This window comes from Gopherus flavomarginatus, chromosome 17 (genome assembly GCF_025201925.1).
Source record: "Gopherus flavomarginatus isolate rGopFla2 chromosome 17, rGopFla2.mat.asm, whole genome shotgun sequence".
Taxonomy (NCBI): domain Eukaryota; kingdom Metazoa; phylum Chordata; order Testudines; family Testudinidae; genus Gopherus; species Gopherus flavomarginatus.
Window position 1 is genome coordinate 4,308,847 of NC_066633.1, and position 255,254 is coordinate 4,564,100.

General features: G+C 44.9%; 2 protein-coding genes, 1 long non-coding RNA gene and 1 pseudogene across 8 annotated transcripts; 2 read left to right on the plus strand and 2 right to left on the minus strand.

Moving 5' to 3' along the window:
- The first annotated feature begins 16,760 nt into the window (after window positions 1–16,760).
- Window positions 16,761–226,717, plus strand: TTLL11 (tubulin tyrosine ligase like 11). 6 transcript variants are annotated; one of them, XM_050926831.1, is made up of 10 exons: window positions 16,761–16,831; window positions 131,370–131,466; window positions 133,610–133,743; window positions 142,957–143,532; window positions 145,567–145,662; window positions 146,188–146,306; window positions 190,574–190,672; window positions 206,371–206,625; window positions 212,080–212,186; window positions 223,670–226,717. In XM_050926831.1, the coding sequence occupies exons 3-10, from the start codon at window positions 133,612–133,614 to the stop codon at window positions 223,957–223,959; spliced, it is 1,674 nt and encodes a 557-aa protein (XP_050782788.1). In that variant the 5' UTR covers window positions 16,761–16,831; window positions 131,370–131,466; window positions 133,610–133,611; the 3' UTR covers window positions 223,960–226,717. The 6 variants fall into 6 exon arrangements, with proteins under 6 accessions (XP_050782788.1, XP_050782785.1, XP_050782786.1 ...); XM_050926828.1 differs by lacking the exon at window positions 16,761–16,831 and adding an exon at window positions 111,541–112,008; XM_050926829.1 differs by lacking the exons at window positions 16,761–16,831; window positions 190,574–190,672 and adding an exon at window positions 111,541–112,008.
- LOC127036169 (carboxyl-terminal PDZ ligand of neuronal nitric oxide synthase protein-like) lies at window positions 35,891–97,751 on the minus strand. Its single transcript, XM_050926834.1, has 11 exons — window positions 97,594–97,751; window positions 88,785–88,856; window positions 53,659–53,751; window positions 52,284–52,342; window positions 49,111–49,219; window positions 48,069–48,210; window positions 47,428–47,588; window positions 43,727–43,894; window positions 41,567–41,732; window positions 39,587–39,947; window positions 35,891–38,997 (listed from the first exon to the last, which is right to left on the minus strand). Exons 1-11 carry the CDS (start codon window positions 97,696–97,698, stop codon window positions 38,484–38,486), a joined length of 1,950 nt encoding a protein of 649 aa, XP_050782791.1. The 5' UTR covers window positions 97,699–97,751; the 3' UTR covers window positions 35,891–38,483.
- On the minus strand, window positions 103,088–111,395 carry LOC127036178 (uncharacterized). Its single transcript, XR_007770037.1, has 3 exons — window positions 110,747–111,395; window positions 109,332–109,388; window positions 103,088–104,662 (listed from the first exon to the last, which is right to left on the minus strand). It is a non-coding gene; the product is annotated as an uncharacterized LOC127036178 (long non-coding RNA).
- LOC127036323 (uncharacterized) lies at window positions 198,144–198,189 on the plus strand (annotated as a pseudogene).
- Window positions 226,718–255,254: the final 28,537 nt, after the last annotated feature.

The following is a 255,254-nucleotide window of genomic DNA, read 5'->3' on the forward strand; positions in this document are numbered from 1 at the left end:
ACAATGTGGATTCCTTGACACAAGGAGCTGGACTGAGACCATTTACCCATTTCAGATAAGTTGACGAGTGGTAGCTACCTTTGGTCACTATGCACACAGGCTGGATGTGCAGCAGGAGCTAGAAATGAAAGGCTCTGTTTCTTTTCCTTGGAACCCCCTGCCCCCTTCCACCACCTTGCAGGATTAATGTTCTGTTTGTAGCAGTATCTGGTCAATAATTGCATTGCTCTAGTCAAGCACAGGACCATCTTGTAGCTGTAATGTTTTTTTGGAAAATGTAGAACAGGTGAATAACAAGATTGAGTTAAGACCATAAAACCATCTTCCAGGGACGTATCCTGACATTTCTTTGGCAGATAGCAGACTTGTGCAGATTCAGCAGAGTTCTGCTGCTGACAATGTGAGAAGCCTTATTTGTTATATAATGTGGGCTGTAAGCTTTGCCAGGGATCATCATCACGTGCATGAAATTAACAATTAGTGTCAGAAAATTGCAAGCCAGTGTCATGGTTGCTTGCCACACAAGATGCTGGATTAAGCAGAAGCTGCTGCACTCTTTCAGACCTTGGCATAGGAGAAGTAAAATTGTAGGACAATTTCTAGGAGAAGAGCACAGCAGTTAGAAATAGTATCCTCCTCCAGGCCTTCTGCTTTTATACCTTCAAAATGTCTGCAACTTGATTTTCATCAGTCTGAAGCAATACTGTTAATATGTCTCCTGAGACACTGGGAAAGGGGCTAGAAGGCGTTCATTACAGACCAAGAGGGTGAGCATCTGGACATCATTCATTCCACTTATAAAGGCCATGGTTAGGAAGGAGGCACGCTGCCTGTCTGAGCAAGTGCTGGAAATAACATAGTCTCCCTTAGCTGTGTCGATGTCGTTAGCCAAGGCAGGAATTATCTGGAGTGGGAAGAAATTCATTCTCCAATGAGAGAGAGGGAGATAAGGGGGATAGGTAGAGCAAGTCTGAAATTTTGGAAAACTATGATTTGTCAAGACCATCTCCTTTCATACATCTTCCTCTTCAGCCAACTGCAGTGTGGATTGAGACATGGGCACTGGTTGAGCTGCAGGGGCGTTGGTACGAGAGAGCAACTGTGCCCTAACCTGAATCACAATATTACTATTGCCCCATCTCCATGAGTGGAATATAAGTTACTTATTGTGGTGGTTGCTGTTACCACTCCCCTCCTCCCCCACCTCACCCCCATTATAATACGTTCTATAGGAGCTGGCAGATTAAGGTGAGGTGCATTTTTACTATTGTCTACAGGTGAAAGGCACTGGCTCTGCATCTTGGTTTAAAGGAATATTTAATAATTATCAGCATTTGCAGAGCTTTTAACCTTCAGAGTTCTTGTGCAACATTAACTACATCCTCCCAGCACCCCTGGGAGGCGGGGGAAAGGGGAAAGGAAGCACAGCACAGGAGGTAACTGATTTGCACAAGGCCACAGAGGGAATTGGGAATCCAAAATAGTTAGTCACAGCTTTTTTTTATCCTTTTTAAAACACTGTAAGCTCCTACAGTCTAGAAGCTGTTAAGGTTTTGGAAATCAGAATGCAGTAGCAGATGAAGACTCCCTCTTGTGGCTGCTTTAAGCACCGCTAGGACACCTGAGTGAAGTTTTTCCAGGGTGGCAATCCCAAAGCTAAACAATGTTACTGGTAAAGGGAAATCAGACTCAGCACTTGTCTTCATGACAATTATAACTCAGGTGTTGCCCCTACCTTGACTCCTGTCCACACACAAGAACCCTTTCATCTCAAGTTGATTAGCTTGTCAGGGATGTAGGCTAGAGCTTGAGTTAGCACAGTTTGGTGGCTGCTTACATGACTACTCTGCAGTGTGGACACAGGGCGGTGCCCCTCCATGCCTTTCCACACTACCCCTGTTTGCTGAGAAAATGCAGACAAGTTCTCCCAGTTCCCTGGGAAAGAATTCATAGACCAGCTTAGTGCAGTGCAAAGAACCATAGGCTGTTTTCCCTAGAAGTCAGTCCCACACATGAGTGAATTTGGCTCCAGTGGGCGGCTTTCTCAAACTAGGCCAACTGGAGTGTAGATAGTGCCCTTGAGCTCTCCCCACATGGTTTATGGCTGCTCTGGCCTGCATTAGGGCTGGAGCAGAGAATCAGGGAGATGCACCCAGCTGAACCCAGTGGAGGGTCTGGCCCTAAGAGGAAACCAGAGAGCATTTAATGAAATAAAAGTGAGCAAGAGCCTCTGTCCCTTCTCCTTTTCCACTCCCCTAAGTATCTCCTAAGTTTTGCTTGGAGCCCTACGTCTGAAAGAGCCTTTCACATCTGTAGTTGTCTGCGGAACATCCCCCAGTGAAGGGATTCCAAAGCTGCATGTTTGTGTGCTCTTGCCTCGGTTGGCCAACTTAAATGATTGAAGTTAATTTTTCATTCATCCAGCCGCAGCAATCTTCAACTGCCACTCGCTGCTGCGGGGCTCAAGTTAGTTGCCTCCACAGACACCTTGAGAGGCGGGAAATGAGTACAGTGAGCAGTAAGGTCTTGCCTGGTGCTCTGCTAAGACCATTTGGGGCCCATTTCTTGCACTGTGAATGACAATACAGGAGAAAGGGAGATTTATGAAAGAGCTAAGGCTCCAACTCTCATTGGTCCACACTGGAGCAAAATCTCAGAAACAATCAGGGATTTTAAAGCATTGCCACCCTTAATTTTTGAAAGCAGAATTTATGGCTACTCTGATGACCATGAGGCTGATTCATCTATTTATCAGTAGTGTAGCTTTTTTTCCTCCGTGCAAACAGGAGCCACCATTTAACGGCCTCGTTGAGTGCTCCTTACTCACTCAGACAGAGCTCTATCTGACCTCTGTCCTGCTGTCAGTAACTTCAGATTTATGGCTGTGCAGGGGACAGCAGGGTTTAGCCCAGGTTTTGCGTGTTTGAGGATTGAATAGAGCCCTACGTTGGTATCAAATCAGTTCTAAACACACACGCTTTAGCCTCCTAAAGTGCGAGCACTCCCGCCAGAGCTCCTGGGGGACACAGCCAGGTGTGGCCCTACTTGGCTTTTGTTTTCAGGAAGCCACTGACAGGCAGGCCTGACCCTGGCAATGTGCACGCAGCAGGGGACGGTGTCTGCCCCAAGGTGCAATCTCAGGGCTCGTGGCAAGCCTGCGCTCCAGGCTAAACAGAGGAAGGTGAGGGTCAGCGGCGGTGAGCTCTGCCCAAGTCTCAGGAAGCACATTTTGGCGAAGGAAAGGAATACAATGCAAGCAGGGAGGGAGGCTCAGCTCCGATCCAGGTCTCTCTAAGTAGTACTTGGCTCCTGACAGCCAAGGAGCCGATATGATCGTTTTCTGGGTTATTCATTGTCTCAGGCATCCCTGGGTTTGCTTTCTATCTTCAGCTCAGCATGTTGCAGAGCAGCAAACAGAGACGAGCAGGGGCAGTGTAGCTCAATGGATAGAGTTAAGAGACCTGACTTCCCTTTCCAGCCTCTGCCAGTGACTTGCTTTGTGGCACTGGGAAAGTCATTGCCCTTCTGTGCCTCAGTTTCCCCCTTGTTAAATATTGTCAGTGCTACATCCCCCACCCCATACAGCCCTCCCAGAATCCTATTACAGACAGAGGTGAGCCTTTGTAATGTTTATCTGTTTTGATCTTAGAAACAACTGCACCCTGGAGGGGTCGAAGCCTGAGTCCTGGCCATGCACTTACCCACAATCCTAAAACAGTTTCAGCCTAACCTGTCCCAAGCAGAAGCGATTCTTGTTCTCCATGCCCTGCCACCCTGAATGGTAGGAGCTGTGTCCAGAGACGGTGTGAGTAGAGCGGGCCAATGAGAAATGACACATGATGATCCCCTCCATCTATGACAGGGTCCCTCCAGCCATGGGCACTCCTTGAGCAAATTTCCCAGGTGCCTCCACACAGCTCTGGCGAGCCCCAGGCTGACAGAGAGCCCAGAAAGGAAGGCAGCTAGAGACCTTAATGTCTGAGAGTATGCTCATGGGAATAGAGGATGGTGCTCTGGCCAGGAAGTGAGTATGCGCATGGGAATAGAGGATGGTGCTCTGGCCAGGAGGTGGTGTGGTTTGGGTCTCTAGAGAGTGCTACACTGAAGCCATAAACCTAAAATCACTGCTGTCTGTGTCTAGCCAGCAAAGACAAAATCCTGCTTTTGGAGCTGCTCGATGAGTCTCAGCTCATGCTGGAGACACTGTTTAGTATGAGGTGCAGAGCACCAAAGGGCTATGGAGTCAGTTAACAGAAGTGACAGTCCCCAAAGGCCAATGTACAGCCCGTGCGAAGTGCTTGGCTTGCAAACTGCTCTGCTCTCCTATTATCACTTGGACGGAGTCTTTGGTGCTGCTAGGAATGAGTGAAACCAGTTGTGGGATTTTTGTGATCAATCTATGACATAATCTGAGTTTGGAACAAGGCAGCGTTGGCTTCTAAATTCCATCTGAGAAGCTTTGGAAGATTTAATACTCCAGCTAATTAATCTAAATAAAATGATGAGATGGTGATACAGTCTACATGATTAATAGTTATTAAGTGGAGACTGATGATTCCCACATACTTTCTGCTATGAAAGAAACCAGACCAATTCTAGCAAAGCCAGTAGTTTTCATTTAGGAAGAGGGTTTGGTAAAGGGATACTGGCAGTTTAAAAATAATATTTTTAACAAAACAGTTATTCCTCCCGGTGTTGTTAATACATTAAACAGTTAAAATGACAGGATTTTAAAAATACTCCCTTTTAATCTTTTATGCTGCATGGTTACTTTTATGCACTTCTGATAGCTTGGGCAATAAAAGTAGAATTTCACTTTTGTTTATAGTCAATTTCACTTAGTGGTGCAGGTGTTATTTAGCACAATGCTGTAATGTTTGGGTTGCACCTGTTGCCGAAGGATAATTTAAGTATAAAAAAATCATGGAAGTGATTTTGTGGACACTATTTCTACAAATACTGCATTTGAGTCTAAACTTCGTTGCTGCCTCTTTACCTACTGTTTGCTTTATTTGTGTCATGGCTTTATTTGCTGCCCACTTTAGCATTCTTTTAATATTTTCTACTTTTATTGGTGGTGGTATTATTGGTTTATTTGTTTGTTGAAAGATTGATGTTGCATGGAACAATGAATCCATATTTGCTCACTCAGTGTCTGTATCCATGCCTACCATGTCAGTGTGTACCTGGCTACCTATCCCTCACTCTGTTGTTAGCTCAGTTCCTCAGATTGATTTGCAAAAGTTGTAAAATGACCAACAACAGAACGAGTGCACATATCCTTTCTCATGCAAGGTAATCACTAATGCTGTACTGAACTGATACTGTAGTTGCAGGACTGGGCGAGTGGTTGTGAGATTACGGTGAGTGGGAGCCAGGAGACCTGGAGCTATCTACAGTCATTGTCTGACTTTGAGTGGGTCACTTAGGACATGCCTGACTTACTTCAAGCACTCTCCATTTTAGAGAGTGCAATTTTGCATCTACAGTAAAATTAAATCCCTGTGTGCAGGTGCAGTCAGGTAATTTACTATCTGCTTGGTAGCTTTGGAATCCACAATTTGCAGGTTCAAAATTGTACCTACCGAAATGGAGACTGCGTCTCAAAATCAGCCCCTTACTCTCTCCAGGCCTCAATTTCTTAATCTGTAAAATGGGGATGATGATGCCAAGGGGTGCAATGAGGTTAAATGATTTGTTTCCAAAGCACATTGATTTCCTTGGGTAGAAGGCTTTGTGGATCTATTCAGTGCTCCTGGAGTCAATGTGCATTGGGTCACGTACTATAAAAGTGCCAAGTGTTGTTGTTACAGAAGTGTCAAATACGGTCAGTTATATATAATGTATGAGACTGTAAGAGGTGGAGAGGGAAATTAATAGGCATAGGAAAGGAAGAAAAGAGGATTGGGAGCCACATTTCAAACAAGCTGGCAAGCTAATGAAGGCTCTGAGTCTCTCTCTCATGAGAGTCAGAAGCAGCAGCGTGCTGTCTGCTCCAGAGCTCAGCCTTGGAGCATCACCCAGCCCTGGCAGGGTAGCTTTCCACCAGGATACGTGGAAAGGAAATACCAAGACCCCTTGTGTGCTGGTGAAGCCCTGGTGAACTACTGGCTAATGGGCTTTTTGGGCTCACCCCATTTGCAAGTAGACTTTGATGGAGGGAGATGTGTGTGGCTGAGTCATTATGTGGCAGGCAAACTATTCTAGGAACAAAAATGAATCAAAGTGATTCTCCTCCCCCCCCCTCACTTCGCCTGCAAGGAAACCTTTTTCCATTTACTATAAAACGTGTTCCTTAATAGTGCTGAAGTGTTCTATGTATTTTAAATAAACAAGAGTGGATTTGAGTCCAGGAGGACATGAAAGAATGCAGCGTTTGCTGGGGTACTGGCCCAGCACACATGTCAGCAATTTGTCTGCCTTGTATATTTTGGCTTTTAAAAAAGCATTTAAAAGTAAACGAATGAAGGAAAATCTGGCAGCTGGATTTCAAAGTAAATTGCTTTCAGCTGATATACCCCATTTTCAGCCTGCTTGGGTAGTATCAAGCCATATCCATCCAAGAAGGAGAGCAAAAAACTGAAGACCAGAGAAGGGGCAAGAGGGGGAACAAAGGCTGGGAAGTTCTGTGGGTGTAATTCTTCCATTTCCTTCCTTTTGTACCAGACACTCCCTGCCTGTCACAAAGCTGCTTGTGCTTGCGGGGGCAAGTTGTTGATTGCTCTGCCTTTCTTTAGCCTCTTTTGTACATGATGCTCTCTTCCTCCTTTAGGATTAGCTCCCTTCTCAGCCATCAGGAATGGAGAGGCAGGATCTGTGGGTAATTGTGGCTCTGGACCCAGTGTCACAAAGCTCCAGCCATTCCTCTGATTTATCTTTACAGGGGCACATGTCCCTACAAACTGTCCCCCTGCCTCTCAGGGTGCCACTGTGGTGACTGGCTCCACAGTTTAGCACCTTCTGTTTCCCAAGACAGCAGGGAGACTGTGGCGTTTTGACTCTGAATCGGTAAGCAGCAGAGAGGGCTTGACGTAGGACACTGTATAAGGACATTGGTAGAGGATACTGCCTAAACTACCTTTGTTGCTACTCTTCTGCTACCTACAAAGGGCCTGATCCTGTGTTTGAAGTCAGTGGCAGTTTGGCCTGAGTAAGAACTAGAGGAGTTGGCCCAAAGAGAAGGTCTCCAGGAGATTAGCTAACTGGGTAGTGGTAGTTATGTTCACATGGCTGGGTTTGCTGGGGTAAAATTCTAGCTCAACCCGTTTAATCTCTGGGACTCAACTGGTTGCAGAGCTGCCAAAAATTAATTCAAACTAAAAATTATCTAAGCAAACAAGCCCTTCGCTCTGCTCGTTTCCCCATCACGTGTCTCCTTCATTCCAAGCCTGGCATTCAGTGTGTGAGAGATGAGGCAGGGGGGGTTCCCTCTCAACGGCCATTCACGAGGCTGCACCTTTGGGTGGGTGGGACTCAGCAATCTGTAACAGCGCTGGCTGGAGGGATTCTGGGAAGTGCCCTGCACAGTGACAAGCAGTGTTCTGCCCTGCTCAGGAAAGGGGGCAGAAGCCTGTAGGCGACTGGGGAAGGAATAACAGAATCGACAGCCTTGCCACACAGTCACGCAGGGGCAGCACCGAGGGCATTACACCAGGGCAGGATTAGACCCTCACAGCCCATGTTTATGGGGTTGCAAACAGATGCAGGCCCTGTTCTTGGCCAATGGCAGAACGAGGAGTGAGTGCAGAAGCCTCTCATCAGCCCATGATGCCAGCCCTTGTCAATCCTTCGTTAAATTTCCCTACAAGCCCCTTGGTGTTTCCTCCCACCACGACTGCTGCATGGGGCAAGCTCCCCGTAAACCTCAATAAAGCATCTCATTGTCCTTCAGATCCCTTCTCAAACCTCTCCTCGGCTATGATGCCACCACAACACCCGTCCATGGTTAGCGGATGTGCTGTGACCTCTGCCTGTCGTACTTATCAGTACGTGCCCCTGCCTGGCTGTACCCATCTGATGCCCTTGCCTTAGGCTTGGCTTGTAAGCTCTTTGTAAAACCCCACCCCCTTCTCTTTACACCATTCCGTTCCGGGAAAGCCACAACCAGCCACCAGGGCCCAGCAGTCAGGGCCTGAGCCAAAGGCCAATGAAGTCAATAGCAGGAATCCATTCTGTGAAGTGGGTTCTGAGGTAGGAGTGGGCTGGGGTCTCAGCTCCCCTTGAGATTGCAGGTTACAATAGGGCACTAACCCTGCTGGCCGAAGGGAAGTAGAGATGGAAATGACAGAGATAACACATTCATTAAATCAGCTTCAAGCTGCGGCAAGGCCCTGCTCCCCAGGAAGGGCCTGGCTGTCTCTCCTGAAGGAGGAGCCTCAGCAAATGATGACAGATAATAATGAAGTCCCAGCCGAGACAAAGAGAAGAGGTTGCTGAGGTCACAATTTGGCTCAGCTTTGGGCTCCGTTTGCGTTGACCCGTGTTTCCTTGAGTTTATAAAACTTTCTGATGCTTGGTTCAGTGGAGAGGGCAGAGGAAGGTGGTGGATCTTAAATCTTTAAGGCGGGGGGAGCAGCAGGAGTTGGGTGGTTGCTTAAAGCCTGTTTGCAGATTTTGTGCAGAAAGTGCTCAGAGAAACCTCAGGCTCACCACCCTCCTGTGCCCGGGAAAGGACCCTGTGCCTGCTTACTTCCCCAACTGGCCTGCTGCCTAATCACCTAGCACAGATTTTCAGCGATGGGGCCAAATTCCATTCCTGTGTTTAATGCCTGAATATAGGTATAGGCTGCACTGCAAAGGTGGGATTAACATGCAGCGCTATTCTGGCTAACAGCAGCCCTGTGTACAGTCCTCCTCTCCCTGCACACTATACCTGCTGGAGCACAGACAAGCTGTGGGGTTAACAGTAATTAGGGTGCACATACAAATACATGCCTTACGATGCCTAGACTCCCACCCCACTTCACCTCCCATCATGGGGAGCCTACAGAATGTGCTGAAATTTGGGTGGAAAACCCATGCTTTGCATACTCCTTGATTATGCAGAGATATTTGGTGAGAGCCAATGCACATCTGGTAACCAGGATTTGATCTATGGTACACTGGAGAATTGAGCATTGGCCTGCAGTAGAAATCCAGGCAAGTCACATGTTGATTTGGCACCCTGGATGGGCAGTGTGCCTCCTAACACTCCCCTAGCATGGCTCTGCTTAAAGTGGGATAGTGCTGCTTATGATCCTTTCTGAGCCCTGTGGGGCTTTTGTCTAAGTGTCCTTTGTCTCTGCCATCCGTGAGCAATGATGGCACTGCAATAAACAACAATACAATTGATCATTTCATTTCATTAAAAAAAACAACGCAGGAACATGAAAAAGCAAACCACCCACATGCCCACCCAGCCCCCACTCTTCCCTGACAGGTTAAAAAACAAGGCTGGAGAGGAGAGGGTAGCTCCCAGCCCATTGGGCTGCAGCAAAATTTTTGTAAACTCTGGATCTCATCAGTTTTTAATTGCTTTCCCCAGGTTATTTTTTAAAGCAAAGCAGTTGGAACAGTGTCACCCCAGAATCATTTCACACACATCACAGCATACAACTCTTGCTCCTTCCAGGCTGGGAACTGGAAACCTGCATGGTCAGCAGAGCTTTGGGAAACTCAGCATTTTCACTTGCGACCGTCTCTGGGGAGCCCTTTGCTTTGCTTCAGTTCATCTGGGGTTTGTACTCTCCTGCCCCAAGTTTCACTAGGAGTTTCAGGTTCGAATGAAGCACAAGCACTAAGTAAAACTCGTTTAAAACCACCAGCTTTTAGGCACTCAGGCACAAGACTGATGGGGGGGGGGCACTTAAGTACCTAGAGAGAGAGTGAGTGATACATAATATCCACCCAGACTATAAATGAGCCTCCAGCCTCACACATACATGTTCCCAGGTTCTCCAGGAACCCCAGATCAAGAAACCTGGCCCAAGTCAAGATTTTATAACAAAAACCAGAACCAGGTTTTTTGCCACCTGGTTTTGTTATCCAAGTCCTGCACACCTCCCCAAGGAGAGGGGAATGGGTAACCTCGTGATTAGAGCAGGGGAGGCTGGCAATCAGGACTCCCGAGTCTCCTCCCAGCTCTGGAAAAGACTGTGGTTTAATAGCTAGATCAGGGGACTAGCGGTCAGGACTCCTGGGTTCTAATGCTGGCTATGCCACTGACTGTTGTAAACTTCCAACTGTACAATAGCTTTCATGTCTATTGCTTCTTTGTCAGTGTAAGCACCTGACGGCTCCTATAGAGAGGTACATGTGCCGTCCCAGTGTTTCAGCCTGAAGTGCCAAAATCTAGCTGAAAAGATGGCAAAGCCCTATTAGATCAGTGCGCTTCTGCTGCACGCATACAGCCCTGCATGAGGTGGATGTAAAAAATTAATTACAGCTAATATTAAAAAATTATATAATACGCAGGTTAAGAAAAGAGTGTCTGTACATCTGGGTATAGTGCTTAGATTATCCAGGAATATAAAATTTGTTTTTTATGAACTATATGTATCTTATGGCTTTACCAACAATAACTCAAATTTAGGGGAATAAATTTAAGACTTCAGTTTAGATATTAGCATGCAAGTATTCAGGTACATCACTCATGAAAAGTTATACAGAGAGTTGGTTGTGGAAAGCAAATATAGCAACAAGTGAAGATTGTCCCTCACTAATTGAGAATTTAGAGTAGGTTGTCCATTTGGAATATACAGTCCATGAGGAAAGTATTTCGGTTACTTTCCCCACTGCACTTCTCTTGGCACTCCAGCTCATCCCACCGGCTATTGCCTATGTCCAGTGATGTGTTCTATGTAAATGTCCCTAGACAACCTGAGTTGCCACATCAGCTGAACGTAGTGCTGAGCGATTCCGCATTCTCTCAGCACTCGCTCGTTAATGGGGTCCTGTGTGCCCATAGCTCTGACAATCAGCATGTGTGTCTGATACAATACTGATCAGTCTGCAGGCTTAGCTTCGGGGGTGGGGCCTGGAAAGTTTTGCCCATGTTAGGCTCCTTACATGGCTCCCTTGGTTAGAGATGACTCTAAGGTATTTTGATAGAGAAGAATTTGATTTAAGCTTGTGAGTGACTCTAGATGAGTAACCTGTAGATAATGTAACTGGGAAGGGTCCTGGATTATGGTGCTTGTTTAGCAAAATGAAAACAATAAATTATGTTTAACCCCCCCTGCCCCCCAGGAAAGATAGTTGCCTTGGATGTCCCTGTGATTAACTGGAAGAATATGTAAATGTATATGTCAGTTGTCACAGTTACTTCCTGGATTACAGCTAGTGTTCCAGCATATTGGAAAAGGCAAAAAATTCCAGCAGGGTCAGGATTTGCATTTGTGACAATTGCTAAGCTGCCAGGCAGAGTTACAATCAGTAATCACAGAACCCTCCTCCCCCTTTTTTTTTTTGGTCAAGTGCCACTAAACTGCTTACATGAAACTGGAGACAGCAGCTCTGTCTTTGATGTCCCCAATTTTGCAATCACGTCCCTAGGACTTTGTAGCAGGGAGACCCCCCCCCACACACACACACACCTTCATTCATCTGACGCACCTATGAGCTGACAGCACTAATCTTTATTGTCAGATTAATGAAGGGTCACTAGGCCCAGTAGCGGCACAGGGTGACACAGAATAACAACACATAAGACCTTGCACTAGACAGCTCCTTATGGCTGATGTGTCAGGGAAGAGCATTCGAATAGGTCAGTGTCATGCCAAGCTGTCAGAACAACAGTTCCCAGCATAAAAGCATTAACCCTTGTACTCAGCAGTACCAAGGCACAAAGTGGGAATGTTACTCGTCCAAAGTCACAGAGGGAACAAGGGGCAGAACTGGGCTCAGGACCCAGAAATCCTGGCTTGCTACAAGAGCACGTTCTGCTCCTGGGACAAGTGAGCTGAGGCTCTGTCTTCCCTGCACAAAGCGGTGCCTTTACATCACACTGTAAAATCTTAGTGGAGACAAGGCACTGTAGCCTTTACCTCATTGTAGCTAGTTGAGGTCAATCCCTGGTGGGGGGCATAGGGCTCATCTTAGCTTCCCTGAGGTTAAAAACTACACGTCCCTTAAGGGGAACAGTGTTCCTTGAACTCTGAAAATGCGAGTGTTCCTGTCATCTGCATCTGTTTGAACACCCCCTTCATCCCACCCCCAGCCTCACTTCTGCGAACGCTTACACACCATCTGAACTCCACTGAAGTCAAGGAGACGACTTGCATGCTTAAAGCTAAGCGCACGTGGAAGTGTTTGCAGGGCTAAGACAACAGCCACAATGCAGCCATTAGTACTGCTAGGAAGGGTCTGAGTCAGAGCCGATGAGGCAGGAGCTGTAGCTGAAGGGGGTGAATTCCTTGGCTGGAGCTGTGGAGATGGACAAGCCCCACTAAGATCATAAGTCTGTCTCCCTGCCAGCGCAGGATACAGTTTCTGCAATACAGGAAGGGTTCGTGTCCTGGAGAGAGGAGGGATTAGCGTCGATCAATCAGCAGCGAAGGCCTCGGTGTAACGGAACAAACGTCATTCTCAGCAGCGCTCTTGTTCAGACTGCGATGCTCTGGAACCTTCCCAACAGGCCCTGAGAACAATCAAACACTTTGACTGGACGTTATTTTGAAACGCATTCTGGTGGGATGAAGTCAGTGTGAGACCTGGGGGCCTGCAGGCCAAGCTCTGGCAAGGATCAGAGCAGAATAAACAGCCATGAATAAACAGCGACGTCGAACTCGCTAGCAAAGCCAAGTGAATTGAGGGCTTGCGCTAGCTGCTGCCGATGGGAGTTTGCAGAATGACTGCGGAGCTATTGGCAGGAGCTGCTGGCGTTCAATATTCATTAGTTCCTGGGGTGCCTGGAGAACAGCCCCTGAGTAATGTGCTCTGAGTAACAGATCTGGCTCATCAACACTATCTAGTCAGTGTCTCCACCACTGAACCAAACAAATAATGTGCCCTAGAGAGAGTTATTGGTAGAGCGTTAATGACCCAACCGTTCGACCTACCAAAGGAGGAGACGTTCAAACCCAACAAGCAGCTTCTAACACCCTCAAATAAGAAAACCCAGAGACAGGGCTAGGGGTGGCTGGGTTCTGACTGTGGGCTTGAGGCATTGTGTAACCACTTTTCAGATTGGTTCTAGTCATGGCAAAGACCCAGTTTTTAGAGGGCTTAAGGCACGTGATCCATTTGTCTGACTGGGTCTGGCTGCCTTTGTCTGGGTCTACATTCTGGCTCTGACTGACTTACCCGCAACAGTTCTAAAGCCAGCCAGCTTGTTGGCACCGTGTAGACAGAGGGACCGTGTGAGTCTGGGCTGTGGATCAGCAGGCTCCTTACATAGCTACAGCTGTGGAATGAGTGTCAGCTTTGACAGAGTAGAGTGGGTAGAAATCTGTCCGCCCACCAGGGCAGAGACCAATGACATGGTTTAACAGTGTCCTGCAGAGGGCAAAACAAATGGGTCTGTGTCCCTTTCTGGATTCTTTTATAAAAGCTTGAATTCCAGCTCTTGCCTGCCCTGCATGCCCCAGTAGACAACCAGAGAATGAACAGGCATAGGTGCTGGAACTAGGGGTGCAGGGGGGGCTGCAGCCCCCTCCCCCCCGCCTTCAAGTGGTTTCCATTATATACAGGATTTGCAGTTTGGTTCAATGGCTTTCAGCACCCCCACTATACAAATTGTTCAGCACCCCTGCAGATAGGGTTGACCCCCAGGAGGAGAGGGATTAGTATTCAGACTGATTTGCATGCTTGGTTGCTCAGTTATTTTTGTTAACACTTATTTAACTCTCATACAGAGGAGAAAAGCTGTTTCCTCCCAGTGAAAATGCCCAGCCCACTTCTTCCACGAACGGCTGTGAAAGCTCCCAGTTCACCTATTTGCAGTATTGCCAAGTGGTAAAAAATCCTGAGTCAGGCCCTAAATCAAGAGCTTTTAAAAACAATAAGGGGTTGGGGGGGGGCGTGGATGTTATTTGCCTTTTGAGCCTTTCAAGGTCACATTATCAAGATTTTCTCCATCAGTGCTGGAAACCTAAATTTTTGAAAAAATGAAAACAGATTCTCACATATCACATGACTCCAGGAGTTGAGGCTTTAAGAAAAACACTACTAATCACAAGAGATGGCTGCCTTGCTTCTAACGGCTCCAGGAGGAGGAGCACGCACTTGACACAACTGATCTTTGAAAGGTGAAAAATAGGCAGGAAAAAATCCTTATCCATCTTCTTTGTAAAGAGAATCCCTTCCTGGTATTCTAGATATGCCATACAGAAGCCCCCAAAGGGGCAAGAACACACCTCTTCCTTCATGCATTTTCTCTTTAAATACAAAAGGAAATACTAGTCCTTGTGATGCAGTGGTGAGGCCTTTCCAGCCAAGAAGCTGGAATGGAGGATGGAATGGAGGTTAAGGATAACCTAGGCATGGCCCAACATCTAAACAAGTACTTTGCCTCGGTTTTTAATAAGACTAGTGAGGAACCTTGCGATGATGGAGGGATGATAAACGGGAATGTGGATATGGAAGTGGATATTACTGCAACTGAGGTAGAGGCCGTACTTGAACAGCTCGATGGGTCGAAGTCGGAGGGCCCAGACAATCTCCACCCGAGGATATTAAAGGAACTGGCGCGTGAAATTGCGAGCCCGTTAGCGAGAATTTTTAAGCAATCGATAATCTCGGGTGTTGTGCCGTATGACTGGAGGATTGCTAATGTAGTTCCTATTTTTAAGAAAGGGAAAAAGAGTGATCCGGGTAATTATAGGCCTGTTAGCTTGACGTCTGTAGTATGTAAGGTCTTGGAAAAAATTTTAAGGGAGAAAGTAGTTAAGGACATAGAGGTCAATGGTAATTGTGACGAATTGCAACACGGATTTACTAAAGGTAGATCGTGTCAAACCAATCTGATCTCCTTCTTTGAGAAGGTGACGGATTACTTAGATAAAGGAAATGCGGTAGATATAATTTACCTAGATTTCAGTAAGGCGTTCGACACGGTTCCGCACGGGGAGCTGTTAGTTAAATTGGAAAAGCTGGGAGTGAATATGAAAGTTGTAAGGTGGATAAGGAACTGGTTAAAGGGGAGACTCCAGAGGGTCGTATTGAAAGGTGAACTGTCGGACTGGAAGGAGGTCACCAGTGGAGTCCCTCAAGGATCGGTTTTGGGACCGATCTTATTTAACCTTTTTATTACTGACCTTGGCACAAAGAGCGGGAATGTGCTAATAAAGTTCGCGGATGACACGAAGCTGGGGGGTATTGCTAACACGGAGAAGGACAGGGATACTATTCAAGAAGATCTGAACCACCTTGTAAACTGGAGTAATAGAAATAGGATGAAATACAATAGTGAAAAGTGCAAGGTCATGCATTTAGGAATTAATAATAAGAATTTTGGATATACGTTGGGGGCGCATCAGTTGGAAGCGACGGAGGAAGAGAAGGACCTTGGGGTACTGGTTGATAGCAGGATGACTATGAGTCGCCAATGTGATACGGCTGTTAAAAAAGCAAATGCGATTTTGGGATGCATCAGGCGGGGTATTTCCTGCAAGGATAAGGAGGTGTTAGTACCGTTGTATACGGCGTTGGTGAGACCCCATCTGGAATACTGTGTGCAGTTCTGGTGTCCCATGTTCAAGAAGGATGAATTCAAACTGGAACAGGTTCAGAGACGTGCTACGAGGATGATCCGAGGAATGGAAAAACTGCCTTATGAAAGGAGACTCAAAGAGCTTGGCTTGTTTAGCCTGGCCAAAAGAAGGCTGAGGGGGGATATGCTCGCCCTATATAAATATATCAAGGGGGTTAACGTTAGGGAGGGAGAGGAATTATTTAAGTTTAGTACTAATGTAGCCACGAGGACGAATGGGTATAAACTGGATATTAGGAAGTTTAGACTTGAAATTAGACGAAGGTTTCTGACCATTAGGGGAGTGAAGTTCTGGAATAGCCTTCCGAGGGAAGTAGTAGGGGCAAAAGACTTTCCTGGCTTTAAGACAAAGCTTGATAAGTATATGGAGGGGATGTTATGATAGGATCGTTAATTTGGGCAATTGATCTTGAATTACCACCAGACAGGTCTGCTCAATGGTCTGCGGGGTGATGTTGCATGCGATGGGTACTGAGTTGCTGCGGAGAACTCCTTCTTGGGTGCTGGCTGGTGACTCTTGCCCACATGCTCAGGGTTTAGCTGATCGCCATATTTGGGGTCGGGAAGGAATTTTCCTCCAGGGCGGATTGGCAGGTGCCCTGGAGGTTTTTCGCCTTCCCCTGCAGCGTGGGGCACGGGTCGCTTGCTGGTGGTGTCTCTGCAGCTTGAGGTCTTCAAACCATTTTTGAGGATTTCAATAACTCGGTCCTGGGATAGGGGTTGTACAAAATTGGATGGGTGGGGTTCTGTGGCCTGCCTTGTGCAGGAGGTCAGACTAGATGATCAGATTGGTCCCTTCTGACCTATGAGTCTATGAGTCTATGAGTAAGCAGATCACAGCCTGGTGCTGCAGTATGGAAACATGCTATCCAAGGGAAATTAAAGGCCAGAACTATCTCCAGCCCTGAAACTTTTCCTCTCCCCATGCCTTTAATTCCACCCTTACCCTGGGAATGTTTCTCAGCAACAGTCCAGTTCTCACTTCACTCTGGGCCCAGCCTCTTTTAGAAGGAGCCTTTCCCAGCATGCTCATCTGCTAGCTGCCCCTGTAACTCAGGGAGAGACAAGGTCTTCTACTTGGAAGGTGGATGCTCAAAGTTGTTATCTGGCTGCAGCAGACTGTGTCTCCTTCCCTTCTAGTTGGTGAGTGCTTTTGGCTTGTATTGTGGATAGTTTGTTGCTGGGGGATGGGCCTTTGCGTGAGCTTTATAATTCACAGAGAATGATCAGAGGGATTGTTTTTTAAGATCTTAACTGCAAAGGTGCATGCTACATCTGAGTGCCCCTCCTCCTCCTTGAACTAAATGGCTTCTCTTAGCTGTGTTTGGGTTTTTGGGAGCCTATCTCAGGTTGGCAGGCAATTGTGCCCTTGCGGAGAGGGCCCCAGGGATGTGACACTTGCTGTCCCACACTTCACTCTCAACTCATCCTTCCCTGCTTCTGAAAATCCCTCCAGGCTCTTCAGTCCAAGGCTGTTACTGTCATGGAGAATGCCCACTGTTGCCTCTATATTTATTACCTCCCCCATGTGCATTTCTCTCTGTATTGAGCCTGCTGGCTTGCCTTCACTGCTCTGAATATTAAGAGGGTGGGTTTTTATTAAACTTTGATTGTATTTGAAGATGGGCCTGAGCCAGGAAGTTCTGATCTGGCTCCAGAGTCTCAGTGCGTGTTTACTTCTGGACTAGTTCTAGCTTCAGTCATGTGATTATGATGTGCCCAATCCTGAGCACTCTAGTGGAGTGCAAGGGCTTCATAAATAACACTTCAATTTGTTCATTAACAAAGCCCCCCACCTCTTAAAAAGTTATTAAGGGGGATTGACCCTACAGCCTTCAACACTAAAAGCCTGGGCCTCCAAGCACCTGAGATACAGGAGTAACTCTGTTAGTTGGTATCAGTAGTAAGCTCTTATCCTCTGTGGGTGTAGAACACTTAGCTAGTGTGTGGTGTTGGTAACACAGAAACCATGGTTAGCAGCACCGCTTCTTCCTCCTCCCAAAATGGAGACTTCTGCATATTGTAGGAAATAAAAGGCAAGAGAGCAACCAAAAAGCGAGGCAATGACAACTGCAGAGCAATTGAAACAGGCTGTTGCACTATAGACAGGTTAAAAAAAAATTCTCTAAGCTAACACCGTATTTTTGTAAGCATCCTGAAAAAAAAAATCACGATTTATACATAACGATGCTGCTTCAGTCTCAATATTATCTACACAATGCAGTTCTGAAGCAATGCAAAGGAAGATATTCATAAATAAACCTACAAATATCACAGGGCATTTAGAATGAGAACCCAGGCTAAATGCAATTATTATTGATTTTTTTTTTGATTGATTGTAGTGGTGTTGTAGCCTTGTTGGTCCCAGGATATTGGAGAGAGAGAAGGTAGGTGAGGTACTATCTTTCCTTGGCCAGACTTCTGTTGGTGAAAGAGATGATGAAAGATATTGCTTCATCCACCTTGTCTCATAATTTTTTTTACAGTATTCAGCAAAGAATAAGCCTGAAATAGTCTTTCTATTAAATGCTGTTGATAAACATATTGCTAAAGAACTTTTCATTCTATTCTTAACACTTATTTTCAATGCATCTTGTAAATGTATATAAAGCTAGAGCAAGGATATGATTGACCCACCCCTAAAATGCAGCTACCTCTGAGGTGGAATGTAGCAGCTCTTGAACAGTTGCCCAGTAACGCAGCATGATGATTTGGGACACTAAGTGATAACAAAATCTTGAGTGCGACATGTATGAAACTGTGAAATAATTTTCTAAAGAAACTGTTGGAAGCTCCATTACCTGGGACATGTAAAACCAGGCTGCACAAAGCACCAGTAAATGTCCCCCCGGGAGCTCTCCTGCATTGCTGTGGAGCTAGACTAGATGGCCATTTCCTACTCTGTTTCCTGTGCCATGTTGGAAAAAGATGGTAAATATGAAACTCAAACAGGTGGCTGGTGTCTCTCTCCTCAAGTGAGGTGAGAGCCCATGGAAAATGCGAGATTCATAACGCTGGAGTCTGAGCCATCACTCCTTCCTGGGCTGGGCATGAATATTCAGAAAATGGCCTGTACTCCTGAAGTGGGTCTTGCTTGCAGGAGGTGCGGCTGAGCACCCTCAACTCCCGTTGAATCCAGTAAGCGTAATGTCATGTTTTCTTATAGTAACATCATACAGCCACTAGATGTCACTGTGTGCTGTTGGTGATTCAGACGGGTGTGGTTCTGGTAAACAAAGGCAGATCCAGGTGGTACTGTGTGTAGAAGCCTGTTTGTGTGGTGCATAGCTTTGTATAATAGGTGCCTCCTGGTTAATAGGGGCTGAGGGGCAGGTCCACAGTACAAAGTTAGGGCGGCTCAATTACATCACTCAGAGCTATGAAAACTAAGCCCTATAACTAAGCCAATGTAAGCTCCAGTGTAGACACGACTAGATTGCCAGGAGAATTCTTCTGTCAGTCTACCCACCCCTCTCGGAGAGGTGGATTTACTGCAGTGAAGGAAGTACCCCTTATGTTCTATACCACAGCACTGCAGCATTTCTAGCATAACCATATCTGGAGAGTCCATGATTCCCTGTATCATGACATTGAGAGCATTCATCACCTTCCAGCCGGTGCTCAGCATCTCCTAGGATTAGGCCTAAAAATCTGAGAAGCTTTGTATGGTCACCTCACCAATGTGGGCGAGCTGCCCAGAACGTGCCATGTGGAGATGGGAATGACCCAACATCAGTCAGCTGGAGTCTGTAGCCTGTTTGTCCTTTGCTTGGCCAAGCGCTGCATTGCCATTACAAATGGCAGGCTCCTATGGCTGGGCTTGTGTGTTGCTATTTCCTTGTAACTTCAAGCGCCTCCTTCACATTAATCTTTTTATTTTCATTTTGACAAATGTATGTTTCCAGGAAGTTGCTAAGGTCAAAGCAGCATCTGTTGCTAGTTATTTTGGGTGATGCAGAGGGTCTTTGTGATGGTTTCCAAAGCAACAAGGAATGAAGTCGTTTGTAAACCAGAAATGAAGAACAGGGGGATGACTGGGGCTTCCTGAAAGGCAGCTGATGATGCTGATGAAAATCAGATCATTTTGCCTGTATTTATTTTAAAACTTGATCTATTTTTCTTGTACAACTATCAGCCTGACTCCTGCATTTTAAATACTTGGCCACAGCAAACTATGTCTCTATCAGCTCTGAGAGTACCAGAAAAGATGGATTTGCATGGTCTCTTCTTTGGATTCAGTGGGTGATGGTTCTGGTTTGCTTATCTCTGGTGATGACTGATCCTTACCTGTAATCAGATAATGTGAAGAATCTAGGTTAAATGCAGTTCTTTGTATTATAAGCCTAGTTTAATTCCAAAGGGCACAGGGCTGCATATTTGGGTTCATGTCAGAACAGTTTCTTTGTACGAGGGCTTCCCAGTGTCGACCGCTCCCAATGAGCCTCTGATGCAATCCCAGTATTAGACTGCTAGTTTACTGTAAGACCTGCATTGTAACATTAGAATATCCCCTAGGCTAAGCCAGGCAGATGTTCTCCTGTAATGTGTCGCGTGCCAGGAATAAGGATTTAACAAGAAGAATTGCAGAAAAACTGGGATATTGAATAATTTGGTCCATTCTAGCATACCAAAGGCTCAGTTCTGTACCCACTCTGCCTGTGGAACACCATAGGAATTGAAAGGAGATTGGACCACGGAGAGGCTGCAAAGTTGGGGCCTAATAGAGCATTTCCTGTGCATGCCTGGATAATAGGCTCCTAATTCCTGATTGTTGGAAAGGTTCAGTGTCTGAATTCTTACAATGTGAATTTCACACTGCTTCTCTCCCCAGGGAATGCGGAACGGTTCTGGTCTGATTGCTTTGGTCTCAGAGATGATCATCTCAATTACCAAAATATCAGCTGTCAAATTAAGTGATTATTTCCTCCACCACTGCCACCCTCCAGTAAGGGGGAGCCTGCTGCATTGAGAGATGCTCTCCGTGGCCTCGCAGGAGGTCACCTAACACCTGTATTTAGCCAGCTACGTCGGTACTGAGCTGCAGGCTCCTGCTTTTGAACCCACTGGACCATGTTCCTTTCAGCCCTGATGATGCAGAGCAGCTCAGTGGCCAGAATTTTCAAAGTTCCACCCACATGGGCCAGATTGTAGAGACCTCAGCTCCCTTTTAGGCCCCCAAATAAGTGATCATTCTGGGTGTTGGGCTCTTTGGAAACTCTGTGTCCACATGAAGAAAACAGGCCAGGGATAGTTTTCTTAAGACCCTAAGATGCTTCGGCTCCAGCATCCTATTGATTGACACGTGCCCGTCTAAGTCACTTGGGTGGTTTAGCAAGCCTTGCCCTGGAGCTTTATAAATATGACACCAGGTTAATGGAATTGCCAAGCTCAAGGCTTTCATCAGAGGCCAGACGGGACCATTCTGATCATCCAGACTGAGCTGTAGAACACAGGCCAGAGAGCCTCCCCTGATAGTTCCCAGGGAAGATCTTCTAGAAAAACAGCCATTGTTGATTTAAACATTGTCAGTGATAGAGAATTCACAGCACCCATGGTGAAATGTTCCAGTGGGTAATTACCCTGTGGTACAAATTCAGGCCTTATTTTCCTTGGGAATTTGTCTAGTTTCAACTTCCAGCCATTGGATTGTGTCAGTCCTTTCTTTGCTAGACTGAAGAGTCCACTCAAATATTTTTTCCCCACATCGGTACTTCTAGATGATCATCAAGTCACCCCTTAACTTTAAGCTAAATAGACTAGGCTCAAAGAGTTCAGTCTATCACTATAAGGCCGGTTTTCTTATAATTTTTGTGCTTCTTTTCGGAACCCTCTCTAATTTATCAACATCCTTCTTGGATCATGGCCACCACACCTGGGCACAGCATTCCAGCAGCGGTTGCACCAGTGCCAGATACAGAGCTAAAATAACCTCTCTGTTCCTTCTCGAGATTCCCGCTTCATGCACCCCAGGATCGCATTAGCTCTGGGCACTGGCCAAGAAGGGACGTTTTGTTCAAGGGACACAGCCAACCCGAAGAGACCTAAAGAACAGGCTTTACAAGCAGCTAAGAGGATAGATGTGTTTTATGGGTGGCTTTATAATGTCAGTGAGAAACTACTTTAACTTAACTCTGAAATTTTGGAAAACCAGCTCAGTAGCATAGAGCTAACAAGGATCCCAAAGCACTTACAAACATCAGTTCATGAAAGCAGGTAAGTATTATTAATCCCCATTTTACAAATGGGAGGAAACTGAGACAAAGCAACTTGTCCATCAAATACAACGAGTCTGTGGCACAGCCTGGGACAGAACCCAGAACACTTGATGACACTGCACTTGAATCATGCTGCCACCCTCCTGCATACGGCTGTTACGTCCCCCACTACTGAGTCAGCCTCCTGTGGGTTGAAACACAGTAGCTGTTCCGTCTGTGCGCAGCAGCACAACGCTGTGGTCTAGGCTGAGACATGAAGAATGCTGTCGCTAATTGGATTTGCCTGGTGAAGTTAAGAAAGCAGAACAGCATGGTCAGCAGCTCTGATCTTGCAAAAAGTGCCATGTGATCTCAGTGACCCCAAAATCGGATGTCTCCTTCGAACTGCTCTCATCTAGAAGTTATGAGCTCGATGCAGGAATCCCTGGGTGTAGTTCTCTGGCCTGTGCTACTCGGGGGCTCAGACTAGGTGGTAATAATGATCCCCTCTAGGCCCAACATCTACATGCTCTGCTTTTTGCTGTTGTGCAGGACCCAGCTCCAGCAGCGTGGTGGCTCCTAGCATCACAGTGAGGCGCTGGTTAAGGAGCTGACCCGCGCAATTGCCAACTCCACCTCCTGCTATTCTAGGTGCCCCTTTGAGGTCTTTGGCCTGGCCCCACTTGCCTTGTGAGTTCTGATGGACGCAATGTGGCATAGCTACAGGCCAACGCAAGTCCGGCCCCGAAGACCTAAGCACCCCGTCCCAAGAGCTCTCAAAAGTGCTTGGCATCCGTCCTGCAGAGGTGTAGCCCCAGCAAAGGATCAGGGGTGGAAGGTGAAAGTGTTAATCAAATAAAGTCTGTATCTCGCAAAGACAGCCTTGCGGCGAAGGCCGCTTTTCTTTCAAAACAACCCAAGAAGGAGCTTGTGCCAAGGCAAAGGCTGCAGAGGAGCCCAGGAGATTTATCGCTTAGGAAATACTTTCTCCAGTGATGGCTGACGATTTCAGCAGGAACAATAGAGGATTCGCAGCATGAACAAAGCTGATTTCATTCTCCTTTTTATCAATGCGTTTTCCTTGCGGTGCCTCCCTTCCTGGAAATGGGAGATACAACTTCCCCCGAGCGCACTGATGTGTAATCAGCAGGAATAGGAATATCCTGGCTGGGAATCGACTTGTGAAAAGGATGTCACTTTGGGTGATTTATGAGCTTGGACAGTGCAAGCCATGGCAGCAGCCAACCGAAGGGCTGGCCTGCTGTCAAATGCCAGGGCTCCTGCAATATCCACGTATTCTTTCTCATTCTTGCTGAGTCTCCAGGGGGCCTCAAAGGGAAGCCAATGGATCAGACACACACGTTCTGTTTTATTTTATTTCTTATTACTGTGTCCTTCCAAACGCCTTTAGCAGACGCACAATCACAATAGACCTGACCGTGAAGCCTCATTGCTTTGCAGGTATAGAGGTCAACTCTCTGCTTGCAAAGGGTCAATGCAAAGGAATGTGCTCATGCTTTGGGAGCAGCCGAGCAGCCCCACCCCTGCTTGCATGGCCAGTGTATGATCCAGCTGCAAACCAGTGGGATGAAGTGAACGGAAAAAAATCTCTCTTTGCTGCTTCAGTAACCCCACTGCCTTCAGTGGTATTACTCCAGATTTACACCAGTGTGACAGAGCAGGATTAGGCCCCAAAGCTCCCCTGTGATGCTAAGGGAGCATCTACTGCAAGGCTCAGGGTGGGGGGTACATGAGCGAGTGAGCTTACTGTTAGCACTGATGCTTGCACGGAAAGCTAGCAAGGGCGATGTGTGCATGAAAAAGAAATGCAAGAAAACATGGCCAAAGTGAATTCACTTATAAATGGGAACCAACATTTGTGAAACACTCTCGGGTAGTTATTTTTCCCCAGTGCTTTCCTGGAGCCAGTTCTAAACCTTTATTTCCAGTGGCTTCTAATCACTTCCCCACTGGATCTTGCAACAGCCCAGCACGCTAAGGAATCCTCTCCAATTTTGCATTCTCGGAGGGTTTTGTTTTTTTTTTTAAATCCTTTGACCTCTCCTCTGTTGCCCTTCTCATGCTCTGGTAACTCAGACATGGCTTGGAGTGAAAGCAGCCTGGTTTCCAATGACCTCCATAAACGAGTGATGTGGTTCTGCTGTGTTGTTACAAAAGAAGCCAAAATGGGTTGATCAGTAACGGCTTTTCTTCTCTGCTCTCCCGGGAGATTGGGGAATGCGCTGGCTTGCACACTGCTCTCTGCTTGGCCCTTTTCCTGGCCTGTCGGTGGCCAGTGTGAGAAGCTGCCAATGTGTAGAAGGGCCGAGCCTGTTGTGCTGCATACACAGAAAAAGGCAGAGTTAAGGTTGCTGCAGGTCCCTTGTACCGCATCAAATGTTGCTGGTTGGGCATTGCAGCATCTCTGCTGAAACCTGAGATGACATCAGACCGGTTGCTAAAACTAGGCTCATAAACCCTTCTGACTGCAAACAACCCTCCCTGTCCCCCATCATTTCACACTGCACCAAGTTTTAAACCTGCCTTTTTGGAAAGCCAGTGTGTGGTTGAATACCATTAGTACTGGAGCGTGTCACTGCTAGATTGCCGCCTTCTCTTACACCGCATTATGCAATCCTTACCCAATCCTTAGAATAGGAAATAATTCTTCCGAGTGATCAGATTTTAATTATGCAATGCAGAGGATGATTGTTGTATTCCAAATTGGTGCCAAGTACTTAGTTATGTATATGCTGAATTTAGTCTATACTATTATACCCAGTGGGTGGCCTGAGACAATCAGGAAGTAATTAGTTTTGCTGGAGGTGGTTTGCCTGCCTAGTTCCCTGTGCGGTCTCAGCAGTGTCTTGCTGTGTTCTGTGAATACTGTGGCTTAGGGTTCAGTAGCGGTTTTTGTGTGACAAGCGAACAAGCTGTCTGCGTGATAGTCTGTAATTAGACCTGTCGATATTCACTTGGAAATGGAGACGATGCTAAGCGTGTCCACTGCCGGCGCTGCCTTTTGTGGCTGTTCTCAGCAATGCTTGGGCCACGCGAGCCCTAGCTTGCTGTAAGTGAAGAGGAGGCTTCAGTGTCGGTCATGTCACTGCAGAGCTTGAATGGGGAGCATCACGGTGTGTTGCCAGGAGTTCGTATTTATCCGTCCAGCTGATGGCGAGGTTTGGCCTCGCTTGCGTGGGATTTGTCTGTTTCCCATGCGGTCGATAGCCGTGCATGCTTGGCGGGTGGATTGAAGTAGATAAAATGCCCACAGAGCCCGGCAACATTTAAACAAAACATTCACCACCTAGCTGGGTGGATTAAGAGCTCTGGAGCTGGAAATGTTTTACCTCCAGAACAGGGGCCTGGAGTGCAGGACTTGTCTAGGCTACACCCTTCAGTGTGTTCCAGCCTGGCCTGGGGATCTAGCTAGTCGTTCGTTCTATCAGTTATATGGCCCCATTGCCATAGAATCTGAGTACGTCACCATATTCGGTGTATTTATCGTCCCAATAGCCCCGCGAGGCAGGGCTGTTATCCCCATTGGCAGAGGGGAACTGAGACACAGAGATGCTGAGTGACTTGCCCATGCTCACACAGGAAGTCAGTGGTATTGTAAGGAATCAAACCCAGGTCTCCTGATTTCTGGGTTAAGCCCATAACCACTGGGCCATCCTGCCTTCTCACTAGTCCGTTCAACCCTTAGTCTCTGTGTTGTGCTGCTGATTGTGCTTCTGCTATTGGCAGCTGTCTGCTAGGAGCTGCCTGAGCGCCCCCAAGCCCACTTTGCATAGCCTAGCGAACGGCCATCTCATGGGGAGGATGCATGGGCAGCAGGTATCATAGGCTGGGCTTCCCCAAACAGCCAGGCGTGGCCCCGCTCATGCTCCACCCCCAGTCCCCCTCTTGCTCTGCAGCTCCCCTTGTGCCACGGCCCCAGCTTGGACTGGGGCCCCGTCACTTGCCCTCCCAGAGCTCCAGGGCTGGGGGCACTAACCTGGAGCAGGCGCCGGCGGCCACAGTGGGGGGCTCTGGGCTCCCACATTGGGGGGGGGGGCCTCAGGCAGAAGGGGCATGCTGAGGGCTAGCCTTCCCCAGCTGGCAGTTCATGCACCAGCCTTGGGAGGATGTTTGTCCAGCACTGCCCCAGAGCTGGATCTGAATTGGTGCCGTAGAGATGAAGGACCTAATGCCCAGGCCTATCCAGCCCAGAAGCTAATGCTTTCCTAAATTAAATGATTCCTCTTTCTAAAACGTCATGAACTCAGGCTTTATCTTACTGGGGAGCCCAAAGCAAAGGGGCGGAAACCTCTGGCATCGCTGATGTGACATTTAAAAGTACCCTCCAGCCCAGGGTGCTGGCCCAGTTCCCTTTGGGCACCCGGAGCCCCTCCAGGATGGGAAGCAAAGCAGTGCAGCCTGGGAGATGGCCCTGCTGACCAAGGGGGCAGAGAAATGCGTCACCAAGTTGCTTGCCCCATGCGTGGAGTGGGGGAAGGGGGTGGGCAGGCGAGTAGGTGAGGTTGGAGGGAAGTAGAGAGGGCAGTGGGCAAAGGACAGGAATGGGAAGTTGCAGGAGCCGGAGGAGAACATGGAAGGGGGGAGCGCTACTATTAACCGTGACCGAGAAAGCAGGCTGCGGAGACACACAGTTCTGGCCTCAGAGCCGGGGAGGGCATTTTGAGCCCCTCTCAGAGGGGACAAGAATCTTCTCTTCCAGACCTGAATGTCCCAGGGAGGTGCTGTGCATGTGGGTAGTGAGAGGGCTCCTATGGATGGGGGAGGGTCTGCTGAATGAAGGCTTCACAGGGATGCTTAGTCTGGGCAGCTCTGCATTGTATTGCTCTGTCTCTGCATTGGGGCCAAATGCTGTGACCGTCACGCTGCAGGGAGGATCTACCCAGATCCTGAGCGCCCCAGGAGTTTCCAGGATAAACTCAGTGTGGTCCTACTATGGTCACCATCTGACACTGGCATGGGAATCCCATCAGAGAGAGCCTGCAGGCTTAGCAAGCAGAAATCCAGACCTACTCTACACCTATACAGAAGGATCGCTTCCACCACTGACATGCAGCCACCTCTGGGGTGAAAGGTGACCGCTATTTTAATAAAGAGCAGCAATGCCACGTGATGATTTAGGACAAGAAGTGAAGGAGAAAATCCTCTGATCGAAATGCCAGGAGGAAGGAAGATCCGCAGGATGACATGATCCAAGGGGAAATTGTTCTTGGGGCTCAGGACCCCATTTTCAAAAGCTGTCAGAGGATCTTTAATGGTCACATGTGGTCAGGACCTTGGTGTTGTGTCTGGTCATGAAAGGGTTTGTTATTGGCCAGATTTGGGGGGCTCTCACCTAGGGGGAAAATGCCACTCAGTCCTTCAGAACCAGTTTGCCAGGCACAGGAAAACAACAAAAAAAGCCTCCAGAATCTCTCTTGTGTGAAGTGGACTAAAGTTACCCAGCAACTTTTACCTCTGTCTGTTACACAAAGGAAACTTTCCTCCTTTTTTGTCAGAGATGCTCACTCCCCTGAAATGATTGGCATACTGGAGAGCTGAGAAACTAAATTGTTTATAGACTAATGAATAGAAGCTTGATTGCAAGATCCTGTTTGGAAAATTATAGTGCTGAATTGAAGCTGTACAATTACATCCAAAATGCTGCATATTCATTTCATCTGCTTTGCATAGAGATTAACAAGCGAGCCCTAAAGCAGACTGAAATTAAAGCTAACACCAGATTTAGTCACAGGTTACAAACTAAATGGCATTGTTTGATGGGTATGAATCTTTACCACCTGTCTGCCTGATGATTGCTAGCAGCTTACCAGACAGCAAAGAAGGGGGAAAGTTTCTTCCTATGAAGGAAGCATAATAAAAATGTTAAATAGTAATAGTGTCTCTTCCTCCCCTCCTCCCTCCCAAATAGTTCATTTCCGCAATGTGTCCCCTACAGCCAGGTGTCTTTTGGAAGGTATAGAACTTATATTCTATAGGTATTCTACATAAGGACAATAGAAAACAATGCACTTTTTCCATAGGATGCTTGAATAATAGAGAACCGTGTCCCTACTATGGAGCTATAAAGCATGGTATGGAAATCCTATTGAAAGGTATCAAGATAGGGTAACCAGATGTCCTGATTTTATAGGGATACTCCCGATATTCAAGGCTTTGTCTTATATAGGCACCTATTACCCCTCACCCTGTCCCAATTTTTCACACTTGATAGAGGGTGACCAGATAGCAAGATAACCGATTAATGTAAATACACTTTCAGCGTGACCTCCATAGAACCTAGTCAGTTTAATCCCTATTAAATTCCATAGGATTTTCCTATAGGTGCAATGTGATTAAAGAATAACTCAAGTATTCCTAGAATATGAATGAGAGAGATGTTGACCAGACTAGACCAACTGCCCATCTAGTCCAGTCTCGCCTGCCTCTCTGTTGGATCAGACAAATAGTCCATCTCATCGGAGAGCTTCCATCCTGATGCGCTGTAATTATAATAATAGCTGGACGTTGTTAATCATTGAAAAGGCCCCCTGGAAGGCTCTGTGTGAGAACGATGTCATGTTGGCATGGCTTAGTCTACAAAGTATGGATCACGGAATAGATTTTTAAAGCATTTGCAAACGTTTCTCTGTGACTGTGTGGTGGGGGAAAAGCTGACCTGCTATTCCAGGGGTCTGGGGCCCTGGGGTCTGTGCATAGGGTGTAGGTGGTAGGAGGGGTGGCTTCAACACACTGCCCTGCCAGGATGCCCAGCTCAGCTCTAGAGCAGAAAGAGTTCAGTTCCCAGCCTCATGTAGCCGTTGGGTAGCTCTCTCCTGAGACTGCCAGCAAAATTGCCCATAAGTGCTAGTTGAGATGAGGACACCTGACAAAATGTGCAAGTGCTTATATGTGACTGCCAGGAGTCTAAATACTAGATGGATGAACTAGAGTGCCTGGCATTAGAGGAACAGATATCACAGAAACTTGGTGAAATGAGGATAATCTATGGGACACAGTAATACCAGGGTACAAAATATATAGGAATGACAGGGTAGGTCGTGGTGGTGGGGGAGTGGCACTATATGTGAAAGAAACTATCACGTCAAATACAGTAAAATCTTAAATGAATTAAACTGCCCCCTAGATAGATAGAAATGTCTCTCTGGGGAGAAATTCTATGCTTGAACAATGAGTGTAGCAGCAGGAATATACTCCTGACCACCTGACCAGGATGGTGATTGTGAAATGTGCAGGAAGAGTAGAGAGGCTGCAAAGGCAGAAAACACTATTAAAATGGGGGATTTCAGCTATCCTCATGTTGGTTGGGTGTATGTCACCTCAGGATGTGATGCAGAGAGAATTTCTAGACACCATAAATGACTGCTCCTTGGAGCAGCTTGTCCTGGAACCCACATAGGGAGAAGCAATTCTTGATTTAATCCTAAGTGGTGCACAGGATCTGGTCCAAGAGTTGAAATATAGCAGAACTTCTTGGTAATAGCAATCGTAATGTAATTAAATTTAATATCCTTTTAGGTGGAAAAAACACCAAGGGGAACTACACAAAAATAGAAATGAAAAGGAACAGCCACAGAGTTGAAATGCCTGCAAATTGCATGGAGAATATTTATTTAAAAACACCATAATGGAGGCTCATACTAAATGTAACCCCCCAAATAAAAGAACAAACAGTAAGAGAACCAACAAAATGCCACCATAGCAGAATAAGAGAGACAGAGGCGAAAAGGCATCCTTTAGAAATTGAAAGTCAAATCCTAGTGAGGAAAGTAGAAAGGAGCATAAACTCTGGTATGTCAAGTGTAAAAGTATAAGTTAGGCCAAGAAAAAATTTGAAGAGCACCTAGCTAAAGACACGTAATTTAATGTTAAATTCAATTTAATTTAATTTATTTATTGGCTGTTTAAGTCCATCAGAAAGAGTCAGTGGGGCCACTGGATGATCGAAGTGCTAAAGGAGCACTCAAGAATGACAAAGTTGTTGCAGAGAAGCTAAATTAATTCTTTGCATCAGTCTTCACTGCGGAGGATGTGTGGGAGATCCCCATACCTGAGCCATTCTTTTTAGCTGACACATCTGAGGAACTGCCCCAGATTGAGGTGCCAGTCGAGGAGATTTTGGGGGCAAATTGATAAATTAAACTGTAATAAGTCAGCAGGACCAGATGGTATTCCCCCAAGAGTTGTAAAGGAATTCAAATATGAAACTGCAGAACTAGTAACTGTGGTAAATGTAACCTATGGTTTACATCAGCCTCTGTACCAAATGACTGGAAGATAGCTGTTGTAATGCCTACTTTTAAAAAAGACTCCAGAGGCGATCTGGCAATTATAGGATGATAAGCCTAACTTCAGTACCAGGCAAATTGTCCTTTACTGTAGTTTCAGCCAAAATTATCAGACACATAGGTAATAAACATGATGTGTTGGGGAAGAGTCAACATTGCTTTTGTAAAGGGAAATCATGCCTCACAAATCTATTAGAATTCTTTGAGGAAGTCAACACAAGCCTGTGAACAAGGGTGATTCAATGGATTTAGTGTACTTGGACTTTCAGAAAGCCTTTGACAAGGTCCCGCACCAAAGGCTCTTAAGCAAAGTAAGCAGTCGTGGGATAAGAGGGAAGGTCCTCTCATGGATCAGTAACTGGTTAAGACAGGAAACAAAGGGTAGGAATAAATGGTCAGTTTTCACTGTGGGGAAAGATAAGTAGTGCGGGTCTCCCAGGGGTCTGTACTGGAACCGATGTTGTTCAACATACTCGTAAATAATCTGGAAAAAGGTGAACAGCAAGGTGACAAAATTTGCAGATTATACTAAATTATTCAGTGAAATGAACAGGCAGCAGGTTTAAAACAAACAAAAGGCAGTACTTCCCACAACACAGGCCACCTGTGGAACTCATTGCCAGGGATTGTTGTGAAGGCCAAACGTATAACAGGGTTCAAAAGAGAACTAGGTAAATTCCTGGAGGAAAGGTCCATCAATGGCTATTAGCCAAGATGGTCAGAGATGCAACCCCATGCTTCAAAGGTCTTTAAACCTCCAACTGCCAGAATCTAGGAGTGGATGACAGGGATGGATCACTTGAAATTGCCCTGTTCTGTTCATACCATCCGAAGCATCTGGCACTGGCCACTGTTCGAGACAGGATATTTGGTGAGATGGACCATTGGTCTGATCCTATGGCTGTTCTTATGAACTAGACAGGGACCATTTCCCATTAGCCACTGAGCAGCCGAAAGATGCAAAGTGCTTTAACTAATGCCTAACCTAGTCCGGTGTTGTACCTGGGAAAGCAGGGGTGACCGATTTAAAGACAGAGCGATTGCATGTTTTATGCTTTAGGGCAGCGATTCTCAAACTTTAGCAAACCGAGGACCCCCATTTTGATTAAAAATAATATGTGGACCGCAAGCACCCTGCTCACCCCCAAACTCTGCCCCCACTCCACCTCTTTCTGCCCCTGCTCCACCCCACCCCTTCTCTTCCCCACCTCTTTCTGCCCCCTCCCCTGAGCACCCTATCCCCCCCCTTTTCCCCTCCCTCCCAGCACCTCCTGCACAGAGCTGAACAGCTGTTCCCCGGCGTGCAGGAGGTGCTGGGAAGGAGGAGGAGGAGTTATTTGGCATGGCCCATGGATCCCCTGGAATACTCTCGTTGACCCCCATTTGAGAAACGCTGCTTTAGGGGCTTGATCCAAAGCCCATTGAAGTTAATGGAAAGACGCCCTCTGACTCCCCTGAGCTTTGGGTCAGGCCCTATGTACTGAACAGGAAGTTAAAAAATAAAAACCCCACTCCTCACCTGCCCATGGAGCCACTTGTTCCCTCTGACTGCTTCTCTCCTGAGTGTCACCGACCGACCTTGCTGGGCTAGGAAGACCCGAAAAGATCACCAAGTTTCCCTAATGCCAGTGCAGCACCCTGTAGAACTGAATAGGGGATGAAACAGGCTAGGTGCTGGAAAAAGCTGTAGAATTGAATAGCGAGGGAGGGGACCTGTCTGCTGCTGCCTTGTGGGACAGAGCTGGAGGTCTGACATGCCATTAGTTAGGATAAAACTTCCCTAGTTGCAGTTTCTCTACTGAAATCACTCGGGATTTTTTTTAACCTGTGGTGGCTGTTCCCTCATAACAATCCCACTCCCTTCACCCCGCCCCCTCCTCTTGTCTGACACCGGGGTTTGCTATCATTTTGCATCCCATCCCACTCCACGGTGGCCCTTCTGATACTGCTGTGCCAGCCTGGATGAGCAAACCCCCACTCCCAAAGGCACCATTTTCATTTCTGGGCCCATGGGTCCGGGTAAGCTTGTCTGATGTGGTGCCAGCTGTGGGCTAACTCTGCCCCACCCCCGGCTCCTCAGCACTCCGGCCCCTAACCTGCATCTCCCCCCATTCTGCCAAGGATCTCATGAGCCAGAGCAGGCCAAATTTTCCCAGCTGCAATTTGAATGAGTGAGCACCTGGGAGCGAAGCTGCTACCTAAAACTGACAGGCTGGTCCCAAGAGCTGTAACTGTACCAGTGGCCTGTGGGGGGTGACAGGTGGTGGCAGAGATGCCTTGAGGTTCTGGCATTGTCTGGACCCGTCGGACCCCAGGCCAGTGTGCGATTAGGGGCGTGTTGAATGCCTGCAATCTGGGACTAGCGCAGCAGCTGGGAGAGATGGCGGGGACAGAGATGCTGTCCAGACACCCATCAAACAAAGGGCACCCCCCCACACCCTGCGCTGAGTGGCCAGGGTTGGCCATGGAGGTGCAGGGCTTGTAAGGACCATGTGTGGTTAAGGAAACTCTTGGCAACAATCCATCGCTTAGCTAGTGCAACACGCTGGAAAGCAGTTGAGCTGTGTGCACCCAGCCCCCCGCCGGCTCCCTCGAGCGTCCTGCCGAGCGTGGCCGCTATGGGCAGCAGCGGGAGGCTGGAGGCTTCTTTGCTGTGCTGCTGGCAAGGTGGCCTCCAGCTGTCTCCCTGGCTTCCTCAGCTGCCCCCCAGGCCCAGGGGGCAATGGCCGTCCCTGCTGCTGGTTCTGTTGCCCCCATAACCTGTCATCTTCGTGGCTGCTTTCTAGCCTAGGATGGGGCTGTGGGGCATTTGACTCCCTTGGAAGCACCAGCTGGGGCAGGAGAGATTGAGGCACCCAGAGCCCAGTGATGGGCACAGTGTGAAGATCTAGGAGGCGGCCAGCACTTGCCAACCCCACAAGGCAAGGCCCCGCCCTGCAGAACTCGCGGTCCAGCTGGGACAGTGACTGCTGCTATTCAGGCTGAGCAAACTCCCAACCCACCTGTTGCTCCTGCCCTATCCCCTCTGAGCAGCAGGCAGTGTGCTGAGGGGCAGCCCTGCCAGGTAGCCATAGTCAAGGAGGGGTGAGGTGGTGAGTCTGTCCTGGGGGAGCCCCGCGCTGGGTGCAGTATGAGAACGCCATTTGCTTAACCCATGGTCATTGCTATTCTCTGTTCTCCAGCCTGCCCCCCTTGCTCGCCCAGGGCAGCGCCTTCAGGAGCGCAGGCCCAGCACAGTCAGCTCCCCCCATGCACCGCCGTGGGGTGCTTGGCCTCGTCCCTTCACTGAGCAGGCCATGGGCTCCAGCAGGCCTCCATGTGCTGTGTGCAGCCCGACTCTGTTCCCCGGCCAGGCTCATGCTCCAGGGCCCAGGCCTTGCGGGCAGCATCCCCAACAGGGAGACGTTCTGGGGAACCAGCTTGTGGCACGGGGAGGACTCCGTACTGCAGCAGCCTAGAGAGCAGTAACCTCTAGGGCTCCCTAAAGCAGCAGCCCTCGCGGGGTTGGGGTGGTGGGGCAGGAAGAGCCGCCGAACATTCGTTCCTAGGCCTGCTCTGCCCTGTGTTGGTTGGTGGCACCTGCTGTTGATTGCCAGGCTGGTGGCTTAGCTCTGGGGAGGCGGCCAGTGGGGCCATGCAGCACGTCTGCACAGGGAGCTGGCTCATGCCCAGCCCAGGCTGGGGACACGGCCGGTGCGAGGCCGAACCTTGGCCAGACAGAGCCTGCCCGCAGCTCTGGGCAGAGGGAGTGGAGGAAAATGAAGTTTGGCTGACCCCTAGTGGTGCTGTGTGAGAAAACCCACTCCTCTCCGACTGCCCGGGTGGGACTGCGGCCGCGCTGTGTCCAAACTGCCCCTCTCTGCTGCAGGGACCCGCTTTGAATCACGCTGGTGTTTGGAAGGGGACATAACGTCCCTCCCCCTTGAGGCTAATCGCAGGAGGAAATACCCCAGCAAGGGAGCCCGGGAACAGGCCCTGGCTGTGCGCCATGGCTAAGGAGAACAGAGACCTGTTGCCCAGGAGGGAACGTACCAGGGTGACGAGCTTTTTGGGCCCAGAGCTCACGGGTTGTTCCGTGTTTGGGAGCAGATCAACAGGCAGCCTTGGAGAACCGGTGCCGGCTCTGCCAGCTGTGGAAACATTTGTCAACAAACGTGGCTGAGACAGGAGCCAAAGTGAATCTGACAAAGTTCCACTTCATTTTTATTGCCAAAAAACCAAAACCAGCTCTTGGAAGGGTTGGAGCCGGGGGAGGGCGGGAGGCAGGTTGCCAACAGCATGTGAGAGTTCGGTGCACTTATGCCCCTTAGGACGTCTGAACCTCCTACCCTGGCTCACCACAGACTACTGACGTGTCAAAATGAGGCCTGCACCTGGGCCTGTGATTCCCTGACCTGGGACTAACAATGGGCCATAGCAGCTCTCCAGGTGTGGCCCATTGCATGGACTGCAGATGAATTCAGAGCCAAGGTGGAGCCTGCTGAAGCAGAGTGGGTATTTCACGCCAGCTCCTGCTGGCCTGGGAATTGCTTGGGCTCAGGCCATGCTGCAGGACGGAGCTGGGCTCACTCGGAGGGACTGGCAGGCTGCCCTAGACCCCTCTCTGCTGTGCGGAGAGCAAAGGTGTAGTGCAGAGGGGGGACGGTTGTGAACCCGGCTGGCTCTTCGTTTCTGGCCGTGCACCTCCCTAGGCAGAGGCAGGTCACCTCGCTGCACATCCTGCCCTGTACTGACCTCTTTGCTTGCGCCATGGACTATGTGCCAAGCTCAGGCTACCCAGCCGTCTCTGCAGCACTCCCCCAAGGCAGGTCGCCAAGGTAACAATAACAAAAATGCAGCAGCATCATTGGCGAGAGCCTGCATGGACCTAGCCCAGAGCAGCAGCTTTCTGGCACACTCACGCCAGGAGCAGGAACCAGCGTGGAGTCGGCAGAGACTGACAGGGTGGGGAATGGGCTGGCTTTAACCTGCAGGATTTGGTTCCAAAATCATCCACGTTCACCCCCAGGGCTTTGTGGGTCCCTTGGTGTCAGGGAGAGCAGCTGCTGCTCTTCAGCCCACTGCCTGCTGCCACCAGCCCTGTCTAAGCTACCCCACCCTGCTGAGCCATGCTCTGAGGGCCAATCTCCATCCCCCCTGAGCAGGGGAGGGCCCAGGGTCTTTGCTGTGTGTAATACCAATTGTCACCACGAGGTGACACGCCAGGACTGCCCTTCGCATGCACAGCCCCCTCCCCGCGGCTGTAACTCGCTCGAGGGGATGGACCATGCTCTCCACAGCTTCTACACTAGGCATGGCCCAAGGGGGACTCAGGCCTAAGCAATTCAAGGCCAGGTTTACGCTACCACCGCTCTGCTGGGTGAGGGAGAGAAAGGTGACCTTACCCCATGGCTGTGCTGGCTGCTTCCCTGCTGTCGCCCCCACACGCAGACACAGCTGAGTTTGTACCAGGCTGGCGGGTGTCACCAGGGGGAAGGGATTAGTACGCTGGTATAAAGTGCAGCTCTGCTGGGGCAGCCTCCTCATGTGGACACGGCCTCAGTGATGCTGCAGGTTTACATGGGGATGCAGGCTCTGTCATTGCTTCTAGCGGCCAGAGTCCCAGCAGGCAGATCCCATCCCCAGTGCAGAGCCCCTAGTGTGGAACGAGGGGGCTTTCAGGGCCGTGGTATTTGAAATAAACACACACCAGGCACACGCACCAGTGGAAAACAAATTGTAATTACAGCCCCGGCAGCAGGGCACTGCATGGAAATCCCACAGTGCCTGGCTGTGTCCTGCTCTCCTTTCTTTCCTTCAAAGTCCAGTAACAAACTGTACCTACACTTCTGTTTTCTCAGCACAAGGTCAGGGTGTTTCCTAACAGTGAAGTACATCCCAGCTGTAGCTGGTCTGGTCCTCAGTGACAGGCAGCAGGGTCCACGCATCACCAGAGCTGTGCGGGCCGACCCATCCCCTGGATCTAACAGCTGCCAGGCTTAGTCCTCCCCTCTGCTGCTCACCCCCCCGCACCCGCCAAACCTGCAGCACCTGCACACAGTCAGCCAGGGCACAGGCCGCACAAGGCTCCCGCCAGCCTAAAGGAGGGCCCCTGTGGTGCCTAGCCCTTGGGAGCATGAAGTGGTAGCTAAGCCTTGCTCTGACTCCTCTGCCCAGGGCTGCATTTTGCCCCACGGTGCACGGCCCATCCAGTTGCAACACACCAGCCTGCTCATTTCCATTACCCCAACCTGCAGAAGCTTTCACCACTCATTCGGGGGCAGGGTTACATCTGCTTAACCCCACCTCGTCTAAACGACGCTGGGCCTAGGTTACCCATTTGCAGCATTAACATTACGGGCAGCCCCCAACCCCCGCCCCCACATTTCATTATGCCTAAAAACTGATCCATAACCTAGTAAATCACCCAAACCTTGGACCAATCCCTCCCCCGCCCCCCAGTCAGAACGTGCAACGAAGCAGCTGCCTGCACGTAAGAGCACAGCTTCGGCAGAAGAGGAGCGGGCGGGGTAGGGAAAGCTAAGACTACCCAGCTGCTGTGGTGATCTCCTACACGCGTCTGGGGAAAGTAACAAGCCACCACTGATCTTCCTGGGTGAGCGCCCCCCTACTTCCGAGCTAGCCCGGCCTGGGCACTTCGAGAGAGCAGCGTCACACCACACTGAGTTCCTCCCATGTAGCAACCAGTGGGAACACGGCCAAGCTCCATGAGTGTGGGCCGGGGAAGCTGGAAGCCAAGGCTGCATGGCGAGGTGCTCGGAGCAGACTCCCCCAGTGCAGGAAGAAGCCTCTCTCCTGTCCCCAGTAGGAGCCAGAGCCCCCGTCACATGCATACAAGCTGGGCTGGGACTGGTGGCCATACTACAAATGAAGCCAGGTGCCTCCTGCCCCTCCATTACCAGGAGGGCCCGGGGGTGGGGGAAGGGCCCAGGGGCTAACAATGGATTTTTAGCATCAGCAACACTCCCAATCAAACCCTCAGATGGTTTAGGGCCTGAAGCCAGTGCAGTGACCTCCAGGAGGGATGGTCCCAGTCCCTGCTGGGGGGATACAGTGAACTCTCAAGCCTTGGTAATGGTGGCTGAAGTAGTCTGTACCCAGCTAGCTTTCCCCCTACCACACAGTAGCTGTTCTTCCTGTCCCATTAGCCAAGGGGCATCAGTGTGAGAAGGGAACAGACCCATGAGCCAGCGTAACAGGTCTGCATCCTGGCCCCGTCTGTTCCCATCAGATGCAGAGTGCTTTGCGGAGTGGGGAGACTGGGGGACTTGGATTGTTAATCAGGGTCATTGTGCTCTGCCTACCCCTGCCCGGACAGCTTCCCATGGTATTCTCCAGCTTAGCAGCTGGAGGGGGCATTTCAAAGAGCCTGCCAGCACCCCGCTCCCGCTCTGCCTGCGCCCCGCCCTACCGATGCAGTTTCCTGTTCAAGAAGCTGATAAACTGGTTCCATTCCCAAGTGGTCAGGAGTGGCGCATCTGAGGATTTGCACTTGTGCCTGTTGTTTGGGGCTCGCTAGGCAGGATCTAATCCCCCCAGCCAAGAGACTTGTATTGCACAGCAACGGGGGACACTTGTCACAAGTCAGACACCAGTGCTGGCGAAGGGGGGGAGCCTAGACCTGGGCCCCAGCTGGGCTGAGCAGCAAAGGAGCAAACACGGACTGGAACAGACTTGCCTCCTCTGGCCGGCGTAAACAAGCAACACCTGCACTGGCACCACAGCCGTTCAGGCATGTTCAGCGGCGCGGCAGCCTGGCCGGAGAGCAATGGAGATGGCAGGTTGGGGCGTGGGGGAAGATGGCGCTGTCTGGCAGACACAGCAGCCGACCATGACTGGGGCAGTGAGAATCATGGCAGTGAATGAGCACCACCTTCCCAGAGCAGCGTTTCAGAGAGGCATCCTGCTGCGTGTGCGGCACTGGACTGTGCACGGAGCAGGACGGCGGGACAAGGAGAGGCCCTCAGCCACCTGGGGGTTTGGAGGACGGTTGTAGCAGCACTCTACCATTTGCTCTCCAAGCCAATGGCTGCTGCACAGTGGGGTCTGCAGCCCACAGCCTGTGACCACCTGGGGGGCTCGGACTAACCTGGCCTCGTCCTGTAAGCCCCAGCAGCCCGTTGGGGAGGGCGTTACAAAACCAGCCTGGCTGCTACGTGTTGCAGAGAAGCCAGGGGAGGCAACCTGCTTCCTTGGCTAAGTACTAAGAACTCTAGTTACCCCAAGATCTGTGCCAACCTAAATTCTAACATTGGGTAATGATGGCACCTGCACAGCTTTCCAGTTAACTGGGGGCTAAGCAGGGACCCTGCTGAGCCCCCTGGCCTCATCCACCTCGTTCTCCAGCAGCTCATCCTCCGAGAAGCTGATGTGCAAGCAGGTTTCGGTGCCCGCAGAGGAGAATGGCAAGGTGCTGTCCATGGTGCACGCCGTGCCTGCTGCGTCTCTCGCTGGGTTCTTGCTAGCTATCTCTCCAGGGGCAGGAGCCCCTTCCAAAGGACGGGAGGTGCCAGACATGGGGGACGCATGGCCGTTCTCGCCAGTCCTGTCCTTGCCCCATGTCGGCCGGGCCCCCTGGTTGGGGACGGGCTCCGTGCCAGGGGCAGGAGTCCTGGCGTCCGACTCAAACTCCGAGCTGGCGAGCGAGCAGGTGGTGACGCTGGTGAGACTGGACGCGTTGGGGCTGGGCAGCGTTGTGGGAGCAGCACTCTCAGGCTTGGATTCCACCTCCAGGCTCGGGGACGTCTTGCTCGACCTCTTCCGCAGGATGGGCGGTGGGGGGTTGAGTTTGGGGATGGGCTGCTGAGACCTTGAGAGCACAGAGCAAAGAGACGTCCGTGTCTAAGCAAGTCTCTGCTGAGGCTCTGGGCTCAGCTCTGAGAGATCTCAGAGACCAGCTGCCTTCTCGCAACCCTGCGGCAGCTACGTGGGGAGAGTGAGGGGGACCTGCAGCACCTCCCGTCCAGCCCCCTGGTTGTTCCTGGGCCCTTGGGGACAGTGTGACACCCCTGCTGTCCCCAGCTTTGGGCAGAGACAGGGAAGCTCCAGCTGCGCCCACAGGGCCCGGTGTGAAGGAGCCAGGAATGTGCTCGCCCTGTCCTCTTACTGTTCCTTTTTGGTTTGTGTTCTGCAGGCCGCAGCGCTCGGGGGTGGCCACAGCTGCCTGGCCCAGGGGCAAGACTCGCCTGCCTTTCTCCACTGTGGGCTGCAGGCTACTGGGGAGCGTGGCCTGGCCCAGCGGCTGCGTGCACCCCCCGGGCCTGCCGAGGCCACTGGCCCAGCCTCCGTGCTGAACAGACCAGCCAGCAAGTAGGGGAGGGTCCCTGCTCCTTCTGCTGCCTCAGACTAAGTGCCGGTGGCTGTTAACCAGCAGTGGGGGGACAGGGAGACCGACCTACCTCTCGTCCTCTGCTCTGCTGCTCGGGTCGCCTGCCTTCTGCCTGCTGCCACCGTTGAGCAGAGCCTGGTCGCTGACCTCGGAGCCCTCCACCCGCCGGTACAGACCATCCTGCCCCTCCAGCACCACCAGGCGCTCGTCCCCGTCCGTGGCCATTGGGCCCCTGCTGCCTTTCTCCAGGCTCAGGAGGTCGAGGTAGGAGGCGCTGGTGCCCAGCAGAGCCAGCGAGCCAGGGGCCAGCGGGCTGCCCAGGACACTGGCTGGGGTGGAGGTGGAGGGCAGGTTGATTTCCAGGCTGTAATGGTTCTTCAAGTTCAGAGACAGGGACTGAGCCAGGGACAGGTTCTGCAAGGATCTGTCAACTGCCAAGGCAAAGAGAAGCAGCCTGAGTGAAGTGCTACTGGCCCTCAGCCGCAGCACTTTCCCCAGTCCCAGGTGCACCCCTCAGAGCCTGGTCAGGACCCTGCGATGTCTAGAGCAGGCCCAGCAAAGGCAGGGCAGGGAGAGGGGGACTTGGGGGCCTGGACATCTGCTGGCACAGCAGAGACAGTGGCTAGAACCAGCGTGAGCTGCAGCAGGGTGATGAGGGCAGCGATGGGCCAAAGCCAACCCAGGCTCCAGCCTCAGCTAGCCAGGCCCACTCTCTTCCTCCTGCGTGGGGAGAGGGAGGAAAAGGATGGCCGCCTGAGCCCAGAGTTGGCTTTGCATGTCCCCCTCACGCTCTCTGCCATTAGCTCCTCTGGGGCCGGTCAGAGGTTCTATGAGCTGAGTTGTGTTGGGTCTCAGTTTGCAGCAGCCATCTGTCTGCAGCATAAAAAACAAACCCACCATCAGCTACTGGCCACGGGGGCTGCATGGCCCCTGGCTGGAGGACGTGCAGGCTGCCCTGCCCTGCCCTTGGGGTTGGGATGGGGTGTGCGGGCAGGGCAGACAGGAGAGCTCACTCTGCTCTGTGGACAGAGGCCAGCAATCTCCAGAACTGCCAGCCCAGTGCCGCTCACAAGGCCCATGGTTGTATCAGGCCTCAGGAGCTGCTGCGTGAAGCAGTGGAATGGGCCTTGGAACGACCATGGGGCTAGGCCCAGGACGGTAAGGCTGAGGTCTCGCGTTTGGTTCCCATCCTGAGGTCTGACCTGACTCCCTCCGTTCCCCATCTACGAAACGAGGTCAGATCTTCCCCGCTCCAGCGGGCTTCTTGGGGATCAGCGTACCCATATTGCAGTGCAGGGGAGCACCTTTCATCTCCTGTATTAACACTCCCCTGCCTGTGCCCCAGCTGAGAGCACAAAGGCTGGCTGGAGCTCGGAGCGGCCTCCCTGCCTTGCTCAGCACCTCACGGGGGGTGGAGGTGGGGATTCTCCATAGCAGGCTGCCACACTGCCTGGGACAGGTGTATTCCATAAACCAGGCACAGGTAGGGAAGGAAGGAGGTTACCAAAGGCTGCCTGCAGCACCATCCAGTCCCCCCCCCGAGAGCTGCAGTCCCATCGCAGGGGCTGGAAATGGGAGCAGATGTTTCCCCACCGACAAGCAGGAAATACTCATCCAGGCCAAAGCGGCACCAGCGCCGTTGCTGCTCAGGCTCCTGGGCCCTGGCAGGGAGCCCCCTTCCCTGATTCGTGCTATGCCGCGCTGCAGCCGTGCTGGGGAAGGGCAGAGCCAGCAGGGCAGGGAGGGTGCTGGATTAGAGCAATGCTTGGCTGGAGCCAGCTCAGTCCCAGCAGCGTGCGCTTCCCGGGCTGACTCAGGGGAACGCTGGGGCTCTGGACTGGATGAGCATGTGGGCTGGGGAGGGCTCTATGGCTGGTGCCCCCAACAAGAGCACTGTCCTCTCCTTCGCTCTTAGCAGCTGCCTGTAGGAGTCGAGTTGGGTTGTTCTCAGCAGCTCCCCCTGGCTGGGGGCTGGAGAGAGGTCCTGGCCTCTCGGCACTACCCCTGTGGGGCGGCTCTATAAGCCCCAGGTCCCCCACGCCCTCCTCACCTGACTGCCTGTGCTTCACCTTGATCTCCAGCTCCTTCAGCTGCTTTACCAGCAGGGAGACGTGCTGCAGCAGGTCACGGTTGGTCAGCAGCAGCTGGCGTACCCGGGCCTGAGCCTCGATGCGGGCGGCTGTTTCGGCAGTCAGCTGGTCTTTCAGCAACTGCACCTGCAGGGTCAGGAGACGCTGATACATCACCTTCTGGGGAGTGGCCAGGCCACAGCTATGCTGCCCACAGCTCCAGGGGGGCCTGACAAAAACCCAGTCCTGCACCGTGGCTCCATTCTGTCCGAGTCTCTCTCCCAACCTGGCTGAGTCTGCAGAGTGGGAAAGTTACTGGAACTTGGCTAGGATCTTTTTTTTGCCAAACTTGCTTCTGTTCTTTCTCCTCAGGTCTCCCCGCCCCTGACAGCCCAGGGTCCGGTCCCAGCCAGGTGAGCTCTGCCTTTAGAGCAGATACTCCCACTGTGCACTTCATGCAGCATGGGTCGCTCAGCTGCCACCTTAAAAACCAGGGCCCTGTCTGCCCCCTAAATATCCCAGGGCAGATTCTTTGGAAGCAGGGGCGTGCTCTTATCCAAACCGTCCCCCTCACTCCGGCTGTGCCGTGAATTAAGGCCCACCCCACAGGCGGCAGCATGTCAGTGGGGCAGCATGCACAGAGGTTGTAAAGCCCCTTGTGCTATAGGGACAGAGCACATCGCAGGAGCTGCTTCCACAGGAACTGGCTGCTCCCCTGCAGGGAATCCCTCCTTTCATCTCCCTTCCCCCTACAAAAGGAAGAAAATCCACAATGAAACATGTCAGAGGCCTGGGAATTCCAGAGGCTCTGGGGCACTTCGGCTTCTGCAGGCTGTAGTCAGCCCCTTGTCCCCTCCAGGTACACGCCCACGCCCCCCCCCCCCCGGGCTAACGGGGAGATGCACATTTGCACACCAGTGCAGACGAGGCTGCTCCGGCCCTGTCTTTCTCTGTCAGCAGCCGAAACCAGGCAAACTCATTGACCCCTGCCTGGCGGCCGTGGTGTCAGGCCGAGTGGCCGAGACGGTTGCGATGTGACGGCTGCTGTGGAGCTGGCCATCTGCCAGCCATCTGGCGGAGAACGTGCTGTGGAACAGCCACGCAGCGTGGAATAGCAGTGCAAAGGCAGGAGCCGGGACTCTTCCCTCTGAGCTAAATCTAGCCCCTCCCCCGCTGGGCCATGTCAGAGCCGCCCCCGTGGAGCTTGGTCCCCACCATGTTGGTTTAGGTGAGTAGGTGCTGGAAGGTGGTCAGTGCCCAGCAAGCACTGGCTGGATTAATAACAATAGGTTTAAAAAAGAGCAGCCCCCCGGAACGGCAGCTAGCTGGGGATTATGACTAAGGCTAAGATTTTGTCATGGTTATTTTTGATAAAAGTCATGGACAAGTCACAGGCTCCGTGAATTTTTGTTTGTTGCCTGTGACCTTTACTAGAACTAACCATGCAAGCTGCAGCAGAGGTGCACAGCTCCAGCTGAAGCCCACACCGCAAGCTGCAGGACAGGGGCTCGTGGCCCCGGTGACAGCCCCCACCACGGGGCTATGTGGGGATCATAGCCCCAGCTCCAGCTGACGCTGATGAAGTCACAGATTTCCGGTTAAGTCATGCAATCCGTCACTGCCATGACCTCTGACTAAATCGTAGCCTTAATTATGACCTTTGGGTTCTAGACCCACCTCTGACATGGATGACGTTTTTTGCTGGAGGGGGAGGAGGAGAGACCGTGCCTTAGTTTCCCCATATGTAAAGTGTTCAGAGTCCTTCCCTTTCTAGCAACGGGTTTGGGAGCCAATGAAGCGAAGGTCTGTAAAGTGCTTGTGTTCCAATGCTGTCGAGGAGCAGAGCGCCGTTGTGGTGTCTAAGTCTTTATCATGCAATCCTGCTGCTTTGCCTCTAGCTGCATGTGACGCTAAGGGCCACACTCTACCCTGGATTGCTGTGCCAGACTTCCACGGGCCCCAGGACAGAGCAAGGAGCAGTGAAGGGCTTGAGTTAGCCACGGGCTAATTCAGCTGGGCTAGCAGGAAAAGGAACCTCATAAAGGCAGAGGAAGTGGTTGCCAATCAAAGGTCATTAGGTGGAGAGTGTGTGTGAGATTTCCTCCCCGCTGCCCCCAAAACAGGGCCGTGGAGCCCCTTACCTGTGCCACAGCCACCTGTGTCTGCTGCTGCTGCTGCAGTAGCTGATGCTGGAGGAGCTGCAGGAAGTGCTGGGAGGCCAGCGGGGTTGTCGAGGCAGAGGAGCAGGGGCTGCTTGCACTCAGCAGTTGCTGGGACACAGAGGGGTAGATGGAGCAGTTTTCAGCATCCTAGGCACAAAGAAACAGGCTTAGTGACACAAGTTTAGCAGTTCCCAGCTCAGCTGTTGGTGAGACTTCGGCCTTGTTTACTAGAGGGTTTGCTCTGGCTAGAAGCGTCGGTACCAATCCCTAGCGCAGGCAGGCAAAGCTGCTCTTTGCACTGGTGTGGCTTCCCCTGGCAGCACTGCACTGGTGCACTATGTGGCTTAAAGCGGTTTTGCATATCCACAGTAGGGGTTTGCATCAGTGCCTGGCTACTGACAGCTGAAAACTCTAGTGTAGACAAGGCCTTCAGTATGTTGACCAAAGTGCTGAAGCAAGAACAGGCTCCTGGGGTTAGGTGCTGTACAGGTGCCTGCACACGCTCTCCCAGCTCCAAAGGGAGTACGTTTTCCAGTGACGCCACTTGCGATGAGTAATATCCCTGTGTGCGTGCGTATCTGGTGCTCAGAACAGGAAGGCAGGTTTATTTCCCCTGGTACCTTCCCCTACTGGGAAGCAGTGGCAGGAAGTGGCTCAAATCTCCCAGCAACCACCCAGTGGGAGCTGGTCTCCAAAATGCTCCAGCTGCCCAGAATCACCAACAGATACTAGGAATTTTGCTGTCTGGTAGCCAGAAACGTTTGCCTCCATTAAAGTGAATGATAGCAGATGGACTTAAGCCAGATCCGTTAGCGTATTAAAGCACTGCAGGCAGACACCATTAATAATTAAGCAAAGCAGGTTTCCTCCCCCTCCACTAAACCTCAGAGACCCAAGCCCCACCCCATCACATCACCGGAAATTAAAATGACACTGGAGAGTAAATCTGACTGATTACAGAGCTGCCTTTCTGGCTCGTAGGTGAGTGGAGGTGAATCTCTCCCTCTCTCATGCTGGGCAGTGTCAGAGGCCACAGGAGTTTCACACACTCTCTCACTTAAATCCTAGCCCCCTGGGTTAATGCTCTCATGCTTAACCGTCCTAAATCAGCCCTTGTTAATACACTGTGGAGTGGCATCAGCAATCAGTTAAAGCTTGGTTCTCTGGACACAGCACTCTAGGGTCACTCTTTTTAACCCCAGTCCAACGGCCCACTAACAACAGACTGTCAGGTTTAGCCCGTTGGGCACCATCTGAAAGGAAACCCAGATTTAGAGGGGAGAAGTTCATTGGTGACTGAGAACCAAAGCTGTCAACTTGCAGCTGGGTAAGAGAGGGCATCCCCTCATTGCTTGGCAGCACCTTTCATCCCAATGGCTCCCAAGGCTCTTTGCAAAGAAGCCAGCCCTGCACAGGCTGTGAGGGTCCCGCCTGATGACACACAGTGACTACGCAATGGCCACGGGGTGTCAAGCACGCAGCAATGCTACACGCTAGCCTGAGGCAGGAGGTGACTTCACAGCCCAGGTAAGGTGGAGGAAGAACGTAAAGAGACAGAGTGTGGCTCTCAGAGGGAATACCTCATTTAGCAAGGGCTGAGGTTAACACTGTTACTCCTGTGAAAAACTCCCGGGTGTCTTCAGTGGGCAGCAGTACCCCCGGACAGCGATGCCTCAAACAGCACATGCTCTCCATGGAGGGGAACGAGCCACATGCCGCTAAACCACCAACATGCCACGTATGGCAGTGAACAGGTGCTCCTGGGAGGGACCCTGCTACAATCAATAGGGAAGTTGATGTGATGGCACTACAGACTGGCGAAGCTTCTCCACTTTTAGGAAGAGGAGGCCCACGCCAGTGCATGGCTCTGGTACAGGAGCTTCCAGGCGGGGTAGGAGTGACAGCGTTGGGCTACACGATGTGTTTGCGCATTCTCTAGTGGGAGACGGTTCGGATCAGGCTCTCTAATGGACCCTTCAGGTAGCCTGGGGGCAGGCGGTGCCATTCCTCTCTCGGCTATGAAGGATTTCCGCAGCGCCTCTCTAGTGGAACACCTGCAAGTCAAGGGTGTAAAACAAAATCGCATTCCACCTGGGAGAAATAAGTGACCTCCCTGCAGAGAAAAGCCAGTCCTGTCAGCCTGCAGCAGCTCCCACTAACCCACTCTGTCCTGGGGAAGTGCATGGAGCCATGGCCAACCAGTCCCACTCGCCCTGAGAATTTGCATTTAAAACTCATGTTCTTCCCTGGGCTGGTGTGATGAGAGCAGCTGCAGGTGCTCCAGTGCTCAGCTGGACTAGGGCCAGCCCCGGTTCTCAGTCAGTCATTCAGGCAGATCACCTTTGGAAACCAAATCCTCGGAAATACCCAGATTCCAAGCCCATGACACATATCCCATTTTCATCTGTTTCATAGTCACTTTCAGCCAGACTCAGCAAGTGATGTGAGCATTTCAATGAGCCAGGAAATGCTCCCTGAAACACATCTTCGGCTCAGTTTTTCATTAGTACATTATGTCGGTTTAATAGCAACGTAATCACTATGTGAGTTCAACACTGTGACACAGCTGCCTCCAGCACCTCTTTGGACACCCCTGTTTAGCAACTGGGCTAGGGAAGGGACACAGGAATTCCCACAGCACATCAAATGTCGTCCATCCAGCCTGGTATCCTTTTTCCAACAGTGATCCGTACTTGATGCTTCAGAGTAAGGTGCAAGAAAACCAGGCTGGACAACCGCAGAATAATCTGCTTACAGGGGAAGCTTCTTCCTAAATTATATCAGTTAGTGGACATCTTATTGCCTATAAACTGAGGGTTTATCGTCATTGGTTAACAGTGTGGGTGTTCTCTGTAGCCACACAAACATTGAACTCCTTTTAAAATCCTGCTGAACTCTTGGCCTTCGTGATATCTTGCAGCAGCACGTTCCACAGGTTAATGCTGCAAGCCCACCCAGGAAGGCCAGCTGTCTGCAGTTGCTGCAGTCCTGTTTGTTGCTCCTCTTCACATCCCAGTGCCCAGCTGCAGTGAGTCATAGGGGAATTGCATTCTGTACAGCAAGTCCTTCACGAACAGTCCTCTATCAGAGGAACTCAAGATGCTTTAGAGCAGGGGTCCCCAACGCGGTAGCCCGCGGAGGCATCTTAATGCGCCCACATCCTGGTCCCCGAGAGAGCACCTGCCGAAATGCCGCAGCGGCATTTTGGCGGGGACGCCTCTCGATGACGACACTTGTGAACGGCAAGCGACGTCGAGAGGCATCGCCGCCGACATTCGGCGGCATTTGGGCGGGTGCTCCACCGCCCAGTGGTCCTTCAGCTGGCACCCACCAGCCAACAAGATTGGGGACCACTGCTTTAGAGACATTAATAGAGCCTCAGATCTGCCAGACAGTGCATGTCCTGCAGGCAAGATATGTAGAGTGTAGGATGGAGCTGGGGAAGCCTGGACAGGTGGCTACCTGACCTGCCTGCCTACTGCAGCTTTCAAAGGAATGGGCTGTCCCACTGGCTCTCTCCCCAGGGACATGCCGAAACGAAGGCAGTTTAGCCCCCCGGGACTGGTGGTGCTGTGAACTGCCCTCTCGAGCGAGGCTGTGGAACGAACCCCCAGAGGAAAATGTGTCATATCAGCTAATGGGCTCACTCTCCAGTTCCCCCCAGCTGCACCCATTGTTACCTGACAGCTCTTGTCTGTTAAGATCTGTCCAGATTTCAGGATGCCCAGCTCCCCCATGGGGGAGGGCAGCTCTTCAGTGCCCCTCTCAGACAGGCCAAGGCCATCGGAGTCCACGTCAGCCTCATCAACATCCACTATCTTGGCTCCCCCCTGCTGGTGAACTTCAAGTGAGAGAGAGTAAAATAAATGAAGGAACCAAAATGCGAGCGGATCAGAGCAAGGAGACTGAGCGGCAGGGCCGGGCTGGCAGGGGAAGGGAGAGCAGCTAAAGAATAGTTCGGCTTCCTGTAACTGTCTCCATGTGTTGGAGCAAAGTTAACAGCCGGAAAACGTGCCCTGCAGGGTCAGCGCAGCGCTTGGCTGGGCCAATTCCTCAGCCCCTCAGTGTCCGCATGGGGGATACTTCCCTCCTCTGGATGTTTTCAGGTGGTCTGCTGTCGTTGCACTGAAGGGGCTGGAGCAGCAGAGTCCGTAAAACGCATGTTCTCTGGGCTGCGAGCCCTGCTACGGACATAATCCACAGTCCGGGCTAGCACCAAGCCGGCAATGCAGCGCTAGAGACTGTCCCACACCCAAGAGCACCCAGTGCGCCAGCTGCCTCGGGAGGGGGCTATGCAGCTGTTCCGAGGGAGCCGAGTCACCTTCTAGCGGCTGCTCTTCCGCAGACTTGTCACTGGCGCCGTCCGCCTGGCCGTCCGCGTTCTGCAGTGCGTGCTGCAGGCTCAGCTTGTGACACACCTCGAAGGCCTGGCCCACCGTCCGCACCACCCGCATGGCCTGGCTCTGGGGAGCAGAAGGTTAGAGCCCTTTGAGCAGGAGCTTTGCCACAGGTTATGTCACGGAGCAGAACCCAACCATTCCCAGGAGACTCCTGCTATTCCCTGCCTCCCACCACAGCTCTGCTGATGGGCAGCCATCCCTCCACATCCCAAAACAGAGCCTGGGCCTGCCTGGAGAGCCAACCCTCTCTCCCCCCCCCCCCCCCCCCGCCCTGCCCAAGAGGGAGCCTTCTAGACACACTTCTCAGCACGCAGGCCCCAGGAACCTCCACAAGGCTGCTCTGGGGCAGCAGCATTTAGGAGGCATCAGATAATGGAGACTAGAACAGCGCTAATCACTTCCCATTTTGAAATGCAGCTGCCTCCAGCTGGAGCTCCCACTTCTCTACACACATAATTCTACATCCCTTTGTGCCACTGTCTCCCCAGACAACGGGGTTTTACTCCTGGCTCCCGCAGACTTTATTCCTTGGTTTGCTAGGACTGGAGTGTACTCTGGGCAGTTATCTGTGTGACGGGGCTGGGGCAGTAGATCTGCACTGTACAAGGGCCTGCTAGAGAGAGTTGGGGGGATGCAGGCAAGCCTGAGTCGGATAAACTTTAACTTCTGCAGTTGCTGCACTGGGAAGCGTTAGTCGTGATGGAGCTACTTTTAAGCCAAAGTTAATGAGCCTACTGATGTCGTTCAACATCCCTAGGTGTCTGCCATAAATGGGATAATTAACTCTACAACGTGTCCTTAGTTCTCCGGGTAAAACCCAGGATGACTTCTCAGCAAGGCTCACTTGCCCCTTTGCTGTGCCAAGTACCCGTCAGGGCTGGAGGGGTTCTCCCGGGATAACCCAAACCCTTACAAAGGGTACATGCCTCTGAAAAGCTAGTCCCTGCGAATGACCCAGCGCACCTTCTTTTTGGATTTGAAAACGTTGCATCTGAACGAGTTGTTGGCGCCATCCCTTGCAATGTAACTGAAAATCTTGAGGTCCTGTGAGTCATGTGACACGTAGAAGATCCTAGTTAGAAAAGACACAGCGTGAATCGGAGGCACCAAGCATGGCAGAAACCTAGATTCCAGTACAGCAAACGAGCAATGTGAATCAAGCCATCCAAGGTCAGGGTCAGGCACAGAGCGGCCAGTCAGAAGGATCCTGGGGCAAAGGGAAAATAGGAACAGTCATATGGGTTCTAGCAGCTTCTGGAGGAGAGATTTCTCTTTCCTTCCACAATTATCAAGGCCAATGAGCAGCTAGTAAGGTGGCACTTCGCATGTCTGAGCGCCAATCACCCGTTTCTAAAGCAGGTATAAATTCTTATGAGATTCTGTGAAACAGCTAAAAAGCTACAGCATTAGAGACCAAGCATATCCCTAGCTCCTGACAGTGAATCAAGGCTCCCGCTGCAGCATCGGGAGAGAGAACGAGCCACGCTGTTCTAACATCTAAAATCACATTGTGCCTAGCGCTCACTCAGCCCAGTGATATCTGGGCTAGGAAGTTACAGGGGGTGTTTCGGGTCCTTCCTGTCACATCAAAGGGAACAGGAGCAGTCTGCATTTTGCTCTCTATGGCAGGAGAAATAGCCTTTCTTCTTCTAACCTTCAGCCAGTAGCCTCCACGTGTTCACCTGTTTGCCTCAGCCCTCGTCAGCTGAGCGAGTTCTGCCACGCAGCGGACAAGGAACTAGAACCCTTTCAACCAGAGAGGAAAGATCCAAGCTACCCAGTGTCAAGGACGACCGAAGGGACCACAGATGACCACCTGCCTGGCAGGGGCAGGTTTGGGGCAGAGTTTCCCAAGTCCAGGAACCCACCAGAGTTTGGGGAAAACACTCAGCAGTGAGCGACATCAAAAGCCGTTAGCTAGTTTGTCCTAGCTTACAAGGCAGCAAGTGGTAGCATAGGCCCATTATCATTAATGACAGACAGAGTGTTCAATACAAAAGCCAGCTTCCTTCTGATGCTTCTGCAAAGGATGCTGAATTCACTCTTCACCCCCTTCCCAGCTCAAGGGATTTTCAGCCCCTCTTTGCCCCCACTACCCCCATTAGCCCTGGCTCCTTCCCCTCCTCCACCTGACAAAATCCATTCCACAGACCACATTACGTTTTTTTCACTCAAATTTTTGTCCATTTTATTCCCTACAGATATTTCGTTGGGTAAAAATGCACTGAGTGATTTCAGCTGTGATTGCAGAGGAAACGAGGGAGACAGGCACGCGTTTCTCCTTCCCCCTCCAGTTCTCTGCCTTTGAATTCTGCCTTGAATCCACAATCAGGACAATTATCAAGAACACCGACCTGGCCCTGTAATAAGCAAGTCATCGTCTTTGAAGATTATTTTAGTAACAATCAAGCTCCGTTCTAGAGAGTCTATTGAAATTACCCTCTCCCTTTGGCACACAGACCCGTCTCCTTTAAGATTGCCAGAAGGGAGAGGGACAAGAATAAGACAAATATCAAATTGTGCGCCTTGGAAACTCTTCCACACCATTCGCTGGATGTAAAATGTAGGTATCTCAGCTCCTAGTGCTGTGGGCTTTGCTCTAACGATGCAATTACTTGCTTAACAGATTTAGCAGCCTAGATCAATTTAGGGCCTTTAGAAAGTTAGTTTTATAGATTACCTGGTATCATTATGGGTGCAGGGGAGGAAGGAATTCCAGGACCATATGTCCTAAGCCAGCCAGAATCGAGAGCCAGCTCACACACCAGAATTCAGAGATGTTCATTATCGAGTTTAGTCTGCCCACTTGACATGTGGGATGGGGGGATGGCAAGTGATTGGTTTTAGTCCTTTCAAGAGATTAACCTGAGATTCAATTACCAGTGTCAGAAGCAATTAAAGGACACCCACTTTCCCCGTGTATTCCAATCCCCAGCATTGAATGGCTGCCCAGGTGTTGTACTGTAGCTCTGCCTAGGGATCGAGAACTGGGCCACGTTCGGCTCCTGGGGAAGAAATGCTGCTCTCGCGCCAGGCACAATGGCTCAAGGCTCTACAACAAGGGGAAGGTTTCCGCTGTACGCCCACCAGGCAGCACCTGCGGGCTCTTCCCCAGCCTGACAGCAAGACATGGATTCACCAGTCATCTCTTCTCATCCCATTGTACAGAAAGCTCATCCCACCCAGCCTTAACTCTTTATTCTCTGGGATGGAAACCCTCCAGCAGGAGCTCCACTTGTTCAGCCTCTCAGACCCGGGCACAGCCTAGGCTGCGGTCACAAAGAACTAATGGACAAGGGAGCTGCTCCAGCCCCCGGTCTCTCCCTTCAGCCTTCCCTGCCTCTTGCTGATGCATCCATAGCCGAAAGGTAGCCTGCACCCACGCACTCATTCTTCATAGACCAAATAATCTCACTGGCTTTAAAACCATGTGACTGTATCTGGCCATGGCCACATGCCCAGACCCGACGGACCATTGTGGTGCTGTGGTTAGAATAGCCACCTAGCAGACGGGGCGCTGGTTTCTAATCCCAGCTCTCCCGCTGACTTGCTGTGCGGGGAGGGGTAAATCACCGCCCCACCATCTGTAAAGCGTGGAGAACATCTGCCTCCTGGGGGAGCTTTCTGCCTGCAAATGCTTGGAGATCCTGAGATAGACTGTAGGGAAAGGCACTGTTACTGTACCGGGTTTCATATGGGTCAGTTTCCTCACCCTATTCCTGTCCATGCTAGAAGGACGATTAACGAATGCCCTCTTTGGGAGCACGTGGCAGAGAGCACCGAGGCTAGGTTAGAAGGGGAAATGGGGTGGATTTTTCCTTAATTCAGTCTGTGTCGCAACTGACTGTTCTCAGCAACTAAGAACAATCGTTTTCAGTCACCCTCCTCTTCTAACACAAATAATATGTATGTTTTAAACTAATATATTCCTAAATGGCAGAGAAATTCTCCAAAAATGTAGGGGATCAGAATTCCTTTCTTAAGTAATGTAGCCACTTCGTTAATTTAACACAGGTCTTTGGGAAGCACAACCATCGCCAGGCAATTATTCAGCACGCGGGAGCCACGCTGAATGCATCCGATTACATTTGATCAGTTGCCTCTAGAGCTAGCTAGTGCAATCCTCCGCAGCCTACCTGTAGACAGGATCGTGCATCACTAACATCTTACTCTCGTCCCAGGTCCATTCTTTTCTCTGTAAGCGGGGAAGAGAAAAAAGGAATAAGTCACCCTTCAGGCGCTGAAGCCACACTGCTGTGTCTGATGAACTGTTTGTAATGCAAACCCAAGGAGAACAGTGGGTTTTACCTCAACCAGGATCTAGACCAGGATTTGACTATTTTATTGATAGTCATTTGGCTGAAGAAAAGCTGGTGCCTCGGATGTAAGTGCATGCTTCGGATCATTTAGCCGTCCCTCAGGCTTGAAAAATGGTCATGAGATAGAACTGGGTTATCACACAGACAGAGGAAGGGCAGGTTTGGCATTGAAGGCACTGGACTGACTAGGACAGAGCAGATTTGGGTACAATTCCCAGGTCGACCTCAAAGTTCATGTGTGATCATGGGCAAATCATTTCATCTCAATTCCTCAGTTCCCTATCTGTGAAATAGAGATAATGGTAATTCCTGCCCTCTCAGGATGTGGAGGATTAGCCCATTAAGGTATTAATGTACGTGAGGCACTTAGTGGAGCTGGTCAAAAACCCGCTAATTATTTTTTATGGGAAATCTTTTAAAGATAATTTTTGTTTTAACTTCCTGTGAGAATTCTTTGTTTTTGTTGGTAAAAGAAAAAACAAAACAAAACACACAACCCTCTCCGCCACCCAACAGTTTCAACTGTCAAAACAGTTTTTCAGTCAATTGTTTTTGGTGGAAAATTTAGAAAATGATTTTTTTTTGGTGAAAATTCTTTCCAAAATAGTCACTTTTCATCAAAATTCTGCTCCCCCAGAACCACTGTGAGCAGCTCTAGCATTTGGACCCAGCACTAGCATCACAGAAAACCCTGTATGCAAAATGAATCTGATTTGGCCTCACAGAATCCTTCACTCTTGTCAGAATTTCCCACTAAGCAGCTAACGTGCCAGCTCCAGGCAGTGCAAAGCCCTCCCTCCGCCCCCTCACTCACTTCCCTGACTATCTTCACACCACATACAAAAAGCTCCTTTGTAGGAAACAAACATACTGATGTCAGCCAAATGACGCCACAACTTCACAAGAGTCAAAGAGGGACTAGACAGTAGAGCATCCTCAGTTTCCATAATTACACAGATTTTGGCAGGGATATTAAATCTCGTGCTTCAGCATTTAAACCTATCTCTAACTACTAGAGATTAGGATGAGACCTAATGTGGGAGATGGATTATCCCACATCTGGTGACTGTGTGGTTCTTACAGCTTTCTCTGAAGCAGCTGATCCTGGCCACTGTCTGACAGGACACTGGGCTTGCTGGACTTTGGGTTCTGATCCAGCCATGGCTAAGACACATTCAGTGTGAAGTCTCACCTTCTGCTTCTTGCGCAGAATTACCTTCACCCCGTCCACAGAAACGATGATGCTCACTTTCTTCTTCTTGATGTTCTTTACTTTGAATTCATACTAAGGGGAGAAGGGGAAAGAAACCCAAGTTAGAAGAGATTTCAGGTCAATAGTTAACACCTGGGATGGACTTAGACAAAACAGGCCATTTTAGCCTAAAGTGTATTTTTAAAAAATCTATTTGTTAGCCTAGTTCTAGCTAAAGGAGGAGCCATTTTGTGCCATTGAGGGGAGCATGTTCAAAAGGGTGTGTGTGTGTGTGTGTGTGTGTGTGTGTGTGTGTGTGTGTATACACACAAATTGAGCTTGACTGGGCTATTTTCAAAGCCCTCGGTTTCCCCAGCTCTTAGCGGGAGCTGAGCACTGAAAGTCTGGCCACAAATGCCATGTTCTTGAGGCCTGTGACTGGAACATGAATGTTGGCATCTACCCAAGTCAAATCTGGAACTGACAGGTAGACTCTCACTTGCGCATGATTGCCAAGCCTGAGAGACGGTGCCAGTGGAGTATGGGGGAGGGAAGCACATGGTGGATGGGTTTTGCTGATGCTAATGACTAGTTAAGTGGCAAGTGACATAAATGGGCTTTCAATGCAGGGAGAGGACACAGCACACGCAGTCTGGATAAAGTGAGGGGGAGGCACTCTCGTCAGAGAGGGGGCAGCAGCCAGAACACACTGGCGTATGGAAATTCCATTGATAGGCGTTAAAGTGCTGGCAAATCTAACCTCCATATCAAAGGGTTAACTCAGGGATTCTTGCTTGCAGGAAAAGCGAGGAACTGATGACTCCTGGCAGCTCCATTGTCCTTGGGTTTGGGCACGGCAGTGCACGGTGCAGGCGAGATCGGTTGACGTTCGGAGGGGGGATCATAGGGGCAGCAAAAATGCAGTTATCTTGGCTGTTAACTCAATCATATCCACTTAGATGGGCTCAGTACCCCTGAAACACTTCAGGCTCCTGTCTGCAGGCTCCTGCTGAACGCCACTTATTTTAAACATTGCAGGGTTTGGTTTTTAAATATTGCCCTTGACAAAAGCTAAGAAGCAACCCAAGCGATAGCGAGACTGAACATCCACCAGTGTCGTGTGCAGACACTTACATTACAGACCCAGTCCTTATGCCTCCATTCTGGGCTTCACTCTGAGCCGCTAAATATTTTTACACAGGATTTAGCTGGCCCCATGTGAACAATGGGCTCCATGCCTGGGCCAGACCCTCAGCTGCTGTAAACCAACACAGCTCCATTGAAGTCAGTGTAGCTTCAGTGATTTATGCAGCTGACGATCTGGCCATGTGCATCTATTTAAAAAAGTATTCAGGATTGACTTGGTGTAAGAATTACTGTTGCTTGACAGCAGTGAGAATAAATCCTTGTTTTAATAGTCTAATAACATAAACTCAGCTGTGACTGAGCTGGTGAAATCAGCAAGGGAGCCATTGCCTGACAGCCATAGCCCTGTAAACAGCAGCAGTGAGGCTATGAACATTAATGTTACATACACTTCAAAACTGCACAAGATACTGCAAGAGTCATGGAGACCCCGATGCAGGTGCATCTGTCTCGATCCTGGGTAGTAGCCAGACGCTGGCAATGCACTCAAAGGCAGCTCTGCTACCTCCACGGCTCTCCCATCACCAAAGCGGTCATCCCTTGCCTCCTTACCGTCCTACTCCATTTTCCTTTTAAAGGGGAAGAGATTTAAAACTTTTTTTTTAACTTTTTTTTTTTTTTTAAAAAGGCAAAGGACTCGCACCTGGTTGCTGCTAATTTGCAACCAAAAATATCAAAAGACACACAACCCGGGCCTGAGGGCTAGGATTTGTTCTTTCCCTGCATGGGGTATGGTGAGATTGCCACAGTGGGTTAGTCTGGGGACATTGTTGTTTCTGAAATTGCAAGATCAGGGTCGGTTTGTTTCTCATTTTCCTTAAAATACAGACTAGGGTGATCCCAGAAGGGTCTTTGTGGCAGTGCAGGCAGAACCAGGCCCCGGGCGGGGACACATCACGGTACCTCCTGGGCCAGCCTGCTACCCCAAGCACCTGGCTGGGCAGAAGTAGTTTCTGCAGCTGGGAGGGGCAGTCCTGGCAGGCCTAATCACTTGCTCTGTCGCCACCAGTAGAGAGGGAGTTAGCCCTCCATGGGCAGAGGGCTCATGTAGTTCTGGGCACTCTGGTGGGCCCCATGTTGCTTAGACTCAGCCCCAGTGCAGAGAGTGGCAGAGCCCCTTCCCACAGCCAGAACAAACTGCGAACAGGCTCCCAGTGGGATTCTGCAGCATATTTCATGGAATTCTAAAATAACAGGTCCTGGTTCCTGCTATTACTTTGCTAGAAGGATTCCTGGGCTGCCTTCCCCATTGTCTCCTGGTCCAGAGGGTCAGTTTTGGGCGCAAAGGGACTGTCACACTGCAGCAGCCCAGGGGCCAAGCCCAGACACAGTTGGCAGCCCTGGGATAATCTGCTCCCGGAGAATGTTGCCTCCTAACTGTGGGTCTGGGTCTAACTATGATCTACAACAGTGCTTCTCAACCAGGGGTACAGGTACCCTGGGGGTATGCAGAGCTCTTCCAGGAGGTAGATCAAGTCATCTAGAGATGTGCCCAGTTTTACAACAGGCTACGTGGAAACCACTAGCAAAGTCAGTACAAACTAAAATTTCATACGACGATTTGTTTATGCCGCTCCAGACACTGAAACGTTAAGTACGATATTTATATTCCAATAGATCTATTCCATAATTACATGGTAACAAAGAGGAAGTCAGCAATGTGTCAGTAACAGTGAGCTGTGACACCTCTGGATTTGTATGTCTGGTTGTGTAAGCAAGTTGTTTTTAAGCAGGGTGTAAGTTGGGTACATGGGACAAATCAGACCCCTGAAAGGGGGACAGTCATTTGGAAAGGCTGAGAGCCACTGATCTGCAAGAGCAGACAGGGTGGAGAAGCCAGGCAGTTCCCTTACTGAGGTGCAATGAGAACCCCTGGTGAAAACCACCTGTTCTGTGCTAGAACCTCCCCAAAGGGAGCTGCACCTGGCCAGGAAAGGCCCACGAGAAGCCTACATCTCATGGCAGGCAGGTGCAGTGGTTAGAGCATTAGCTGGGAGTGGGGATCCCAGGTTCAATGGCCTGCTCTGCCACAGATCCCCTTTATCACGCAGAGGCTGTCACTTGCCAGGCGAAGTCCCTTAACGAGTGTGAGGTGCTCAGATGGGGCCAGCGAAACACCTTCACTGGAGTGTGGACACCTTGCATTACATGTGCATGTGGCACCTAGGTTCACATATGGCTCCAAGCAGTGACGTCTCTGAGCACCTATTGCAGAAAAGGAGCCTCCGAAACCCATTACACACCACATCAGCCTTGCAGCCAGAAACATTAGGTGGCCTTCCTGTCTATCAGGTGTCTGTGCTGCTGATAAAATTCCAGCACTTTAGACTGTTTATGGCAGGCAAACCCCAGATAAGCTGTACCCTTTTGATCTCTCCATGCATTATTACTCTGAGACAAGCTGTTTAAAAATCTAGCTGTCGCGCCATAGCGTGCGAAGCAGGAGTTAAACGTACAGGACAGGCGTTTGTGTTTAAATGGAGGAGTGAACGTTAATGGTCACAGAGGTGAGGGACAAAAGCCCTGGCGTGAGTCGTAATTCTGGCAGCAAAGTCCTGTTCAGACTTCACTCACTGGACCCAGGTTTGGCTCTCTGGCTGTGGATCTACCATGTGTTGGCATATGTGTTAGCTAGTACCAGTTTCCTCACACTGGCTGTGTCCATTCCTGTTCCCACCTGGCTCCGGCCTTCCCGCTGGATCACCTCTAACGGGCTAATGCACAATGTACCTCTCGCACAGGGGAGGCGACAGGTCTCCAGCGACAGGCAGGATGCAGCAGAGCAGGGAAGCAGCATTAGTAATTAAAACACATTGGACCTTGAAGTGCATCTCCTAGGAGTGAACCCAGGAGGCATTAGGCTGGCACTGCCATTTTGGGCCACTTTGCATTCAGAGTAGCTATGTCAGCTGGGCAAGAGAGATCAGACTGCAAAGGGCACACCAAGGAGAGGTCATTACTATCCCATTAAAAAGCCATGCAGCAGCTCTTGTCAATGCTTCTCTTTCAATCTCTGAGCACAAGTGGCAGATGGGATCCAATTGCAGAGTCATTTCATCACTTCCTTTCTAGTAAGAATCAATGGGGTTATATTTTAAACCCTTTATATTTTTTATCTGGAGGAAAAAGCAAATGCAAAAAAATCCCCAACCGGGACTCAAATGAGTACGTTTTATAACCTAGCAAAGAGGAAATGCTTAGTGTGTAAACTAACCGAGAAGAATGCAGATGGTTCATTGGTTAGCCTTACAGTGGCTTCTAAGAAAGGAGTCGATGTTCCTTGCATTTTTTTTATTTTATCGAATCAATTTCTGTTTCCTCTCCTACCCCTCAAATTTGCCAGTGGTACCAAGGATCAAATTCTATTCAGCAAGTTTCTTTGCTGATTTCCAGATTTCAGTAGTTAGTCCTTTGATGATTGTGCAGGGTGGGGGTAGAAATACCTTTGGATATTAATGATTCTGAAGATGCCCCTAGGTTTGGCAGATTCAAGGGGGAGACTGCACAGGCAAAGGTCTGTCTGATCTAAAGAACCTACATACAGTGCTTCAAAGAAGAGGCAATGCCTCTTTCCGGCCTGCTTTCTTGTAAGGTAGCAGCTAAATTTTATTCTATTTAGAGACAGTCAAACCTGCCTGACCTGGAATACACTCTGTAACTGCTTTAAATCCCTGTGTGCAACTCCTTGCTTTGCATAAGGACCTGCACACTCTTGGTCTGTAATATTAACTTACGAAGAGCTAAAAGCTGTACGAGCAAAAAATGTTAATGGAGCCATGTAATGCATATTTCATCTGCTAATTCCACTCAAGTAGATATAAATTACATATGCAGTTACTGGCTTCCATCTGCTGATGAAATAGGCTGGTTAATGCACATTTGAAATCACTTGCAGTAGCCAGAGCTAGGAACAACTTGCATGTATGGAGAATTATTCGAGAAAGCAATTCTTAATGTGCCTTAATTACTCCAGGTATTGGGGCCTTTATTATGTAAATGAAAAACCATGGTAAAATGGAAAGGTTTGTGGGTCTTTGAATAAGTCTCTGCGAGATGCAGCCTCTGGGGTTAGTAAAGAGCAGCCAGAAGAGAACCCCCAGAGCCAGGAATGGCCAGGATCATTGACATAACACCTGAGGTTTTGTCATCATGTCACATCTGTTGCATTAAGAGAAAAATGTTTCTGAAGCAGAGATGCCTGGGCTCTTTGGAGCAGGAATACACAAGAGCCTGAAAATGCCTCTCCACAGAGACCAGATCATAGCACTTGTTCTGAGCCAGAAACTCTAGCATTTTCTGAATGATCGGTCAAAGGTACAGCAATCGTGACTGTCTCTCTCATTCACTGTCAGTTACAAGGACTGCAAGTGGCTGTGCTCTGCACCTCAATTTGAGAGAATTGCAACTCCCCGTCTGACCAATTTCATAGCAAAAAATCCAAATGTTGTACAAACTCCATATTATCATTTACAGGGTGGTAACCCCAAAAGGCCCAATCAGGAATGCTGTGCTGGGCCCTGCACCAGAGGTCAGGCAAGGGCCTTACCCCAAAGAGTTTATAATCTTATCTCATACAATCACTTCCACTGTGTTGTAGCATCCTTTGAAAGGAGCACAGAACAGTTCAGGAAAGAAGTCTAGAAGAACCCTCTGTCCAGATAACACTGCAGAGGAGTCTACGGAGGCAGGCTGCAATTATCCAGATTGTAATGGGGGAAAAAAATGCCACAGGATTTTTAATATGACCAGGACCTCCATTTTAGGTGTCAGGTGAAAGACAGTATTTCCAGCTGTGGTGTCCCACTGACACTAAAGAGGGGAATGGTTTGGATATAAGATTACAGCTGAGCAAAATCCTCCCACCCCCCACCCCGTTGAATAACCAGGATTTTCCTGTGGGATTTCCTATCCCAACAGCAGCAGGACTGCTCTTATCTAGCTCCTAGAGATCAAGATCCCAACTGAGGCCGGTCTAGCTGCAGATTTAGCTTTTGAAGAACTGGGGTGCAGGGAGCTAGAATGTAAATTTAAAGTTAAATACCGTGGTGTGTGTCCACTACTTCTCAACCATAAATGTGCTGTTTCTGGACCCTTATATTCTAGAGAAATAAATAGCTCCACCTCCTTCCTCAAAACACACCTTACTAGAGATTTCAGGTGAAGTAACAGACTCAGGAAGTATATGGAACTCTGAGCAATTCTGCTCTACTGACAGAACGGGTAGTCCCAGTATCCCACTTGCATGGCTTGTGGGACATCTATTCCATGCCTCCACTCCTAAACTGGATGCAGCAAGTAGCTTATCTATGCAACCTAATGAGGTACCTTTCCCTCCCGCAGCAACTGCAGGCTGGAGCTTCTGAAGTGGGGGGAGTGGCTCTGTAAGCATTAATAATGCAGGGAGAGTGAATATTTTAAATGTATGGAACATTACTTGTTTCAAACCAAATTTGCCTCTCTCACACATGGAGGCCATGTTCGCGCTCTCTTTATTCATCTCAGTATTGCTATTAGAAGCGCCGACCTTTGAAAGTGATGTGATTAGAAAATTAAACTCTACTTTTTTATTCTTAAATATCCCATGAGTTTCCCTCTCAGCCTCAGAGTATTACCAGTGCACCAGACCTGCCATGGGGTGCAGGGGGTGCGGAGGGTGGGGGGGAAGGGCTTTGGCTCTTCCCCTGTCACAGCATACGACCGTCCCAGCCCCGTGTACTGCGAGCAGCCGCCAGAGAGGTCAAACATTTGCAGGAAGTTGGCATGTTTGAATGCAGCTGAGCACAGGCTGGGCCTGTGCTCCCGGTAACTGGGCAACGTGTAAACAATACTACACAGATCGCTGCTGATTAGACTGTCGGACCTCCTGTCCAGTGGAAAAATGAGGATTTATGATCCTTGGAAACATAAAAGTGGCCACTGGAAAGCAGAAAACGAGCAGGGAATACACTGGACAAGGTTGGCAAAATATCCTGAATACGCTTTTTTTCTAATTTAAGTTGGCCCATTCCACTATCTGACTTATCACAGAGCCTGGGGTTCATTCCCCACACAAAGCTCTCTGGCAGACCTACCCCTGCTTTGCCTGGATAACTGCCCCCCTAGCTGCCCTCTGTCCCCTCGCAGGCCTCTCAGAAGGCACGAACCGGGCGTCAGGCTTTGTGCCTTTACCGCTTCTGGGGTGGAATTTCACAATCCTCCTGTTCTCACACCAGGCCCCAGGTATCCACCATGCTTACCCTGCAGGGCTGACTGGGTTCGGACACCTGGGGTTCTCTGCATCAGCCATCTATGACTAATGACAAATACTGTGATCAGACAGCCTTCTCCAACCATGCATGTCTGTCTTCCCTGAAGGCCTATCATCCTGTGATGGCAATCTAATCAAGCCTAGCTTCTCCAGAGCACCCCAATGGGGCGCTGGATCTCAGTCTCATTTCCCATGAGTACGCAACCTCTCTTCAGAGGGACCCCATAAATCCTGCCACAGTTCCTTTGTTCCTCCACGTTCCAGGCCTTTTCCTGTCCTGGCCAGAACTAGTTCTGTAGGCTGACTGGAGAGGAGGTAAAACTATCAAAGCTAATAGTTCTGGCATTGTCCTTAACAACTCCTCAGTGTCTGCTGAGAGGTGACTATCATGAGCCATTCTTTTCCTTCCTGTCTGTTTCCCAGCCAGCCCTCTGCTGAGTTAACCCCATCTACCATAAACATCCCAATAAACAGACAACATACAGTATTAACAAATTATTGCAGAGCACGTCCAAATCCATATGGGGAGAACAAACAGGAGCCTCTTGCCCCCCTTAAGGAAGGTCTGTAATTCCTCTGCACTTCTTGCTAGTTCAATGGAAGCAGCCGGTCTTACAAATAGCCTTTTGCTCTGTGCAGTCAGCTCCTGGAAATAAGTTGTGTGGGCAGACGAGCAGCAGGCGGCTGGGTTTCTGGGTCAGGCGTGAGATCCCCACGTGCCGTATCTCCAGCCCCTTTACCGGGGATTCCACTTCCAACCAAAATTCACAGCTAGGCTTGGACCCACTAAAAGCCTCATGTTTATGCCCAGAACAAGCCCAGCGTGGGCAGAAGCTTCACCCACCACAGCCCTGGTCTGCTGGGACTCGCTCTGGGGCCTTGGCGTCTCCAGCTTTCCCACTGCTGCTAATATCAGGAGGGGCATTTCAACCTGTGTCACCTAGAGCTGGCCAGAGCCAGAATCCTGCCAACGCTGACACTAGGCGAGCAGCTGTAGTGTTAGTTAGAGCAATGGTGTGGGAGCCTGAGCGCAGGAGTGAGAGGGAATCTGGACTCCGAGCCCAGAAATTCTCCGGCCCGTGTCACCCACGGGTCTGAGGGCTTGGCTACACTCGAAACTTCAAAGCGCTGCTGCGGGAGCGCTGCCACGGCAGCGCTTTGAAATGCGAGTGTGGTCGCGGCACCAGCGCTGGGAGAGAGCTCTCTCAGCGCTGCACGTACTCCACCTCCTCATGGGGATTAGCCTGCAGCGCTAGGAGCCGCGCTCCCAGCGCTGGGGCACTGTTTACACTGGTGCTTTACAGCGCTGTATCTTGCAGCGCTCGGGGGGGGGGTGTTTTTTTCACACCCCTGAGTGAGAAAGTTGCAGTGCTGTAAAGCGCCAGTGTAGCCAAGGCCTCAGAGCTCTTTAAATAGGCGGCTTCACAATGCTTCTGTGAGGTAGGCAGCGGTTACCCCCTTTGAGAGACGGGGAAATAGAAGCATAGACAGATCCAGAGCTGGTCAGTGGAAGTAACAGCAAGACAGTTAAACAGCTGGGAAGGGAACCCAGGAAATGTGAGTTCCAGTCCCTTGCTCGAGCCAGCAGCCAGCCCTCCACCCGTAGCCTCACTGCCAAACCCGTCACCAAGGTGCTGAGCAGAGTCTCTTTGCAGATGTCCGTCCACAAGGAACTGGACTGCGAGCACCAGCTCTTTTCACATGGGCTATGAACTGATACCCATGGGTATCTGAGCAGGTGAGAGAAGTGAGAGCCTTTGCAGCCCATTACTCATTCACAAGCCATCCAATCCTGCACAACTTGTGTTTATTATGGCCAAAGGGACATCCTATTGCATGGAAACATATGTGAGGAGGAGACTGGCTTGCAGCACCTATAATCACTGTGGCGCACTGGAGAGTTAAATTAATGATTACTGGACTGGAGTGTGTTACCTGCGAACCCAAAGCTGCAAGCAACACTGCAGACTGGGCTTGCCCGATTCACTTTGAGGGGCCCAGTGTTGCAAAACCCTGGGATTAAGCCAGTAGAACATTTTGCCTTTCCTAAAGCCTCCAGCATGGCATTCCCCAACAATATTGTGTTTCCAATTGATCTGACTCTCAGGTTTTCTTGGCCCTGAGCCCAATGACCCTTAAATGAGCAGGTCATGTTGGCCTGGCGTAGGCAGTTCATGTGCTCAGCTTGTAAATGCAGCTCTGAGACCAGCTTCTTGAAAGATGCCTGTAAAAGGAAGCAACAGCTCAGTACAGCTTCTCTTAATTCAGCCTTTTGCCAGAACAGACCGACCCCCTCCCTCGCTATACAATTCTGGAAGCCACAAGCACAGTTTGTGGACAGCAGGAGGTCAAGTTGTGGACAAGGCCTTTCCAGAATACACGCCCTCCTCCTTTCACCAAACTGCACTGCCAGCTGGTTTCAGCCCAAATATCTAAAGGAACCTCCAAAATCCATTCCAGAAAACATCGTCCCGTGTTACTGCCAAAGCCTTCCCATTGGCTAGTGCCTAAGTGAGGCTTTAGGTCTGAAAACAGATCCCACGGGAACACTGCAGGAAAGGGGCCTGCTCTGCACAGCTCAGCAGAATCCCTCCAAGATCCTGAGCATCTCCTGCTTTCACACACACACCACCTCAGAATCCAAAAGCAACCGGAAAGTGACTGAGCCAAATACTTCCTGCTGAAACAGAGGTTTTCCGTCATTTGCAAACACAGATCCTCACAGCACCTCTTTGAGACAGGGAAACGTTACCCCATTTTACAGTTTTGGAAACCACAACACAGTGGCTTGCCAAGGGCCCCCTTAGCAAGTCATGGCAGAGCTGGGACTAGGAGTTGGGAGTTTCTGGCTCCTGCTCATGTGTTTAGGATCACATTGCTCTCTTGCACAGCATGTGCAAACTTGCTATTCCCCAGAAGAGTCCCATCCTCCAATGTCTGTCATTTAATTACATTAACGATTCCCTGTGATGTCCAATGCCCAGCTCCCTGGGGTAATCAGGGCTGCATGGCATGGCATCTCAATTGATGTGTGCCCTACCTAAGGGCCCATGCAATCTGGAGAGAGGCTAAGCTGCTCCTTACAGGGAGGAAGGAAAAGCCAGTGGGTCAGATATTTCAGATTAAATTAAAAGCAGGAGATCCACTCCCCTGGGGTGGAGTTCAGGCTGTTAGTAAAGGTTTACCTGATGCTCCTGGGAGAGGAGGGTTGGGGATTGTCAATCATTTACATTTCATGGCAAGGAAAAACTGATGGAGGATTTTTAAAAAGGGGGCTGAAGTAACTGGAGATAGCCAGGCCAGATGAACTGCGACAGCCTGTGCTTGAGTTCAGTCTTTAAGCATCTGAAAGGCAACAATTATTTCTCCTTTAAAGAACGTTCTTCCCCGCCCTCGACAGTCTCCTGGAAAAGGCAAAGAGTGTAGGCAAACAGTTTGGGAAAACAGGAGGAGGTCCTGCCCTGGACTGAGGGGGTTAATAGCGAGGCATGGTGATGAGCTCTCTGGTTGCAGCAGGGGTGGGGTGTCAGTCTGACCTAGAGGGGTCAGGAAAGAGAACTATTTCCAGGCACATGAGAACTTCCTTTCATCTCTGTAACAAGGCTGGGGGGAGCCTACCTGTCTGGGCTATGAAGAGCATTCAGATGGGCACACACTGCAAACTCTAGGGTGACCAGATGTCCCGATTTTATAGGGACAGTCCTGATTTTTGGGTCTTTTTCTTATATAGGCGCCTATTATCCCCTACCCCATCCCAATTTTTCACATTTGCTGTCTGGTCACCCTAGCAAACTTTCTTTTGATCTGGTGCTCTGTCTTCAGTAGATCTGGTGTTAAGAAAACTCCTGCCCTCTGGGTGTTTCACACAAACAGCCTCCACCTGGAAGGGGGGATAGCGAAGGCAAAAGGTGTGGCTAGCGCCCAAACCCTTGCTTCGTGTCGGACCAAAGAACATGGGCAGTGGGTGCTCCCAGTGCAGGGAGCGGCCAAGGGCACACAAGGGCGGGGGGACAGCTCTGATTGGAGGTTTCCGTTCCTAACGACATGTGCTGTTTGGGAACAAAACCCCTTCACCCGCGTTAGAAAGGATCAGGATAAAAGCAGCCTTTTCCTGGCTGCCTCGTTGCCAAAGAGATTCAGCAGCTCTGTCCCCCAGCGACCCGAGCGGCCACACAGCCCAGTGCAAGGTGACATCATCTACCCTTTGGGGCTTCTCCAACAAAGGCACCATTATGTGACTGTCACTCCAGGAACCCCCAGGCCTGCCCAGGTTTAACAAGGAGCTTCCCCACACCGAGCTGCTCTGTTGCTGGGGTGGGCCAGGCCCAATTCACCAGGGCAGCCCAGCGCCACTCACTCACTGAAAGGGAACAAGGGCACCTATCCTAGCTGCCTTTCCTCTCGCTGGGGACAGCCAGGCCGAAGGCAGGAGGTGAAAGCCAATGAGCCTGTCACCTCTAGAGTCCCAGTTCAATCCAGCCCAGGGCCTGAAAGTTACCCTCCAGTAGCCGGTGAGTGAATCTGGCCTATGTCTAGTTCCCAGTGGACACGTGCCTATCCCAGAACCACCCCTTTCCTGGCTTCCCAGATGAGATGGCCACAGTGTGACGGGCTCACAGAGACTCAACTACCCTCTGCCCACAAAAGAGCATCCTGACCGAGTCAGGAGGGAGGCTTGTGGTGGGGAAACTGCCTCCTGCGGTCAGCACTGTGCCTGCTCAGGGGATGAAGAGAGGCCTTCGTGCTCCAGGGCCATCCGCATGGGACCTTTCACCAGGACAGGGCTGGCAGTGAGAGACGAGTATTGGGAGGAGGGTTCAGGGAGCCTGGTGAGGCTGCTACAACGTCGATACTCGCCCTACCCAGTGCATGCACGTTGGGTGGGTTGGAGAGCAGGGCTGCAAAGGCGGCGTTAGCTGGCATCTCATAGATTGTCCTGTGGTGCCTGAGCAGCATGTGGATCACTTGGCATCTTCTGCATCAAAGCAGAACAGGCTAGTTCTCTGCCAAACGTGAACTCTGCAGCTTCTCCTGTGGGTAGAGAATCCACGCTGGCCCGGTACATGTGTAGCAATCTCTATGTTCCAGACAGATGAAGAGTGCAGAAGGACTGGAGTCAGGAAACACCACTCTGCTCTCTCTCTACTGGAATTAGACTTTCAGTCTCTTGCACTGTGCCCCATCGGTCAAACACCAGACCTGGCTGGCTGTCATTACAGTCTGAGTACCAAGTTGTTCCAGATTTATATACTGCACCCGCTTCCGCGGATTCACAAGGCCTGCTGCTTTCAGCGAGTGGTTTGTGTGGACTCACGCCCCCAGGAGAGCTGTTCAGAGGCTGCACAGTGGACGGGGCAGCCAGGAGCATTCATTAATACTTGTACTGAGGTTGTGGCTCGAGGCCCCAGTCAGGGATCCGGCCCCACTCTAGTGCACATACACAAGTGGAGACTGTCCCTGTCTCAAAGAGCTGATACCCTCTAAAGACACAGCAAGAGATGCTAATCTGAGGAGAAGCAGATCAGGTTCACCTGACCCAGCCCCTTGAACAGATGCTGCCGTTTGTAGGCTGGGATGCCAGCCTGTCCTGGTGTTTTTCTGTGAACAGGGATCCAACGGAGCCCAGACAGGGAGAACGGCTCATCCCCATGGAGCTTTCTGGACACGGGGCACTTCACGCTCTCGCTACCCTTTCGGCCTGCTGCGTCTCCTTTGGCACCGCGCGTTGCACAAATGGTGAGACGTCGGGTTTGACACTCTTGCAACTTTAACCCTAAATGTTCAAACACAAAAGCCTAAACGATACGAATATGCCCGATTCCCCTCCCACAGGATGGGACAGTTCCATGGCAAAGCTCAGGCAACCGGGCCACGCTCATCACTGGCACACATGGGAGGAGGATGGGCTTGTGGTTAGGGCACTGCATTACAAGTTGGGGGCTCTAGCCTCCCTGGGTGTCCTTGGGCAAGTCCCCTGATCTCTCTGGGGCTCAGTTCCCCATCTTAAGAGTGAGGATAACTCTTGGTTTTTGTAGCAGGGTGGACCCCTGCTCCTGCTCTGAAGGGGTAAAAACAGCCCTGGCAGGGGGCTGTGGCTGGGAGCTACTAAGCTGGGCTGATTGGGAAGTGGCTGCAGCTGGGCCATGCCCCAGTCAGGCCACAGCTGGCCTGCATAAAGAGGCTGGGAGCCAGGCGCTCAGAAGTCTCCCTCTGCCTGTAGAGGAGAAGGGCCTGGCTGCAGGGCACTAGAGACAAAGTACCTGAGTGAAGGGCGCGGGAAGCTCCAGCCTGGAAAGCGCAGCCCAGGGGTAGGCCAAGGCAGCAGGTCCAAACCTTGCCGGTGATGAGTGGCTGATACTGCAGTCTGCCCTAGGGCATGGGGCTAGACAATGACTGAGGCAAGGTGGGGATAGAGGGTGGGGGTTTCCCAGGGAGGAGAGACCATGAAAGAAAGGGGTTACTGCCAGGAGGCAGCGCCCCATGTAAAAGGGCACCGGGTCCAAGGAGGGACACGGGGGCCAGAGGACAAGCGGATCACCAGCCTGCAGGGGGCGCTCTGGAGCTGGAACGAGCTAATTCCCAGGAGTCACCAGCAGGAGGCGCTGCAGGGGTGAGTGCTGTGTGTTCGTACAGTGCCGCTGGCCCCGGGTTCCTGTTACTCCTTCCAAAGTGCCCTCTGTCCAGTCAGTTCCTCTGCCCTCTCACACTGTGCCCTACAAGCCCAGCCACAGGGTGACACACTGGGCAAGATGGGTGAGCCTTGGGGAGGCTCCTGGCTGAATTCCTCACTGGCCAGTACAATGGCTACGCTTGGCAGCTGCTCCCTCTGGCAGCAGAGAGGATCTGTGGCTTGCACACGGGAAAGGGAGGCGGGAGGGAAGGACACAGCGGTGATTAATGGGACTGTGTCATCCCCAGCCCTGAGGGAGACAGAGTCTATTGCTTGTACATGATACGACTTGTTTGGAAAGACAGAATATAAATTAAGAGATGTTTTTAATTCTTCTCTGGCTCTTCACAGGAACGTTTACGTCATTGATCCTGCAGAGAGGCGTGTCGTTATTTAGACTTTAAGCAGTCAGTATTAATGTGGGAGTGGGCAGGGCCTTGCCACGTCTGCTCCTATCTGGATGCCTTCAGGGATTGCGACTGCAGCAGTGTATGAGTGGAGGGTGGCTGAGGCCGAGCTCATTACGCTCGGGGGTATTTAATGAGCACAGTGACACAGACGCAGTGAGAATTCCTGATGCAATGGTTCTGAGGGAGGGCGGGCGCTGGGATTTCAGGACACTAAATAATGCAGCACTTCCCTGTACATTTATGTAATGGCGCTATTTTAGGCCATATATTCAAAATGAGAACTCACAACTTTTATTCCTCTGGCAAACCAGAGAGGAAGCTCTGAGCTTGTGCTCTCCAGGCAGGACTGAGTGTGACAGGTCGGAGGTATGCAGAGTCACCGGGCTACATGACAGACTCCATCCGACCCAGGTGCCAGCAGGCCAATGTGACTGTTGCTGTAAAAGGCGCGAGATAGAGAGTGACACTAAAGAATGTGCAAGCCTGAGAGGCCGTGGCCTTTCTGATCAGATCAGGAGCTTAGCTGCCATGGGACTACACCCTGCTTTCACAGGGGAACATAGTGCATCCTCTAAGACTTCTTTCCCAGATCTAACTCCTAGGATGCTCGGAGGTCCCTATGTAACTGGGCGGTCAGGGACCTGGGGCCAGCCAGCCCTGTGGTTATGCAGAGTCCCTTTCAGAACAGGCCTGTTAGAGGTGCTCATCAGATCCAGCTGGGAAGGGTTCAGGTGATTGTCTAATGAGCCCTGATTCCTATTCAAGGCTGAAAGAGCTCAGCTGCTGTAGAGAGATACAGGGAGCAGGTGGTCTCTCTCAGTAAGTGGCTGCTACAGCGAGAATGGAAGACCCTGGGCAGGAGGAATGACTGGGCTTGTGTGTGGAATGGCTTTATTGTGAACAAATAAAGCTGAAGCCCTAAGATAAAATGGCCTGACTCTGGCTGTGGTGTCCCGCCTTCACAGGCTGAGGGCCCAGGCTGCCAGCACCCCCTCCACACCGCTGCAACCTCCTTCTTGCAGCATGTGAATTCAGTGTGCTGGAGAAGGTCTGTGCTGAGTATTTCCAATTCCAGATCCACTAGGAGCAAAGCTATTTACCCAAAGGAAAAGCAGAGCCTGGCTTGTTTGCTCTGCTCATGCTCCTACCACCTTAAGAACAAACCCACTTCTTTCTGAAGCTCTTCAGGGCAAGGACATGGCATGGCTTTTTATTTGCTCTGAAGTGCCTTGTGCGGGTTGGGTGCTAGATGAAGTTGTGCAGGCATGGACATCTCACGGTTTTCAGCTGTAGCTGGGGTGAATTTCTGCATTAGCAGTCGGCAGGTCTGTGGCTTCTCTCTGCTTTGCTGTGCTTGTGGGAAGAGAATCCTGTCTCTGAAGATGATGTGACCCTTGATGCTTTCACCAGAGAGTGGAATATGAAAGAAGTTTTGGGGCAATACCGCATAAGAAGCCTAAGTCCTTCTTTCACAGGTGCCTGTTCCTGAGCTGTAAGTTCTACTATGATCTCATCCTAGGACTAGTTTATCACAGACATCACCCACCCCCACCAGAAATCCCATTGCAATGACAGTAGAGAGCAAAGGAGGCAAGACGTGAAATATGACGGCATGGAGCTTGCCAGGTTTTAGGCCTGGTGGGGCCGTGTTCTCATGTGGACTCAGGAACCCTGAGAGCACAAGATAGAACAATCTCCAGAAATAAATGCTATAGGCCCAGGGACTCCAGCAGCATGTCTGTCACTGCTCTGCCAGCACACTGTGCATAGGGAACAAGAACCCTTAGCCAGCAACACACAGACAGGAGACCCTCAGCAAGAGAGAAGCATCTCTTTCTCGGCATACATGATACACTGCCAAAGGGCTGGAAGGGCAAAATGTATACAGATAGAAACACTCGTCCATCCTAACAGAGGGCAATGCCATATGGCCTTGATTCGGGTCTCGTGCTGGTGTAAGCAAAATCCGATTCAGGCCCGTGTTTACAAACTGCTAAAGCCTGCAAGTCTGAACTCCTGACTTCCCCATCCCCATATTGCAGACTAAAGATTTTCTGAGAAGTATCTGCATTCTGAGATACGCTCATCCTATGTTTCTAGGCTTTTGTTCAGCCCCTCTTACCTCCTATATTAAGTTCCATTCAGCTACCGCCTCCCCACGTCCCTTCCCCCCACAGCAGTATTTGTTACGTGCATCTACAAGTGGGGAGAAGTGGAGGAACAAAGTACCGCAGCCATCGGAAGCGCTGGTTGGGCGGGACGGATAACCAGCCTGCGTTACATTCTGGAAAAAGCTGTGTTTGGCTAGAGTGGTTTAACACAATTAATCTGACATTAATTAGCTCCCGGGAGGAGAAGATATAAGCCCCAGGGGGCTTCCCACTCTCAGAACAGCGGAAGTTGCACATTTCTTCCCCGTATGGAAGGGGAGGTGGCGAGGCAAGGAAGTTGGCACAAGGGAGCGAGATACAACACAGCCCAGCTAACTCAAGGAGTTTCCTTCTACAAGCCAGCCTGGGCTCAGTCTCCATGGGGGGTGACATGGCAAGAAGGTCAGTGCCCTCCTCTCCCACTCTCAAGCTCTTTTCTCTAAGGAAACAGTTGATTCCAGTAAATGAAATCTGAAGGCAGGAGTCCTAGAGGAGGGAGGAGCCAGGGGAACCAGTGGCTTGGCTAGCTGCCAGACACATCAAACTAAGCTCCCAGGAGCTGAGCAGTGTAGCCACGTTTAGGCACAAAAATAGTTAGAAAAAGAAACAGTCAGAAACAATAAAACAAGGTCGCTCAAGTTCCCCAAGCGACAGAGCTTCAGCCTGCAAACTGCCAAGCGTCCACACCCAGCGCTCCAACTGCAAGCAAAACACATTACTCAGCCTGCGATGCAGAATGCAATGAAGACTAACAAGGCCACCGGGGCAGGTTTGAAGCCAGGCGAAGGCATCTGTCTCTCTGCCTCCAAGCAGAGGGTTGGTGGAGATAACTCAGAGGAGAGCAGGTTAGCACTGAAGAGCCTGACTCCATCTACAGTCATAACCCAGCATTCAACTGACAGATACAATCAGCAAGGTGCTGAGGCACTCGACACATGACAATGTTCACACTGAGTTTCATGCCCCGTTGGCTCTGTGCTTCATTCTCTGATTTCATGGCAGAGTGCCCTCTGCTAACTCCAACCCTGGGTACAGCTGAACTGTTCAATTCCTGAGCCAGCAGCCTTCGCAAACAAACCCAACACCCACCTGGCCTCAGTCAGATCAGGGCTGGTGCACCTTGACACAGAACTATTTCATTTATTCCCAGGCAAGAGAACCATCTTCAGCTGCTTTTAACACTGTCAATCTGTATCCGTTACGTAAGAGTATTTCCACTGGAGAGAACACTTACCACAACCTTAGAAGGCCTGGAAAGTCAAACTTAGCGATGGCCCCCAGCATTGCAAAGGATGGAAATGCCCACGGGTGTGCACATCTTTCGATACTGATGGTGCAACAAATCAGATCGGGCCACTGGCTCCCAGCACTGCCAGATGGAGTTCAGCAGCTTTACCAGAGTCCCTCGAATGCCCGCATTACAATGCCCTTCCTTTAGCAAATAGCTGGTTCCCTTTGCCCCAGCTTGCTGCTAGGTGCCAGCTCCTCAGCACAATAAGCAGAGGGCCAGACTGGTAAAAGCACCCAGCAACTCCCATTGACATTAGTGGGAGGTAAGCACCTAGTGGGATTTTCAAAACTGCCTGCCTAAATACCTTGAAAAATCTGGCCCAGAGTTCCTCCTATCATTTCTTACAGGGAGACAAAGTTGACGATGCTAATGGCCTGTGACGGCAGCATGTCCAGTTACCCACGAATACTTAACTTTACAGGGTGCTTCCCTGCCACAGGACTGTGGCGCCTCACAACGTGGGCTGCAGGGACTAGCCCGAGACTGGTGCTCCCCGGCAGCGGCAGCAACATGAAGTGGAGGGCGTGCCCAGTGCCCCTTAGCTGTGGTGAGGTGTTCCCAACCTCACAGCAGAAGTCCCCAGCTACCCAACATCCCTCCTCCACTACAGAGCGTCTTCCACTGAGGATGCAGAGGGTACAATTTAGCCCTACAAATCTCACCGCTCTCTCACCCCATGACAAAAAAGACAGACATTTATTTTTAGAAGGTTTCTCCTGAAGCCAACAGCTACAATACAACAAAGCCATAGCTGGCTTGGCTGGCAGCTCTGGAAGCCCAGCAACAGAGTTCAGCTCGGTCCCCTGGCTGCATTTTATATCCAGCCCTGCAGACAGAGCAACGATATAGAGATCCCCTAGGATTATGGCACAGTTTGCAATGTGGGTCAGCCCAGTTCTCTACGTGGCTGGTAGTTAGTCACCAACGGTGATGGAATGAGAAAAGGGGGGCGGGGAAGTGACTCAGGTGTTCTGAAAACAGCCAAGCAGTTGCCAATTAGTCCAAAGAGCCCAGCTGGCCTAAGGAAAGGCTATTTAGAGTGTCTAATAATCATAGCAGAAGAGGAAGAAAACTAATTTAAAGCCTTTTAAGACTCGATGCTCCCCTGCCAAAGCATTCCCCTCCTCCAGGGATCCATTAAGAATTTTTATTGTGTAGATTTATCACAGAGTTATTTGGTCAAACATGAAGTAGCTTGTCAGATGATTATGTTAAGCAGCATGGATTCCATTTGCCTTCAGGCCTCATTTAGTACCGAGTGAAAGCCAAGTGAAGAATGGAAGTGTGGAACAAAGCCTTTGTTGGCGAGTCACATATTTTGTTAACCCCCAGACGGCTTTGTGGCCCCAGAGAACCCCCCAGAACTAACCGGGCCCTGTAAAGTATAAGGGAGTCGGGTGCCATGGTGCCAGGTGAGGTATAGGAGCCTAAACAGAAACCAGCACAACCTCTGGGATAGGGACTGGCTTTGCACAGCACCTAGCATGGCGGGGTTGAGAGCCACGACTGGGGCTCAAAGGTACCACAGATTTACAAAGAACAACAGTAACTCATCTATAAAGGCCCCCATCCCCACAGCATCAGGACTAGCACTTCCCATGTGTAGGGAGAAGAGCCAATGTGACTTTAACAGACAGCAAGGGAGGGGGTATCTAGGCAGTAGTTTGCACTAAGACTAGTAGCTGATCTAGAGAAGCAAGAATTTCATGCTGAGTGCAGGAAAAAAACCCACAATGAAAATTCCCCCTTCATTTCTATAAGCTTCACCATAGAGGCAGGTTTAAGTTTGTGTGTTTTCATGGGCCATTCTATTTTGTTCCTGTCTCTGGATCGCGTCAAGTTGCTGTGGTGATAACATGCCTTGGGCAACAATTCTTACAGAAAAACCAGCTAATAAGCTCAGATCTGGTCTACAAGCAAGGGCCACACCGCTTTACAGAAATACAGCCGAGGCATTCGCTAAACAACCAGTCAGACCTGGTTAACCTGGACAGTATCCCAGTGCCATTGTCACTTAGATTAAGGTACCTTCTCATTAATGAGTTAATTGAATGTGCTTGCTCCCTCTCTGGTTGCCATCTCAATTACACTTTTTCAGACACCCAGATAGAAAAAGATCTAAGGCAGGGCTGATTGTTCTACATAGTAATGTAATTTGAAGGCTGTTATAGTTCATCTCTACAAGTCTCTACTACCCAGTAATACAATTTGTTGAAAAAGCCACTTTATTTCAACCCAGCCAGAAGTCCTTGTAGAGATCTTATCCAGCAATATTTTACTGAATGAATTCAAGTGCTAGTACATGGTGTAACAAAATGATTGTACTGTTAAAACCAGTTTGCTTTAGAATAAAAAGGCACCTGCCTTGTAGCACTGCCAGTTAAAGAGCTCTTTCTTACTCAGTTTAGTATTAACAGTTCAATTTAACTTTTATCTGTTTAACTGCTCCATTTATTAACTTCTAAACCAGTGGTTCTTAACCTTTACTGCAGTCTGCACCCCTTTGGTTCTCAAAATATGTTTTCACACCCCTTAAACCTAGATATTTTGTTTGTATATTACAGTAATCGTTAAATGTATAATGTTAATACATACATAGGTTTGATGAAACAAAGTAGCTGTACTTACATGTCTGTGCTTAATTTGTGTTTTCAATTATTTACCTTCTAAAAAAATCTGGCACATCTCACATCCCCAGAAAGGGCATCTTGCACCCCAGGTTAAGAACCACTCCTCTAAACTAACTCCCGTCTAGCATGATTCTCATGCAAAACTATTTTAACATGTCTGTTTCCATCCCCCACATTTGAGAAGCCAACCAGTTTTCAGCAATCCAAGGAAGGCATTAAAAAGGTCACTTGTTTAGAGATTACACATTTCATTTACTGATGCCTCCATCCATCTGTTATCAATCATACTTAGAATCCTCTTTGAATATGATCTAAAAATTAAGGCATCCAAAAATTACTAGTCGCTTTTGAAAAATTAGGCCACAGAATGTGGCTACAGCAAAGGGTCCAAGTTCTTTTCTGTTACAGTGGCAAAAGATCAGAAGTAAACCGGTGTTCCTAAGAGCAGAATTAGGCTCAATGATTTCAAAATTACAAGCCTAAGTGTTTAAAAAGAATGTCAGTTACTATTCTCCATCAAAAGATTGTGGGGGTTTTGTTGTTGTTGTTGTTTTTAGGATAGAAATGTGTAAGTGCTCCTAAGGGACAAAGGAAAACAGTCAGTGAGGTGACCAGTGGACGTGAAAGCAGCAAGGGCAGCTTTTCACTTGTACCCCAGTGTCATACCATAATTAAATGTCCCCAAAGGGTAGACAGAAGGTTGTATTTTATCGTGGATTCCTGATGTCGTATACAAAAGCAGTCTATTTCCTTCCCATCCCCCATCATGATTTATGAGCTAGGAATAGTTTGTTCTCTATGGCAGCTATATAAGGCTGGGTGCAGACTCTGCAGATGCAAGTTTAATTAAAAGTCTATTCCCTTTGCCTTATGACAATATGATGGTATCTTAACTACCTCTCAAAAGCAGCAGCTACATAAGCTGCTCTAGGTTTAGTCTGAGATACAGCCCAGGCAGTTGTTGCAAATGGTTTTGGAGATACCTTCCAGGTTCCAAAAAAAATTTCTGCAATCAGCTTACAAATGAAAATGTCACCATAAAACTAGTTAGGAAGCTTTTATCTGAAGTACACTCCAGTCAATCCATGTGCATAATGGGCTACCAGCTAAACAAGGAAGTCTTCAATAGGAGTGTAATAGAACACGTTGGCCCCTATAAGAGCAGCTGCAACTATTCCTGGTGCTTGGCCTTTATGGGAATGCTGGGAGATGTAGTCCCAAGAAGGACCCTCGGTATAGTAGGCTGCTTCAAGGCATGCTGGGTAAGAGGGGTAACTCTATATAAAGTGGCCTGTGGCTCAGTCAAAAAAGACTGGCAGGGAGCTGGAGTTGCTGAGAGAGCATAGGAGAGAGGGGTTCTCTCTAGACAGGGGGAGGAGTAGCTAGGAGGGAATGTAAAGAAGAATAAGCTGTACAAGTCCCACGGGGCAGGATATAACAGTGAAGTGAAGGAAGAGGCCTGGGGACCACAGTAATGGGGAGGGTTTGAAGCCTGGTGTTAGCACCTGTCTTTGTTTAGACGCCCCAGGCTGGACCAATGGAGGGAGGAATTCACACCATCAGCTCAATCTGCCTCCCCTGGAGAGACTAGGAGAGACCCCGGTGGGAAAAGGACTATCAAGCTGTTAGTTGTGGAAGGGTAAAGAAGCTGACTCTGACCTGAGCCCTGCATCGAGAGGGAAAGCTAAGCGCGCAAAGGGTTGAAGGCTTATTGCACACTTCTGCCTCAGGTGGCTGCAAAACGGATTTTGGTTGTTTGGGGAGGAATCTCTAGTCTGGCCAGAAAGCCATGTTATTCCGTCACAAGGGAACACACTAGACAACAACTGTAGCAAGAGGGAGGTCAGCTACAGCTCGAGACTGAGGCAGCAAGCTCCTTGCAGAAAGGTAAGCACCTGCGACAGCAGGGTTTCTCTTGAATATAGCATATGGAAGCCCACAGGAGCTGGGGCTATTACTTCTGTTCCCTGCACTAAGACAGACAAAACATGTCTGTGGCGCTTGTTGTGTGGCACAACAGATACCCAGAAAAGCACCTGCCTCTCTAGAGCAGGATGCTGGAAAAAATAGTAGCCTACACGTTCAATGTGGGTACTCAACTAACTCCAGCAACTAATGCATCCTGTCAAGGAAGGGCCACAGAATAAAGTAGGAAGAGTTGCTGTTGTGGCTCCAGTGAAATGAGATACAGGCCCATGGCAACAACAAGGCAGCCTGTAGGTTAAGTGTGGGTGTGGGCATGTACATCTCCAGGCACAAATGCTACAATCTCATGCAGACTTGTTTATGTGAAGGCTTAACAGAACTGGATTTTAATTTTTTTTTAAATAATTTTGATGGATAAACGTCTGTTTATTCTTAAGCAATTGAGTATCAATTTTAAATTTTCAGTTGCAGGCTCTGAGTAATACAGAGAATTCTTGTCCAGGTGTGTGTCTGGTGGGTTTCGCCCACATGCTCAGGGGCTAACTGACTGCCATACTTGGGGCTGGGAAGGAATTTTCTTCCAGGTCAGATAGACAGAGATCTTGGAGGTTTTTCACCTTCCTCTGCAGCATGGGGCCTGAGTCGCTTGCTGGTTTGAACTACAGTAATTGATGGATTCTCTGTAACTTTAAGTCTTTAAATCTGGATTCAAGGACTTCAGTAACTCAGCCAGAGGTTAAGGGCCTAGTACAGGAGTGGGTGGGTGAGGGTCTGTGGCCTGCCATGTGCAGGAGGTCAGAGCAGATGATCGTAATGGTCCCTTCTGGTCTTAACATCTAGGAGTCTATGAGAAATTCTTGGGGAGTCAGACTATTATTTAACAAAAGTAGAGGCTGAGTCTCAGCGTTGAAGCTTTACAAACTGTTAACACATGAATTGTCAATATCACGTCAAAATATAAAAAGTAAATATCCTTAAATCAACAAATAGAACCTGTTCTTACTGTTCCTTCACTACTACTACTGTAACAAGCCTCATTCAAAAGTCTAAATCACTGGATTTTTGCCTCTAAATTCTCAGGCAGCATTTCTTACTTTGCCTAGATGTGCAAAATGTTCCTGTAAATTTCAGTTATTATTGATGGAAATTATTTCACTGGACACACACAGACAAAAGTGACATTTATTAATTTTTACCAATAAAAATCAAATCCTTCCAAGCCTATCTATATGGTAACTAGAATCTGCTGCCCCACTGGGGTACCATCCCCCTGGACATAGAGAACTAGCTGGGATTCCCTTCAGGGCCTGTTAATAATCTTAACGGACTTCAGGGTTTCATGCAGGATAATCCTATCCACACACTTTGAAAATGCAAAGGCCATTCTGCTAGGATGCCAGCAATCATGGTGCCATGTGGGAGACTCAGGAGCTGTTGCTGCAATGACTAAAGGAAAACTAAATCTAGACTGAGGGATCTAAGCTAAAATATAGCTGCAATTAACATTTAATAGCCTAAAAAAACCATTCACTGTATTGGCCATGTCCCTTAAAAGTGTAACAGATTAGCCTAATCATATGTGACAGAACCCTTTAAACTGCATTAAATCCTGTCACTCTACATCTGATAGGACCTTGTATGTCCCTGTGAGGTGTTACTGATTCTTTACACCATTTGAGACTGCAGAGATCTTAAGCATGCTAGCCTGAGTGACTCACAAGGCCAGCAGATGGGTACCAGGGTCAGACCTACTGGACAAGGAACTGGGTGACTGTTCCACTGGCTGCAATAAAGAAGCACACACTGCAGAGAAACACCCTGCATCAAGTCAGCCTGCTCTGTGCTGTTGGCTCTGATTCCAGGATGTCACTTCTGCTACCCCCACCTGTTAGTCTGGGTGACTAACTGTCCTTTTCCAGTGCTGCAGCTTGCTTCATCTAGTGGGATATTGATTTTGATAGTGCTCATCAATATGCCTGAGACAGAGCAGATGGCAAACAACACACCAGGCCGAGGTGCGCTGTCCACAGGGGCTGGGGACAAAGGGACAAAAGGCATCAGGGAAGGCGTGTCAGTGCAGCTGGAGAAGAGATTAGATGGGAGATGGAGGATAAAGCCTCCTATAAGAAGTAATGGGAGGCAGGAGGAGAAAAGGAGTCCAATTGATGTCAGAATCCCACATCCAAATGACACACATTGTTAACCTAACTAACAGCATAGTGCCCGTTACCCATGTCATCCTGTCCCCCTAATGTTTGTTCCCATCCCTCATTACAGAGTCTTCTTGACTTAGGATCTGGGATCCAAGGCCTTTGTTTTCAGAAGTGATCATTTATTGTGGGAACCCCAAATTGAGACATCTTAAAAAGGTCTGATCTCTAAAGGGTGGGAATTCAGCACTTTGGGTTCCTACGAGTGTCTCAAGCTGGACACCCCAAAATGGAAGTACCCCAAAACTGCTAGTCTCCTCTGAAGATTGATGCCAGTGCCATGCACGTTTATTCCTACCTCTTTTGTACTACACCATACAGTAAGAAATGTTAGATTGGTTCTAGTCTTTCAATCTGAATATTTTATTAGGGGTCTGGCTTAAAGGTCGAACCTAGATGGTGCTCAAAGTGAAACAGCCTTTCTAGATTTTAGGGGGTGGTGGAGGGGAGAAGACTCTGCAGTACTTTGATGCACCAACATTGTCTCTGTCCTGCACCCTCCTAGGGGAAGGGAGACTCTATTTCTCCAAGAGCTCTCAGTTACCAGAAGACACTCCTTCCTCTTCCCCCCAGCAGCTACTACCCTATGATGGATACAGCGCTAGGGACCAAAAAGTCAGCATAACCCTTCTAAAAACTGAGCAGCAGCCTTAACAGGAGTCTTGCATTCTGGGCATGGCGTGAGGGCTTGGTTCTTAGAAGTGTGCATTCTTGCTCTCATTCAGGGAAACTTGTGGTTTCCTGTTCTAATCTAGGAAACCACACTGGTCTCCCCTGACCTCGCCGCACAGGGTGCAGGTCTCAGGCAGCGGTTTCCACACATAGGCAGCTGTGGGCTTTGGTTAGTTTATAGTGGAGCAGTGTAGAAAAACTGAACACACAGGCCAGTGAGGGGGCGGTGAGTGTCTGATCCCTCCTGCAGCATTTGCCTCATCTCCCATTACAGACCTGCTTTCTCTGCCTGCACATCTTGCTGCTGTAAACTTGAATGCAGATCGAGAACTACGGTAGTTAAGGTGCCCATCTGTCCCAGTACTGTGTCACTTTTTCCATGTTAAAGGAGGCGCCACAGAAAGAGAGTCCAACACTAATAATTATCAATGGACTCATTCTCAGGGAAGAAGCTAGCAGGGCCCTGTCTCCTCCTTTGTCTGTACAGCACTCAGCGTGATAGGACCCCAGGTCTTGGTTGGGCCTTCATGCGCTGCCAGTACAAATACACAAGTCTGGATTATTCTCTCTGCAGCAGACAAGCAGTGGTTCTCAGCATGGCCTGCAAAGCATGTACTGATGGCCCGAGAGAGATGGATGTCACATGATGCTAATGCTGCTTTCCAGCTCTATGATCTATTAGTTAAAACTGCATAAGAACGACCATACTGGGTCAGACCAAAGGTCCATCTAGCCCAGTATCCCATCTACTGACTGTGGCCAATGCCAGGTGCCCCAGAGGGAGTGAACCTAACAGGTAATGATCAAGTGATCTCTCTCCTGCCATCCATCTCCATCCTCTGACAAACAGAGGCTAGGGACACCATTCCTTACCCATCCTGGCTAACAGCCATTAATGGACTTAACCTCCATGAATTCATCTCATTCTCTTTTAAACCCTGTTACAGTCCTAGCCTTCACAACTTCCTTTTATTTGTTTTAAACCTGCTGCCCATTAATTTCATTTGGTGGCCCCTACTTATATTATTGGCAACAAGTAAATAACTTTTCCTTATTCACTTTCTCCACACCACTCATGATTTTATATACCTCTATCATATCCCCCTCCCCTTAGTCTCCTCTTTTCCAAGCTGAAAAGTCCTAGCCTCTAATTTCTCCTCCTATTTCTTCCCTTCTCTGAATCTTTTCTAATGTCAGTATATCTTTTTTGAGATGAGGAGACCACATCTGTACATGGTATTCAAGATGTGGGTGTACCATGGATTTATATAAAGGCAATAAGATATTCTCAATCATATTCTCTCTCTTTTTAATTACGCCTAATATTCTGTTTGCTTTTTTGACTGCCGCTGCACACTGGGTGGACATTTTCAGAGAACTATCCACGATGACTCCAAGATCTCTTTAACGATCAGTTGTAGCTAAATTAGCCCCCCATCATATTGTATGGAAAAAATAATCCCAACTATACAATGCGCATTACTTTACATTTATCCACATTAAATTTCGTTTGCCATTTTGTTGCCCAATCACTTATTTTTGTGAGATCTTTCTGAAGTTCTTCACAGTCTGCTTTGGTCTTAACTATCTTGAGCAGTTTAGTATCATCTGCAAACTTTGCCACTTCACTGTTTACCCCTTTCTCCAGATCATTTATGAATAAATTGAATAGGATTTGTCCTAGGACTGACCTTTGGGGAACACCACTAGTTCCCCCTCTGCATTCAGAAATTTACCATTTATTCCTATCTTTTGTTTCTTGTCTTTTAACCAGTTCTCAATCCATGAAAGGATCTTCCCTCTTATCCCATGACAACTTAATTTACGTAACAGCCTTTGGTGGGGGACCTTGTCAAAGGCTTTCTGAAAATCTAAGTACACTATGTCCATTGGACCTCCCTTGTCCACATGCTTGTTGACCCCTTCAAATAACTCTAATAGATTAGTAAGACACGATTTCCCTTTACAGAAACTACGTTGACTTTTGCCCAACAATTTATGTTCTTCTATGTGTCTGACAATTTTATTCTTTATTATTGTTTCAACTAATTTGCCCGGTACCGACGTTAGACTTACCAGTCTGTAACTGCCAGGATCACCTCTAGAGCCCTTTTTAAATATTGGCGTTACATTAGCTATCTCCAGTCATTGGGTACAGAAGCTGATTTAAAGGACAGGTTACAAACCCTAGTTAATAGTTCTGCAACTTCACATTTGAGTTCTTTCAGAACTCTTGGGTGAATGCCATCTGGTCCCGGTGACTTGTTAATGTTGAGTTTATCAATTAATTCCAAAACCTCCTCTAGTGACACTTCAATCTGTGACAGTTCCTCAGATTTGTCACCTACAGGGGACGGCTCTGGTTTGGGAATCTCCCTAACATCCTCAGCCGTAAAGACTGAAGCAAAGAATTCACTGAGTTTCTCCGCAATGACTTCATAGTCTTTAAATGCTCCTTTTGTATCTCAATTGTCCAGGGGCCCCACTGGTTGTTTAGCAAGCTTCCTGTTTCTGAGGTACTTAAACGTTATTACCTTTTGAGTTTGTGGCTAGCTGTTCTTCAAGCTCTTTTCTGGCTTTTCTTATTATATTTTTACATTTAATTTGGCAGTGTTTATGCTCCTTTCTATTTACCTCACTAGGATTTGACTTCCACTTTTTTAAATATGCTTTTTTATCTTTTTCTGCTTCTTTAACATGGTTGTTAAGCCACGATGGCTCTTTTTTTTTTAGTTTTTACTGTGTTTTCTAATTTGGGATATACATTTAAGTTAAGCCTCTATTATGGTGTCTTTGAAAAGTGTCCATGCAGCTTGCAGGGATTTCACTATAGTCACTGTACCTTTTAACTCCTGGCTCATGTCAGCAGTGGCTGGAGTTGCCACTGGGGGTTTTCCAGCTTGTAAATGGGAAGGGAAGTGTCAACAAGATTGTTAATACAGGCCATGCTGTCAGTCGGAGAACTGCTGAAGTAGCCCACACTAATGCAGTATGTCTGTTCCCTTCTGCCTCTGAGGCATTACCTGAGGATTTTGGCTTCTTTTCATAGAACTTGCTAAATCATCTAATCCAGTCCCCTGTTCTGAGGCAACTTTAAGTATTATCTAGACTAGTGTTTCTCAACCTTTTTTGACACCAGGTACCAGCTTGCTGCCTTCCTAAACTGTGTCAGGGAGATCGCAGGGACTGGCGCTGGTCCATGGGACAGTCATTGAGAAATGCTGATAAAGACCATCCCTGACAGGTGTTTGTCTAACCTGTCCTTAAACATCTCCAACAACAGATTCCATAACCTCCCTAGGTAATTTGTTCCAGAGTTTAACTACTCTGACAGAAAGTTTTTCCTAATGTCTGACCTAAATCTCCCTGGCTGCAATTTAAGCCCACTTCTTGTCCTGATCTCAGTGGTTAAGGGGAACAATTTGTCACCCTACTCTTTTGGGGAGGTAAAAGGGAAACACCCTACAGCAGCTTCTGGCAGCACAACATCCCTATCCAGCAACAGCACCGATCATGCAGCTGCATAGTCTTGTACAGGTGCAAGTGCCCTGTATGCTCCACACAAGAGAAGTTTCACACACTTCAGATCTGAACTCCAACCACCACAGAACCAGCAGCGTAACAAAAATGAGGAAGTTGAACAGGCTGCAAAGACCAATCAAGGAATCCTAGTGTCTTGTTTGTTTTCAGGTTTGGTTTGAGCTACTACAGGGCTGCAAGCTGTAAACACAGAGCTGGCAGGGAAATCCAACCTAGCTCCAAGCAAAACAACTCAGGAAGGAGTCTCTGGGAGCCATAAAATGAGATTTTTTGGAAGCATCTGTGCAACAGAAAAACAAACACTCTCCTCCCAGTAGGTGTTCTATTTGCCAAGCTAAAGTTAAACTAAGAAGCTTGGAGACTATCCACGACAATTTTACTGGAGTTTTACTGAAATTCTGAGACAGAGTATTAAAACCACCACATGGGTCTGAGCTGTTCCTGTCCAGCTCAGAGTCCTGCCACTCAGTGGCTATTTGCAGGCCTTCCCAATCAATCTAGGAGAGCTGGTTTAGACTAAGGGCAGGTTAATACTTCAGGCAGGAAACCTGGCATTAAAATGCAAGAATTATTCAAGACACTTGCTAAAAACATGGAAACAGAGCTAGTATTAGCAAACTGGCAATGATAAACCAGATTGGGATTTCTTGTGTTGTAATTCCAAGGGGGGGGGGGGAGCGGAAACCAACCTCAGGAATTTATTCAGTGCATCTTCTGAAGGTTTGTAAGTGTGCACCTGTTTCTTTGCGGTTTCAGCTGTTTAAGACTTAACAGCCTATCCTGAGAAGCCTAGAGTTATCAGAAGGAAACAAGAGGAGGAATACACCAGTTTGGAGGTTTAACTTTTGTTTGGACATTAATAACACACGATGGAAGCAGTGTCAGTAAATTGCTGCCTTTACAAATAAGAGGCTTTATGTTAAACCTCCAACACTGGTGTTATGGCTTCTTTCTAGATGTTGAGACAAGCTTGCTTAGAACTACAGTAGCCACAGCGGTCTACGTATCAAGTTTGAAATCTCTAGACTACCTGGCACATAAATTCAAAGTAGATAACTGGAGAGCCACACAGCTGAATGTGAGTTGTTGGAGGTCTGCTCTGCAAGTATGTTGCAGATCCTACAATGCTACTCAGAAGAGGAGTTTGAACTTGTGTTCCTCGGCCACTCTTCATCCCAAAAAGGTGGCTGCATTTCAGTAATTCTATATCAGTCTAAAGTGCTTTGGCATATCAAAAAATGTAAGATTTGTTACTATACATATTTGGTAGTGTTCAGAGACTCCAGGATCTACTGTAGGCAGGAGAAAAGGAGAGGGGTTACGCCAGAGATGGGCAAACTATGGCCCGCTGGCCACATCCAGCTCCTGCTGGGGAGCAGAGTCAGGGGCTGCTCCACATGTGTGTGCCACAACTCTGCGCAGCTCCCGGAAGCAGGGGCATGTCCCCCCTCCAGCTCCTACGTTTAGGGGCAGCCAGGGGGTTCCGCACACTGCCCCCACCCCAAGTACCACCCCTGCAGCTCCCATTGGCTAGGAACTATGGCCAATGGAAGCTGCAGGGGCAGCACCTGCAAATGGGGCAGTGCGCACAGCCACCTGGCTGTGCCTCCATGTAGGAGCCGGAGGGGGGACATGCTGCTGCTTCCGGGAACTACTTGAGTTAAACGCCACCCAGAGCCTGTACCCCTGAGCCCCTCTTGCACCCCAAACTCCTGCCCCAGCCCTGATCTCCCTTCCCCTCTCTGAACCCCTCAGTCCCAGCCTGGATCACCTCCTACACCCCAAATCCTTCATCCTCAGCCCCACCCCAAAGCCTGCACCTCCAGCCAGACCCCTCACCCACCCCCCACTCCCTGCCCCAGCCTGGAGCCCCCTCCTGCACCCTGAATTCATTTCTGGGCCCACCCCAGAACCTGCACCCCCAGCCAGAGCCCTCACCCACTCCAGCACCTCAACCCCAATATGAACCTTCATGGCCCCCATACAATTTCCATTACCAGATGTGGCCCTCAGGCCAAAAAGTTTGCCTACCCTTGGGTTATGCTCTTTGCACTTCTGGGCTCTGGTGTGCTGGCATTGGCTAAGTCTATGCGCCACCCCTAAGCCACAGAGAGCAAGCCAGTGACGCATTAGTGGTCAATTATGATGCTGTTTGAATCTTAAATCCCACTGCCCTGAGAAGGGACCAATAGTTGTTCCTAGGCCTACAGAGTGCTGACAGACTGCAGAGGGAGAGACAGCTCTGCACTGGAAGGAAATGCCGCTTTGCCATTCATACCATCCACATGCACACACCTTAGTGGGTGGGGAAGACTCAGTTTTGCACATCGTAGGCCCCATGATCTTTGCGCTACCGTTCCTAGAGTCAAATACCCCTTCCCCAGCCATAGCTTCTCCACAACTACCTCCTTACAAATAGCAGGCCCAGTTCTGCCTTCAGACCTGCACTCAACTCCCAAGGACTTCAGGGAGAGCCTCACCGTTGCACAAGGGCAGAACCTTGCCCATTAGCTTCTCCCTAGAAGGCATATGGGAGCAGGGATGACAGATACACCCGCCCCCAAGAGATTTGCTGCATCACTTCGATTTATTCTGGCTCATGAGAATGAATTTTCCTTTGACGCATGCAGAAAGAAAATGTTTGCAGTTACCCCCCAGCTTTCTGGAACTCCAGGAATGTCATGTCACCGGCAGTTCTCATGCGGCTCAATCAGCTCCAACACTCTCAGAATACATTACAGCCTCTGCAAGTGGCAAGGGCTTGACAGCAAGAGAGAAAATGTTGCAGGCTCTTGGGCGATGTCTACACTATGGACAAATAATTAAACCACGTCCACCCGGTGCTTTTGTTGCTGAAACTTATGTCAGGATTTGGGTTTTTGCCCATATCCCTGACCAACAAAAGTTTTGCTGACAAAAGTGCTAGTGTAGACAAAGCCTTAGACCTGGAGTGCCTCAGGCAATGGAACAAAAAGTTTATGCAGCTATTGTGTGACGCTCGTTCCCCAGATCACAGGTTCTGTGCAGCGTCACCACTAGAAGCACTCTCTCCCCTGGACTGGATGGCTACAGCTGCCCTAAGAACTAGATTCCAACCGCTGCTTGGTCAGAACTAGATATGCCTGTCAGTGCATTGTATTCCTGGTCCTACTTATTATTCAAGTACTAAACGAATTTCATCACCTTCTTTGTCAGTGTAGGAGGGGGCAGGGGATTAGCTTGAACCCAGAGGATCATATAATAACATGGCAACTATATGCAGCTAATAATCCAGGGGGAGGATTAGGAAATTTTAGATGTATAACTAGCACTGCACAATGAAAAACTGAGCAGAGAAAATGGCAGTTTGCCCTGCTCTACCTACTGTATTTGCCTGAGGTTCCTCTAGCTGAGGAAACATGAGCTGCAACAAGGTTTTTCAGTTTGTCTTGCAAATGGAATCTAGTTCCATGAGAACAAACAAAAGGAATGCCAATAACTCGGTGATAGGATCTGTTCAGTGAAAAATATGGATTTAATGTTTACCACTTAAAGTTGTATAAAAAGCCTCTGCCTCAAAAGAACAGCTTGTGGTTTTAGCAGACAATGTTAGATTCATGAATGAGAATCTCGGATAGCCATAAATCCTGGGCAGTTGCTAACTGGCTTATTGTGCACAACAATATTGTGTGTATCCTAAACTCTGCAGACAGACTGGTCTGCTGAGCTGGAAGAGCACACCAACGGATTAGTGTCACTGGGTCTCTCTTGTATATTTCATTTGTGGCTTTAGCAGCAAGTCTGCAGCAGCCATATGCAGAATGTGGCATGGTGTAATGAGGCAGGAAGGAGTGGAGAATTTCTGAGCAGCTAGATACATGAATTGCTGTCTCCCTCCTTCTAAGTCTCCATGCAACTCTAGGTGGGATGACAACACTAAGTTTAGCGTGTGATAAATAGCGTGTGTTGTCCGTCAATATAGCGAGCTAGCATTTCACCCCGGCTGGAGATTCAGGATTGGCCATAGACATGGAGTAGGGATTCAGTTTCAAACCCCATATACAATTTTTTTTCCAGAAATGAGTGACTGGACTAACCAGCTCTGCCAGAGCCCGGAAAACTAAAAAGAAGGGTGGGGCTGGCTGACTCAGGGGATTGGGACACTGAGCTTCTCATACCAATGACTGGTGCCCATCCAGGGTGGCAGCACCTATGCGAGTTTGTGGCCTCTGTTCAGAACCACTGGGCAAGTGCCCACATCCCAGCTGGCTCGCTCTGTTGCCAATCTTGGTGGAAGTGCCCTCACTCCTAGAGGTGGCCCCTTCAGGTCCCAGGGGAGGCATACTGGGTGGCATAAGGAGGCTTGCATTGTATACCCCGTCTTATGGCTAGTCAACGCCAATCTCTGCTCTCGTCACTCCGGAGCCTCTCACAAGCACTAGTTTTGTATGTACCCATTTTCCCTTTGTAGCCTTTGATGTCCCAGATGCGCTGTCTGCATAGATTGCAACCTGCCAAGGACAGGGTAGGACATCTTAGAGTTTCCCAGCGTTGCTCCCAGCAGTGGAACCGTGCTGGTCGCAGCACTAACAGGATGCTGGCATTCCAGGAGGCTGCAGTTTAAAAAGTAATAGTCACCAATGGCCTGTTGCTGTACCACGTTCCTTCCACAGGGACAGCTGCACTGGCAGGAGAGCTAAAGAACTGGGGTGTAGACCAGGCCTCTGTATGCAAGTTAGCACTAAACAGCCACTACCTTTCTTCAGCGTTCCTATTACGTTGTCTGCACAAGTATCCCTCTCAAACACTCTGTTCCTTATCCTCTAGTGAGATCAGTGCTAGTTAACTTTTCAGTAGAGCAGCAACCTCTGCTCCGCACAGCTCGGACGTGTCTGAATATGGTCCTGCTGTACAGCGTACACACTAGGGAAAAGAGAAGTCCTGCCTTCAAACAATGGGCTGAGGTTAAAAACCCCAAACAGAATAGCTGCTTTAAAATACAGTGCGATAACACTGCAACTCAGTCACCAGATTAATCAGTTATATCCATGAGAGTAGAGGGGCATTGTTACGCGCTTCCCAACTCCCAAGCATGTTGCTGCACTGCCAGAATTCCCTGATATTAAGCCATTCATCATGCTGATAGCAGGTGCTCAATCAGCAGCTGTCCACAGTTGCTGGGAACAGGAATTAAACACTTTTATTTTATTTTTTAAAAATAGCCACTGAAGGATCAGAAATAAACCTCTTCTGCAGTGCAATTTTAAATCTGACAGGCCAAAAAGATGATGCAGCTCAAAATATACTACTATTCACTGCAACATCCAAGCTGCCCCACTGGCCCCCATCCGTTGCCTCTCTGCTATTAACTTCCACTTTTAAGATAAATAATCTGGCAATTTAAATTGCCACTGCACTGTGTCCTTTATGAGCAGGAGTTATGTTAATAGTCTCTGGGCAGGCAGGAGGCAGGGAATCTCATTTCTGCACTTGGCTGGAGATGAATAAATCAACTCTCCAGCTGGTTACAGGCAAAGCTTTAAAAAAAAAAAAAAAAGCCATTTTAAATGGTTAGATTTTTAAACACCAAAAGAAAACCAGGATAATCCCTTTTGAAGGCTTCAAATGCACAATTCAAAACCTACTTCAGCTGAAGTTGAGACATTTATGAACAGTCTCTGGATTAAACACCCCAGTATTTCAGATGGGTATGAATATACTAAACATGGAGACTGTCGGAGCAGCCATCAGTGCTACTTCTTGGATAGAGGCTTTGAGAAAATCAATCTGCACTTGAGAAACTTCAAAACTGGTTTGGGACAGATATTCCAATAACTTTTTTGGTTAATTCTAATGCCCATTCACAAGCCCTCCTGATGAATAAGAGGGTAGAGGAAGAAAAGTGAAATCTCACCAAGTCTTTGTTAAAATAAAAATTTGCAAAAGGGAAATGTGGGGTGTGTGAGGTCGAGAGAGGAAAACAGAAACCTTATGTAACTCAGTGGAGGTGGAGCTGGTTTCCTCTCTCTGCTTTGGAGAGGAAAGTTGGGGAGGACAGAGTGCTGGATCTAGTCCTTGTATGTCTCAGGAGCATGGCTACAAAGCTATAAAAGAAAAACAGTCAAATTGCTCAAATTCCAGCTGTTAGAAGCAGAGGGGTCTGGGGAAGCGCAGCACAGAGCAACTACACCTGCATATTTCCATTCAAGGTAACCTGCCATGAGCAGTGGTACCAGGGCTCCCAGTCAGACTCACCCGAATCCTTCTCATGGCTGCTACGATCTCCACACGGCTGTTGGGTCTCGGCACATCCAGACTACCGATGTACTGAAAGACAGAACAGTGGTGAGATGGTCTTAAATTGCAGTGAAGGAGTCAAATGTCTTCAAAACGAACAGCACCTTTGACTGATAATTAACCCATGAGTGGCTGGGCAGTTAGACTCCTCTAACTCATGTCAGCCATTTCTGTCAGCACCTAGAAGGAGGATCCCTGGCAGGTATCAATGGATCCTTAATGCCAGGTTTAAGCCCTTGAGGTCTTCCAGTTCTAGAAATGCCTGTAGATACAGTAGACATTAAATTTGCATCATCCCACTAAAAGCTAGCCCCTCTCCTGGAAGCACGATCCAGTTTGCTGGACTCCATTAGAGACCCTAATACTTTGCACTAGAGCAAGGAGATTACTACTGGCAAACACAACCAGAGGGACAGCTGCTAGCCAAGTCACTATACACACTGCATCTCCCCCAATGTTGGTCCCTATCTTCTTCCTTCCCCTCACCAAGAAAAGCTTCTTGAAAACCTCAGAATGCCAGGCATCCCCAAGGATCGGGGGCTTACTGCATGGCTCTGTGGCAACTGGCTTTGATGAGGAGCAGTGTGTCTGCATCCCTGGTCAACACCCTTCATTGTCTCTGCTGCGCCTCTGGACATCAGTTGCCTTTTTGCTTGCTTGGCCTAGCAGAATTCCCTAGCTGATCCAGGACAACACGCCAGAACTGATATTCTGGGCTGGCCCAGCCTGTCAATAACTAGGAGCTAATGGGAGCTGCAGCCCTACATTTCCACAGGGAACAGCAAGTTGCCGAGCATCCTGTAACAGGACACGCAAAACTTACATTTGCAGCGTTAGCACCTCCGTCTGCTGAACAAGGGCTGCTGAAGCTCAAGGCAGATGGTAAGTTCCAGGTCTAGTATGGAAACCTGCCCGCAACCAGATTAACAAACGCAGGCTTCTGTATCCTGGCTACCTATAGTCCTGCCCATGGGTTTGAATGGCATTGGTACCATATACATTGGTTATACGCTTGCTTTGGACAAAATGTAGCTTGACAGCCTACCTGATACAGCAGGAGCCAACCCTCCCACAGAAATTTCCCCTGAGATGACAGCATTGCTACCTTATGCTCAGTCCCAACCTGCCCACGCTTGTGTGCCAACCCAGCCAAGTGAAGTTATCTGAACAGTGACAGGAAGGGAGGACTCTGCTGCAGGACAGGGGGTACTCATGATGGCATATAGGGTGGGACAAATGCAGAAGAGCAGAGTGCTGCCCACAATGCCACCAACCAAAGCAAGCCAGTGCAATGCTTGAGATCCAGGCTGCCTTTCTGCCCCAAGCAATGGGGGAAATCCCAAACATCCAACAGACAGAGCAGTTTGTGTGTGGCACAAAGGGTAGTGAATGCTCCACAGGGCCTCTGGCTTATCTGCAGCATAGCTGACTGGAAGGGGGGAGTGAAGGGAGAATAGCCTGAGTCAGCCAGTAAACAGAAGCAGAACCGAGTGGGTGATCAGCATCCTGTCAGTGCTGCGGAGTGCGGGTTGCTGTCCTCCGACCATATGCTGTGGAAGTCAGACAGCTGGAGTGAGGGAGTCAGATTCCAAAAGCCAGTCCAATGTGTCAGCATTAACATTCTCTCATCGGTGGAACATGCAGCCCCCGTGGCAGGCAGCCTGCCTTCTTTCCCCACATTAGTCAGGGTGCTGGTGCTGAGAAAGCTCAGCCTCCATGTATAAGAGGGTTTGGTTTGTGAGTCTAGAGGAAGTCAGGGAAGCTCCCATGGAACCTCAGCAGGCAGCTCCTGCTCTTCCTAAAGAGCAGCCCATGGCTCTCACAGGGCATGCTGACATCTTTATGTGTTTTTGAGATCACTGATGCAAGAGTTGCAGCTGGCAAGACCCAACGGCTTGTAGAGTTTTATTTTGCAAGCTTGCATTCAATGAAGAGCTCTCCACACAGACTGGCAGTCTTAGCTCAGTATTTACTGCTCTTTCAGCTGCCTAGAAATAAGTACTGCAAGCATCTTAAAAGGTCATCTCATTTCCCTGCACCATCTGTAAGCAGCTCCAGATCTTCTACAGGCATGCCATTTTGTAACTACTTACAGCAACCCCTCGGTGAGCCACAAGAGAGATCCAGGCCCCAGAGCATCACTACTTGGGGTCCGTGGGGAGGGAAAGGACTAGCTTTTCCTTCCCCCTTTCTATAGTGGCAAAGGTACATTAACATCCCAAAATGGGATCTGTTTGGTTTGCCCCATTCACAAAGGGCCATGGTCTATAGGGAGTCACATGAAGAAATTCAATGTAATGCAGTAGGCTGGCCCTTTGCAATCTTGCTATCAGTAGGCAATGGGGAGAGAGCCAGTGGCTAAGAACACTTCTATTGGCTTTGCTCTCAGACCCTGCATCCAGGTCCCAATCCTGCAAGCTGATCCATGTGGAACCTCCATCCTTAGAGGTTTTTAAAGCCCAGCTTGACAAAGCCCTGGCTGGGATGATTTAGTTGGAGTTGGTCCTGCTTTTAGCAGGGGTTGGGACTAGATGACCTCCTGAAGTCTCTTCCAACCCTAATCTTCTATGATTCTATGTTTGCCTATGGAGAGCCCCTTAGAGTTCACCGGGGGCTCCACCCAAGTGTAAGGCTGCTCACCTGCAGCATCCAGTTCTTACATGGCCAAGTGTGTGCATTGAGAGTTCATCCCTAAAGATCTGAAATACAAACTCACTGATATAATGCAATGTGGCATGGTACTTACAACCTGGAAAGAATTAGAGATGAGAAACACTACCAATTAACAAATGTCTTGCACAAAGCAAGCTAGATAATTAATAAGCTGGTCATTTTAAAAAGGCACAGCCAGACTGATGTACCTACAGTGAGAAACTGTTAACTGAAAGAGACAGACCCTACAGGAGGACTAAATAAGCATGTTACTAAGGTAATACAAACTTCATCTGCGAGGATGGAAGAGGAGCCAGCCCATTACAACTTGAAGAAGAGAGTTGGGCAAGTAGCTGGATACGTATGGAGCTATCTACTCTCTCAATAGCCTGGTAGTCCTACAGCTGGCTGACAGCAGGTGGCTATCCTACCCAGTAGAAATGCAAATTCATTTCAGAACTTTTAAAAGTTCCTTAATGTAACAGCTTTTCGCCTGTCAAGGTGGCATCCAGAATAGCAGCTGTTATGTTTTAAGCATTCAAAATACTGTATCTCCCTGTCCAGTAAAGCTAGATTTTTACACAAGCAATTGAGAATTTAAACAGATCTCTCTCCCACATCCTCTTTAAATCTACACCTCCTTCAGCAGGAAAACTGAATTGCACAAACATCAACATTTGTAAAGATTTGAATGCATTCCCTTTCCTTACAGCTCGGGGGAGGGGAGAAATGAATTCCATTTCTCATCTGTCAGGCCACCTGCAAACAAACTAGAATTACTCCTGCAAAATGCAATTCATTGTGTCAGCTAAATTATAAACTCATTGCCCCTGCACTGACTACAGAAGTCTGTTACAATGAAGTCATTTACTCAAAGGCAGATAGATGTACTCATGCCTGGACATTTTTCATGATCAATATAAAGTCCCTGACATTGATATCAGGAGTTCTTCAGATCCAGACCCAAGATTACTTCTATTTAAATTAGCATCTTGGCCCATTTGACCCACTGTGCTGCAGGAAAAGCTATAGAGGGCCAAGTGTTAACACGGAATTTAGCACAATGGCCATTACTATGTTGGTATCCAGGGAAGCTTTTTTTCTAACTATTAAGCTCCTGGAGGCAGGGTCTGTGTACCCTTGTGTGTCTGAACCCAGTCCAAGTGGAGCCTCTGAGTACAAATGCCCATGATACAAATACTATTAGAATCATAGTACTAGAGTTCAAGGCCAGAAGGGACCATTAAATAATCTAGTCTGACCTCCTGTACAGCACAGGCCACCACTACCACCAAGCACCCACCGGCACTTGCCATAGACAGAAAAGTACTAAGGACATGATGCAAAGTCCAGTGCAGTCAACGGGAGCCTTTCCAGATCAGTTCCCAAGTGAACTGCACAGGAAAGTTTCCATGCTTTAAAAGATGCTAGACTTCCAAAAACAGCTACACAAAAAAATCTAGTGCAAACCAGTTTCATCTGAGCATAACTGCACAGCCTCAGTGACCTTTTGCTGTTTTTTCCTCCACACTTCCTCTGCTCAAAAGCACTATAAGGCAATAAGTTTTGTTGGCATGTTTTGAAGTTCCTTTGCCTTTTTTTTTTTTTTTTTTTTTTTTTTTTTTTAAGAGCCCACTTGCAGAGAGAAACATATTTTGAATGGGGCTGAAACTAGCGTGGGAACAGCAGGTTCAGAACACTAATGAAAGAGACAGGCAGAAAGCCTTTTAGATCTTGTTCATGGTTTATTACCCATGACACCAACACTAACACATGTGACTTTACTAGCCATGTAAGTGCATTAGAACTCCAGTTGTGGCGATCTAGTACCAGCACCCACCTGCAGCTCCAAATTAAAGCCCAGCGGCCAAAAATGCTGAAGTGTCTATTGATAGTAAGAGTGCAAGGCCACTCAAAAGTCCACGGTTGGGAGGCAGCCATGTCCCAGCACCTCTAGGACGGCAAGGTCCTGGAGCTAGGCACCCAACATTCAAGGCACCTAAAGTCAGTGAACGCTTCAGAAAGTATTGGTCTCAATGTTTTAATGGGCAAGGGGGCTGAGGACCCAGTGCACTGACATCTTCTGAGCCTTCAGCCTTCTGCAAAACTCACGCCCTAGCTGTTCAGTTTGTACCTGGCTCCACTCTGCACTTTCATGTTACATGTTTTAGCCAAATGCCTCCTTGAGCTACAAGACCGTAGATGCCTCGCCAACTGCTCTTGCATACCAGCAGCCAAGTCAGTGTGGTAGCAGAGTAACATCATCTGCTAAGTCGAGGTCTTCAAGGGATGAGAAGAGTGTCCATTTAGTGCCTCTTGGCATGTCTTCTGTTGTATCCCGCATTGGTCAATGGCAATGTTGAAGAGGACTGCAAACCTGACACACTCTGGATATACTCCTGTTTTGACTTCAAAACTGAACTCACTGTGATCAACGCTGCATGTAAAGTTGAAATAGAAGCTTTTGATGATGTTGATTATATGGAAAGGAATTCCATATGCTCACAGAAGAAGAAATCAACATACCCCTAGAGCCCCGACCAGGGTTATTCTATCTACTACCCAAGATCCACAAACCCGGAAATCCTGGATGCCCCATCATCTCGGGCATTGGCACTCTCACTGAAGGACTGTCTGGATATATGGACTCTACTCAGACCCTATGCCACCAGCACTCCCAGCTATCTCCGTGACACCACTGATTTCCTGAGGAAACTACAATGCATTGGTCACCTCCCAGAAAACACCATCCTAGCCACCATGGATGTAGAGGCTCTCTACACAAACATCCCACACACAGATGGAATACAAGCTGTCAGGAACACTATCCCTGACGATGCCACAGCACAACTGGCTGCTGAGCTCTGTGCCTTTATACTTACACACAACTATTTCAAATTTGATGACAATATATATCTCCAGATCAGTGGCACTGCTATGGGCACCCGCATGGCCCCACAATATGCCAATATCTTTATGGCCGACCTGGAACAACGCTTCCTCAGCTCTCGTCCACTCACGCCCCTTCTCTACCTACGCTACATTGATGACATCTTCATCATCTGGACCCATGGGAAGGAGACTCTGGAAAAATTCCACCACGATTTCAACAGCTTCCACCCCACCATCAACCTCAGCCTGGACCAATCTACACGGGAGGTCCACTTTCTTGACACCACGGTGCAAATAAGTGATGGTCACATTAACACCACCCTATATCGAAAACCTACCGACCGCTATGCCTACCTTCATGCCTCCAGCTTCCATCCCGGACACATAACATGATCCATTGTCTACAGCCAAGCACTGAGGTACAACCGCATCTGCTCTAACCCCTCAGACAGAGACCAACACCTACAAAATCTCCACCAAGCATTCTCAAAACTACAATACCCGCACGAGGAAATAAGGAAACAGATCAACAGAGCCAGACGTGTACCCAGAAGCCTCCTTCTGCAAGACAAACCCAAGAAAGAAACCAACAGGACTCCACTGGCCATCACATACAGCCCCCAGCTAAAACCCCTCCAACGCATCATCAAGGATCTACAACCCATCCTGGGCAATGATCCCACACTTTCACAGGCCTTGGGTGGCAGGCCGGTCCTTGCCCACAGACAACCTGCCAACCTGAAACATATTCTCACCAGTAACTGCACACCGCATCATAATAACTCTAGCTCAGGAACCAATCCATGCAACAAACCTCGATGCCAACTCTGCCCACATATCTACACCAGCGACACCATCACAGAACCTAACCAGATCAGCCACACCATCACTGGTTCATTCACCTGCACATCCACCAATGTAATATACGCCATCATATGCCAGCAGTGCCCCTCTGCTATGTACATCGGCCAAACTGGACAGTCTCTACGGAAAAGGATAAATGGACACAAATCAGACATTAGGAATGGCAATATACAAAAACCTGTAGGAGAGCACTTCAATCTCCCTGGCCACACTATTGCAGACCTTAAGGTGGCCATCCTGCAGCAAAAAAACTTCAGGACCAGACTTCAAAGAGAAACTGCTGAGCTTCAGTTCATCTGCAAATTTGACACCATCAGCTCAGGATTGAACAAAGACTGTGAATGGCTTGCCAACTACAGAACCAGTTTCTCCTCTCTTGGTTTTCACACTTCAACTGCTAGAACAGGGCCTCATCCTCCCTGATTGAACTGACCTCGTTATCTCTAGCTTGCTTGCTAGCATATATATACCTGCCCCTGGAAATTTCCACCACATGCATCTGAAGAAGTGGGTATTCACCCACGAAAGCTCATGCTCCAAAACGTCTGTTAGTCTATAAGGTGCCACAGGATTCTTTGCTGCTTTTACAGATCCAGACTAACACGGCTACCCCTCTGATACTTGACATATGCTCACAGAATGCGCCATAAGCTGGTCCTATGAATGCTATCAAAAACCTTCTCAAAGTCTATGGAATTTATGTAGAGTTGCTGCCATTCTAAGCACTGTTCTATTATATTTCATAGAATGAGGATGTGATCTGTGCATCCATGCACTTTCCAAAAACCAGCTTGGCTCTTTTCTGAGAACACTATCAACTGCCTCTGATATATGCTGGACTATCATCTTACATAATACCTTGCTTGACACAGATAAAAGTGCAGAAAGCCTTCATTCTGCAGTTAAAGAACAGGTTTCAAGTACCTGCAGACCTTGATGAAGAGACAGGGAATGCAGATGAGGAGATCAGCAAGCAGTGGGATGAAGTAACATCAATGTATAAACAGAGTAGTGAAGCCTGTCTAAGCCACAGGCAGAAGAGAAGGAAGGAGTGGATTACACCCAGCACACGGAACGCTGTAGAAACCAGATGAGCCCTGAAGAAAAAAGTTTGACGCAAAATCCCAGAAGCTACAGGACAAATATCATGAGCAGCATAGCAGGAGGTCTTTGCGAGAGCGAACAAACAGCATCATATTGATAATTTGGCAACACAAGCAGAGGATGCAGCTGCTCATGGTGAACAAGGAACCCTCTACAAAATGACAAAAAAAAGTCATAATGCCACTACATAAATCCATGGTACACCCACACCTTAAATACTGGGTGCAGTTCTGGTTGCCCCATCTCAAATAAGATATATTGGAATTGGAAAAGATACAGAGAAGGCCAGCAAAAATTATGACAGGCATTGAACAGCTTCCATATGAGGAGAGATTAAAAGACTGGGACTGTTCAGCTTGGGAAAAAGACAACTAAGGAGAGATATGAAAGATGATTTTTAAATTACAAATGGTGCAGAGAAAGTGAACAGGGAAGTGTTACTTACTCATAACACAATAACCAGCAGTTATCCAATGAAATTAACAGGTAGCAGGTTTAAAACAAACAAAAGGAAGCATTTCCTCACACAACGCCCAGTCAACCTGTGGAACTTGCTGCCATGGGATGTTGTGAAGGCCAAAACTATAACTGAGTTCAAAAAGGAATTAAATATGTTCATGCAGGATAAATCCATCAATGACTATTAGCCAAGATGGTCAGCGATCCAACCTCATGGTCTGGCTGTCCTAAGCCTCTGACTGCCAGAAGCTGAGACTGGATGAGGGGATGGATCACTTGACAATTGCCCTGTGCAATTCCCTTTGAAGCATCTGACTTTGGTCCTGGTCGGGAGACAGGATAGTGAGCTGGATGGACCATTGGTCTCACTCAGTAGAGCCACTCTTATATAATCCAAACTATACACCAGTATGGGCTGGGGGACATTGAGCAGCAGAACTCTGCTCCTGTAACTCCCCAGGGCGCGATAAGGGAATAAAGTCACTTGTTCCAGAGGGTAGAGTCCACCCCGATTTCCAGCCCAGCTACCGCGGGATGATTGTACCACTGCCCTTCCCTGCTCTGCCCCCGTAACTCCCTCACGCTCCCGCCCTGCTGCTTTGCAAAGCCAGCTCGGCACTGCCGGACCAGCGAGCAGCCGGGGGGGCGGTTCTCCCCCTGGCACGTTTATCCCGGGGGCACCAGAGCCCTGCTCGGCATTGTCCCCCTGCCCCGGGGGAAGGGGCCGGGGGGGATTAGCCAGCGCTGGACCCCGGCAGCAGGGGAGGGGGCCCCAGCAGGCACCAGCCCGGCTCACCTTGGCCTGGAAGTGGATCCCGTGCTGGAAGGCGTCCTCGTTGTGTAGGGGGACCCGCGAGTCGCAGCCATCGTCCACCAGGTTGTACCTGTTCTTCACCGGCATCTTCCCGGGCGCTCAGGCGCCGCCCAGCCCCGGGGCATCGCCCGCTGCCGGCCCCGAGCCAGCGCCGCGCAGCCCCGGAGCAGGCAGCGGGGCTCGGGCCGCGTTTTGAATGAGATTCCCCCGGCTGCCCGCGGCGCCTCCCGCCCATTGGCCCCAAGTTCCCTCACGTGACGGGCGGGGGCGGGGCTCTGGGGCGGGGGCGGCTGGCTGCAGCAGTGACCGCGGGCGGGAATGGGGGATATGGCCCTGCCCTGCAGCCTGGTCCCCACCCCTGGCCTGGCCATTTTCCCAGCCAGCTCCCTTTTGGTTCAGTTCCTCAGCCCGCCCAGAGGGGACTTGCAGGCACCTGTCTATAGCATCTGCTTCCCGCTCAGGTCCCTGGACCGCCCGGCCTCCCTCATCCCCCCCAGCTGGCAGGATGGAACCTGGCGCAGACCCACTTCACTCTGCTTTCGAGTCGGTTCGCAACCGTTTCACTTTCTCTTTTCCCTGCACTAGCAGTGCGCTGCCAGAGCCAGTGGGACAGGTCACCCCTTTACAAAGAGGCTTTCTGCACCCATCCGGAAAACCAGTAATGAGGACATTTCTATTGGAGTTTAGCCTTATGGAATCTTGTCATGCAAACTCTGCATTGGGGGCTTGCTGGCCTGACAGCGTCCCTTTTAAATACAAAGACATGACTGACCATAATAGTAAGGATCTAACTGAAAAAGCACACAAGGAGCCTGAAACGGAATTGTTAGCTCACCTTATGGTGGAAGTGAAATTTACATCATGGGGCAATTTGTCCCAGGGCACCTTAAAACAGTGAGTGATGTGAACTACAGTGCTAGAGACGTGGCAGGATGAGTTAAGGATGGAATGTCCACTGTAACAGATCTGTCTGTCTTTTCTCTGTATTTTAACACTGGTTTTAGTGTGTGCCGTTTTCCCTACTGTGTACAACTGTGCAAAAAATGATGGAGTCCAAGGCCGTGTCCACACTACAACTTCTAGCCAAGGTTGTAACCAGATATGGCAGGTTCTACCCATGTTTCCTATCAATTCACAATATGGCTAAGGATCTGTTAATAGCCACACCAGTGTAGCACCCCTGCCAGAGGCACAGTGTCACATGGCTGACTTCTCACAGGTGCTGAACCAGTTACAGGTTCTTGCAGTGAAGGATCCTTGCCATCTTTGTGCAACCAGTTTGGCTGGTCCTCTTTCCTTCCAGCCTCTTCTGACATAGGGCATCCCATGGTGTACTGTGTCACACTTTGCTGAGGTTGCTGTGTAGCGCCTATCCCTTGCTGAGGCACTGTGAGGTAGCTGTCCAAATTTCCCAGGATGAACTTATGCAAACAGCAGATGCACAAGCATGGTTGTGATGATGACAGAAAAGCTGAGCCATTTCATGTGCAACTTTCTAAGGCAACCCTGTCACTAATCAGTTGCAAAATTGGGTCTGAAGGTGTAAGTTGAATAGGGCCCAAAAGTCAGAGACATGCTTATCCCTGGGGTAACTCTATTGATTTCAGTAGGGCTGCACCAGGAATTAATCTGGGCCCTTGTTTATGAAGTGAGTGACTATAACCTTTTATCATACAAATATCATCATGCTTAAATATGATCACACACTGTACTCTCTGTGATATCTATTTTAACAAGAGAGAGGTTTTTTTTTTAATGAGTAAAATTCAAGACATGGAGCTTGATCAGTGATATCATAACAGGGTATCTCATTCCAAAACCACAGAGGATGTGGGGTTCCCATTACTGAACTGTAACCTTGTGACTGATACTGCAAGTGTGCCAGCTAACTGATAAATCAAATGATATGCATTGCCAAGTGGTTGTTCTTGGTGTTCTGGTCTCAGATCCTCTGCCAGGGCACCTATATTATTGCAAGAGTTATGACAACAGTCCTTCGCTTTGCCAGCCTGGACCTACCTCCTCCCATTCAGTTATGTACACTTTCTGCCACAGTGGAGACTGTGCTGCTCCAAGCCTCATTCCTATGACTGCGATTGGCCCAAGTGGTTTGGCAGGTTTGAGCACGCACAAGTCAATGGGAGGAAGGCAGCAACCACAAACTAGCCAATTACAGAACCTCATAATTAAGGGAGGGAAGGGCAGCCTGAAGAACTAGTACTGTTTCTATGTACCATTGGTTGGAGTCCATGCATTCAGGAATACCATGGTTGCAAGCAGATCTTCCTCATACTGTGGCTTCACTCAGGGTTGAGTTGGCAATGACAGGTCCTTCAATTAGCCTCTCCTTTGCTATGCTCTTCTGTCTGTCTTGTCTCCAGGCTTCTTTTTTCCCTGGCTATAATATATCACATTTCCCATTTAAATGCACACAGATTTATGCTAATCCTTCATTTGTTCAGAGTACCTCAATATAGGTTTCATTTTACATATGCAATTAAATGAATCTGTTTTTGCTATCGAATGTGCCACTCTTCAGATTCTGTATTGCACCTGCAGATTCATGAGCTCTCTTTAGGCGATAGCTTTTTATGCACACTTGTGTGCTGAATGCTCAGGATGTTTGGCGCTTTTTTCTTTATATTTTCAGGAGTCTTAATTTAATAAAATATGGAAATAAAATCCAACCAGCCTGAATCAATAACCTAGATTATCTTCTTGTGAGTATTGCTGAACTAATGGGATAAGGTGAAATTGTTTAGTTTCCTTAAAACAGAAGAGAATGGCCATTATCCCAACCTCTCATTTAAAACTGCCTTCTAGCACTGCTGCTGCTGCTGTTTCGTATATGTGAGCCTCAAAGAATTTCTTGGAGCTCACATGGGAGACTTCTTTGACTCTTGTTCACTGAATGGGAGGCAGTGCATCTAGGCCAGGAGTAGGCAACCTATGGCACGAGTGCCCAAGGCGGCACGCTAGCTGATTTTCAGTGGCACTCATACTGCCCGGGTCCTGGCCACCGGTCCAGGGGGCTCTGCATTTTAATTTAATTTTATATGAAGCTTCTTAAAAATTTAAAAAACCTTATTTACTTTACATGCAACAATAGTTTAGTTATACATTATAGACTTATAGAAAGAGACCTTCTAAAAACATTAAAATGTATTACTGGCACGCGAAACCTTAATTTAGAGTGAATAAATGAAGACTCAGCACAGCACTTCTGAAATGTTGCTGACCCCTGATCTAGGCATTGTCTACACTAGCCAGTTAGTGTGCTAACCTTGCATGCCTGTAATACACCATGCGTAAAATCCTGGCTTCATTTAAGTCAAACGCAAAACTCCCATTGACTTCACTGGGGACAGGCTTTCACCCCAATTTCTAGTCACAATCGCTATCCATGGTGCTCAGGTTTCCTACTACCACTTGGTTTGTCCCTGCTGTATACAAAGCTAGCCACTGTGTCACAACCCTGGCCCTCAGTCTCAGTGGAAAGCCATAGGAGGTGTAGTTCCAAACAGCAGACATCATAAACCACAGACATTATAGACTTGCTGCAGGGAGCTGTGCTGAGTATAATGGGACAGGTGCAATATTTCAGCCCCTACGATGCTGGCAGAGGATGATGCGTTCGGGTCTTCCAATGATAGCAACCGTGGGAGCCCAATGGGCCAAGTTAGACAAACATGCTGGTTAAAAAGACCACAGTGAAGCCCCTCTTCCCACATAGCTCAAATTCCTGAGGCCTTTCATATGGCCTCTGATTTTAGTGGTGACTGCTGTTGTTTCAGCTATCTCTGAACAAAGGCTTAGTTAATTGTTTCTTCCTTTAGCCTGTATGGAAGGCAGCTGCCACACCTACCGGCTTCAAAAAGGTTTCTTCCAGCTCCCAACGAACCTAACAATTGGGACAAGGGGTTTACCTCTCGTATCTTACATGGACACTGGAACCTTTTAAAGGAAGACTTTTTAAAGAACAATTTATTTCTTTAGGAAGTGTTCACAGGTTTACAAATCCTTGATATGTAAATATCAGAAACAAAACAACAGTGAGCTTTTGTTTAAAGAGACATTATACAGTAACAGTACATAAGAACATAAGAATGGTCCTACTGGGTCAGACCAAAGGTCCATCTTGCCCAATATCCTGTCTTCCGACAGTGGCCAGTGCCAGGTGCCCCAGAGGGAAAGAACAGAACAGGTAATCATCAAGTGATCCATCCCCCGTCGCTCATTCTCAGCTACTGGAAAACAGCGGCTAGGGACACCATTCCGGCCCATCATCAGATCTCTCCGCTTAACAGGGTGTTGCCATATAGCAGAGTAAGCATCATTACAACACCCATTACATGTCATTTCTAGGCCTTGTCTACACTGCCACTTTACAGCGCTGCAATGTTCTTGCTCAGAGGTGTGAAAAAACACACCCCAAGCACTGCAAGTTTCAGCGCTGTAAAGTGGCAGTGTAGACAGTGCATCAGCGCTGGTAGCCACGACTACACAGCTACATAAAAGCACTTCTGCGGCAGCGCTCTAACGTTGCTAGTCAAGACATACCCCTAGTGACTTTATTAAGCTGAGAGTATGTCTACACTAGAAACACTACAGTGGCACAGATGCACTGTTGCAGCTCTGCTCCTGCAATATTGACACTTACTACAGTGACCGAAGGGCTGCTGCAGTCTCTTTAGTAAATCCACCTCTCCGAGAGGCAGAAGCTAAATTGACAGAAAAGTTCTCCTGTCAACCTAGTGCTGTCTACACTTGGGCTTAGATTGGCTTAACTACATCTCTCAGGGGCATGATTTTTTTTTTCACACCCCTGAGCAAAGTAGCTAGATCATCCTAAGTTTTAGGTGTAGAGCAGGCCTGAGTGAAGTCTCTGATTACACACATTTAATAGACCAAAAAGCCTGGTTTTGATGTCGCAGATTATCTTCCCCCTTTCTGTTAATGTTTTTATACTTGCAAGAATGACTTGTTTCTGTATTGCAGAGCTATGCTGATTAAAACAATAAATAACATGGCTTAGCAAAAACAACAAGCCAGACCTAGGGTAATGCTAGTGAAAATCTTTATTACAGGAGACACTTTCAGAGCCTACTAGCAAGACCTGAAAGCCCTATGCACTTTACTCCCAGCACAGTATATTTGATCTCCTCTTAACCTTTCGTCACACCAGTTTTAGCAGTACAATACCTCCAATACCAGCTAGTGGGGTAGCAAGAGTACCATGGGCAGGTGAGGTCTTAAAGCTAGGTCCTCAAGTGGTCTGACAGACAGCCTTATAAGATTTAAAAGGTTAATTTACTTACCGCTAATTATGAGATGGGAGTTTGTTTGCAAAGCAGAGTCTGCTGTGTATGTTTACAAAGAACAGGAAACAGACAGTGTTCCCTCACTTTCAGGATACTGAAAGACAGTGGGTATTGAGGTGAGGTTTGTACGATGAAGAGGGGATCTGGGACAGATGTGAAGTTGGGGATCAAAATCCAGTAGTTTATATGTATCTTTGAGACATTAATTTAAAGGCCGCTAAATCTAAAACATGCATGTTGCGGGGGGTGGGGCGGGAGGGGACGACAACAACAACTCTGGCTTCGTTCCTGGAGAGAGGTAAATAAAAATGAAGCATTTGGGGCCGGAATCAAAGTCTTTAATTGACTTAAATGGATTCTGGATCAGGGCTTTAATATTTATTTAAATGTTGGAGTGGATTTTTTTTTGCATAACAAGCCCAGAACAAATTCCAAAAGCCTGCCCGCCTTCCCACAGCAAAGCAAGATGGTCTGAAGAATGTAGGGGAAGGGAGAGAGGACACCATCATAATGGGCGTAACATTTTAAGACTGCACATTTAACCAAATAAATAAAATGCAAGTCCTGATTGTATTTCCAAAGCTTGAGACATTCAGTACTTCACGGTGAAGGTTTTTTGGTTGTTTTCCATCCAATCATTCACTTTACCCTCAGAACACAGAGAATCAGAAATAAGCATTGTTGTTAAAAGACAGAAAAATCTGTCAGTTTCACTTGATGTCTGCAAGCAGGGCTCACAGAATCGGGACAGGGATGAAAAAGGAACATGAACTGGCATTACCAGCCAGCTCTTCACACATCTCAGGAATTCTCTTCAGCCTTGACATGCTGCCATGGGTTTCACTGGAAAGCCAGAAGATCCCATATATGCTCCTCTTCTCCATTGCCCTAGGAGCTGATGCTTTCTAGCAGTTAGAGCAAACTTGGAAACAAGGAGCGGGCTGTATTTCTGTTCCTGAGTAAGGCAATGTCTGACCTTGATCAAAAAACCTGACTTTGTGCTTTAATTTAACACAGAACATTGGTAACAAAGCAGGAACATTAACCATGTGCTGAACCTGAGCTGAGCTTTTCTGCATGAAAAAAGATGGATGAATTAGTTCACAGCTGGCTGAAGATTTTGACCCTGGATTCCTCTTGTGTGTTCCACATCAGGCAGCTCCCTTCCTTGTTATTCAGGACAGTAAGGTGATACACTACAATCCTGGTTAGCCAAAAATACCTGGAGACACCCTCACATGCCTGTAAATGCTAAGGTTTGATATAACCCAAAGGAGCAGGTTAGATAAATAAGGTTCTATTGGTTGAAATTAGCTGGTATTTCCCTTAGCTGCGGTGGGGTTTGGCTTAGTGGTCTAAGTGTCTCATTTACCAGCCTAATGCTGCCTGGAAATGGAGGTTCAAATCCTGTAGTGGGGTTTAGATGAAAATAGGGCAAACTCCTGGGCAGAATCTTGTAGTGAGTTTCTTGAGCTGCCATATGAACCAAATCCAGATGTGACATGTGGACCAGGCTGGATAGCACTGTCATTGTTTCATCACTGTCAGTCCCTCTCTCTCAGTGTCACATATCTGCTTGGCTGGTGGAGGTGCTGTTTGGTTAGATGGTTATACAGATTTGTGGTGTTCAGGGAGAAACAGAAGCCTAATGTCTTGAAGGTTCAGATTTGTAGTGTAGCCAGAAAATCTCTCCATTACAACTGCAAGCCTCTTTCATGCATGGCCAGTTCCTAAGTTATGTACAAGAGGATTCAGGAATGAGAAATGTCATCTACTATTATGCATATTTTCATCATCTTCTATCATGCAAATTTTGTCCAAAGTATGCAGACATTGTTTTGTTTGCATATGTAGGTCAACCACAAATCTTCGGTGGTCTAACATAAACATTGTGAGCATATGCTTATGTAAACTAATTTAAACCCAGCCTGGGAAGTATAATTACAACAGACACATTTCCCAAAGACAGACTGTATTTACCAGACGTATTTTCTTCTGGCTTTTTAATTTTTAAAACATTGTTTTCCTGTTGACCAGTAAAGGCACAATTATATAAAAAAACAACCTCCCACCATGGTTACAGAAGGAACCGCTTACTATAGAGCAAAATGGACAGTTCCTATGGATAACTTATTTGATTAACTTTTCCTTGTGTCTGTTTGTGAATTGTCCATGAATGTACCATAGATTTTCTCAAATTTACTCCTTATTCAAAATGATTTGCAGAGTAACATCTGCAAATAATTCTTGTTCTGCAGCTTGCAGGAGACCAGTTTGGTGTTGGTGCTGATACAAAAGTTGTGATCTTTTTTTTTTTTTTGGAAATCACAGGTCTCATGATATTTGATGTTGATCCTAAATACCTGCATTCTGGAGTCCTGTGATTACATGACAATCTCAGCTTTCATTTTTTAAAAGAAGTAAGTTGCTAGTTTTCATGACTACAGGAAAAAGCATGAAATTGTGACCCAAGTTCACCGTAAAGACTTAGAAACCAGAGGGAAAATAAAAAGATCCCCAAATTTATTATTCACAAAATTCCCATGAATTTTAAGATAATCTCCTGATGTTCTTTGAAGGCTGACTCATGAGTTTTGCATGCTTGGAGCTTGCAGTGCTGTTGATATTCCTAATGTGTTGTTTTGATTGGACACATCATAGGGTACACATCAGTTTCCTGACTGCGCAATCATAACTTGTAGAATCAGGTTCTCAGATGTTTAAGGATCAAAAACAGTCATTTAGCATTAGTCAGTGAAATAATTGTGCTTATATAGTAGCATTAAGGCTTCTACCTTTAGTGGCTTCTACCAGCCATTCAGTGGCAATATGATCACACAGGAGTAGCCCTGATATCTATCCAGTACTGAGCAGTTGTTACATATGCACCTTTTGGGAAGGCACGGACATGCATGGAATATACCATGCTACACATGACCCAATAAAGCATGAATCAGCACAGGGATGAGCCCAGCTTTTAGCTAGGAGATAGACAGAGTATGGTACAATCTGAACTCGCAGCCTGCCTGCCACTTCCCTGCGGGGTGAGACTGCCATCTGTGTGATTTGATAGCCCTCTTTTACAGTAATACAGTTACAAAGGCCATTCAAGTAGGACTCAAATCCAGGCCTCTTACTGGCCAGATTACTCCATTATCAGGTACAGTACTGGGACTGGATAATGTATTGGCTAATGTGTATGAGAGCACCACCGTGTCCTCAGATGACAGAATGTCAGACCTTATCTGATTTGTGCTATCATGGTGGTCCCCTGTATTGTCAGGCCCACGAAGCTGACATGGCTACTGCTAGATGTAAAAGCAGCAAAGAGTCCTATGGCACCTTATAGACTAACAGATGTATTGGAGCATGAGCTTTCGTGGGTGAATACCCACTTTGTTGAAGCGGGTATCGGAAGAAGTGGGTAATCACCCACGAAAGCTCATGCTCCAATATGTCTGTTAGTCTATAAGGTGCCACAGGACTCTTTGCTGCTTTTACAGATCCAGACTAACACAGCGACCCCTCTGATGCTAGATGTAAGAGTTTCTTCAGGTAAAAACACTTCATAAATATTTTTCCCATCATAGTTCTACATATGAACTAATGGGTCTATAGCTCCTACAGGGAATATGTGTCTGAGCTTTATTACACAAGGATTGCTTGAGCAAATATCTCTGGATGAGGGGCTCTCTAGGATATAAATCTGTGCACACAGAAACTTTCAATTTCCCTTGACCTTACAAGAGAGAGAGATTTTAAAAATTCAGGCTTGTTTGTCCCCTGCCACTATTTCTAACCTGCAATAAACAGCATGATACATGCTCCTTCTGCTGTGCCATTGCTACCTTATTACTAGTCAACCTATGCTTTACTCCCTTACCTTGCAGTAGAGGAATACTACATACAGTCTGACTTCACACCATACAGTACATACCATCCCCAATTATCTCAACAGGAAATGAAGGTTTTATGCATGCAGCATAAAGCAAACCAGTTATCTGGTTTATGACTGGGTAGAAGTAGGTAGTGAATTATTAATCTTTTAGAAACATGGCTCTATCAAAACTTTATATCTAAATACTCCTATGCAGTCATTTTGTTTGGCATCTTTGGGGCATTTCCAGTGCTCAAAAAGCTAGTCAGTGTTTGGGCCCATGTCAGCTAAATCCATGGTTTTCCTTCAGCATTTCTGACATCTGTGATGAAAAAGCTCTAACATACACTACAAAGCATTGTCCCGGGGGGGGGTAGATGGTTCAGGAGGCTGATAATAGGATAAGGAGCCTTTCACTTTTAGGTCACCAGTTTAAATCCCACCCTAGCTGGCAGTCACCAGCAGTTGCTACCATCTGGTGGCTGTTTGGCGATCTGCGTGACATGAGTTGTGAATCATAATTGTGGCGTGAGAGGTGTTGGCGAACAGCTGTCATCACTAAAATCAGCACTAGAATTGGCACCCTTTTAGGCAGTCTCAACAGAGACACCAAGACTGAATGAGTGATGAGAAAAGAGACTCCTCTTTTCCTCCCAGAGGTGGTCCCTTCAGAAAAGGGCTTAGATGTTCGCTGGTTTGTGTGGGACATTACCATGATCTGTGCTGTATCTGATGGATAGAAGACATTAGCTTCTGGGTCTGTGAAATCAGCAGTTCTGTATTCACACACTACAAAGATTCTTCCTGATATGAAGAGCCCAACATTAATCTTAAAAGGACACATGCATAAGGAACAACATCTGGAGAGACTGTACCTGCCCAAGGCACAATTTCCTCCTGGTACAGCTCTGGGCTCCTCCTCAGGGCTTTACCATAAAAGTCATGCTCTCAGGGAATCTTGCGAGTTTTTCATTAAGAATCTGTTCAGCTTTTCAAGCAGCCAAGGCACTACATTTAATAGCCACCTGGCGATGACTGACACTTTCTTAGGTAGAGTCTTCCCCTAATTAATCTCTCAGTGCCCTTCAGGGAGTAGATGTCAGAAGGATAGATACTGCAATTGGATTTTTAAAAGATGTGGCTAATTTTATGATCTCAGGTGACGCTATGCAGGCTGCTATAAGATGTCATCAGGGTGATTAAACTTCATGCTTTGTGATGTGCACTGAGTTGCTGTCCACCTGTGGGAAAGGGTCACTCCTGTTCCTACTTCAGCAGAATCATATGATTAGCCAGGTACATTGTTTTCTATTTCCCTCTTTTCTGTGAAACAGGAGATGGTGATGGCGGATGAAGATGGGATACCAATCTTTAGACACAGTCTTGTTCCTAAAATCTGACCTTCTCTGGTAACTCCTGGAATCCTATCTTCTGTACTTAGAATTCCCCAGGTAGCATTTTAATTTTCCTGACAGTGCTTTTCCTTTCTACTTCCCACCATTGTCTAGATGTCCTTTTAAAAATTATATATATATATACCTTTTATTAACGTGATTCTTCCTCACCTCCCATTCAGCCCTGTCCCCTTTGCCACATAAATAACATGATTCCAGTGACTGATAGCATGGTCTGAGCTACCATCTTGTCCTGAATTCTAATTAGTTCTGGAGATCCTTCTTTCTCACACATAATATTTTATTTTTTTGTAACAGAATAGTGTGGTACACTTCCTGGAGTAACAAATAAATTTCACAGCAGATTGCAGTGCCACCTACAGGTTAAGTGAAAACATGTCATCCAGGATTTGTTTCCTATTTTACTTTACTAATCGCAAAAAGAAGACATACTTCTGTTATTTAAAAAACTATTCCTCAGCTTCCCCCAGGAGTTTTCAGATTCATTGTCTTTCCTGAATTAATATTTTGATATATTTGATTTAACTGTGCATAAACCAAAGTATTATATTTGCTTATTTTATATGTCTATAAGAGCAATTGTTTTCACTGAAAAATGCCAATTTTCATGCTATCCATCTGATCCATTAAAATAACTTGGGTAGTTCTTTGTTTGGGGAGTTCAATGTCTTGAATCTCATCTATAAACTTACTGGCAATCTGTGCAGATCACAGAGCACTGGTGTGATGAAACTCACTTTATTAAGAGTATTGCTGCCTTCTGTATTAGCTTCAGTTTCCGAGTTATCTCAGTATGCAAAGCATTACAATCCTCTAGTATCAAAGTAACAAAAGGTCGTATTGGCCAGCTCTGTATTAGCTAAATTAGGTATGTCGGATTAGTAGCTTAATTAACAATATTCCTACATACTAGATTCATACTTTGAAATTGGACTTCCTTAAGTTCTGCCCTTGTTTATATCAATCTTACAGTAAATGATTCAGGTATTTTCTGATGAAAGACGTCAGTTTGGCAAAGCTGGAAATGGTTGTTCTCTAATGGCAGAACAGATACAGCCAAGCCATGAGCCTGTAAATTTCCCCACATTGTTTTGCCAAAGGTCTTACCTCTGCCAGCACATTCATTCTCTGAAGCCCGTTCAGTGCATCATCCCTCTGTTGACCCTGTGAACAAGGGGGCCAATTAATGATGGTGATTTTGGGGATGATTTTAGGTCCTGAGCTAGACTATATCCAACCCATTTTATGTTGGACTGTGAACAGCCTTTATTTTATTAATTTTTATTAATATTACTATTTTATTTATTTATTATGCTACCAAGCCATCCATCAAGAAAGCCAAGTTCAGCAATTCCTTTTCAGCAACAATTAATATGTACGTTACTAAGAAAGACCGGCCGATTTTGGAGTGCGTGTATTTTGAAGGAGATATAAAGGGTTTAGAAACACAAGTGCCCTCCAAGATCAAGATTCCTGAACAGCCAGTTCTGTTTTAGTACAGGTTAATGTAGGAGACTGTCATTCTGCAAACACAGGAATGGCGGCTTCCTGTGCTGCTCTCTGATTTTGCACCTTGAATTATTATTTTTAGGCGAGCAAAGGACATGTCTGACTCTAAGGAGATGTTATTATTCTAGTGCACACATCTAATCTCAGCACGAGTCATTTCAGAGAAAGGGAAAGGAAATCCACCATGATGATGAAGAGCCTCAGTCACTGCTGCAGAACATTGTACTGGCTCTGGCCTAGTGGAGCTGTGCCTGTGATGAATCTCGTCAAGCCCAAACTAGAGTGGCTAATAAGAAATCATACCACTTTACTCTTCCCATCTACCTCTCCTATTCTACATGGCCCATCTGTAAAAGCCAGACTGGCAGGAGAGTTGGGAAAGGGGGAGGTCAGGCTGGGCGTCTGCTGGGCTGTACTAGATTTTTTAAAATGTATCCTGAAACTAAAGACAGAGATTTGATAATCCATGTCTAAGGGTGAATGTTCCTTGGCTGGCCTGGGATTTTTGTGGAGAGGTCATCCCTTCCATCACTGAAAATGTTCACTGCAAAGGAGGGAGACAAAGATCCCTACACAGGGTAACTTCCACAACATTTGCTGGGGGGAGGATACATATGCTCCCTGCTAATCGTAAAGGGATTAATTTGCAGGCCTCAGTCCCTGCACACCATGCTAAACACTGCCCTCAGTAAGTCCTCCCATGAAAGCCTTCTGTGACACTGCACCCCATATTCTTCAGTCATATTATTATATGATTATGACATAGTTATGATGTATTTTATGCAAGTCATGTGATATGTCACTGAAAATGTTATGATTTGCTGAATATGACTATCCTATTTGTATGCATGATTCATTTTTGTATCTGAAGTTATGAATATTGACTATGTCTCTATTTCAAACGTAGTTACACCTGGGGAACACCCACTAGACAAGATACTTTCATTCTAGATAGTGGATGGGGAACGGGCCATTAAGAAAACAATAGTCCTTAGGAGAAGCTTATTTCGCACCTGGGGAGCCGTCCTGAGAATGTTACAAACAGCCTCCAGTAATGGCTGATTTGACTCTGCAAGGACATATGATGAGACCGCATGTCTCTAGACTCCATCCTGGGATGTCAGTGTTTTTCCACAGATGAGGCTGGGAACCAAGCTTAGAAACAAAGGGTTCCCACCGTATGCAAAAGCTTTATAAGGCGGGGTGTGACATCATCTGGTGTTCTTCACTCCCCACACCAGCAGACTCCTGGAAACACCTGAGGAACAAAGACTGAACTGGGGGAAGTGCTGGACCCCAGTTAAAGGGCTTTTTGGCCTGTGACTGGACCACCTGGGGAGTCCAAGCTGTAAGCAGGTGCAGCTTGTCCCTTACGCTGCTGCAGTTCAGGTGACTGTAGTACATTACATAACCCACTAGTACTGTGGGTCAACCAATTAACCCGTCTTCCCCTGTCCTCCAAAAGAAATTCCCCACAGGAGGGATTCCTGAGTGTTTGGCACCCAGGACAGGGCTCTCTCCACTTCTTTTCTTTTTTTTCCCACTTCCAAGATGGCTACCTTGATAGCGTCAGGTCTATTGGCTCAGAGCTTGCCTCCTACTTCCAAAATGGCCTCCTTCATAGCTTCGGTCCTACTGGGGAATAGCTTTCTGCCCATTGCAAAGATGGTAGCCGGAGCCATAGTCACGTGACCATAGCAAAGGGCCACGCCCCGCCCTTCGCATCTGTGATTTCCCCAGGGGAGGGAGGGGGCTGGGAGGCGAGATTGTCTTTGACGTTTATTGGTCCTTTGCAGTTCCCGTCTCGGCCGTTGCCAACCACCTGAGCGAACATAGCAACCGGAGCCGCCCGGAGGCACGCGGCAATGACAGCGGCTGGAGGGGCCCGGGGCAGCTGTGCCGCCTGGTAATGGAGTCGGCCGGGACCGAGCCCGAGAGCTGCCCCCCGGCCCAGGAGCCGCCAGTGTCCCCGGCCCTCCCCGCCGAGGAGCCGGAGCGGAGCGAGGCCGCCCCGGAGCCCCAGCAGGAGGCCGAAGGGGTCCCCCCGCCGGCCCCGGTGGCTCAGGGCAGGAGGCCCAGCGGCCCAGGCTCGAAGGGTCAGGCCAAGCGGTGCGGTGCGGGGAAGGGGGGCCGGGGCAAGCGGGGCTCGACCCGCCGTGCCGGGGAGGAGGGAGGCCGGCCCGCCCGGCGGGCCCATGTCACCGTGGACAGCTCCAAGGCCAAGACCTCGCTGGAGGCGCTGAAGATCAGCTTGCGGCAGCTCCGCTGGAGAGAGGTGAGGGACCCGCTTCCACTCCCCGGGCCTCCCGCAGACCCTGCCTGGCTGGCCCTTAGCGGCGCAGAGCTCCCCCGGGGCACGGCCTGCGCGCTCCACGGCCCGGGCTCCCCAGCGGCTCTTCCTCCCCGCGCCCCGTATCTCCCGTCGGGCTGCTCCGAGCCTTCCCCGAGCTCTGCGCTCCCCATAGCCCTGCGTGGGCCCCTCAGAGCCCCCGGGACTCCTGTCTGCGCGACCCCCTTCGCCCCAGCCGCTTTCCTTCTGCCCGCGCCAGCATGCCTCTGTCAGCCCCCGGATCTCTACTAGCCCAATGGTGCTCTGTAAGCCCCGCTCCACAGCTGTCTCTCCCAGCCATTGTCCAGGGATGCCGCTTGTGCAAAAATGGGCTCAGTAGCAAAGGTTGCCATCCCTTTGGAGTCTTCTGGCTGTTGTTTTGACGTTTCTTGTATTGTACAATTAGATGTCAGATCATGTGGCTGGATTTTGAAAGGACTTGGTAACTTTGTGACTATTAATACTTTCTGTAATTATGTATGCTAAAATAGGGTAATTGGATTTCATGCTTCGTGGGTTAAATTGACCATTGTAAGAGGCAGGAAGGAAACTTACCACTTGAATACAATTGCCTGCTGCATTTTGTTTCCCTCCTCAAAGAAATGTTAAATATAGGTCACCGCCATCTATAGAAAATGAGGCCTTGATGGACCGGAGATCTCATCTGATATGGCAAATTCTCTATGTTATGTTGTAAAAGTAAATTCAGAGATAGCTGAGCTTGAAGTCACGATAAAGTATATTTTATATTAATAGAAAAATGACAATATTAAACAGTTTAACAAAATACCTGTCATTGGCTTTTTAAAATGACTAAACCTGGAAAGGGTAGGAACTTCCTTGAAAGGGTTGTATGGGGGAGAGAATAAAGATAACATTTAAAATGTCACATGATAAACACTGAAATATTTCAGAAATATTTCCCAATTGCAAAATGTTAATCAGGTCTCAGACTCTAAAGACTTCTCACCTGCACTGGTTGCATGGCTCCATGGAACGGAGCTGATAGGTCTCTTATAGCTGGCCACTTCCCCAAGGATTTCTATAATGAGATTGGGGGCACAGAGATGTAATAAGGCCTGGGAATGCATTCTCTTTTCACCTGGAGCCCTACAGAGTTTGGGGGAGGGGTGGAATGTTACATGGCATCTTCCCCACTTCATTGCTGCCTTTGACATGCCAGCTTCTCCCTGATCCCCTCCTGTCCTTCATCCCACAGATGATTCCATAGCTCCATAGAGGTAGCTGCCCCCTCTTCCATGTTGGAAGGAGAGAACTTTGCATGGAGGAGGCCCTCCCTGTATAGATCTGAGGGATGCAATCCGGTCCATATTACTCCTAACAGAACTGGACATTTGTAACCTCAGAAAACTATTTTCTGGAGGATTGATGCAGAGTAGATTTGACTCTCCTGTTCCTTTATAATATTCAGAATGTTGTAGGTGCCCTACAACACAGAGACAGACACGTTCCTTGACATGAAAAACTTGGATATTACTTACTCTAATATGTGCATATAACATTAGAATCAGTTGTTTTCTTCAGTCTAACTTTTGCCTTGTGCTCATGTATTGTATTGTTAGTTTTAGGTAGCATTAATTATCAAGTAATGACATTGCAGGGTGGTCTGTTAGGTAGAATAGGACTGAACACTTCTGATAACTTTACTTTTCCTCAGTTTCTTGTGTGAGATACTTATAAATTGAAAACTGAGAAGTATTTCTTCATTAACTCTTATTCTGTATATTTATTTAAGGTAACATTGCTTTGCATAGATTTGTTACAACTGCCAACAATTTCAGTGACTGCTTTTATATTTAGTAACACTGCAATATAATCATTGTTGTAGTTGTATTCTAACTAATATGTGTGATAACACTAGAAAAACTTTTCAGTATTTGCAGATTCAAAATCTGATTTTTGCAATGGCAAGTAAGTGATGAAATAATGCACTTATCTTAAAGTATAAAACAGAATCCTGTAGAGTTCATGTTAAACCACATGGACTTTCTGACACTGCAGTGATCGGGTCTGTAGGTGAAATTGTAGCACTCTTAAAGCCAGGGTTTTAGCCCATATATTACATGTACAGTGATCCAGCATGTGAAGTTGATTGGGTAAAAAAAAAAGGTCTGGTCAGTGAGTTCTGGAAACCACTTTTATCATTGTTAGGTTTGACTCATGGCATTGGACAACAGTTTGTAAACCAAGATGAATTTTATACAGTATTTTTAAATACATCTCTGCTCCTATTTCCTATTATTTGATATGTATATACTTACAATAGATTCTGTTTCCATAATGTTTTATTTCAGCGTTTTATTTTTTAAATCTTGTTGCAGAAAATCAATCTTCCCTTGCATAAAAGCCCAAATCATCATCATCTTATGTGCACATTACAAAATAGGAACAAAAATCAATGGTGTGAAATTATTACCTGATGGATTTGCTCCTTGTTACACTGATACATAAGTGCATCTGTTGAGTGTCCACCTGCAGCTTCTCTCCAGTCTTTTTGTAGGTAAAGTGCAGAACAGCGATGTTCTACCATTTAGTTTGTCTGCTGTAGAGTTAAAGTTTATACAAGACTCATCCACATATTATTGTAATGAGTGCTTCTGAATGTCTGATAAATACTAAAATTAACTGATGAACTTGGCTGAGTATAAATGTAATCCACAGGACTAAATTTATGTCCCTTATGTTTGACCTGTTCTGAGCATCTGATTCCCCAGATTGCTCAGTATTATGTGTTCTGTCCCAGAAATGGAATTATGCACATCCTGTTGTTTTCCTCTTGAATATGTACATTGTATTATCAGCATTCTCCTTCCAGCTCTTTATCCCACAGTAGCAATCACTTCGGATTTGCTTAATCTTTATTGATGGAGACAATAAACAAATATCCTTTCTCCTCCACCCATTAATTCAGTCAATATTTTTCATTTAGTCTGCCTTGCTTCTCTTTCTGACCTCTTTTCCATTCTTCTTAATAATGGCTCTTCAGCCAAAATAGTGACTCTTAAGGCATTTGGCTATACCACTTACAGTCAGTCATAATTCATTCTGCCCAAACAAGTCCTTATAATAAATTTGTATAGGTTTTCAACCCACTATAGTAAAGTGTCTTTTCAAGTGTCTTTTTTCTCTAGTTCATCAGAGAAGATCTGTGCTTGTTTTGAATGGTATACTTATAAAATTTTGCTTTCTTTCTCAGATTCTGTTACCTCTGCATGACTGACAGAAATTTGTGAGCCTAAAGCTCATATAGAAAGACAAGAGATGTTAAATATTTAGTAGATTAGCTGGAGGTGTTTATGATCTTAAGTTTCTGTAGTAGGAACTTTATCACAATAAAAGGATTGGTCCTCCCTTAAAGTGATAGAAACATGATAAGAAATAACGTGTATGTCCAAAATATGTGAACAAATTTTAATGTGTGACAAATGCAAAATTTCAGGTAGAAGAGGGGGTTGAATGAGGAATAATGGTGACAGTTTAGGCTATGTCAGTATAAGTTATGTCACTTGGGGGTGTGAATAAGCCACTCCCTGAGTGACACAAGTTACACCAACCTAAGCACTGGTGTGGATAGCGCTATGCAGGTGGGAGAGCTTCTCCCACGAACATAGCTACCGCCGCTTGCAGGGGATGGAGTAATTAAGTTCATGGGAAAGCTCTCTCTTAGCGACGCAGTGTAGTGAAACCATAGCCTTAGAATGCCAACTATTGTGTGCGTAATCCCCAAGTTAAAGACTGGATTGGAATAGATTTTTGATTAACACACCCATCCAGGTCATACATGCTAAGTTTGCCATTTTAAAACAAGCCCTTCTAATTCTTTCATTTATCTGAACACCAAAAATTTTAATATTCAGTTATTGCCAAGGATCCTGGAAATCCATTCGTCACAGAGAGACGTGGAAAAATGCAGAATTTGTGTTTTTATAGAGAATCTTTTGTTTTTACATTTTGTGAAAAAATAAAAACATCTACTGTGGAACCCCAGTTATCTGAGCTAATTGGGACTGGGGTCAGAACAGATAATCAAAATTCAGAGAATGGGCGGGGCTGGGCTGTCAGTTTAAAAATTGTAAATACATCAATAAAATGTGTTCAATGGATGCCTATATATATTGTGGGTAGGGAAACTAAAGTTCAGCATTTCATTGTAATTGAGGAAAAACTTGGATTTTTATGTTGATGAATGTTTTTTTTTTTAATCATGGAAAACTAGGATCCCTGGTTATCAGGTAGTTTAAATGACACGATATACCATAAAGAGAGAGACAAGGTAGGTGAGGTAATATCTTTTATTGCACCAACTCTTGTATGTGGAATGGATAAGCTTTTGAGCTTCACAGAGCTCTTCAGGTCTGGTGAAGGTAAACAGGGTGTCTGAGTAGGATAATTAGTCAAAATAGGAGGCAGTTTCATCTTGCTGTGGCATCTGATCAGGGGGTTATTTTTTTAAGCCTTTTGCTTCTTTGTCAGTCCCAGATTAAGGCACCTGTTTCCCTTTGGGCAGTGGCTGAATCTTATGTGCAGTGCAGGTTCATAGGGACTATATTATACTCAGGCTGCGCTCTGGTCACTCATACCATGCTATCGTTATTCTACACTGTCACTGAGTAGACAGAATAGGTCAGATTCCCTTGCCTGCTTGAAGAGGGAACATGCAAATTGCCTTTCCCAACACCTAGTGGAGATTTAAAATTATAAAAATGCACTTGTATAAGTAAAGTGTCTTGTCAGATATGGTATGGGAAGGAAACTTCAGGAAAATGGTGAAAAAAGAAAGAAATTCAAGCTTGTAAAATTCATGTCTTGATTTCCACCAAATTCTCTCCTCTCCACAGTCTAACAACAAGATGCTGCCTGTGAAATTGCAGGGAAGTTGATTTGGTTTTGGGGAAGCTGAAAATGAGGTTTATGACAGGAAACTGCCTGAACTACAGAGCAACTGGCAAGCAGTTGCTATAACAAGTGGAGTAGCAAACCAGTTTTTTTGGGAGGGGGTGGGCTTTTAAATAGCATATGTAGATTAGGTCTAACTGTTACCTCATTAAGGGTCAGATTCTATCCTCTAAATATGTAGTGATGTTCACTGAATGTCTTCGAGGACTTGTTCTTTTACAGGCATTTGCCGAGCAGTTTAAAAACTGGTCCATAGTGTAGTGAAATTAGTTCGTAACCTGTGTTACTTCTACTATACTAACACTAGTATTAGTTCACTGACTTTAGTATTGATTGCACTATATTTAATGGCACTCTACAAAGTATAGAGAATTAAGTGACAGCAGTTAATAGCAGTATTAGGTTTTACCTTAAGCATGAACTGTTAGTTTCTGTAAGAAATGGGTGTAGCGTGTGTGTTTCTGATCTCTTGTGTAATCGGCCATGAAGAAGTTTTCTAGTGCTCTGTTCTTGGTCCATCTTGATGGTGACATTTCTCCTTAAAGAGAAATGGAGTGTAGTACAAACCAGTGATCTAATGTCTCTGGTGTAATAGCAAGTGCATGTTAAAGGGACAAAAATGTTTACAGCTACAAGATAGAAAACCTTATTTTTGCAAAACTATGCATTAGTACACCTCTACCTTGATATTATGCTGTCCTTGGGAACCAAAAAATCTTATCGTGTTGTAGGTGAAGCCGTGTTATATTGAACTTGTTTTGATCCACCGGAGTGCGCAGCCCCGCCCCCCCGGAGCACTGCTTATTCGTGTTATATCAGGTGGCGTTATATCGAGGTAGCGGTGTAATAGTCTTTTGCCGTCCACAAGATTTGCCATTTTTGCTAATTAGTGGCAAATACCATTCACTGTGACCCATATATACCTTGTGCAGTATGACACTCTCCACTTACACTCAATTCTTGGCAGCTTTTTCTTCATTTATAAGCAATTTTTAGGTCTTCCACATTAAGTGATATAGAGGACAAATGCCTGAAGCAGCAGAGCCTTTTTGACAGTAGTATACTGTCACCGATGGAGAGAGGAAAAATTGTCCTCCAAAGAGTTTTGATTCAAGGATATGTTGTTCGGGGAGTATTGCTCTAAGAATTACCCAAGAGCATTTCAGCCAAGCGTATAGAAGTGCTCACAGAGGCTATAGTGAAACTAGTGAGGTATCTGTCCATTTAGCTGAGTGCTAGCACTATCTTTATAAAGGCAGGAGTGATGATAAAATAAACATGAGGATAAGCAAACAAATCTGAGCAAAGAAAACTATAGTAACTTGAATCGAAACCAGCTTATTATTAAATAGAGATGACAATGCTGATTCACTGACTTGTATGGGTTTTAGAAGGATTCATAGTACCTGGGGCAAGATGGGATTAGAGCTCCTTTCTGACCTGACCTCTGGTAGCCCCACCACATAAGGGGTTCTGTCCCTTATCCCTCCTTGATTTTTCACCCTTGCCTTTTTTTGACCACTGCTCTCTTGTTTTCTTGCAACCTCCCTCTCTGTGTTCTCTGTTTTTTGCTACTCTGAATATTCTTCTGATCTTTAAGTCCTCCAAAATCCTTAGCAAGTCCAAACTCCTCATATTGTCTCTGTGAGCTATTCACTCAACATCTTCCCTGCAGTGGCTCCTGCATCCTTTCTCTATGGCTGTATCAGGCATCAGTCAGATATACCTCTTGTTGCATTAGTCAAGACTGACTTGCTGTTGAACAATTCATTTTATGGGTTTCCCCAAGCCCAGGACAGCTGCCTTCTGGCTCCTAGGTGGTGGCCCTGTCAAAGACACCAAAGTATTCACTGGCCATTGTATTACAACGCTTTCCATTGGGCACATAGTTCTGTTACGAGTCCTTGCTAGTCTTCTGCACTGGACTGCAGCTCCAGCTAGTACACTGGTTAACACACCTTTCTGTATTAGTTGCATCATGGTAGTTGCTGCATCCTTACACTTAAAAGTGCTCTGGAGACTTGAAAACTTGCTTTCTTAAGAGCTTCACAGCTTTGTAATACAGATCTCCTGATTATCAAAGCCCTCAGTTTTTATGAAGGATTTGGATATCTCTGAGAACTTTGTAAAATTAGGTTTACCTGTACTGAACAACATATATTATGCTTTTTCAGTAATCACTTACCTAAACCATTGCAGTTCTTTCAGAGGTTTCTGTGTTGATTTCAAACTGGCTGTTTACATAGCTTTCCTGGTTGCTCCCAAAGCCTTTTTTCTTTTTTTGTTAACCCCTTAGGCATCAGAAGTCTTTCTCCTTCATGTCCTGTAGTTTCTTGGTCATGTTGGGACTGTTATACCGTGTCATGGAAGAACCTCTTGGAGGGAGGGACTGAGAGTTTAGGACACTTGGTGAGGTCCATGTCCACTTCACTTGATTACCTTTGCATACTCTCCAGAGGGGGAAGGCGAAGGTGGTGGTGGGAGTCCGAAGGAGCAGGCATATAGCCTTCAGACCTCCAAGAATCCTCTTTAAATTCCACTTTGAGTACTTTGTTCTGGCTCCTGCAGTTGCTGTTGGTTGCAGCATTCTTCACTTCTGGTCCTAACCTGTTCTGTGCTGTTTTCTTGTGTGTGCCAATTATCATGTTTCATCCTAGAGGTGGCTACAGCTCAGTAGTGAGTAAAATGATTTCTGTAGATCACTTTTAAAGTGCTTCAGAATCCTTTGGGATCAAAGGAGCTATTTCAATATAATGATTTTATATTGAAAATAGCTGAGATGTCTAACCTAACTTAATGGACAGTTTTAGTGTTGTCTGAAACTTTAGTGGTAAACAATAGGCCCAGTTGTCTGTTACCCTGCACCATTTACACCAGGGCAAAATGGGTAGCAATTTATATCCACTTTACACTGGTATAAATAACTACAGAGTACAAGACCACGGAGAATCAAGCACAATATCTTTCTGAAATATCAATATTAATTTGTCATTCATATAGTAATATGAAAGGCTTCTAATGAAATAGGAATCTAAAAGCAATACTCTGTATTTATAACTGGAAACAACGAATGTCATAAAAAAACACTGAAGCACTGCTTTTTACATTAATAAAACATTTGTAGAAAAGTGGACTCTTCACTTATTGAAGCTCTGTTAATTTATACTTCCATATATAAATGAATGTTTTATGCAGGATTGTTACCTTTACAATGACAGATTAATATTGAAAAGGAAAAAAGTTTGATTTTCCGGGAGACATTTTATTTCTGAATCTGTTTAAAAAAGAACCCTTCCATCCAGTCCCAAACAAACCTCATTTTCTTCCCCTTCTTTTTCCAGCGGATTCACTTCTTTAGGAGATGTTTTCACTTCCTTTAAATATGCTGTTACTAACATCTAAAAACAATACAGAGAAATGTAGCAAAATGTTACTTGGCCTGTTTCGACATCTGATGTTTGTGTTGTCATCAGTGTTTACAGGGGAGTATTTAGCAAGTGGGTTAAAGATGAATTGATTTTAAAAAAAGAAGTTTGCCAATAGGAGGAGCCGTTGGGCTGCTCCAAATAACAGTTCTTCTGTTGTTCCTTTTTTATCTTTTTGCACATTATAAGTTGTATCATTTGGTATCTGTATGATTTTGGCATTTTTTTTTAATTGCTTGGGTCTGCCCATAAATGTTCCCACAACATTTTACCACTTCTAACTGCTGCTGGAAGGTTTCTAGGTAGACATAGCCTTAGTACTCCATAACACCGCTAGCCTTCAGGAGCCAAGTCCAAGGGAGTCCCCAGTCTAATAAACGTCGAGAAAACTAAAGCTAGAGACTTCCACAAATGAGATCATATTATTTTCTTTAAGAGTCACTGATTTTAATACAGTATTAAGACTAGAGAGTGGTGGAAGTTTTAGAGCAGGGGTCCGCCAACAAGTGACGTCATTTCGACAGATGCTCAACCACTGCCACGGTCCTTCATCTGGCAGCCGCCAGATGAAAAGGTTGTGGACTACTGTTCTAGAGGTCAAGATCTTACAAAAAGTGTGCTTAATTATTAATATATATTACTATGTATAAAATAAAATGATTTAACACATGTTGAGGGATCCCTGTTATATGTATTCTGCTTCTGCTCAGTTTTTTGAAGCTGTTTTTATTTTCAGCAACATTTGCCTAATTCAGAAAGAATTGCTGTTTGCTGAATGCTTTGTCTTCCTTTGCTATGTATAATTAATCTACGGAATTCTAGACTGATGTCTTTGATTCAGTTTTGTATATTTGTTTGCTGTACAGCTGTGCATTTTCAGATGCTGATTAGATAGTGGGCAGCCACCAGAGAAAAGCATGTATCCAATATGTTGTGTAGATATTGTGACTTCTGTATTCAGAAGGACTATTTGTTGTAAATTAGTCACTCATTTTCCATCTTTATCTTATATGACAATTTATTTTTCTTTTCCAAGTTCTGACAACTTTTAAATAGTGCTGTTCTTCATGATTAAGAAATTTCAAACTAAAAATACCATGATAATTCCTACATGTTTTAAAGGCTTCATTTTATGGTAGGGCCAGTTGTGGCTATTTGCTAAATCCCAAACAGATGCTGCTTTTGGCTAGTTTGGGAGAGATTCTCTCTCTTCCCTTTTTTGATGCTCTCATGTGGCTTTGAAGCTCACTTTAACATTAGTGGGAGTTCATCACACACTGTCTCTAAGGCCAGGAAAATAGACACACACAAGGAAAATAAAATGGTACTGTTTACAAAAAAAATTCCCATTTTAAAGTCCATTACAAAGCACTTGGAGATATTTAATCACTTTGAACTGACTGACCATTTGTATCCTGACTGAGTATAGGACACAAAGGACTAGTTTCTCCATAAGGATCTTGGGAAGGAACTTCTGTACTGTAAATGCATACTCTAGGGACACATTTTCCTCCAATTATAGTCATATTTCAGTCAAAGTACTTTAAATGTATGCTACCATTGTTACAATGGAATTCTGGAATGATTTTATTTCATTAGAATTGTTGTATATTGAATACTAAATGCTGAACATATATTTTCACCTTCAAAGTCTGATACCATGCCATCAGACTTGAATTTGATTCCTCTTATGAAATAATTATATAAAGAAGGAACAAGAAAAATGTAAATTAAGAATTTATACTAAGAGCTGAATATTCTGTTTTGGTACAATGGAGGAGAGTGAAGACAGTGAAATCTATTGTTTAGCTGATACATGTATAGGGGTTAGAAAAGACAAGAAATATGGAACAGAGAATAAAAATGAGCAACACTAAAATCTAATGATCCAAGAAACAAATTACTTTTAAGTGAGGCTACACTATCTGTGTTAGACATTGACAATAGTACTGACAGCTTCTTTGTACACTTGTATCACTGATGAGAGTACAGCTCTGTGAATAGTGTTTAACTTCTATTACAGACCCAGCAGAGGGACCACAAACTGTTTCTTGTGGAAGCCCTGCAGCCACCCACACCAGCACAAAAAAAACCCAGGGGAAAAAAAAAACCCAAACAAAAAAATAACGCAGCTTTTTAAAACTTCTGGGTAATAAGAGAGAAAATTATATATTACAAACTAATGATCTGGAGGTTTCCCCCTTCTCCTGCTCCAGATTAAACACCTTTTAGGTTTGCCAGATTTTAGGCTTTAACTTCATATGTCCCCTTCTCTTCTGTCCCTACCTTTTACCCTCACCTATATTTTAAACTAGCCTCTTCCATCCTTTTATTTTGCTCCTATTTATAATATTTGATTCAAGCTGAGTTGTGTTTGCTTAAATGGCTAGCAGGAGGCACTGCTAGACTCTGCTCTCATAAAGTAGGCATCCACTTACTGATAATTTCCATTCCTAATAGTGAGCAATATTACAATGCAACGTGTTGTTGCTAGTTGTATTCTTACATTCTGAACACTGGTTGCCATAGTTACAGTGGCATTTCAGAATGGCTTTGTTTCAGCAATATTGTTGCACGATTATACAAACAGCTAAACTGCATCAGCCTAATGCGATGAAGTTTTCCATGAATTTTTTTAGGAAACCCCCATATCCTGGATTTAGCATGAGAGAGGGAATAGAAGCCTAAACAATAAGGAGTGCTTTTAAAACAGTGAGAATTAGAAAAAACATTGACAATGTGCCCATAATGACCCCCTAAATTCACATCTTTAAGAGATTTTTTATTTGGAATTTTAGAAATTAATTTTCCACTTCTGCAGGGATATTTCAAGGAAGATCCTTATCTCTTCTGGGTGAAATTATAAGGATTTCTTTTACAGACATCTCTGTCAATCATTCTCAATCTTCTCCAAATATATGTTTGTTTTGATGTAGATTTAAAGGTGAGTTGAAATGCTTTTCTTAAAGGGAAGATAAAACCGAGTTTAAGATCTTAATAAGTGTATGTATTAGAAGAACAAATGAATATATTCTAAAGCAAATATGTTCTAAAGCCAAATAACTTCTTCCTTATATCTACGAAAGCTAAAGTTGTATTTCGCATGTTGCAGATGGCTCAAAGGGATTCTCCCTTGTGGCTCAAAGAACAGAATTTTCTTGCATTCCCATTTCTGTTTATAGGCTTCTTTGTCAGTTCTTGTAGGAGGAACACAGTCTGAGCAGTAAATTACCTTTCAGATTATTTTGTAATAACTTAACTTTTTCTGAGGCACGATAACGTTGCACCAATTTAGCTAACCCATTGTAACTTTGTGTGTGAATGTAGCTTGCCTTTGTTGTTTAACTTATGTTAAGAGCATCTGCATACAAGGTTGCAATGGTAGCTAAATCGGTGCAACATCACACCTCTGGTATAAACCAGTGCAAATTGTGTGTGTAAACATACCTGCTTCTCTAGAATTTTGAGGACCAGTTGCAAACATATGTGAATGTTGGGAAGAGCTCCTATACCGTAAAGTGCATCTGGATCTAACAAGGACTGTAATGGTATAATTGACAAGAATACAGAACAGTGACTAATGTGAGAACATCTAGAACTAGTGTATCATGTCCCTGGGGGTTATAGTCAAAATAAACGTAACTTTGTTTTTATTGTCTAAAAAAATAAAAAAGACACTTTCTGAAACTCCTGCTTTCTGTGTTGTAGCTTCACTATTCCTGCCCCTTATATATGTCATACGTATCACAAACGATGACTAGGTTGATGTTGCTGTTAGATTATAGATCGCAACATCAAGCTAGTCATCATTTGTGATATGTATGACATACATAAGGGGCAGGGATAGTGAAGCTATAACACAGGATGCAGCATTCACCTCTTGTGTAACCCCGTGGAGGTCTTTGCATTAGGATCGGTTTGTCCCTTTGTGTGTTCTCTTGCTGTTACATGTTGGAAAGCTGCGCTGACTTCTTCTTATTTTAGAAAGAATTGTTTTGTAGCAGGGATAACTTGACTTGTCGTGCTGAATGTCAATATAGTCGCTGCTTTTCATCTCATTTTGGTGTTCTTTGAATGTGGATATAAGGAAGTAGTCCGTTCCTGTGCTGCTGCTCCATAGTTAAGGTTGAAGCAAGCTTTTAATTAAAAGCCTGTCTTCAAACTCTAATCCTAACTTCTCTCCAAATTCATCACCATATAATCAATTGCATTTCATAACACCAAATTGATGTTCCAATTCTATTAATGAAATATAGTCCTCTAGTCCAACATACTACATGATGAGAATTATCGAATTCAGCTATAGTGTTCCCTGGGACTATATTCCTTTCAAAGTCTTAACTATACATTTAATAAACAACATATCACAGTAATAAGTATGCATTCAACAGCATATTTCCATTTCAGAACAAATATGGCGACAGTTTTTAATTTGGGTGAGTGTTGGAAATTGGCTGGAGATATTATTAGTGAATGATTGTGGAATGACTGGGTCCTTTAACTGTTAATTTTTTGTTATTCAATTTTTTTCCTCAAAGATGTATAGATAAAAAAAAAGTCTATTACTTTGTGGGTGACTGTCACAAGGCATCCCTTCTCCTGCTTTGTGAGTACTGCTGCCCAGCCTCTTCTTGTGTCTCCTAGTTACAAATCTGTGCAAGCTGTTTTCTTTCACCATGTGTGCATTTAATCTTCAGTTTTAAAACATAAAGAACCACAGGTATACAGCAGGAGGTGATTGCCACACAGCTTTCTCTTCTTTCCTCTCCCATGCTCATCCTCTAAGTCCCTTTTCCTCCCAAATATATATCCTTCCAATTACAGTACTGAGCCAATTGCCTCATTAGCCCAGTAACTGCTACGCAAGTGTCAGTACAGAAATGGGTTAATTGACTTTAATTAAATCTCCAGGCTTCCAGTACTGTAGCAACCTCAGTGCTCAGGTTGCTACCTTGTTTCAGTGGGGTATAGCAGAGGAAGGTTAGCTGGACTTCACTGAAACACTATCAACCTTAAAGATATAACGTTTGGTTTTTTTAACATAAACATTTTGTTTGGGAATAACTTTTACTCTTCAGTGATTTCCAGAAGATCATTACATTGTATAGAGACAAGATAGGTGAGGTAAGCTCTGTATAAGCTTGAAAGTTTGTCTCTTTCAGCAGCAGAAGTTGGTTCAATAAAATATATTATCTCACTCACCTTGCCTCTCTTATATCCTGGGACCAACACTGCAAATGACATTGTATGTCATATTCTGGTACATGAAGTAATAAAAAAGGGCAGAGGAATTGTTTGAAATTCTGTAAATAGGAAGATGACTCAAAGCCAAGGGTGAAGTACTTTGCTTTAACTTGCAGTGATGGGTCATGCCAATATGATCTGTGAGAGGTAATGTGATTGCCTTGTTAGCTAGTAATCAGAGGGGCCCTGTCTGTCAATCACAGCTGAAAATGGTAATCAGCTTGGTCAAAGTTGGTTGAATAAATGAAGCCAAATTGTTTAAATATACCATAGAGAACAATAACATTAAAGCTGAGTGGAGAATGAATTGTATATGCTAACACTGGTATATCAAGAAGATGGGAAAGATTCTGAGGAGGGTTATTGACAGGTTCAAATTCTGCTATCAAAAGCAACAAATAGGAAAACAATATAACTTTCAGGTGTGGGAATTTTGAATAAAATTACAACAGCAAGAGCTGTGTCTTGGCTGATGCACAGGGGTGAGGCTCACAACATGCATTGCAGAATTGTAATGTGCATACCACTGAAGCAATTATTAATGCCTCTAGAGCGCACTATCTCACGAGTGTGTCAGATTCTTGAAATGGACATGATATGCCGAATAAAATAACGGGCATAAATTAAGTTTGTGCCTTGAATTTATTTGTGCCTCAGTAAATGAATCCTTCAGCTAGATACAAACAGGAAAATGGAAGAAGCATATGGCTGAGACCTCAAGTGTCCTAGCATTAAATGTTCCATTTGTCTATATATTCAGTAGAGGCACAGCAACAGAGAAACAGTTTGAAATTCTATGGTAGCAAAAGCTGACAAGAAGCCAAGGGTCACTTAGCTTGTGCATAACATGATGGACCAGACTGATGTGACCTGTGGGACAAAGTTTAAATTATTGGCTTCCTATCAAGAGCTGGAAAAGCCTTGTCAGAGCAGTTTGACTATGATTGATTATTAATTGGGTCAGAGTTGTGAAAACAAATCAGTTCATTTTTATGCTCTCTCTTCTGGTTTTGTTCAAAGATCTTTTTTGTTCATACTTGGAGGGCATTAAATAAATGGCTTGAAGAGTTAAGATTAATTGTTTACAGGCACAGCCCCAAGTTGTTTTGTACTGAAAGCTCCAGGGACCAGATTCTCTTGACATCTCAGCACAAGACTGCGAAGAAGGGGAGAAAGGTGGCTTTAGCCACTTTTATGGTTCCCAAATCCTGTGGCTGTTGTGGATTTGCCCAGTGCCAGGCATAAATTAGAGACCTGAGTCTGCTTATATCAGCTAACCATAGGTGTCGGTATTATCAGAGTATGTGGGATGCCTTAATAATGTCCCCTTTTCTATCTGCATCAGGTGGGCATGCAAAAAGAACCGTTAAAACAGGTCTGTTCTATGTATGTATTCCCCAACATAGAGATGGGTTTAGCTGCCAGAGTAGGCCCAAGCGGAGCCGGTGTAACCACTAGGCAAACTAGGTGGTCGCCTAGGGCGCCAAGATTTGGGGGCACCAAAAAGCAGTGTCCAGTGTCATGGAAGTCAGCTGAGTTGGGGAGAGCGGGCAGCGAGACCTCCCATAACAAACCCACCCCTGCAGCAAGGGGCGCCGCGCAGGATAGTCAGTGGGAGCCTGCTGCAGAGAAAGGAGGAGACAGCCAGCCAGGCGTGGCAACCAGGGCAGCCGAGGGATGGAGCCGTTGGGGGAGGCAGGACACAGTCCTGAGCTCAGGTGAGCTTCGCCCTCCAATGTGCCGTGCCTGGGGCTGGGTGCAGCCGCCTCCTGGGGTGAGGGAAAGAAACTAAATCCTGCAGCGTGACGGAGGGGAAAGGGCTGGCGCAGGTACCACTTCCAAACACCGACCCCCCCCCGTGGCACTGTGCCAATGCAGGGAGCCAGCCCTGAACCCCAGGGAGATCCTCATCTACTCCCTGGGAGAGCCCAGCTCTGCCCTCCTTGCCCCTGGGTCCACCCCCCCCCCCGAGGACGAAGTACTCTGAGCCTGGGAACATTTAGAGACCCCGTGAGCGGGGGGTATTCTCAGCCGCCTCCTTGCTCATAGGTTCCCCCGGGCCAGAAGGGAATGTTGTGATCATCTCCTGTGACCCCTTTGTATTAATTCTAATGAACAATGCCATATTATGCAGTATTCATTTTTTAAAGTTTATAATAAGTGATGCTGCAGGGGGAGGGGGGGCGCAAGGTGGAAGTTTTGCCTAGGGTGCAAAATATCCTTGCACCAGCCCTGGGCCCAAGGTGCTGAGCTGTTTGTTTATAAACTATATTCTGACGTTTAAATCATGGTTTAGACACTGAAGAACCAGTGGCATTTCAGAAGAGTCAGGGTGTTAGTCCTATTTTTGGGTAAATCCAGTATTTGATTTGCGTAAATACTCACTTGATTTGTTCAGAGTGGGGAAGTCCCACTCTGAGTAATGTTCTGGCGCAAAATGCGGCCATGTTCCAGCCCTGAGGTGCTTATACTTCATCCATTGTGAAATGGTTTCTGTGCAGTGTTTGTGAAATGCTTTGATATCCTCTGTAGATGAAAGGTGCTATATAAATGCAAATTTCAGTCACTTCATTTCAATTTCATTTAATAAATAAATAAATTGTTCAAGTTTTTAGTGGGAAGAACAGTCTGAGAACCAGCGCAGAATTTTTATTCTGAATATACCTGTGGAGAATAGGGTTAAGGCCACTGATTGTCTTTCAGAGCCTAAAGAAATTAATTTTCACACATATATAAAAACACATTTTTTTTTCTCTTTGCAGCCTGAATAATAATGAAATGAGACCAGAGCTTTCTAGCTCTGTTAGGTTGTGCATGTTACTCCTATGAATTAGGAATTGGAGAAAGGAATGCATTGCCAAATTAGTGTTTTGATTATTTTTTCAAAGTTATTTACTAAATAAACTGCACTCTTAATTGAAGTTGCAAATAAAGGAAAAGAAACTTTTCTAGTGAAAACCTAACTTTTTTTTAAAAATTTTCTTTCTTTTGCCTAATATACATTAGTGCTAATAAGGATTTCTTTCATGGAGGGAAGTTAAACTTAACCATAAATAGCCAGACAAATTGCTGTAGTGTATATTGAGTTTAGTAAGGGCTCAATGTGCTGTTAGTTTGTTTTTAATAGTTCAATTGTTTAATGTCAGTGGGCGTTGATGCTAACTTTTCATGGGATAGGATCATAAAAGTACTATGGTTGGAAGCATAAGTATAACACGTTTGTCTTGAAGTGATTTAATCTCCTAGTACAATATCTTCTTGCGAATAATTCTCTATATCACATTTTTAATTAATGGCACCTACACAGATTCACAGGAGGAAAAGATGATAATTTTGAACAGGTAGGAATGACTGTGTAGTCCATTTTTCAAGAGAATAGGCCTAGAGGAGTGATTTAGAGAAAATTAGTGTATACATTTTGACCAAACAATATTTTGATTAATGGGTTACATATTGTGTGTTTGGGAAATTGACCTCATGAATATAGCCTGTCCTGCTAGGGTTGACTGGTTGAAGTTGAGAGGCTTTACACTGTTTTAATGCACTGCTTAATTTTTTGAATGACCTAGCTTTTGACAATAGGATGCAACAGTGTGGTATATGTAATTATGCTAAAATTACCCTTTCACATGTGTGAGTGGCTAATGCTGTAGGGATAATTTCTCTGCTCCAGCTGATAAATTAAAATGAACATTTTGCCTATGATTGGTCTGTTTGCAAGCTTGCTTGCTTGTTTAACTTCAGTTATTTTTCTTTTCTTTAAAAAATACTAATATCTGGAAGAAAATGACAAATATAGATTTCTCATTCCTTCTTTCTGTACCTCCTATCACAGAGCTAAAAAGCTGTCCATTTGCTGCTAATAAAATGAACAAAATAGTATAAATAGGACCCTACCAAATTTAGGTCCATTTTGGTCAATTTCGTGGCCCTAGGATTTGAAAATTAGTCAATTTCACATTTTCAGAGGTTTACATTTGAAATTTCCTGGTGTTGTAACTGCCAGAGTTCCAACCCAAAGAGGGATGTGGAGGGGTCACAAAGCTGTTGTGTGTGGGGGTGGGGAGTGGAGTCTGCAGGATTGCCACCCTCACTCTGTGCTGCCTTCAAAGCCCAACTGCTGCCATGGAGCTTCCTGCGGCCGGGGGAGGTACCTAGAGGTGAGTCTGATTTCCCCCAGTGAGAACAGCTGTGCAGGGGAAGAGTAAATTCCATCCCTCCCCATCCTGGGCACTAGCAGCTGGAGCCCAGGGAACAGTAAAGCCCCCAGATGCGGTGCCCTCAGCCTTGCCCCTTCTTCTCCCCTCCAATAGCTAGATTTCATGGGGGAGGGGGTGTATTTCACAATCCATGATACGTTTTTCGCACCTATGAATTTGCTAGGGCCCTAAATATAAATTATAGTTGGCACCTGATTGATACCGAAAAGTATAGTACATCTGCTTCACTTTGTATTTTAGAAATATATGTTGTTTATTAAAATCTGGCAACAGGGCCGGCCTTAGGGAAAACGGCACCGTGGGCAAACTTGTATTTTGGCATCCCTGGCCCCTGTGGGCGTGGTGCCCCTCCATTGTTCCTGGCCTCCATGGGATCCCCAGGCTCTCCATCCCCCTTTTGCTCCTAACCCCTGCACTGTGCTCCCTTTGCCCCAATCCCTGCACCCTTTCCTGTGCCCCAACCCCTGCACTCCCTCCTGCACCCCTAATTTCTGCACTGTGCCCCCTGCACCTCCCTCCTGTGCCCCTAGCTCCTGAACCCCCCCTTCTGCACCCATGTGGGGAAACTGACCTGGATGCATGGAGCAGCGGACATTGCTGCTCCTTGTCCCCCTTGAGCATTGCTCCTCCATGCACCCTAGAGAGCTGTGTGGGGGAGCACGGAGAGATGTCAGGGCTTCCTGTGTATGGGCAGGGCAGGAGAGCAGCAGTTTCTGATGCTCACCTCACAGCCCAGGTTGTAAAAGTGACAGTCCTTGCTCCCCCTTAACAGCCTTCTAAGGGGCGTGGAGGAATGTTGCAGGAGGCACCGTTCCCCAACCCCATGCTCCAATGCTAGGAGGGACACACACACACACACGTTTCTGACTCTATACTGGCAGCATGCTCCCTTGACCATGGGTCCCCTGTGTGGTCACCCTGGTGGCCCACCCCTAAGGCCAACCATGCTGGTATAGTTAGATTTTTTTCCCCCCTTGTTTCCAATGAGGAGTTTTAAAACAATGTAAAGCTACTGTATTTAAATTTAAATATCCTGTTCTGAGCACTCAGTTTTAAGTTTGAGCCTGAGCTCAAGCATATGATTCAGTTTGGTTGAAAAGCTGCAGTCAACATTTGGAAAAAGTAATACATTAAGTACTGCACATTTAAATTATTATTAATTTGTGTGTGTCCAGAGTTAACTTAGTAAATTAAATTTGAATAGTAATTATTTACAAAAAAGTGGCAAAGAAGCCACATCTTTCTCTTGTATTTATTGAGAGAAAGTTGAATATTTTTTTAAATAGTTTTTACTTCACACACTAGCAAAGGACCCAACTTTGATATCTTACAATAAGCTCTTCCCATTTAAGTTGAGCATTAGATATGAAGCGTGGACTTTACTGATGTCCAGAATGCTGTTCTCCGAAGGGCTTATATTTTTATTTGAACTTCTACAAAGGTAAGAAACTTGTAGATATAGCTAATCTCTTTCAAAATCTATATTATATCTTTTTTCCAGTTTCCATTTGGTCGGCGCTTGCCCTGTGATATCTATTGGCATGGGTTATCATTTCATGATAATGACATATTCTCAGGTCAAGTCAACAAGTTTCCAGGTAATTAATCTTGTGCTTGAAGTTAAAGAAATGCTTTTACACTGTTCTTCATGCTGTCTGAATATTCACCACCTTGTTGGTAATATGCTGGGCAGTTACCACTTGTAACAGTATGCAAAATATGAAAGGTTTAATCTTATTTTGATCAAAAGTCTGATGGTTCTCATCCTGATGCAAGTAAATGCCCGATTATCTGTTTCAACATCAAGGAGAGTTTTTGTTTGCTGCTTGCATAGTGGTGATTACAGTTGCAATAACAAAGCCTTAAACAAATGGTGCCATTTTTTGTTACCTTGAATCTTGGACCTTTCGTCTAGATTGTATTCAGTCTTTTGCACTCTCCTATTGATAGCTTTCTGCAGTTATGAAATATGTAAATTCTCAGACACGATCACGATAATTGGTAGAAGTCTTTCACAGTACAGAAGATTTGGATCCTGAGGTTTTGATAAAGTAAAAGGGATGCTAAAATTAACCAGTAGTTAAGTAAAGTGAAAGGACCTTTTGAATGCTTCTGAAAGCCTTCATTAATCAGAAGATAAATATGAAATGAAACCAGGCTTCATGGCTGCTTATATTGGGAGTGGACCCCAAATGCCCAGATAAAAATCTGTCAGATCAAATCATGGTCCCATTGAAATGAATGGCAAATTTCCTGTTGTGTGTAGATGATTTGGTTCACAGTGTCCCATATTCCTCATTTGTGAGTAGTTATCTATAGTGAAAAAAGATGTTCAAATTGGATCCCTCTAACTCCTGTTATTGGGCATGTTTTATGAATCAGCAGTTAGAGATTTAGTTAAGACATGGTCTGAATACCAGAACGGTTAACTCAAATTCTTTATGGATTGAGAGTATAACAGGACACTAAGGATGTTTGATGAGTGGAGCAATACATATATAGAACATTAATTCAGAGAAATCTGATCTTTAGATTGTAATTAAATTAAAATAATTTAAACAATTCTTGTGTGTCTTGTAACATCAGTAAAAATGCTCCTCCTTAGAGGATTTGTTTCTACTAAAAAAAAATCTATTGAGCTCTGGCTTATTTCTAGGAAAATCTCAAAGCACAGTTCCTTAAATGGATTTTTTAATATTGAAGAGTTCATGTCAACTCTCATCTTATTATGACTATTCTACTTTTTTAAGATCCCTTATTTCTCTTTCAATTCCAGTATAGATCCCACTGAATAAGAACTAAAAGCTTAGGTATTGACTTATCTAAGCCCTTCACTTCAGATATATTGCTGCTGTTAGTATGCTGTGTGAGTAAGAAACCCCATATGTAGAACTTTTTGCTCCACTTACTGACTTTTGTCTGCTCAAGACAAAAATATAGACAAAAGTGGACAATGCACCTACATTGGTAACGCTCTATAATTTTCTGGTGGTTTAAATTTCATGCCATGTGTATGATATTTGCCCGAGTTGTACCCTGCCTCCCATGTGGTGAGCAAGAAGGATGCAGAGCTAACAAAAACAGGTTAGCAAGATCCTGAAGTCCCTTCACAATGCATTTTTAACTCCCAGGAATGTAAATGGGGCCTGATCCCATGATCTGCTAAGCATCTCCTGTGAGGTATTCAACATTTCCACCTCCCATTTACTTCCATGACATTTGAAGGCTCTTGGCAGAATTGGGCCATTGAAAGACTAGATCTAACCGTTGTTTTACATGAAAAGAGAGACTCTTCTCTTTGACATACTGTAGTTGTTTAAATAAGGGTAAATAGTTTAGGAAGGTAAGGTTCTAATTGTCTGAAGCAATTGATGTCTCCTGTTTCTTCTCTGCAACATGGGCAAAATAAGGTAAAAATTCCAGTCTGGTGCAAAGAGTCAGTTAATGTTTGGACAAAAATTCTTCTTCCTTGATTCCCAGTTATATTTGGGCAACTACCTTCAAGCTTTCCCAAACCATGTGATATGGTGGTAAGTGCAGTATAAATAAATACCCAAGTAAAAAGCTACAAATCACTCAGTATCACTAGTAGCTTCAAATATTTAGTTATATAATGAAAACAATGGCCAGAGCACAAACATATGGTAAGTAACAACACACAGGCTTACTTTATTTTGCTGCACAGAGCAAAGCCTAAGTGATAATCTTGAACACTTCCAAACACTTCTTTATTTTCTCCAGGCATGACAGAAATGGTGCGTAAAATTACCCTGAGTCGGGCAGTGCGAACAATGCAGGATCTATTTCCTGAAGAATACAACTTCTACCCCCATTCATGGATTCTGCCAGAAGAGTTTCCCCTCTTTGTTGCTGAGGTAGGTCATTTTTCTCCATATTCTCTGAATAATGCTGCCAGTAAGATACTTGTGACCATGTCATTCTTCACTTACTTTACTTTCATATTGGTTAGACTATTTAAAACTACATTTGTATTCCACGGAATCTATATATTCTTTTCAGTTTGCCTCAGACATCGTTTAATTGAGCTACTCTTACTTGTTATGCTCTGGAATTAATATCAAAACAACTGTGCCACCTCACCACCACCAAAAAGGGTATTTGAATGTTAAACACAGCAGAAGTTTAAACTCCTTTCCCCAGCATATTTTACTGAGCTTAGAAAGAGTGAGTAGCAGGATGTTCTGAGACTGGACTCTGTGGAATGTGACATCTCACCGATGTCATTTTAATTGAAGTCTTTTTAGTATATCCTGTGTGTTTTATGTGAATTCTTCCAAGCTGTCTCTCCTGATGTGTTCAGTGTTTATATATACTCGCATATTCCTCTGTGTTTAACTGGTGTTTGAATGGTTTGTTTAAATGTTCAAAATTGTAATAAAACTGTTTAGTTTTCATGAAACCCAGAAAGAATTATTTTGCTTTTGTGTGAGGATGTATTGTTCTGTTGCTGCTAGTATTTAAAAACATTATATGTTTTTAATTTTAACCCTGTCTGACTCACCCAGTGTATTCTTGTATTCTATAGTATCCTCCGCTGGAAAAGTGAGCAGAAAAAGGTATAAATTTCATTAGATCTCTACATGCTCTGTCACTTTTTAATATGATACTTTTATCAGCGGTTAAGTTAAATTCATGATCATCTTCTAATGTGTACTCTTCCAGTGTGCTGGGTCATCTTTCTGACACTTGACTAATGACAGTAAAAATGAGCAAGAATCCTATTGTATCCTCAATGTCGATGTCAAACAGATTTGTAAAAGGAGGTCTAAATTGCCATCAGATTAGATATTGCAGGCATTTGAGTGAAGACAATTTGGGAGGAAACTTTCCAAGTAGTACACTGGGTTGTAACTGATTCCTGTGAGAGTCATGCTGACTCCTAGTTATTATGCACTGATTATTTGGGCAGTGCTGCAAATGCATCATACTGTAGAGCAATTTATTAGGACTATACCTTTAAGCTGTCAGCAGGTGGCACTGCAGATAAACAAATATTGCTCCGTGTGTAAGCGCTCATCAATGTGAAGACGATTTTTGGTTTCCATTCCAAGAAGAGCAGATGTCCAATAAAACATTGCTTGGAGTTTCCCTTGCATGTGTTCTTCCATCTGTGTTTGAGAAAAATATCATTTTTGTTATCAAACAATGTAGTTTATGCTGTAAGAGTTTTGTTCTACTTAACAAAATGTTTGCAATGTAAAAAATGAATAAAACTCTGTATCATAAACCATAAATGATTGGGATGAGCGTGGAGAACACGTCACTTGTAGATTGGTGAGACCGTTCCCAGCAAGAACTCTCCAAATTTTGCTTTTTCCATTGTTTGAACTGTGGGAATTTAGTGCTGGTGAGGAGTTGTTGGATTGGCAGCCCTTGGAGATTGAAGTCTTCTGTTTATCCAGACAGGTACTATACAGACTGGGCAACGTCTGCACAACTTTCCCCACATTGTTCTCCCACTGTGCCTTAGCACTGATATGGCAAGATGACCTCCAAGTGTGAGAGGATATTCAGGGTTATCTATGTTTGTGGCCTGTAATGTGAGAGAGAGACACCAAATAGCTATAAGATTTGTCTGTATTTGAACAGGCAACCTAAAATTGCTGCATCATTAACATTTCCCTGAGCTCTGAGATCTCCGTGCTTCCTTTTGCTGAGCCTCCACAGCTTGCCAAATTAAAATTGCCTGTTTATATGTTTTAACATTCTTCCTGTGGACAAGACTCTGTGGTCATATTGTGCATGTGTATAAATAAGTGGACCACTCAAGTGGTGTCCTTTTTTTCCCATTTCCGTCCTCCCCCGACCCTAATCCCAGTCAGAGAATACTGCCTCCACTTCAGTAACATCTTCCCTGATTTAAAAAATAAAAATTGGTAAGAACTGTCATACTGACCATTTGGTGCATTTTTTTAATCATATCAGACATAGAGATGGAAGAAAATTTGAAATCCAGCTTGTTTAGCAGATCTGGAAATATCTCTAGGGTATTCAATCATAACAGTTTGTCCTGTTAAATCAAATGAAGAATTCTTAGACTTATCTTGGTGTTTCTTTATTGAGAATCTAAGTGTCAAACAGAATTGGAAGCTAGTGGGCAAATATCATTGTGGTAGCTTATTGCGTGCCAAAAAGACCTCTCTTGTGTTCTAGATCTCCTCAGCTCTTCTGTAAAAATGTATGAACTTTGCTTGAAGTCCAAATTGGATGTCATCGTCCAAGGTTTATTCCTCTGCTGTACTCTCCATTGCCCTTGGGTTTGTCTAAGTGGGGAAGATAAGGCATGTCTGAAGATATTAAAATTGTGTTAGTCAAAAACATAACTTTGCACAAAATGTATTATATGGTCATGGTCAGTCTTAGGCCCCTTCCGTCTTCCCAGTGTTGACCATGACCAGCTAACATGTTTCAAAATACAACATGCCTTAAGTGCAAAGTTGTGTTTAAAATTGTGAGTTAATTCATTTTCCAACATGACTTATTTTTCCAGTCTATACAAACCATGATTGTTCAAAGAAAGTATTTGGAGGCTTCTGCTGGTTATAAAGAAGGCTTTCAAGAGTTGCCTTCAAAACCAAGAATTCTTCTATTTCCTTGAGGCCAATCAATCTCTTAGAAGGTAGATTGATCCATTCCCAGATCCTCCTCCTCCTCTCTCTCCGTCTTGTTGATTGGTGTACTTAAGATATGATGGACAGGAAGGCTTAAGGAAAGCAGTGAATAGTTTCCAGGTTAGGAACAGGGTTTTACCTCAACTGGAAGTGCCTTCCTGCTTTATTACTGGTCTTGAAATAGAAATAACTGTCTGCGAAAGTTGAAAAATGATGCCTTCTCCGGTGGAAATGGATGGATTGTGGAAGGAGCTCAATAAAGGGAGGTTGATCTTCATTAATAACACAAATAGGGACTTTGAATTAGCAACTTTGCTGTAACTAATAATTTTAGTCTTGGGTTCTGAATTGCCTTTGATGGGCTACCCTGACTGTGTGTATAGGATTCGTTTCTCATTCTTGCATTTTGCATTCTCTCCCTGATGTTTTCTGTAACCAGCTTTGTCTTAAATGTAACAAATAAACCAACGCTGCCATTTTTTTTTATGAGGCTGAGTGTGCTGCATCTCTCTTCAGCCAGCATGGATTGAAGTGTGATTCATTGGTGTTTTTGTCTAGACAGACTTTGCTCACTTTTTCTTTGGTCAGAGAAATGAATAACTGTCATGTCTGATGTTGGAGCATTCAGAATGGAAGCTCCTTGCTTGAGCCCTTTGAAGATAGCAGGTTTGGAGCCCCTGATGTATTAGTGCTGATACAAAACATTTTCCTCTGTCTGAAGGAAACAGGTGTTTTGTTCTGAATTTGAATAGCAGTTGAAATGACAGTTTAAAATACTGTATTGTACAAGCAGGTTGCCGCTGTATCCTCAAAATAGTGGTTCCCAAAAAGCACTTTCCTCTTCAACAGAGAGCCTGTGCAGCAGAGCAGAAAAAGCCTGAGGCAGGAGCAGCAGAAATGGGGAATGGAGACAGACAGATTGTCTCTGTCCTTCTAATGGAACAAGTGTGTGTGTGTGAGAAATTATAGCAGGGAGTTTAATGTATAAACCTGACCAAATACCCCTTTTGTGACATTAACTTTCTGATAGTGAATACAAAACTGGAATATTCTTTTGGAAAGCTCTATTCTGTAGTTAAACATAATTGAGAAGACAGTTATTCTCTTGTGGATAAAACCATTAGAGGCTTTCCTTATTCTCCCATCCCAGCTAGTCCCATTGATCTTATTGGATTTGGCCATATTTAGAAAACATGGGAAAATATCTGATGTCTATTGCCTCCCTATCCCTCGAAGTGACCACCTATTCTGATAAAGGACCTTCCATTCCATTCAGATTAATTGACCCTGAGAAAATCCCTAGTTTAAATAATTAGAATTGAATTCACACAATAGTGAGAAGGAAGAGTGGTGTGGTTCCCAATAAAGTAAATGGATCTTATGAAAAAACTTCTGCACTATCCCCTGAAAATCTGAGGGTTGGTGTAAGAGAACTAAGTAGTGTGGATGGATTAGCTAATGATGCCACTAGAAATGGACAGTCACTCCTGAAATTCCATGACTTTCCTAATGGTAGCCAGCCTTCTGCTATGTCACAGCTTTTCTTTCCTCCTGCACTACCAGGATGGGTTGTGGAAATCGATCGACTTTGCGGGTGCCTCGGGATACCAACTAACAAAGAAAAATAATCTCGGAGCAGTGCCAGAGAGAAGGCAGGCTACTGCTGTGAACACATGTAAAACAGCACCAGCCACTTCCTGCGTAGTGCTAGATTAGTTTAGTATGGCAATTTAATTCTGCCTCTTTCATTTTCTTTTTTTTGTTTTCGTTTTTATTTGGTGATGTATGAATTCAAGAAAAGAACAGAGTGTACTAAGACTGTTCCTGGTATTCAAGAAACTAGCGTAGCTTCCACCTGCTTTGGAGAGAGAAGATGGTTTTTAAAAAGTCTCTTGAAGACATGAACCACTGGATCTCCTGTGTCGTAGACAATATGGCCTGCTGCAATACATCCTGCATTTACCTTGGCTACCCCTGGTTGTTTGGGGCTCCTTTGCCTGCATTGTTCTGAATTTCATGGTCTCCTACCTATCATTCTCTTTCCATGGGAACGTGGATTTTGTAGGGGGTGGTGGTGGTGGTGGTGGTAGTGGTGGTTGTTTTTAACTGGAAAACACAGAATGTGCTTTAACACTTTTAAAATTTAAAATATTTATGAATGTAAGGCTTATGAGAGTGGCTGGAAGTCCAGCCCTGTGGACTATAGCACTATCAGCAAATCATATGTGGCACTGACAGAAGTAGGGAAGCTTTCTCACATTGGCCCTGCCACTGAACCTCAACCCTAAACTGCAGGAACCACCTTTTAAAGGGTGACAGAGTAGTTCAGTCTCACTCAATCCTTGGCGTTTCTGTGGAAACTGTCAACAAGGTTGCCAATTAGAGCCAGCTTCTAGTAGTTTTATACCATTCTTGAGATGTACAGTAAGAAACCAACCATAAAGTGCATTTACAATCCCAAACAATCGTGATAGGGCCAGCCATTGGGCATCATTGACATTGAGAGGATTTGAACTGTTTACATACATGCAAAAGAGTTTGATTTATCTTCGGCCTGCTCATGAATTCTGAAGCATGTCAACTTCGCTAACTTAAAAATATGTCTCTGCTCTTTCCTTTCCTTATGACATGTTGTAAAGCATGCTATATTTTTGAACGCTTCTTCTTTTAAATCGCTCTGAAGCTTGCCTGCCCCTCTATCACAATTTTTATTGTCTTTCTTGAGACCTGGCAGTCTCTGTCGTTTGATTTTATTGCTCTGTATGGCGAAAATAAAACTTGGGTAGTAGGAATTATTGATGCACCATGAGGGATCTATATATCCAGCTAATATTGTCAGGTCCTTCCAGTGACCTAGTTACAACTTTTCTGGTTTGCCCTCTTAAATAAAAAGTTGAAGTTTGAGGTTTTATTTTTTCTTCGGAATGTAATAATGTAGGCAATTTGTGATGTCATGATTATTCTATGGGAAAAATAACTTAATTACATTATTTTTGAAAGAACTGACAGAAGAGGTACAGTTTAGGTAGGGGCAGATCTTAAGCCCAGCAGTTAGTTATAAGTATTCTGTTAAATTCTGATTCATTGCATCCAACTGGGAATGTTGTTAGCCTCCAAACACTACTTACTAAATGAATGTATCAACTAACGTGGTGTTCAAAGGCCAACTAACCCTATTAAAAATAATTCTATTTGGTCCTGCCAGCATACCACAATCTCTTCAAAGAGGGATCATCTGATTTTCTTACAGATGATCACTGGTTCTTTAGGAAAGAAAAACTGGCCAGGATGTTTTTTTTGCTTCTGGCTGGACCTCATGCTGGCATGTAAAAAGACATTTATTGATGCTGGTGCAGGAAGTTATTAGTTACCATAGCAGTCTGTGTTTACCATCTTCTGTTATTACCAGCAGCATTGTTAGCGCAACCAAAGTTAAAAGCCTGCTGATATTGATGTGTGGAAATTACAGAGGACCAGGCAAAAACTCCAAATCTATATGACTTCAAACTTTGGGGGCATTTGAGTCCAGAGCAGAACTTTGTAACTCCCATTAGCTGTCATTACTGCTGTTCTACACTTGTTTGTAAATGGAAGCTTTCTGCTGCATAACTGACCTGCTCTTTCTACCAGCTTCATTCATGCTTTTGAGCTTTATAGGTCACCTCTGGAATTTGGTAGGGGTTTGGGCCTCTGACAAGACCACCAATACTCCACAGCTAATGGTAGCAGAGAGGGGGTATCACGGTGTGACTGGACTTTTTAAAGGGAATGGGGCCTTAGCCCACTTGTGACAAGATCAGCTCAGCTCCTTGGGTAGCTAATAATAAATGAAGAGGCCAGGGCTGAGAATATAAGGGAGGAATAGACAGACTTCCTGGAGCGGTCCCTGGCGAAAGGCTCCCACTTGAGGCACTAATACTCCAGGTAGGAGGGCTGGGAGTGGCAGTGTGCCAGAAGCCTGGGGAACTCTGCAGCTAACTGAAGAAGAGTAGCTGTAGGTGAGTGCTGCAAGGAATAAAGGGACAGTTTGAACTGAATCCAGTGCAGAGAAGCAGGACTGGGGGGCTCCTGCATCAAGGAGAGAGAACTATGGGACCTGTAGAACAAGTGGCCAGCTGGATGAAGCTGGCATGAAGTATTAATGTGTGTCTGAGGTAATTACATTGATCCCTCTCCAGGAGGGGAATGTTTTAGAATGCTGCGGACTGGGTGAGTTATTGAGAAGTCTCATGGGAGAGGGAAACCGAGGCAGAGTGCCGTAGCACCACGGCAGCCATAGGGGGGGCTTCTGGGAGATGGCTGACCATGTTACATAGGGATTTGTTGTTAATCATGCCCTATATTCACCCCCAAGGATCTAGGATACAGACTGTATTACAGAGTTAAAAATTTCCCTGGCATGATGGCTTGCATTACGCATCATGGAGGCCTAGGTATCAGTCAGACAAGTGTCAGAAGTAATCAAGACTCATGTTACATGCCTACTCTGTACTGTAAGTAGAAAGGACATTGCTACACTGGGAGGAATCTGCAGAGAGGCCTCCAGTCTACCAGCAGTGCTCTTATGCCATGTCTACATAGGATTCCTCTGGAAGTCAATGTGCATAAATTAAAGCATGTTAACCCCATGTGGATGGTCTCATTCAGGAGCAGTGGCCTTCATTTGCTGTAACTTTTAATCCTCCTTGGATGAGAGCATCCACATGGGGAGTGGGCGTGGCAGGGCAGTTAATGCACTTTATGTGCATTCTCATGTTACACTTTGATTCAGCTTAATTTTCCTGAGTGTCCTCATGTAGACATGGCCTTAGTAAGCGCTACAAAGTCAATTTTCTTTTATCAACAGAGACATCTTTTGTAGGAAGGTGCTGTGAGCCGTGGTACCGAAATGAATTAAATGTATGTGCTTTATAAGGTCCTATTTTCCTAGCCTTCCCTCTCTACTTCTGAGACTAGCTGCTTTCCATTTGTATGCACAGTAGGGGGTGTGATAAGGTAGAATGGAGTATTTCTTACCCAGTAATTTCTCTTCTAGTAAGGGCATCTCACTCTACCTACCCCAGTCCAACCCACACTGATTATCAAGTCAATGGCCAATATGCATTTCTGCAAACAAAATGTGCTGGAATATACATTATCACCCAATAACAATAAAAAACGCTTCACTCAATTCTTGAGAAATCCATAGTATGAAAATTCAGATTAAAAGGATTTATCTAGGCACATAGTTATCTGTAAAACAACTGACACTTATTTAGTGTGGTGGTTTCCCTAAACAGACTTTTCACATTTATATCTTTAATATTTTTGTTTCAAATAACTAATTGTTGGCCACTAGGGGGCAATACACTTCATGCAAAACTAATATAATAGAGGCGAGCTAACACAGGCAAATTGAAAATCTCAGAAGTGTGCTAAGTTGGAAAGGATACAAAGCTAGGCATGTCATGCATTTCAAATTCAACCAAAGGTTTAGCTACAATATTAAATATCATCAAACTCTGTGGGCTAACTTTCCTCACTTTCTTATTTCATACTGTGTGTCTAGACAGATTGTAATCCACTAGGAACAGATTTCCCTAATGTGACGTAAAACCAGTTCTAGAAGTTGCTGTGATCATGGTGGACAGAATTTTTTGCTCCTTTTGATGAAAAAATTAGTACTTGAGCTCAAAGCCTGAATATACCAATGGTGTGATTTACAGGAAATATTCAGTTACAAACTGAATAGCAGTGGCCACTAGAGGCATGTATAGAGTATGCTATTCAACGGGAGGAAATATTTTTGTTGTGGTACATTGTATTGTTAGTATGCCCTAGCTTCTCTGACACAGCCTATCTCTTTGGTGAAAACCACTCATTGATGGAAAATGAACATTTTCTCATTTCTTGACAGATCTGGTTCCAACAAAGTTGTGCTTGCCACACATCTAATGGGGTGTGTATGTCTGGACGGGTGCTGATTTCAAGGCTCAAGAGTTTGTGTGCAGTAATCCCATGGATTTGTCATACAACAGACAAGATTTAGTCCTGCTGGACTGGGGGAGGAAGGGGGGATATGGCTGAAAGGCTCTGGAAGTGGGGAAAAGCTCCAGGAGTTCCTTGATGATGGTCTTTTCCCCACTGCCTTCTCCCTGCTGGAGCTTCTCTTCACCATAATGAAAGGCTCCAGCAGCTGGAGCCGGTCACTGTGGTTGTATCTACATGTGTAGTGGTAGTGCTTTACACATCTCCATAAGTGTAGACAGAGCCTTACTGGGAAGATGCAAGCACCACTATGTATTTTCCACTCTTACTTGCATGGTGTTTACTTCTGCAATGCTGTGTCTTTTACTTGTACATGGAATTTCTTTTCACATGTTGTCGTAGCATTAAAGCTTTTTCTTCAGAGATAAGCAAGGTGTTTTCCCTGTATTCATGTCCTTCTTTGATCTAATAATCCTTCTTTTCTTCTAGGTTCGCATGATGAAAGAGAGCGATCCACCTTGGAAGCCCACTTTCATTGTGAAACCTGATGGCGGGTGTCAAGGGGATGGAATCTATCTCATTAAAGACCCCAGCGACATTAGAATGGCAGGAAATCTACAGAGCCGGCCAGCTGTAGTCCAGGAGTATATCAGCAAACCGCTGCTGATTGACAAACTGAAATTTGATATTCGTCTATATGTCTTACTGAAATCCTTAGAACCATTAGAGATTTATATAGCCAAAGATGGACTCTCTAGATTTTGTACAGAGCCGTATCAAGAACCCACCCTGAAAAACTTGCACCAGGTATTTATGCACTTAACCAACTATTCACTGAATATTCATAGCGGGAACTTCATCCATTCTGACAATGTAAACACTGGCAGCAAAAGGACTTTTTCAAGCGTTCTTTACAGACTGTCTTCCAAAGGGGTTGACATCAAGAAACTGTGGTCAGATATAATTTCATTGGTGATTAAGACTGTTATTGCACTGACTCCAGAGCTGAAAGTTTATTACCAATCTGATATACCAGCTGGAAAACCTGGGCCAACTTGCTTCCAGGTAGGTCAGGAATTTTTATGTAAGGGGTGCACTCCCATGAAATATAACCTCATCATTGCTATAGCCCTTCCTGTAACAATATTGGAGTGAAGTTTTTTTTTATGCATATATTAAGCTTGTATGTTTAATTCACTTCCCAAACAATTCTTATTCTTTTTGTTGATCGCTAGTGGGAATAGTAGTTGAAAACTGGGCAATGTCCTGTGCAAGTTCACAATTTATATTCTCTTCACCACATTTTTTGGCTTGCAGACCCTCATCAGTGTCACTGAAGCCACCTTACCACCACCCTTAAATACATCCTCATAGTTTCTGTGCGTTTTTAGTCACATTCAGAGACTCCCCTTTGAAGCTTCCAGATGGCAATGTTGAAAACTCCAAATCATCATAATCATAGATGCTCAGATAGTGATGAGTGTAGTATAAATAGCGTGATGAAGGTCGCCACTGGCAGTACATAAGGGAAATGCTGAGCACATAGCACATTTCCAAATCCCCTATCGTCCCTCTCATTCCCTTTTACTTCTGCCTTCCAAATGTTGGTATCTGGATGGCCATCTGTATTCTCCACATAAAAGACCAGTTCAGATTATTGCCACTTTGATAAGTTAGGTGGTCTGTCACATTGTGGTTTCTAACTGGCCCGGTCAGTTTAAATGGTTTATATGTACTATGAACCAACTCACTAAACCAGGAAAAATCTCTTCCATCCGTGTGGTATTTTTGCTGGGGTTTTTTTGTAAGAGAGGACAGGAAGAAAAATGAGTCATGAAATGTCCAGCATCACAAATGATCTTTGCAGAACTGTAGTTCAGGCAGGTCTCACCAGAAAACCGTGACAGGCTATAATTATATTAACAAACTCTATCATTAAAGTGGAGATGACCACTGAAGCAGCAATTTACCAATTAGTGTCCAAATCCACAATAAAATGCTCTACTGATAACTACACCTCAGACATTTTTTATTTCCCTCCCCACACAAAGAGCCTCTAAGTAGGGGCAAATCTGTATTCTGGCCACACACAGCAGCTAGATGAGGCCACAGTAAATTGGTTTCCACTGCAGGAGAGGGGTGGGTTTTCACCTACCCTAATGGTCTCTGTAGTGTGCTAGAAGCCTCAGGAAGGGAGAAGTCCATGCTGCAGTGCACTGTACAAACCACCAGATCGGCTGAGAAAAAAAACTATCCTGGTAAAAGAGGTTTTGTGAAATCAGACTTTGTTTTTTTGTGAGGAATGGCAGGTTGAGTGTAGAGCTAAGATACTGGAATGAATTGGAGAAATTGGAGGCAAGGATGGTCACTTTTTTCTTTAATCAAGATCTGCAAAAATCTCACAATTGCCTTAACTGGCTGAAGGCAAATAGGTAATGTCTTCAGCAGGACTTCGCAAAGGCTGAGCAGACACTGTGTTTGGTATGCTACAGAGAAGACTCAGAGGGCTCAGCGAGGAAAGCTGACCACACCAAGGAAATCCTGGTAGAACTCAAGGCCCCATTGCACTAAATGCCATACAAACACATAGGAAGAGACAGTCCGTGTCCCAAAGAGTTTACAGTCTAAACAGACAAGGCAGATAAAGTGCAGGAGAAAGGAAATATTAGCTTTGTTGTATAGGTGGGGAAGTGAGACATGAAGAACTTAAGTGATTTGCCTAAAGCCATGCAGGATGGCTGTGGCAGAACTAAGAACTTAACCCAGATCTCCAGAATCTCACTCAAATGCCTTAACCATTCCCCTTCTTATTACAGCATGATGGCATAGCAGCCTGTTCATGAAGGAAGAGGTTTAAAAGATGATTATTAAAATGTTCTGTGGGAATGGAATTTTGCATGTCCCTACTCTGGGGAAGTGCTTTCCCAACGATGGGGGAAAAACAAAGAATTTAGATAATCATGTTGATCTCTCCAGTTCCATACGTAGGTTGGGAGAGAGGTTCCTTTAGTTAGGTGGATAACTTGTCTACATAATATGTGCAGTTCTCTAAAAGAAATCGCAGTGAGTGAAAGTAATGTTGTGTTGCATTATGCACAGATTTTAGGATTTGACATTCTCCTAATGAAAAATTTGAAGCCTGTGTTACTTGAAGTAAATGCAAACCCCAGCATGAGAATAGAACATGAGCAAGAGGTAAGATCTTCCAGCCTGACATGATATTAGAATGTAATTGTTTGGGGGTTGGTTTTTTTGGTCTTTTTACATTTTTTAAAGATGGAAGCTGTCGGCTAGTATGAAACCTGTAATGCTTTTTGTAATATTTGGCTTTGCAATCATTGCTAATCTGATACCCGTGAAACATGACTTATTGGAATTGTGAAAGCTCTACATCATCTTGTTAGAAATGCTCTTGTTCAACATCCTGGCAGTTGAGTTAATTATATTTGGGTGAATATTAACCATTTTTCACATTTCTTGTATATAAATGGTAACATTGATGGTGATGATCTTTTTTTTCAATGTATTTAGGTAACTTGACTAAAATGTCCATAGTATCATTTTGTGTATGTCAACAGGTAATTTTTAAGCTTTACTGAAGCGTTCTGTGCTCTGTCATCGTATATTTATGACCTAAGGGATAGGAATAAGACTTGAGCAGCTACATAATAAATAAGCAGCAGTTCTACACTGAACAATTGTATCCTTTACAAATTAAAGCTTTCTCCAGGAGTGTTTGAAAATGTCCCAAGCCCCGTTGATGAAGAAATAAAAGTAGCTGTCATCAGAGATACCCTTCGTCTAATGGACCCGTACAAAAAGAAGAAAAAAGATAATCAGTAAGTTTATTGACTTAACTTCTGTTTGTCAGCAGTGCCCACCAATAATCCTAAAAGTAATCCTCAAAAGCGTTTAGGTTTTAATACCTTGCTTTCAGAATTGTTCATGCTTTTCTAAAGAACTGCAGTGTGATCCAGTGAGATCAGCTTTAACTACCAGTGCATAACTCCTTATTGCATACTCATCCGAGTAGTTTTTGAGCACTTCTGTTCTAATAACTGGATCCAACATTAGTGCCAGTGATCTAGTAATCCATGCTTTCTGCCTTTATAAGTTTTGGTTCTCAAGCATCATTTTTGACTCACAAAGTCAGGAACTGCAGATTTGTATATTAATTTGCTTTGAAAGTCACACAGTGCTCTGTTGAGAAATGACTTGCGCCCAGTGACTTGGGGGGAGGGATAGCTCAGTGGTTTGAGGATTGGCCTGCTAAACCCAGGGTTGTGAGTTCAATCATTGAGGAGACCACTAAGGAATCTAGGGCAAAATCAGTACTTGGTCCTGCTAGTGAAGGCAGGGGGCTGGACTCAATGACCTTTCAAGATCCCTTCCAGTTCTAGGAGATAGGATATCTCCATTTATTTATTTATCTATATATCTATCTGTCTGAGCTGAAATAAGTAGAAATTGCATGTAAAAATTGTTTCCTTGTGACAATAAACATAATCATTCTAAAGCACAAATAGTCAGTAGCTAGTAATAGTTACTATTTTAAAGTTGGAGCTGATCTGGGAATGGGACTTGCATTGGAGGAACAGTAATACAACCTGCACAGAAGTGCTAGTGGTAGGACAAGATTAAGAAGAGAAAGCAGAAATGCTTTCTGTTTTAATGAAACACCTTGTTTTTAAGCAATCTCTTGCAGCCAAGAAAGGAGGAAATGGTGTTTCACTAAGGAGCCTTTGCCTGTGAGTCTGTCTCTGCTCTAAAATGTCTGCCTTTCTTCTCTTGTCACTTAGCAGTAAGCTTAAATTGGTTATTCGTATTCTATGGTGAGTTCAAGGACAATTTTGCTATCCTTATATTGAAAGAAAGAGCAGGAACAGTAGAATTGTGTATATGTAGGATTTTTTATATACAGTTGGAAAATTGTATCGTCTGCTTGCCTAAGGAGCATGCAATCAAGGCATGATTTTTGACAAAATCAGCTAATTTTTTTCAAATGCAGTGTGTTTACATGTATTTGTTGCAGCAGCCAGTATACATGCTGACTGATTACCTAGCAATCGTTCTCTGATCTTAACTATATTTATTTAATTTTAACCCTTAGTAAGAGTACTTCAACACTGAGAGCTGCAAAATGGATTTTATTCTCTATTCCTGTAATTAAGCTATGTCTCCTTTATATTTATTCAGCCATTATCCCATGCATTCATTAACTGTATTTAAGTATGGGATGCAAGGTGCAGCATATGGTAACAAATAAGGAAGTTAGTGAAGGACACCAATATGTGCTTGGAATGCTTACCCATTGAGTATCTTTTATGGGACGTTTTCATTGCAAAATAATTTATAATAGGATTATCCTGTGATGAGAGAAACCACTGTCTCATCACAGCATGAATTCATCAGTAACATAGCTTTTCTCAAGATAATCTGATTACAGATGATCTTGTTACTGGGTATCTTGGTATCATCAGCACAAGATTGTCTTGTTCATTGCTTCTCAGGGAAGTTTTTTCCATGTCTGAGCTGTGTTCTTAGTATGTGTTATATTTTCATCTTGATGGCTAGCAATTCACGTGCGACAGCTCTCCTTGCATCAAGGTACAATTTATCCTTCCTTTTTGTAAATACCGTCTCATACTGATGATGGCCTGCTCCTGCCAGAGTGTCTTCCAGGAGGATTCACTCAAGAGTTGACTCTCACTGAAAATGTGCAACAAGAGTTAATTTTGTTTAAAGTCAACAAAAGCTTTTGGAGTCATGGGCTAGTATGTCCGAAAAAAAATCAGTTGCCTAGTGGGGAATGAGTAGTCAATTAAAGGTGGAACAGAATTGTACTCAAAACCTTAAGGGGACTTTAAGGTGGTTGATTGGATGTAGATTCTGGTGAGAGATGTGGGCCATAGTGCAAACTTCACTATGTGCAAAGGTTCAAGGGCCTGATTCTGTTACCCTGTACCAGTTTTATACTAGTGTAACGACATTGGGCTGGTGCAGAACTTTCGCATGATAGGACTCAAGCACCAACTACCTCTGGGTTGTTTTCTTAGAAAATGTTTTATAGCATTTTCATTTTGTGCATTTCTTCTCTCACCTGTTTCAGTTGAACTTCAATGAGTGTTAAAATGTGCCTGTTTCCCCTTGCCACACACATTCCTTCTTTGTAATGGTCTCGTTTAAAGATTATAGCTAAATAACCAGCTAAAGACACAGAGTACTAAGCAAAATATTATATTTATTGATTGTAATATTGCTATTCCAGTTCTTATTGGCTGCATGGTTATAACTGAATCAGGCACATTAAGACCAGAAAAATAACATAAAGAAGTCATGTTTTGAAAACCAGCCATGCATCAAACATCCTCCACTTTATTTTTCGTGATAAGTTGTTAATGGACATTGATTTAAATAAAATTTGGCAGTGTATGTAACACTCACTTTGAACATATGGGAAAAAATTTAGAAAGAAATGGCAAGCTGTAAATGAATGGCATCTTAGACAGGTGACTATTCTGCTTTGGGGATGGATTTGATTTCCCTCTAATTATCTCCTGGATTAAAATAAATGAAGCATCAAAATGAAAGTGAGTTTTAGAAATCATCCGAAAACACTTCTTTATCAGGCAAAATTAATAGGTCATATATATTCTGTACTAACAATTTTTCTTTAGTTTTTACTCTTTATGGAGCTTTGATTTTTTGCCCGTATGAAGTGATATATTACATTGAAAGTGTGAGTTAAGCAAAATCAAAGCAGAGCATTTATTATGCTGTACATTTGATTTTCTCCAGCAACATTCAGAGCCTTCAGATCCACTAAGAGCCAATAATTATTTTGGCAATGCCAGTAGGAAGTAATTGAAAATTTACACCGATACAGACCAGTTCAATGAGGACCGCTAAATGCATCTGTGGACTGTGTATTTGCTACGTGTACTGAATTTGGCATTTGCTTAGCATTATAACCCGTTACAGTGTTAGCCCTGACCCTGCAAATACTTATGCATGTGCCTAATTTTTATGTCTCAAAGTAGCCCCATTGATTTCAGTGGGACTGCTCATACTTACAATTAAGTATATGCATAGGTGTTTGCGTGACTGGGAGCTCTGTAGCATACTGAATAATAGAGGAATAGAGTTCTTTTCATGTAGTATTGAGAGAGATCCTTTGCTGCCCAATGATGTGAGGTACACAGGGGCAAAACAGAGTGGAAGGGAAGAGTAGAACCAACATGGCATTCTCCCTTCCTTCCCCCAAGCCCATGGAAGCCCCTTCATTCATACCAAAACCATGTTGATGGGCTGAGTATTTTTGAGGTATGTCCTGAGCTGGAAAGGAGGCATGAGATTCCCACTGTCTGCAGTATGTTCCTGTCTAGCACTGGCAGATAACCTTGTACAAGTTAATGCTCTTCTTTGCTGCATTAACTTCCTCCTTGTGTCTGTATTCTTTGGTAAGGGCCAGTTGCCTGCAGAGGAACCAATCATAGCAAAATTTCCTGAGAGAGATCTGTTTGAGCGAGAGAAGTATACTGGTCTGAGAGTGAAGAATCTACAAGGTTGGAACTTCCTATCTCCTTTGAATCCCCAGTCTCTTTAGGTTTGGGACCCTATGCCTCTTGCCTAGAGACAAAATCTCTTCGTATCCCGCAGAGGAGAATTCGGAGCCAACTCCATGAGGTTTATCTGGGAAGTTTCCTACAACATACCCTATAACTCTAGCCAGTATATGCAGTTTTTTTGCTCAGTAGTTTACAAACAAGAGACTAGGATAGCTCTTATAAGAGCTAAAGCAAAAGGCAGCTAACCAAACACAAGTTTTCATTGCTTGTTTCCTTTTTGCTCTCATTTTAAAAAAGAGTGCAACTGAAAAAAATGCATTGTTAAAGGCTACTGAAAAATCCTCTTTTTAGACATTATCAAATAAATTATCATGAGTCAAAATTTAGGTTTTCTTCTTGCATAGCTTTCATGTCCAGGACTAATTCTCCTTTCTTTAGGCATTCTTAATTAAGAACTGGAGGTTCACTCACAATCAGTAAAGGGAAATAAATAAAGCATTAATGAAACCACTATCCAGTGAGTTTAATTTTGTGCTGTGGTATTTTTTTCATAGATATTAAGGCTTAAAAGGACCATTATGATCATCTAGTCTGATCTGCTGCAGAACATCAGCCATAGAATCTTATCCAGTAATTTTGGCATCAAGCCCAATAACTTGGAGCCAAGTTTGTCCCTTGGAGAGCCTATCTTTGGAACTCTAGACAAATCTGTTGAATAACATTATTGAAAACTTGGAATGAATGGCCAATAAATGCACTATCCTCCGAATTTCTGATTTGAACCTTTCTGCACTTCCGATTTCAGAACTATATTATAAAGTAGTGGTTTTTTCCAGGTTTCATTTATTAACCAGCAACTGTAGTTATTTTGTTTCCAAACTTAAGTTATGCTGAAAACCTTCATCTCAGCACCATTAATAGCCAGTATTCTACCATCAGATCATGTGTGTATTTTCTTATCAAGATGAATGGGGCATTGATTGTAAAATAGAGACACGTGTCCTTCTTGGTGGTCATGGCTAGCTTATAGAGGCATCGTCTAGACCGATAGCCTTGTGATGTGATATTAGTCTTTTATATCTTGTGTTGTAAAACACATCCTACTATATTACAATGTTTCCTACAGATAAATTTGCTCTGAGTTTGCTCTTTGTGGTTCACATGCATTTCATAACTTTTTGAGGTGGAGTGTGTGATTTTGATTTGCACAATTAAATGGATGGTGTAATGATGCTAAGCAATACTGAAATAAATCAACTTTGCTCATGTAAACAGCAGTTTAATTAAGATAATCACTGAAGCAAATCATTGTTCAGATTGTGCCTCCAATTGAAAATCTGTTTCAAAAGGTTTCACAAAACTTTTTCTTTTTTGGTACCTAATTTTAAGCATTTGTAGTAGCAATAATAAAGGCTTTAAACTAAAATGGTTAATAGCCATTTCTTAACTGTAATCAATTTATTCGTCTTCAGAAAAGCTTTGGATTTAAGGACGAGAGTGTACTCCTTAGCAGACTTAAACTTAAGTGTGGATAGTACACTCTGCATATTCACAATTGGTTGTTAGATGCAGATAGTTTGACTGGTGTTTAATTGGTAGCCATGTATATCATCTAGAGTATGTATGCTCTAAATATCTTTTGAAAATCATTCATATTATCTTAGTTTCTTCCTTCCAGCACTGATGATTTGCTTCCCTGTTGTGCCGAAAGGAAATATTTGAGTCTTGGCTTATTAATGCTAATTAGCCGGGAGAAAATGAGAGAATTGTTTTTCAGAAAATATTTGCAGTTATAGTAACCCATTTTATAGTTATTGCTTAAATCTTGGTGCTTATTATGGGTCCCATTATGATCATTTGGATTTACATGTTTATCTTGAATTAAGCTGAATGTTTCCTATGTGGCTCAAGAGATATACTAAGCATTCTGTACTTCTGACATAGAAAACATGCAAAATGTAGCAGGACATGGGTATTTAGCAGTGCATTTTCACAAATATTTCATAGTTATTATTGTTAAAGATATCAGTTGGTCATTGGAATAATACCTGCTTCTCACCTGATAAAAAAGGTGGAGGTGCAAATCCACAAGTAATATACGCCTTTTATTCTGCACTTAAGTCGCCAATGATGAGAACAGAAAAGAAACATTTTACAAACCAAGTGGAATTTAATCTGTGGCTTTTACAAAAATGATCAGTTCATCATGTTTGCAAAAACAAGTGTTCATTAACTGGTGTGATCTTGCTGTTGTACTGTTCATCTGTATTGCTTCTTAAGTGTTCATTGTCAGAACAGACAACTCCAGGGCTTTTCAATTTTGAGTTCAGCCTTGACATTTATTTGTGTTATTGTGGTTGATTACTTTCTTGCAAGATAGCTGGTGCTATATGCTCAGTTCCCACTCTTTGGCTATGTGGCTCTAGTAAGCGACAGATGAGATTAGCTATTCTTCTGCTCAGGAAGGTCCACAAATTTTTACAAGATCAGTGTGCAAGCATTAGTTGATACCACACTGTTTTGAGAGACCAACTCTAATTCCAATTTGTATCAGGGGGTTATTTTAACTGTGTAGCTAGGAAGGAAACTTCAGTTAAGTATTTGCAGAGACTCTTGTACTGAAGAATAAGAAAACGAGTAATTAGTTTTCTTTTTTCCAGTGGAAAGGTCACACATCTGCTTCGCTCTAGCAACTTCTGCTGATATGGGTCAAAAATAGTGGGCTGTGGGTTGGGCAGAACATGATATTCTGCAGTGATGAGTATGAAAGAATGCAATATTCTTGGTCTGTAAAATCATGACTGGTGTGGAGAAAGTAAATAAGGAAGTGTTATTTACTCCTTCTCATAACACGAGAACTAGAGGTCATCAAATGAAATTAATAAAAATAAAGGAAGTATTTTTTCGCACAACGCACAGTCAACTTGTGGAACTCCTTGCCAGAGGATATTGTGAAGGCCAAGACCATAACAATGTTCAAAAAAAGAACTAGATAAGTTCATGGAGGATTGGTCCATCAATGGTTATTAGCCAAGATGAGCAGGGATGGTGTCCCTAGCCTCTGTTTGCCAGAAGCTGGGATTGGGCGACAGAGGATGGATCACTTGACAATTACCTGTTCTGTTCATTCCCTCTGGGGCACCTGGCATTGGCCACTGTCAGAAGACAGGATACTGGGCTAGGCAGACCTTTGGTCTGACCCAGTATGGCTGTTCCTATATTCTTGCTCCCATTCTCTGCCAGTGATTGGCAGGTCTAATTCTGCTAGCTGAGCTGTAAGTCATTATAAGAGAGCTGTGAACCTTCCTACTACATGGTCCCGTTTCTTACTATTGCTGCTAATACCTAGATGCGGAGAATAACATAGGTCTCTGGTATTTGTATTTACATTTTTAAAAAAGAAATGCAAAATCACCTAGACTGCTGCATTTGGTTTATTTTCCAGATGCTTTTTAGTCAGTTTCATAACCTTCCCTTCCGCAGTGCTCCCAAGTCCTGTTTAAAGAGAATACAGAAATATGGAATGTGTAATGGTGTCTCTAAATATTTATGAAAATAAAATCAATCATTCTTGCCATTGATTACTGATTGATTTATCTCATTGTACATATTTCTGAGATACGATTATAACAGGATGGCCAACACCCGATGCCGCCTCCTGGCCAGGGATACCCTGCTTCTTTTTTCTCCTTCTTCCTGGATCCTTAAGCAGAACTCCACACCAGTTTTGATTATTCAATCACAGCCATTCTTGGGGTTTGGTTTCTTTATTAACACAAATTTCCAAAAAGCAACCACAGAGCCGAACCTTCCACTCAGCCTTAAGCCAGGCACAGCCTCTCCTCCCTGAGGCACTGTCCCTTCTGGCTGCCTGAGCAGCTGGAGAAGATGCCAGGTTGGGCCCACCTTCTTCCAAAGAAGAAGAAAAACGTTCAGCTGGGTCTTCTTACCCAGCCCCAGTTCCCTTCTTCAAAGTGTCTTGCAGGAGGCCTTCTCTCCCTGCAGCTCCACTCTGCCTTTCCACTTCTAGCCCTGCTATCACTGAACTCCCTCTCCTCTGATGCTTTATAACCCAGCTGCAGGTCCATCCCTTTAATTGGCTCAGCTGGGAGCACCAGCTCTGGCACAGAGGAGCTGGACCTGTTTCAATCATGGGGCCTGTGACAAGGTTATTGTGACCTGGGTGGGTTTAATAGATCAGAGTCTCAGTGCATAAATGTGTGGAGAAGGTGATGATAGAATATTGGTTTTACAGCTCTCACTGATGAGAAACTCTGTGACCTTATTTGTTCTGCAATTCAGTTGTAAATTTTGTTTATTTTAGTATCTTCTAGAACCATTAGTGTCTGCTTATGCAGGTAACTGTCTGATTGTCTGCAGTGATTTTATCTTTACAATTGCCAGTTCCTTTCCTTTCTGTATATTTTATTTTGGAGTCTGTTTGATGCTCACAAAAGTTAAGGCATAAGACTGCCTGGAGGCAGGCATGGTGTGTGTGTGGGGTAGGATCTTAAACTTTCCCAATCAACACCACTGCTAGTGCATCTGAACTGGCAGGTTTTTCTCTCCTGTTATTCCAGTGCACGCAAAGCCTGATCTACTGCAGTTCCTGTGATTCCAGTCAGAGTTCTCCCCCAACTCTGAGTGCCTTGAATCCTGACATGCAGCACTTCCTCTTCTAGTCCTAGACTTCTCCAGTGCAGAGGGAGTTGGATTTTGGTGTGATTTTGTGATATTCATAAAAGGGGACTAAGCAGAGACTCTCACAGCCCATTCTCGTTTATTCGTAATTTAAGCTACAGCCTTCAGAGGTGAAATGCTTGTACACTTACTCATTTCACTGCGAAACTCACTTCATTTTTCATTTTTAAAGATTCATTTAAACATGTTGGCTTTTGTCACCAAAGGATGCATTTTGTCCATTCCAATGAATGCTGCTGCATTTCTGTAGTCGTTTCTGTAGCTTCTTCAGAGGACAATCTACCAGTCAGGAAGGAAAGTGGAAACTGAATTAATTAAAAATCTGTGCTGTTATCACAGCAACCAACTTTGTAAAATGTAACTGTTTTTACATAACACAACTGGAAACTGTCACAAATCTCTGTACAGACATCACAAGATGCACACTCAATAAATTAATTTATGGGGAGAAGTCATTAGTGGGAATACAGCACAGGCCTCCAGCATGCACAAACAAATGCGCTGCTGTCAAGCTATAAGAACAGCTGTACTTGTCTGAGACGGTGTAACCTTAGGCAAGTGCACATTGCTTAATTTTCATTTGAATGCTAAGTTATTTTCTCACAGAGAGGCCATGAACCAAGTGCACAAGTCTGATGTTCATAGCCTGGTTCTCTCAGGCCACATCTGGCTTTAACTTTACATGTGAGCTCTAGAACCCCTGTCTGCTCCTTTTATCTGCAACCTTCAGTTTTTCATTTGTGCTTTTGACATGTTCCTCTGTCCTCCCCCTCTAGCAGACCACATCTTCTAGAGCAGGGGTCGGCAACCTTTCAGAAGTGCTGTGCCGAGTCTTCATTTAGTCCCTCTAATTTAAGGTTTCGCATGCCGGTAATACATTAACGTTCTTAGAAGGTTTCTCGCTATAAGTCTGTAAACTATTGTTCTTGTATATAAAGTAAACAAGTTTTTAAAAATGTTTAAGAAGCTTCATTTAAAATTAAATTTTAAATGCAGATCTTATCAGTTTAGTGCAGTGGTTCTTAACCTGGGGTGCACGCACTCCCTGGGGCAGGGCCGGTGCAAGGATATTTTGCGCCCTAGGCGAAACTTCTACTTTGCACCACCCCCCTTGCACATCGGTTCATTGAGGGGCAAATCGCAGTGAGTCTTTATAGACCCCAGGGGTCAGCCATGCCCAGGGGCTGCTTCTCAGACCAGGTTCCCACCTTCCCGCCCCCTGAACTCCCCTGGAGGGTGCACAGCCCCCCTGCGAGCGCACCTCACCCAGGTGGCCCCTGCCCCGGGTCCACTCACTGGCTTTGCCGGGCTTGGGATGCTGCAGCAGCTCCGCAGGGAGGAGCCACCTTCTGGAGGCACTGGAGAGCCAGAGTGTCCCACTTGCAGCAGCAGCAGCAGCAGCAAGTCCCAGCCATGGAGGAGCTGGCACGGTGCAGGGGGGCAGCAGCCCTGCAAAGGCGGTGGCGCCGCTAGTGGGGAGCAGCTGTGCCCCCCCACCCCTCCTGCCCAGGCTGTGGCCCTGTGCCCCCTCTCCCCCCCCGGAGCTCCTGCAGCCTGCAGTGGATGTATTCAGGTGTCAGCCCCCATGCACCCCCTAGTTCCCCCCCCCTCACCTAGGGTTACCATATTTAAACAATGAAAAAAAAGGAGAGAGCCCTGCCCTAGCCCTACCCCCATCCACTCCCTTCTACTTTCCACCCCGATTGCTCTGGTCAGAACCCCCCAACCTCCCCCTGCTCCTTGTCCCCTGACTGCCCCAACCCTTATCCATGCCCCTGCCCCCAGACAGACCCCCAGGGACTCCCACACCCCATCCAACCATTCCCTTCCCCCTGACAGGACCCCCAGAACTCCTGATTCATCCAATCATCCCCCTGCTCCCTGACTGCACCCCGGGACTCCCCTTACCATGCCCAGGCTGGTCAGACACTGGCTCCACATGGAGGCAAAACTCCACCTGGAGTGCTAAGGTAGCAGGAGGGGCAGCGGTGGCTCATACTCCCGGGCGCTGCAGAACCCGAGCACGCTGAGGGGGGAGCTGGGGGGTGTGCCTGCCTGGGCTGCAGCCTGGTGCGCCCCCCCCCGGGACTTCTGCAGTGGTTGCATGAGGGCGACGGTCCCCATGCGCCCCCCGGCTCTCCCCTTGCCACGCTCGGGCTCTGAGGCTCCCGGGAGTGCGAGCCGCCGCTGCCCTTTCCACAGCAGGCTCACGGCCCCGTGCCCCAGCGGCTGTCACTCCTGGGAGCCACAGAACCAGAGCATGGTAATGGGGGAGCCAGGGGGCGTGCTTGCCGCCGGTCTGGGATCCCGGCTGCCAGCCCCGCTCAGCCTCCTGCAGGCCTGGGGTTCCGTTCACTCAGCCGGCTGCGCGCTGAGCAGGGCCAGCAGCTGGGACCCCGGTTGGCAGCCGCGTGCCAGGCAAAATCGGCTCACGTGCCAAAGGTTGCTGACCCCTGTTCTAGAACCATTACGCTATTAGCTAGTGAATCAGTCTACAACGGGACTGGTGTAGCAGAATCTTATCTAGACCAAAATCTGTGGCACAGATCTGGTTTGTGGTTTGGTATACTTGGCATGCAGGGTCACTCAGTCAAACCCACTACTTAAAGGCATTCTCTCTATTACTACATACAGCACTGTTTGTTGAAGGTTGAACTCAGCTACTACAGGTTTCATAAAGCCAACAAGCTACTCCTTACTGCTGCCTGAGCTGTTTTTTTTTAACCCCTGTTAATAATTAGTTTTTCTCCCTTCAAGGAATACTCCACCTCATTTCCAAAGAAAATAACCCTGCCCATATAGATGGATTTTGCAGTTAGGGAGCTGACCAGGATATGAAAATCATGCTGTGAACACAATGGAATGAAATGAGAGAGAAAATTAGCAGTCACTGTATACAGCTGAGATCATTTATAACTAAAACCCCCTTGAGCGTGTAGTGTGATACCATGGTGTGCTAGTACCTCCTGTTAGACCCTAGTGTTATGCTGGAATTAAAAATAGAGGTAATACAAATTTAATGTTTTGGATCAATGTTAAATAGGGAAGTAAAGGCATACATTAAAAAACAATGGGCCTGACTATTTCATTTCTGTGCTGGTATGATTCCATTAGAACTGGAGCAACACAGTGGTGAATTAACCTAGTGTTCAAAAAGTAGAAGTCCTGATGTTAGGATCCATCTTATGGGAGCTTATTATGCTAATTGTCAAATCTTTAAATATTCAGTATGATTTAAGGAGAAGGTTTAAGACTTCCTGATATGTTTATAAGAGTTTTCAAAATTAAACTCTAGGTTAGCTTATATCTATACCATAGTTTGATTGATCTTTAATTATAATATTTGAACATCAGTTTTTGACAGATAAAGTAATGGCATTAATTCTGGTGTGTTGCTGAGTTAAAGAAATGAAAATTGTAAAAGGTGTATTATATTTTTCCTACTATTAATTGGCTTATTTACAGTGTAGCTTGATACAAAATTAAACCAATGTTGGTACATTTCTTTTCAGTTTTTTTGCTTCTTCATTAACTGAAGAAAGGGCTGAGTTTGCATGCTGTACACAAAAAAAGCTTTTCTGGCATAAATTGTACATTTTGGGCCCATTATCAGAGACAAATTGTTTCAAGCAAGTTACCGGTCTGCACCCAGCTTAATGAAGGAAGAGCTTTTTGTTTTGTTTTGTTTTTTTGTTTTGTTTTTTCTTTGTAGAATACTTCCATTTAATAGAAAAAAATCACACTGACTTTTAGGCAGTAAAGCACAAATATGGCACCAGTCTTCAACAACATAAGCAGCACACTACAGTGGAATCATTAGGGAAGCCAAAAAAGCCATTTTAAGCAAGATGATAAAAAGGACTACTTAAACAGTGCTTTATAATGAATGCTAAGCTCCAAGAGATACATATTAATTTTACCAGAAACTTCCTTGCAATCACTCAAACTTTTGAAGTACTTCTGAGGATGATTGAGTAAAAAGCCTAATGTTACTTTATTTAAAGTTCTGTACAATAACTAAACAAAAAAGCCATCAGGAATGTAAAAAAAGATATATACAAAATGTACAAGAAAGCCCAACTCAAGTATAGGAAATGCACAGTCAGTAAGAAGAGGCAGGACAGAATCACATTTGCTCATCTTCAGAGGATGCACCATCTTCTGTGGGATCTGGAGTCAAGGGACGAGCTTTCTTAGTAAGCCTTCCTATTCCACTGCTTCCTGCCTCTTCATCATCAGGCATCTGGTTCTCTTTCTCTGCATGTCTTGAAGGAAGAGCTATACAGTAGTTACATTGACCTAACAAGAGATTTGGATTGATTGTCTAAAGTTACATTTGAGCAGCTGTGCCTTCTGATGTCATAGATTTGCACTAGCTCCAATAGTTGAGTGGATGAGACCTCATCACTGAAGGTCACAGAAATAATCCCTACACCCATTACGTTATATTCTGTCCTGGCTTGTTGCTGCAATAGACAAACACTGCTGAAGTACAACTGTGTTTTAGATCAAAAAAGACCTTGCTTCCATATGCTGTATTGTGACTCCATCCACCCTCAGATTCAGTCCATCTCAGTTTGGTTTTCCATGTTGCTCTTTCTTAAACAGACTCTCACTTAGTATTAGCTGAAGAGATAAGTGCCCTGTTATAAAATTCTGTACTACTCTGTGAGTTGTTGGCCATTGAATACTCTGCTGCTCGATACCTGTCTGCTTCACTACAACAGATCATTGAATTTTCATCCTTTGTTTCTTCTGCGTCCATGAAGGTCAGGAGTTATAGAACTATAAAGGAGCGTGCTCTTTCACATTCCACTACATGTAAGTTTCCTCAAGGGTAGTTTTGTAGCTCATCAAGACAATTCCTGATAAATAAGTGCATTGCTTCAGGTCCTTATGCAAGCCTTGCTTTCCACTGTGCTCGCCTCTGCAGCCATACATACTTAGTTGCTACTTCCTTTTTCTTATTGTTACTATCCATTTACTACATTATCATTCATTTTTCTGTTCTTTTACCACTCATAAAATTTTGGCATTTTTGTTGCTGATATTAGATTTCCCATTTCTACTTTCAAAACTTATATTCTTAGCTATGGTACTGGAAGCAATTAAACAGTCGTCATGTCTATATTCTGTTTAGAACCTTTAGCACAGTGGTTTTCAACCAGGAGTCCAGGGCTCCCTGAGGGGACTCAAGCATGTTTCAGGGGATCCACCAAGCAGGACCAGTGTTAGACTTGCTGGGGCCCAGGGCAGAAAATCTGAAGTCCAGCTGAAAGGGGTTGAAGCATGGGGCCCCAAGCCCCGCCACCTGGGGCTGAAGAAGAAGCCTGAGCAACGTAGCTTCAAGATGCCTCCTGTGGCATAGGGCCCTAGCAATTGCCCTGCTTGCTGCCCCTTAATGCTGGCCCTGGCTTTTATATGCATCACTCCATGCATCTGAAGAAGTGGGTTTTTTACCCACGAAAGCTTATGCCCAAATAAATCTGTTACTCTTTAAGGTGCCACCGGCCTCCTCGTTGTTGGTTTTTTTTTTTTACAGAAATCTTTGTTCTCTTACACGTCTTTATAAATCTAGTCAAGTTTCTAGCTACTCAAGTGCTTCTCAAGGAATTTCTACTCTCCAGTTCTCTATTCCAAACCATATTTCTGCTTTGAACTGGACAAAGCACATCCACGTTGCTCTTTTGACATAGGACTCTCTAAGCCCTTTAATTTTAACATCTTACTGTTTTCCTACATGCATCTAAATGTGACCCAGTTTTCTGTTCAGGAGCTCTCTGGCATACACTTTCTTGAGTACACGGAGCAGACCCTTTCTCCTCCCTACATGATTTGTTTTTTCCCTTCATCAGTCAATCTGCCAACTTCAGTATCATTCTTTCTCTGTTTCCTTTAACCATTCAGTCAGCTTCTGAGTTGGCCATATGGAGAGGAACATTCACAAGTGACCCTTTGTCTCAAGTGTCTTGAAGCAAATCGGTGAAATCTGTTACCTTGTCATTCTGTACTGTACAGAGACTAGGGGTGATGGGTAACTTAAAAATTATATCAATTAATGCCTGAGCAGTACAAGCCTGAATTACTGTGTTTAAAAGTGTGTGAAGGAAATCTAGTAGATGCCTGGGTGCCATTTTTCTCCAGTATTGCTTCTCCATTCTTATTCCTCCTTCAGTCTCAAGAGTTTTTTGTCTGGCTTCCATTGATTAATTACAGACTTAAAATAGATCCCTTATAATGAACATCTCCAAGTTAAAGAATTTGTGAAATGGAGGAGGAGCAGATGATGCTGGTGGTGGGCATGGTGGTAGGGGGTTGTTTTACAATAGCTTAGAAAGCCACTTGATGGGAAAAGGCTACTACAACAAGTTCTGCTGTCTTCAGTTAAAAAGTACAGCAAATAATTTGTACGTGCCCCGGAACCAAATGTAATGTGAAGAAGAAGAGATCTGCTAATAGAGATATGGATTGTTTTATTTATTAAAGGAATTTAGCTCACATTTAATCTGTCATGTTTAATGGACAAAAATTTACAGTTCAGTTAGATACATCTGGACAGTAATAGATTTAAGTCTTCAGAAATAAAAGAAATTATATCCCTGGCATTGATATATTCAATAATCCACATAAATACTTTCCTCTTTCAAACCATCATTGATAATTTTAAAAGAGGAAGAGTGGTTTTGTGACTAAGACTTTGGACTGGACTCGGGAGATGCAAGTTAAATTTCCATCTCTGTCACAGCCTTCCTGTGTGATGTTGGCCAAATCATTTTTTATTTCTCTGTGCCTCAGTTCTACATTTATGTGGTGGGGATAATAATGCTTTCCACCCTTTCTCTTGTCTGGTTAGATTGTACATTTTTCAGGGTAGAGATTGCCTCTCAATCTCTATATACTGTGCCTAGCAGAATGGGGCCCAATCTCAGTTTAAGTGCTACTATAATGTAGAAAGTAATTAATAATTATTACTAACCTTGCAGTGTTAGTAATTTTGCAGTAAAACTTAAAATTTTTCAAAAAGGAAAGTATAAGGTGAGACTATGCATTCTTTTGGTGTCCTCAACGATATCCACTAACCCTTCCCAGTCATATTTTCATTTTGCCATTTTTGCAGTAGTTACTGATTATTTGCACCTTATATCCACTCCTTTTGTGCTCTATAGTTACTGCACACTGTTCCTGTAATCGTTACATTTTTTCAAACCTTAAATTGGTACCTTAAGAACCATTTTGAGCACATTTTCATCTTGACATTACAATAAAACGGTTTCTCCTCAAAGTTATCCACACAAAGCGCAGTGAGGTTGTTTTCACAATTTCATTCTCATTTTGACTGTTCTTTATTTAGGAAGTCAGAGGTCTAATGAAATGTCACTCAGACTCACACAAATGTTGTACTAAATTGCTGCAAGCTTGACAACAGATTCATTTAGGATTATGACTGTCTTAAATCTCACCACTGCATAAGATTTCTGCTATGCATTATCCACTTTTCTTAAGGTTTTCTGTGTACATCCATTAATATGCAATGTTCTGAACATTTATTTCTGATTTTTAAAGTCACCACATTAACTCCTGCCTCTAGACAGAGAGTGCATTCAGTTTTATTTTGAATCTCTGAAATGACCCCACATTGAGGGACAGCTGGAAGTGCTTTGAACATACCACACAAGCAAGACAATGACAGGCCCAATTCATTTAAAAATTTTAATGGACAAGAATTGATGAGAGTTGCAGAATTTTAAAAGGTTTCATTTTCAGCACTGTGCAATTAATTGGCCCAAAAATGTACCATACATTTGCAGTAGTTGGTATGCTGCAGTGCCCCTAGTTCTAGTGCTAACCTCAGTCTGTTTTTATATTATCAGATTGGGAAGGAAGACCTGTTTGTCCAATTAGAGTTGAATTATAATGTTTAGAGAAGCAGCTAATTTAATAACATTTTTATTCACATCTGTTTTCCTTTCTTTTTACTTTCATTCTCTTACTAAAAGTTTTTGCTTTTGAAAATGAACTAGAGAATGTAACCTGTTCAGAATCAAACATGTTTCCACACAGTGTAAACTGGTCAGTCAGCCTGCTGTATCAGAAAAATAGAATTAAATCATAGCTTTTGACATATTATTAGATTTTAAGTTGATCACTATTAAGCTGTTTAGCTTCCCCTTCCCTCCCTGTGATTATCCAACGGGAACAAAACTATGAGATATAATGTATAGGCAGGAAAGGTGCTCACATTCCTCTCTCTCACCCCTTCATTCTCTTGTAGTCCAGCCTCAAAAATTCTGTGGAACCTAGGGGTCTGTGCAGAAAATGGTGGTGTGGTAAAGAAGCTGGGAGACAATGGAGAACAGCCATCCTAAGCAGCAAAAAAAGTCAGGGGGCTGCAGGATATAAATGAGGGCACAGCATGGCTCTTTGTTTACAGTGAACTGAGATGCAAAAGTCAAAATTGTGCCCTGCTTTATGATCCTATCTTGGAAACCCTACAATTAGGTGTAGCACTCAGTAGCATAAGCAGTCCTATTGATTTCTGTGTCCTCATGATAATAAGCTAGACAGTAAGGGTTTGCAGTATTGGATGGTGTTTAGCATCTGAGACCATAAGTGTTGATACTAGTCTTCCATGAACTCTTGCTCCAACTTCTGTTGAACCAGACCAAGATGAGCTGCTCATTTTCCACTACCAAACATGCATTGGAAAGCCAGGACGTAGTATGAGTTGAATATTAAATACCAATGTATTTAAGAGCACAAGTGCCAAAGTTGCAGATTGACTGTCTCCTTTTGCACAGTCAGTCATTATATTGTAGCCTATTACAGAGTATTTATAATTAAGCTACCAATATTTTTCATTTAAAGCTGGTTTTCATTTTAGAATTCATTAACCAATTCAAAGGATTTATTTCACAGTCCTGTGATTGCATATGGATTTTTCTCAAAATGTTAATAATCATTTTGAGTTCAATATCAATAAATATTGACTTTTCACAGCTTTGCAGCATTATGGACTCAATCCTGCCATCTTTACAGAGGCCTCAATACAACAAAGCACTTCAGCATATGCTGAAATGTTTTGCTGAATAGGGATGGTTTGCTGAATCAGGGCCTCAGCCCTCACTGTTTGCAAACTTCCACTGAAATAAATGGGAATTTAAACTAAGTACAATCATGAATTTGAACTTTGTGATATTTGCTTTCTTACCCTGGATATGATGAAAGAAAAGTAACCATTTAGGCCATGATTAATCAGCACACTTACACACGTGCATAAGTGCTTTACTGAACTGAGACGGCAAAATTGGGGTAGCTTGTAAGGCTGGTGGATCTTCCTTTCACACTAGGGAAGGCTTACTCCTTTAAAACAATGGAGAAATGTCTAACTCCAGCATTCCAGACTCTTGGTGTGCTACCCTCAAGGCTGGCATCTTTTCAAGCTGAGAGGGGTTAATGTTACTGAATTTAAAAAGGACTTAATGTCTAATTTATTTTCAGCGTGGCTCTGCTTCTTCCTTGCCTCTTGTACGGACATACCCTGAGGCCTGCAGCTGGGAGATGTGATTTCCAGCATGGGTAGACAGACTCTTGCTATCTCAGCTCGAGCTAGTGCGCTGAAAATAGCAGCGTGGACATTGCTGCACACTGGTGGCTCTGGCTGGCCATGCAAGCTTGGACCTTGAGAGTTGGTTGGACTTTGGCTCAGGGGGCTAACCCGAGCTGCCACGCACGCAGCAAGGTCCACACTGTTATTTTTAGCGCACTAGATAGAGCCGAGCTAGCGCGACACTGTCTCCCGTGCTGATAATCGGACCTCCCAGCTGCTGTGTAGACATGCCCTCAGTAGCCTAGGCATCCTACCACGAAGTGTTAATTCATTTTGCCATACAGTGTTAATTTGGACTAACTCTGAAGATTTAAGACTGTCCTATATTTACATCTAGACAAACTGGACACAGTTTTGAACCCCAGTGAAGACAGTGGAGTTATATCAGGGAAAAACAGGGCCCAGTGTGTGTACCCTGTAAGGAATCTGAAGTGTCACCGAGGAGCCAGTTAGGAAAGTAACTTTCTGCCTATGAAATTGATTTGATTAAAATGTACTTTGTCCCTTCTTTAGAAAAAAAAATCATGCCTTGGCTCACATTCTGCAAATTCCATCTCATCTCTTTCTCAGCCATAATGTATTAATCATGGCCTGTCTGGTGCCCAAAAGGAGAAGAAAAATGAACAGATGTTTTCGGTGTTGGGGAGCTGCTCAGTCTTCTTTTTAATTTCATACATTGTTAAGAGATAACGCTGTGTCTTTCTTTTCAGGTTCTGGCATAATTTACTCCTTAGTTTTCAGCATAGAAAAGGCTGCAGCATTTGCAATTAATGATACGTATTTTCTTATGTCTTGGGACATCCAGTATTGGAGTATGGACCAAAGCCTGCTTGCTTTACTCACACAAGTTGGTGTACTGTCATTAGCGCGGCATTACTCAAATGAGTAAGGTGAGCAAGATTTAACCCAGTGTGTCAGTACACTTAATCTCACCATCTCTCTCAGGTTGGTAGTTCTTTGCTTCTCCTTTCCATTCCCTCTCAAAGATTCCTGCACGAACATGAATCTAAGTCTCTGTAGTCAGCTCTAGGCTCATTATTCAGTTTCTTTGGGCCAGATTTCAGCTGATGTAAATGGATTTAGCTTCCTTGACTCTTACTTCCTTCGTTCACACTGATTTACGCTAGATGAGAATCTGGATGGTCCATTATATTCCTTGGTAGGTAGCTCTGTTATTGTTTAAGGGTCTGCCACAATTCCCATTATAAACCTCCATCATAAAATGTGTTCTTGGTTGAAAGTCGGTTTACAGACTCTCAACTTAGGAATATTATATAATGTTATAGGCAGGGCTGGTGGCTCCACCTAATATGAAGGTTGCCAATGTTTCCCATCATAAGATGCTGTTTTCAGTTGCTTATAACTTTTTGCCAAACTTTTTAATCAGGCTGAAATTTTCCATGCAAGGAGTGCACCTTAGGCTTCATTTCTTTTTGAAAATTTCAGCTAAAACGATTCAGCTGTTTCCAAAAATGAGACTAGGAAAACACAAATTGTGTTGTTCATGTTAAAAAATTCTGATAGTTTTTTCTTTTAAGGAATTCAAGTGCTTCCATGCTTTGGTGCAGGGACTTGAAATTTGGCAAGGAGGTGGTGTTTGTGTCAGGAATATGCCTTTTGGCATCCTCATGAAAATCTGCCCAAATTTGGAAAAGTTCTAAGCCTATGAAAAATTGCAGTTCACACATGCTCAGTAGAGACTTGCTTTGAGCTCTACACATGTAAATTCCCTGAAGAGTTCATCTGCACTGGGCATGCTCTAGCCTGGGGCTGAGTGGGACTTTCCCTGGAAATGATGATGTAATTAAATACTGTATCATAATGAATGCTCACAAGGGGGATGAATGAAGTTTGTGCAGGCAACCTGGCATTTCCTAACTGTTGAGTGATTGACTTAACAGTCTTAACCTTCTTTTAGTGTAGTTTGTGTGTGTAGTATATGGAGGTGTATATGTTTAATTTTGGGGTTTTATTATTCCTGGATATCCAGTTTTACTGGTTTTTATTACTTAAAAACAGCTCTATCTTTAAATTACATGTTGCAGACAATTACTCCATAATGTAGATTATTCAGTAATTGCTTTCATTTTCAGTAACCACCCCGTATGTAAATATTTTCCCTCTTTTTACACATTTGTACATTATGCATGTCCATTTAAGTTTGTAATGCCTGTGTGAAATGTTCCACAAAAGGAAATGTTGTGAGTGTGGTTTTATTCTCAGGAAAAAAGTAGGGAGTGCTTTCTGATAGAAACCTTGAAATCCTTAGTTTTCTGCACAGCTTTTGGCTCCAAATATATGTGACACAACTAAAATTCTCTTGCACTGGAAATGTGTTAATTTGATGGCCAATCACATAGTTGGGAGTCAGAAGAAAAATATAATGGTGGAGAAAGGTGCCCTTAGTGTAAATGTAAATCCGGCTCAGTGAGTCTTAATGGTAAAAAGTGGGGGAAACATTTCCAAGGAAGAGAAACCAGACAGAGGACTTCCCGTGTTGTTTATTTTTTTTTGTTTTTTGTTTTTACTTTAGAAACTTTAATATAAGTAATTTTATTATTTTTAAAAGGAACAGAATGGAATAGACAAATAAAACCTTTTGTTATTACTAGACAGATATGTTAAATGTACATATTAAATAAAGTACAAGGTTGTAATACAGTAATTAATGAAGAAAAGCAGATTTACTTTAAAAAGCTTAAAAATGTAAGAGATGCTCACTATCACTAAATATTATCTTATCAGCCCATCTTTCTTACCCTTGATTCCTGATGGCAATTATAGCTGTGGAAACTGAATTTAATGCCTTTAATGACAATTGTATTTTGTGATCTCTATATGTGAATGGTGTTTCAAAACAAAGGACTTTAGCCACTGTTTCTACCATAAATAAGAATAATTCATATTTTATATCGCCTTTGTATGAAAACTATATACTATCTAGGAACAGCATGACAAAGGATCAGCTTTCTGTTGACTAAAACATCAGTTAGGTTGGTGTCTCCATTCTGGTTCTGGTTGTGGAGAGAATGATGTTGTGTATGGTTAGTCAATGTAACTTCTGTGCCAGTGAAAGTAAATTTGCATTCATACTTTGAATATATTAATGATTTATTGTGGTTAGATCAATATTAGGGCCATTACCACGGTGTTCCTTGAAATATTGGTTTCATTATAGCCAAATCACTAAATTAAAAAATTAGGGCTGTCCGGCGATTACAAAAATTAATTGCTATTAATCCCTCTGGTAAACAATAATAGAATACTACTTATTTAAATATTTTTGAATGTTTTTTCTACATTTTCAAATATATTGATTTCCATTACAACACAGAATACAAAGTGTACAGTGCTCACTTTATATTTTATTACAAATATTTGCTCTGTAAAAAAGAAACAAAAGAAATAGTATTTTTCAATTCACCTAATGCAAGTACTGTAGTGCAATCTCTTTATCTTGAAAATTGAACTTACAAATTAGAGTTATGTACATAAAAAAACTGCACTAAAATATAAAACAGCGTTAAACTTCAGAGCCTACAAGTTCACTCAGTCCTCCTTCTTGCTCAGCCAGTCGCTCAGACAAACAAGTTTGTTTACTTTTGCAAGAGATAATGTTGCCCTCTTTTTGTTCACAATGTCACCTGAAAGGGAGAACAGACGTTTACACAGCACCTTTGTAGCATTGTAAGATATTTACGTGCCAGATATGCTAAAGATTCATATGTGTCTTCATGCTTCACCCACCATTCCAGAGGACATGAATCCACGCTGATGTCAGATTCTGCTCGATAATGATCCAAAGCAATGCGGACTGACCTACGTTTATTTTCAGCATCTGAGTCAGATGCCACCAAGAAGGTTGATTTTTTTTTTTGATGATTCGATTTCTGTCGTTTCCACATCAGACTGTTGCTCTTTTAAGACTTCTGAAAACATGCTCTACACCTGGTCCCTCTCAGTATTGAAAGGCACTTCAGATTTTTAAACTTTGGGTTGAGTGCTGTAGCTACTTTTAGAAATCTCACATTGGTGTATATATAGTACCTGTGATCCAACCAGTATGATACACTTAATTCAGAAACTCCTACATGAGATCCCAAGACTTCTTGAGGACTTGCGTAATTAAACAAGTGAGGCTGACTCTATGGACTACGCCGGTAAGATTGATATCTAAGGTTAATATCTACCTTCCAGCATGGAACAATCCTGCAGTTACAAGGGAGAGGGAGAGAGAGTCACAGTGATCTGGTGGATTTTTCCCATCACTCATTGCAATGGCCCTGTAATGCAGTGACAGTAGTTGCAAATTCTGTTTCCTTCTGACCCTGCATTTTAAGCCTCTATTGTGGTCTTTTTCCATTTTTCAGATAAGATCCCTATATTTACTGAGTATCAGAGGCCTCCTTCGATATTGATGCTGAGGTTTGCTAGAAATAATTATTTGAAAGCATATTGCCTTTGCCCAAAAGAAGGAGGTTTCTGTATTGTAAAAGGTTGCCATGTTTTACTTTTTGGCCCCAACCCTACCAGGTCTCTAAGGTTGTCCCTGCATTTCTTGTTCACCAAAAAAATCACACTGATTTTGATGGGGATGCAGGGTGAGACAGTCTGTATGACTTTTGACCTAGCTTGTTGGTATACAAATAGCTTTGAAAATTCTTTAATGTGGCTATGGAATTGCAGCTTATACTTTCTGTCCCCTCAAGAATGACACAGTCTAGAAACATACTTATTTTAAAATATGACTGCTGCAATCTGGACAAAGTTATAATGAATAGATCAGCCAGGTGTTGGCTAAGATACATCACCTTCCATCCATGTTAATAAGGGCTACAAATAATTTCTGTGAAATAGGGCTTTGTGATATTATCTTATTAATATTAGAATAACACAAAATAAATAAATGGATGAATATAGATTGTGTGTGATTCCCACAGCAATTTTTTTTGTATATACAAATGTGTTCTTAGAATTAGTTATTTGTAATGTAATATATCAGGTTTAAGAATGTGAATTATGGTAGACAGTAATTTTTCACTCTTGGTGGAGTTGTGAATTATGGAATGAGATTAATGATTTTATAATTGCCCCATGTAGTTATAAAAAACAACTGTTCATTTATGTGTTTTCATTTCTTTTGATGTAAGCCATTAATTTACTGTTATGAAACATATAAACACCAGTTCTTTGATATTGTTAGATCTCAGCAAAGAGCACTCCATCTTCTTCATGACTGACTGGAAGTTACCGAGAGTCCCTCTCTTCAGTTACAGCATGTAGTAAATTCGCTCAGTTGCATGTCTTAGGAAAGGCCCTAGACATCTTAAAAGTCAGCTCAGCTTTGCTGTTGTTGGGAATTTCAATAGAAAGAGAGGCATTTTTTCTTAATGATTTAAAGATATTTCTGTAAAAGCAGCAAAGAATCCTGTGGCACCTTATAGACTAACAGACGTTTTGGAGCATGAGCTTTCGTGGGTGAATACCCACTTTGGCAGATGCATGTCTGAGGAAGTGGGTATTCACCCACGAAAGCTCATGCTCCAAAACGTCTGTTAGTCTATAAGGTGCCACGGGATTCTTTGCTGCTTTTACAGATCCAGACTAACACGGCTACCCCTCTGATACAAGATATTTCTGAATAATCTTGAAACAGGTTGATTTGTCATGCTTCAGAGCTTTTGAGATGAGCAACAATCTGGAAAAAAGGGGTAAACAGTGAAGTGGCAAAATTTGCAGATGATACAAAATTACTAAAGATAGTTAAGACCCAGGCAGGCTGCGGAGAGCTACAAAAGGATCTCTCAAAACCGGGTGACTGGGTAACAAAATGGCAGATGAAATTTTAATGTTGATAAATGCAAAGTAATGCTCACTGGAAAGCATAATCCCAACTATACATATAAAATGATGGGGTCTAAATTAGCTGTTACCACTCAAGAAAGAGATATTGGAGTCATTGTGGATAGTTCTCTGAAAACAGCCACTCACTGTGCAGTGGCAGTCAAAAAAGCGAACAGACTGCTGGGAATAACTAAGAAAGGGATAGATAATCAGACAGAAAATATTGTGTTGCCTGTCTATAAATCCCTGGTGCATCCTACATCTTGAATTCTGTGTGCAGATGTGATCGCCCTATCTCAAAAAAGATATATTGGAATTGGAAAAGTTTCAGAAAAGGGCAACAAAAATGATTAGGGGTATGGAACAGCTTCTGAGGAGAGATGGCTAAGGGGTTACATGATTGAGGCAGGGCCGCCCAGAGGATTCAGGGGGCCTGGGGTCTTTGGCGGCAGGGGGGCTCCTGCTTTGGCGGTAATTCGACGATGGAGGATCCTTCCGGTCCGGGACCTGCCGCCGAAGTGCCCCGAAGACCTGTGAATTACCGCAGAAGACCCAGCACTTCAGCAGTAAAGAATCCGAAGAAGAAGCTCCGGGGGCCCGGGCCCTGCAAAAGTTTTGCGGGGCCCCGGAGCGAGTGAAGGACCCTGCTCCAGGGGCCCTGAAAAACTCTTGTGGGGACCCCTGCGTGGCCTGGGGCCTAGGGAAAATTGCCCCACTTGCCCCCTTCCCCCCAGGCGGCCCTGGATTGAGATCTATAAAATCATGACTAGTGTAGAGAAAGCAGATAAGGTGGTGTTGTTTACTACTTCTGTCGTATAAATCCCCAATCTGAACCTTAGAGCCCAAAAGATGGGGTACCAGCATGAACTCCTCTAAGCTTAATTACGAGTTTAGATCTAATAGGCTGCCACCAACCAGGACTTACAGTGCCTGGTACACTCTGGTCCCCTCAAAACCTTCCCTGGAGACCCCAGACCCAGATCCCCTAGATCTTGACACAAGGAAAGTAAACCCTTTCCCCCACCGTTGCCTCTCCCACGCTTGCCCTCCCTGGGTTACCCTGGAAGATCACTGTGATTCAAACTCCTTGAATTTTAAAACACACAGGAATTCCACCTCCACCCCTCCTCTCTCCCACCAGTTCCCTGGTGAGTACCGACTCAATTTCCTTTGAGCCTTAACAAGGGGAAAATCAGTCAGGTCTTTTAAAAAGAAAACTTTTAAAGAAAGAAAGTAAGAAAAAGCTTATAGACACTAGAGAGAAGCCTCCCCCCAGCAAAAATACAATTTAAAATACTTCCAGCAAAATACACATTTGCAAATACAGAAAACAATCAAAAGACTAAACTTGCCTTTTTCCTGGTACTTACTAAAATTAGAACAGAAGAGATTTTTTCAGAAAGATTGGAGGAATCTGCTTACATGTCTGGTCCCTCTCAGAACCCAGAGAGAACACGGACAAAGAAAGAACACACAAACAAAGACTTTCCTCCACCGAGATTTGAAAGTATCTTGTCTCTCGATTGGTCCTCTGGTCAGGTGTTCCAGGTTCAGTTTGTTAACCTTGTACAGGTGAAAGAGACATTAACCCTTAACTATCTGTTTATGACAACTTCTCATAACACAAGGGGTCACCAAATGATATTAATAGGCAGCAGATTTAAAACAAATAAAAGGAAGTATTTCTTCACACAATGCACAGTCAACCTGTGGAATTCCTTGCTAGAGGATGTTGTGAAGGCCAAGACCATAAGAGGGTTCAAAAAAGAACTAGATTACTTCATGGAGGCTAGGTTCATCAATGGCTATTAGCCAGGATGGGCAGGAATGGTGTCCTAGCCTCTGTTTGCCAGAAACTGGGAATGGACAACAGGGAATGGATCACTGGATGATTACCTGTTCTGTTCATTCCCTCTGGGGCACCTGGCATTGGCCACTGTCGAAAGACAGGATGCTAGGCTAGATGGACCTTTGGTGTGACTCAGTAGGATCATTCTTAGGTTCTTATTTTCTTAATGGAAAGGATCTTGTAGCAATCCATAGGTAACTGCATAACCTTAAGTTTGCCAACCTCCACTTGCAACCATGAATTCTTTCACCATGCTTTGAGAAAGTGAGAAATCTTTTAGTAACTTTTGAGACTCAAAGCTTTGTTCCCACTGACATTTGACCTGTAATCTAATTGGTTATGTTATAACATTTTGGGTTGGGTTCTTTGTGAATGAAGAGAGTTCAAAATCAGGCTAAAGATTTTTGGGACTGCTGGAAAAATTCCATTTGACACTTAGAAGATCTCAATGTAAGTGTAGAGGAGTACACCAGGGAACTGCTGAGATATTACGTCTCTTACACAATGATTTTTCTTACTTAAATTACGTATTTTCAACTAGAGATCTGCAAAGTCAGATATCAAAAGTTGATATAAGACCTTTTTCCATCTCAGGAGAATACTGATAGAGAGATGAGAAACTCAACACCCTCTAACCATCACCTACCCTAAGCTATAAAGTGTTGTCTTTTAGAAAAGAATGTGGAAGAGGAAGGTGAAACAAATTTAAGGGCCCACAGAAATGGAAGGGGAATAGGGAAACAGAATTACGGCTGGATAAAGTTTCTTTAAGAAGATGAATTAAGAAGTATCTTAATTTGCCTTTGGGAATGCAAATTAATTTTACAGATGGACACCTCCAGTGGAAGTTGTTACTCCTACTAATACAAGGGTTAGAGGAGGACAATTTTAAATTCAAGTCCCTGACGAGTAAAAACTATACAACATATACTTTTGACACATTTTTATGCAGTGCTTCTTGTTTTATACACTTCTTAGTGGGATGCTGGAATTACATGTATGGTTTTGGATCTGGATCTGGAAGAATCACTTTAAATGAAAACATTATTCTAGGATTGCCATCCTTTCCTCTCAGTCAAGGTAATCATCTTTGCCACAATGCATAAAATAGACAGTTATTGTAATAAATTTGTCTGCAAGGAGAGAGAACTGGCCTGATTCTCAGTGTACAAGTACTGCTACTTGAAAAGAAACAAATTAATGGCCCTCAATTTATTTGAGTGCTGAGAACAAGCTACTGCTTAGACTCCCAATTTAATATCAAGGTGTTTCTCACAAATCAGTGTTTTCTGGTGTATTTTTAAGGTAATAAGCTGTTTATAAGCTTGAGGAAATGATAGCTCTGAACTGTAGACATTGCCCCAAGACACTTTATTTGGTATTTGGATGGTAAATGTTCTTGCACTCCTTTTGACCCATGCACATTGTTCACAGTCAAGAAAACGCTTGTCATTCTAACAGATTTCTTTGGACATTATTTTGGGCATTGTCCTCTCCTTGCTAGAAATACATCCCACATAAGTCTCTGAACTCTCCATTCTGAAAGCAGGATGCAGTGTTTTTTACTACTTGAATTCCATTGGATCTGTAAGTCTCTCTGCCAAAACGCCTGCATTGCTCTGAACATTTGGAATTCTCTTTTTGGTATACGAGGATACTGAATAACTACTTCAGTAATCATCTCTGATGGTTTTTTCCACTCTGAAGAAGGGATTCACTTTAAATCATTAAGCATGTCCATGATATCTGGAAAGGACACTTTTCTCAACATAATTTTCTGGTTTCCTTTAGTTTATAGAAATATTATGTGAATTCTTGGGATAAAATTTGAAAGCCGTATAGTACTGTTGTTCTAGCAAGAGACTTATAACTCTGTCATAACTGAGTGGTAAATGCAAGTGTTTGTTTTGCTAGCCTTTGGCCTTTAATGCATGTGAAATGAGAAATGAATTGGAGATGGAATTAAGAGATCATTTCTCCAACTTTGGAAAACTTTATTACTCTCATCAGCTCCAGGCCATGAAAAAGCTAGTTATTCTTAGATCCTACTCATAATGAATATGAATATTAGACCGTAACCATATCTGGGAACTGTTTACTTTCCTTTTTTGATTCATATTCACATAATAATGTAAAAGGACTGCAAAGTAGGATTTTAAGGGACAGCAAAATTAAGTGCTTGGGAATTTGGCTTGACTTAAGCACAAGCACTGAACAGAAAAATAATATTTTCCCTCTTTCAAATGTCCTTCAGGTGTCAGTTCTGCAGTATCCTGGTTTTATTACATCCATCACAAGCAGCTTAAGGCTTCCAAAAACATAGTCACAGACAGATGTTGAGCCTGTTTGGGGATTAGAAATATCTTCTTCCATTAAGTATAAATTAACTTAATCACCAGGTATGAAAGATAAGCAGCATAAACAGCATTCCCTGAAGCTTTCATTAACATTAAAATTCTATTTAAAACTAGGCTCATATTTTCTACAACTTGATCCCCCTTCAAAGAGATTATATCTGCTGTAAATTTTTACAGTGACAGAGTGACAGAAATTAATGTATTGGGGGCAGCCATGTACTATATTATTTAACTTCTGCTGCAAGTGTTACTTTACCAGAAAGACTGATTGGCTTATTTTCAGTAATAATTGGTCTCTACTCCCTGAAAAAATTGGGAAGCAATGCAACTGTTTCCTGCCTAACCCCCTACAAAAAGAAAGTGTAAAGCCACATGACTTGTAGCAGTGTGATCACTGGCAGCATGTTTTGTGTATATAGAGAGCATCCTCTTCAGTGACAGGGTTACTACTGATAAAATGCAATTTCAGTATTGTTCCCACTCCATTGAAGGGCATTATAAAGCTGCTTTTCTGTTGTAACATGGAAATGATTGCTCTCCAAAAATAATCCTCACAGGGAAGAAATACTGTGTTCTCTATTGTGCTGTAAACCATGTGATGGACTAATTTAAGATCTTTGTAATTGTAAAGCTTGGTAAGACAATTGATTTCCTTCTGGGGTATGTTGTGTTTTTGATTTTAAAGTGCATATTAATACAGAAACAAAACATATTGTGAAGAAACAATAGGTTGTATGACTAGATAAAGATGGAAAGCATAGAAGTGCACACAGTGCATATAATTAAGAGCTAAGTGAAGTACTATTAGAAACAGTATTAACTGAGCAGGTCTAAATCTACTGTGAATAATATCTACCTCTAGGGAAAATATGCAAGTATTGGGGGACAAATTTCATCATCTTTGTTCTACGTTGAATGCTTATTAGAGTACACTAGATTCTTTCAGTGCATGTTATACATTCAGATTCCGTATTATGTTACTATTTTCTTTGGTTTTACACCACCCAAAAATATTCTAGGCAGTATTGTCAGCAGAATCAGTTACATCTAAATTAATAAGCTTTTAACTAAATATTAATTTTGTTATAATTATTCTTTAAATAATTTGAATAATACATTGAAATAATAATTAGATTTAAATATGTTATTTAAATAAGAAAATTAAAAATTATTCATGTCATTTAGGAACAACAATACTATCTTGTATTTTTTTAGCACATAGCATCTCAAAATGCTCTTCATACATTAATGGATTCATAGTCTCAGAAATCACGTGGGGTTGATTAGTGATACAGATGGGGAAACCTGAAGTTAGGCAGTCACTCTGTGGCTGAGTTGGAAATAGAACCCTGATCTCTGTGCTTTTAACCTTTCTGTCTTTCATCATTGTGCTTGATGTGCTCTCTACTGATGTCTGCCTGCCAAATCACAGTTGTTCCCTTGGGACTTCTTAAATAATCAGAACCATTCAGAGTGTTTGGATATAGTCTAATCTAATCAGGCTCGTCCCCTGTGCCACTGGGGAAGTCTTAATGCTCTAAGCATTGGGTTTGAAATGCTTTAACTGTCTGAAACTTCTGGTTTAAATCTCAGGAGAGCCAACTGAGTCTTTCATGCATCCAAAATAGAAAGATTGGAATCTAAACATTTTTCTGTATGTGGGTCTTTCGAGGCCTTGAAAAAAATTAGGTCCTGTCTGCACAGTAAGACATTAGAGATTTCAGCAACTTATCTGCTCAGGCGAGTAGAGATTTGCTCCATTGTCCCTGGCCAAAACTTTCTTTCCTTACTCTTGCACGTTGTAGTCTATGGATGGCTGCATTTCACTGGTGCTTTATGCCTACAGTTTGTGGGTCAGATTGCTCTTTTTATGTACATAATTTATTCATTTGTGTTGTGGAATATTGGAAATGATTAATAAGAATGGCCATATTGGATCAGACCAAAGGTCCATCTAGCCCATTATCCTGTCTTCCGACAGTGGCCAATGCCAGATTATTCAAAGGGAATGAACAGAATAGGGCAGTAATCAAGTGATCCATCCCCTATAGTCAAGTCCCATCCAGCATCTGGAGTCAGAGTTTTCTTCACATCAATAGACAATCTATCCAGCATCTGAATGGTAATATATACAGTAGAGTAGAAGCTTGGGGTCAAATCGTGCCTTGGATAGGGTGACCAGGTGTCCAGTTTTTGACCGGGTGTTCCGATCGAAAAGGGACCTTAGCGGCTCTGATCAGCACTGCTGACCAGGCCACTAAAAGTCCAGTTGGCGGTGCTGCAGGGCTAAGGCAGGCTAGTCCCTACCTGTCCTGATACAGTGCTGTGCCCTGGAAGTGGCCAGCAGGTCTGGCTCCTAGGCGGGGGGGCCACAGGACTCCACACACTGCTCCCGCCCCGCGTCCACACTCCCATTGGCCTCTGTTGTTGCAATCTAAAATTGCATTTGCCTTTTTTGCAATAGCAGAGTATTATTGACTCATATTGACAGGTTTGTGGTCCACCACAACTCCCAGATCCTTCTCAGCAGTGCTGCTGCCAAGCCAGTTATCCTCTATTCTGTATTTTTGCTTTTGTTTTTTCTTCCCTAAGTGTAGCACCTTGGATTTTGTCTTTGCAGAATTTCATTTTATCTGTACCCCAGTTCTCCAATTTATCATGATCCCTTTGAATTTTAGCTCTATCCTCCAAAGTGTTTGCAACCGCCCCCAGCTTTGTGTCATTTGGGTGGGTGGGTTGTGTCATCATGTGGGTAAGGAACGATGTCCCTAGCCTGTGTTTGTCAGAGGATGGAGATGGATGGCAGGAGAGAAATCACTTGATCATTGCCTGTTAGGGTTCACTCCCTCTGGGGCACCTGGCATTGGCCACTGTCAGTAGACAGATACTGGGCTAGATGGATCTTTGATCTGACCCGGTACAGCCATTCTTATGTTCTTATCTGAAAATTTGATCGGTATGCTCTCTATTCCTACATCCAGGTCATTAATAAAAATATTAAATAACAGCAGACCTAAAACAGGTTCCTGTCGAGCACCAGTTGAAACCTCCATTGTCATACATTCCAAGGCCAGAAGGGACCATTGTGATCATCTAGTCTGGCCTCCTGCATGACACAGGCCCATAGAACTTCCCCAAAATAATTCCTAGAGCAGATCTTTTATCAAAACATCGTCTTCTGACTTTTCTGCATTATTATTGATAATTCTATCATATCCATCTGGTAATGGACCGATACCATTCTCAGAATTCTTTTTGTTGCTAGTATATTTAAAAAAACACTTTGTCTTGTGCTTTATTCTGCTAGCCATAGATTTCTCCTTGTCCCATTGCTTCCCTTATCAATTGTCTACAGTTTCTTGCTTCTTACACATATTCATTGCTATCAACTTCTCCTTTGTTCCATTTTGTTTCTAAATTAGGTCAGTTTTTTAACCAGTACAGTTTTCTTTCTTGAATGTGGGATAGTGGTTTTTGGGGCCTCTCTTCTTAAATGATTCCCAATTATCATTCATATTATTCTGATTAAATTCTTCTTCCCAGCTGATTTCGCTCAAAATTATTTTCAGTTTTGTTAAGTTTACCCTATTCTGCTTGATTCATGAGAGTGAAACTTGGCTCCCACACACTGTCCCACTGAAGTTCTAATGTTTGTATTTCGCTCTTTAATTTGAAAAGCTAAATACCTTATTAAGAGTGATTTCACTTTTTGTACCCACTTCGAAGTAGAAAAAATAATTTGTAAACACTCTGTGCAGTTGTCAGCATTTCTAGTTTCAATAATTGGAACTTCGTACAGTTACGACTCTGATGTGCATTGAAGTTAATGGTAATGGAAAAAACTGAACTATGACTGCTGGGTTCCATTCACAGCTCTGCCACTGACTTGCTCTGTGACCTAGGCAAGTTACTATAGGCCTGATTTTCAGAGGGACTGAGCACCTTATAACTTTTCCTGATATCAGTGGAAGCTGAACCAATTGTCAGCATCTCTGAAAATCAAACTGTTAGCCTCCCTAGTACTCCATAAAGATGATAATCATTACTTGCTTCAAACGGATGATGTTAGGCTTATTTAATATTTATAAAGTGCTCTCAGATCCTCAGATGAAAGGTGCTATATAAATGTGAATTACATTTAAACCAACCCTATGTCTTATAAATAGATATAACTAATTCCAAGATGCCTATTTGTCTGCCTATTTGTAAAAGATGCATTGGCTAGCAGTGGAAGATTGCCCAAGCTGGAGCTTAGTCATCATTCTGCTTGGTGAACCATGAATCTGTGCATTACAGTTATACAATCTAGAGGCGCTAAAGGCATGAGTAAGCTTCATAACATCTCCTATGCAGGATTCACCATTAACATATGTGGTGGCCTGCTGCATTATCCTTCAGCACTAGCACAGACATAAAATATGCATGCAGGATGTATAGCAAAATCCCTCAAGTGGAACAGGTATTTCTTGTCTACTCCTTCCACCTCCAAGTTTGTTTCCATGTCCTAGTTGCCTTTATTGCATGCCCTGTTGTGAAGATCCTCTGTCATGCCTTGTGTCTCATCACGTAGCCTGGGTGGATTTTCCTCAAGGAAGTTCCCTGGGTTTAAAGCAACTGCTACAGGCATAAGGAAGGAAAACATTTCCCCTTAATTTTTTCACCCAAATGTGACTTACTGCCATCCTCAGGGTTCAGGAGTATAGCACATGTAAGTTTCTGGTGCAGAGCATTGGCCTGGGATCACATTTAGCAAAGATTTCCAGGTTGACATTAGGTTTCAATAAATTCAATTCATTATTGACAAACATTGCGGCCAATTTGACCCTGAACCATAACCCTGTGTGTCTTTGAGGTCTGCCCCATGGTACTTAAAATAAGTTACCCAGATGCTACAGTGGTGGGTGCTGCAAATAAATGACAGTCTTCTATGTAAGCTGTAAAGAGCCTGAAGAATTTCTGATTCCAAACAAATAAGCTGTTTTCCCAAATTTACAGAAATGTAAATATACCAGTAAATCCTGAATAAATTAAATGTTGACAGATAATCTGGATTTCAGAACAAACTGACAAATTTTTCATTTATACAATGTTACCAGTGAAATTGTTTTCTCATTGAACAAATACTCCTGTACCTTAAGTCTGTCCTCTGTGGTGTACAATGGTTTAATTATTTTACCTAGATGCTCCAATCAGTAAACGTGGCAGGGAACTTGTCATTTTAATGAGACTGTAATGTTCTGTTCTGTTCTGTTCTTAGACCTTTGCTATTTATTTTTATCAATTACCAGCAGTAGATGCATTTACTAATAGACTGAATACAGCTGAAATACTTTGTGGACATGCCAGTGCATAGACCATGTGAAATATCACAGAGAAAAAAATTAAGACTTTTTCGGTTGATGTAAAATGTTTTAAACGCAGAAAATAAATGCTATATGAAAATGTATGTAATGACTTGGATATAAATTAATAATGGAGAGCTACTTAATGACATTCTGTTATCTCTGAAAATGCTCTATTATTATAAAATTGCTTCAGAGTGCTGGCTGTAATTTGGAGCTAGGTGTCTGTCAACAATGCCATGATTGTAATGTATGATTTAACTCGGCTCCTAGAGACAGGGACCACGTCTTCTTCTGTACACTCTCCTAGGTGCTTAACAAATAATACATACTAACAGTAATATCCTCTTCCATTTAACATCAGATGTCACTGCCAACATAATAACATTGGTTATTTGCAGTGTTTTTGTAGCCACGTTAGTCCCAGAATATTAGAGAGACAAGGTAGGTGAGGTACTGTTTTTATTGGACCGACTTTTGTTGGTTAGAGAGACAAGCTTCCAAGCATACACAGAGCTCTTCTTCAGGTCTGGGAAAGGTACTAAGAGTGTCACAACTAAATACTGCGTAAGGTGGAACTGATTGGTAAGCTTCAGGAATTAATATATGTTGCAGGAGACCATTAAATGTGAAGTAGGCAGGTAACACCTCTGCAGTCATAGGACAAAGGAGGGTTAGCGGGTTATGGATTGTTCTATTGAGCCGTAAATCCAGTGTTTTCATTAGAGTCCAGGATTTTTAGTGTCTAGCAAAGTTACGAATTTAAGCTCCCAAACTCATCTTTTGAAGGTGTTGTTATGCAGGTCTCTTTTGAGGCTGAGGACTGAGGTCAGATATGGAGTGATTGTTTAGCGGAAAGTGTTCACCCACAGGTGATATGGTGTTTTCATCTTTTATCATTTTCCTGTGTGAATTCATATGAGAGCGTTCTGATCATCTTGCTTCACCCACATAGTTGTTGTCGGGGCATTTAGCACATTGGATGAGGTACACCATGTGTTGTGATAGGCATGTATAGGAGCCATGCATGTTGTGGGGTGTATCATCGTAGCAGTGGAAATGTGTCTGCAGGTTTTTTATCCGTTGTTCTGGAAGGGCATGGTGCTGCTTTGAGTTGGTATGTCCTGGTCTGTAGACAGCTTGCTAATGCTGATGAGCTTGGTGAGGTTGGGGAGGGGGTGTCTGGAGGCCAGAAGAGAGGATTTGGGAAAGATTCATTTCAGGGTGTGGTCCCCATCGAGTATAGGTTGTAATTGTACTTGTCTAATGGTACCCTGTATGGGTTCCAATTTGGGATGATAGATGGCAACTATCGGTGTGCGGTTAGATAGATATATTTTTTCTCTTGTATTGGAGCAGATTCACTTGGGGTAGTTGGGTGGCCCATTCCATTATGCGATCGATTTCTCTAGTGGAGTGTCCTTGTTTGGTGAAGCAGTTTAAAGTGTGTTAAGATGCATATCCTGGACTTTCTCCTTGGAACATATTCAGTGGTATATAAGTGTGTGGCTCTAGATAACAGATTTCTTGGTGTGTTTGGGGTGGTTACTGGATCTGTGAAAATAAGTATGGTGATGCTTAGGTTTCTTGTATTGAGTTGTCTGTAGTGTTCTATTGATGAAGCTGATTATATTGTCCCAGAAGTTGATGGTGGTGTGGGAGTGTTCTAGAGAGAATTAATGAATGGGTGGTGGTGGTTAGAGTTGTGATGGCAATCTGAGGCAGTTCAGGTTGTCTGTCCAGAGGATGAAGACACCATCATTGTATCTCAGTTATATCATTTGGTTTTGTGCTGCATTTGTCTAGCAATGTTTCCTGAAGGTGGCCCATGAAGAGGTTGGCATATTGGGAAGCCATCCTAGTACCCATAGCAGTTTCCATGGTTTGCTCAAAGTGCTCGTTGTTGAATGTAAAGTTGTTATGAGTGAGGATGAAATGGATGGGTGATGTGTTTGGGGTGGAGATCTGGGTATTGTCCATTGTCTTGTAGATATTTGAGACAGGCAGAATTGCCATCATTGTGAGGGATGTTGATGTCTAGGGAGGTGACATCCAGGGTGGCAGATATGGTGTTTTGAAGGAGGTTGTTAACTTGCAGTTTCTGGAGGAAGTCAGTTGTGTCCTGGAGGAAACTGGCCCTTAGTGTGATGAGCTGTTTGAGGATGGTTTCTATGAACTCGATATTCCTTCAGTAAGAGTGGCCTCTGTGACCATGACCTCCTTCAAGAGCTGCTTCTGCTGGTACCATGAAATGTGGACAAACGGGGGAAGAGTCTTGAGAAAAGGAGACAAAATTTTCGCTTGAGCTGAACCTAAACTATGGAACTTACTCCCCCAAAAGATGGGTGACCCCAGATCTCACTGCATCTAGGACTAAATGCAGAACTCACTCACACTCACTCTGTCTCTCTCTCGTAACAGATTCCTAGCTACTGATCTGGGAGACACAGATACTATTGTTTGTTTTTCAGTTCTTGGGAGGTGCTCAAATACTACAACAGTATGTTAGAGTGTACATACATTTGTCATGCAAAATCTCCGGCATTTTTGAGCTATATTAGTGTATCCATTGCTTTGAGAATAGAGGCTCAGCTGAGGGAATAATTAAAGCTTAACAATCCAGAGCACTGCATTTCCTTTTATTAGGTAAGTAACAGTCAGCTGATGCAAAAATTGCTTAATCTTAACTTCTAGCAATTCCCCAAATGTGAAATACACCAAGTGAGCATTCTTGGATATATTAATATAGCAACTCCTTCCTAATTTTACTCTGAACTTGACCGCTAAATTTAGGTACTGGTTTACACTATGTTGTGAATCTTGAAACCTTTAATTAGTAATTGCAAATTTGTTTGTCCCTCAGCAATTTATATTTGCATAAAGATTAAAGCGAGTAAGAATGAAGGGGATATAACATAGACAGGGAAAAAAACATTAATAAATTAGTAATCATGTATAAAAGATAAGTAGTCTTAGATGTCATTTCCATAAGCTTTATTAAAATTGAAATTCTTTTTAAAGGTTTAGTTAATATTTTCTCCACTGTTGATCCTTTCCGAAGAGAGATCTGTCATGATCTGCAGAATTACAGAAATTAATATATTGAGGTCAGACATTAGTATGTAAATTGAACGTTGCTTTTATTCTGTATGCCACTATGAGCATTACCTGATATTTGACCTTTTGTTCATTCAGTCCAACTCAACTGTCAGTCAAAACAATTAACTCTAAGGCCTGGGCTTCACTAGCGGGAGGGTTCAAACTAAGATCTGCAACTTCAGCTACGCTATTTGCGTAGCTGAAGTCGAAGTCTCTTAGTACAGTTTACCTGGCCGTCCTCACGGCGGTGAGTCAACTGGCGCAGCTCCCCTGTCCACGCTGCTTATTCCTCCTGTTGAGGTGGAGTACGGGTGTCAATTAGCAGATCGATTTATCGCGTCCAGATCCCCGATACATTGAACACTAGCCGCCAAACTGGCAGGTAGTATAGACATACCCTAAGTAATATCTTCAAAATGTAGGGCTCAGTTGCCATGCCCTGCCCCAGTTCTCCTCTGCCAGAAACCTATGGGGTGGGGACTAAAGGAGAGGAATTCTCTGCAAGATTCTCTTCCTGAGAATTTGCCCCAGATTCTTCCATTGGGTTGGATTCCTCACCAGCACCATCATCCTGCAGAGCACTCCCTAAAAAGTATATTCTGATCTGTTATTCACAGAACGTTCTTTATGAAACATCACTGTAATGGCATCCGAACACATCTTACTGCTTCAGTGTTCAAAGAATATGTTATTAATCACCAGTACCGAGAGAAGAATGATCTGAAAGCTCTAGGTAGATGTATCAACCTATTAGATAAAATAAGCTGTTTCCATGACAGACCCACGGCTAAGAACCCCAGCAAGAGGAATCTAATTTCCCTCTTCCCTTTTTTTGAATTAATAAGGTTCAAAGTGGGCTAGTGAGAATTTGAATTGCAATACACCATGTTCTAGCAAGTATGAAATGTGTAATTAAGAAGTCTAGTAGGCATGTTTGCATATATAGCTAACAGTGCACTTCCAGAAGCAATTCAGAAAGTCGGTTTTGGTATAAAAAGGCCGGTATGGTTTAAGTCTTCATCACATTAAAATTGGCCTCACTCCATATGCATCATCCTGGCAGTTGAGTTCAACTGAGACATTCTATCTATCTGGGACTCTCTATCTGAGGGGGGTTGATAACAATCTTAGGAGACTGAAGTCCTAGAGTTTGTTCCAACTTTTGGTCCAACAGAGTCAGTTTGAAATTTAGGGTATGCTTGCAAGGCTCAATTATTGCGTAGGGTTTTGACTGAGGACAAGTGCCAGCATAGTGCGGGATGTTGTATGGCAGGAGGAGTTCCTCTTTTGGTTGATTTGTGGCTTGGTAGTTTGAATTACTGTAAAGTTGTTCATGTTCTCATAGCAATGTAATTTTGCATAAAAATGAATCTCAAGGCTTGACCCTGAACAGCACTGGTGTGCAGCACTGCATCCAGGCACAAAGTGGTGAGCAAAACAAAGAATACAGGGAAACCCACCCCTGCATTAATGAGAGCAACTCCCAGGTTACTTCTGCCTAGCACTAAGAGTATGTATGCTATCCAAGATAAACGACAGTGCTTAACACCATGGATGAAATCCTGGTCCCGTTGATTTCACTTCATGTCTCTTCAGACGCACCCATTCTCTGTCCCTTTACCCCACTGCTTTGTTATCCTGCATGGTTGAATGGCTGTGGAGCATGCTTGAAACGTATCTAACTATGGTTAGTGTTTAGCCTTATGCCCGTGCATAGCATGCAGTCACACTTACACTGCAGCATAATAACCTTGTTCATTATGCAGGGACTTCCAGAATCAAGGACAGAATAAGCCATTGCTTGGAAGTTGTTTTTTGGAGCAGGTAAGAAATGGATGGAAAATGTTGCAGGGAGTCTTGTTGAACATCAGGTTTTGATTGTTTCCTCTTTAGTGGTTTATTGTACCGTACCTCACAGGCAACATTAGAAACACGGGATATGTCTTGTGCTCATGTGTATTTTGCAGTTAGTTGTTGAAATAATGGTGGAAATGGAAGTGGAAATCCCTTGTTGGTCTGATTGCTCTCTCCTTGGCCTTTGTTTCTGGAAAAAATGTATACTTTCTCCTCTTCATTAATGCACATATAACTGACAGTGCTCACACTGTTCCTTTGGGAGTTATGTCATCCAGTTTACCCTTGTGTTGCATAAAAGGCAGATGGCAGCTGAAGCACAGAGAAAAACGTAATGAGGCATTTGCAAAAAAGTAAAATTTATCTAGCAGTTGGGTAGGAAAATATGTTGTGCATTGGTCAAAAAAATGCAGATCAAACTTAAACTGACTGTGTGTCTGGCTCTGGTATGCTTAGCTAAGTAGTTTTATTTAATTAGTCACATTAAGACCACATATTTAAGTCAACCAGTGCACAGAAATTGGTTGTATATAACTTGAATGGATTAAATCTCCAGAAAGTAAAACTACCAATTTTGGTATCTAGGGTAGTAGCTGAACATTGAACTCTGAATATGCTTTGTGAACATGTTTGTGGTTAATATGAGCGTGTGGAATAGGCCTCTTAATGCTAATTAAATTTCACAGAAATGGGAGAGAACTCTCATGCTTGTAGGTTGCTCATACAAGCCTTTGACTGGTATGGTTTATTATTGTTTAAAATGCAAAATTCTCAGACGACATCATTACCACTTTGAATTACTTTTCCTCACAGTTTTAATATGTATTATTATTAATATAATTAAGCTCTATAGCATATCAAAATAGAAATATTGTAACAAAATCTGAGAGAAAAAATAAATGCTAATACAAAACAAATTAAAACTAAATTTTATTGTATCATTAAAAAAAAAACAAAAGATCTTTGAAAGAACTAACTTGTCTTTTTACTTAATGCAAGTTCAAGATCTAGCAATGGAGGTTTGAATTAAGTATAGTTGTTCTGATCAGTGCATTAGGAAAATCTATTAAGAAATAAAATCTTTCATTCTAAAGTGTATGAGACATCTATTAGTGCTTGAAAAAAGAAACATGTTTTTGATAAACTTTGTAAATTCTGTGTTTAAGAGCTATTCTAATACAAGCTTCAAATAGTAAATGGATTTTCAGACATTTTACCCAGGTTCCCAGAGGAGGTTGTTGGTTTACAGCCATGGTGACTAGAGAAAGAAAGGAAGGAAATTCTAAGTGACAGCTGTATTGAAGAACCCGACAGCAATGCCTCTATTTTGTCATTATTCAATAATAATAATTTTCTGTAGCCCATAATTTGGTCTCTTGGCTAAGATCAAATGTTGTCTTTTTGGTTTACTATCTGAAATGTCCCCTTTCTGGAGTCTAATAGCTTCCCCTTGCAGGGAGATTTTGTTATTAGTACTAATCATGTTTGTTGTGGCAGTGCCTAAGAGCCAGCCAACAATGGGCCCCTGTTGTGCCAGGCACTGTACAAACACGGGGTACTAGACAGTCCTTGTCTCAAAATGCTTACAATCTAAATAGGTCTTTCCCATCTTTAATCCCTTAATCCCATGTAAGAACAAACAGCCCTTTGTTCTTCTTCGAGTGCTTGCTCATGCCTATTCCATTCTAGGTGTGCGCGCCCATGTACGCAGTCCTTGGAGATTTTTGTATTATCCGTAGGGCCAGCTGTGGCGCCCCCAAGAGTGCCGTGCTCATGCGTCGATATATCAGATGCCGGCCCAACACCCCCTCAGTTCCTTCTTACTGCCCATGGTGGTTAGTCGGAGCGCCTTTCCTTGCATAGCAAGGGCTAACGGTTTCATCTCTTCTGACTTGGGGCCTTGTAAATAGTTATTTATAGTAGTTAGTGTTAAGTAGTTGCTAAGTGTAGTTAGATGTTAGAGCCCCAGGCGGAGCATGCCTCGGTCTCTGGGGTTTAAGCCCTGTGCGGACTGTAACAGGCCTTTGCCTGTAGGTGACCCCCACAGCAGCTGCCTCAAATGCTTGGGGGAATCACATGTGAAGGACAAGTGTTATATTTGTAAAAATTTTTGATCCAGGACTCGGAAAGAGCAGGATATTCATTTCCGGGATCTCCTCACGGAGGCTGCCCTTCATCCAGCATCCAAGCCATCCTGCTAAGACTCACCTAGTACCTCGGCCTTGGTGCACAGCGCACCCCCAGCACCGGGCTCCACCCAGCACCATTCCCTGTCATCCATGCCCAGAAAGAAAACAAAGCATGGTTCCCTGGCATGTGGCAAGAAAGGCCATGGGGCATCGGGCAAAGGACCCAGTTTGGGCTGCCCGGACACTCCAGAGCCACGTGGATGTGCCTCCCTGGTTGGGGCCCATAGCCCCTTAAAGGATCCACCACCGACTCCCAGAAGCAGTAAGGAACCCAAACTTCTGACGACATTGACGCCTTCCCAAGCTCCCCTGGCACTGAGAGAGCTGAGCCTCTGTCCACGCTGTCGGCACTCTGTGGGGAGTGGACGGACAATACCACCACGATGTATTACATCAACAGGCAGGGCGGTGCCAGGTCTTTGGCCCTTTGTCAAGAAGCTTTCTGCCTTTGGGATTTTTGTGTGTGGCATGCCATTCATCTGATAGCCATTCACCTTCCTGGAATCAGGAACGTCTTGGCAGATCATCTCGGTAGGACTTTTTCGTCTCGCCACGAGTGATCATCCAGAGGTGGTCAGCATCATCTTTTAGAAGTGAGAGACTTCCCAGGTGGACCTGTTCACATCTAGGCAGACCAGAAAATGCCACATGCTCTGTTCAATCCAGGGGATGAACAGGAGCTCCATGTTAGATGCCTTTCTCATTTCTTGATTGAGGGCGCTGATGTATGCCTTCTCGCCAGTGCCATTGATTCATAGGGTCCTTGTGAAGATCAAGCAAGACAGGGTGAGAATTACCCTAATAGACCCCACGTGGCCTTGCCAGCACTGGTTTGGCACGTTGCTGAGCCTTTTGGTAGCCGCTCCTCTGCAGCTGCCTCTATGGCCAGATCTGCTGTTCCAGAACCACAGCAGCCCTTTGCACCCAGACTTGTCAGTGCTGAACTTGACAGCTTGGCTACTGGCTGGCTAAACGTGGATGAATGGGCATGTTCTGCCCATGTTCAGCAGGTCTTGCTGGGTAGCAGGAACCCCCCCACCAGAGTGACTTACCTGGCCAAATCGAAAAGGTTCACATGCTAGGCCTCGGAACGGCATATTCGGGCTGAGCAGGTCCCGCTGCAGGAGATCCTGGATTATCTGCTGCACCTCAAACTCCAAGTTTTGTCCCTGTCATCGATGAAGGTCCACCTGGCCGCTATCTTGGCTTTCCATCCTCCATTTCAAGGCAGGTCTATGTTTGCTCATGACATGATGGCACAGTTTTTGAAAGGTCTGTAGCATCTGGGATCCTTTCCCTGCCCCTCCTCTTCCTCCCCCGGGACCTGAATCTTGTGCTGTTGAAGCTCATGGGGCCTCTCTTTAAACCTCTGGCTTCCTGCTCTCTTCTACTTCTCTCCTGGAAAGTTTTGTTCCTGGTCATAATAACGTCAGCCTGTAGGGTGTCCGAGATCAGCGTGCATACTTCAGAGTCACCCTAAACAGTCTTCTACAAGGATAAGGTCCAGCTGTGACCTCACCCATCGTTTCTGCCCAAGGTTGTTTCCCAATTTCATGCTGGCCAGGACACATACTTACTGATCTTCTTTCCAAAGCCTCATGCATCAGATGAGGAGTGCAAGTTACACACCCTGGATGTCAGGAGGGCGCTGGCCTTCTACATAGATAAAACAAAGCCATTCCGTAAGTAAATGCAGTTCTTTGTTGTAGTGGCAGACAGAATTAAAGGTCACCAAGTGGCTACTCAGAGGATTTCATCCTGGATCATGGTCTGCATCTGCTACTGCTGTGAGCTGGCAAAGGTGCCTCTGCTGGCGTCGTGATAGCACACTCAGCTAAGGCACAAGCGTCGTCAGCAGCTTTCCTGGCACGGGTACCAATCCAAGCGATTGGTAGGGCTGCTACCTGGTAGTCTGTCCCATTATACACTGACCCAGCAAGCTCAAGATGACGCTGGCTTTGACAGAGTAGTGCTGCAAGTCCGTGAACTCTGAGTCCACCTCCACTGATACTGCTTGTGAGTCACCTAGAATGAAATTGACATGAGCAATCACTAGAAGAAGTAAAAAAACAGTTATCTATCTTTTGCAACTGTTGTTCTTCGAGATATTTTACTCATGTCCATTTCATTACCTGCCCCTCTGTCTGAGTTGCTGGTAAGAAGAAACTTTGAGAGCATAGGGCCATTGCCTCATATACCAACGAATCCACAGCTGGTTCTCCAGATACCGCAAATCAAAAATCTCCGATGACTGTGCACGTGGGCGCGTGCACACCTAGAATGGAATGGACGTAGAATCATAGAATATCAGAGTTGGAAGGGACCTCAGGAGGTCATCTAGTCCAACCCCCTGCTCAAAGCAGGACTAATCCCCAGCTAAGTCATCCCAGCCAGGGCTTTGTCAAGACTGACCTTAAAAACCTCTAAGGAAGGAGATTCCACCACCTCCCTAAGTAACCCATTCCAGTGCTTCACCACCCTCCTAGTGAAAAAGTTTTTCCTAACATCAGGATTAACACGCCAGCTCCTACAGAAAGAACAAGGGTATCTGTAATGACCACAAGCAGCCAGGGGCTCAGTTCTACATCTCACCCATACTGTGCTTCCACAGCAGCCACTAGTGCCCAGTTAGTTCAAGACCAGCTGAGAGGTGAGAGCGCCATCTACTGAAGCAGGTGTTCCTGTGAGGTTTCCCATTCGAGTACTGAACAGACACAAGTTGGCTTTGGAGTTCAGACAGGTGTATGCTGGCCCTTGCACCCAGCTGTGCATAACCCACCCTGCACCCTCAGAGGAAGCTATGCAAGGCAAACCCCAGCTTGCTTTTGTGCATTGACATTCACTGCAGCAAATACCTGGAGCAAACAAGTATGTATTTTAATAAACTTGCTGGTAAAGCAAATCAACACATCTCGAAAAATAAAAGTTATGAAAGGTAGGTAACTGGTTTTTTCTCTGAATTAGGGGCCAAATGGGAACCACTACCTACTCAATCACTTTTGATATGAATATTAAATTGCTTGTCAAATGTGGAATCCTTGAAATAGTTTGAAAAGAACCCATGATCAGTACATGCTTGCTAGAAGATAGGTGTTCCTGTAGCTATCTTGGATTCTTCTGGAACCACACGGATGTGTGTTCATTACACATGTGCTCAGAAAGAAAACTCATGTTCAGTATCCCACTGGGAACTGGTTAAGGAGCACGCAGATAGTCTGATTAAGCTGGATAAAGATTAGCTCTAGCTTCATACTAGCGATTCCATAAAACTTAGACAAATGTCCTTGATGAAAATCTGGAAAATGAGAACTGTAAAGGTTAATTTAAAAATTACAGTTCTGATATAGGAAAAAACAAACCCCCGAAGTAGATTATATGAATTGTCCATTCTCTCCGGTAGCTACAAGCTGAAGTCAAAGCTGCAGACTTTTGGTGTAAAGAATGCAAACAACATAGGGGCAAATATTTTCTTAAGGAAGATAAAAGTATAAGCAAAATACTGTGGTTGTGTGTAATATTTGTTCATTTTAAAATTGTCTATATTCATATATATATTAGGCACAACCCTCAGGCTGCTGGAAAACTGCCAGTGTGGCCCTCAGTGTGCAAAGGTTGGACACCTGGCCTTTATTAGCTCTGAAAAATGACTATTTACATTTGATACATTAATAGCCTCTTTATGCTTTTTAATTTCAGCATTCCAGATAGCTGTATGGACTCAAAGCAAAGATTTCCTCCAATCTCAAGCAGATTGCCACGATCAAATCTTCAGTTTTCAAAGTTTGCAGTAGTCAGGTGATGAGGAGCTGTGGTTACACTTAGAGGGATAAGAGTATGTGAGATAACCTGCCACTCTATTCTTTTACCGATAGATACAATTAGTTAGTAAGCACCTAGTGTTTCTGTCCCTATGCTAGAGGAAACAAGACAGAGATGTTCCATAATGTGGCCATCATAGGTTATAACAGAAATAGCAATAAGCTGACTTGACTGAGTCCCTCGGGTGGAACAAATGTGAGCAGTAAGAGGCAGTAACAGACTGTGCTTTCAATATTCTCTCCCACAAAGGACAGCTAGGTGTCCACTGGGAGTTGATTGCCTTATTCCTAGTTGTGCCTTTGTAACTCTCCCCTCCTCAAGTGTCCAGAGTGCCATGTACAGCATGGATGTCTTCAGCTAATACAGAAGAGAGGAAAGCACTCTGGTGATTAAATTTCCCTGATAACAGATACCTTAACTTAGTAATGGCACAAAATGAAAATACTCCACCAGTGTTCATAAACAGTTAGTAAACAGCACGTGACTTTATGTAGTTGTCGACTTCTCGGCTATCCAGTAAATTTTTTAGCTAAACTACACATCTTTTTTAACCTAGAGAGAGAGAGAAGGTTATGTATGTGAGTGATAAACTCAGCAAGATGTTATTACAATAGTGATTTAAGTGTTGTTAGAGTTCAGCTGGGGACACAGCTTTCCCAAAACCACATTCTGATTGGCTAATTGTTTTTTTGTGATGTCATCATCATGCCCCAATTGGCTATGTTGAAAAGCACACAATATTCTGGGCCTGTGCCCGTTATGTTTTTCATGTTCTCTCCCATTAACATTTAAGATAACCTTTGGAAATGGGGTTGAAGAGTGAAGGGCTGAAAAATACCAGTTTTAAACTATCACCTTCTCATGGAAGTCCCAGGGACTCCCATTTCAACGCAGTTGTGGCCCTTTTAGCCACTTTTAATTCACAAGAGTACTAGTTAAAATTTAAAAGTTAAATTTGAAGCCATTTGATATTCCAGATTTATTGTTTTGTAAAAGAAAAGAAATTGAAATTGAAAGCTTAGTCAGAAACTGCCAAGTAATTCTCAGGATGGACTTTGCACCTGACAGGATCAGGCCTTTGATTTTAAAACCGAGAGCTACACCTAAATTTCTATAAAATGGACCATATGGTAGTCATTATTTGTAATAAGGAGGTCTGGGCTTTCAGCTCAAGAGTATATGATGGGAGCAGTCTCAGCAGGCCACACTTTTTTCTTAACAATGGAGATGTGATGAGCAATGCATCAATTATGCCAGGTACAAAGTCAACCACCCATATAAACCAGTAAGCATTGGCATGGTTGATTTCTCCCACAGTTAATCAATCTACAACTGGCTCCTGAGGACTCCCTCTGAAAATTAAATGTAGAGCTAACAGCTAGCACAGCCACTGAAATTGCAACAAAAACAAAGCTTTAATACTGCTAAACTGAAACTATAATTGGTTACACTAACCGATTAATGTACAGTACAAGATAATCTTGAATTTGCAGTTAAAAAGTATGCAGTGTTTTCAGAACAGCAAAAGTTCACTGGAAGCCATAAAGACTGAGTTAAAATGAAAGCAAAATTATGACTGTTGTAAGCCAGTTACAGCCATGTGTTTGGCATGTTTGTTTTGGTTTGGTTTTGGAATAGCAAAAGTTTAGTTGAGGCCCAGTTGCAATAAAATCAAAATTTGGGATTATTAAATTCCTGACAAAATCTTTTAACAGGAAAAAATAAAGCTGTATATAGTATATCTCATCTGTTTCTTGCGTACATTTATGTATGCTCTTTGGCAACTGCAGAGTACCCTGTGTTCTGTGCAACTACCACCAGATCTTGCATGTAAAAGAAGAAAACTAATGCTAATTTATTCATTTTTGCTTTACTTAATTGAAAATAAATATAACATTATGTTTATCTGCTGTGCTGCTTGCTGGACAGAGACCGTAGCAACCTCCTGCCAGCCTTTCCTCCAGCACCAGCCGGAAAACAAAGCTTTGTTTTCACTATTTTTTATTATTATTTAAATTTTATTCATTTAATTTTACAGTTTTGGATATTGCTGTGGAGAACAACTCTTCTGAGTTGTGCCAGCAATTAGAACCCCAATGTGGCGGGAGTTCTGAAAAGATCTGTAGCTTTTCTTTTGTGATGGAAATCTTCTGGCTCATGCAGAGGATCTGTGTGTGCTTGCTTGGTCCTTTGTCTGCAACGAGTACACCAGAGATTGCTATAACATTTCTAGTTATATTGGGGACTGTCAGTGGGATCACCTAGTTAACAAGCTTACATTTTTGGAATTCTTATTTGATGGAGCTCACTATTCTTACTTCATTATATCTGCTTACTGATATTCACAAGATTATGTGCAAAGCCTGTTTGTTAACCGTATTGGTACGTTGTCCCTATTTATGTGATGATGGGAATCTTATCCTTGTCTTTTATATCACAGCTTCTCTCAGATTTAATAGAATCCGCAGCATCTGTGCTACATAGGAAGGAGGATTGTTGGTATGTGTGCTGGCACACCTATCCTACTCAAATTTACAGTAGCCAACAGGAGATGAATAACTTGCTGATGAGAAATTGCAGGTTACCATCTAGCAGATGGGAAGATCCATATGTATGAAATTTTGAAAAGAACTCCCTTGCAGGATTAAGCAATCTCTACAGGCACTAGTTTCAGGGAACAATTTAACTGCTCTAGCTTCTGGTATTAGAGAGAATATGGGATATATAGGAGTACCTCATTATAGTGTATTTTGTTAGAATTTTTGAGTCCTATGTCTCTTAAGAAATTGGTCACATATAGAAATATTCAGCTTCAGTGAACTTGTGGTTGCATATATACAAAAAACAGACCATTATCTCTAGAGTTTGCATGAAACATTCTTGTTCCAAAAACAGATGCTTTGTGTAACCTAGCATGACAGTCTCATCAGGGCAGGCAATGGCCTGGCATTTACAATTACTAGACACTTGCAGAGGCTAGACACAAATGTTTGATATGAAGAACTACTGTAAACTCATCGAAAGTACAAAGTATACTCTCTGGTTTCTTCTTACAAGATGTTTACACTTACAAAGTGAAAGAAAAGTACCACGAGCCAGTGATTGGCAACTAAGTGATGTTTCTGGAGACCACTAGGGTCAAATTTTCAGCCCCAGTGCCCAGCATTAAGTAGTCACTTTGTGATTGCAACTGACTGCACTGTCTAATGTGGATGCTCAGCCATTTAACTTTTGCAGTTGCATGCTGTCTCTCACAGCTCAGACGGTTGCATGTGTAAAATGTGTGCATAAATTCAGAGGCCAACTTGAAGCTGGTCTGAAAATTTGTCCTTAAAAATGTTTGTTTAGAAAATAGACATGATCTTAGTAATTATATTTTTTTTTCATTTTTGGTTATATATAAGGTAGACTTAGTGCAGCTGGTTTTCCTGCAGGGAAAATTGCCATAAATTTGGACATACATCACTAGGAGCAGAAAGGGTTATACTGTACTACTAGTTAGTTGCACAGTTTTAGTTCTGGTAGCACTTTTGGGCCCATTGTTACATCTAACACTGGTTATCTTTTTCCCATCTTTATATTTGTTGTTCTGTATGTGCCACATGCACTATAATGGGGATGAGAGCTAAAATTACTTACCTTTTCTCTAGATATGTATTATACCTTAGGGCAAAGGTTTCCAAAATGGGATGCGCAAGAGGATCCTTCAGGGGGCACGGCAGGAGGAGCACTGCCAGAACAACGGTCTTCAGCAGTTCGGGGCAGGAGTCCGAGTGGCTTTTTTTTAAATTTTGCTTGGGGCGGCAAAAAATGGTAGAGCTGGTGTGACACAGGGTGCATGCTAAAAAATTTTTGTACTGATAGGTGTGCACGATCAAAAAAGTTTTGGAGACCACTGCTTTAAGGGACCTGATCATGTCATTCAGTAACACACACAGACGGGCTCTGTTTTGATGACGGTAGCTCATCCTCTTCATGTGTAATATACTGGGAGTTGCCTCATTTTTTACCACAGATTTAAAATGCATATACTATATAAATACAATAGCATCTCATCCTGTCATGTGACATTAGTGTGATCCTTAGAGAGAAAATATGCAGACTGGTGCATTGAAATCTTATTTAGTATGCCCGGTTGAGCAGGTTAGAGAGTAGCATTGTCTAATGGACTAAGGAGGAGTCTGGAAGCTGGAAACTCCCTAGTTGTAACCTGCATCTCTGCTACTGCCTCACCTTGTTGACTTGGTTAAGGCACTTAAGGTGGGCTTTTCCAAAATGCTCAGTGTTGGCCTAACTTTGCTTCCATTGAAATCTCCGCAAGTTTTACTATGGACTTTAGTGGGGGGAGAGTTAGGCCAACACTGAGCATCTTTGAAAATTTCACCCTTAACCTCTGTGTCTCAGTCCCCATTAGTAAAATTGGGATGAGATTTACATAATTCACTGTGGTGGTGTGAGGATTAATTAGATAATTGGCAAAATTTTCAAAAAAGCCATGATGACTTAGGAGCCTAAGTCCTATTTTCAAAGGGAAGGTAAATGGAATGTAGGCTCCTGAGTCATATAGGCACTCTTGAAGATTTCACCCAGTATTTTTTTACAGCAGTTTGAATACATTAAGTGAGTGGTGGTGGTTTTGGTTTATGCTCTTACTTTGGAAAGAGCTGCAGCCATTTTCCACTTTGAGCATGACTTCTCATAATGCAGTTTGTATGACACAGAAGCCACTGAGACTTTACTAGGGACCTTTAATAAGCCCTGGAACAGAAAGGAGTTCAACGAAAGAGGGCAAAATGTGGTTGGCCAATTGATTCACATCTTTCAAGGAAAGTTTAGCAGGAAAGAAGAGGAAGGAAAATAATGATCATACGGACAGGTGTGTTAAGGTTGACTATGGGCACAGAATGGCTGCAACAGGGCTAAGGAAATCTGCTCCTGTCATAAACAGATAGTAGGAGTTAATAGAACAGAAGTACTTTATATCTCTTTTAACTGTAAAGGGTTAACAAGATCAGTGAGCCTGGCTGTCATCTAAGCAGAGGACCAATCAGGGGACAGGATACTTTCAAATCTTGAGGGAGGGAAGGATTTGTGTGTGCTATTAGTTTTTGGTGGTGGTTCTCTCGGGGTTCTGAGAGTGACCAGACGTGCAACCAGCTTTCTCTCCAATCTCTGTGATACAGTCTCTTTATATGTCCAGAATAGTGAGTACTAGGTAGATAAAGTGAGTTAGGCTTATGTTTATTTTCTTTATTTGCAAGTGTGTATTTGGCTGGGAGGATTCAAATTTGTATTTTGCTGAAAGGATTTTAATTTGTACTTGTATACTTAGGCTGGGAGGGTATTCCCAGTGTCTATAGCTGAAAGACCCTGTAACATATTCCATCTTAAATTTACAAAGATAATTTTTACTGTTTTTCCTTCTTTAATTAAAAGCTTTTCTTGTTTAAGAACCTGATTGGTTTTTTTTTCTGGTGAGATCCCAGGGGACTGGGTCTGGATCCACCAGGGAATTGGTGGGGAGAAAGGAGGGAAGGGGGAGAGAGAGGTTATTTTCTCTCTGTGTTAGGATTACTTTCTCTCTCAGGGAGAGTCTGGGAGGGGGAGAGAGAAGGAGAGGGGAAGGTGGATTTTCCTCTCTGTTTTAAGATTCAAGGAGTTTGAATCACAGTGATCTTCCAGGGTAACCCAGGGAGGGGAAGTCTGGGACAGGCAACGGTAAGGGAAAGGGTTTACTTCCCTTGTGTTAAGATCCAGAGGGACTGGGTCTTGGGGATCCCCGGGCAAGGTTTTGATGGGGACCAGAGTGTACCAGGCACTGGAATTCCTGGTTGGTGGCAGCGCTACAAGTACTAAGCTGGTAATTGAGCTTAGAGGAATTCATGCTAGTACCCCATCTTTTGGACGCTAAGGTTCAGAGTGGGGGTTTATACCATGACAGCTCCATTTCTGAAACCATATGAATATGTCAAGAGATACAGATTTACTGTATGTCTGACTTGATAATTTTTATGGTGCTATAGGTGGGTAATGGCTGTGTTGGTTGTTACTTGATACTTGAACTGAACTTTATGAGGTGCACTAAAACTAGTCAAGAACACAAAAGATCAGTGTAATGAAAGCAGTAATTTCGTAGTACTCTAGTGTGAATTTAATTTATTCTTGATGATGGGCACTTAAAAAAACTGTTGGAAAGAAGATGAAAACTTGAATATACTTAGTAGGTGCCAAGTAATTACCATCAGTTTTTAGACTTTCTGAACTTATAATGATAGCAACCCTCAGTTATATCCAAAAATGCCAAAAAGAGGAAAAAATGTAAAAATGTGTCATGATGAATAAACATGTAGCATTTATATGAGAACATCATTATCTATCTCAGCTTTTGTTTAGAGAATTGAGCAATAACAAGAAAGATAAAATAATGTATTGTAACACTATGTGCAAGAGATTGAGTGAAAAATAACAGCAGTGCCCACACACTGTCTTTTTTAATATAATGTTGAAGCTTATACATGTACTGTACTGTATGTGAATATTTAGATGGTATGCTCTTTGGAAGAGGGACCATATATTCATATGTATTGATGTATCACTTAGCACATGACCTGACTGAAGCTTCTGAGCATTATCATACAAATATTTCGTAAGAGTCTAATAGCAATCCTATAGTTAAACTTCCTACACTTTTCCTAGTATGACTCTTGTTTTCACAATGATGTCATTTGGATTACACCAGTGATAATTTAGCCCATGCGCAATTCACTGGTAGACTAGGGGGAGGCCCAGGTTTGAAGGTGATGGAAATTTTGACCTTTGGAAATTTTTCTTTGTTTTTGGTGAATTATCAATGAAAACACAAGGTGTTTTAAGGGAAGATTTGAATACATTTGCCCCTTTCAAGAAGAAAAGTTTTGTTTAAGGAGGACTTAAACAAAAGGCAGCTGAAGCTTGAAACACATCATGGGCATGATATAATGATGATACCTAGCTCCTATATACCTGTAGCTATACTGAAGAGTAATAATGAGATTATAACTTTTATATAAATATAATGAGGATTTCTTTGCTAGTTTGCCTTTATTTCTGACTCTGTATGTAAAATGAGCCCAGACCCTGTGCAAAAACAGACTGAGGCCTGAGACTGAGCTGTGGCAGACTTCAGGCAGAATAGTAATCTGTGTAGTACATTTGTGGGGGAGGATTTGACACCTGGAGATGCAGAGTTTTCTTCTGAGTTTTCTTCTGCTCATGCAAATGATGAGGCTTCTGTTGCTTATGTTCATAGGTTTACTCCTCTGCTTTTTTCCTGCTGCTTTAAATCTAGGGCAGAAGCTGGGTGAATTGCATGCCCCTAATGCAAACATGCATGGTCTTGATTGGCTGCATTTGCCAAACATGCCATGGTCAGGCTGGCCATGAGGAGGCTAAAATGTACAATATAGTATTCAGTTCGTGTAAATCTTTCGCCTTTTACTAAAGATTTCCGTGGAGAGGAACATTTATGTAATTCAGCAGTGCTGGCGGTATACCCATAGTTAAGGCTGAGATGAGGTTTTCATTTAAGTGCCTGAAAGTATTTGATGGGCAGGAATTTCTCATGTGTTTTCTTTGCACAGAGGTGAGTGGGTTTTTTAATGATAAAATACCTCTTTTGTTTGACTTAAATGAGTGAGAAAGTGTTGCTTTTAAAAAACCTTTTTAACACCTTAATTTGCCCTCTGATTACAAACATTTTTCTCTTGGAACTGGAACCTGAGGTTGTAGGTTGTCTGCAAGAATCTTGTCTACACTGAGAATTTTAAGGAGTTCTTCCTGCATTGGTCTAGCGAGTGCTTCTATAGACTGATCACCAGCATTATTAGTACCATCTTGTTCTGCTTTCAGCAAGGTGGTAAAAGTACTGCGCCAGTGCTAGATTGGGGTTGAAGGAATTCCCTGAGATATTCATCGGACATGCAGCCAAGGAGGAATTGTTCTTTCCTACGTTAGGACAAATGGGTGAGAAATTAAATATAAGCAAGTAGGGAAAAAACATATTGTGCATGTGGGAGCTCTCTGCTCTCATTGTGCTGGCTGTGGTATGAGTAGCTAGCTAGCACTTAGCATTTATGCAGAGCTTTACATTTTCAAAGCGTTCAAACATTTAATTAATCAATCCTCACAAACACTCAGTTGAGGGAGATAATTAAATATTGTCACCTCTAACCTACCTTTTTTTTCCCCTCACCAGATAAGGAAACCGGGACTTTTAGAGGCTAACCAATTTGTTGAATGCCACATAACATGTCATTGGCAGAGGCGCAGTTGGAACTTGGTAGCTGGTTGCACCCAGCACTGTTCTTTTAGTTCATTAGACCTCTCTGCCTGGTAATTTACGTGCATGATTTTACGTGCATGCAGAGATACAAGAAAATTTAAACATATCTGCATTTTGTGTGTGATTATTTATTTAAATAAAGTCACAGCCATAACCTTGGCCAAATTGCATGTAATCTGTCCCTGTGTGCCTTAATATATAGGGATCTTGGTTGTAAAGGAAACAACTTTTCTAGATTCTGGGGGGCATCCAGATACGAAGATGCTTTTGTTTTCTATACACTTGTAAAGGGCCTAGATTGGCAGTTACTGACTGAGCATCTTGTAATTTGAAGTAGTGAAGCATTGAAGAGGGTCTAAAATATTGTTATCATCACACTGTATAATTTTGAAAGTTTGTAACGATAATAAATGAATTGCTGGCTGACATTAAAATGACTAAACCAATCTATTTATAGAAACCTGATCTTTTTAAAGAACATAAACTGGATTCATCTTGTAAATCAGTGTATATTACTGTATGCAAACGTGCTATGTAAATTAAACTAAATAAGACCTCATTTAAATGTTAAGGCATTATAGGAAAAGTGTTGCCTAAAGATTGAATAATCTTCTGCTTGTGAAAACTGGGGAGGAGATAATTGTTCCCTCTTCTTATCTCAGTTTGATGCCATGTTCTTTGGGATATCAGACATTGCAGTAATAAAATGATTTGTAGCGCAAGTGTGTTCAGATGGATCATATAATAATGTTTCTAGATTAAGAAAAAGATATAATTTGTTATAAATCACGTTTTAATTCTGTTTGTGACCATGGAAAACTGAGGTAGAGAATACATTATGATAATAGGTAGATCAAACTGTTTTAGTCTAAGAAAGTTAATTCATTTAGAACTCATGAGTGTTTTTTTTCAGTGCAGGGTTTCATTTCCTTTGGTGATTTGTGACAATAGTCCTGCATTGTCTACCCACTTAAGTACTTTTCACAAATAATTAATTAGAGATATTCTGAGCTGTTAGGATAAACATAGGCAGGTAACAAGGAATACAAAAATGACTCGGAAGGAGTGACGTATTAGATGGAAGTTGTAACAAGGTAGAAAGCCTTTCATCATCTTGGTCTCTGGTTCAGATTCATTCCAGAAGGATAGTGACCAAAACGGGTACCTTCTATTAGATATCTGGTGGCCTCTGAAAATGAATTGAGGGATCTCAGGTTAGTTACTAGTGAACACTGGTTCACCTTACAAAAATACTATCACAAATGGGTTCTGCTGGAACTGCCAGTTAATGCTAAAGCAGATAGTGCTAATATTACATTTTAATGTCTAGAGTGCTCGGAACCCAAAGGCCTCTGCAAACAAAAATGGGGCCCCAGTTGTCCACCTCCTCAAGAACAATATTTCTCACAAACCATTAAACAAGCTAGACACGAAAGAAAGCTTTGCTCCGTATCAAGGAGAAAGGCACAAACGTGTTTTGACTCAGCATTCTAAACTTGTGAGCCTCCAGCTAGACAGTTCTTCGCCCATCTTCTCAAGACTGTGCCTAGGGACAACAAATGGTCTCTCAGATAGACTTTAAGGTTTTGTAAAGTAAGGACCAACTTCTGCCTTCAGATACATGTATGCCACTACAACTAAAATCAATGAGAGTTCCACATTTATATCTGTGCGCAGTGTGTAGCCCTAAAATATAAGTGTGAGGACCCTTGAGTGTAGACAAATGCTCTCTCACCCCTAGAGATCGGGGACCGAATACAGCTCCCATTGAAGTCAATGTGCCTGCTTACTCCAGGATTTAATTTGTCCCTTTTCTTGTAGAACAGCTTTGTGGCATGTTGATAGGGAAGCTTGCAGTACTGCTGCCAATGCTATATGTATATGCTATATGTGGTAAGGAAGAATTCTCTTGAAAACAGTCAGTCCAGCACCTTTTATAAATGCTAAATTCACTGAAAAAAAGTGGAGGGTAGAGGTCATTGTCTGTGCAAATAAAATGCTTTTAGCTACAATACAAGATAAATATTAGGAATTTGAGAGCTAGAGCAAATTTTGGTTTAAAAGATCTCTTCTGTGATGAACAGAAAGCAATGCAATTGGCAAGCATGTCATTTGTTACCTGTCTTTGCTGCAGGCCTGCAAGATCGTGAGTTCAAGTCCCACAAAAGGATTTCAGCTCCTAGTCAATGCTGAAACTGCAGTGCACTTATTAGAGTTGCTGCAAAGTGGCCCTGTCCTTTGGACAAGATGTTAAATTGAGGTCTCTTTTGCCCATCTCATGTGACCATCCAAGTGCAAGATGACACATTTTAAAAGGTTTTCCAAGACAGATAGAAAACCCCATCACAGAGTCAATTAAGAATAGACTGGATAAAGCACCAGAAGATATGTAGTGAAGGGAATATACTGCACTGGCTGTCGATGGCTACTAACACCTGTAGGGAAATGCTCCTGTGCAAAGGCATGGATGGTATGCCTGATGGGGAGGAAAAGACTCAGGCAATAGGTAGAGGTTGGAAGAGCACGATGAGGAGAAAGTGTGGTGTTGGGTTACTTCTGGGTGACTGTAAGCTACAAACTTGGATAATTTTTGGTCCTGGTTACCTGAGGGATGCTCTTCTTCCAGTGTGCTCTTGTTGCATTTAAGCCTACCTAGGATTCTGTGGCTAATAGTTCATACATTTTGACCATTGGGAGTTGTGCACAGGGCATTCTCAGTGGAGTGCCACTGATTTTGAGATTTGGTTTCTCCCTCTCTTCTGTGAGAGCTCACGTGCAATGACCTTTTAGCACACAGTGAAGACGTGTGTCTCTTTATCCAGGTTTCAGGTTGGTTATATTAGGATATATATCGAAATGTATTTTTAGAATTTGTATTTAGGATTGTTAGGATATGTACTTAGACTGTATTGAAGAGAGCCTTTTTATGTTGGTTTAGTCAATATGTTGTGACTTGTAACAGTACATCTTTACAAGTGTAAAAATAAAATCATTTGTCTCATCATTAATCCCCCCTAGATTAAAGTTGAGCAGTGAGATCAGAGTTATTTCTAAACTCCAGCTTTAGATTTTCTTCATAATAGATCCCCCTCCAACCTCACCCTAATCAAAGGAAATAGCGCACAGAACAGATGGGCCAGCAGTGGTGCAGATGCATATATGACATGTAGGTGTTGATTTTATGTTAGCTAGTAACCCAGCAACAGCTGAAGTTAATTTTCTTCTTGGGGATGGCGCCGCACAGTCATGGCACAGGAAGTGAGAGAGTTGTGCACTAATCACCTTAGCTCAGTTCAGTATTATTGGCCTTGCTCTCCTGACCCCCTTGCTCTGAGTTACTATTCGATTTCTTCCCCTTTCAGGTAATTTGCTGAGAGCTTGTTGTCTAGAATTAGAACTGCTCAGTGGTCATGTGTGAAAATTGCTGCAGGATTTTTGCTTTCTGCAGCCTCTGATCTTTGTTTATAACCAGTTTACCTAGAGAAGAGAAAAATGGGGCTTTTATACAATGCAAAGGTGTCACTGAGTTTTGATAGAAGGCAGTCATCACTGACATGCTCTTTTTATTGGACCTGAATAGTGCTGCACATAATGAAGCAACAGAAAGCTTCTCCAATGAAATGTTGATTTGTACCTGGAGACCCTTTAAATAGTGGTGCCCATAGTAGCGTTTCTAGCCAATACATTTTAATTTTATGACGTTACCTCTTTATTGTGTTAGGCTACTGCTCTAGTACCAACCCATCACAGTGAGCTTGAGGAAATGAGACTGCTGTGAAGGATACCTGGTACGTGCACACCCAGAAGTGGGACAGTTTGTACTGACATGATAGCGGTGGGACTTACAATGCCATAGAATGGAATCGTTTGTTGGATCATTCAGATAGGGACAATGAAGTGAAACTGAGGCTGACAAAAAAGAGACCAGAGTTCTGTTCTGTTCTTCCCAGACTGTAATCATCTCTGCCTCCAAATAATAACAACTTTGCCGGAGGTAACTGGTATTATTAAAGTTGTGTTCCTGGCAGTTTTGTAGATTCCCTGGTAACCATATTGATAACAGAGGATCATTCTTATCTAGCCCCTTTCACCCTTCAAATGCTTTGCATAACTATCCATGGGGATCAATTCACCTACCTCTAGGGTGGAAAGGCAGCAGATGTCAACAGCTCACAGCACTCTCACATGATAGTTTAGGAATAGAAGTGTCACGGAGTCACCGGGCAATGCTCTGGAACTGCTCCCCACCAAGCCAGTCAGGACTTTGGGGAGCCTCCTCTCCCTTGGAGCAGACTTGTTCAGGGCAAGAAGCTCGCACGTCTTCACCTCCTGGGTCTCTCCTTGGAGCATTCAGCATCCTCTGCCCCTCCATGTGCTTCCCACAGCGAGCCCACCCAGGCGGGGTCCTGGGGAAGCCACAGGGTCCTGCACCCCCACTTTGCAGTCAGACATGACTCTCAGCCAGCCAGTAACACAGAGGTTTATTCGATGACAGGAACAGGGTCTAAAACAGAGCTTGTAGATACAGCGAACCGGACCCCTCGGCCAGGTCCATTCTGGGGCAGTGAGCCAGACCCCCCCCACATCTGCACTTCACTCCTTGTCCCCAGCCAGCTCCCGACTAACAACCCCTCCCAGCCCCTCCTCTCTGCTCAGCCCCTTTCCCGGGCCAGGAGGTCACCTGATCTCTTTGTCTCCAACACCTTCAGCTGGCACCTTTGCAGAGAAGGGGCCCAGGCCATCAGTTGCTAGGAGACAGAGTGCCAGGCATTTAGGTGCACTGGCCCTTTGCTCTTCAGCAATCACATGCCCTTATCCCACCACCTAGATACTTAAGAACTGCGTAGGGGACACTGAGGCACCAACACAGTATTCAGAGGAAACATCAGGAACATTCCCAGTTCATCACAAGAAGTGAAGAAGAAGATTGTATTTCCATTTTCAGATAGGGAGGATCTTCTTAACCAAAGCAGACTGTGCACAGAAAACCTAGGCTAATACCATCACTCTTTGAAAAAGTGTCATCCACATCATGACCCATCATGTCATGCTGGGTACTGGTTCATCATTTTATTATGATAATTTATTATATGTATTTCTGAACTATATAGGAGGCCTAGTCATGAGCCAAGACTGTATTTTGATAGGTGCTATACAAACCTAAGACACGCAAACAGACCCTGCCCCCAGGAGCTTACATTTAAATAGACAAGACAGACGCAGGGTAGGGGGAAGGGGATAACCCTAGGGCAGGGGTCGGCAACCTTTCAGAAGTGGGATGCCGAGTCTTCATTTATTCACTCTAATTTAAGGTTTCGCGTGCCAGTAATACATTTTAACGTTTTTAGAAGGTCTCTTTCTATAAGTCTGTATTATATAACTAAACTATTTGTATGTAAAGTAAACAAGGTTTTCAAAATGTTTAAGCAGCGTCTTCTAAAATTTAAATTAAAATGCTGATCTTACACCGCCAGCCTGCTCACCTCGCTGCCAGCCTGGGGTTCTGTTCACCTAGGCCAGCAGCGGGCTGGGCAGAGCCTGCAGCCGGGACCCCAGACCTGGGGGCGGGGTTCAGGGGTCAGGGCAGAGGGCTGGGGTGGGGTGGGGGGTGCAGGACAGAAGGCTGGGGGGGGTGCAGGGCAGAGGGATGGGGGGTGTTGGGGTGGGGGGTTCAGGGCAGAGGGCTGGGGGTATGGGGGCTGCAGGGCAGAATGCTGAGTGTGTGTGGGGGGTCAGGGCAGAGGGGTGGGGTGCTCGGCTCGTGGCGGTGCTCCCAGCCCCCTGCCCTGAGCGGCTCATGGCAGGGGGCTGGAAAGGAGGTGCCCTGTTCCACGCCCCGTCCCCACCTCTCTCTGCATCCTGCACAGAGCTGCCTGAACGCTGCCGTTCTCCCCCCCCGCACCCCGCCCCGCTCGCAAGGGCCATCAGCTGATTGGCTCAGGGCCGGAGATGGGGTGGGGCAGGAAAGCACCATGCTGGGGGAAGAAATGGGGGAGCGGAGAAGCTTGGCTGCAGCAGAACCAAGCTTCTGCCTCCTGCCCCCGCAGAGGAGAGTGGTGGGCTGGGGTCTGAGTGGGCTGGGGGCTGGGACCGCGGCAGGCAGCTGCGTGCCGCTCAAAATCGGCATGCGTGCCACGTTTGGCACGCCTGCCACAGGTTGCTGACCCCTGGCCTAGGGTGACCAGACAGTAAGTGTGAAAAATTGGGATGGGGGTGGAGGGTAATAGGAGCCTATATAAGAAAAAGACCCAAAAATTGGGATCGTCCCTATAAAATCAGGACATCTGGTCACCCTAGATAACGCACAAGTGGCGTGAATAATGTGATGGCAGCAAATGTCATGTTAGTTCCATGATTTTTTTGAAATGTGTGGGGAGTTAATTCAGAGATGATCGGCTGAAGGGAAGGAGGTGAGAGGGACTAAAAAGGGAAGAAGAGGGTAAGAGGAGTGCTGCTGAGGCAGTGAGACTGAAGAGGGAGGGAGAGGGTTGGAGCAAACAGCTAATCAGCACATGCCAGAAAGAGTCCACCCAAAACCGCAGAGACTTCTCTGAAAGTCCAGCTGTCCCTGCTTTGGCTTTTCTGCTTTGGCCAGATACCATGTTACAAAAAGCACCATCTCTGTGGCATTGTTGATGGCAGGTTGTGCAGAAATGACAGACTGAGTTGGCATTGAGAGTGAAAAACCAGTTCACCCTAGAAGTGGGTCTTCCATGTCCAGGTGGACGCACATCAGTGAAGCGTGTTGGGATGCTTGCTCTGACACTGTTCATGCTGTCTCTGGTCTTTGAATAATGCAGGGCTGACATTCTCAGAGCTGTTAAGCCAACATTTTGACAAATGTGGAAACTCACTTGAAAATTAAAAAAGAAAATGAGATAGTGTTGTATATTCAAACCTACATAAAAGTTATGATTGTCAGAGGTGCTGAGAGCCCCCAACTCCCATTCATTTCCATGGGAGTTACGGACACTCTGTAACTCTCAAAATCAGGGCATTTAGTTTTGTGCTTAAATATGAATTTAGATACCTAGCTTTAGGCAGCAGATTTTGAAAACTGTCCCATATCTCTTTACCCACTCATCTAGTATGAGTATAAAGGTCTCCTAAACCAGAAATCCTTTTTTCCTCCTTGAAACTTAGACAGCTCAACTGAGGTTGTTTGTTTGTTTGTTTTTAAACTTCTAATTTTGAACAAAGTTGCTTGTATGGTTTTTTCCAGCCCAGAATGAATTTTTAAATCCAAGTTACTAAATTAATCCCTGAAAACAGGTTTTAATGATAAAGATGCTGACAGAATCATAGTGGATTGATACAGTGCCTCACAAGGTACAATTTATTGTTTGTGCTGTAGATCTCAACTGTCTGAGAATGCGGCAGACACAAAAGATGAACTACTGGAACCAGAATCAACAGACCAATTGGAACATATCAGCAAAAATCCTGAAGCCAGCTTACCCTCCCTTTGTCTCAAGCAAGTGTTTCCAAAGTATGCCAAACAGTTCAACTATCTACGACTGGTGGACAGAATGGCTACATTATTTATCCGATTCCTTGGAGTAAAAGGGACAATGAAGTTGGGGCCAACAGGTTTCCGAACATTTATAAGGTTAGTAGTAAAGGATTTAAGATCTCCCAGACCTATCCAGCAGCACTGCGATTCTTGTGTTTATGTGATCGAATAATTAAGACCAGAGTAAACATTTTCCCCCAAATCCCACTGAACAGTTGCACACTCTTCTGTATTTTCTTTCTTGTCATTGCTGATTACTGAAATAAATACACGTGTATAATACAAAAGTTTTCTTCTTTTATAATCAGTCTACTGCTCTGATTCCTTTAGTGATCACATCATCCAGTATTAGAGAACACACTTGTTTGCATGGTAGTGAACTGTGCTGTCACAAGCGTGGGATTGGGGGACATCCTTACCTGAATTCTTGTTAATAGGAACAAGAAAAGAGTTCCCATTTTTTGCAGTTTGTCTTTGTATTTAACAAGGAAAGAAAAGGAAATGGCTAATAGGTGACATTGCCATTGGCAGCTGTAAAAATTGTCATTCCTTAAATTGAGGATTGTCTTTTTAAAGGAACAAACAGCTTGAGCAGAAGGTCTCAAAAATAAAATCTTGGGCATTATTTTCATACCAGTGTCCTTTGATGTAAATGAGGGAAGAAGAAATTGCGCGAATATCTGATTTATGAACAGAATTATTACTGAGCGAAATGTTTTCCAAAATTTAGCACTTGGTATCAAAAGCTCTTCAAAATGAAAGGACAATGTGGTAATCTTTCTGTGCTTATCTTCCTGTGCTTTGATACAGCTGAGTTTCCAAAGCTATTTGGCTGGTGAATTTAGTGGTTTTTGTAGTTGCTTACAAGCCTCTCTCTGTAGGCAATCTTTGTTTTAAATTCTGCCTCATTATAAACTAATATCTTAATCATATTTCCTTCTCTGAAGATACAGTAGATATAATCTGCAGGAGCAATATAGTTGCACTATATTCTGGCAACACTGATACTCTAACCCATACTTCCCAAAACAGAACAGAGTGGGAAAATAAACACAATATACTCTGTCTTAATTCGTTTTCAGTGTCCATCTCTTGAAATATGCTACATGAGTCAGCTGTTTGAGTGAATTAAGCTAATATCTGGCAAGTCCCATATTTGTTTTCTTCTGGTAAAATGGGGAACATCTAAGTGTATTTATCTCATTTTTCCTGAACTATGTAACACCTTCCCCTAAATCACTGTCTCACTATGCACATAAGAACAGTGTACGTCAGCATTTATCAAGTAGCCTTTTTTGTAATTGGATGATGGTGTCCTTGCTGTCTGCGACAGCGGCAGTAGCTGTCGTGGAAATTGTTGTGATGCCACTAATTGAGGAGTATCCATTTGGCTGGGGAACAAGCTGTAAGAGCGAAGGATTCTAGTTTTGTATGACCGGCTTCCTAAAAAAGTTAAACAGGAATCTAGAATTTATTCATAGAGCTGACTCCTCAGTTTAGTTGGCTTTTAAAGCCCCCATTTTGCTTTAACTTGTCCCCTCTTGCTCCATTTTCCAGCTCTTCAATATGAATGTTTGAGCAACTGAAACTCCCTTATACTTGGATGGAGCAGGTGTGAGAAGGTTGGAGGGAATCTAGGGTGTAAAGGGGTGTTCAGTGTAAGGGAGTCTATTTTACACCTCCTGATGCTGAAGTTGACCTGTCCTCTCACCCCTTTGGGAAACTCCTGCCTGCTGTTTTGAAGAATTAAGCTCCACATAAAATGATTGTGTACATGCCTGTGCTGCTTTGAAAACATCCAGCTCAATGTCAGTCTGGATCTGCTTATACAAACTGCAGTTCTGAAGTACTTAGGCTTGTCACTCAATTCAGCTGGCATTGTGTATTGAATCTGTTGGCTATAGTCATTACTGAAGAGTTATTTTTTCCTACTATATTTGTATGTGGAAAAGCAAGTTCTGGAACATTGTAGCAAACATAATTCAGATATCACAAATGAGGAAAATAATAGCATTGGAGACAAAGTAATTTCCTTTTACAGTACGTGTTATTTAGGTACGTGTTTAGCTTTTTAAGAGAGATAATAGATCCTTAAAAGAAGATGGGCATAGACTGACCTGTGATCCAAAGCTTTATTCAGTAGGAACACTTGGGCCTTTATTCCACTGCCTGTTGATGGTCTATAACAAATGTTAGTATTTTTCATAGTCCAGATCTATTTGTTTAATTTCCGGTAAACCAGAGGAATGTCAGTGTGTTTGGATTGAGCCATTGGGAAGAGGAGATTATTGAAGCAAGGTGATTTCTCTAGCTGTGGGTGCATACCCTGCTGTTCCCAGTCACGAGGGAGGCTTTCCAAATGCTGCTCACTGATACACTGTGCACTAATGATTTGCATCGGGAAATTGCAACTTGCAGTGGCAGGGAATTCAATTTATTTTTTCATATACTTTTGTTGTGTCATTTTCATTGTTTTTTAATGACTGTACATGTTCCAGTGATGGTACACATATACCATTTTCTGTCTTTCATTGACTATGACAAAATAAATAAGCAGCAGGAGCAGATGCACTCTTAAAATAGAGATCCTTTTTTTATCCAGATGCCCTTAACCGTCAAGAATGAATAAAAACAAATAGAGTTATGTAGATTACAGATAGAAAAGACTATGAGGCATCTGCTCCATCCACAGGCCAGTGCAGGATTGTTCACTACAATATATTTTTTACTGTTGAATCCAGCCTTGATTTAGATACCGTGGTGATGAGCATAGTCTAAATGTCAGGATAGATGGATAGATATTCCTCTTAAAGATTATTCCGTAATTCTTATTCTTATTCTCCTTGTCCTTGAATGTTGAACTTCCGAAGCCATTTTGCAGCAGCCTCATTGGCGAAGTACAGAGCCCTCAGAGCACCATCAAATCTTGTCAGAGGGCATTCATCAGTAATGTGTGATATAGTCTGCCTTTGGCATGTGGGATCTCCTCATTGGCCCCAGGCGTGAAGGCTAGTTGCACGCTGAACTGATTTTGAATGAGCCAGGTCAGATGGGCCCAAGAGTGATGTGGCAAATCAAAGCCAGGTACAAGCATGGTTGGGGTCAGTTATTAAGACTGGTTTCTGACTTCAGCTGCAGACCATTCTTCATGCCACATAGACATTGCAGGGCAAGTGGGTCCACAATGGGTGCCTAACACACCTCACTGCAGGATTGTCTTCCTTCATGTTCTCTGGTGTCTCTTCAATTCAGCTCTAATATCAGTAAAATCTCGATTTTTCTCAGAGTTCTCCAGTCTCTGTGCCCTTCTTCTAAGAATCCTCTAGTACATTTATAAGAGATTCTGTTCTTGTTGCCCATGTCAGAGCATTTGCTAGATTCCTTTCCTCAAGAATGAAATGGAAGGTACGTCCGTATATAGATTTATGTGAGCAGGTGGTTGCAACCTGTCCTCACAAGTTGTAGCCAATCAAAGCTTTATCTTCTTCCAGTGGGTTCAGTTTATTGAGAAAAGGAACTCAAAATGAAATACACCTCTACCTCAATATAATACTGTCCTCGGGAGCCAAAAAATCTTACAGCGTTATAGATGAACTGGATTTGATCCACCCGAGTGCACAGCCCCACCTCCTCCCTCCCCCCCCCCCGAGCGCTGCTTTGCTGCATTATATCTGAATTCTTGTTATATCGGGTGGTGGTATAATGGGGTAGAGGTGTACTATGAAATACAGCCTAAGCCTGTGCTTGGCTGCGCCTAGGGTACCTAGAACAGCACAACCCACACCTTAGATCTCCTTTACCTCTAAAGAAACCCTACCATCTTTCTTATAGCTAGGTGGGTTAAGAAGCTACTTGGAAGCATGAGACAGCAAAACACATGCAATATTTTCCAGCAGAAGCATCTTCTTGCAGGATCAATCTCTTAGATAATCCATGTAGCTTTATACAGGCATTTCAAATGGATCAGGTAAGTATCATATGGTTATAGACTCATAATAATAACTCCAGGAGGGTAGAACATAAGAATGGCCATACTGGGTCAGACCAAAGCTTCACCTAGCCAAGTATCCTGTCTTCCAACTGTGGCCAATGCCAGGTACCCCAGAGGGAATGAACAGAACAGGTAATCATCAGGTGATCCATCCACTTTTGTCATTCCCAGCTTCCGGCAAACTGGCTAGGGGCAGACTGGCTAGAGGCTAGGGACACCATCCCTGTCCGTCCTGGCTAATAGCCATTGATGAATCTATCCTCCATGAGCTTCTCTAGTTCTTTTTTGAACCCTGTTATAGTCTTGGCCTTCACAACATCCTCTGGCAAGGAGTTCCACAATTGACTGTGCATTGTGAGAAACAGTACTTCCTTTTGTTTGTTTTAAAGCAGGGGAGGGCCACATCTGGGTTTGGAAATTGTATGGCAGGCCATGTATGCTCCCGAAATTGGGGTTTGGGGTGCGGGAGGGGTGAGGGCTCTGACTGGGCATGCGGGCTCTGGGGTGGGGCTGGGGATGAGTGGTTTTGATTGCAGGAGGGTGTTCCAGGCCGGAACTGAGGGATTCAGAGGCTGGGAGGGGGATCAGGGCTGGGGCAGGGGGTTGGGGTGCAGGGCAGGATCAGGGATGCAGGCTCTGGGTGATGCTTACCTCAAGCTGCTCCCGGAAGCAGCACCATATCCTACACAGCAGTGTGGCCTGGCAGCTCTCTGCACTGCCCCATCTGCAGGTGCTGCTCCCTCAGCTCCCATTGGCCACGATTCCCAGCCAACGGGAGCTGTGGGGTGAGGTTGGGCGCACTTGGGGTGGAGGCAGCGTGCGGAGCCCCCTGGCTGCACCTACATGTAGGAACTGAAGTGAGGGCATGTCCCTGCTTCCGGGAGCTGCACAGAAAGCCCCTGACCCCGCTCCCCGACTGGAGCGCCAGAGAGGGGCAAGCCCCCAACCCCACGCCCCGGCAGGAGCTCGAGGGCCTGATTAAAAGGCTCGATGGGCTGGACGTGGCCAACGGGCCGTAGTTTGCCCACCCCTGTTTTAAAGGGTAGCAGTTCGCAACAATTGGTCAAGCCATATTTTTGGTGAGAAATAGTAAGTGGATTTTTTGGTTCTCTTGCAAATTCCAGCTGATTGAAAAACATATATAGCAGGTTGTTAATCCTGTTGTTTTCAGGATATTGATATGAAAATGAACACATTGAATGTTCAGAACTTACTTAGAGGTGTGGCAGTATCCACAGTACTGGATCTGCACACTGCTAGTTCCTATCAGAGCTGGTGTCCAAGTGCTCTGAACAAGTGGGAAGTTGTATACGTGACATTGTAAGTGAGAACATACAGGGTTTTCTCCATTATATAGTCCATGTATATTTAACGAGTGCTGGTTTGATTGATAGCTGCAGCAAGCTAGGTGGCCGTGGCTTTCAGCTGAGCTCTGTGTGCCTTCATAGTTGCCCACCTGGCCTGAATAAACCCCTTCTCTCAGTTGCCTTCCCACAATTTGTCTAACTTTGGAAGTAATCAGACTTTTTCTTGATCTTTATTTTGTTTATATTTAACAGGAACTGCAAGTTGAGTAACAGCAATTTTACAATGGCTTCTGTGGATATTCTGTACATCGATATCACAAGAAGGTGGAATAGTACGGGACTAGACCAAAGAGAATCAGGTAATTCCATTCCATACTGGGAGAGTATGTAAGTTTCTGTTTCTAGATAGCTTTTGCCCTCATAAGTGCACACCCAGCTTCCACTAATATTTGTGGGAACGGTGCCTCTACTGCCTCATCTGACTGCAGAATTTGGCCCATTACTTCTATACTAGCTTCCCTTCACGTGTAGGGTAGGTCACCCTTGTTTCCAGGTCCTCATTGGACTTGGGTTTCACAAAGCCTCCCCTTTTGTGCTTGCAATTTTGCAAGTGTAAATTTGGGTTTTGGAGGTGCATTTACTGTCATCTGCACCTGCAAACTCATCTGATGTTTGAAGGCACTTTGCCTTCAGCCTTGCACTGAATCCAAGGCACTTACCAATAACCTGTTAATGCACATGCTGAAGTACCTTAGATTTATGTTCACATAAGCAGATTCTGTGATGCCTCATCCAGGTCCACCAAATCCATAGTATCCTTAATAACACTCCCATTGAAGTCTCCATTCTAGCATAACTTGGTGCACGCTGCATTCAGACAGTAATTTACACAGCTAACAAAAAAAGACATCAATTCAAGAGCTTCGAACAGACACGTCTATCTGCTTTGTTGGTCAATTCTGCTCCTCGCTTGGGTTATTTTTGGTAAAATCCAAGTACTGCATTCATTTACTTTTCAGATGGCAGGTTCCACCCTACAGCTCTTCATTCTCTGTCCTTGGCTTTGTGATGAGCAAGGAATGTATGATGCGTTGTAGCAGGAACTTGCACTACAACTCAGCTGTTAAATTGGCTCCAAATTTAAATGATATCAAAAAACTTTTTTTTTTTCCAAAAGAGAAATTCATTAAATAATAAAATTCACTGGAGCAGCAAGGTAGGTGTTCCTATCAAGGTACTGCAGATGGCAGCTAACTTACTACAGCTTTGTTGGCATTTGGGAGCAAGGCTTAAACCTCAACATTTGAGGGTAAGTATTCATCTTAATTATCATTTTAAGGGCTAAGAGTTCTCATGTTTTAAATGAGTTCTGAAATTTTGCTGCTGCATTAAGCAAAGAAGAAGAAAATAGAAAAAGAAACCCCATCTCTAGTGCTGAATATGTGTGGTAGCAGAAACATGCCTATTTTGATTACATTATTAAATATGGAAATTGATCAGCAGTAGCAGAAGGAAGCTGTTTTTCATGTTTATTGCTTCAAACTAGCATTACCATCTGGCCCATTGTTAATTCTGGATTAGTTTTTCATGTTTTGTTTGCATCTTAAATTACTGTGTGTAAGCAAAATCTGTACAGTTTGCTCATGTAATGGTGCTAGCACAGATTGTTGGTTTGTTTATCAGTGTTTCTCTTTGTTTTGCTGACCAGAACAAGGAGATGGGGGAGAGATTTATTTTCTGTACACTCCAACTAACAACATCCTCCTCCTCTCTGGCGTCTCTTACACCTCTGTTTCCTCCTCTGACCCTACGAAATGCAGTGGCTGAGATCATCATCTCTGTCCCCCTTTACCACCTATCCAGGTTCAAGTTTCTTGTCTTAATTCTGTCCCTTCCTACTTAACCAATCTGTTCTCTCCTTGTGTTGCTGCCTCATCCTCTGGGCTCTATTGGTTATGCCAGCCTCAGTTGCCACTTATCTGCTCCGCCTACCACTGCCTTCACACTTTCTCCAGGTGACATCCTTTATGCATGCCAATGATCAGTTACACTGCTACCCTCTCCGGTGTCGTATCCCTTCTCAAGACCCACTTTTGCCATGATGTCTTAAAGAGATCAGCAAATGTTTAGTGGCTAGGCTGAGGGCAGCTGGGGAAAGTCCTGATTTATCTATATAGTTAGAAAACTAGCACCTCCTCAACAAGTGTCTCTGAAAATGTATCCATTTGATTGGCTCCCTCACTCCCCTTCCTGTGTTTCTTGTCTGCTTAGACTGTCAGCTGCTTGGGGTAGGGAGAGTTCCTGTCTGTGGGCATGTCCAGTGTACAGTATCGTGAGCCCTCCCAGTCCTGATTGGAGCCTTGGGGAGCTGCCCTTATATTAAATAATAAGAATATTTGCTTAGTCTTTTCACATTGTTCTGGCTGGACCTTAAGGGCTAATTCAATTCTCATGGAAGCAGATGCTACTTACTGAAGACTGTGGAGATGCAATTGCTTATACCAGTTCTGAGTTTAATCCTAAAGCCGTGGGGGCTTGATAATGCAGGAGAATTATAATGGGATATGGAGCCTTTCACTTCTAAGGTACTAATGGAGTTTAGCCCTTCAAAGTAGGGGGTTTCATGGTACATGACTGTAATTAAGACAAACTGTTCAGTCTTTCCCACCCTACTCCATCTTGACAATCTTGCACCGGAATGTGTGTGGATAAATAGGACTAGAGGCCAAACTATTCCAAAGTGACTAGTGATTTTGGGTGCCCAGTTTGAGACCAAGAGTAGATTCTCAGGACACTGGAGAAATCTGGCCCCTCTTGGGCGTCTCAGGTTGGACACCCAAAAATTATTAGTCACTCTTGATACTCTTGGCCAGTCTGGCACTTTTCTCAACTAATGTCCTGTCATCTTCTTCTTTTCTTTACTTGTGCTTTAGCAGTGAGGATTTTGTTCCTTGCTCTGCAGAATTTCCTTATCTAAAGCAGAGTATTATTACTATTTTTACTCTTATTAAACATTCATACTGCAATAGTGTCTAGAAGCCCCCAGCAGGATTAGAACGTAATAGTGTTATGTGCTGTATAATCTCCCGTAAAGTCACAATCCCTGTCCCCAAAAGCTTGTCATCTAAGAATACAGTTCCCCTCAGCTTTGCTGGGCAAAAGAGTTGGACCTAAAATGTTTATACTAGATTGCTACCTTTATTCCCACCAGTATCAGCTTTATACTTTGTCTTACTCTACATACCAAGCATGTACAGTAGACTAGGTTTTGGTATCTCTCACAAGTCTGTTTTGAAGCTCTAAATGGGCCTCTTTATGCATGCATAGAATTTCCAATAAGCTTAATGAAACTTATGTGCACACAACCAGGGAAGAATAAACTCCTTGTGTCTGATACTTGTCTGAATGAAGATAAACCTGCATGGAGGGGAGCCAGAGCTAAACAGACTCCCACTTAGGACCCATAAAGGAAGCGAGAGTGTTAAAAGGCAAATTAAAAACCCCACATTTAGAAAACGATGACATTTATTTTAAAAATGACTTTTTTCTCTATTAGTTTTACTGTGTACTCAGGACACTGATGAAAATGAACAATAGGTAGCTCTAAATAGCTTCTCTGCTGCTCATGAGCCAATCTAATTGTTTCATTATAAACCCAAGCCTTTAACATTTTTAATGTCCTCATGTAACTTTTGTATTAGGAAGTGGAAATGTGAATGATGGTATTGTTAACCAATGGGTTTGAAACCCCTAACTGCACACAGGCAAAGAAAGCAAACAAATGCTGTGAAACTAGCCATGCCAAGACAGTTATTAGATGTAAGCTCTCCTCATCAGTCATATTCCGGAGTTGGTGGCATATCTGCAGCCTCTGCTGAGAAACAAACGTACAGAGCACCCAGGGGAGGTCAGCTCCTTAGGTTTTATGCCTCAGGAGCACACAGAGTAGGCAGCCACAAAGGGCAGTGGGCCAAAGTCAGTCAGGGTGTAAGCCGCAGCATAAATTCCACATCAGGTACAAACTAATCCTGAAATGGATGTAAATGGCAAAGCAGAACAACTTGTACCAATCTAGTGAGTGTAGAATTACTGAGACTCTCCTTCAAAGTGGTGGAAGGGTGTGAAGGGTTGATACGCTACATAATTTCCTTCCCCCCCTTTGCCTTCATGCCTTCTACCATTCTGCCCTAGTGTATGGAAAAACTTTCCTCATTTTGATCTCTTCTACAGACCCACGTCATCCACAAGGTCCATATGGCACACACAGGAAAGTACTGGCTCAAGAGAGAAACCATAAACTCCTTCTTCTGGCTCTCCTAGGGCCTCTTATCTTTCTATCTTGTCTTGTAGTCTGGAGGGCCTTGGCGACAGCAAGAGTCTTGATGCTTGTATTTTGTAGAATGCGAACCTCAGTGTCAAATAACAGCAATAAAATGGAGCAGGGAGCCAATTTTATCCTATTCTTTCCCCTGAGTCGCTTGATTTGCTACAACCACTGTCGTGCATGGAACTCAGCCTAGTTTTGCATATCCACCAAATGCCATCAGTCAATGTCAGGCTGCTTTGTCATTAAACCCACTTTCGAATTTCTTTACATCCAACTTGTGATTTAAACCACAGTTTAAATAAGTTCCCAATTTGACCAAGAGGCTTTGTGAGAGTTGCATGTTTCCATGGGCTGATGACTTTCCAGACGCAATCCGCTAGAGAAGGGGAATTAGTAGGGCCACTATAGGCTGAAGACATGGAAGAGCCTGTAATAACAAAATATTTACAGGCTCCCACTTCCCAGTGAGAGATGAGGAAGCACTAATCCAAGAGGGAGAGTGTGACAATAAACCCCTCCTCCTCCTTGAGGAGAGCTCAGGTTTGATATACCAGAAATCTTGGAGTGGAGTTTGCCAGGGCATTTTGCCACTTGGACTTCACCTTCTGTTGAACAGTCTCTGTCACGCAAATTGGAAATTGCTTACCTGGATTTTTTGTTTAAATAAAAAATATGGCAGCTGAAAGGGAGTCAGAACAACCCCAGGGCAAAGACTGCAAACAAGGTGTTTCTGAAAGAACAGCACCGAACCCCTTGAATCCAAAAGCCAAATGAAAAATGTTTGTTAGGGTATGAGTGTTTATTCCCAGCTTCATCACTGATTTGCTGTGTGACCCTTGGCAAATCACTTAGCCTCTCTGTGCCACAGTCTGGTGATCTGTAAAATGAGAGTATTAATATTTACCTTCCACACAGTGGGGCTGTGAGGTTTAATCCTTTGCTTAACTCAAAAGAAATCTACCAAAGTTTAATGTCCAGATTTCACATGCCCTATGTATGTTGCTCTGGTTTCTATTTTCTTAGTTTGCAAGCTTCTCTGTGTACCTTGTACAATAGGGCTCTCGTCCTGATGAGGGCAGTATGAGTAATGAATAACAATGATAGGTTTCAAATATCAGAGGGGTAGCCGTGTTAGTCTGGATCTGTAAAAGCAGCAAAGAGTCCTGTGGCACCTTGTAGACTAACAGACGTTTTGGAGCATGAGCTTTCGTGCGTGAATACCCACTTCGTCTGATGCATGTGACAGGTTTGAGGGTCTCCAGTGAAAGGTAAGGAGTCTGATAGCAGCTGGGGCAGGATTCAAGACAAACTCCATTTCTCAGGCTCAAGGACTTTCTGTATAAGCTGTCCCAAAAAATTCTTTGAAAGGCATATTTTCTAAATGCCGGTATATTAACATGCTCAATATATTATTCATCTGATGCTTTTTGTGGCTTTACACGTAGATCATAAAAGAGATTTCATCTCCCTTAAACAAATGTCTCCCATGTACCACACAGATGTCTGCAGTGTAAATCATATTGTTTAGCCTTAAAAATGGACTATTGTATTCAGCTGACTTGTTCCTATTCCAAGGGTTGCTGTGTGTTTATTCCATCCGCTTATATAATGGTGTTTTTGTAACTTCCTTTCAAAGGAAAACAAGCTAACTGAAATCTCAGCATTTTCCTCTTTCCTGAGTATGGCACTTATCCTTTAGTGGGAGCAAAAGATAGACTTTCTTTTATGTAATTACTTTTTTCCCATGGTGAGCAATGGTAATAATAGATTCGAGTACACATTGATAACCCATGGGACCTAGAGTTAAGTACACACACATAAATCATTGGGTTGACTTTGGTATTAACATTTTCTATATTTAAGCACAGAGGAGGGTTTTTTCCTCAAAAATCTTTGCAAAATTAGTTTTCCAAATTGATAAATTTATAGTTTTTGTACTAAATGCTCAGCAAATTACTGGTGCACCATTAAATGACTCCATATCGGACAGTGGAAATGCTATTACAATGGCTGTATTTTCTCCTATTTAACGCAAATTGCATTACATATTTTCCTGTGGTCACCAAAGAAAATGATTTGCTTATGAGAAGGTTTGGCTACTAGAGATAGACAATAGTTTTCTTCCATTAATTCTTGTCTGCGTTAAGCTCTGTAAAATAGGAAACAAAGCTGCTTGCTCTTGTGTACCCTCAAAGTATTATTATTATTATTATTATGAGAATTTATATATGGCATCTATCACCATGGCATCTGAGCATGAGGCTCAAATAGAAAAAATCAAGGGACCCCCTGCTGTCGACTGTCTTCTTCTTATCCTGGTATCAAAATAGCTAGCCCAACGTTATTGCTTGGTATCGTTTGTTATGTTCCTTTCAAATATAGTAGATTAGACTCTGCTGGGTAGATTTTGTTTCTTTTGTGGTTGCTGAGCATACACAACTCCAGTTGGGAGCTGCTGGTGCTCAGCATTTCTGGGAATCAACAAAGTTGTCTCAGCTTGGACACCGTAGAATGGAAACCCCAGGATCAGTGGTCCCTTTTGTAAAATTTGGCCCTTGGTGAGCATTTTGGATTCAAATGATCACATGAAAAAAGCAACAGAATGTGGGCTACATGCTGAATGTTACACCTGTGTTGACACTAACTAGCATCTGGATTATGTAATCAAAGACACATTGCTTTGTGCTAGGAAAAAGAGTTGGAAACTGTCAGGTTACATGAGCTTATATGTTTTAAAAATTTTCAGAAGTTTTTATCTTCTCTGTTTGAGTATCTAAGATCACTTTATCTGTTAATGGTCTTGTCACCCTTTTTTATTAGTGGGAGACAAGGTTTGCTTTCCTCAATAAATAATTAAGAATGCCACAAAATATGTTTCCGTTAACTAAACAAATCACTTCTGCATAATACATTTTTAAAACATAAGCAGTCAATCGTATTCTATACACCCAAAGTCCCATGAGACAATCACAATGAATGATGAGTTGATGCTATGACATCTTCAGCTAAATTAGCAATACTCTAGGCAATGTGTGTCTGTATTCTGGTGAAATATAAATTACATTGTTTAATGGAAGTCCAGGCTGACCTTTCGGTCTGGACTAGCCTCAGCTTGCTAATCACCGTACTTAGTAAGCTGGCTTGTCTGTCATTTAATGAAATGAAGAAAGCGTACTACTGTCTGGTAGTTGTTTGTTAGTTTCACTAGCCTGACTTTAGTGGGTAATGATCTCCCTACTTGCTCCGTTCACATGTGTAAACCTGAGACATACCAATTTGTCAAGATTGCAGAGTTCAGAGGTGATTTTCTTGTTGCAGTAATGGCTTAAGTATATAGAGTGTTTTATAACTTAAGCTCTAAAATTGCTATCACATTCCAATAAGAAAATAAAGCCATATGTTTCTGACAGCTGCTTAGTAGCTTTTGTGAAATAAGTCTGGACAGGTGTCCTTGTCTCAAAAATACCATTGTCATTGGCATCTTTGTTGGCAGCTATAGCTGTAAAGCTATGGATGGACTGGCCATAGAGACCTAATGCCTTCACGATGACAAAGGTGGTGTTTCAAGTGAGAATTGAGTCACAGTGGGGTGTTTGAGGAACCTTGCATTGCTACTGCCCGGTGTATAGCACTTGCTCTGTGAATCAGAAAAGAAGGATGATCCAGTGGTTTGGCACTAGCCTAGGTCTTGGGAGACCCAGATTCAGTCCCTACTCTGCCACAGACTCCATTTGTGACTTGGGTAAGTCACTTACCCTCTCTGTGCCTTAGTTCCCGTCTGAACAAGGGAAATAATAGCACTGCCATGCCTCGGAGGGGGGTTGTGATGGAGATAAATACACTAAGGATTGTGAGGCACTTTGAACTCTACTGATGAAAAGCACTATATCAGAGTTAGGTATATTCATTCTAATTATACACATGCAGGTGTGCATATACTTTTTTTTTTTAAGGAATAAAGCAGTGGAATAATAAAAAATCACTCCAGCTGAGAATTCCCTTCCATGATTTATCAGTATTTTATTTCTACAAAATGGCTGTTATCTCTCTCCTACATAAACACCCAAGTGTCTCAATGATACACAATGGTAATTTGCTAGAATGTGGCCAGATATCACACCTGTAAAAATACTTAGGTCCTGCTGAAGATCTAAAAGTGCTTCACAGATGTTAATGAAGTCTGCACCCTAGACAAGTATTATTTTACCTAGTTTATAAGAAGAGAAACTCTACTGTATATTAGCCTTATATATAACAGCTGCCATACGCATCAGGCACATGGAGTAATTCATACAATATATTGCTCAAAGGAGTGATAAAGGGAACAAATGTAGTTCTAATATCAGAGGGAAGAACTGAATAAAAAAGATAGGAGTCATCAGATGTTTAATAATGTCTGAATCGCTGCACTGTACTTGGTATAGCTACATTAGGAACCCCCTAATTTTCACAATCACAAAACAGTAACAAGATTTCCAGGTGCTCAAAGTGCTGTCTATACAGGTGTGTGGGTGTGTGTTTCTACAGAGAGGAATCATACAGAAAACCTGCAGACTTCTCTTTAGAATTTCACTGTGTGATCAAGTCTTTTATTTTAAATTAGTTAACAGAACTGTATTAGCAAAAGAATCACAGGCAGGTGAACCTTCAAACCCAGCATTTCACCATCCAAGACTTACCAGATTTGTTTAGGGTTACCGTGAACCAGAAGTTTTCTGAATAAAAATGGAATGTAATATTCTGTATATAATAATCTTCCTGAACTATCTGTACAATTTGGCATTGAATTTGGCCCACTTCCAACTGTAAATCACACAATAGCTGTTTCTGTTATTGTAAAACAGCAGCTTCTAACTTTTTCCATTAAATACTCTGCATGAGTGTCACTTATGGGGGGAAATATGTGTGCTACTGAATCGGCCCTTTTCCCAACATGATAGCTCACCATGACTGATAAAATAATTTACTGAGCTGGCAGCTGCTGCTGTCAGATAACCGAACAATTTCTTTGTAAGCTCTTTCACCGCAGAGCTTGTAAGTGACCCCAACTGCAATCTTAGTTAAGAGAAATTATACTTCAGACTGTAATTGTAATGTTTAAAAAGATGCTTTTTCTTGCAACATCAATAAACCTAAATTGAGTTTTAAAAAAACCCCTCAGCATCTGATCTTAAAATAATCCCCTTAAGTGTGTATTCTAACTGGGTGAGCCAGTTACGATGCAAACCAGATATGACAGCTCCTTGCTGCTGACATTCTACAAAGGCACAGCAGTGCGTCGGTCCTTAATTAAGAATTAAATAGGGTATTACAGCAAGGTTCCAAAATGCAGGAATTAACCACCCTTTCCCTGGGCCATTGTAACATGCTGTTAATGTGATGCAATCAGAGGACACCTTAGAAGTCCTGTTTCTGCAGTGTCTGGCTTCTCTGCAGGTTGCTTGGGGAGAATCAGAGAAGCTGAACTTTGCCGAGGAATCTTTGCCATTGCTCTGCTTTCCCTTATTGCATGCTCCAAGAGCTTGGGTTTCCTGCAACTGCAACAGATCATCTGTGCTAGAGGGCTCTGTTCAGGTCAAGCAGAATCTCTTTCCTGAGATCAGTGAAATTACACACTCACCTGGGAGATATGTAGAAAAGTCCCACAAGTAATGTTAGCAGACTCTTTTCTTGGAGCGGACTGGGGAAGCCAGTCCTTTAGAATAACATATTGAACACATGCACCTCAGCGATGTGCCTTTGTCCCACCTTGGGATGTGAACTTTCCATCCTACACATTTAAGAAGGGGTGGGAGTTAGTACTTGGATAGGAGACCTGAAGGAGAACCCAGCTTTTTGGAGGCAGTAAGGGGTTCTTGCCTCTGTGTCCGTACTATACTCTGTGTGTGGCTGCGGGGGGCCATCTCCTGGATGAGAGAAATCTGAGCTTCTTACCCCTTCCGGTTGTTAAAGATCTCAGGGCACCTCTCATGAAAGCAGAGGAGTTAACGCTGGTGTTTCAGCTGAATGTATAAGGCAGGGGTGAAGAAGGCAGCAGGAGCTAAGGGCTGTTGTTGGGGAGGAGAGAGAATCCGAGTATTCATCTGCAATCCCTTAATGAAGAACATTCAAGTCAAAGTACCAGCCCTTAGTGCAGTAAGGACTGACAAGAAACAGCTAAAGAATGCCAGACCATTGCAGGAGCAGCTTTCCCTGGAGCCAGAGAAAGAGACTTTAGAAAAGCCAAAGTAGGCCAGCTGCTGCTGCAGAGAACCCATCCGAGCTACCATGAGCTGAATAGCCCATCTGTGCCCACATGCAGGCTCCAGTCTTTGCACTTGGCCTTTGAAGTGCTATGTGGCCCACCAGGCCCCAGCCTCCCATTTGTGGCCCCCTTTAGTTAGAAAGGAAAAGCGGCTGCAAAGAATTGTGGACTGGAAAGTTGTGCTTTTGCATGTGCAACAACAGAGCGACAATTTACAAAAAAATGGAGGGACTGAGTTGCTGAAAGAAGTGATGGTGGAACCATGCAGCCTTTCACTTCCAGGTGCCAGTTCGAATCCAGCCTAGGTCAGTGGAGACCAAGTTGTTACCATCTGATGGCTGTTTGGTGACACATGTGAAACAAGCTGGTGAGTCACAGTCCAGTTCCTAGTAGAGAAGTGTCCACATTGCCAACACCACTACCAGGACTGTCACTAATTGGTAGCCTTAGTGGGCATCTCAGCAGAAAGGCCAGGTATGGATGGCTGCACAGGGCAGTGTCAGCAGAGAGGACAGGAAGTTTAGGATATCTCACTTGTACATTTCTGAGGGCACCCATTAATGGGGCCAGGTTTACAGAGCCAGAAACTGAAACACCCTGAAATCTGGAGTGTATTCAGATCTGAGATTTTGGTTTGGTCCCATCTCTAAGAAAGCAGTTTAAAATGACACACTTCAGTTGCACATATGACTTGTTTTTTCCTTGGGCAAATTATATTCTCTGGAGCTCATCATGTGAGTATGTGTCAGACTCAATTTCAATGTAATGTCTGAAGCAACAAGAATCAGGGATGATCTTGTGTCAATTCAATTTCACAAACTCTTAGAATCAATAGTTCCTGTAGCCATTTACCTCCAGATGCCAGACTATCAGGTCAGACTGATGCTTGTAGAGATCACAGCATATCCTTACGAATAGCTTCTACTTTCAGGAATGTCACCCATCTATAACCCAATTTGAGCATGTTTGCTATTCTGGGACACTTCTTTTAAATCTTTGAGCTGTTTGATTTATGTGTCAAATACAAGGAAAATGTCTCATTTTGGTCTTTGAAGGGCAGAGGATGGGTGTTTTTGTTTGTGATCATTCTAGGCAGTTGCTGCTTGAATTAAAAAGGAGTTAACTAATTGTGTGTGTGTGTGTGTGTGTACACACATCCACTCTTTGGGATGAACAGGGGTATAGAAATGAGACATATTAGATTAAAAGGCTGCAGCATATGAGAGAAGTCTGTGCCACGATTCTAATGTAAACTCTCTTCTTATTTGAAGGGATGTGCTTGCAAGCCTTCGTAGAAGCTTTCTTTTGCCTGGCTCAAAGAAGATACAAGTCACTCCCACTTCATGAGCAAGTGGCATCATTGATTGATTTCTGTGAATACCATCTAGCCATCCTCGATGAGAAACGCCTGGTTTGCAGCCGAGGAATGACGGAACGCCGAGCAGCGCTGGGTACCTGTCAGCCAGATGGACTCCACCTAACCGCAGCTACTCATGCGCCTCTCCTGAACCGCATGACTGCTGCCAATAAACTTACAGATTATAGAAATCATCGGTTTTGATGGGCGCTATCAAGGAAAAAAGACAATGACAGGGCTGGAAACTGATCCCTGAACACATGCTGCAGGAGGTGAAACACAGGCTCTTGAGTTCTTCCATCTGACAGTCACTGTTATTTATTACAGCTTTCCCTGATTTATGCTCTTCAGAAATGACTATTGCAAACTTCCCCTTCCACGTAATGACTCTCAGTGGAAATGGCTGTTATTTATTATTTCCCCAGTGGACATACAAAGTAGCTGAAATGACAAACTGCGTCTTTTATTCAGAGTTTATAGAAAATCATTTATGAAGACAAAGGGGCAAAAATGCAATGTTTACGATAACTGGCATCATGGGGTTGATAGCACTGACTGAGAGGAGCAACCTCACTGAAGGAATTTCAGCTTCGGTAATGCCTAGGAGAAGCCAATTTCTACAACATGAGCAACATGTTTTTGAGCTGTGCTGTGTGTTCTGGACATTGTTTTGAAACCAAGTAAGGAGATGCAAACTGGCATTTATAAATTGTGTGCTTTTTTAAAAACTAAAAACCAAAATTATGCATTTGATCACATTTTAGGCTTTGTCTCTCTTTATGAGGATTTAACTGTATTTTGTTTTGTGTGTATTGATACAGTTTTTGTCTGTTGGGTGCTGGCAGCTACATACTGTATTTTTTAAAAAGTTAATCCTAAAGCGCTGAAATCATAACCACTTTTGGGGTCCAGCTCTTTGTACACAGCCTTTGTTACTCCAGCTGCTGTTATATGTCAAAAGAAAAGGTTAAAATGGCTGCCAATCCTGCCCACCTGTATACCCCAAACCAGCTCCATTAAGCTCATTAAATTGGTAGGTGGTACTTCAGCAGGACTGCATGCATATGGATTGATGAGCACTGATCCTGCAAAGAGAACTGCAAAGGCTCACCTCAGCATTGTTCTCTTTTCAGGGTAAGGGCCTGGGAGCCAGATCTAAAGCCCAGGGAAGTCAGTGGGGCTTAAGTGGCCTCTGGATCAGGCCTAAGTGAGTCACAGTTGTCAGGATCAGATGCTGGTTATGATCTTCATGGCCTTGAACGGTTGAGGACCCCACCACTGAGATTTCCAATTTCCCATGGTCTCAACAAAATTAATAAAAAAAATTTGGATTGATCCAAGCATTTCATCTTCTGAGACAAGTGTGAGGGCATTCTTGGCTGAAGGCCTCTGTGAGAACCTGAGTTTGAATTCAGGGCACAGCACTCTTCACTCCCACTGGGTTGGGAGTTGAGAGCACTTAGCATCATGTAGAGTTAGGCCCATAGGGCCTGAAAGCAAAGCCTGTTGAAGTCAATGGAAGACTCCCATTAGTTTGGATTAGGCCCTTAGTTAGGCCTTGATCTTAGTACTATGGCAAACCTCTGAATTCAGTAAGATCTGGGTCAGGTCCTCAGTGGGTGTAGATCGATGTAGCTCCATCTGACTGAGAGGCTTTCAGGGCATACGGGCACCATTACAGCAATAACAAAGAGCAGTGCTCTGGGGCCAGACTGCAAATTAAAATGAAGGTAATTCTATTGTCTGGTCCTTTGGAGAGGAAATCAAGTAGAATTGTTCATTACAGTATAGTGCTTTATGTACTGTATGAGCACTAGCTCTCTGGGCCACTGCCTATTACCGTATAACTATGCTCTGCAGATAGGAGCAATTCCATACTTTGTTTTTTATTTTAATAATTATTTGAACAGCTACTGTACATACTTTCTCTGTACTTGTAGCATATTCTGGCCAGCATTCAATGCCGTAATTAATATTCTGTCACAGTATAGCACCGAACTGTTCAGAGCTAGTTTTTCAAGTATCTGTTCCTGTAACTAATGGATTTAACAGTAAAAAGCTAGACTAATTGAATATTGGATTTTTTTGCTATCATTTTTGGACCAGGAATGGTACCTCGAGCTGTACCTTTTCATATGTCCTCAAATTTCTCTTTAAAAAAAATATATATATTAGAACAAAGCTGTACAAGAGAATACAGTAATCCCTGCTGGATTATGTTACTAGATTTCTTTTTAAACACAATTACATAGTTTACTCCTATTTCATAGGAGAGAAGTTGTGGGACCCACTAGTTTGCACTCCCATTGACCTTACTGGGGGGCTAGCTTCAGTGAGACTTTGATACTTAGAACTTCGGTACAGTTGACAAGGAAGCTTCCATTGTATAGTTTGTCGCTAATGGTAATGCACTTACCCAAATGGCTGCAGGAAAAAATCCTTTCTTTTATTCTTTAGAATTCAAGAACCAGGGCTAATTTGAAAGCTGTCCATGCTGTGACCTAGCTAGCATAGTTACAGGACATGAAGAGGAGGAAGTATGGCCTAGTGTTTAAAGCATTTTGGGACTTGAGTGGCATGGGTTCAATTCCGTACTCTGTCACTGTCTTTCTCAGAGACTCTGGGCAAGTCACTTTGGCCGTGCCTCAGCTTCCCATCTGTAATACAGCAATAATAGCACTGTCCTAACTCACAGGGATAATGTGAGGATAAATACAGTAAAGATGGTGAGGTGCTCAGATACTGTGGTGACGGGTGTTGTACAAGGATCTAAGATATGACAGGATGGGCCACGCAAGCAGGTCTGTGATAAAATCACATATTTTTCAGTAAATTTCAGCAAAATGTTAGTAATTATCTACTGGATTTTATTACAAAAATTGTTGCTATTTGCAAAAAAGATTTTGAATTGTATGTTTTTTAAATTAAAATTTCAGCTGTTTTTGATCTTTGATTAAATTTCAGAATTCAAATTTTAAAATTTGATGTTTCCTCTTTATACTAGGATTGAGAACTCAATAATTAAGCAAAAAAAAAAGGCATTTTAATAGGTGTTTTCATTAACCTGGTTATGGTTTGGTAAAGAAAGAAAACTGCAAATCTCAGTTTCCAAAGTGGTATTGTAGCTGTGTGGGTCCCAGGTGATGAGAGACACATGGTAGCTGAGGTAATAGCTTTTACTGGAAATTGCTCCCGTAAAAGTTTTTAACTCGCCTACCTCATCTCTCTCCATTGTCAGAGGTAATCAGGTGAATTCATTCCTTCACGTGTAGCATGCTAGCAAAAAGCTTGGGCATCAGTTACATCCCACTTAAGCCTACATGGGGTTGCAGAGAGTGTAACTAAAGACAGGATTTGACCCACTGTCTTTACTGTCTTCATTGTGATATTTAATTAAATTATGTGTGTAATCTGCATAGCTGATCATCTCCCAGGCACCACAATGAGAACCCTGGGACCCATGCTCTTGTCCCCTTAGCCAAAGTGAGAGAACGCTAATACTTCATCGTCAGACTGATAGTGGGGATCTTTACACTGATATTACACTACCCCTTGATGTTTCAGAGTTCTATTAAGCATCACTAAGATCACCATTGTTAGGGTTTTCTCCCAAATGGAGTTCTGTGATGCTGAACTCCTACACAAGATGTTACGCAATGAAATATCGTACATGATCCTGTACTCCATTGATACCTCAGGGCACCACAGAGGAAGCCTACTGTAGGGCAACAGAAATGGAGAGGGGAGATTGGCTTTTGTATTGACTGCAGTAGAGGATATGTTAGCTGTAGAATAAGAGGCAGGAAAATCTGTATGTCCTATTTTAAAGACAAGCAGAATGTCTTGGGAAAATTGTATAACAATCTTTGCTTATGGACCAGATGATTTGGGACAGTTTCTCATTCTCTGGGTTTTTATATCACATCCTTCACTGTGGCACTTGAGGGCTTCCCAAAATCATATATCCCCTTTTCCTAAATATTTCAGATTTTGCCTTCATGCAATGGGCTGTAACTACATCAGTGGTGTCAGACTGTTTTTTTTCTGTCTCCCTTTGGACCTACACATTCTGTCCTCTAACCTGCTGTCCTTTAGGATGATGAAAAGCCCCAAAGAGTACAGTATATTTTGATTTCACATACATTTTAACAGAAAAGTTACTGCTTCCAGTTTTAAGGGCATGCAGAAAGCCAGATGCTGCAGTGACGGGCATATTAGAAATACCAGTGATTACACAAGATTTTATGTCTCTACTGAAAATGACCTTTGGGGATACACTTCCGCTGCAGTGGAAGATTTAGCATCTTGACATCTGTTTAATATAATGGGCTAAATGAATTTACACAAGCAGCATTTAGAATTTATGCTCTTGATTGGAAAAAAAGCTGCATGCAGCCTATAACTGCCTACTAATGGTAGTCAGTAGTGATACTGCAGAGTGCAGTAAGAAGACAAACTGAGCCAATTAGAAGCGATATGAACTGGACCATGTTAATGTCAGATGGCACAGCACTTTTATCTTCTCAGACTTGTCCTCTCCTTTTTTAAGGGCACATCTTTTCTCCTGCAATAGCCAGACTGCTTGAAATGTTTTGTGTGTTGTGCAGTGAAGAGTGTAATTTTAGGCTGGAGCCACCATCAGCTTTGTTTAAGTTTCATAAAGATTATTGCAGGATGAAGATAAAATGCCATGCTCCAAGTTTTGGCATCTGTCAAAACAGATGAAGCTGAAAGGATCTTTTTTTCACACTTTCATTGTAATATGTTTGAAGACATTCACAAGTTGAAAAATGGTTACTTCTTGTTCTGTGACATCTGGCATTTGTCTTGCGATTGGCAGTGTGTTACTAGAAAATAGTGTACAGTTTCCCTCATCTTGTGATTGATGTCCTATAAGGACAGTCTTGTATAAGAGTTGGATTTGAAATGTTATGAATGTGGGTGCCTTTCTTTAGATCTTTCAAGTGGTACAATCTATGCCCTGAAATATCCATTTTTCTCATCTCATAACAGTGCTCCCTGTATCTAGGTGAGATAAAAAACTGCAGTTTGTAGTAAACTCAGATGAAGGGTCTCTATATGTTCCCACTCTTTATTTGCTCTGATGGATGTAATACAGATTTTTCAGAGCTTGTATCTATTTCTTGCTTATGTGATTTCGCTGATTTGCCTCCCATTTTAAAAGAAAGAATAGTCAATACATTCAGTTACCTATCACTGGTAACCCAAAATCCACATATTTATACAACTGGGAAACTGCATGACCTATTATTCCCTGTAGAGAATATGTAGAACAGGGCTGTTCTTTGGGGACTTAATAGCAAAGTCACATTCCCGCTCTGCCATCCTCCAGTTCTGGCAATTTCTTCTGAATCTTATTTAGAGTCCGAAGCAAAAATGAATTTTACATAACCCTTGGGCTAGTGCAGTCTGCACACAAAAAATGACCAGAGAGGTTTAATTCAGGATATGAATGCTAATGTCCTGATGTTAATCAGTAAATCCTGATGGCTTATCCGAGGGAGAAAACCCGTAAGAGACTGGTACTTGGATGTATTTTGTTAGACTGGTTACCACTGAAATCTTTCCACTCATTCATGGAAACACCATATGGAAAAATCAAGCCTGTGTTCATCACTGTCTGACCTTGTTCCATGTTTCATCACCAGCAATTGTTATGTCTGTTGGACAGTGACCATTCAGCCTCCAGGTATCACCCACTCATTTGTCGTCTGTTTTCCTTTCTACCACATGTTCTCTCTTTGCTCTGCCTAATTCCATGGCTCTATTTTCCAGCTTGCCCACACACACAGAAAATTAATGCTTTTATTAGCGATTTTCTGTTAATCTGGCACCATGTTGAATCTATTAGTGTCATTTCTTATGTTGCTGTGGAGCTTCAAATAGAATGCGACTGTCTCCTTAGTTGATTATAAAGATGAAAACTTCTTGCTCCGTCTTCTTGGTAGCAGGGTTATAGCAAGGTCCCAGAGGGCCCAGATGCAAGAATATGTTAGGGTCCCTCTTCTCGATTCCAAAATCCACCCCCTCCAGCCCAGCCACAGACCCAGTTCAGCCCCTGCTTAGCTTCCCTCACAGCCCTCTTTCAGTCTGCTAGCTTCCCACATAACCCTGCAGTTCTGAGCCCCACAAGCTCTCTCTCAACCCCCCTCAAGCCTCCATCAGTCCAGCCCCCAACTCCCCCAGCCCTGATCCAATCACTCCTCCAGCCCCCTGCTTCCCTGAGCCACCTCTCACCCTAATTTCAGGCCCCCACAAGTCTTCCCCCAGGTCTCCCTTTTGTCTGCTCTAGCTCTACTCCACCCTCCTACTCCAGCCATCACCCCAGCTCTGATCCAGAACCCCTCCCAAGCACCACTCCAACCCCTTTCCCCCATCCTCCACAGCTCCAGTCCAGCCTTCCAGCTCAGCCAGTTCTGCCTCAAAATGGCCAATGCTTTTACCTGGGGCTCCATGTCTAGAAATGGGGGGCACATCTCCCATATCCGCCCCTTCTCCCCCTCACGACCCTCATCGCTGTGACCCCACACACACACCACTTCTGTGCATCTTTGCCGACTGCTCACGCTTGAGGTTGCCCTAGCTGGAGGGGCCCCCAATCCCAGCTGCCTCCCTATCCCGGGACCCGCTCACCTCCGGTGGCCCCTTTCCACTGTGGTGTGGCATGGCTGAACTTCTGCCAGTGGCATGAATAGGGATACATGTATGCAGCTAGATCTGAGTGCCCCCCTGCCCCTCTGTATCCTTGTGAGCCCTGGTGCAGCTGAACCATTTGCACTGATGTAGCTACGTCCCAGCTTGATAAACTGTCATTTATCCCATTGAACGGTGCAGCTGTTGATTAGAGGATTGAGCTTTGCTGTGGCTTTATTCAGTTAGCGCAAGCCCTTCAAGCCGAGGGCTGGACTCCTCTGCTACCTTTCTGCTCATTAACACAAAACCCAATCAGCTGTCCAGAGCAGATGAGCTCATTGATGGTCTCTGTCTTTTCTTGTGTTTAGAATATAGTGCTTTGCTTTCCAAGGGGTGGGCTTTCTTAGAGCTTCATTGCACAGGAGTGCAGACGTCATCATTAAATCCAATCCTGCCTTAATGGAGAGAGACCAACCTCCCAGACAACCCAAATGATGCCAAGTTGTAACTGTCCTTGATGCCACTACTGACTGGAGCTGTACGATTTGCAGGCTCTCGTTCTCACACCACATGCATTTTTTCCACCCAGTGAGGATGGCTTTGGTTTTTTAACCTTTGAAAGTGGATATCTTCTTGGTTATAACTAACATAAGGGATAAAATAAATCAAATCTAATCTTTTCAGCTAATGTCTTGTATCAAATTTACAGAAGGGACCTCTCAGTAAATGGCACCACTCAATTTCTTTTAAATCTACAGAGCTACACTTAAAAGATAGAGTAGATGCATTAAAGTGCCATCTACACTGCACCCTGCAACCAGATATGTTAGATTTCTACCAAAATCCGACTGGTTTTCTGTCTAGTCTTGCCTTGAATAACACCAGCCTGGGAGATTCCTTGGCAGGTAATTTTTAAGGATAAGATATTAGCCGAGGCAATAAATACAGTGCTGCTCTCTATTCTTTTAAAGGAATAGTAGTAATAGTGTGTTTTAGTTATCATAAACACATATCAGATTGTATGACACATTATGTTCCAGAGCCGATCCAAATATCCTGATTTAGTACATAAAGTGAGTGAGTGACTTGGAAATGTCATAAAATCCGGAAATAATTTGAGTTTAATTGAAGCATCTTAGTGTAGAAGTTGTTTTCAAGTTGGCTCAGGATGTTTTCTCATCATTCGTCTCCATCAGACAGTGCTGCTGTTTCTAATAATGCCCAGCTTTTTGGGCTTGGAGTGCTGTTGTTGCTCTGACAACTTGTGCTGTTTGGAAGCTGTAAAGTTCTCCTTGACTACAAACACCCGCGCTGAGAGCCCGGCGTTCTCCTTCGAGCAGACGCAGCTGTGTATCCCAGTTAGGTGTATACGCACCCCGCGCGCTGGCGCCAGAGAATTTTGCCTAGAAGTACCCACAGAAGTACAGAGATGCTCCAGGCCATACTCCCAGCCCTGGCTGTATGAGGCAGCACCACCCGGCCCTCCCTCCCTTCTTCCGCACTGAATGCCCAAGAGATGAGACTCTGGTGCAGAGGGGACGAAGGGGCGGGGGGGTTAATGAAATAGACGTTTGCATCACAGCTCAAAGAACCAGAGTTACACCAAGTAACCATTTCTCCTGAGTATTGTGGTGAAAGTTCTGGAGCCCTCTTCTCCCTGGCCTTTAAAGGCTGCTTGGCAATGGCAGTGCTTTCAGTGCTGGCCACTAAAGGGTGTGGTACCGCTGGTATACAGGCTGTCTGCACCTATAAAGCAAAATCTCATCTTTAACTCTGTGTGCAACTACCTTTTGATTTCGCTGCGCGCATCTGAGGGCAGAGTTGAGCTGAGGGATCTGATTATCTTGTTACTTTGAAAAAAAAATTGGAAATGGTACTGATCCAATTCTGTCTTTCATTTACATTTCTAACACTGAGAAGCACTTGCTAGAAAGTGAACACAAAAGAGGTGTTCTACTCCGGCGACACCACCAAATAGTTGTTGCTTATGGAGCATGACACATCCAGGACACTTCATCAAATGCATGAGGCCAAGGTACGTGCCCCTCCCTCCCACCCCAGTTTCACAGACTAATCGCTGAAGTAAATTCTCTTGCAAATACTGTAATAGAAATAGAGTCCAGCAAAATGTTTGCTTCAGAGAGTTGATCTTCAATTGGTCCAGATGCTGCAGCAATGGGCCTCTAATAATGAATGCAAATATTTGTGCCATCTTAAGGTCATCAGCCGAGATTAAAATAATTGACACATCGCTGTAGTGTGGAGTCAAGAACTCAGCACGTGTCTCTGAAGACGATTGTGGGCTGTGGCTTTACAGGTGGGTCAGAAGGCAACAATACCCAAAAAGATTGTTGCAAGCTATGGAAGGAGAGGGGAATTTCTGGAGTACTGCAGCCCTTGTGCCTCTGTTAACTGTTCATAGCTTCTCCCCACCAAGTCAATAGTTCCAGTCTCTGGCTGGCAGGTGGCAATATGTCTGTACGCACCAGGGGCGGAAAATCAAAAGGGCACAACCTGGCAATGAAGTTGTGCTGAGCCTACTCCTTTATGGTTCAGGATGCCAGGCAGGGAACAGAAGAGGGCCAGAACCCTCTCCGCCTTTGCATTTGTCATGGTTGGCACTGCCAGTGACATACTGAAACATTTGCATTTATTAACCCAAGTGTAAACTGCAGGGACCTGAATCAGTTCAGAATGATCACTTACCAATTAAAAACTAAAGTGCTATTTGTTCTCCTTACTTGGTCCCGAAACAGTAAATGTCACTATTGTTTGTTCCACTGTATTTGTAAAATGTTGCACTTTATTGCTGTGGGTAGTTTGATCTATTTAAGATATTGATTCTGTTATTGCATACAGAGTTATGTGCTATATTTTATCATTGGTTTGAACGAATCATTGAATGTTTAGTGCTTTAATTTTTCTGAAATAGGAAAACAGGTTTTTTAAAAAAAATTGTGTAATGTACATAAATTATGAATCATTGATAAGATACATTTTTGGGTAATGATCTATATATTAAATATTTAGGAGCCATCTTTTAGAATGCCTGGTACAAGGTAGCCAGCAGTAAAAGCAGCACACATGTCATCATGCGCATATTTCAGTGTGGATGGAGGGAGAGAGAGGGTGGGAGGGAAATGACAGTGTCACCTTTGACATATCAGAGAGAGACGTGACATAGGTTTAAGCAGTTATTTATTCAGTGTCCTAATGTGGAGATTAAAGATCACCAAAGCCCTTTAAACCACAAAACAAAATAGACCCACAAGAGGAATCAATAGCAGAAAAAGTGGATTTCAGATTCTTGACTCCAAAGTTACTTCTGTTTAGTTTCTTCTCCTTCAAGGTCCAATATCACAGTGAGAAGAAATGAGGTGAGTAACATATAATCTGAGGCCATGCCGTCTCCATTCAGCTGTGTTTTCACTTTCACCTCGCAAGGGAGTGACAGTTCTTACGGTGCATGTACTGTGCCAGAGAACTACAAACCCCAGCATGCTTTGCAAGCGCGCAACAATTCCTATCTTTCAATGGGATAAAATTAGCTATATGAGAAACACCTGGGTACTTCCTTCCCCCTGCATCTCTTGCTGTGTCAGTGGATTTGCTTCCAAGCCGAACAGAGGCCACAAGCCTTCCACTAGGATGCGTGCCTGTGAGTAGCTGATCTCTTCCAGTTACCCTGCCCAGAGCAATGACATAGGAGCTCCCAAACCAGTAAGTAGCAGCATATGCTGAATGTACATGTTTGTATTTGCGTGGGCATGGCTTTGCTGCTGTCCTGCCGTACAGTATGAGCATCATCCCTTGCTACCCTTCTTGAGGGTGATAGCATATTTTAATATTGGGGTGCTAGGGCAAACATGACTTTGTCAAAATCAGTAACAAATTTAAACAGGGAAACTAAATGGTCATGGGAGTTGGAAACAGCCCTTTACACAGGTTAGGACCACCCAGTAAAACAACACTAGTAGGAAGGCCTTGGGGTTCCCCAGTTCAGACTAGTTCCGTGTCCTCTCATGCACAGTAAGAAGGCTGCTTAGTAGCTGTGTTGTCTGGAACCCAGCCACCATACCCCCCCCCCACCCCAGTGTTTTGTGCATCCCTTTATTGACCTGTGTGTAGCACTGAGCTGCTTGTATGGCAAACACTCACTCAAACCCTGATCACTTAAAAACAATCACTCACTTTTGTTGATTGAGGCAAACAATCTGTCAATGCTTTTCTCAAGTAAGAATGAATTCTTCATTTACAAACATTACGGCCTTCACACATGCTTTGAACTTATACATTTGCTGCTGTATATTCGAGAGAGACATTTGATGAGACTGCTGTCCCAGAGTGGGGCTCCAGATCAACTGGTGTTTGAATAGTGAGGCAGCATTAGAAAGAAACCCTTGTTATGCAAAGAGAACTGTAAGGTTTCTGGGGTTTGATTCCTTTCAGTTGCTGAGCCAGGGATTGAAGAATTTCAGGGTATTAGTGCACTGCTCATTGAAGTCAGGTGTTTATCAGCTGGAAATTAACCTGCCTTGATCAGCTGTGACCATGTGCTTGGCAGTGAGGAAAGACCCATCCCAGAACATTCTCTTCTCTTCTGTGATGCTGCTGAATTCAGAGGAGCAGGTGGATTGAATATAATTTTTGGCTGGGGACTGTGTCATGAATGTTCACAATAAGGCAAATCTGGCCTATGGCCCCATTGCCAAGACTGTTCTGGGTATACAAGCCAATTAGCAGAAGGTGAAAGCAGCCACATAGATTTCTTGAGTAGGATTTGAACAGCAATATGGAAGTGAACGAGTGTATCTTCTAAATGAATTAAAGTCCTCTTTCATTAACTGATGTGTTTATTCACTGTTCCACCAGTTTTCTTCTTTACAAAACACAGATTGTATAGGAAGGAGTGGGATTGAAATTAACTTGAAACATTGGCAGCGACTGACAAAGCCATTTGTCTGTCCCTATTTCAGCGTGACTGTGGCCACTTCCCTCAGCCACGGTCAGCCTCCTCCCAGCCTGAAGCCCTGGGAGCCACCCTGGTTCTGGCCATGCAGCATTTGCTATCGCTTTGAATTCCCTGCCTTTTTGGTTGGTTTCATCTTACAAATGTAAAAAAGCCATAAAAGAAGAACCCCTTGCTTGTGTAAGGCAGATTTTTAAATACCATTTTAGGAGTTTTTATAAAACACAGACTGTAACCAGTTGATCTTAATGAACTGATCACAGGGATACTTATCCAAGTGCTGTTAAAACAGGGAGCTTCTAAATGGAGCTTATTAAATCAGTATATAGTAGGTACAGCCTGCCGTGTAAATGTGCACTGAAGATCCTCTGTAAAAACTCTTAACCAATAGACTTTCATGGTTTCTTTGCAGCCATCAAAACCTATTCTGTAAATATCTATGAGAAGTATTTTAAAATGCAGCTTATTTTTAACTCTAATAGATGGAACTTTTTGAAAGCTTTCTTTATGGTCTTACCTAGCAAATCTATATTTAGTGACATCTTTAAAAGCCGAATTGGATTCTATTCCAGCTAGGTTCTTACACTGCACTCACCACTGTAGTATCCAATGACCTGACATGCCCCAGGTCACATAGGAAATCTGTGGTAGATTCAGGACTGGAAGCCTTTCTGTTAATGCAAAGATTTGCCTTAATTAACAGGGGAATCCAAAGAGCTAAGTTCTGTCTGATAAATGTGTGCAATTCCCACCAATGTCAAGAGCCATCATGAGGTGGATATGATAGAAGTCTATAAAACCATGACTGTTGTGGAGAAAGTAAATAAGGAAGTGTAATTTACCCCTGCACGTAGCATAAGAAGTAGGTTCACCAAATGAAATTAATAGGCATCAGGTTTAAAACAAACAAAAGGAAGTATTTCTTCACACAACGTACAGTCAGCCTGTGGAACTCATTGCCATGAGATGTTGTGAAGGCCAAGATTATAACAGGGTTCAAAAAAGAACTAGATAAATTCATGGAGGATAGATCCATCAATGGCTATTGTCCAGGATGGACAGGGATGGTGTCCTTAGCCTCTGTTTGCCAGAAGCTGGGAATGGGCGACAGGATGGATCATTTGACGATTACCTGTTCTGTTCATTCCCTCTGGGGCACCTGGCACTGGCCACTGTCGGAAGACAGGATATAGGGCTAGATGGAACTTTGGTCTGATCCATTATGGCCGTTCTTATGGGGTGGAAGCAATCACAGATGTGTGCAGATATGGAGAAAATTCAGCAGCATGCAGAAAGTCAGCACAAGATCTGTGCACCACTTGCATTTCACTGAGCCTCTGGTGGCTTTGTGTATGGAGTGGCAGAATCTGGGCCCAAAAAGGAATTCTTCAGAACAGCAGCTGTGCTGCACTGCTCTGCACCTGTGCAAAGCATGTGTTAGCGCGCTCAGAGGGGCTGACTCATCTAGCGTTGTTGTTACCCGAAAGATACAAATTGTGGATTTATTGGTATCAAAGAGCTCAGTAATCATGTCAGGTTAGTATTTATTTGTGGGTGAGTTTGGTCAGCTTATAGCCCTAAACTAACCTACCTTTTTCCTGATGATCTTCCTTGTTCTTCCATCAGCAGGGAAGGAATAGACTGTAGTAACCCTGTTTGGATTTTGACATTAGGAACAGCTGTCTGACAGCTCCATGAGCATACCACTGCGCAGTTCATTAATTGGGAACAGAAAGATGGTTTTGAAGCAATTGGTACATCTGTTCTACACTGTTTTTTCACTCTGATCTCCATCATGTGCATTAGTTGATCAAAACCTTGTAAAACATGGAGCTGCCTGTGTATCTGATCAACACGAGGAGATTATGGAAGTTGTCGGGGTAGTGTGATATCATGGATTAATGTAGTATCTTCCCAAAGGGGCTGCTTCTGACTTTACATGCTGCATGTGAATTCCTTGGGAGCATTTTAAATTAGGGCTGTGTTTACTGCTGGCTTTATTAATATTGTTCAAGTGATTATTAAATGAAGTGAAGTTCGCCGTTGTCTTGTAAATGCTGTTAGGAAATACATTCGTAATCAACTCTTGACAAATGATGCTGTAGGAGTTTATGTAGCGGTAGGGAGAGAATGAAAACTCTGCACTCGATTTGGGGGTGCTGGCTTCCAGGGGCTGCTCTAGATTTTTTCTGCCCCAAGCACAGCAGGCGGGCTGCCTTTGGCGGCTTGCCTGCAGGAGGTCCCTGGTCCTGCGGATTCGGCGGCTTGCCTGCAGGAGGTCCGAATTACCGTCAAATCCATGGGACCGGCAGACCTCCCTCAGGCAAGCCACCGAAGGCTGCCTGACTGCCACCCTCACAGGGACCAGCAGGGTGCCCCATGCGGCTTGCTGCCACAGGAATGCGCTTGGAGCGCTGATGCCTGGAGCTGCTGCTGCTGACTTCCCATGTGAACACAGGGGAGGGAGGTCCTAGGCATAAGGCATCCATAAATAGAGCTGATGAAAAAAAACACCATTTCTGTATGGAATATTTTGAAATAAATTTTGTTTTGTTTCCCCTTTATTCATTTTTCCCCCAAAGAACTGTCAGGAAATTTGTGGGTTTGAAATTTGTGGGTTTTAGTTTTCAGTTTATGGGTCTTTCCTCCATCCTCTCCTTTGTTTCATTTTTATCTTTCCTCACGTGTTTTCCCCTCCTCTTTCCATTTTGCCACTAAAGCATGTGGGGGAAGGAAAGGAAGGGGGGGAAAAGCTGAAACAAACATTTTCACTTTGGTGGGTTTCACTGAACAGGATTTTGAACATTTTCATGGAAAAAAAATGTTTTTTCCTTCTTTGGAAAAAGGCCATTTTCAATGAGCAAAGTTGTTCCAAGAGTTCTAACCAACTTTCCCCAACAGCCCAGCTTCAGCAGGGGCCCAGGTTTGACCCAATAACTCCAGACTGTCCGGATTGGGAGTTAACATGAAGAAGCTGATGTGTAGAAGAATGTGCTGAATCAGCAATACCCCTTCTGCCTCCCCACTCCCTAGGGGGACTGCCTTCCAGTTACCCTCCCCCAGCGTAGCCCTTCGGGAGCATAGCCAGGGAGACACTGCTCAGTGGGGTCTAAGTCACAAATTCACTCTGCTCTCGGTGTGGGGGCCACCACAGGCCCTATGGGTGGATGTATCTAATCCCTGATCCCATGCGTTGTCTGCACTGTGTAAAGCAATGGCAAAGCCTGGGAAGGTCTGTGTTGACAGACACTCACCAGGCCAAAAGTGAACTAAGGTGTGTGTTTAAATCTCAGCCCGAACAATAAGGAGCATTAAGAATGAGGAATACTTGGGGCACCTTAGCGACTAACACATTTATTTAAGCATAAGCTTTCGTGGGCTAAAACCCACTTCATCGGATGCATGCAGTGGAAAATCCAGTACGTTGATAACTCCCAGCATGTAGCCAGCTCCCTGCAGGGGGACAGGCAAGGATCAATAGCAGCAACAATGAAGATCTTAGTAGGTAACTCTCAGAGCCTAATTCACATGGAGCCTGGTGTCTCTCTAGCCCATCAGTGATTTCCCTAGACCCCCCCTGAATTTCCCCAACACCCCCCCTAGTTTTGTGAGCTAGTTACATACCAATTTAGTGACTGGAAATCTGAATTTAAACTGAAACATTAATACACACTTAAAAGCTTTTACAGTGTATGATAAAATATGTGTATCTGAAAAAGTATACTAGATTTGAAAAGTATGAACATAGACTAGCTTCCTTGCTTCCTTATGCAGCTGTTGTTTTTTTTGATGTCAGTGCATTCATGATGTTGGCCAACCTAATAATATCAAATGATGATTTGTAAGCAAAGTCTAAATGAGCTCTCCCTGACAGCTAGTGATGAGCTGGGGCTGTGGGTTACCTAGGTATCCAGCAAACAGAGCTGTGTTGTCCAAGTTATAGATTTTGGCTGGGGTTGGGTTACAAACCACTTGAATGTGGGGGCGGGGGGGATGAAATGTTGTTCTTATTGTATGAGTAAAGGGCAGTAGAACTGTACTTAGCCTGTCATGATTTGAAGGCATCAAGAGAGAGGGTGGGGGTCTGTCCCTCTCCACTGTTTAAAGACAGAGCTGATTAGGCTCCATAGAGAGTCTTTTGTTCTGTTAAGTGACCACTGCAGCTGAAATCACTGACGATCAGGTCTAAGTGCTTAGTCCTGTTGTGGGGACAGTGTTCCTGTGGGACAGCATTTTTGTGGAAGAGACAGCCCAGACTGCACTAGCTGCGAGGGTCCCCCAATGAGAGCTCAGCTGAAATCACTGAGAGCTGGTGGAACCTCAACAGACCAACTCGCAGAGGTCACAGGGGCAGGTGGCAGCAGAAGGTGACTGTGCAGGGCCATTGACAACAGAGCGGTGGAGTGAACGGTGGCACAATGAACAGCCATGGCCAGAGCAAACAGTGAGCAGCTGGAGGAACGAGCAAGGTGCCTTCTTGTCCCCTACTTGGGAGGTGTACTCACGTGAAAGCACCTCTGAACTCTGAGTCTCCACTGACCAAGGACAACACCGGTGAGTGGGGTGCGGTGGAGGGAAAAGTGAGGGGCATGTTGAATAAACATTTGTTTGTTGGACTATATTTTAGTGACTTTGCTCCAGAATGCTAGGTTTGTGACTGGGAATGGAAACTTATATAAATATGTTTCCTAGTAGGCCAAGATTTTTAAAATGCATTATTTGTCAAGGTTGTTATCGCACATTGTTGCTATCTTGGGAGGTCATTATACTGGGGAGTTTCTGTACTAAACATTTTTATTATTATAATTAATTTTTACATAAGAATGGTCATACTGGGTCAGACCAATGGTCCATATAGCCCAGTACCCTGTCTTACAACAGTGGCCAATGCCAGGTGCTTCAGAGGGAATGAACAGAACAGGTAATCATCAAGTGACCATCCCCTGTTGGCCATTCCCAGCTTCTGGCAAACAGGCTAGGGACACTCAGAGCATGGTATTGCATCCCTCCCCATCCTGGCTAATAGCCACAGATGGACCTGTTCTCCAGGAATTTATCTAGTTCTTTTTATAATCCTGTTATAGTTTTGGTCTTCACAGCATCCCCTGGCAAAGAGTTCCCTGAGTTGACTTTATATTGTGTGAAGAAGTACTTCCTTTTGTTTTTTTAAAACCTGCTGCCTATTAATTTCATTGGGTGACTGCTAGTTCTTCTGTTATGTGAAGGATTAAATAAAATCTCCTTATTCACTTTCTTCGCACCAGTCAAGATTTTGTAGACCTCTATCATATCCCCATTAGTCATCTCTTTTCTAAGCTGAAAATTCCCAGTCATTTTAATCTCTCCTCCTGTTTCATATCCCTGATCATTTTAGTTGCCCATCTCTGTACCTTTTCCAATTCCAATATATATATTTTTAGGATGGGTGACCAGATCTGCACACACTATTCAAGGTGTGAGCGTACCATGGATTTATATAGAGGCAATGTGATATTTTCTGCCTTATTATCTATCCCTTTCTTAATGATTCCCAACATTGTTTGCTTTTGTGACTGCTGCTGCACATTGAGTGGATGTTTTCAGAGAACTATCCACAATGACTCCATGATCTCTTTCATGAGTGTTAACAGCTAATTCAGATGCCATCATTTTGTATGTATAGTTGAGATTGCTTTCCAATGTGCATTACTTTGCATTTATCAACATTGAATTTAATTTGCCATTTTGTTGCCCAGTCACCCAGTTTTGTGAGATCCCTTTCTAGCTCTTTGCAGTCTGCCTGGGACTTAACTATCTTGTATAGTTTTGTATCATCTGCAAATTTTGCCACCTCACTGTTTACCCATTTTTCCAGATGAATATGTTGAACAGTACTGGTCCCAGTACTGACCCCTCAAGGATACCACTATTTATCTCTCTCCATTCTGAAAACTGATAATTTATTCCTACCCTTTGTTTCCCATCTTTTAACCAGTTACTGATCCATGAGAGGACTGCCCTCTTATCCCATGATGGCTTACTTTTCAAATGTCAACTTAAATTAAATACATTTTTTTAATTTTTTTTTTAGAAATCTAGATCTGTTATGTGTTTTGGTGTAACTTGCATTTTCCTTATGTTAAATTTGCATAATCCTAACAAAACATTTACTTTATTCATATCTCTTTTATATATCTCATTGGACCTGACACCCCCCCCTGTAAATTCGAACACCCTCCCTAATTTCAATTCCTGGGGAAACCACTGCCCATCACTACTACGCATTTTAAACAGCCATTCCCCATAGTGATCGGTCAGTATAATTAATTACCCTGGGCTGCATGTCAGCTGGAGTTCTAGCTCTGCACAGCTGTCTCGTTTTCGCCAGCAGAATCCCGGCTTTCCAGGTGAAGCTGTTCGATTCCAACAGTTCAAACATTGATATTTTGGTCAGAGCTTGGCCCTCTCGGAAGATGGAACATTTCTGTCACATCTCGTTTGGCTCCTTCCCTTTATACAGAGATCTCGAAACCTGGGCTGAATATTTGATGTGCATGGAAATGAGGGGCTTAGAGCCACATTGCAGACGGGGCAGTGCAAGCTTCTCCTTCACAGCCCTGCGGTGCACCTCCAGCATGACCTGGCTGCAGTGTGACGGCTCCCCAAAGCCCAGACTGTTCTCAGGGGCTGCTCTGCTGGAGGCTGGAGTGAGTGGTCCCCTTGTGTTTGCTTGGTCTGGTGTAGAGTCTGCAGGCAGGCCAGGGGAGGTTCAATGATGGTGCCTTAACCCAGTGGTAGCACCTATACTAACAAGGGTAAGACAGCACAGTGGTTTATATGAATACATTTCACCGTGGGATCTCAAAGCCTTTTGCCAAATATTAATCCAGCTTCCCAGCCAGCCCCTGTGAACAGAGTAAGTAACATCTGCATTTCATAGATGCACAAAGGGATACAGATGTGAGCTGAGCTTTGTTCAGGTCGCACTGGCAGAATTCTTCCCAGAATTCTTCCTGGGGGGAGGGATAGCTCAGTGGTTTGACCATTGGCCTGCTAAACCCAGGGTTGGGAGTTCAGTCCTTGAGGGGGCCATTTGGGGAACTGGGGTAAAAATCTGTCTGGGGATTGGTCCTGCTTTGAGCAGGGGGTTGGACTAGAGGACCTCCTGAGGTCCCTTCCAACCCTGATATTCTATGATTAATTCCTCCCCAGTGCTGTGCTGCCACTGACTCATCTAGCTCTTCTTGGAGCACATTCTCATGACAGGGTTTACACTAGTGCTGCTGCTACTGCTGGAGGTGGGTGCAGATCTGAATTCTGCTAACCTAGGTGAGGCCCTGCTGAGCCAGAGGCTGGGAATAGAGCTCTTGCCTCCTTGTCCTGCCCTCTGGTCGCTCTCATGTTGTCTATCTGGCACCATGAGTATGGGAAATCTGCTTCCCCACAAACCATTGTACGAAGGATCCTCTTGGCTTCACTTGGAGGTTTGTGGTAGACGTTAGGTCTGGATAACGGCCAGCCCAGCTGACCTGGGGGATAAATTTCTCCAGGTACCAGGCAAACTGATATGGCTGTGACAGCTGGGTTCACAGTCAGGAGTTAATTTTAACTCCAGCCAGAAATACAACCACAAGGAAGGGCAGTGCTACCTCCCTCCTACTGTTGCCACCAGACCCGAGACGGGAGCGCTTGCTACAGGAGAGGGAAGGTGCAGAGAAACATGTCACTCTGCAATCTCCGCTCACCTGCTCAGGGTTTGTTTAGACAGGTGGCTGGGCGAGGGGCAGCTGCCCAGGGAGCTAGCACAAGCTGTGTGTTTGTGAGGCAGAAGGATCTGAACGGGGCCTGGTTCCGACAACAAGCTGGCACTGGCGGCCTGCTGCAGAGACATCGGGGAAGAGTGGTGTTACTGGAAGCATGGCCATGCCAGCGGGGAAAACAGCTACTGCTGAGCCTGTTTGTTGAGCTACTTACAAGGCATCCAGCATTCGCCGCAGCCTTGCTTCAAAGCTTGACTCTTCCTAGTGTAGAGCTTCAGTCAATACCCTGTCTAAAAACAGCCATGCCAGGAAACCCCTAAATCCACCCATTTTTAGCCTCTGGGTCTCGGGAGGTGTAGCTCCCTATGCAGAGAACATGCCTATTGCCTGGAGGTCAGTCATCAGCTGCCTCGTGGAGATCAGAACTGGGAAGTCACCCAGCAAGCCAGCTCCCTCATGCAGACAAGGCTGCCAGAACCTACATCAACAGCTCCCAAGGAGAGAGGGCATCAGGGGGAAGAGATATGATACCAACCCCATCCATAGAATAAATAGAAATCCAGGCACACAGCGGAGAGGGGAAATCGTCCAGAGCCCCAGGATGCATGTGTCTCTACAGTTAAAATGAGGACTGGTGTACGGCCATTTCTGTCCAGCCCCACCTTTGATTTTCTCCACCCTAGCCTGGGCAGACTGGCAGATGTCTGCCTTCGCTCACCTGAGTTAAGCCACGTCTCTGCTTCCATCCTAGAAGGCACCTACAAGCTGAGATTTCACTTTGTAACAAGTTTCTCTGCCATTGGGCGTCTCATTTTTCTGTCAAAGCCCTGCTGGAGCAGTGACATTAATTCTGTGTTATAGGCGCATAAAAGGAATAATTGCCCTCTCTCCAGTGCATCTCTGCAATGGGCACGTTCCATTCCAAGGCATGCGATGGCTGCATATGAGCTATAAAAGTCCTGGCTGCCAGATGTGGCCCCGTAAATCCTGCCAGAACGTTTACACAGCACCACTACGTTTCAAGGAGTTTAAATTAAAACACATTTATTGCCATCTACTTTTTCCATAATGGCCCTTGTCCAATCTTGCATCTGCTCTTGAATTGCAAGGGAAGAGAAGCTATGATCAGTTCTGACAATTATAATTTTTTGATGCTCATGCTCTTGTTTAGTGATTTATGGGAAATCCCAGCCTAGCACCACCTGTTGTCCCCTCTCCCCACCCCATTAACGTTTTTTTATTGAGCTTGTGACAACAGTCTATAAAAGAGCTGAAGGTGACCAGTTACTCGGATGCTGCTGCTCCATAGCTCTCCTGCTTCCAGGTTTGGAAGCAAGCCCTCCTCCATCTCTCTTCCAAGCACTCAGGTCCAGACAGGCCCATTGGAAACATTCTGTCATCGTACGGTCCCAGAGCCAGGCCATGGAAGCAAGTCCTTGCCACGGTCCCAGCATGAGGCTCCTTCCTCTCCAACCCATGCTCCTGATGATTCTGTTTCAGGCTCCACGAGCCTCCCCTGGTTTTCTGTCAGATTCACAGTAGGAATATAAACGGGGAGATTATGTAAATTAGGAGGCCAGGGAGCCTGTGAGTTGTGGCTGAGAAACACGATTGCTGGTGCCTTAGTTAGATAATTTAGTTCCTTGTAAATAACTAACTGGTTTTGCTTCCAAGAACCTGGTGAGGAGTTTGAGTTCCCAGCACTGAATTAATTGTCTAATCCAGGCACCTCCAGATGGGTCATGTTCACTACGCTCTGAGGAAATACTGAGCACACGGAGAGTTGGGGATTTGCTGACCCTGCTGTAGGTGAACACAGGTGCTCCAAGGAACCAGCTCCTCAGCAGGGAGTAACCCCCAGAAGTTTGCTCCATTGTGCTAAATTCTGCTGTTACTTCCACCAGCTGCCCTGGGAGGACACTGGGGTCTGACGGTAAATCTGGTTACTGGATCCCACCTCTGGTCCCTGGATGGCTTGCTCCCACCTTGCTTCACGTGTGGATTACAGGTAACTGAGTGCCTCATAACCATGCGTGGCTTTAATTTCAGAATTGCAGGTGTGCTGGCCGACACTCTGATTGGAGCCTGCTGTCTGCGTGTGGAGTGGTCTATGCGATCCCGCATTAGCACATTACAGTGGCGTTTGGACGGGCAGCTCTGAACCCTGTGAGCTGCTCCTGTCTGAAACCTGAGCATGACCTGCCCCCTAAAGACTCAGGGAGGGACAAGAGCCCCTTAAGGTAACCAGATCAAGCCCCATTCTGGTTTGGCAGGTTTCCTGCCTTGAGCCTAAGGAAACTGTGGCCAAAGGAGCCTAATAAAGGTGCCTCTAGACTTTGTAGATGAGGAAACATGCTCATGTGTTTGAGATTCGGCCAGCAAGGAATGTGATTCCAGTTAGCTCTTATGCCACATTGCTCATCGCAGAAACCTTCTCAGCGACGGCTGTTTATTTCCCTTAGGAGCCTGCACTGTTATTTTGGCAATTAGTCCTCTGAATTTCCTCCTTCTCTTGCAAGCCTCTGCAGAGGGAAAGGACTGCTCCAGAGCACCTGGCTAGGAATAATGATTAGAGAAGGCAAAGCTGGGTAGAACTGAAGGCACCGACTGGCTGCTGGCCATAGCAAAGAAGGACCTTAGAGCCTTGACTTGCCTGCAAGGGCAGAACAGACGCAAACTCTAAAGAGCCGCAGTGCCATGTGTGCTGGGATGGTGCCTCTCTGGCCCCAGAGCTGTCGTCGTAACTCATTAGATCTATTAGAGCACTTTAGCATTTTAACAACGAGGAGTTGTTCTTTCTAGTGGAACCCAGTCAGGCGCAGGATTCAACTTATGTTATAATTTCCCTTGTTTACAAAATGTCAGAGTCAGCACTGGCTTGGAATATTAAATGGGGCATGTCCAGGAGTGTGCCAGGGGCTGCACGGCTCTTTGACCTTGTTGGCTCCCTGTTTGACAGCCTCTCAGGAGCCAAGAGCCGGATTCACCCTCTTTAAAATCACAGGATGCCCATGGGTGGGAGAGGCAACCGGAGAGCCACCCATAACCCCCTGGCCATGGTGTGGGACTGGTCCATCTGAGTGGTTAATGAATCAGGGCAGATGGGGCACCTCGCTCGCTAGCTTTAGCTATGGAGGCTCCTGCTCTTAGATGGAAGGGTCCCAGGTTCAAGCCCTCCAACAGACCAATCACGTACCACATCAGCCGCTAGATGTGGTGATGGAGCAAGGGGCAGTTGTAGCATCCCAGAAGCCGGCTGCCTCCTGCTAGGGGTGTGGGGCAGAGTGGCCTGGTCTTTATTCCTTGGCCCAGGCCCCTGGACATCTCTTTAATGTCAGGGAGAGGGAGGTGGGGCTGGATTCTCCAAGTAATCACTGGGGGGTGGGTTACCTCTCAAGTGTTTGGTGCTTTGTCCAGCCTGTCTGCGTCAGGCATGTTTCAAGCCACGTGTGTTTGATGAAACAGTTTATTGTGAAAGGACTTTTAAAAATGTGAGTTCCCCTTGCACTTAAATATGCTGTGCCCTTGGGGGGCGGGGGAGAAGATGGTCTTGTGGGTAAGGCAGTGGTGTAGAACTCATGAGATCTAGGTTCAGTTCCCAGTCCTGCTACTGCCTTCCAGCTTCCCTTGGGCAAGTCCCTTAATCCCTCTGTGGCACAGTAGTACAGCTGCTGCTTTCTCCCACTCCTGTGTATTTAGGTTGTAAAGTTCCTGGGAGATGGTCTGTCATTCAGCACATTTGTCAGCCCCCAGCATGATGGGACCCCAACTGTAATACAAATAAAGAATAGAGAATTAGAAAAGCACTGAAGCTGGTTTCCTGTATGCCTTCCCTCATGTGCTGGGCTGATGGCTAGAGCTGATCCAGATTTGTGGAGCTTTTCATCCAGCTTGTGGAGGTTTTTTTAGAGAGTAGCCAATTTATAGAAACAGAAATTTCCACAGGAAACATCTGTTCTTGATGAAATTTTTAGGATTTTCAACAAAAAGCTGAAAATTGACTTGGCCCCCTCCCTCCCTTTGTTTTGTTGTTCTTGTTGTTTTTAATTTTAACTTGTTGGACAAAACAATGTTGGCTTGAATGAAAATTTTCACCTGCCCAGCAAAAACTTGTGGATTTTTGTTGCTGGAAACTGAATTTTCTTGGTATGTGGGGGAGGGGAGGTTTGTTTTTTGATTAAAACCTGATCTGTCTCACTGGCTGGGAAATGGGGATTCCCTGGGTTACCCATGGCCTGGTGTCAAACACCCCTTTGCACAGCTGCAGTCCCTCCACTGCGGTGTTTCTGCTATGAACATGGGTTCTGTCCCAGCTCTGCCACTGGCTCCCTGTATGACCATGGCCCGGGTGCTGCACCTTGGCTGCCAGGGTGTGTCTGCACTGCCAAGAAAAGCCCACGGCGCCGGGTCTCCCAGCCTGGGGCTAGAACTAGCAGGATAGCCACTCTGCCTCATGCGGCTGGGAGCACACGACACAGCCAGCCCTGGGAGCCGCACAGATCATGGGAATTGTAACTCCCAGCACATGCAGACAAGCACCCAGGGCCAGGCGGGGCAGCAAGAAGAGCTAACAGAACAAACACGATAACTATGCGCCTGATCTGCTGGGTACCTGCAGTGAGCTGGATGCTGGGTCCTGGCCACCATCGCACTGAGCAGTGCTGTCTGGGTTGCACCCCAGGCCAGGCTACTGGTATAGGCAGGGTAGCTCCATGGTTCTGTCCCGTCCCCCACGCTCTCGCCACCCCTGGCCGATGGAGGATGCTCTGGAGGCAGCCTCGGTGTCCTGCATGCAGGTGAAGGCTGCCAGGCCCTTGCTCTTTTGGAAGGGGGTTGTGTGCAAACTGCCACCCTGCCCCGCTCTGGTGAGGAATGCCAGAACCTTCCGTGTTCTGAGGGAGGGTGATGCAGTGGGCAGGGACTTGGGAGACCAGCATCAACTCCTGGCTCCACCCCGGCCTCCCTGTGACCTGGGGCAAGTCTGCGCCTGGATTCACAAAGGGCTTTAGGTGCCTAAACCCCAGTTTTGGCTTCACTGCGACTCTCAGAATCCCCTGAACCCTGTCGGCGCCTGAACTTGCTCACGCCCTCGTGCTGATGTTCCTGCCTCTGGGTGCTGTCCTCCCGCCCTGGAGCGACTCGCACAGCAGGGAAGGGTGGCCTGCGGCTGCCTAGCTGGCCTGAAGCACCCAAGCCGGTGGGCGTGCTTGGAGCATCGCTGCTGGATCAGGCCCATCAGTTCACAAGGTACCTGCCACCTCTCACGTGTGTCCTCTAACCACTGGGATGGTCCGGGGCGGGGCTCCCCCAGTCTCTCCTGTTGGTCACTAATTAAGGAGTCATTGGAGCAGGGGGACCCCAAGGCCGGGAGTCGTGCTGTAAGAGCAAGGCTAGAGTCATGCTTGTGTGTGCGCGCTCGCCGTCTTCCCCCCAGTGACATCGGGGTGATTTATCCAAAGCGGAGTGTGTCAGAGTATCCCCGAGCCCAGTTGCTAGGGTACGCGCCTGGGAGGGGGCAAAGCCCAGCCCAGATCCTTTCTCCTGCCTCAGGCAGAGGGAGGACCTGAGCCGGGCTCTCCCAGGCGAGCACCCTAACCACTGGGCTGAAGGCTGGGAGGAGGGAGCGCCTCCTTCCTCCCCAAATGCCAGAGTACCCTTGGGAGGCTAGGCCGTGGGGTCTGCGCTCCAGTTCCCCCTCTGTCCAGGGGGGATAAATAGCCCAGCCCTGCCCCACAGGGCTGTGGTGAGTGAGCTAAACTACAGTAGAGATTGTGAGGCACGCAGACGCTGCAGCGCTGGGCACAGACAGGTCCCTGAGGCAGAGACGTGCCCAGGGTTGCCCTGGCTCTGTGCTGTCCCAGGGCACCTCCCTCGGGAGATGGGCAATGTTGGGTCTGTGGTATCTGGTGGCGGGTGAGCAAATCCCAGACTCCTCCAGCATTTGGCATCTTTTGGAGGCTGGCCTTTAAACCTGCCCTCCATCCCCTCTGCTCTGGGGGCAGCTCTGGAATGACCCAGGCCTGGTGCCAAGCCACTGCAGCAGGGAAGGAAGAGTTCAGCAGGCCTCTGCCTGGAGCTGTGCAGGGATAAATCCCCACCTCTCTGAGAGGTCTGACCCCATGCAGCCTGACTGGGGAGTGTGAGCCCACCTGAGAGAGACGCCATTTTTGTTGTTGTGGAATCCTGTGAAAATCCTGCTGCTTGCTTGTTTGGGGGGATTTATTTATCTTTTAACCATGGAAAACTTTCCAAGTCCAAACCGAGGCAGCCGGAGCCTGCCCAGCCCTGCCCAGACTCTGTCTAATACAGCTGCATGCTCTTCTGTTTGCTTCTTTCTGCCTGCTTTACCTTGGCTCCTTCACTTCACCTTAAGCGCACTGGCAAAAAAAATAAATAAATCAGAAATGCTCAGCTAAATACATCTGGTCTCCTCCTCTGCTTCATTTCACCTCCCCTAGCAGAGACTGTGTCACATGGTATTCAGCTGAAACCTATTACCTTGCATGCCCAAGCATATCATACTGAATTACCTTGTTCCATAGGCCTGGAGTGTTTGCTAATAGCTGATGGCATCTTCTGAGTTTGTGGTGATTTATTAGAATGCACTTTAATTTCTTGGTGCAGCGGGGGTTGGTTTTGTTTTTAATCAGAACTCGGTGACGGTGAGTGGAAGAGCTGTGGTGCAGAGGTCGGGAGACGCTCAGAGTGGCTCACTCCACAACTCCTGAGCGCAAGGCACTGACCTTTCTGTCCTCTCCTGCTGCCTGCCCCAGACAGAGACCTGCTCCTGTCACGCTGCTCACAGAGAATCGAGTTGGCTTGTATATAATGTGTCTAGTTCACTCCCCTTCCTTCTAGCCTCGGCCTGCTTGTCTGTTCTTGGATTGCAAGCTTCAGAGCAGGGATGTGTCCGGGGGTGTTTGGATAGCAGCTAGCACATAGTGGTAATCAGTAACCACAAGGAAAGGGGTCTGGGTTGTGTGTGGGCTGCTCCAGTCTCCTGGGTAGGGGAAGTTCCTTACTCCTTGCCAGAACGGTCTCTGCAGGAGACTGTTAATGTTCCAGTTTTAATGGGAGAAGCCGGATTGCCCCCACTTGCTGCCAATTTGATGTAGTGTCATGAGGAAATGGTGTGAAATTGCTGCAGAGGACGCAGTCAAAGGTCCATAAGCGTGCCAAGGCTACCTCTTCGTAATCACCAACATGAACATCCTGTGTGCAGCTCTTGTCACTCCGCTGAAGAACTAGCAGGACCCTGATGGGTCTCTACTCCTGGCCTACACCCAAAAATGTAGGTTGACCTAGATACATTCCCTCAGGGCACAAAAAATTCACACCCCCCCCCGAGAGATGTAGTTATGTCGACATATGCCCCAGTGGGCACACTGCTAGATGATAGAAGGATTCTCCCTTGACCTAGCTACCGCCTTTCAGAGAGCTGGATGCACTGCAGCAACTGGAGAACCTATTCCAGTGCTGCTGCAGCGTTTCTAGTGTAGATGTGTCCTGGGAGTGGGAGTTGTGCTGGGTACATCTGCCCCAGGGGAGTGCAGCAGTAGCAATGGATCTCCCGCTAAGGCTTCACTTCTAAATTGCATGAGATGGTTTTGCAAGAGATGCTCGAGGTTAGTTTGCCTCTTTCCGTTTTCTCTCTCCAATCCACACGTCTCTCCCTCTCTGCCCTGTGCGATTGAGAGACAGGTGCAGCTGGAGCTGAGCATATTCTGGCTAGCATCCATCCATCCATCCATCATGCAAAGCCCTCTGCTGGGAGACATCTATGCAGAAAGGGACTGGGGGCTGTAGAACATGCTGGACAGTTGCTGCAGCTGATCCTCGGGACAGGGCACATTGGAGTTGCCAGCAGGGTCTAGGGCTGTTTCCTACCTCTTTGGAAATGGAAATTAAAAATTGTATGCCATGCTCTTCCTCTACGCTATTCCTCAGCTGTCCGTGACTCCAGTCACAGCTCTACTGTGCTCCTAGGTCCCTTCCTGTCCCACATGTAGCCCATCCCCCAGACTCCTGCCCCCATCTCTCAGGACCAACATGGGACTATGACCCTAATCTGAGTCCCACTTCTGTACCTGGACCATTAGGCAGAGCTGCTTGTCAGGAACTTTTGCATGCAACTCGGGAGACATTGACCCAGGCCACGCGGTGGCTGATATGCATTGGAAATCCACTGCGAGTGGAGGCAATGGAATTGGAGAGCTGCTGGGTTCCAACCTGTCCTTCCTCTGTGGCAGGGATCCCCCAATGCTTTGTCCAGACCCAGCATTTTCCGAATTGCTGGCCTCTAGGCTTTGCAGTGCCCAGCACCTCTTTTACTCCTGCCAGCAATGGGAAAGCTGCACCGAATTTACATATGTTTACCTAAAACTTTTATCTCAGGAATAAATTCTCCCCCCTATACAGGCTGGGAGTTGCATTGTCTCTGGCTGGTATGTGGCAGTCGCTTCTTGGCTAAGGCCAAACTCTGAGCTAAATTGTCAGCCATGGCCTAGGACTCTGCAGGGGCACAAATGCATCTGGAGAATGTCCCGGGCCTAGGTTTTGCACATGAAAATGCAGCGTGTGTGTGTGTGTGTGTGTGTGTGTGTGTGTGTGTGTGTGTGTGTGTGTGGCACTCTAGGAGCATGACTAGCCAGGATGCAGGGTGAGGTACAATTTTGACAGTGCAAAGAACTGCATGGGGCTTTGAGCCAGCAAACTTGGAGGCTGGTTGGACATTTGGCCATTCAGTTGTATAAGGGATTCTTGTTATCAACCATCTGAAGGGCTGATTCCTTGCACCTGCTGCCTCTTCTGGCATGCGAAGAGCCAGCCGTCTGGTGGGGACGCAATGGAAGCATGAGGCTCAGGTGCAGAGAGTTGGCTGTGCAGTTCAGACTGACGACAAAGCTAGGCTGTCTCTTGAGTCTTCGTCAGCGATGCCTGCAGCCCAGTAACATGTCTTCAGCTGCGACCGAGCTGAGCGAGGCGGAAGGCTGGCCAGAAGCAAGAGCACAAGGGATGTTTACAGTTGTCAGTGGCATTGTTGTAATGGAAAGGGGCTGGTTTTAGCTAGAGCCGGGAAAAGTGGAGAAAGGTAGGAAAGAGCTGTGTGAACATGATGGTCCTGGTGAACGGAGGTAGGCACCTGCTAGCAGCGGTGCTGTGGGAATGCAGCTTGCAGGCCGGCACCAGGCACAGCATTCCTGTATCTTCTTCTGCATGGAGGCTGCCAGCTCTGACGCTTGCCCTGGAAAGTGGGAGACACACAAATAGTTACCGATCATCTTCATGGGTCAGGGCAGGACCATACTGTGTGACGCGGATCCTGAAGAAATTCAACTTCTGCAGGCCTGCTCGGCTTCTCGACCGATTGGATCTAAGGGGCTGGAGGCCAAAGCTGGTCTTTATTCAGGGAAAGCTTCTACTGACTCCAGTGGAATCAGGATCAGGGCTTTAGGTTGTAAGTGGTGAGCTCTTTTTTGTGCAGGACATGTGTCTGGGGAGCATAATAATACACAGGAATTCTGATGATCCACTCTGGGGAAATGCTGCCGGCTCCACGGCTTAGCTTCCTCCTCCAGCAAAGCAGCCAGTCTTAATCATGGATTCCTACCTGTATGTCACTGCGCCGTGGTCACATGGCGATAGCTTCCAGTCCTCATTACCAACCTACCACCCCTTTTCCTGGTGTTTTCATGGCACAGTGCAGAATGATGGGGCCGAACGTGCTCCTGCAGCTCCACTGAAGCCAATGGAATTACCAGGGGGATAAAATTGATCTGAACTTTCCTTTTTTCACAAACAAAGCCCACGCTGTCAGTGGTGTTTACGTATGATCTTAGCTATGGAACTAGCAGGAGGTAAGTAGAGTTTCCTTGATCATCGTGCCCAGGGATATGTTAGGCTCTCCCTAGCCAAGTCATGTGGCAGTGTGTACCTTGCAGTTACTGGCCACCGCATGGCTTTAGAACCAAGAGAATGGCTGCAGCTAACAGAGCTCCAAAGCCAGTGTGAAGTGGGTCAGAATGTGTAATAATCCTGCTTCACTGCAGTAATGTACAGGGGAAGTGGGGATGCTTGTGACACACAAACCCCAGCTGTCCCTAGGTCTGGTCACTGGTACTGGGTTTTCCTTCTTTTCAGCCCAGGTCTCCTAGGCGGGTTGGTCTCACTGAATGATTCTAGCTCCCAATGATGAAGGGGAAATATGTCACCGTCCTAAATCCAATTCAACAACATGGGACCTCAGTTATTCAGGCTTAATTCCTTCACGATATGGCACAAAAATCAAATGGCTGAGATATTCTGTTATAGCTCATCCTAGCAATGGGAAAATCCTGTAATGGAAAGGGCCAGCATCAGTATTTGCTATGTGAGGATGAATCTCCCAGCAGCAGATGAGAGAAGAGCACAGAAATTGTTCAAGGGGTCCACACCCTTCTGGCTGTGGTTTTTGGTTTTGTTTTTGTTTTGTTTAAGTAGCCAACTAACCCGATCTGGAGCATCTCTCAGATCGATGACAGCGTGGGAGTGTAGTGACAAACTGCAAAATGCTTTTCCCCCAAGTGAAGGGAACATGTCTTAAAACCCAACCTGAGAGAGGTTTTGATCCTAATTGAGTTGGACACCAGTGGCCTGGCACATTAAATGAAAGCAGCGTGGCACCTGCTCCCCTCCCCTCCTTGCCACTCACTCGGTAATTGCAATCTTCTCTTTCTCTGTTAACATTGTTCTTTCTAATTAGCATCTGGCAGATGTGTTTGGACCTGGGGTTGGTTTCCCTGGTGGTGGCTGAGTGTACTTCCATGTGCAGTAATAAAACGGGTGCTGCCATCCCCAGCTAACTGCACCCATGACCAAAAACATAGAGAGTGGCATTGGGGCTTACGCCATGTGGCCTGTCAGCTGCTCCAGGTGACCTAGTCTGGTATTTGGGGGAGCAGTGCACATGCGCGCTGGAAGCCAGCATGTTCTGAGAGGGCTGGTGCCAGGGATCTTCGTCCTGCGTCAGTGCTGCTCCTGTGCACCTCCACACACCCCCTCTCCCAAGCTGCGACCACCTGCTCTGCTCCCAGATAGATACACATACATACCAGCGTATTTCAAAATAATCGGAAACTGCAAAGACATACAACGCACGCAGTGACTTCACTCCCTGGCTTCCCAATTTCCATGCACAAAATCCAGAGCGGCGTGTGCATCTGTTATAGAGGCTACGTGCTGACAATATATCTGTGTGCATGTAAAGATTGCACCAAAAGAGGACTCAGCGCTGTGCTCTAGGTGGCTGTGCCCAGGAGAGGGGAATATGTCTGAAGAAATGAGCAGATCCAGCACTGTGTGATGGAGCACATGACCGTTCCTGTGCACTCAGCAGGTCGTGCACGTGCACGATTCCATTGCTGAAAATCAGGTGCTCACCAGTCTGTGTCCTTGACCACAACTAAACCTGACCCCATCTAAGCTGGAGCGCGGCTGTGCCTGGAGGTGTTGGGGGCTGGAGTGCTCTTTGAAAGAGGGAAAGGAAGTGCATAGCTGACACACCTTGGGCAGGGCTCTGGGTATACAGAACTGTGTGAAAGAAGGCGCAAGATCTGGGATGGGGAAAGAGGACGGGAGGGTTGGACAGCACAGAAAGCAGTGGGGGCACAGGCACTGCGTGAGGTGCTTTGGCTATCGGAGCACATCGGCTGTACAGAGAGACCACAGAGAAGCTGACGTTTTTGTCTCCCAAAACAGCACATGGGAAGCAGCAATACATGTTACATTCAGCTAACGAAGATGAATATTCAGTATCTTAGGTGCCAGCCCCACTTCCTTCTGGAAGGGATCTTAGTGTAAAATATTGGTTAATTAGAACGGGGATGCTAGTGAAGAGAAACTGGGTCCTGGTGCCTCAATGTGGCACGGGAATGTTGCAAGCCCTTATTGCCTCATCAGTCTCCTCTGCGTTCAGCAGGCTCGGAAAGCTGATGACGTCCTTCTCCCTGGGAAGCCGCCTCCTGTGTTAGCTGAAGGCATCTGCCGTTGGCATGCGGGAGGACGTGCTTCTCATCCCAAGGGCTGGTGCAGCCTTCGATGGTGGAGTGAGTCCTTTTCTCAGCCCCCTGAGCCTTGTGGTGCTGATCCAACTCCCTTTG

Bases quoted from the DNA above. Each gene is read 5' to 3' on its own strand.
- LOC127036169 (XM_050926834.1), bottom strand. From the start codon at position 97,698: ATGCCGGTGAAGAACAGGTACAACCTGGTGGACGATGGCTGCGACTCG. The intron at 53,752-88,784 runs GTGAGTCTGACT...TTCTCCCCTTAG, and splicing joins CAGCCATGAGAAGGATTCGG to TATGAATTCAAAGTAAAGAA. The intron at 48,211-49,110 runs GTGCGCTGGGTC...TCTGCTCCCCAG, and splicing joins TTTTCAAATCCAAAAAGAAG to AGCCAGGCCATGCGGGTGGT.
- TTLL11 (XM_050926828.1), top strand. From the start codon at position 111,643: ATGGAGTCGGCCGGGACCGAGCCCGAGAGCTGCCCCCCGGCCCAGGAG. The intron at 112,009-131,369 runs GTGAGGGACCCG...TCTTTTTTCCAG, and splicing joins GGCAGCTCCGCTGGAGAGAG to TTTCCATTTGGTCGGCGCTT. The intron at 133,744-142,956 runs GTAGGTCATTTT...CTTTTCTTCTAG, and splicing joins TTCCCCTCTTTGTTGCTGAG to GTTCGCATGATGAAAGAGAG.